This window comes from Salmo salar, chromosome 22 (genome assembly GCF_965601325.2).
Source record: "Salmo salar chromosome 22, fSalSal1, whole genome shotgun sequence".
NCBI classification, from domain to species: Eukaryota; Metazoa; Chordata; class Actinopteri; order Salmoniformes; family Salmonidae; genus Salmo; species Salmo salar.
The window spans coordinates 42636010-42914707 of record NC_138312.1 but is presented as its reverse complement, the minus strand read 5'-3'; the positions used below and the strand labels follow the sequence as shown (position 1 = coordinate 42914707).

The window sequence follows — 278698 nt, the reverse complement described above, 5'->3', positions numbered from 1 at the left end:
TCATCCACCTCCACTTATTAAAAGTCTCTGAAACAGACCACGGACCTCACACAAAGATTTAAGGAAAGGGGGTACAAAGACAATTGGGTAAAACATGCCAATGATTGTTTTGAAGGACTAACACAGTTGGAAAGAAGAAAAAAGAAAAAGCAGAACATGTCCCATCATGCTTTACCCAATACACACCATTGGGGAAGGCATTTAAGGACATTATCAGGAGGAACTGGTACATTATTGATACTGACCCACAATTGAAACCCATGTTTAAATATCCCCCACGTATGGTTTTTAAAAGACTTCCAAACATGAGAGATATTGTGGTTAAATCTGATTATCCACCAGAGAAAGGGGAAACTTTTTGGACAAGGTTCCAGAGGGTAATTACAAATGTGGCTAATGTGCTCAATGCAGCTTTACGTACAAATGCAACTCATTTACGTTTTCCTTTCCAGCACATGCGGAAAGTACCTGGATGTGCGTATGCTCTTCAGCTTTTGTATTGGAGCCCGTTCTGCCGCTCACATTGCCTTAAGGCGGTGCAGCCTGCCACGGGACGTCCTCTTGCGGGCTCTGGTAAAGCCTCAGATTTCTCCACTGTTCCAGTGGAGTACCAGGGCCTCCTGGAGGTTTTCAACAAGGCTCGCGCCACCTTCCTCCCTCAGCATTGTCCCTACGATTGCGCTATTGATCTCCTCCCGGGCACAACAAAGTTAGTTACTTTAAGGAGCAGTTCCCTCTCTGTGGGTCTAACCCCAAGAAGTTCTGGAAAATGGTTAACCTCTCTAGGCTAGGTGGGACGGTAGCGTCCCACCTGACCAACATCCAGTGAAAGTGCAGGGCGCCAAATTCAAACTACAGAATTGTAAATATTTAACATTCTTGAAAATACACATGCAATATGTTAAAATAAAGCTTAACTTCTTGTTAATCCAGCCAAGGTGTCAGATTTCAAAAAGGCTTTACGGCGCAAGCAAACCATGTGATTATCTGAGGACAGCACCCCACCATACAAATGCATAACAATCATTTTCAACCAGGCAGGTGACAACAAAAAAGTCGGAAATAACGATATAATTCATGCCTTACCTTTGAAGATCTTCTTCTGTTGGCACTCCAATATGTCCCAGAAACATCACATATGGTCCTTTTGTTCAATAAACTCCTTTTTTATATCCCCAAAATGTCCATTTATTTGGCGTGTTTGATTCAGAAAAACACCAGTTCCAACTCGCCCAACATGACTACAAATGATCTAATAAGTTACCTGTAAACTTTGTCCAAACATTTTAAACAACTTTCCTAATCCATCCTTAGGTATCCTAAAACGTAAATAATCGATAGAATTTAAGATGGAATATACTGTGTTCAATAGCGGATAAAATCAAAGTGGAGCGAGCTACAGGTCGTGCACCCCAAACAAAACAGTCCACTTGGCTTGACTCTCATTCTGAATAGCCGCACTTCTTCATTTCTCAAAGGAAAAACATCAACCAATTTCTAAAGACTGTTGACATCTAGTGGAAGCCATAGGAACTACAACCAGGTCCCCCATAAATCTAGTTTACCATAGAAAACAATTGAAAACACAGTGAATGGCTGAGCTCTTTTATCACCACTTCATTAAGTCAGGATTCCTATTTGACTCAGCCATGCCTCCTAGCCCGTCCAACATCTCCCACCCCTTCTAATGCGACTATCCCCAATGCTTCTCCCTCTTTTTCCCTTGCCTCGCTACAAAGTTTCTCCTGCAGGTAGTCACTGTCCAAGGTGCACCTGAAACTTGACCCTGAAAAAACATCTGGGTCAGATGGTTTAGACCCTTTCACCTTTAAGGTTGCTGCCCCTATCATCGCCAAGCCTATCTCCAGCCTTTTTAACCGGTCTCTCCTTTCTGGGGAGGTTCCCAATGCTTGGAAGGCAGCCACGGTTCGTTCCTTTATTTATTGAGGGAGAACAAGCTGATCCTAACTGTTATAGGCCTATTTCTATTTTGCTTTCTTTATCAAAAGTGTTGGAAAAACTTGTCAATAATCAACTGACTGGCTTTCTTAATGTCTATAGTATTCTCTCTGGTGTGCAATCTGGTTTCCCGCTCAGGTTATGGCTGTGTCACTGCAACCTTAAAGGTCCTCAGTGATGTCACCATTGACCTTGATTCAAAGCATGTTGTGCTACTATTTTTATTGACTTGGCCAAAGATTTTGATATGGTAGACCATTCCATTCTTGTGGGCCGGCTAAGGAATATTGGTGTCTCTGAGGGGTCTTTGGCCAGGTTTGCTAACTACCTCTCTCAAAGAGTGCAGTGTATAAAGTCAGAAAATCTGCTGTCTCAGCCACTGCCTGTCACCAGAGGAGTACCCCAAGGCTCAATCCTAGGCCCCATGCTCTTCTCAGTTTACAACAACAACATAGCTCAGGCAGTAGGAAGCTCTCTCATCCATTTATATGCAGATGATACAATTTTATACTCAGCTGGCCCCTCCCCGGATTTTGTGTTAAATACTCTACAACAAAGCTTTCTTGGTGTCCAACAAGCTTTCTCTACCCTTAACCTTGTTCTGAACACCTCCAAAACAAAGGTCATGTGGTTTGGTAAGAAGAATGCCCCTCTCCCCACAGGTGTGATTACTACCTCTTGAGGGGTTAGAGCTTGAGGTAGTCACCTCATACAAGTACTTGGGAGTATGGCTAGACGGTACACTGTCCTTCTCTCAGCACATATCAAAGCTGCAGGCTGAAGTTAAATCTGGACTTGGTTTCCTCTATCGTAATTGCTCCCCTTTCACCCCAGCTGCCAAACTAACCCTGATTCAGATGACCATCCTACCCATGCTAGATTACGGAGACTTAATTTATAGATCAGCAGGTAAGGGTGCTCTCGAGCGGCTAGATGTTCTTTACCATTCGGCCATCAGATTTGCCACCAATGCTCCTTATAGGACACATCACTGCACTCTATACTCCTCTGTAAACTGGTCATCTCTGTATTCCCGTCGCAAGACCCACTGGTTGATGCTTATTTATAAAACCCTCTTAGGCCTCACTCCCCCCTATCTGAGATATCTACTGCAGCCCTCATCCTCCACAGACAACACCTGTTCTGCCAGACACATTCTGCTAAAGGTCCCCAAGCACACACATCTCTGGGTCGCTCGTCTTTTCAGTTTGCTGCAGCTAGCGACTGGAACGAGCTGCAACAAACACTCAAACTGGACAGTTTTATCTCAATGTCTTCATTCAAAGACTCAATTATGGACACACTTACTGACAATTGTGGCTGCTTTGCGTGATGTATTGTTGTCTCTACCTTCTTGCCCTTTGTGCTGTTGTCTGTGCCCAATAATGTTTGTACCATGTTTTGTGCTGCTACCATGTTGTGTTGCTACCATGTAGATGTCATGTTATGTTGCTACCATGCTGTGTTGTCATGTGTTGCTGCCTTGCTATGTTGTTGTCTTAGGTCTCTCTTTCTGTAGCGTTGTGTTGTCTCTCTTGTCGTGATGTGTTTTGTCCTAGATTTATATGTTATTTTATTTTATTTTTTTAATCCCAGCCCCCGTCCCCGCAGGAGGTCTTTTGCCTTTTGGTAGGCCGTCATTGTAAATAAGAAATTGTTCTTAACTGACATGCCTAGTTAAATAAAAGGTAAAACAATAAATAATTAAACACCCTCTCGTGGCCGGCTATATTCCCTGTATGGCCCTGAGACGAAGGCCATGGAAGAGTACATTGAGGGCTCTCTGGCTGCTGGGAGCATTCATCCTTCTGCCTCCCCTGCTGGCACAGGGTTCTTCTTTGTGGAAAAAAAGGACAAGACCCTGTGTCCATGTATCGACTACCGGGGCCTCAATGACATCACGGTTAAGAATCATTACCCTCTACCAGTCCTCTCCTTGGCTTTTGAACCTCTCCAGGGGGCAACCATCTTTTCCAAGTTGGACCTTCGGAATGCCTACTACCTAGTTCGGAACAAGTTAAGGAGACGAGTGGAAGACGGCCTTCAACACAGCTAGTGGACACTATGAGCACCTGGTCATGCCGTTTGGACCAACGCTCCCGCAGTGTTCCAGGCCCTGGTCAATGTGTGCCGTGACATGTTGAATCGATTTTTGTTGTCTCCCTCGACAACATCCTTGTTTTCACCCATTCTGCTCAAGAACACATCCTCCATGTCCGACAAATCCTTCAGCGCCTCCTAGAGAACCAGTTGTTCGTGAAAGCAGAGAAGTGGGAATTCCACCGCTCCACTCTCTCCTTTCTGGGATACGTCATCGCTGAAGGGAATGTTCAGACGGATCCTGAAAAGGTGAGAGTGGTGGTGGATTGGCTCCAACCCACATCCAGAGTGCAGCTGCAACGTTTCCTGGGATTTGTTAACTTCTACGGCTTCTTCAGTCATTGCTATAGCACCCTGGCGGCTCCCCTCTCTGCACTCACTTCTCCCAAGGTGCCGTTCACATGGTCCCCAGCTGTTGACAGAGCATTTTGGACATTAAGCATCGGTTTACTACAGCCCCCATCCTCATCCATCTGGACCCGTCCTGTCAGTTCGTGGTTGAGGTCGACGCTTCTGGCGTTGGAGTGGGGGCTGTCCTGTCCCAGTGGTCTGCCCAGGACCAAAAACTGCATCCCTTCCTGTCCCATCTTCTCAACCCAGCTGAGAGAAACTACGACGTAGGAAATCGGGAACTTCTGGAGGTTAAGATGGTGTTGGAGGAGTGGAGGCACTGGCTGGAAAGGGGCGGAACATCCATTTTTGGTGTGGGCCGACCATAAGAATTTAGAATACCTCCGCACAGCCAAGCACCTTAACTCTAGGCAGGTTCCGTTGGGTTTTGTTATTCACCAGGTTCAACTTCACCATCTCCTACCGCCTAGGGTCCAAGAATGTGAAGCCGGACACTCTCTCTCGCCTGTATAGTTCTGCTGTCACACCTTCAGACTCTGAGACCATCATCCCTACCTCATGTCTTGCAGCTACAGTTGTCTGGGGTATCGAGAGCCTGGTTCGCGAGGCACAATGTTCCCAGCCGGACCCTGGCGGGGGGCCCAGCTAACCGGATGTTTGTCCCTGATTTGGCCCGATCTCAGGTCCTGGAATGGGCTCATTCCTCCAAGCTCACCTGCCATCCTGGCTCCCATCGAACCCTGGATTTCCTCCGACAACGCTTCTGGTGGTCCACTATGGTTCCTGACGTCTCAGCCTTCGTCGCCGCATGCACGGTGTGTGCTCAAAATAAGACTCCGCAGAAAGCTCCGGCTGGCCTCCTTCAGCCACTTTCTGTTTCTCATCGCCCCATGTCCCATATATCCCTGGATTTTGTCACTGGGCTTCCTCCGTCTGATCACAACACCACTATCCTGACAGTAGTGGATAGGTTCTCTAAAGCCGCCCATTTCATTCCTCTCCCCAAGTTACCTTCAGCCAAGAAGGTGGCCCAGCTCATTGTGCAGCTCTTCTTCCGAATCCATGGACTCCTTTTCGACATTGTCTCTGATCGTGGTCCTCAATTCTCATCCTGATTCTGGAAGGCGTTCTGTACCCTAATTTGGTCATTGGTCAGCCTGCCCTCCGGGTTTCAACCCCAGTCCAATGGCCAGTTGGAGTGTGCCAATCAAGACATGGAGACGACGCTTAGGTGCCTCGTCTCGATCAACCTCACCACCTGGAGCTGGCAACTTGTGTGGGTGGAGTATGCCCAGAACACTCTTCCCTGCTCGGCAACTGGGCTCTCGCCCTTTGAGTGCTCCATGGGGTATCAGCCCCCGCTCTTCCCAGAGCAAGAAGAAGAGGTCAACATACCCTCGGCCCAGATGGGAATATCAAGGTTGCACAGAAAAATAGGTTGGGCAAGATAGTCAGGACTTGTGTAAAAATCATGAGGCAGCAACAGCAAGAACTGTCATCTCTCTACCTGGGCAGAGTTCTCAATAAGGCGAATAAAATAGTGATTGACTCTTCCTATCCAATCCACCCTGAATTCCAGCTCCTTCCCTCTGGACGCAGGTACAGACTACCTAAGGTAAAAAAAAATAATGTATTATTCCAAATACAATTCTGCAACTTAACCTGTAGGGGTAGGGGGCAGTATTTACACGGCCGGATAAAAAACGTACCCGATTTAATCTGGTTATTACTACTGCCCAGAAACTAGAATATGCATATAATTATTGCCTTTGGATAGAAAACACCCTAAAGTTTCTAAAACTTTTTGAATGGTGTCTGTGAGTATAACAGAACTCATTTGGCAGGCAAAAACCTGAGAAGATTCCTTACAGGAAGTGCCCTCTCTGACCATTCCTTGAGCTTCTTGTCTCTGTTTATTGAAGACTGAGGATCTTTGCTGTAACGTGACACTTCCTACGGCTCCCATAGGCTCTCAGAGCCCGAGAAAAAGCTGAATGATGTAATTCCAGCCCCAGGCTGAAACACATTAGCGCTTTTGGCAAGTGGCCGATCAGAGGACAATGGGCTTAGGCGCGTGCACGAGTTGACCCCATGCTTTATTTTCTTTCGTCTTTTTACCTAAACGCAGATTCCCGGTCGGAATATTATCGCATTTTTACGAGAAAAATTGCATAAAAATGGATTTTAAACAGCGGTTGACATGCTTCGAAGTACGGTAATGGAATATTTAGAATTTTTTTGTCACGAAATGCGTCGTGCTCGTCACCCTTCTTTACCATTCGGATAGTGTCTTGAACGCACGAACAAAACGCTGCTATTTGGATATAACTATGGATTATTTTGAACCAAACCAACATTTGTTATTGAAGTAGCAGTCCTGGGAGTGCATTCTGACGAAGACAACAAAGGTAATCAAACTTTTGTAATAGTAAATCGGAGTTTGGTCAGGGCTAAACTTGGTCGTGTCTAAATGGCTAGCCGTGATGGCTGGGCTATCTACTGAGAATATTGCAAAATGTGCTTTCACCGAAAAGCTATTTTAAAATCGGACACCTCGATTGCACAAAGGAGTTCTGTATCTATAATTCTTAAAATAATTGTTATGTTTTTTGTGAACGTTTATCGTGAGTAATTTAGTAAATTCACCGGAGGTTTGCGGGGGGTATGCTAGTTCTGAACGTCACATGCTAATGTAAAGAGCTGTTTTTTGATATAAATATGAACTTGATTGAACAAAACATGCATGTATTGTATAACATAATGTCCTAGGGTTGTCATCTGATGAAGATCATCAAAGGTTAGTGCTGCATTTAGCTGTCTTCTGGGTTTTTGTGACATTATATGCTAGCTTGAAAAATGGGTGTCTGATTATTTCTGGCTGGGTACTCTGCTGACATAATCTAATGTTTTGCTTTCGTTGTAAAGCCTTTTTGAAATCGGACAGTGTGGTTAGATAAAGGAGAGTCTTGTCTTTAAAATGCTTTAAAATAGTCATATGTTTGAGAAATTGAAGTAATAGCATTTCTAAGGTATTTGAAAATCGCGCCACTGGATTACACTGGCTGTAGCCCAGAGAGGTTAAATATGATCCCCAATTAGAGACAACGATGACCAGTTGCCTCTAATTGGAGATCATCCCCCCCAAAAAACATAGAAATACAACAACTAGAACCCCACATGGAAACACATAAACTAGACAAAACCCCAACGTAGAAAAAAGAAACTAGAACCAACATAGACAAAACCCTCTGTCACGCCCTGACCTACTCTACCATAGAAAAAGAAAAGCTTTCTATGGTCAGGACATGACAGTACCCCGCCCGGACGTCGCTGGAGACTCCGGACTGGGGGACGTCTCAGGAGGCTCCGGACTGGGGGACGTCTCAGGAGGCTCCGGACTGGGGGACGTCTCAGGAGGCTCCGGACTGGGGGACGTCTCAGAAGGCTCCGGACTGTGGGCCGTCTCAGGAGGCTCCGGACTGTGGGCCGTCTCAGGAGTCTCCGGACTGTGGGCCGTCTCAGGAGGTTCCGGACTGTGGGCCGTCTCAGGAGGTTCCGGACTGGGAACTGTCGCCGGAAGCTTTGGACTGGGAACTGTCGCCGGAAGCTTTGGACTGGGAACTGTCGCCGGAAGCTCTGGACTGGGAACTGTCGCCAGAAGCTCTGGACTGGGAATGCGCACTGGAGGCCTGATGCGTGGGGCTGGCACAGGTGGCGCCAGACTGGTAACACGCACCTCAGGGCGAGTGCGTGGAGCAGGAACAGGCCTCACCGGACTGGGCAGGCGCACTGGAGGCCTGATGCGTGGGGCCGGCACAGGTGGCGCCAGACTGGTAACACGCACCTCAGGGCGAGTGTGGGGAGCAGGAACAGGACACCCTGGACTGGGCAGGCGCACTGGAGGCCTGATGCGTGGGGCTGGCACAGGTGGCGCCAGACTGGTAACATGCACCTCAGGGCGAGTGCGGGGAGCAGGAACAGGACACCCCGGACTGGGCAGGCGCACTGGAGGCCTGATGCGTGGGGCTGGCACAATCCGTCCTGGCTGGATGCTCACTTTAGCTCGGCAAGTGCGGGGCACTGGCATAGGACGAACTGGGCTGTGAATGCGCACTGGAGACACCGTGCGTATCACCGCAAAACATGGTGCCTGACACGTCACACGCTCCCTCAAGCGAGTGTGTGGAGGAGACACAGGACGTACCAGACTGAGGAGGCGCACTGAAGGCCAGATGCGTGAAACTTGTGCATATGACACCGGACTGGTGTCATGCTCCTCAGCACGCCCGCTCTGCAGCGCTCTCAATGCCAACACCTCTCTCCGGAATCTTGCGTCGAGTTCCTCACTCGTCTCCCTGACTGGCTCTGGTTCACCCCTCAGCTCTCCACGGTAAGCACGAGGAGTTGGCTCAGGTCCCAAACCTGACTCCACCATACTCCCCGTGTGCCGGGGGGGAGCTGCCTCTCGGGTTTCCGTCGTTGCCGTGCTAGTTCCTCGTATTGTCGCCGTTCCTCTCTCGCTGTCTCCACCTGCTTGCCTTGATGGTATAACGCCTTGTAATATCGCCATTGTGCTCTCGCTGCTTCAATCTCCTCCTTTGGGCGGCGATACTCCCCAGGCCTTGTCCAGGGTCCTGCCCCATCCAGGATTTCCTCCCAGGTCCAGTCCTCCTGACCACGCTGCTTGGTCCGTTGGTGGTGGGAGATTCTGTCACGGCTGTCTGAGGAATGGGACCAAGGCGCAGCGTGTGTATCGTTCCACATTTTATTATAACTGTGAAACTATGCAAGACATACAAATAAACTAATGAACAAAACAACAAACCGTGACGAAGAGGTGCAACATACACTTACTCAAAATACTCTCCCTCAAACCCAGGTGGGAAAAACAACCACTTAAATATGATCCCCAATTAGAGACAACGATGACCAGCTGCCTCTAATTGGAGATCATCCCAAAAAAACAACAACATAGAAATACATAGAAATACAACAACTAGAACCAACATAGACATGAACTAGACAAAACCCTCTGTCACGCCCTGACCTACTCTACCATAGAAAAAGAAAAGCTTTCTATGGTCAGGACGTGACAACATTAAAGTTTTCTGAATCTGAATCTGTTTGTCTGCCGCTAGCGGCGTACCTGGAAGTGAGCTCGTCTGCTCTTCTCAAGAACACCTCCATGTATCGTCAACAAGCGGACTGCCACCGGACTCCGTCTCCCTGCTATCATCTCGGGCGGAAGATATGGCTGTCAATGCGGGACCTGCCCCTCCGGGTGGAGTCCTGTAAACTTTCCCCCCGTTTTATTTGTCCTTTCCCCATCTCCAAAGTCCTAAGTCTCACTGCTGTTCGTCTTCTGTTGCCCTGTACTCTCTGTATACATCCCACTTTTCATGTGTCCAGGATTAAGCCCTTGTCTCACAGCCCTTTGTCGCCTGCTTCCAGGCCCACCCCTCCTCCCCGTCTCATCGACGGCCATCCGGCGTACACGGTGAGACGCCTCATGAGTGTTCGAACTCGGGCAGGGGTTTCCAGTACCTGGTTGACTGGGAGGGTTATGGCCTGGAGGAGCGGGGGGGAAACCTAATCTGTTTCACCTGTCTTTGTGCTTGTCTCCATCCCCCTCCAAGCAACTAATTCTAAAACACTGAGAAATATTGACATTTTATCAATTACAAATTACATGACCCTCCCCTGGACTAGATTTAAAAAGATTAAATCCTCCCCTTAACTGAATTTCAAAAATCATGACCTCCCTTTTTTTCCCTCCAGGTAACCATTATGCACATTTTTATCCAACCCTAAACGCTTTGAATGGCTGCCATTTGGAGAAACTACCCAGGTCAACTACTCTGCGTAAACTCTGGACAGGTTGTTTTGCAGGATGAGTTTGTGAAAAACGAGCGGTGGCAGAATATATACAGAACAGGAAACTTCGATCTGGGGACAAACATCGGAAGATTTTCTAAACCATTCAGCACGCCAATGTCAATCATTGTGTAAACGTTGAGGAAATAGCTTTGTGACGGTATAGATGGAATGTCAGCCAAGGACTCTCCTTCAAAATAATCCAATTTTTGATTTATTGCCTGTAAATCGTTCAAAAGACAAAAGACAAAGAGACCAAGAGAGGATGTTATGAGGCATATGATATACGTAAAACATTTAGTAGACTTTTATCAGAGGAATAAATGTATTAACTTCCAGATTTGGCATCTGAACAAAAACTACTTGGTCAGTGAAAGACAAATCATAAGGCCCACCACTGGCCTTTCTGTTGGCCATCCATCTCCACAATACTGCTATTATACAGTGATCTTATGACGCAAAGACAGAGGAGCACATTATGATGTTAATAATCTGCCTTTGAAATAAAAGCATGATATTTGCAGTCAAAGAAGGATGTTCCTGGTATTTTCTGAAATTGCCAGAAATGTGCTTCTCGAGAGGGCTTGATTTAGAAAACCTGAAATGTGGTGTAATCAACAACTAAAAATAATTATTTACATACCATTAAGTATGCAAGAATCTGTTCTGTGGAAGTTCTACTAAGCTATCATTTGGAATTGTTTTAAGATGGTCATACCAAGTATAATTTAGAAATTAGATTTTACATTTTCGGACCTCTTTAGGCCCCCCCCCCCCCCCCCCCCCCCACAAAAAAAAAAAATGTGGCCTTACTGCTATTAGCCCGTAGAAACACATTGAATAACAGATTGATACATGGAAAAACAGGTAGTAAAAAAATATCGAAAGGAATTTTGTTTTGACGTGTTTGTCCTACATTTTGACACAAATTTAAACCCTTTTTTAGGCACTAAACTACTTCCATAAGTTATTTCCATACATTTTTCAACTGGTACTGTGCTACCTTCAGACGAGACTTGTGAGGCTTGTGGGAGTCCTAGAGCAAAACAGCCGACATGTACGTGTTTGTGAGAGTCATTTGTCTGTTCAAATGCTAGACAGAAGTTGGCAGATCGGTGGTACTGACTTCAGACGAGTCCCGTGGCGCTTGTGGTGGAGCAAAATAGAGAACACCATTGCGTTCGTTTGTGTGATTGTCATCTTTAGCTTGTAGGCCAAACCGTTCGAATGCTACAGACGTTTTTGTGAGAGGACCAATTTTCAGGATGCCTCATGGTCTGACAAACACTGCTGTTCCTCTGCCACCCTTCACCTGAGATGCGGAAGGCCGACATCGGCGGATACAGTTGATTGAGACGCAGCCCATCCAAAATATCTCTAACTTAAAAAGCCAGATTTTTATAGCGACTATTTAATTATGCTAATTAGATTTCCGCAGGGGACTCTAGGGGTTTTTGAACCTCAAATACACTACAAGTTTGACATTTCATGAAATGAAGATCCTATATCTGTAACACTTTATTCTGTTGCCTGTTGTAGCATGGGGTCGGTCATGGGTGTACAATATACAGAATGTCAAAATTCACACCGTGAAACAATAGATTGAAGAGTTTCAGTTAGAACTTATCTCACTTCCAAAAAATAGGTCTGATCTTTGATGGCAAGATCAATAACCATATGAAAACATTCCTTTATATCTTCTAGGAACATTTATTGTCAGCTAGTTGATCTTGAAAACAGTTAAACAAAAAGGTTTTGAAACATACATCCACATGTACAGTAGGAAAACATCATCGTACGCAGTCACTCGAGTCACACGATACTGTATTATTGGTTGTGGACCAGTCAACATACAGGTAAGTGTCTAATCGTGAGGCCACTCAAAGCTCTGAGTTAAGGGTGAGTCATTGTATTATTTGTAGTTCCACTGTAGATTTCAGAAAGGGATAAAGGGCTTAAGTACAGTTAATGTTCTTCCCAGGTTAGGTTGCTGAGTCACTATGCTCGTTCCGATTTGCATACCGCTAAGGAAAAGGATTTCCCCTGGCCCTGCCCCTGATTCCCAGTAAACGCAGGTTGACGTTTATTGTCATGAATCTTGTCCTGAAGGCAGAACTGAGCGATTTTTCCATTAAGTATGAAAGCAAAAATTATGTTAGGGTTAGGCATTAGGGTTAGCAGTGTAGTTAAGGTTAGGATTAATATTAAGGTTAGGTTTAAAATCATTTTTTTTGGCTATGTGGCTGTGCCAGCTAGTGTCCAAGCTGCAGAGCTGCCTCCAGAACAAGATTCATGACGAAAAACGCTAACCTGCCCAGGAAACACAGAAACACACAGGCAGCATTTTCTCCACACAACAATGTCTATTGATCTGCCTGTTCTGGCCCAGGACTTTATACTTGGCTAATGTACATATATAGACATGTCCCCCCCCATATTCTGAAATTGCATTTTTGTCCCCCCCAGTTTTATCATTGGAATATGATATAAAATGAGGCAACAGTGTGCTTTTTTGGAGTGTTCATCCGACTGGATACAATAATATGTATAATAATTATGTCCCCCCCACTTCTAAAACCCAAGTTGCGCCCCTGCATATACAGTTGAAGTTGGAAGTTTACATACACCTAGGTTGGAGTCATTAAAACTCGTTTTTCAACCACTCCATTTGTCATGTCATGTACCTACATATTAAGTTTGTCACCCTGTCTGGTGAATGACATAATGAATAATGAATAACCCTAAGACGTACTGTATAGTGCTCCAACCGTATGATGTGCCATCTCTCATAGCGGTGAAGCCACAATACCTGGTTCCGCTCCGGCTTTGTGAACAGACACTCTCAGACAAACACTGACCTTTCCTGGACCCTGTGGCCTGACTGTGATCCTATCTGCTGCTCGTTTTGTGTTTCTCACTGGGATTTATGGGTTATTCAGACACACAAAAAATGCGTTTGGTCTCTGTCACACTTCTGTTTTAGAATCAGAATACAGGTTAGAACAATGAGAAGCCATTTTAAACCATCTCTACAACAGTTTCAACACCACTTTCAATCGAGACAAGAATATTTCAACATGGCACCTGGTGCCATTCAGTAGAGAGGCATCGATCAGCTTTAACATTCAAAAACACATACAGGTAGTCTGTTGTGAATGGGTTGGGATGAAAACACAATGTTTTGGAAGAAATGGTACACACGGTAAGCTTTGTTTCTCTTTGTTGCACTTGCGAAACAGTTGATAGATAGATTATATAAAACACAGATGCTCATGGTGGATGACATTCCCAATCACTGTCATGATGTGATTACTTACTGTTTTAATTCAGGCTTCTCATTTTGTCTGAGGTGTTAACCCACTGGGCACAAACTGGTTGAATCAATGTTGTTGAACCAACATAGAATAGACGTTGAATTGACGTCTGTGCCCAGTGGGAAGTGTTGAAAGTATTACTGTTGCCCCCCCCATAACGGTTGATGTTGGTCCAACCCACTCTTTTTTAGGGAACACCCAAAATAATCAGTGTGTAAATCGAACCCTGGTTTCCTCTCCAAAGTCATTAGAATCAATAAGTCCCATTCTATTAATTATTAAGTTTTACTATTGTCCTTTTGTGTCAGTCATTTCTGTGTACATGCTTACAACATTTTGTGGACTCCCTGTCACATTTACATTTTAGTCATTTAGCAGATGCTCTTACCCAGAGCGACTTACAGTAGCGAATGCATACATTTCATACATTTTTTCTCCATACTGGTTCCCCATGGGAATCGAACCCACAACCCTGGCGTTGCAAACACCATGCTCTACCAACTGAGCCACACGAGACTGTCAAATGACAGGAATCAGATCAACAGTGTTGTGTGTTACTGTAAATGCTAATCTAAAACCCCATGTTATTATTCACAATAGTATTGCATCCCAGAAGTGGATATAAAAAGAAACACTCCGGCATATATTAACAAAGAGGTACACAAAAGAAGCGCTCAGTCGTATCATATTAAGGAATAATATATTGTTCGTCTCAGTATCTCCATCTCAGGTCTCACCGCCCAGGCCTCTAGAGTAACCCATTCCTTTCACACCTCGCAGAGTTTCACAGACATATTCCTCCCCCTAAATTATGATGCTTTTGTAATCTTACCCCCCTCTGAGGGCCGGTGGGAACCGAGGGATGAAAGAGGAACCTTTTTCCCAAAACTCTGTGCTAATCCTGGCAGACAGGTAAAATAGGGGGACAACAATAGTGTTACGACAGCAATTGTTGTGGCTGTTTCTACAGAAGAGAAGGGGCGGTCTTAGTTTACAGTGCCGGGATGCTGTAACGCAATACCATAAGTAGAGTGGAAAGCAAAGGGTTGAGGTAATACTTGTTTGTGTGTGTGGAGTGCATGTGGGTGTGAGCATCCTGGAGGCTGGGTTCAGAGGTTAGGGTTGGTAACCTGCCTAAGGTGGTGAGGGTAGGCAACAACACATCCGCCACGCTGACTCTCAACATGAGGGCCCCTCAGAGGTGCGTGCTTAGTCCCCTCCTGTACTCCCTGTTCACCCACGACTGCGTGGCCACTCACAACTCCAACACCATCATTAAGTCTGCCGAAGACACGACGATGGTAGGCCTGATCACTGATGACGATGAGACAGCCTATAGGGAGGAGATCAGAGACCTAGAAGTGGGGTGTCAGGTCTACAACCTCTCCCTCAACATGAGCAAGACAAAGGAGCTGTCCGTCGACTACAAGGAGGACCAAGCAAACCCCCATTCACATCGACAGGGCTGTAGTGGAGCAGGTCGAGAGCTTCAAGTTCCTTGGTGTGCACATCACTCAGGACCAATCATGGTCCAAACACACCAAGACAGTCGTCAAGAGTGCATGACAATGCCTATTCCCCCTCAGGAGGCTGAAATTATTTGGCATGGGACCTCAGATCCCCAAAAGGTTCTACAGCTGCACCATCGAGAGAATCCTGACTTTTTGAATCACCACTTGGTATGGCAACTGCTCAGCATCTGACCGAAAGGCGCTACAGATGGTAATACGTACTGCCCAGTACATCACTGGGTCCGAGTGAGCAGTCCTGAATGTCTCGCTCTCTGTCTGGGCAGAATGCCAGGACCAGTGGTGGGAAAAGTACCCAATTGTCACACTTGAGTAAGAGTAAAGATACCTTAATTGAAAATTACTCAAATATAAGTGAAAGTCACCCAGTAAAATACTACTTGAGTAAAAGTCTAAAAGTATTGGTTTTTAAATATACTTAAGTATCAAAAGTAAATGTAATTGCTAAAATATATCAAAAGTAAAAGTATAAATCATTTCAAATTCCTGTTTTTTTTTATTTATCGATAGCCAGAGGCACACTCCAACACTTAGACATTATTTACAAATGAAGCATTTGTGTTTAGTGAGTCCTCTAGATCAGAGGCAGTAGGGATGACCAGGGATGTTCTCTCGATAAGTGTATGAATTGGACCTTGTCTGTCCTGTCCTGCTAAGCATTCAAAATGTAACAATTACTTTGGAGTGTCACGGAAAATGTATGAAGTAAAAAGTACATTATTTTCTTTAGGAATGTAGTGAAGTAAAAGTAAAAGTTGTCAAAAATATGAATAGTAAAGACCAGATACCACAAAAAACATACTTAAGTAGTACTTTAAAGTATTTTTACTTAAGTACTTTACACCACTGGCCAGGACCCTGGCACAGTTTCACTATGATGATCGCTAGCATGCCTCTAGCTACATCAGGCCAGACATACAGTACCAGTCAAAAGTTTGGACACACCTACTCTTTCAAGGGTTTTTCTTTATTTTTACTATTTTCTACATTGTAGAATAATAGTGAAGACATCAAAACTATGAAATAACACATATGGAATCATGTGGTAAACCAAAAAAGTGTTAAACAAATCAAAATATATTTTATATTTGAGATACTTCAAAGTAGCCACCCTTTGCCTTGATGACAGCATTGCACACTCTTGGCATCCTCTCAACCAGCTTCATGAGGTAGTCACCTGGAATGCATTTCAATTAACAGGTGTGCCAAGTTAGAAGTTCTTATGTGGATTTTCTTTCCTTCTTAATGTGTTTGAGCCAATCAGTTGTAAGGGTGGTATACAGAATATAGTCCATATTATGGCAAGAACATCTCAAAGAGAAATTACAATTCATCATTACTTTAAGACATGAAGGTCAGTCAATCCGGAAAATATCAAGAACTTTTAAAGTTTCTTCAAGTGCAGTCGAAAAAAACATCAAGCGCTATGATGAAACTGGCTCTCATGAGGACCGCCACAGGAAAGGAAGACCCAGAGATACCTCTGTTGCAGAGGATAAGTTTATTGGAGTTAACTGCACCTTAGATTGCAGCCCAAATAAATGCTTAACAGAGTTCAAGTAACAGACACATATCAACATCAACTGTTCAGCGTGATGGTTCATGGTCGAATTGAAAAAAAAAAAAAAACTACTAAAGGACACAAATAATAATAAGAGAATTGATTGGGTCAAAAACACGAGCAATGGACATCTGTCCTTTGGTCTGATAAGTCCAAATTTGAGATTTTTAGTTCCAACAACCATGTCTTTGTGAGACGCAGAGTATGTGAACGGATGATCTCTGCATGTGTGGTTGCCACCATGAAGCACGGAGGAGGAGGTGTGATGGTATGGGGGTGCTTTGCTGGTGACACTGTCAGTGATTTATTTAGAATTCTAGGCACACTTAACCAGCATGGCTACCACAGCATTCTGCAGCGATACGCCATCTTGTCTGGTTTGCGCTTAGTGAGAATATCATTTGTTTTCAAAAGGACAATGACCCAACATACATCCAGGCTGTGTAAGAGCTATTTGACCAAGAAGGAGAGTGATGGAGTGCTGCATCAGATGACCTGTCCAACACAATCACCCGACCTCAACCCACTTGAGATGGTTTGGGATGAGTTGGACCACAGAGTGAAGGAAAAGCAGCCAACAAGTGCTCAGTATATGTGGGAACTCCTTCAAGATTGTTGGAAAATAATTCCAGGTGAAGCTGGTTGAGAGAATGCCAAGAGTGTGCAAAGCTGTTATCAAGGCAAAGGGTGGCTACTTTGAAGAATCTCAAATATAAAATATATTTGGATTTGTTTTACACTTCTTTTGGATACGTCATGATTCCATATATACAGTGGCAAGAAAAAGTATGTGAACCCTTTGGAATGACGTGAATTTCTGCATAAATTGGCCATCAAATTTGATCTGATCTTCATCGAAGTCACAACAATAGACAAACACAATCTGCGTAAACTAATAACACACAAACAATTATACGTTTACATGTCTTTATTGAACATTCACATTTGTGCCTCCTTTCACCCAGCTTTGAGCTTTTCATCCCTTGGTCCCTCCCTCCACACAGCTCTAAGCATCAACCTCTCCTTCCTTCTATCCCTCCCTTAGGCTCTCACCTCTCCCATAATCGGAAACATTCCCTTTAAGTGAGATTTGTTTTTTTTAACCATTCCTCTCCCTTACCGAACGGTTTGTCCTGTTTGAACTAGTTTCATTTGGCTTGTTTGTAAACATTCACAGTGTAGGTTGGAAAAAGTATGTGAACCTTGGATTTAATAACTGGTTGGTTAATAACTCATTTGGCAGCAATAAACTCAACCAAACATTTTTTCTGTAGTTGCGGATCAGACCTGCATCATGGTCAGGAGGAATTTTGGACCATTCATCTTTACAAAACGGTTTCAGTTCAGCAAAGTTCTTAGGATGTCTGGTGTGAACCACTCTCGAGGTCATGCCACAGCATTTTAAATCGGGTTGAGGTCAGGACTCTGACTGGGCCACTCCAGAAGGTGTATTTTCTTCTGTTAAAGCTATTCTGTTGTTGATTTACTTCTGTGTTTTGGGTCATTGTCCTGTTGCATCACCCAACTTCTGTTGAGTTTCAATTGGCAGACAGGTAGCCTTACATTCTCCTGCAAAATGTCTTGATAAAATTGGGAATACATTTTTCCATCGATGATAGCAAGCTGTCCAGGCCCCAAACCATGTCCAGGCCCCAAAGCAGCCCCAAAGCAGGATGTTTCCTTCAACATACTTTACAGTTGGGATGAGCTTTTGATGTTGGTGTGCTGTGCCTTCTTTTTCTCCACACATAGTGTTGTGTGTTCCTTCCAAACAACTCAACTTTAGTTTAATCTGTCCACATATTTTGCCAGAAGCGCTGTGGAACATCCAGATGCTCTTTTGCAAACTTCAGACGTGCAGCAATGTTTTTTTTGGACAGCACTGGCTTCTTCCGTGGTGTCCTCCCATGAACATTCTTGTTTAGTGTTTTACGTATCGTAGACTCGTCAACAGAGATGTTAGCATTAGAGGTCGACCGATTAAGATTTTTCAGCGCCGATACCGATGCCGATTATTGAAGGACCAAAAACCCGATGCCGATTAATGTTTGAAACGCGAGTGACGTTTGAAACGGTATTAGCGCGCACCCGCTAACTAGCTAGTCATTTCACATCGGTTACACCAGCCTAATCTTGGGAGTTGATAGGCTTGAAGTCATAAACAGCGCAATGCTTGAAGAATTGCAAAGAGCTGCTGGCAAAACGCATGAAGGTGCTGTTTGAATGAATGCTTACGAGCCTGCTGCCTACCATCGCTCAGTCAGACTGCTCTATCAAATATCAAATCATAGACTTAATTATAACATATTATTAACACACAGAAATACGAGCCTTTGGTCATTAATATGGTCGAATCCGGAAACTATCATTTCGAAAACGAAACGTTTATTATTTCAGTGAAATACGGAACCGTTCCGTATTTTATCTAACGGGTGGCATCCCTAAGTCTAAATATTCCTGTTACATTGCACAACCTTCAATGTTATGTCATAATTATGTACAATTCTGGCAAATTAATTACGGCCTTTGTTAGGAATAAATGGACTTCACACAGTCCGCAATGAGCCAGGCGGCCCAAACTGCTGTATATACCCTGACTGCTTGCACGGAACGCTAGAGAAGTGACACAAATTCATGTTAGCAGGCAATATTAACTAAATATGCAGGTTTAAAAATATAAACTTGTGTATTGATTTTAAAGAAAGGCATTGATGTTTATGGTTAGGTTCATTGGCGCAACGACAGTGCTTTTTTCGCAAATGCGCTTGTTAAATCATCACCCGTTTGTCGAAGTAGGCTGTGATTCGATGAGAAATTAACAGGCACCGCATCAATTATATGCAACGCAGGACACGTTAGATAAACTAGTAATATCATCAACCATGTGTAGTTAACTAGTGATTATGTTAAGATTGATCGTTTTTTATAAGATAAGTTTAATGCTAGCTAGCAACTTACCTTGGCTTCTTGCTGCCCTCGTGTAACAGGTAGTCAGCCTGCCATGCAGGCTCCTCATGGAGTGCAATGTAAGGCAGGTGGTTAGAGCATTGGACTAGTAGGTTGCACGGAAGGTTGCAAAAACAAATCCCCCCCATGAAAAAGGCAGTTAACCCCCATTCCTAGGCCGTCATTGAAAATAAGAATGTGTTCTTAATCTGACTTGCCTAGTTAAATAAAGGTGTAAAAAATAATAATAAAAAAATAAAATAATAATAAATAAAAAAAAATAGGCAAATCGGTGGCCAAAAATACAGAGTACGGATTGTTATGAAAACTTTAAATCGGCCCTAATTAATCGGCCATTCCGATTAATCGGTCAACCTCTAGTTAGCATGTTCCATAGATTTCTGTAAGTCTTTAGCTGACACTAAGATTCATCTTAACCTCATTGAGCATTCTACGCTGTGCTCTTGCAGTCATCTTTGCTGGATGGCCACTCCTAGGGAGAATAGCAACAGTGCTGAACTTTCTCCATTTATAGACAATTTGTCTTACCGTGGACTGATGAACATCAAGGCTTTTAGAGATACTTTTGTAACCCTTTCCAAGTCAACAGTTCTTAATCTTGGGTCTTCTGAGATCTCCTTTCTTTGAGGCATGGTTCACATCAGGCAATGCTTCTTGTGAGTAGCAAACTCAAATTTTGTGAGTGTTTTTTATAGGTCAGGGCAGCTCTAACCAACATCTCCAATCTCGTCTCAATGATTGTACTCCAGGTTATCTGACTCCTGACTCCAATTAGCTTTTGGAGAAGTCATTAACCTAGGGGTTCACATACTTTTCCCAACCTACATTGTAAATGTTTAAATTATGCATTCAATATAGACAAGACAAATACAATAATTTCTGTGTTATTAGTTTAAGTAGACTGTGATTGTCTGTTGTTGTGACTTAGGTGAAGATCAGATCAAATTTTATGACCAATTTATGCAGAAATTCAGATAGTTTCAAAGGGTTCACATACTTGGTATTGCCACTGTATGTTATTTCATAGTTTTGATGTCTTCACTATTGTTCTACCATGTAGAAAATAGTAACAATAAATAAAAACCCTTGAATGAGTAGGTGTGGCAAACTTTTGACTGGTACTTGACTGGTATTTTTTTTTAACAATAAGCTAAATACACTGAGTATACCAGACATTAGGAACACATTCCTGATATTGAGTTCCCTCCCCCTTTTCCCTCAGAACAGCCTCAATTTGTCGGAGCATGGACTCTACAAGGTGTCGAAAGCATTCCACTGGGATGCTGGTCAATGTTGAATCCAATGCTTTCCACAGTTGTGTCAAGTTTGCTGGATGTCCTTTGGGTGGTGGACCATTCTTGATACACCCGGGAAACTGTTGAGCATGAAAAACAGCAGTGTTGCAGTTCTTGACACAATCTGGTGCGCCTGGCACCTACTACTATACCCCGTTCAAAGGCACTTAAATCTTTTGTCTTTCCCATTCACCCTCTGAATGCCACACACAATCAATATCTCAATTGTCTCAAGGCTCAAACATCCTTCTTTAACCTGTCTTCTCCCCTTCATCTACACTGATTGAAGTGAGCAGGTGTTCTTCATGTTTGGTATACTCAGTGTATATGTCAGGCCTGGTTCTGTACATTCATGTTAGAGTTGGGATGTATTCTCTTTATCTCTTCTCATTGGGACAATCTGCCAATAGAAAACAAAACATTACTATTCTATCCAGTTTTTCCAGATTCTCAGATTAAGGAACAGGTGAAACCCTGTAATTCTAAAACTATTTAGACATTACAGCTATGCTAGTGTTTGGAGGGTCAGACCAAGTCATTAGAGTGAAGTAGCATGTCTTTTTGTCTGTTTGTAGGTCTGTCTGTCTGTAGGTCTGTCTGCGGTGGTGTTGTCAACTTTCAGTGTAAGCAGGTGAGATGTATCAGTCAGTCAGGGTCTCTTCTCATCTCATTTCTCAGACTGGTTGTTCTGGTCTCAAATCAAATCAAATGTATTGGTCACATACACATATTTAGCTGATGTTGTTGGGGTGTAGAGAAATGCTTGTACTCCAACAGTGCAGTAATATCTAACAATACACAACAATACACGCAAATCTAAAAAGTAAAATAATGTAATTAAGAAATGTAGAAATATTAGGAAGAGCAAGTCCGAAGTACTTCGGAGTCCGAAGAATAAATATATATGTATATAATGGGTTGTATAGACATTATGGACTGTATATGGATAGAATATGTTGTATATCTGTAGAATACGTAGGATAGAATAATATATGTACAGCAATAGTTAAATAGGATAGGCCTTGACAGGAATACAATACATATGAAGTGGGTAAAACAGTATGTAAACATTATTAAAGTGACCAGTGTTCCATGACTATGTACATAGGACAGCAGCCTCTAAGGTGCAGGGTTGAGTAAAGGGTGTTAGCCGACTATTGACAATGAGTAAAGTTCAGGGCACGGTACTGGGTGGAGACTGTCTAGTGGTGACTATTTAACTCTCTGATGGCCTTGAGATAAAAGCTGTTTTTCAGTCTCTCGTTCCCAGCTTTGATACACCTGCACTGACCTCGCCTTCTGGATGGTAATGGGGTAAACAGACTGTGGCTCGGGTGGCTGAGGTCCTTGATGACCTTCTCTCAACTGGTCGGGTTATGACTGAGAACCTGACATCAGCTGAAATCGTTTTGTTTCCTCATAACAGGCTCCATTGTTCTAAAGGTCCAAACCGGTCCCTTCCCCATTCCCCCTCGGCCCTCCATTTGTACATTCACGCGCACTTTCGCCATATGCATAAGCAGGGTTGGGGAGCAACGGATTACATGTAATCCGTTACATGTAAGGGATTACAAAAAAAATGGTAAATGTAATCCTTTATGTTACCAGTAAAAATAATGTAATCAGATTACCGATACTTTTGAAAAACTAGATGATTACTTCGAGGATTAGTTTTAAACTCAGAAAGGATGTTTGCGAAATAAATCTTTTGACACTTCTCTGTTTTCTCAATGACATTCAAATCAGCATTGAAAAAAGGCGCAAATTTACATTTGTTCCACCTGAGCGAGTCTGACCACAAGTCAGAGACCACTATGATGACACATAAAATGTGTTTGATGGGTTGCGGGCAAAGAGCAGGAATGGGCTTTTGTAGGCTACAGTCCAAGCTATGTTTTCCAATGGTGCGACTGCTGTCGGCATCCAAAGATTATGCAATTTGAATATACGCTTGGAGGTAAGGATGACAGTAGTTGTGTAGTCTACGGCAATACGGATATCACTTATTATTGATATCTACATAGCGCATTGATGTGAATCACACTGCTGCTCTCTCACTTAGCTGTTTGCGACTTACGGATTGTGGTTGTTGTGAATGGCTGTTCACAAATCTAAATGTGTATTTGAACCCAATAATGGTTGAATTCAAGAAGTTTAAGCTGCCTATCAGTCATTGTTTTTGAAACCAGTGGCTCTTGCAACAGCTGCATAGTGCGGATCCAAGCCTATGGAAAAAAACTGGGGATTTTATTGCTCAATCTAATTCATGCTGATAAAAAAATTAATCCATAGGGCTAATGGACTCATGCTCAAACTTGCACACTTTTGATAGACTTAAAGGGGCAATCTGTAGTTGCTACATCTATTGTTGGACTTATAAATGATATATACAGTACCAGTACAGTACCAGTACAGTACAGTACATTGAATGAGTAGGTACAGTACAGTACCTACTCATACAGTACAGTACCTACTCATTCAAGGGTTTTTCTTTATTTTTACTATTTTCTACATTGCAGAATAATAGTGAAAACATCAAAACTATGAAATAACACATAAGGAATCATGTAGTAACCAAAAAAGTGTTAAACAAATGAAAATATATTTTATATTTGAGATTCTTCAAAGTAACCACACTTTGCCTTGATGACAGCTTTGCACACTCTTGGCAAAGCATGCCATTCCATGAGCGCAGCATTTATTTTTCAACTGGTATCAATGAGCCCAGTCAGTCCTCAATGACAACAAAATCATAAACAACAGAGTAGGGCTGGCTAATACGTTCCTAGTTTTGGGGTCATGCTCAGATAAAACAATTTGGCTAATCTATACTTCTATATTTCCAAGTCCTATTCTTGAAGATCAAGTGGTATAACATTTATTGGAATGACTTTTAATTCTGATAGACTTTGATTTTTATTGTAAAGATATAATTTAATCGTATTATTACATGTAGTAGAAAGCGATTGTCATGCCCTGACCATAGAGAGCCCTTGGTTCTCTATGGTATAGTAGGTCAGGGCGTGACTAGGGGGTGTTCTAGGTTTATTATTTCTATGTTGGTGTGCTTGGTATGGTTCCCAATCAGAGGCAGCTGTTTAGCGTTGTCTCTGATTGGGGATCATATTTAGGCAGCCATTTCCCCACTGTGTTTTGTGGGATCTTGTTTTGAGTTAGTGCATGTGGCACCTCTGATGTCACAGTTCGTTGATTGTTTGTTTATTTTTTTGTTTGGAAGTTTCGCTTAAATAAATATGTGGAACTTTAATCACGCTGCGCTTTGGTCTGAGGATGCTTCCAACGACGTTCGTGACAGCGATGGGTTAGAAAAAACCTACATAACCAACCCATGAAGTAAAATATAACATCCATATATGGCTAACCTTAACATTGATTTATCCTGCAATAGATGTCGTTCAATTAGTAACATACATTTTTGTCTTCTTCTAATGCCTCTTAAAGGGAAAATAATCTAAAAGTAACGGAATGTAACCAGATTACGTTGCTGAGTTTGGATAATCCAAAACTCATTTAGAAAGTAACCTACCCAACCATGTGCATAAGTGTCCCAAAGCTGAAGGAGTGAAAATTATCGAGGGTGTAGGGGCTAATTAGACCCTCCAATACCCACTTCGACCAAGCCAGCAAGGCTGCAGGCTCCAGTGTTAACCCTTAACAAAATCTGTTCATATACACCCAGGAAGAATATGACACCTTTTTCTTTTACATGTTCTGACAAGCGAGCACTTATTGTAGAAATGTTATGGGAATGACGTATAATAAGGTATTTGTGAATATTTTATAGCAGTATAGAGTGGGAAAGCGGCCTTGCGTTTGGACAATTAATAGACACTGCAGTATATAAAACCTAATAAAAACGTCTGTTTTGTACAGGACTGGAGTCTATGCAAACCGGTGCGCCATTTCCAATCAGAGCTACAGTAGGCCTATGTGTAAATAAGCCATTTGCCACACAAGCCTGCCATCCTTCCCTTTGAACTAGACTGTATGTTTACAGGCAATAGCAACAGCGCGACTTTAGATCATTAGAACGCATTTGCCTTTGCCAAAAGCAACAAATACACCTGAATGGATTTCCTCTTACATTTGAGAACTTCAAAGTTCTATTGATCAAACAACTATGACAATATAGGCTCTCTCTCCCTCAGGTACCTGTACACATCAACAACAACAAGATCAACAACTAATGCGAGATAAGCTCAAATCTAATGAGGGACCATTAGATAAACCCTCTCAAACTTTTTAAGCTAATTGGCCGTCAAATTTGCACTAAAATGATAGGGAATAGAAGCCTGCTCGTCCTTCTGCAGTTTGCCTGCCAATGCATGCTTGTCTCAACCCACGTTTTGACAACTGAATGGTAACTTGCCTGCCTGCCCACCCATTTGATCAATGCCAAATACATTTAATTGACAACTAAGAAATATGCTAACTGTTGAAATTCAACATAGCTAGCTAGCTAGCAAAGCAATTCACATTTCTTGTTAGCTAGCCAAATGACACTTGCATCTCTAGCTGTAGCCACGGAAAATTATATGAGTGTAAAGTGTTGGTCACTCACAGTGGCATGTATTCATGGATGCCAAGGGAAGCCAGGCTTCCCCAAAGAATTGACAGAAGAAAAAAAATACAGTATATATCTTTCGTCTCTGTGTTTACTAGTTTTCCTTAAATTCTCAAGAGGCTGAATGTATCTCAACGGAGAAAGCATCTGAGGGAGCGAAACAGCGACCCCTCTGTCACAATATGTGTAGGCCATCTATCTGATGTTGTCTGGTTAAAAAGAGTATGACATTGTTGCCACCTGTAGCATTGAATGATACATTTTTTTATATAAAATAGTAGCCAATCTGCTTTGAGCTAAACTGAGGGAGCTCAACTGTGAATGGTCCTGGTGCATCAAAAAAAGGGTCAAGGGAACTCAGTTTGGATTTGGCTTTACACCAATCACAAGCTAAACACAATTTACACAAAAAAAATGTACGTCATTTACAAAAGCCAAACGTCATTTACAAAAAAAGAAATGAATTGTTGCATCTTGTTGTGTAGTAGTCCTCCGGTGTCTAGCTAGCTAGCTAAAAGCGTCCCTTTCCTAAATTTGCCATGAATGGATATAGGGATTTGGACTTGTGGTTTCACTTAATTCTCGGTACTGGCCAATGATTTCAACGGCAAGTCTGATCTAAAGATAAATTCATACATTAGGCCCCTGGCCTGAGAGGATGGAAGTTCAATTTGTAGCTAGATGTGTATTCTAACGAGCAAGCATTTTCGCTAGGCAACCTAGGACAATAAAAACTAAAAGCGTGTACTGTATGACAGAGTCATGAAAGAGAGGAGGATGGCATTGGCGTTTCTGGGTGAGTCAACATGTTTTTTTTCCCACTTGCGCCCACTCTTTTCCACTTGCGCGCATACACACACACACACACACACACACACACACACACACACACACACACACACACACACACACACACACACACACACACACACACACACACACACACACACACACACACACACACACACACACATCTCCCTATCCCAGTCTGCTGTCCACAAATGCTTCAAGATGGCCACCATTTTTCCTGTACCAAAGAAGGCAAAGGTAACTGAACTGAATGACTATCGCCCCGGAGCACTCACTTCTGTCATCATGAAGTGCTTTGAGAGACTAGTCAAGGATCATATCACCTCCACCTTACCTGTCACGCTAGACCCACTGCAATTTGTATACCGCCCCAATAGGTCCACAGACGATGCAATCGCCATCAAACTGCACACGGCCCTACCCCATCTGGACAAGACGAATACCTATGTAAGAATGCTGTTCATTGACTACAGCTCTGCATTCAACACCATAGTACCCTCCAAGCTCATCATTAAGCTTGGGGCCCTGGGTCTCAACCCCGCCCTGTGCGATTGGGTCCTGGACTTCCTGATGAGCCGCCCCCAGGTGGTGAAGGTAGGAAACAACATCTTCACTTCGCTGATCCTCAACACTGGGGCCCCATAAGGGTGCGTGCTCAGCCCCCTCCTGTACTCCCTGTTCACCCATGACTACATGGCCATGCATACCTCCAACTCGATCATCAAGTTTGCAGACGACACAACAGTAGTAGGCTTGATCATCAACAACGATGAGACAGCCTATAGGGAGGAGGTGAGGGCACTCGGAGTGTGCCTCTCACTTAAGTTTCAAGTTCCTCGGCGTACACATCACAGACAAACTGAAATGGTCCACCCACATAGACAGTGTGGTGAAGAAGGTGCAATTGCTCCTCTTCAACCTCAGGAGATCTTCTGGAGATCAACAGGTCATAACACAACACCCAGTACTGACACACCACATTCAACTAATCAAGGGTTTGATTAATAGTTGATTAGTTGAATCAGGTGAGTTAGTACTGGGCTGTAAAAAAGCCTGCACACCCTGTAGGTCTCCAGCACTAGGACTAAGGAACAATGCGTTATAGACAAACTTTAAGAGAGAGGTAAATATAGAAATGTGATAGATGGAAAATAATGGGGAATGGTTGATACGCTCAGTTGGCTAAAGTTAATTTGGCATGCTGAATGAAAAGTAAAGAAGCTATTCCATGCATCATATCTCTGTCTGACACACTCTTAATGCTGTATCAAACATGAATAGCCATTTGTGCATTAGTACAGCAATTATCAACACAGAGCAGTGGAGGGATATTCAGTGTACCATATCATCAGTGTGCGTAACATTGTTCAACTGAATGCAACTCGTAATTGCACCCAATTCAGTGTGCCTATGTGTGTGTAACATTCTTCAAGTGAACTCCACTCACGATTATCTTAAGACAAAAACAAGACAAAACATAAACGCATGTTATGTCATGATCCCTCCGTCCCACACAGTAGCCACCGGCTGTCAATCATCCTGCCATCATCTTCAGGCTCCAGGGAATGTTACCAGCAGCCATTTTGATAGCATGTCCTCACAGAACCGTTTAAAACATATTTTATGATCTGTGTTGCCTCATCGTAACTTGTTTGCCTTGGTAGTCTATTCTCTATTATGTCTTGGATTGACGCATGGTAATTAACTTGTTGGTTTTTGTCTTTATTTTCTCTTTAAGTATAGCTCGTCTGTCACTCATGTCACTGTCAGGGAGTTTCTGGTGACTCTTCTCTGTCTTTTCCAGAATTGAGCAATTCCACTGGGCGAGGCTTTGCAGGCTTTGCAGTTTGTGTGTGTGTGTCATGGCAAGGATGTGTCATTAATCACACTCACATGAATGTGTACTATGATTTGGAAGTGGGAGTGTGTGTCTATTGGTTTCTTGCACATTGACAGAGGTAGATGTGTAGACTACAACAACATCCTCTTGCAGGTATGAAAAATGTTGTATTTCGCAGTGCACTGACATCTTCAACTTTCTCTTCATGTTCCTAATACGGTCATACCAGACACTTTTATCCAAAACAACTTCCAGTTAGCACTTACTCACACATTAACTCACATACACAGTATGCACAAACACATAGACAACAGGCATGCACAATCTCCGTACAGGGCAGACCAACAGGCACAACCAACTGACTGGGTGGGAGTGGAGTGCTGCAAACTTGACATCACGTGGACAAAACTGTATACATTTTTTATATATATATACAGTCGTGGCCAAAAGTTTTGAGAATGACACAAATATTAATTTCCACAAAGTTTGCTGCCTCAGTGTCTTTAGATATTTTTGTCAGATGTTACTATGGAATACTGAAGTATAATTACAAGCATTTCATAACTGTCAAAGGCTTTTATTGACAATTACATGAAGTTGATGCAAAGAGTCAATATTTGCAGTGTTGACCCTTCTTTTTCAAGACCTCTGCAATCCGCCCTGGCATGCTGTCAATTAACTTCTGGGCCACATCCTGACTGATGGCAGCCCATTCTTTCATAATCAATGCTTGGAGTTTGTCAGAATATGTGGGTTTTTGTTTGTCCACCTGCCTCTTGAGGATTGACCACAAGTTCTCAATGGGATTAAGGTCTGGGGAGTTTCCTGGCTATGGACCCAAAATATCCATGTTTTGTTCCCTGAGCCACTTAGTTATCACTTTTGCCTTATGGCAAGGTGCTCCATCATGCTGGAAAAGGCATTGTTTGTCACCAAACTGTTCCTGGATGGTTGGGAGAAGTTGCTCTCTGAGGATGTGTTGGTACCATTCTTTAATCATGGCTGTGTTCTTAGGCAAAATTGTGAGTGAGCCCACTCCCTTGGCTGAGAAGCAACCCCACACATGAAGGGTCTCAGGATGCTTTACTGTTGGCATGACACAGGACTGATGGTAGCGCTCACCTTGTCTTCTCCAGACAAGCTTTTTTCCGGATGCCCCAAACAATCAGAAAGGGGATTCATCAGAGAAAATGACTTTACCCCAGTCCTCAGCAGTCCAATCCCTGTACCTTTCACAGAATATCAGTCTGTCCCTGATGTTTTTCCTGGAGAGAAGTGGCTTCTTTGCTGCCCTTCTTGACACCAGGCCATCGTCCAAAAGTCTTTGCCTCACTGTGCATGCAGATGCACTCACACCTGCCTGCTGCCATTCCTGAGCAAGCTCTGTACTGGTGGTGCCCCGATCCCACAGCTGAATCAACTTTAGGAGACGGTCCTGGCACTTGCTGGACTTTCTTGGGTGCCCTGAAGCCTTCTTCACAACAATTGAACCGCTCTCTTTGAAGTTCTTGATGATCGAATAAATGGTTGATTTAGGTGCAATCTTACTGGCAGCAATATCCTTGCCTCTGAAGCCCTTTTTTGTGCAAAGCAATGATGACGGCACGTTTTTCCTTGCAGATAACCATGGTTGACAGAGGAAGAACAATGAGCACCACCCTCCTTTTGAAGCTTCCTGTCTGTTATTCGAACTCAATCAGCATGACAGAGTGATCTCCAGCCTTGTCCTTGTCAACACTCACACCTGTGTTAATGAGCGAATCACTGACATGATGTCAGCAAGTCCTTTTTGGCAGGGCTGAAATGCAGTGGAAATGTTTTTTGGGGATTCAGTTCATTTGCATGGCAAAGAGGGACTTTGCAATTCATTGCAATTCATCTGATCACTCTTTATAACATTCTGGAGTATATGCAAACTGCCATCAGACAAACTGAGGCAGCAGACTTTGTGAAAATTAATATTTGTATCATTCTCAAAACTTTTGGCCACGACTGTATATATATTTGTATTCCAAGATGGTGTAGCAGTTCAGACGTCCTTTACCCTCCTCTTGTCGTGTCCCGTGTATATATATATTTACATTTTTTTTCTTCGCATGATCTTTTTACATTTTTTCTTCTAAAACTCTACCTCAAAGCACTCTCCTGCAACCCGCCTCACCAATTTAAAAAATAAAGTATTATTTACCTCAAATCCGAAATCCACAACAGAAGCTAGCCAGAGGTTAGCCATTTTCACTGGCTAACGTTGGAGTTCAGCTAGCCACGGTTAGCTGTCCTCAGCTATCCATTAGCTCGAAAAGCTATCGCCAGTTTTGGTACAGCGCGACTCAGACCAGAGCACACCGGACCTACTCTCTCTCCTTTCCCAGATTTCTACCGCAGGCTCTGGACATTTACACCTGGATCTTGCAGCTAACTAGCTGCTACCTGAGTGACTATTGGCAACGTCGGTCCCGGAATTAACATACATTATCCCGGAGCTAGCCAGCTGAAGAGTTCCGTCAGCCACTCGTGGGCTTTTCCTGAGCTAGCCAGCTGAAGTGTCTCCTGGGCTACAATCACCTATTCTGACCCGCTTTACTGCCGATGCGGAGCCCCATCGGGCCTTCACGACTGGACCACCGACGTTATCTGCCCGAGGGAGTTATCCAACTGGCCCCTCCGTCGTGACGTAACCTGATCACCCATCTGCGGCCCACTAATCGTTAATCGTTAGCTGTCTTATCGGCTGCGATCTGAATAGGTCTATCGGACACTTTTCTTGGGCCACTATAACTAACTATTTTGCCAACTTGGACTGGTCCCCCCTTCCACACGGAACCCCACTAACCCACAGACGGAAACGCACGAGGTGGCTAAAAACAGACCTCCCTCCATCTTCCACCAGCTTGCTACCTATGGCCCGGCTAGCTGTCTGAATCTCACTGGACCCTTTGATCACTTGGCTAAGCATGCCTCTCCTCAATGTCAATATGCAATGTCCATTGCTGTTCTGGTTAGTGTTTATTGGCTTATTTCACTGTAGCGCCTCTAGCCCTGCTCATTATATCTTATCTAACCTCTCAGTTCCTCCACCCACACATGCTATGACATCTTCTGGTTTCAATGATGTTTCTAGAGACAATATCTCTCTCATCATCACTAAATGCCTAGGTTTACCTCCTCTGTATTCACATCCCTCCATACCTTTGTCTGTTCATTATACCTTGAAGCTATTTTATCGCCCCCAGAAACCTGCTCCTTTTTCTCTCTATTCTGGACGTCACAGACGACCAATTCTTATAGCTTTTAGCCGTACACTTATACTCATTCTTCTCTGCTCCTCTGGGGATGTAGAGGTGAATCCAGGCCCTGCAGTGCCTGGCTCCACTCCTACTCCCCAGGCGCTCTCTTTTGATGACTTCTGTAACCGTAATAGCCTTGGTTTCATGCATGTTAACATTAGAAGCCTCCTCCCTAAGTTTGATTTATTCACTGCTTTAGCACACTCTGCCAACCCGGATGTCCTAGCTGTGTCTGAATCTTGGCTTAGGAAGTCCACCAAAAACTCTGAAATCTTCATCCCTAACTACAACGTTTTCAGACAAGATAGAACGACCAAAGGGGGCGGTGTTGCAATCTACTGCAGAGATAGCCTGCAGAGCTCTGTCCTGCTATCCAGGTCTGTACCCAAACAATTTGAACTTCTACTTTTAAAAATCCACCTCTCCAAAAACAAGTCTCTCACCGTCGCCGCCTGCTATAGACCCCCCTCGGCCCCTAGCTGTGCTCTGGACACCATATGTGAACTGATTGCCCCCCATCTATCTTCAGAGCTCGTGCTACTAGGTGACCTAAACTGGGACATGCTTAACACCCCAGCCATCCTACAATCCAAGCTTGATGCCCTCAATCTCACACAAATTATTAATGAACCCACCAGGTACAACCCCAAAGCCGCAAACACTGGCACCCTCATAGATATCATCCTAACCAACGTGCCCTCTAAATACACCTCTGCTGTTTTCAACCAAGATCTCAGCGATCACTGCCTCATTGCCTGCACCCGTAATGGGTCAGCGGTCAAACGACCTCCACTCATCACTGTCAAACGCTCCCTGAAACATTTCAACGAGCAAGCCTTTCTAATCGACCTGGTCCTGGTATCCTGGAAGGATATTGACCTCATCCCGTCAGTAGAGGATGCCTGGTTATTTAAAAAAAATGCCTTCCTCACCATCTTAAATAAGCATGCCCCTTTCAAGAAATTTAGAACCAGGAACAGATATAGCCCTTGGTTCTCCCCAGACCTGACTGCCCTCAACCAACACAAAAATATCTTGTGGCGTTCTGTATTAGCATCGAACTGCCCCCGCGATATGCAACTTTTCAGAGAAGTTAGAAACCAATACAAACAGGCAGTTAGAAACGCCAAGGCTAGCTTTTCCAAACAGAAATTTGCTTCCTGCAACTCAAACTCTAAAAAGTTCTGGGACACTGTAAAGTCCATGGAGAATAAGAACACCTCCTCCCAACTGCCCACTGCACTGATAGGAAACTCTGTCACCACCGATAAGCCCACTATAATTGACAATTTCAATAAGCATTTTTCTACGGCTGGCCATGCTTTCCGCCTAACTACCCCTACTGCATTCAACAGCACTGCACCCCCCACAGCTACTCGCCCAAGCCTCCCCCATTTCTCCTTCTCCCAAATCCATTCAGCTGATGTTCTGAAAGAGCTGCAAAATCTGGACCCCTACAAATCAGCTGGGCTTGACAATCTGGACCCTTTCTTTCTAAAATTATCTGCCGAAATTATTGCAACCCCTATTACTAGCCTGTTCAACCTCTCTTTCGTGTCGTCTGAGATTCCCATAGATTGGAAAGCAGCTGCTATCATCCCCCTCTTCAAAGGAGGTGACACTCTTGACCCAAATTGCTACAGACCTATATCCATCCTACCCTGCCTTTCTAAGGTCTTCGAAAGCCAAGTCAACAAACAGATTACCGACCATTTCGAATCCCACCGCACCCTCTCCGCTATGCAATCTGGTTTCAGAGCTGGTCATGGGTGCACCTCAGCCACGCTCAAGGTCCTAAACGACATCGTAACCGCCATCGATAAGAAACAATACTGTGCTGCCGTATTCATTGACCTGGCCAAAGCTTTTGACTCTGTTAATCACCACATCCTCATCGGCAGACTCAGTAGCCTTGGTTTCTCAAACGATTGCGTCGCCTGGTTCACCAACTACTTCTCTGATAGAGTTCAGTGTGTCAAATCGGAGGGCCTGCTGTCCCGACCTCTGGCAGTCTCTATGGGGGTACCACAAGGTTCAATTCTTGGGCCAACTCTTTTCTCTGTATACATCAATGATGTCGCTCTTGCTGCTGGTGAATCTCTGATCCACCTCTACGCAGACGACACCATTCTGTATACTTCTGGCCCTTCTTTGGACACTGTGTTAACAACCCTCCAGATGAGCTTCAATGCCATACAACTCTCCTTCCGTGGTCTCCAACTGCTCCTAAATACAAGTAAAACTAAATGCATGCTCTTCAACCGATCGCTGCCTGCACCTGCCCGCCTGTCCAGCATCACTTCTCTGGACGGTTCTGACTTAGAATTTGTGGACAACTACAAATACCTAGGTGTCTGGTTAGACTGTAAACTCTCCTTCCAGACTCACATCAATCATCTCCAATCCAAAGTTAAATCTAGAATTGGCTTCCTATTTCGCAACAAAGCATCCTTCACTCATGCTGCCAAACATACCCTCGTAAAACTGACCATCCTACCAATCCTCGACTTCGGCGATGTCATTTACAAAATAGCCTCCAATACCCTACTCAACAAGCTGGATGCAGTCTATCACAGTGCCATCCGTTTTGTCACCAAAGCCCCATATACTACCCACCACTGCGACCTGTACGCTCTTGTTGCCTGGCCTTCGCTTCATAATCGTCGCCAAACACATTGGCTCCAGGTCATCTACAAGACCCTGCTAGGTAAAGTCCCCCCTTATCTCAGCTCGCTGGTCACCATAGCAGCACCCACCTGTAGCACGCGCTCCAGCAGGTATATCTCTCTGGTCACCCCTAAAGCCAACTCCTCCTTTGGTCGTCTCTCCTTCCAGTTCTCTGCTGCCAATGACTGGAACGAACTACAAAAATCTCTGAAACTGGAAACACTTATCTCCCTCACTAGCTTTAAGCACCAGCTATCAGAGCAGCTCCCAGATCACTGCACCTGTACATAGCCCATCTATAATTTAGCCCAAACTACTACCTCTTCCCCTACTGTATTTATTTATTTAATTTATTATTTTGCTCCTTTTGCACCATATTATTTATATTTTAACTTTGAACTTTCATCAAATTATAATTCTACCATTCCAGTGTTTTACTTGCTATACTTTATTTACTTTGCCACCATGGCCTTTTTTTGCCTTTACCTCCCTTATCTCACATCACTTGCTCACATTGTATATAGTCTCATTTTTGTCTTCTGTATGTTGTTTTACTCCATGTGTAACTCTGTGTTTTTGTATGTTGTCGAACTGCTTTGCTTTATCTTGGCCAGGTCGCAATTGTAAATGAGAACTTGTTCTCAACTTGCCTACCTGGTTAAATAAAGGTGAAATAAATAAATAAATAAAAAAAAAAAATATATATATATATATATATATATATATAGTGCTGTGAAAATGTATTTGCCGCCTTTCTAAATTTCTATACTGTTGCATATTTTTGATCTTCCATCAAAACATAATATTAGATAAAAGGAACCTGAGTGAACAAATAACACAACAATTCCATACTTATTTAATTTATTTAATAATAAAGTTATGCAACACCCAATGCCCCTGTGTGAAAAACAATTGCCCCCTTACACTCAATAACTGGTTGTGCCACCTTTAGCTGCAATTACTCCAACCATCCTGTATTTGTTGATCAGTCTTTCATGTCGCTGTTGAGGAATTTTGGCCCACTCGTCAATGCAGAATTGCTTTAACTCAGCAAAATGTGTGTGTTTTCAAGCATGAACTGTTCATTTCAAGTCCTGCCACAACATCTCAATTGAGATTAGGTCTGGACTTTGACTAGGCCATTCCAAAACTTTGTTGCTTTCTAGACATTTTCATGTAGACTTAATTGTGTGTTTTGGATCATTGTCTTGCTGCATGACCTAGCTGCGCGTCAGCTTCAGCTCACAGACTGATGGCCTGACATTCTCCTGTAGAATTCTCTGATACAGAGCAGAGTTCAGGTCCTAAGGCAGCAAAGCATCCCCAAACCATCACACTACCACCACCAAATACGTTATCACATCAATGTATATACCACCACCAAAAAAGGCACTTGGTGAGTGGGAAGGCAAAGTGGCATGTGCTTGGCACAACTAGACCCCTATCTGTGCACATGTAAAATCAAAGGGACCGCTCCTTCTCTACCTGCGTAATCAAACATTCATCCCTCCCACACAGCACTTGTTGCCATGAGTTTATGTCCTCTGCCAGTAACTGTATTCTATCCCCGACTTTATGACTGTTGATTTCATGGGAGGCATTGAGCCGTGACCTAATTCATGTATTGGTCCGGATGTACCTGAATGCCCATTTTAGAACAAGTAAATTAAGGGTTGGGACTCTAGCTATGTGCCAATATGGGTTAGTATGGGTTAGAGTTAGAGTAATGGTTAGGGGTCAGGGTTCAGTGAAGCATCAGGAGAAACCTTGGTATATTTAAGTAGCCAACAATCCAAGTGAAATGAGTCCAATCAGGGTGTTTCTGCATCTAATTCAGTTGACCTGAGCAGGGGACAATCAGACACCAGCTAAACATACAGTGGATGTAAAGAAAGATGAAAATAAAATGAATAAAAAAGATAAAAAAGAAAGAAAGAGAGAAAGAAAGAAAGATAAAAAAGAAAGAAAGAAAGAAAGAAAGAAAGAAAGAAAGATGGGATGGACAGGATGTTGGTGCAGTAACCACTCACATATATTGAGGTGTACACATATTGTGGCTGCTGGGGGGCAATGAGACCCCCAGCTCCGCTAAAACCATTAACAACTAATCAAGGGATTGATTAGTTTTATAACTATTAGGTTTTAATATCACCACCTCTTGAAGAGCACATTTCTAATTATGATATGTGAGGGTAGCCAATCTATTTGGCATGTAGCAAGCTAGCTATCTAAGAAAATACCATGTGTCATTTAGGTCTGTGTATCATCCATTAATTGGTTATTTGATTTAAAAGACAAAGTGGAAAAATGGAAATGCCTAGATTTTCGTTTTTGGTTTCGGAAATCGACTTGTTTTCTCATTTATTGTGTCAAAACTGGACATGGAATAACAGAAAACAAATAACAACACATTTTATTACATTTTTCATTTTTGGTTGGCTAAGATACAAAACTTGACATGCCAATAGAATAAACTCAATAACAACTGAACAAAGTTGGCTAGCTACAACTGGCTAGCTAGCAAACTGGCTACTGACTAGCTAGAAGGTCCTGTACTACACCAAGACGAAGCAGTAAGCCTGGTCCCATGACTGTAAGTCATCATATCTCTGTAACCGTGCTGTACCATACTGTGCTGAAACAATATGACTCTAGAACAGTTTTACACTATTTTAAATGGAATGCTCAGCAGTCATTATTGATCTCTTTCTCTCTATATCTCTCTCTCTCATCCTCACAGCTGACTCACAGATGGTATGTAAGCTGGTTGATGGCACCTGCAGGGCTGTTTGAGGGGACAACTGGACAGACACTTTCAAATTGTTTGCCTGTGAATAGTTGTCAGGGTGGGTTTGGTTGAAGAATCTCTCCCCCTACCTCCCATCCTTCTCTTGACGAGTAATAAAAGTGAATGTAATTGCTGCATTTTACCTGTGATCCAAAATAAAATATTATTTTAAAAGTTAAATGCTAAGACAAAATTAGCTTTACTGACATTTACTTTCTTTACCCATCTATCCACTCCTGCCCAAATTAATTCACCATCCACTTCAACTAGCATTACATGTTTTTAGGCCTGTTTTTACGTCTTAAGTCTTAAGGTAAAGCAGTTTGGATGAAGTGTTAAAATATGATTCAGTCTGTGTTATTATACTTATGTACACGCTTACAAAAAGGGTTCCAAAAGGGCTCTTCAGCTGTCCCCATAGGATAACCCTTTTTAGTTTCTGGTAGAACCCTTTTGGGTTCCATGTAGAACCCTCTGTGGCAAACTACCTGCCCTCCAGGACACCTACACCAACCGATGTCACAGGAAGGTCATCAAGGACAACAACAACCCGAGCCACTGCCTGTTCACCCCGCTATCATCCAGAAGGCGAGGTCAGTACAGGTGCATCAAAGCGGGGACTGAGAGACTGAAAAACAGCTTCTATCTCAAGGCCATCAGACTGTTAAACAGCCATCACTAACATTGAGTGGCTGCTGCCAACATACTGACTTAACGCAAGCTACTTTAATAATGGAAAAATTGATGCAATTATGTATCACTAGTCACTTTAAACAATGCCACTAATGTTTACATACCCTACATTACTCATCTCATATATACTGTACTCTATACCATCTACCGCATCTTGCCATCTTGATGTAATAAATGTATCACTAGCCACTTTAAACAATGCCACTTTATATAATGTTTACATACCCTACATTACTCATCTCATATGTATATACTGTACTCTATACCATCTACTGCATCTTGCCTATGCCATTCGGCCAACCCTCATTCATATATTTTTATGTACATATTCTTATTCATTCCTTTACACTTGTGTGTATAAGGGAGTTGTTGTGTAATTGTTAGGTTAGATTACTTGTTATATATTACTGCATGGTCGGAACTAGAAGCACAAGCATTTCGCTACACTCGCATTAACATCTGCTAACCATGTGTATGTGACAAATAAAATTCGATTTGATAAGGGTTATACCTGCAACCCAATCTGTTCTACCTCTAACCAAAAAGGGTTCTTCAAAGTGTTCACCTATGGGGACAGCCAAATAACCTTTTTAAGTTCTAGATAACACCTTTTTTCGAAGAGTGTACAAGTAACTGCCAAAAGAAAGTAAAAACCATCAAAAAGTGTCTTAATAAGGTGTTGGGCCACCATGAGCCAAAACAGCTTCAATTTACCTCGGCATAGATTCTATAAATATCTGGAACTCTATTGGAGGGATGAGACACCATTCTTCCACAATAAATTCCATAATGTTGTGTTTTGTTGATAGTGGTGGAAAATGTGGTCTCAGGCACTGCTCCAGAATCTCCCATATGTTTTCAACTGGGTTGAGATTTGGTGACTGAGACAGCCATGGCATATGGTTTACATCATTTCCATGCTCACCAAACCATGCAGTGACCACTTGCACCCTGTGGCTGGGGGCATTGTCATCCTATGGGGGCATAGCCATGATATACAAAATAATGGCCTTGACAGCATTTTCTTTACATGACCCTAAGCATGATGGGATGTTAATTGCTTAATTAACTCAGAAACCACACTTGTGTGGAAGCACCTGCTTTCAATATACTTTGTATCCCTCATTTACTCAGATGTTTACATTATTTTGGAAGTTACCTGTATGTGTTGTTACTGTATGTACAATAAGGTATCCAATCTTAAATCTGAGCTGGGTTGAAGGTACATAATTAATCCACCAAGTCAAAAAAATTGATGAATTGTAGTGTATGTACATAATACCCGTGTTTCCTACACATTTTTGTCCACTACATGGTAGTAATGTGTTACCACCTTCCGTTAAAGAATGGCCTGCTACAGAACCTTTGTTCTTTGAGACTGGTTTGCATTAGCCTCAAATGCAGGTTAATCCTGTAGGCCTCTTGCAACCATACACAATATATTATAACCTAAATAAATTCTGTCCCACTGGGCCTTTTCAAAAGAGGTCTAATGTGAGAGGTTTGCTGCAGCTCTTTATGATTATAGAGTAAAGTGAAAGAGATTTATAGCCAAAGGCCCGAACCTACTAGTCTGGCTAACACCTACAGTGGGGGAAAAAAGTTTGGAATCTGATTGATTGATTGCTTCTGTGGACAGGTGTCTTTTTTACAGGTAACAAGCTGCGGTTAGGAGCACCCTGTGCTCCTAATCTCAGCTCGTTACCTGTATAAAAGACACCTGGGAGCCAGAAATCTTTCTGATTGAGAGGGGGTCAAATACTTATTTCCCTCATTAAAATGCAAATCAATTTATAACATTTCTGACATGCGTTTTTCTGGATATTTTTGTTATTCTGTCTCTCACTGTTCAAATAAACCTACCATTAAAATTATAGACTGATCCTTTCTTTGTCAGTGGGCAAACGTACAAAATCAGCAGGGGATCAAATACTTTTTCCCCCCACTGTAAACTCAAAGTTCTCCTAGCTTCAGAGCCTGGAAAGGCTGTTTTGATGTTGTCGGCACGATGCTTTGATAATGAAGGGGGCTGTGCTTTTACTGGTTGGTTCTCCTCAGTGTCTTTCTCCCTCAAACACCCACAGGCACAGTCACACACAGCCCCTGAGCACCACGTCCCATTATAACTGTTGGATTTTCAAATCCAAACAACAATGTTGACAGAACTAATCAATGAGTCTGCACAATTTCTGAGTGAATATTGTACTAACAAATGGCCTTCTGTCCAGACCAGTGAGTCATAGCTCTTCCTCGTTGTGTGGTCACGTGGGTCGCGTCAGCCAGGCTACAAACCTACATGCATGACCAACAAACAGATGACCCGGTGCACTTACACATAAAAGGTATGGACGATGTAGGCATGCATTCACAAAGCCTGAGGGCAGATTGAGGATCTCTGACCAGGTCTCCCTTGTCAAAACAATATAGTAAAAGCAAAACTGATCCTTTATCTGCCCCAAAATGAATTTTGAAGATCATTAAAAGAAGGGTGTGTGGTCAATGGTGAACGTTTATGGTGAGACAGGAAAAGCCAGACCCTGGTGCGTGTCTGTTTGCATAATTTCTGGACTGATGTAGTGTATGAATAATATTAAAGAAATGCACTAGAAAATGAATATAGTTGCTTGAAACCACACATTTCATTATATTATATCACATTTTTACATTTTTACATTTTTTTGTCATTTAGCAGACGCTCTTATCCAGAGCGACTTACAGTAGTGAATGCATACATTTCATACATTTTTTTTCCTGTGCTGGCCCCCCGTGGGAATCGAACCCACAACCCTGGCGTTGCAAACACCATGCTCTACCAACTGAGCTACAGGGAAGGCCAGCACAGGAGCTGTAGTTTTCTTGCAGTTATTTACTCCTATTGTAGACATACTGCCTAGTAGCCAATATAACTTGTTGAATGTGCAACTCAATGCATTCAACCCTTACCTTTTGTTTTCAAGTTTAAGCCCACAAAAAATAGCGGGCACACAAGGCCACACAAAGAGCAAAGGATAATCAGACACCTGTGGATAACTGAAGTACCCAAAAGGGCCACGACATGTCATACTGACAGAGACAAAAAAAAAGTAGATAGTATAGGTCATATTTTAGATGTATCGCTACAAGAAAACGTTTTAAATGTAATGTTAGTAAAAGGAACTTATACTCTAGAAGTGAGCAATACAACTCTAAAATGGCAAAAACAGATACAACAATATGCAACACTATATAAATTGCACCAGGAGATGTCAAGAAAACAACTTGATGAAAGTAAAGGGTACTTGTGCTACACTAAGGGCAGGTTTCCCTGACACAGATTAGACTAAAAAGCATTTTCAATGTATAATCTCCATTGATTTTGCTTTTTAGTCTAGGACTAGGCTCAATATGTGTCCGGAAATCCATCCTTAAGTAGATTATCAGCAACAGAAATATTACACTGTGTAGGTGTAAGTAGAGGCAGAGGCATAGTGAGGCAAACTATTCTCCAACTTATTCTCCAACTTGTGGACAGACAGAAGCCACTCCTCAGTAAAAGTCACATGACAGCCCGCTTGGAGTTTGCCAAAAGGCACCTAAAGACTCTCAGACAATGAGAAACAAGATTCTCTGGTGTAATGAAACCAAGATTGAACTCTTCGGCCTCAATGCCAAGCATCACGTCTGGAGAACACCTGGCCCCATCCCTACGGTGAAGCATGGTGGTGGCAGAATCATGCTGTGGGGATGTTTCTCAATGGCAGGGACTGGGAGACTAGTCAGGATCGAGGCAAAGATGAACGGAGCAAACTACAGAGAGATCTTTGATGAAAACCAGCTCCAGAGCACTCATGACCTCAGACTGGGGTTCCACCATAATTTGCAAATAAATTCATTAAAAATCCTACAATGTGATTTTCTGGATTTTTTTTTCTCATTTTGTCTGTCATAGTTGACGTGTACCTATGACGAAAATTACAGGCCTCTCTCATCTTTTTAAGTGGGAGAACTTGCACAATTGGTGGCTGACTAAATACTTTTTTCCCCCACTGTAGCCTATCATGTCTGTCAGCAGCAATCGCAGTTAAACACTGAGGTAAAACAATATTATATATTGGATATTCGTTTTTCTCTCGTCAATAACCTATTGAACCAAACATGGCATGACTATGAAGACAGTATATTCTGAATCAGGGACAGATGGAGAACAATCCACAAAAAAATTATAATATTTCGGATTCGTATCGTCAGTTCATTGGTTATTTGATTAAACAGATGACATGGAAGATGGAAAAAGGCAAGTTTTTGGTTTTTGAATTTGAACAAATTCCAATAGAACAACATTCAACAACAACGGAACAAAGTTGGCTTGCGCTAGCTGGCTGGGTAGCGCTGGCTACTGCTGTGTGAGTGTGTGTGAGTATGTGTGTGTGTGTGTGTGTGTGTGTGTGTGTGTGTGTGTGTGTGTGTGTGTGTGTGTGTGTGTGTGTGTGAGAGAGAGAGAGAGAGAGAGAAAGAGACAGAGAGAGACAGAGAGAGTGAGTGTGCATTTGTGTGTGTGTGTGGTCCAACCTTTTTGCGTACAGTTAAGGTGTTAGATTGACAGGGGCTGGAGCCGGGTTCGAGTCCCAGTCAAGGGTACCCCCCAAATTTGTTATAATATACAGTGCCTTCAGATAGTATTCATACCCCTTGACTTATTCCACATTTTGTTGTGTTACAGCCTGAATTCAAAATCGATTAAATATGTTTTTCTCATCCATCTACTCACAATACCCAATAAAGTTAAAGTACAGAAATATCTTATTTACATAAGTATTCACAGCCCTGAGTAAATATGTTAGAGTCACATTTGACAGCAATTACAGCTGTGAGTCTTTCATATTTCTAGGTAAGTCTCGAAGAGCTTTGGATTGTACAATATTTGCACATTATGGTTGTTGATCATTGCGAGACAGCTATTTTCTAGTCTTGCCATAGATTTTCCAGACGATTTAAGTCAAAACTGTAACTAGGCCACTCAGGAACAATTAATATCGTCTCCAGTGTATATTTAGCCATGTGTTTTAGTTTTTTTTCCTGCTGAAAGGTGAATTTGTCTCCCAGTGTCTGTTGGACAGCAGACTGAACCAGGTTTTCCTCTAGGATTTTACATGTGTTTAGCTCTTGTCCCTTTCTTTTCATCCTAAAAAACTCCCTTTCCATAACATGAAGCAGCCACCACCGTGCTGGAAAATATGAAGTGTGATTTGTTGTATTGGATTTGATCCAAACATAACGCTTTGTATTCAGGACATGAATTTAATTTCCATGTTTTTTTTGCAGTCTTAATTTAGTGCCTTATTGCAAACAGGATGCATGATTATTATTATTATTGCTCACAGGGTGAGTTCATGCAACTTATTATGGGACTTGTTAAGCAAATATTTACTACTGAACTTATTTAAGCTTGCCATAACAAAGGGATTGAATAATTATTGGCTCAAGAAATTTCAGCTTTTCTTTTTTCAATAATTTGTAAAAATGTCTAAAAACACACTTATTGTGTGTAGGCCAGTGACACAAAGTCTCTTAAATTCAGCATATAACACAACAAAATGTGGAAGAAGTCAAGGGTTGAAGCTGAAGCTGTATACTTCCATGTTTGGTTTCATTGATTCTCCCCTTTAACTGCCCCTAATTAACAGATTTTTGGGAGAGGATCAGCTTGAACAAAGTGAGGTGTAGAATCACTGATCTACAAATAGTATTCCCTGCCAAATAATAGGCTTCATGTGATTAATATTTGGACTTAGCCGTTTCAAAGGGTAACGTGAGCATAAAGCCCATTTTCCAGTTGGTTTGTGGTTCAGAGTAAAACAAAGTAAAACACACCAATCCCAGTCCTAATTTCAATGTAGCAAATCTTGCTTATTTGCCCCTGGTCGTGAAACCCGAGACATATTTGTTTTACCTATTTGGAACTACAGTACCAAAATGTTCTAGCTGCTCCGACAGGGTATCCAAATGATACGCCGCTGAAAGTGGTGACTGGGTTTAACAGCTCTCGTAGGGTGTTATAATTTTGGTAGTTGCTATGCTGGCCAAAATGTTCAATGCCCACAATAAAACTAAATGATGAATGAAAATGTCATAAGCAATTTTAGTGCCAAGTTAGAGAATAGTTTGATTCACTATGGCTCTGCCCCTACCTACACATACTCAGTGTAATATTTATGTTGCTGCTAATGGACACAGATTGAGCCTAGTCCTAGACTAAAAAGCAAGATCAATGGAGCTTATTAATTGAAAGTGCTTTTTAGTCTAGGACTGGGCTTAATCTGTGTCAGGTTAACCTGACCTTAGTGTACTGCAGGTACCCTTTACATACATCTAGTTGTTTTCTAGACATCTCCTGGTGCAATGTATATAGTGTTGCATATTGTTGTATCTGTTTTTGCAATTTTATGGTTGTATTGCTCACTTCTTGAGAGTCAATTTTCCTTGTACTAACACTACATTTAACACGTTTTCTAATAGAGATACATATAAAATATGACTTATACTATCTACCTTTTTATCTCTTAGTATGACTTTTAGTGGCCTTTTTGTGTACTTCAATTATCCGCTTGTTTAATAATCTCCTGTTTTTTTGTGTGGCCTTGTCTGCCCACTATTGTTTGTGGAGATGCTCAGAAAACAAAATGTCAGGATTGAATGCATTGAGTTGCACAATCTACAAGTTATCTTGGCTACTAGGCGGTATGTCTACAATCGGAGCATAAGCCTTAAAACAACAATAAAACTATCACTTTTTTCTTCTAAGACGCGTAGCAGTCAGACGTCTGTTTTTGTCTTGTTTTGTCCCGTCCCGTGTTTATATAGTTTTCTTCGAATATATATTTCATACATATTTTTTATATTTTTAATCTCAATTTCCATCTACAGACTGAACATACTCTCCTGCAACCCGCCTCACCCAATGTGGTATGGATCTGCTATTTTTTATACTTTAGAACCAGAACCCTCATCAGAAGCTAGCCAGCTATTAGCTAGTAGTCATTTAGCCACTGCTGGCGGTCATCACCGTTAACTCGGACATCAGCCAGCCTCAGCCCGGTCAACTCCTGCCAGTCTGCACAGCGCGATATCAACCCAGAGCATATCGGACTGCTTTTTCTCTACCACATCTCCGGATTCCTACCGCAAGCTAGTTAGCCTGGAGTTAGCCTCGAGCTAGGCCCATCTCCCGGCTAGCCGCAGAGATCCATCAGCCAATTCCTGGGCTACAATACCTCTTTTGCCAATTGTCCTGGACCCCTTTACTGCCGATATGGAGCCCCGCTGATTCATCAGGAATGGTCTGCTGACGTAACCGTCCGAGGGAGTTTCTACAGCCTCTTCCGTTGCGACGTCCCCCAGAGGCCCATCTGCTAGCCTGCTAGCCCCGGCCTGCTAGTTGTCTGAATCGCCGTGTCTCCAGCTCACCTAGCTACTCACTGGACCCTATGATCACTCGGCTACACATGCCTCTCCCTAATGTCAATATGCCTTGTCTACTGCTGTTTTGGTTAGTGATTATTGTCTTATTTCACTGTAGAGCCTCCAGCCCTGCTCAATATGCCTTAGCTAGCCCTTTTGTTCCACCCCCCACACATGCGGTGACCTCACCTGGCTTAAATGGTGCCTCTAGAGACAAAACCTCTCTCATCGTCACTCAATGCCTAGGTTTACCTCCACTGTACTCACATCCTACCATACCCTTGTCTGTACATTATGTCTTGAATCTATTCTTCCGCGCCCAGAAATCTGCTCCTTTTACTCTCTGTTCCGAACGCACTAGACAACCAGTTCTTATAGCCTTTAGCTGTACCCTTATCCTACTCCTCCTCTGTTCCTCTAGTGATGTAGAGGTTAACCCAGGCCCTGCTGCCCCCAGCATCACTCCCATTCCCCAGGCGCTGTCATTTGTTGACTTCTGTAACCGTAAAAGCCTTGGTTTCATGCATGTTAACATTAGAAGCCTCCTCCCTAAGTTTGTTTTATTCACTGCTTTAGCACACTCCGCCAACCCGGATGTCCTAGCCGTGTCTGAATCCTAGCTTAGGAAGGCCACCCAAAATCCTGAAATTTACATCCCCAACTATAACATTTTCCGACAAGATAGAACTGCCAAAGGGGGCGGAGTTGCAATCTACTGCAGACAGCCTGCAGAGTTCTGTAATACTATCCAGGTCTGTGCCCAAACAATTCGAGCTTCTACTTTTAAAAATCCACCTTTCGAGAAACAAGTCTCTCACCATTGCCACTTGTTATAGACCCCCTTCAGCCCACAGCTGTGCACTGTGGCGTTTTGCATTAGCATCGCATAGCCCCCGCGATATGCAACTTTTCATGGAAGTCAGGAACCAATATACTCAGTCAATTTGGAAAGCTAAGGCTATCTTTTTCAAACAGAAATTTGCATCCTGTAGCACTAATTCCAAAAAGTTTTGGGAATCTGCAAAGTCCTTGGAGAATAAGAGTACCTCCTCCCAGCTGCCCACTGCACTGAGGATAGGAAACACCGTCACCACCGATAAATCTACGATAAACAATAGTTTCAATAAGCATTTTTCTATGGCTGGCCATGCTTTCCACGTGCCTATCCTACCCCAGCCAACATCTCAGCACCCCCTGCAGCAACTTGCCCAAGCACCCCCCCCCCCCCCCCCCCCCCCCGCTTCTCCTTCACCCAAATCCAGACAGCTGATGTTATGAAAGAGCAGCAAAATCTGGATTCCTACAAATCAGCTGGGCTAGACAATCTGGACCCTCTCTTTCTAAAATTATCCGCCGAAATTGTTGCAACCCCTATTACTAGCCTATTCAACCTCTCTTTCGTATCATCTGAGATCCCCAAAGATTGGACAGCTGCCGTGGTCATCCCCCTCTTCAAAAGGGGAGACACTCTAGACCCAAACTGTTATAGACCTATATCCATCCTGCCCTGCCTTTCTAAAATCTTCGAAAGACAAGTTGACAAACAGATCACAGACCATTTTGAATCCCACCATACCTTCTCCACTATGCAATCTGGTTTCCGAGCTGGTCATGGGTGCACCTCAGCCACGCTCAAGGTCCTAAACAATATCATAACCGCCACTGATAAAAGACAATATTGTGCAGCCGTCTTCATCGACCTGGCCAAGGCTTTCGACTCTGTCAATCACCGCATTCTTATCGGCAGACTCATTAGCCTTGGCTTCTTAAATGACTGCCTCGCCTGGTTCACCAACTACTTCTCAGATAGAGTTCAGTGTGTCAAATCGGAGGGCCTGTTGTCCGGACTTCTGGCAGTCTCTATGGGGATGCCACAGGGTTCAATTCTCGGGCTGACTCTTTTTTCTGTATATATCATTGATGTCGCTCTTGCTGCTGGTGATTCTCTGATCCACCTCTATGCAGACGACACCATTCTGTATACATCTGGCACTTCTTTGGACACTGTGCCTCCAAACGAGCTTCAATGCCATACAACACTCCTTCCGTGGCCTCCAACTGCTTTTAAATGCTAGTAAAACTAAGTGCATGCTCTTCAACCGATTGTTGCCTGCACCCTCCCGCCCGATTAGCATCACTACTCTGGACGGTTCTGACTTAGAATATGTGGACAACTACAAATACCTAGGCATCTGGTTAGACTGTAAACTCTCCTTCCAGACTCACATTAAGCATCTCCAATCCAAAATTAAATCTAGAATCGGCTTCCTATTTTGCAACAAAGCCTCCTTCACTCATGCTGCCAAACATACCCTCGTAAATTTGACTATCCTACCAATCCTTGACTTCGACGATGTAATTTACAAAATAGCCTCCAACACTCTACTCAACAAACTGGATGCAGTCTATCACAGCGCCATCCGTTTTGTCACCAAAGCCCCATAAACTATCCACCACTGTGACCTGTATGCTCTCATTGGCTGGTCCTCACTACATATTAGTCGCCAAACCCACTGGCTCCAGGTCACCTATAAATCTTTGCTAGGTAAAGCCCCGCCTTATCTCAGCTCACTGGTCACCATAGCAACACCCACCCATAGCACGTGCACCAGCAGGTATATTTCACTGGCCATCCTCAAAGCCAATGCTTCCTTTGGCCGCCTTTCCTTCCAGTTCTCTGCTGCCAATGACTGGAACGAATTGCAAAAATCACTGAAGCTGGAGTCTTATATCTCCCTCTCTAACTTTAAGTATCAGCTGTCAGAGAAGCTTATCGATCACTGTACCTGTACACAGACAATCTGTAAATAGCACACCTACCTACCTACCTCATACCCTTAGGTTTTACTTGCCTTCTTGCTCTTTTGCACCCCAGTATCTCTACTTGCACATCATCTGCACATCTACCACTCTGGTGTTAATGCTAAATTGTAATTATTTAGCCTTTATGGCCTAATAATTGCCTTACCTCCCTACTCTTCTACATTTGCACACACTGTACATAGATTTTTCTATTGTGTTATTGACTGTACATTTGTTTATGTGTAACTCTGTGTAGTTGTTTTTTTTCGCACTGCTTTGCTTTATCTTGGAAAGGTCGCAGATGTAAATGAGAACTTGTTGTCAACTGGCCTACCTGGTTAAATAAAGGTGAAATAAAAAATAAAACTGCAGTGATATAATATATTGAAATGTGTGGTTTCAACTAACTATATTCATTTTCTAGTGCATTTCTTTAATGTAATTCATACATTTCCTCAGTCCAGAAACTCACACACACACTCACACACATATACACAAAAACGCACACATACACACTCACCATTGACCACACACCCTTCTTTAATGATTTCTAAAAAGCGTTTTGGGACAGATAGAGGATCAGTTTTGTTTTTACTATATTAAATTTGACAAAGGAGAACTGGTCAGTGATCCTCAATCTGCCCTCCTCAGGCTTCGAGAATGCATGTTTACGTTGTCCTTACATTTTATGTGTAAGTGCACCCAGTCATCTGTTTGTGGGTTGTGCCTGTAGGTTCGTAGCCTGGCTAACATGACCCACGTGACCCCATAGCGAGGAAGAGTGACTCACTGGTCTGGACAGGAGGCCGTTTGCTAATGCAATTAGCTCAGAATATGTGCGGACTCATTGCATCTCTCACATCTTTATTTTTCCTGGAGGGTTGTAATGGGAGGGGGTGGCACTCGGGGCTGTGTCTGGCAGTGCCTGTGGGTGTTTGAGTACACTGAGGAGAACAGTAAAAGCACAGCCCCTTCATTATCAACACATCATGCTGACAATACTGAAACAGCAATTCCAGGCTCTGAAATTAGGAGGACTTCGAGAGTAGGTGTTAGCCAGAGTAGTAAGTTTGGGTCTTACGCTATGAACCACCCCCGTGCTTCACAGTTGGGATGGTGGTCTTTGGCTTGCAAGCCTCCCCCTTTTTCCTCCAAACATAACAATGGTCATTATGGCCAAACAGTTCTATATTTGTTTCATCAGACCAGAGGACATTTCTCCAAAAAGTACCATCTTTGTCCCCATGTGCAGTTGCAAACCGTAGTCTGGCTTTTTTATGGTGGTTTTGGAGCAGTGGCTTCTTCCTTGCTGAGCGGCCTTTCAGGTTATGTCGATATAGGACTCGTTTTACTGTGGATATAGATACTTTTGTACCTGTTTCCTCTAGCATCTTCACAAGGTCCTTTGCTGTTGTTCAGGGATTGATTTGCACTTTTTGCACCAAAGTACGTTCATCTCTAGGAGACAGAACGCGTCTCCTTCCTGAGCGGTGTGACGGCTGCTTGGTCCCATGGTGTTTATACTTGCGTACTATTGTTTGTACAGATGAATGTGGTACCTCTAGGCATTTGGAAATTGCTCCCAAGAATGAACCAGACTTGTGGAGGTCTACAATTGTTTTTCCTGAGGTATTGGCTAATTTCTTTTGATTTTCCCATGATGTCAAGCAAAGAGGTTTGAAGGTAGGCCTTGAAATACATCCACAGGTACACCTCCAATTGACTCAAATGATATCAATTAGCCTATCAGAAGCTTCTAAAGCCATGGCATCATTTTCTGGAATTTTCCAAGCTGATTAAAGGCACAGTCAACTCAGTGTATGTAAACTTCTGACCCACTGGAATTGTGATACAGTGAATTTTAAGTGAAATAATCTGTCTGTAAACAATTGTTGGAAAAAATGCTTGTCATGCACAAAGTAGATGTCCTAACCAGCTTGCCAAAACTCTAGTTTGTTAACAAGAAATGTGTGGAGTGGTTGAAAAACGAGTTTTAATGACTCCAACCTAAGTGTATGTAAACTTCCCACTTTAACTGTACACTGATTGAAGTGTATTTATCAAATTACATCAATAAGGGATCAACAATTTCACCTGGATTCACCTCGTCAGTCTATGTCATGGAAAGAGCAGGTGTTCTTAATGTTTTGTATATTTTGTGTATTGTGTATGGTTGCTAGTGGCATATAGGATTAATCTGCCTTTGAGGCTAAGGCAAACCAGCCCTAATGGACAATGGTTGGGGCTCTCTAATCCCCAATTTATTATATTAATGAAGGTGCAGCGGTTCTCAACTGGTTTTGCCTAGGGAACCAAATTGAACTATTTGTAATGCTGTATTGATAGTACATATAACAATTATATGACAAGGGAACAACATTTCCACTTCATTCGTTAGAAATAATAACATTTCACCTCCTGTGTGTCATCCTTCTTAACCATATCATTTTTTAATCCCTCATCAATCCACGGGAATTTAACTGTTTTTACAGTCATTTAACTAGAATAAGCAATTTCATAAATGTGTCAAGTGCAGCATATGGTTGCTACTCATTACACACCACAGACCAACAAATAGTATTTACATCCTCAACATCACTACAAAACCTATTGTATAACGTCTTATACACTATATTAGGCTCAGACTTTGGAACTAAGGTTTTCCTAGATGTGGCTATTATATTATGATTACTACATCTGATGGATATGGATACTGCTTTAGAGCAGATTTCTGCAGCATTAGTAAAGATGTGATCAATACATGTTGATGATTTAATTGCTGTGCTGTTTGTAACTACCCTGGTAGGTTGAATGATAACCTGAACCAGGTTGCAGGCACTGGTTACAGTTTGAAGCTTTTTCTTGAGTGGGCAGCTTGATGAAGGCCAGTCAATATTGAAATCACCCAGAAAATATACCTCTCTGTTGATATCTCATACATTATCAAGCATTTCACACATATTATCCAGGTACTGACTGTTATCACTTGGTGGTCTATAGCAGCTTCCCACAAGAATGGGCTTTAGGTGAGGGAGATGAACCTGTAGCCAAGTTACTTCAACAGTATTTGACATAAGATCCTCTCTAAGCTTTACAGGAATATGACTCTGAACATAAACGGCAACACCTCCACCATTGGCATTCTCTTCTGAAGATGTTGAAACCATATATTGCTACCACTGTATCATCAAAGGTATTATCAAAGTGTTTCTTAGGCTACATATGTTAATGTGGGCTATTTATAGCACTTATCTGAGGTTCTAGATTTGTTTTATTGCTTTACTGGGAGGCATATCAGAGGTAAGTGTAGGATTGAAAGAGGCATTCAGGGGAGTTAGATGGACATAAATTAGGTTACTTACAATATGACTGCTAACACCACTTGGACAATGTACATTTGCAGCAGCACTATGACGACTCAGCGATTCAATGGTAGGGATTATCTGATCAGGGCTTGGGTCACTGATAAGTCATTGTCTCAAGGCAGCTTTGAAATACACAGACAGGGCCCAGGAGTCAAGATGATTAGGATGGACCCTCATTCCTACAGAGCATCTTCTGTTTCCAAAAGGTGTTGAAGTTATTTATAAAAGTTATGCCAACAGAGTAGTAGTCTCCATACAAGTGCTATCTGTCAACTTTCAGTAAAAAAACACACTTGAAGCAAATGTAAACATTGAGTTAAACCAAATTAGTCAAAGAGCAGTTGAACAACAGTGAGCTACATTTTGAATAAGGGGGTGCCAACAGCAAAGCAACATCCCTTAATCCCTAATCCTGGAGAGAAAGAGAGAAAGAGAGCATTGGGCAGTTGAGGTATCATACAAATTCTGCGAGAGGGACACAGTATTTAAACACACAGGTAACATGCAAATAGACTGATGTAGAAAACCATTCACAGGCAAAGAAATTGAAATTATCAAGCATTCATCTATAGGTAATACCACAGGACATGAGAGAAATGGAGAGACACCTTGAGAGCAACATGCCTAAAAGGAAGTGTAAAGAAAAGCTTACCTTGAAGGATGGGGAAGGAGAGGAGGGTCTCAGCTGAGGTCCAAGCATTCTGATATGTTCTGTCCAGTTGTCCCCTCAAACAGGCCTGCAGGTGCCATCAACCAGCCTACATACCATCTGTGAGTCAGCTGTGAGGATGAGAGAGAGAGAGAGATGTATTGTTGTTCTGATTAATATTAGAGAAATCAGTAATCAAGTGTAGCCTTCATCTGCCTTTCAGTGAGCAGGAAAGGATGTTTGTGAAGTATACACATACCAATAAAAAGGCTAATTTTAACTTACTATATTGGCTGATGTAGCATAAAGTTCATGATGATCTTTTCAATGGTGCCCTTCTCCTGCGGGAACATAAAAAAAAAAACACGCACGCACGCACGCACGCACGCACGCACGCACGCACACACACACACACACACACACACACACACACACACACACACACACACACACACACACACAGAGACAAAGTGACTATAGCTTAATTGGATATTGATGCATGTGAACAAAGTCACTAAAAACAGACACCCTTTTATTTAAAAAAAATTCAACCAATTTGTTTATGTATTTGTCTTAATTAATCTAAATTGTATATTCTACATGCTTTAGCATTAGCAGTCCATCAGGCCAATAGATAGTGCTGTTGCACTGTGGTAATAGGAGAAACAGCAAGTTCTGGTGAAGCGCACGCCCCATTCTTCAGACTAAAGAAAGCGCCAGAACTTTGTAGACGTAAACTTGTGTCCATTCCTTTTAGTATTACAGGTATGTAACAGAACTTCCAAACTTTCTAATATAGAAAGAAAATGTAATAACATGCTACTTAACACATTTGTCAAGGTATTATCACGTTAGGAAAGGTTTTGTGTTGGTTTTGTGTCTATCTGAGTGAGAGAAGAACGTGATTTACAATGAGTGAGAGAATATGTTTGCTTGATGCTAGCTGAGGTAAAAACGATTTACAAGTCACAGAGACTATGTTTACTGAGTAGCTTACTTGTACTGGAGTTTGTCTAGGAGATTTTATAAAGAATCCATCTGTTAGGGATTTCTGAGTTCGTTTTACATGTTATTGGTTTTGGGTAAAATTGTGCTCACGAGCTAGTAAACTGGCCGCACACGCTCAGTTTTTGTCTCTGTACGGACGTTTTGCCTGTTTGATTGCCTTATGGAGGGAATAACTACACTGTTTGTATTCAACCATATTCCCAGTCACCTTGCTGTGGTTAAATGCGATGGTTCGCACTTTGAGTTTTGCGCGAATGCTACCATCTAGCCACGTTTTTTTGTTTGGGTAGGTTTTAATAGTCACAGTGGGAACAGCATTCCCTATACACTTCCCGATGAACTCAGTCACCATGTCCGTGTATACGTCAATGTTATTCTCGGAGGCAAACCGGAACATATCCCAGTCCGCGTAATCTTGAAGCATGGATTCCGATTGGTCAGACCAGTGGTGAATAGATCTTAGCACGTGGACTTCCTGTTTGAGTTTCTGCCTATAGGAAGGGAGGAGCAGAAAGGAGTCATGATCTGATTTGCCGAAGGGAGGGTGGGGGAGGGCTTTGTAGCCATCCCGGAAGGGAGAGTAACAATGGGCAAGAGTTTCTGAAGTGCGAGTCCTACAGGCAATGTGTGGATAGAACTTCAGTAGCGTTTTCCTCAAATTTTCTTTGTTAAAATCCCCAGCTACAATAAATGCGGCCTCAGGATATGTGGTTTCCAGTTTTCAAAAAGTCCAATGTAGTTCCTTGAGGGCCGTTGTGGTATCGGCTTGATGGGGAATATACATGTCTGTGACTATAACAGAAGAGAATTCTCTTGGGAGGTAATACGGTCGGCATTTGATTGTAAGGTATTGTAGGTCAGGTGAACAAAAGGACTTCCTGTAGTCACAATCACACAATGAGTAGTTAATCATGAAACATATACCACCGCCTTTCTTCTTCCCGGAGAGTTCTTTATTCCTGTCTGCGCAATGTAGTGAGAACCCAGCTGGCTGTATGGACGGGCACAGTATATCCAGAGAGAGCCATGATTCTGTGAAACAGAGTATGTTACAGTCCTTGATGTCTCTCTGGAAGGAGATCCTCACCCTGAGCTCGTCTACTTTATTGTCCAGGGACTGAACATTAGCAAGTAATATACTTGGAAGTGGTGGATGATGTGCACACCTCCTGAGTCAGACTACAAATCCGCTCCGAATACCTCTTCTCTGTCGGCGGCGTCTTGGAGCAGCCTCTGGGATGAGTTCAATTGCCCTGGAGAACAAAGGCTCCAATTCGGGAAAGTCGTATTTCTGATGGTAATGCTGGTGAGTTATTGCTGCTCTGATACGTAGCAGACTGTCTACCAATCGCGTTCACTTGCTAATGCTGCATCACGCGGTTGCTAAGCTAATCATCATGCAATCCCTTCTCAAAGTCAGTCGAGAAACTTTTCCTCGAAAGTACATAATGTCACGATTCCAAAGCTATACGATGCTAAAGATAGCAAGTTATTTATCTCACATCTCGGAAAATATTTGTAATGTTGTACTTCCTGTTGACTAATGTTGGGTTTTTTATGGAGAGCGCTCCTTGTCCAAGAATCGCCCAGATTGCACCGTGCGGCCAATTGGCGTAGCATGGGCAACGTTTCCCAGCTCTTCAAAAGTATATCTGCCATTGTGAACCTTAGACTCCACTCTGTAAGGCACTTCTATCTGCAGGTTGAACATGGTGAGACTGTAGACGCCTAAATTAATTGTGCAGTTTGTTAGGCGATTTTACAGCTAACTAGGTATGTTACATGCTGATATTGTCTTTGGTATTATTTTGTGCAGCTTCGTTTGCTAGGTAGTTACCTAACTAGCTAGCCAGCCTGTCTGCCCATAGAGAGAGCATTGCACTGTGGATTTTGTAGTGGACTTGAGCTACAACAGATTTCCATAACAATTTTCCATCTTGCTACAAACCTTATTATAATGGCAAAATGAAACAGTTGTTCACCAAAAAATATTGTTCACGTACTAGTGTTATTTAACACTGTAAATGAAAGGAATGTGTGGTTTTGGGAGGATTTTTCCTTTAACACTGGTGGGGGAGTGCCAAGATGGAGGCACGATGGCCTCAACACAGCACCCCCTATCAGTCATCAAGTGTATATATCAATCATTGGTCAAAACGCCAACCGACTGGGCCATTGGAACTAGATCCATGTCTGAGGTGGCATGTGTTTTAATGAGGTAATAAGACACAGACTCTACTCTGAGTCGGCACGCATACAAGTTCATACATTATGGGTCAGCTCTTTACTTGAACAGTGTATTATGTAAATTAATCAATACAACAATGTTTATTCATGTTATGTTGCAGGCAGAAAAATGTTACAGTGTGAAACAAAAAGCAAACAAAAAACGAACTGCATTTTCACACATTTTCTCACTTCACTGGAAGAATGTTATCTTGAACTTATCTTGGACTGGTTAATCAGTGGCCCGTGTGTGTGTGTACTGTATGTGTTTGTGTGTGAGTCTTTTGGAGAAAATGAAAGTTACTGAGATTTGTTTAATGAGTGACTTTTAAAAGGCCATAGTTGACTGACCCCTTCACCAACCAATAATCTCTCTCTCTCTCTCTCTCTCTCTCTCTCTCTCTAAAGCTGTGCCCCCACCCTCTCTCCATGATTTTCCTGGCAGCAGACTGAAGGGTTCCAGTAAGCTACGTGCTGGAGTCACATTTTGACAGGCAGCCAAATACACCTGTTGGACAGGTATGTTTATCTAGCAGGGAGGTGCAGATACCCTTTGTCACCACACTAAGGTGTGGGAATGTGTGCTTGTGTGTGCCTAGACTGTTTAAGTACACAAGCTGCTGTTGATGAATCAAATGATCCTTGACATTAGCGATGAGGGAATTAGTGAGATCTTTTAAATTCTTATTTGTTAAAGTTGAAAGGCATTTTAGTACTGTGTTCTACATGGCGAAAACCACATAACTTTGATTTCTATACATTTTCAACTGTGATCTTAATGAAACAATGGACCACAAATGAATGAAGTTTGTGGCATGACCTTGATTTGGACAGGAACAAACCTAAATCAGCTTATCAACCAGCTAATTATTAGAATCAGGTGCGCTAGACTAGGGTTAGAGTGAAAATCTACCGGACACTCCTGCCAGAGTGTAGTTATGTCTTTCTTGAGTGTGTGGGTGTGAATATTTCAGGTGAGGGAGAGGATCCGACTGAGGTGTAAACCACGAGGCAGCAATTAACCCCCCACTCAACCTCAACTGTCGCTCAGCAACAATGGAGCCTTTGTGAAAGTAACACACATTTATAGTCTGGTGTCTGGCCTTTGAAACATTACAACGCAACACAACAACTCAAACAGGCCCCACCACTGTCCACATGCATCGCACTACATCCCTTCCACATGGATCGCGTGCCCTTAAACTTGTGTGACACACATTCTCACTCTTATAGACAGAAACCCTGTCATGGTTGCGTGGTGTTTTTTACAACATGGCAACAACAGTTGCAAGTTCTATTTAGTTCAATTTAGCATAAAAGAGAGTTTAAACCAACACATTCGCCAGTCGAGTAGTCTCCATTCAATCCAGAATGCTGTGTGTGTACGTACATGTGTGTGTGTGTAATCAGCAGTTATGGTCCGTTGGCTGAGAATTGCCCCAGCTGTCACATTCCTCTATGTCCTCTCAGAAAATACATTTAAAATGAGTCTGTAAATGTACTGATGGACCATAACGAAGAGCCAAGCTCACTGTTGTGTCGTAGCAAACCAGAAGGGTTGATGTAAAAAAGAAAACACACACAATACCTATCAGTAATTACCGTCACCAGGACGATGGTGGTCTATCAGTAATTACCATCACCAGGACGATGGTGGTCTATCAGTAATTACCGTCACCAGGACGATGGTGGTCTATCAGTAATTACTGTCACCAGGACGATGGTGGTCTAACAGTAATTACTGTCACCAGGACGATGGTGGTCTATCAGTAATTACTGTCACCAGGACAAGGGTGTCTATCAGTAATTACTGTCACCAGGACAAGAAGTCTATCAGTAATTACTGTCACCAGGACGATGGTGGTCTATCAGTAATTACTGTCACCAGGACAAGGGTGTCTATCAGTAATTACTGTCACCAGGACAAGAAGTCTATCAGTAATTACTGTCACCAGGACAAGGGTGTCTATCAGTAATTACTGTCACCAGGACAAGAAGTCTATCAGTAATTACTGTCACCAGGACAAGAAGTCTATCAGTAATTACTGTCACCAGGACAAGAAGTATATCAGTAATTACTGTCACCAGGACAAGAAGTCTATCAGTAATTACTGTCACCAGGACAAGAGGTCTATCAGTAATTACTGTCACCAGGACAAGGGTGTCTATCAGTAATTACTGTCACCAGGACAAGAAGTCTATCAGTAATTACTGTCACCAGGACAAGGGTGTCTATCAGTAATTACTGTCACCAGGACAAGGGTGTCTATCAGTAATTACTGTCACCAGGACAAGAAGTCTATCAGTAATTACTGTCACCAGGACAAGAAGTCTATCAGTAATTACTGTCACCAGGACAAGGGTGTCTATCAGTAATTACTGTCACCAGGACAAGGGTGTCTATCAGTAATTACTGTCACCAGGACAAGGGTGTCTATCAGTAATTACTGTGACCAGGACAAGAAGTCTATCAGTAATTACTGTCGCCAGGACGATGGTGGTCTATCAGTAATTACTGTCACCAGGACAAGGGTGTCTATCAGTAATTACTGTCACCAGGACAAGAAGTCTATCAGTAATTACTGTCACCAGGACAAGAAGTCTATCAGTAATTACTGTCACCAGGACAAGAAGTCTATCAGTAATTACTGTCACCAGGACAAGAAGTCTATCAGTAATTACTGTCACCAGGACAAGAAGTCTATCAGTAATTACTGTCACCAGGACAAGAAGTATATCAGTAATTACTGTCACCAGGACAAGAAGTCTATCAGTAATTACTGTCACCAGGACAAGAAGTCTATCAGTAATTACTGTCGCCAGGACGATGGTGGTCTATCAGTAATTACTGTCACCAGGACAAGAAGTCTATCAGTAATTACTGTCACCAGGACAAGAAGTCTATCAGTAATTACTGTCGCCAGGACGATGGTGGTCTATCAGTAATTACTGTCACCACGACGATGGTGGTCTATCAGTAATTACTGTCACCAGGACGATGGTGGTCTATCAGTAATTACTGTCGCCATGACGATGGTGGTCTATCAGTAATTACTGTCACCAGGACAAGAAGTCTATCAGTAATTACTGTCACCAGGACAAGAAGTCTATCAGTAATTACTGTCGCCTGGACGATGGTGGTCTATCAGTAATTACTGTCGCCAGGACGATGGTGGTCTATCAGTAATTACTGTCGCCAGGACGATGGTGGTCTATCAGTAATTACTGTCGCCAGGACGATGGTGACTCTAGGAGGACTATAAGTGTACGCCTGTGTCAACCAGAGACAATTGCAACTGAGAGACAGGTGCAAAATAGTGTTTCAATGTTACGTAATAACTTTGGATATGAAAATGCGGTCTGTATTTATTGTCTTGTCTGATAGTGGTTGGCAGGAGAAGAGTGACTACACTGCTGACAGATTCACAGTCCAGATGAGATATTAAGGCGAGGCCCTGTGTCACATCTACTCCCTCTCCAGCACTCGACAACGCCGGTTTACTAACCACCCATCATTAGGCACACCTGGACTTCATCACTACCCTGGTTACTTCCCCTTTATCTGTATCATTACTCATCAGGCAGCGTTGGTTCGCTTGTTTTGTATTGTTCGTCACTATTAAACTCCTGACTCCCTGCGTCTTCGTTACACCCTGACAGAGGGCACTGACTGAAATAGTCGGAGTTTCCTTGTTAAATTCCCAAACATCAGTCATGACAGTCAGATGTGAAGAGTAAATTGGATCCAAATTGCGTGGATCCAAAGAGCTCAGTGATTTTCAACGTGGCACCATCAGGATGCCACCTTTCCAACAAGTCAGTTTGTCAAATTTCTACCTTGCTAGAGCTGCCCCGGTCAACTGTAAGTGCTGTTATTGTGAAGTGGAAATGTCTAGGAGCAAGAACGGCGCAATAACTACTCGTCAGGAGCTTCATGAAATGGGTTTCCATGGCCGAGCAGCCACACACAAGCCTAAGATCAACATGCGCAATGCCAAACGTTGGATGGAGTGGTGTAAAGCTCACCACCATTGGATTCTGGAGCAGTGGAAACACGTTCTCTGGAGTGATGAATCACGCTTCACCATCTGGTAGTCCGATGGACAAATCTCGGTTTGGCGGATGCCAGGAGAAGGCTACCTGCCCAAATGCATAGTGCCAACTGTAAAGTTTGGTGGAGGAAGAATAATTGTCTGGGGCTGTTTATCATGGTTCGGGCTAGGTTCCTTAGTTCCAGTGAAGGGAAATGTTAACTCTACAGCATGCAATGACATTCTATACGGTTCTGTGCTTCCAACTTTGTGGAAACAGTTTGGGGAAGACCCTTTCCTATTTCAGCATAACAATGCCCCAGTGCACAAAGCGAGGTCCATACAGAAATGGTTTGTCGAGATCAGTGTGGAAGAACTTGACTGGCCTGCACAGTGTCCTGACCTCAACCCCATCAAACACCTTTTGGATGAATTGGAACACTGACTGTGAGCCAGGCCTAATCGCCCAACATCCGTGTTCGACCTCACTAATGCTCTTGTGGCTGAAAGGAAGCAAGTCCCTGCAGCAATGTTCAAACATGTAGTGGAAAGTCTTCCCAGAAGAGTGGAGGCTGTTATAGCAGCAAAGCAGGGAACAACTCCATATTAATGCCAATGATTTTGGAATTAAATATTCAACGAGCAGGTGTCCACATACTTTTGGTCATGTAGTGTATATTTCCATTCACTTTTTAGTAATTTATCTTATGCTTTTACACAGAGCGGATTGCAATAAATTAATTCAAAGGACATTTGAGCTCAATTAGTGTGCTATATGGCTTTTGTTTTCAGACACAAAAACAGTCCATTTCTACTAAACACACACAGACATTTACATTATTTCAAACATAGTTTATTTCTGTAAAAAGACTCTTAAATACAAAATAAAACAATATTCTGTACATACATGGGTGTAAATATATCAGAAATGATACAATCTGAGATGTAATTCTCATACACATGATATTGAGTGATCTAGAAGAAGAAAAGATCAGCTGAATAACATAATAAACAATTATACAGAACAGGAGTTGAGTCATTGATTTGTTTTAAACGGATTATTAATACATACTGTTTTGGTGTCGGTCTGGTCTGGTGAAGTACATAAAGATTTATATGGCTATAAAGGAAATATACTTTATAGACAACATTCACGCTGAAACAGCAAAATACACAACTTCATGTCACCAATAGTTTATAATGAGTATCCCTTCCTTTTGTTACTCCTCTCTCTCTTTTTTGTCCTCCAGTTGTCTCCTCCCTCCATATCAGGTTTATTATTAAACACAAGCCCTTTAATACCAAGGTTAAAACACGACGTGAGGCTTCTCTTTTGTTATATCTTAAATGTCATCTTTAACTCTAAATTGTTGGAAATGGACCTGTAAGTAAGCATTTCACTGCAAGTCTACACTTCTTGTGACAATTAAAATGTTATTTGATTTTAATCTAAACAATGGCTTATTTTAGAAGTCACAAGTTTTGCAACCAGCCGTCTTGCAATTAGACATATACAATTATAGTTAAGTGCTGCTGTCCCTCAGTAACTATACAAAATATAAATAAACAAGCACTTTAAAAACAGATCAATATATGTGCCCGGTGCGGATATTGCCACAGTAAAAATAATAATGGCCATATACCCAGGTGGTTGTCATAGTGACACATAAGGCGAGTTACTCCCACACAATATAAAGCGTTTATATAAATGCAAACATAAATGCCTTTTTCTCGTTATCTATCCCAGGGAGAATATAACTGAAAACAGAAATACCATCTTGCAGGCCGAAAGCAGTGTCCACAACAATTCCTGACCCAAAATCCAGATACACAGTTAAACATACTAGTTACAGTAAAATATCAATACTGGTTCATAAAACCTACTGGAGCCAAAAACACTGGCTTTTCTGCAACACCTCCCCTGGAAGAAGAGAAGTTAGTGTCTTTATATTATTTCAGGTTTAGGGCTGTTCACCAGAGAGTGGGTCGTCCGATCTACAGTACAATAGGACAGAAGGGACTGCTCTGTCCAGTTTACACCCCCGCCACTCTTGTGTCTCACATGCCATGCAGCCCGGTCTCTTCCACCTTCCAGCCGGTGGAGTTCTTCCCAAACTTATAGACCAGCCGCCTACCGTCCACCCTATCCAGGATCTCTCTCTTGTAGTAGTATCTATAAGAGGGAGGCAGGAAGGAGAGCCACTGGTTAGTCTCATGACAAGACAATGGCTTATCACAGACATGTTATCATTGTTCTATTAATCTTCTAACTTCATCCTCAACTGGTTGACTCTATTAAGTTAGCTAGCACCCAAAAGCCAAGCATGGTTGCTAGGATTAGGGTTTCCATGGTTAGTTGCCATGACGGTACTGCTATATCACCATGGTTTCCTACCTCATGGCGCGGCTGAGCTTCTCGTATGTCATGCTGCTGTTCTTCTTCTTCTGCCCCCACAGCTGGGCCACAGCCTCAGACTTGAGGAACTTGAAGACGCCCTCACTGCGGTCCTCCCACTTCATCAGTCCCTGGTTCTGGTTCAGCTCTGGGTGGATCAGGATATCCCTAATGAACTCCCACAGGTGGGTCCCTCGGGGCGCTATTGGGGGACAGGGGAGAGGAAGAGTTAGGTGTGTGTGAACAGCACAGGTGTGTGTGTGGTAAAGCAAGCAAGGATGAGGTAGAGCAGGTGTGTTTATGTTTGTATGTGTGTGTGCAAGCGTGTGTATGTGCATACTGTATGTGCGCGTGTGCACAGCATGTGTGTGTGTGTGTGTGTGTGTGCTCGTGCGTGCACGTGGTGAACAGACTATGACCTAAAAACACCTGTGAAGTTTTGACTGTGGCTGTTTTCAGTACCCGATGCAAAATATATGCTAATCACATGACTGATAAACCATGCTTCTACAGAGCACTATTGAAAACAGTTGTTGACATTGATGTGTGTGTGTGTGTGTGTGTGTGTGTGTGTGTGTGTGTGTGTGTGTGTGTGTGTGTGTGTGTGTGTGTGTGTGTGTGTGTGTGTTTTAGAATGATAGGAGAGCCACTCACCATGTTTGCTCTTCTTGGAGGCCTGGTAGTGTCTGGGATCGTGGCTGTGTTTGGGAGGTCTTCCTCTGCCTCTCTTCATCATCTCTCCCCTCTCTGTCTTTATGTGCGTTTCTGTCAAATACAATGGTTCAGGAGTTTAGAATAACAGACTGGCTTTCAAAGAGACATGCACTTTAAAGGCTCACCCATCATTCTCAACCACCACCGGAAGTTCAAGATTGTTATGTCCACTAAGGAAAAGTTGTACTCACTGGCTATCTGAGGGTAGGAGAACTCTGGGTCGGACTCACTGCTCCTGGATTCTGGAGAGCTGGGGTTCTGGAAGCTGAGTATTCCACCTGGGGGCAGGGAGATAGGAGGGAATACACTTTCAATATGGCCGCTCCTTCATCCTGCCTTGATCGATGAATTAGGCCTTGGGCTCAGTGATACAGGCCAGACCAATCACATACTAATTCAGTGATGTGAGAAGAATTGGGGGTACAGAGATGAGAGGAGTGAGGACGGGTGGAGAGATGACAAACGAGAAGAAGAGAAAAGGGGGACACCACTCACCTGACGAGGAGCTGTGCATGCTGTCGGACTCGTATCCGTGGTCGCTGAGCGGCTTCATGTTATCGAAGTTGAAGTTCTTGAAGACGTGTGAGAAGTCGTTGTAGCTGGTCTCTTTCACAACTGTAACAGTAACATCACAACGTAAGCAAATGTGTCCATTTGACACTCAAGGCTTTGGTTTGTCAGTCTGAGATAGGAAGTGTGAAGAAGAGACAAGAGGATGTGTTTACCTTCATTTACTTCTACTGTGCTGAGTAGAGGAAAGTCTAGAAACTCATGCAGGAAGTTGTCCAGGAGCTTACAGGTCTCATTTAGATCTGGACCACAAAAATAAATTAAATGACTGAATCATTACCAAATGCATGTGTCTGCTGCCGTTTTGAGGATCCTCAATAATGTTTATTCAATTCACTTCTGTCAGATCCTTACCGTATTTGGCCTTGAGTTCCATCAGGCTTTGGTAGAGTTGAACCCCGAGGGACATTCCAAACATGTTTAACAGCTGATCTCTGGTCAGTTGGCAGAGCATGGATCCATCCATGAAGCAGCAGGATAGGCTCAGTGTGCTGGCATCAAATTTATTGCCCTCCACATAGAAGCTGATCCACTCCAACACGTTCTGCTTGCTCCAGTACTGAGGGTTCTGGTCATACCATTGAGCTAGAGGAGGATACAGAGGAGGAAAGGGTGTTAGATTTGTGTATTGAGTGTGTGTGTGTGTGTGTGTGTGTGTGTGTGTGTGTGTGTGTGTGTGTGTGTGTGTGTGGTGTGTGTGTGTTCATATGTGTTAGGCGTGATGCTGTTCTTGTAAAATCATCATCCCTTTTGAGATTCAACAATCTGTCAATGAGCCATAAGAAACCTTGTCAATCTAACCACCCAGTTAAACCACAAGATACTGATTAACTGAAGCCTTTCAACGAAGTGCCAACCCACACAAGAACCCAGCTCCTGATCTGTGAAACCTGAGTTTGTGGTTTAAGGGAGTCAGAACGCCTGTCTCTAGTTTATGTCTGCCCTGTGTCGTAAAACACTACCTCAACTACCTAAACAGTTCTAATCACAACTTATCACTGGCTAGGCCAGGGCAAGTAAAATAAAGCTTGAGGCATCTGAAAGATGAAAAGAGAGCATTCCTCAATTTAAGACAAAACATTGTCCTAGTTAATAATGATTTAACAGCCTTCTAAATTAGGTCATTGCTAGGTTCAGCCAATCCCCTGTCTGTCTGGGAGTTTGGCTAAAGGACATATGTTGTACTATGATCTTTGACTGAGTGTCTGCCAACAGGCTCAGTCAACAGACATGTCTCGTCCAGGGTGAGACAATGGGAAATATCCACAGACTTCACCAGCCAACAAGATGACCAAAACCAAAGAACCGCTAAAACTCCTGACTGAATAAAGATCCCCACAGAAAAGATTACACACATCCACACAGTGGTTTCCCAGGTGATCAACACAAACGTACATATCAAGGACTAAACTGTCCTTGACTAAACTTGCTGATAACAAAGCAGAGAAAATTACACATCCTCCTTTTCTGTCAATCAGTTTAGGTGTATTTTTTCCCCCTCTATAGATATCATCATAATGTTATCACCTGCTAGGGGATTATAAAGAGGCATTGGTATAAGATACCTATAGCGCCCAGGTGACTGCAGATGAACATTTGTTGTTAGCTAAATCTGGTGCAATGCATCATTTTTCAGTATATTGAGACTTATGTCTTTGTTGTACAATAAAACATTTAATAAAATACAAAATAAGTATAAGACTGTGTTCTCACCCAGTATGCTCGAGCTGCATGTGGAGAGGTCTGAGAGCTGCAGCAGGTCTCCTGTGGCGGGCAGAGACACGGTGGTGAGGCTGGGCTGCAGCGGCTGAGGCTGCAGGGGCTCGGAGCTTCCAGTCTGGTACATGGTCATGTTGGCGTTGGTCAGGATCCTACACAGCTCACTGGCAGACGACATGGGCTCTCTGCAACCAGGAGAGAAACTCATTTATGTACAGTTAGGATGCTGTTTATGGATATAGATGAATTAACAAATATAATAATTATATTAAGATAGTTGGTAGTATAGTTGCTGGTACCAGGAGACAATTGAGTGAGCCATTTGATGCATGTAGAAGGATGATCAACATTAAACATTTGGAAATTGACGTGACAGTAAAACTTTTCACCCATGCCTTATTGTATTCACTGTTTGAAGTGGGTCATGAATGCAAAATCTTTGGCTGTGTGTGAATACACACCAGTTTCTGTTTTCTTTCCTCTGCTGTGAAATAATATACACTGACTTTTCCCAATATTTTACAGATATGTCAACATAAATTGGATCAATCAATTGGAGGTTTCTTCAAAACATGCTGCAACGGTTCATGTGACCTCAGACCCAAGCAGCCACCCCATCACTCCCAAAAGAGCACCTCCACTTCTGCACGTACCTGATTCTGAGGCAACCGACAGGCAGCAATGAGAAGGTGTCAGATCAATAATAATCCACTGTTTGTTTTAGAGTCCAGTGTTTGTGATTCACTCCAAGAGTTTGTCAATATACTCCACGGTTTGTCTCTCTACCTTGTCTCTCTACCTTGTCTCTCTCGCTGTAGTTTCATAGATACACCTGCCGCTGGATATACCTGTGAAAGGCTTTATACTCTAGAAAGACATGTGGGAGGGGCAAGGTGAGCGCTAACTCAGAGGGGGAATTCCATGCTTCCTTTAAACCATGGCTCACACCCCCCTCTCTCACCCCACTCTCCCTCCCTCTCTCCGAGAACTGTGAAAAACAAAAGAAACCTACCCTCCTGCTATACTTTCTCTTAGCCCCCTCCCTTCTCTCCATGACGAAGCTCAGGAGCATTGGTGGGTGTTTCGAATGGAAAGGCAAGACAGAAGAATGGGGTAAAATGGAGGGAGAGTTGAAGGGTTGAGAGAGAGGATGAGAGGATGGGGGAGTTGAAGGGGTGAGAGAGGATGAGCGGATGGGGTGGAATGGAGTGGGAGTGAAATGGGTGAGAGAGAGGACGAGAGGATGGGGTGGTGGTGGTGAGAGTGAGGGGGTTGTTGTGAGTCTAAGAACAGAACTACAGGATGATGTCACTGTAAACATTCCTAATTAATCAACAGTCATGGTTGATCTAGTTTGTTTTATTATGTAATATCCACCATCGCTGTCACCTCTTTGTTTATCTCTAAGGAATTAAGTAATTTGTTCCATTATTTACTGTTGACACTGACTCTGAAGCTTTCACAGTCCTCTCGGTAATATTATCTCCTGTTTCAGTTTGGCCCAGTGGACTGGTTCAGCCAGCTCCACACGTTTACCCAACGGCAGGACCTATCACTGCAAGTCACTCACTCAATACGGTTACCATAACGCAGGTTCAGTTGCCATAATCACCTTTATTCACCGAGTACATTCACATGTACCAGGAATACTGTATTACCTGGTGAAATAATTCTGCCACAATAAACAGAATATACACAATATGTACAGACAGAGTATATAGGCAAGAATTTACACAGTCAACATACAGCATGTACACTATAAACACCGTAAACTAAAATACGACAGACTACACTGTATACACTATAAACTACACTTTAAATTATGCATGTAAAAGGTGTATAAGCAAAATAATTTTACAGAATGATGTGCAATGGGGGGCATATATGCGTAAAGAGCCAGTCCGTGGCAGGGTGCAAAGTGGCAGAGAGTGCAAACAGGCAAATGTGCCGTTGTAGGATAATAGTGCAGGGTCATTTTTTGGGGATTGGCTTTGTTTGCAGAGGTAATAGTGGGTGGTGGCAGAGATGTGTTGTAGACTAGGCCAATAAGGCTGAGTATGCAAGCTGTGTCAGTTCCCACAGTTTGCTGCCTGGCTGTTTCATCATCCTAAAGTGGCGAAGCTCCATTACACTCTGTTGCTGCTCACTCTAAGCCCTACGATACTTAGTACTGGGATCACTGCTATACAAGCTAACCCAGAAGCAATCCTCAGGCGATGCGATCAACCTCAGAAACTCAAGCCAAATGAATTTAGTTGTTTAGTCTGTTTCTGTTTCTTGAAACATGACCTTAATCCTATATGATTTTCTGGTTATACAGGTGTAATATGTTGGGGTGCAGCATCTTGAGTACATTCTATCTGGAAGCTACTGAGACATGGAACTAAGGGTGAGAGGCACGGTGTAGCCTAATTAATAACTGGCTCCCGGTCAATGTGTCATTAGATGAAACTGCATCTGGATCAAAGAGAGCTGAACCTATGGTGTAATCATGATGATAGATAAGAAACTCAAAATCACCATCTTTGGTAAAGGAGAAGACCAAGAAGGCAGAATCACTTTCCTTAAATGTATCCATAATGGAAAGAAAGTTGCCTTAGTTAATGTGTATGCTCCAAATTCATATGATCCTAAGTTTTAACATTTTCCTAACAGCACATTGTTAGAATTAACTGAATTCCAACTGGTTATTGGGACAGACATGAATGCCATTCTTAAGACCATCTACAATCCACAGGAAACCAAGTCACTCCAACATACAGTATGCTCTCTGATTACAACCTTATTGATGCCTGGCAAGCTCATAACTGTAAGAATACACTTTTTATTCAAAAAGGCACAAAGAATTTTCCCGAACCGATTTCATACTATTATCTACTCCTCTATTTTCTCGACATATGAGCCTATCTGATCATCATGCACATTACTGGCAGATACACATTTCAGAATCTACTAAAAGAGCCTCAAGATGGCACTTTAATGTTTCCTTACTACAAAATCCTACTTTCTGTTAACAATTTGAAAATGAATTGAATTAATTCATAATGATTATCAAAAAGTTGATGATCCTCAGATTTTATGGTGACGCCATTAAATGTTTTATTAAAAACAGTGCAACTGCATTTGCATCTGTGCTGAATAAATCACAATTAAATAAGATATTAGAATTGGAAGGTTATTTGAGGATAATTGTTTTTAACAAACCCTCTTTGGTCTGGATGTACCAGTTTTGAGATGGAACGACAGAATGTTTGGAAATAGTTTAATCTGTGTTTATCAAAGATAGGGGGCGATAGTGAGAGCACTGGGGGCTTCTTTACCTTTTTTTTTTACAATTGTGAAATTACTACTGTATTTAAATCCCTTCCAAATTCATCTTTATGAACGGCAGTGTGGACAGTGGACATAAGCTTCATCAGAAACCAAAGCTCCTTATCTCTCAATGAAGACACTCGCTTTGTCATTATGGGGTATTGTGTGTAGATTGATGAGGATTTGTTTAATTTAAACAATTTTAGAATAAGTCTGTAATGTAACAAAATGTGGAAAAAGTCAAGGGGTCGGAGTACTTTCCGAATGCACTGTATGTATTTATTTTTTTAGAGTGTCAGCCTATGGGTACTTGTGGTATAAACTAAGTGTGTAAATTGAATTGAATATTGTTCCTGTAACGCCCCCCCCCACCAACAAAAACATAACAAGGCAAATAAAAACCAAAAGAAAACTGAACCGAAAATTGGGCACAGAGCAGAGACAGTTGAGTTGTTTGACTGTAGGCTGAATGGACCCTGGATCCTGTCTGCAATTAGTGGGACAATAAACCATTCCGCAAATAGATGTAATAATTTTATTGTGTGCTGTAGAGCCTGGTTAAGGTGTGTGTTTGGTGTTGTGGTTTTCAGTGCAGTCGGCAAGGGACTGTGGGTTGTTGTGGTTCACTGTCACCTCCTAGTGTCTGACAAAGTCAATGCATGGATGGGATTCTTCAGAGCAAAGACAGGCCTGAGTATCTTAGCTCATATCATTCAAAGGGTGATAATGGTTTAAGTTCTACATAATGCATGCAATCTCTTGTGTGTCATTTATTTTCCTTGGAAAGGGGTCTTAAAGGTTTGACTGAGGTAAGGCTTTGACTTTAAAGAACAAATATTATCATTGCCTTACTGAGTAAACAGATTAGAGACTCTATAAATAGCATTTCCCGTCACAGTATCGGCATGTTGTCAGTATACAATGGCTTTATTTGAGTTTTATCAGAGTTTATAGAATCAATAAATCATCAGAGATCTTCTAGTTAAGAGTCTATGGTTATAACCGGACAGGTGTTGTTTGTAACGGCTTTGACCACCTTAGTGATCTCACCTGATAACCTCTACCATAATTTCCCAAAAATGTCATAACTCCTATTAGGCCCCTGGCCTTCCTTTCATATCCATGGTCAAATGGAAAACAGTGCTGTCGGCAGGAATGTTGTTGGACTGGTTGGTGTTCAGACATAGGCTTTCATGACTTGTAGTTTCATGCCTTGAAGGCTCACTGGTGTGGTGTCAACTGGATGAATTCCATCACTTGTTGTCAGTCTCCTTTTTATTGCCTTTGCCATTACTCACTGCTACTGTCACTGCTAGTGAGGCTGGGTTGGGTGTGTGTAAGGTCTCATAGTTTTACTGAAGAATTAGACGTTCATCCACATTCTCCAAATGTTAAACTACAAAGTCTCTCCAAATGTCAAATAACTTTAGGCACTCATTGCGAATGGTTAAGGTGAGGGTTAAGGTTTGGGATAGGGTTAAAACATTACATTTAGGCACTCATTCCAAATGGTCAAGATAAGGGTTAAGGTTTGGGATAGGGTTAAATCCCCAAATTAAAAAACAGTCATGAGTCATGTGATTAAGCCTATCCAACAACCCCATCCACAATGCTCCCAGTGGCTGGTTTTGAAGGCATTTCGCGACGTCCTCAGGACATGGATAGACAACCAATTTCGATGACCTGCCTGCAGGCTCTAGTTTTATCTTGATTATTGTCCAGCCATGTGGTCAAGTGCTGCAAAGAAAGACCTTGTTAAGATGCAGCTGGCCAAGAATAGAGAGACACTATTTGCTCTTAAGCATTTCACTGTAAGGTCTAAACCTGTTGTATTCGGCGCACGTGACAAATAAACTTTGATTTGCTTCGTTACTGAACAATTTCAATGATTTACTGAGTTACAGTTATATAAGGAAATCAGTCAATTTAAATCAATTCATTAGGTCGTAATCTATGGATTTCACATGACTGGGCAGGGGTGCAGCCATGGGTGGGCCTTGAAGGGCATAGGTCCACCAAAAAGGGGTTAATTACAGACATAAATACTCCTCACTTTCATCAGCTGTCCGTGTGGCTGGTCTCAGACGATCCCGCAGATGAAGAATTCCGATGTGGCGGTCCTGGACTGGTGTGGTTACATGTGGTCTGTGGTTGTGAGGCCGGTTGGACGTACTGCCAAATTCTTTAAAACGACGTTGGAGGTGGCTTATGGTAGAGAAATTAACATATTTTCGGACAACAGCTCTGGTGGACATTCTTGCAGTCCCTCAAAACTTGAGGGACTGCAAGAATCCCTCAAAACTTGAGACATCTGTTCTGCTCTACTACCTCTTAACTCAGCTATGGGAAGCGTGCAACTACCACCCATGATCCAAGTGAAGAAACAAATCAGCTACATTACCATATCCCCCTCTGTTTCACACAAGTTGCAGGAATAACTACTTAGAAACCTTTCAAAAGATACATAAAGACATAAAAAGATGGTCCACTATGGCCACTTCTTTGCATGCTAGAAACTCAATTATTAAAATGAATGTCATCCCTCGTATACATTTTATGAGTTCCATGTTACCACTGCCTCCTACTATAGACTATTGGTCTAAACTTGACTCTGTCATGAAGAAGTTATTTTGGGGGAGAAAAGACACAACAGATTAAATATGCAACACTCCAGAGAACAAAAGCATCAGGTGGACTTGCAGTTCCAAATCTAAAAATGTATCACCTATTATTCCAAATTAATTTCCTGAACACCTGGTTAAACCCAGAGGCTTCTGTTCCTTGGCGTGCTATAGAAGAGTCAATAGTTTCACCAATTAGATTACAATATTTATTATTTTCTGGATTGACTCCTAAAAATGTGCCTTGTTGTTTGGAGCCATTATAGCATACTCAGTAAATGTGTGGAAAGCTACAGAGAAACATATAAGACCTAATCTTAAATGGCATTCATACTCTCCAACATGGCTCTCAAATAAGAATTATTAGCGTGTAAAAAACATTTAAATCGGGATTCTTGGTCTAAGAAGGGTATTTATACTTTATCTAGTCAATTAATTCTAGCACAAAAACCAACTCTATCCACTGTATGGGAAAATGATTTTACATTTGATAAACAAATAGCTTGGGAGACAGTGTGCAAACATATATTTGGATCATATATATATTTTTTTGCCATAGAACCTATCTAACATCACATGGGTATTAGTCCATCCCCATTATGTGTGTTCTGCACCACAGGGAACCTTGGTACTTGTCAGCATGTGCTGTGGAAATGCCCGGGGGGGGGGGGGTTGAATTCTGGGGGAAAGGCAACGATGTCAACTCGGTACTTATCACAAAGCAACATTGGTTCTAATGGCAGTATTTTATCTGACTCTGATTTGCACTCGTCAGAACGCCAATGGAGAGTGTGGTTGGCAGGAACCACAGCTGCTAAGAAAATGATTGTACATTGGTGGATTCTACCTCATCAGTTACCATTGCAACAATGGCTGCTCACATTTAAGGAAATTGTAGTTATGGAGCTCTCCACGGCCAGAATCCACATGGCCAAGGTGTCCTCTCTGGAGCAGCGGACATTTCTGAACTCTTAACCAATGGGCATTTACATTCCTGATGTATTGTTCAGTAGATTTACTATGTAATTGTCACGGATCCCTCTGGAACTTTCATTGCGCACACCTGGCCCCTATTCCCACTGATTGTATTTGTATATATGTGCCCTTTGTTCACCATGGTGCTGTCGATTATTGTTACAATGTCCGTTGTTGCGTGTGAGTACCTGTGCTGTGTGTTTTGGGCTTTCGTGCCCTTGTGGATTGCGTAGATGATTACGGGTCTCGTCCCGTGGGTTAATCATTGTGTTATTTATTCAAGGTACTCCTCACTCTTTTGTTTGGGTTTCAACCCTGTGTTTTGCATAGTGTTTGTTTTGTCTTCATCCCCGTGCCAATTTGGGGCGTAATAAAAACCCTATCACGCATTCCTGCGCCTGTCTCCCAAATCATTGTTACCAACGTGACAGTAATATACATTTGTTTTTTTCTCATGATTTATTTTACATGCTATCAGATTGCAAGTGAGGGGTTGGAGGATTCAAAAATAGATCTATAAATGTATTGTATGAATCCTATGAATTGAAATAATAGAAACTTGATGTAAAAACAAGAAGAGTTGAGGAGAGACTGACTACATGAGTTATTATTTTTATAAGAAGCATTAATGTGTTGAAAATTAAAAATTGTTTGCATAGTCAACTTACACATCTCTAATACACATACTTACCCCACCAGACATGCCACCAGTGGTCTTTTCACAGTCCCCAAATCGAGAACAAATTCAAGAAAGCTTACAGCATTATAGAGCCATTATTGCATGGAACTCCCTTCCACCTCATATTGTGCAAATTAACAAAAGACCTGGTTTAAAAAAACAGATAAAGCAACATTTCACGGCACAACGCCTCTCCCCTATTTGACCTATATTTTGGGATGTATGTATTCAGTGTCGATTTTAGTATGGAAATCCTGGTGGGATGCATGCCAGCAAAGCCACAACACTAAACAATACATTAATTGCACTATAATGGTGACAAACGGTTCCCACAAACTGTTAGGGTCTACATAAAGCTGTCCCAACAGCAGTCCCAACACCTTACCACTGCTACACCTGGCTATCAGCGGAGCCTTGTCTGGCAGCGAAACATGGCTGACTTGCTTAAGCAAATGTGGTTTCTAATGACAATTGAGATGTACAAACTATGGCATAAGCGGACGACAAGCGGATAAGAGGCAATCCGTAATTTCGATTAAGAAATTGAAGAGTGAGCTAGGACGGACGTAGTCAATATAACTATTTGTTTAGCACTTTTGAAAAGTACAGCGACAGAATTCAGAACATGGGCCGTTATTACGGTGTTCTCCCTGTACAACAAGTCAGAACTGTCGGATAAATAAAAGGGGCATATAAGCAGACTATGAAAGCTCTTACAATATTCAATGATTACATTTCTCTAAAACAGGTTATAGGCTACATGTGCACCACCAAGTCAGAACAGTAGGTGAAATTAAGAGGGGTAAATATACCGAATTATTAGGGGCACATAATATCTTACTACACAACAAACACTTAGTATTACTTTCTTAACTACAGTATACTGTACATATCTCCCTGGCATATTATCATTTATGCAGCATACAATACATACAATACATCTTTGGACTCACCTTGTTGTGCTCACTTGAACAGGAAGGTGGCGCGGCGGTCCTTCGTGGGCAAATTTTGTCAACAAAGTCTGGCATCCTCTGGATTTATTATGCTTTCAAACAACTGGAAACTGAAAAAAACAAGGCTGAATCATGATGACGTCATTGATCTTCAGGTCGTATCTGAAGGCTGGATTTACAATTCCGAGTTCGATGACCATTCAAAACGTATTTTCACAGTCGGAGCTCGTTTATTCCTGAGTTCCCAGTTGTCTTGAACTCATTGAAGTCAAGTTTTCACAGTTTCGAGTTAACAGTTGTTTTGAGCGTGGCACAAATCATGCTTTATTGACAGCATGGCCAATGTTGAATATGTCTAATTTTAAAACTTGGGAAAACTTTAAAAAAACTTGGCTGTGTGTGTGCCTTTTTAAAATGTATGACGTTCTGTATTATGGAACGTTTTATGTTCTGTGTGGACCCCAGGAAGAGTAGATGCTGCTTTCACAACAGCTAATGGGGATCCTAATGCATAATTTCGTTACAAAATGAGTGAAACAGCAACCTTGAATCAGGTCAAACAGTAATTGTGAGATCGGTTTTAGGGAACTGGTATGTTGTTGGGCAGCCAAGGTCTGGTAGAGGAGAAAAAAATCTGTTACACATTCACAAACCCTTCCATCCCCCCCACCCATATCCCTTTAGCTCAGCCTCAACCCCCTCCGCCACACAGGCCAGTGAGTTAGAGGAAACGCCCTGGCCAGAGAGTGGTCTCAGTACTAAGGGGATCTGTAGAGCTGAGAGAGAAGAGGGAGAGGAGGGGGAAAGAGGTAGCAAGCAAGTGTATGAGAGAGATAGTAGAGTGAAAGAGGGCAAAGGAGAGAAAGCAGTGGAAAACAGAAACTGTGCTGAGGGGATGGGGGGGGGGGCTTTCTGCCGGTCTACCCTACCTGGTTGATGTTCACACAGTGATGTGATGTCATGTCTGAGAATCTGGGATCAGACTATGGACCTCAGCAATGACCTCACCGCGGGTGTGTGTGTGACAGAGAGAGAGGGAGAGAGAGAATGGTGATTGTCAATGAAGCGTCCTCCTCTTGTTACTACACACACACTCACACTCCCCTCTGGTGGAACAACAGTGAAAGTGCAGGACAGTGTCAAACTACCCACTTATACTAGAATCCTTATTTGCTACATACATTTGTGGACTTATACATTAATTATATATTCCCATTGATTCTTGAAGAATATAACTTATAAATGCCTCATGAGCCTAGTTCAACAGTAGTACCCCATCAGAACCCCAAATATAAGCTTGTTTTACTCCAGTGTTTGTAAACAATGTAAATGTAAACAAACACTATGTAGCTTCAAAACATGGTTAAAACTATACATTTGATATATTGGATGGTCAATCCTTCCAACCATAGCTCTGCATATGAATTTGAGTGGTTACATATTCCCAGCCCCATTCCATATCTTTTTAGCGAAAGGGGAGCCGCTTTGTGATTGTTTCAATTAACCGTTGTAGCTTTAATACTGTAATGCCTTCAAATCCCAAACCTCAAATCAAAGCAGATAATTTAATAATCACAGCGTCATCGGTATAAATGATTAGGTCCATATTCAGGGGTTGACTATTTGACTGTATGTTTGAATGGTGACTGACCAGCTAATTCTATTTGGCATTTTGCAGTACCACGGATAGCCCACAGAGATAACCCACAGAGATAACCCACAGAGATAACCCACAGAGATAACCCACAGAGATAACCCACAGAGATAACCCACAGAGATAACCCACAGAGATAACCCACAGAGATAACCCACAGAGAACCCTTTAGGAAGCTGGGAGCTGGGCAGGTGGTGCTGGAGATAGGAAACCCCCCCTCAGCATTGAGTTACACAGAGGAAGATTTACTGTAGTCACAGATCTGTTTCTTTAAACACTGTACTGTTTCTCTATACTGGGAACGGTTCACTGCAGTGGATGGTGAAAATAGAGCATGTTCAATGGGCCAAGGACATGGAAGCGATTGAAAGTAAACTGGCTCAATGTTTCCTTTATTATCTTCACTGGCAAACTCATATCGTATACAACATATTCTATATCGTTTTACAAGTGCACAGTGACAAAGTAGACTAGCGAAGGTCTACAAGCACAGTGTGTCAGAAGGTAATGATATTAACTAACAGTCATATTGGATGTAGATCATGTATCTGCAGGCATCTTTGGCCTTTTCTTTGATGACTGTAAACGTTCAACCTGAGATCCAAGGTATTGGATAGCATTGTGACCCCATTTTGAAGACTTTGACTAAAAGACCATCCAGAGCTCAAGCCTAAAGTGTGAACCTACTCTCAGTAAATCAGGAGCCCAGTATCATTTATCTATTAACCCACTGACATGAACACCCTGAGCACCTGCACCCCTCCGTCTTACAGCACCTTCCTTCCCCTCTGCTCTCCCTCTCCCCTCCACCTCTTCCCCCTCCCCAAACCTTATATCAATCAGTCTGCTTTCTCCACTAGCTACCCTCAACAAGCACTTCTCTCTTCCCCTCCCTATTTTCCCAAACTGCAACCCCCCCCCCCCTTTGTACAACTACAAATTAAATTGAATAAATATCAAGGCTCCCCCTCCCTACCTTCTCTCCTGCTACAACAGAGGGGCATCAGGGGTGAGTCAGGTCCCCTCCCCCCTGTGTCTTATAATAGACCTGGTTGGAGTAAGAGCAGCAGCTGCCTGTCCCCCTTATCCATTCTCTCTCTCTCTCTCATATCCCTTATCCCTCTCGCACTGTACTACCACTCCTCTCTTTCTCTCCCTGTCTCTCACTTTCTCTCTGCTACCCCCTGTTCCCCTCTATATCTCTCTCTGTAATCCTCCTGTCTTCTTTCCCTATTTCTGCTTCAACCCCCAGACCCTAGCCACCTCCACTTCTCATATACCTCACTCACACACACACCTCACACTCACAGGACTACCATTCCCAGACCAGTCACCATGGCCGACAAGAAGGGTGCTACTGCCAACAGCAAACTGATGGTGAGGAAGAAAGAGAGGACAACAAAGACAGCGGTGGAGATCAAGAAAGAGGTGAAGACAGAGATGAAGAGGGAGGTGAAGTCAAGTTTAGTGAAGAAAGAGGAAAAGGTCCTGGTGGTTGGGGAGAAGGTGGAGGGGAACGGAGAGGTCCCAATGGAGGAGGGAGCCACAGCTAATAAAGACATGGCTAACAGGGCGGCGGAGGCTAACGAAGCAAATGGAGAGTACGAGCCCATTGAGCTGCCTCCTTGGGAGATCATGGAAGGGTGGGTGACAACAGATACCATGTGTGTCTGTACTGTATGTCTCCGTCTCCTGCTGCTTTGATCTTATGTTTTATGTTGGGGGCACAAAGTGACATTGAATCACAATTCATGTATTGTTTCCTACTGTATAATAATCTGTAATTAATATCTATAGCTGAGTAATTACATAGTTGTTACCAAAGTAGACAGAGAACTGAAGTGTTGCCAAATGACCTTTAGAGGGCTGATGTGGGTTGCGTCTCCCATTATGGAGAGAGATATCCACTGTCATTCCAATGTGACAGGAGGAAATGGGTTTAGAATGCTGTGGAACACCGTAGAACTCTGTTGAACACTAGAACTCTGTGAAACACTGGAACATCCACAGTGGTTTTGTTGTGACTGTCCAAACGACTTAACATTGTGACAGCAGGTTCACTCTAAAATAAGTAGTCAAATGTCAGGCAGAACATAGCCTCTGAGTTTTACCATAAAGTAAAATTATATCCAAAATGAAGGTAAACTGTACAAGATAATTTCATCAAAAGTTCTCATTACCTTCATAGTGTTGTCTGCTTATCTAATCAATAATAGAGTATGTTTCGATGTTTGGTAGAATCTTGTTAAATCAATTCCACAGGCATTTATTTCAATGGACTTCTGGGGGCTTAAATGTGCTTCCACAAATTCCATCCGGCCCAGTCATTGGTTGACCACTAGAGGCCTGTAAAGTTGCACAGTCATTGGGTTATCCCCTGTGAGTTGGTGTGTTAGCGTACTGGGTCGTGTTGCAGCAGTGAGGGGCTTGGTTAAGTTACAGCTTTATGGGATTTTTCCATTCTGAGTTGATCTGTGTTTAGGATTCTTTGCAGGGTGGATGAGATGTGAGAGTCTTGGTTCATAGGTACGGCCCAGGGTACAGAAATACCCTCTGGCTTTGTTTTTATCACCCCACCATCTGGTGGATTTTTTGTCATCTTTTGGGTGTCACTGTGTTGGAGGTTAAACTTGTTGACACTGCAACAAAATGCAATATGTACTGTATAGCATATATTTGATGAAATCAAAGGGATAAACAACACCCTTCTCTGTGGACAGAGCCTGTGGATTACTCAATGATTACTGTAGGATTCACTTCACAGTTGACTAGCCATCCATTGAAAGCCTCCATTAGACACACACGACTCGGCTCTGCCATTTTCAAAATTGCCGTCTCATAATCAAAACATTTGAACTGGGTCAGGATCCAGAATCCTTGGACATACCTTATTGAGAAGAAGAACTGGTGAGGTGTGACAGATTTGAAGAAAAGATGCTAAAAGTTATTTTTACAAGGCTAGAGTCTGCACTTCTTTTAGTTTGTGGTGAGGCACTAAAACTATCGTTTCAAGTGACTGTTATCATCATCTGACCACATCACCAAATATAACTGCCTAGATGATTACTAGACAGGGACAAAGTGGCAATATTGTCCAAACTGATGAGCATAAGTATAAGCTATTTGCTCTTGTTTTCATCTTAGGGTTAGGGCTATAATAAGGGTGAAGATCAGGGTTTGTGAATATAATTGTGTTTCTAGCTAGACAGCGTAGTACTTTACCTCTGTCCTGTGCAGTTAGTACTGACCATGCACTGTACCAGTGGGGTGATCTTGGCCGCTGCCACGGGCCACACAAAGCCCTGCTCGGCCCTGCCCTGGCCTTGCCATAGTTAATGTTGAAGTGGGTCAATGAGTCAGAGGGCTACAGAGCTAGTCCACGCTTACACACTAAAATTAGCCCTGTACTCCTGTCTTTCTGCCTGCTCTACCCTGCCCTGCCGTGCCGTGCTTCCGGCTCTTTCATCTGTCTGCTGTTCCAGCCAGGCAGCCACCCCCTCTGCTCCCCTGTTTCGGTGTGTCTTTGTTTGTCTGGTTTTAAATAACACAGAGGTCACTGATCCAAGGGGTAAAATGCCCCCAGGAGTGTATTTAGAGCCATCCTGCATACAGGTTGTAGATTCCATTGTGCAAATATTTGTGGGAGAGAACCAAACTGAAACATATGTTACAGTAACTGGGGTGCTGTCTAAGGATAGGCACATGTGAACAGCTGTTATAACAGACAGATAGGTCATGTTGTGGAACTGTACACCTAAAAATATCCACCTGAGGGTTTGAAAAGATTTAATATGCAAGCTATGGAGTTTACGTGTCTGTCTGATATAGGAATGTAATGACAACTGTATAACATTGTTATTGTTAGAAGAAACACTTCATAATAATAATATGACATACTATAACACAATCAATTAAGTTTGGGATGGCAAAATGTTAAATCAGCCCTCCTTAACCTTGAATAGTGTACTGACGATAGAGAACCCTTCTCCCATTCGTTAATTAACCCCATCCCCCTATTCCCTCTCCATCCAGGGACCGCATCGACCCGTTCCAATTCAAGTTCCAGTTCAAGAACGTGGAGTACTCGTCAGGTCGTAACAAGACGTTCCTGTGTTACCTGGTGGACAAGGGGAAAGCTGATGATGGTCTGATGAGAGGTTACCTGGAGGATGAACACTCAGGAGCCCACGCTGAGCAGGCCTTCTTTCTCCAGACTCTCCCAGACTACGACCCTGCAGTTAAATACACTGTCACCTGGTATCTATCTCTCAAATAAACAGTCACCTTGTAACTATCTCTCACATACACTGTCACCTGGTAACTATCGGTCAAGTAAACTCTCACCTGGTAACTATCTCTCAAGTACACTGTCACCTGCATGGTAATGATCTCTTAAATACACTGTCACCTGGTACGTATCTCTCAAATACAGTCACCGGCTACATATCTCTCAAATACACTGTCACCTGGTACGTATCTGTCAAATACACAGTCGCACATACATACACACAGTATCTACACAGATAGCGGTGGCCCGTTTCACAGGAAGTTAGCAGCACTAAATTAAAAGATTAGAACCCTCTCTATGACCTCATCACATGTGCCTAATTAATCTTTACCCCCTCCCCTGTCCCAGGTACATGTCATCCAGCCCCTGTGCGGCCTGCGCGGCTAAGATCGCAGAGGCCCTCCGGGCAAGGAAGACCATCAAGATGACCCTATTTTCAGCCCGGCTGTTTGAGTGGGAGGAGCAAGAGATCCAAGCGGGGCTAAATGCTCTGTCTCAAGCAGGGTGCAAGTTGAGGATGATGAAGCCCATGGACTTCACCTATGTCTGGGACACTTTTGTAGAGAACAACGACCTAACGTTCACCCCTTGGGAGGACTGCCAGGACAACTATGAGTACTACCACGAGAAACTGGCCGACATCATGCAGTGATCACAGTGAGTGTAAGGGAGAGGAACACACATATGGATGCATTTGATAGGCCTACATATGCACACTTATGGAGGCTAGATACACATGAAGAGTTCCATTCCAAAAAGCTAGATATCCATTTTCAGAAATGTTGGTAAATTAGCTTTTATTGTTTATTGTTCAATGACTGACGCTGTTTAAAATCTTTTACTCCATGGTTTCATAGAGACAAATAATCATGTTATTTGCATAATGTTATATATCGGGCTCACTCTCAGATAAATAAGTAGTACTGCTAGCTTTTACACAGTGAAGTGTAACAAATATCTAACAAATAACTTATTATTTTACACAAACATGAAGGCACCCATAAGCAATAATTTCTGATGAAAAAACACAATGTGAAAAATTGATGGATATAGAGTTTTGGAAATAAACTCTTCACATGCAGGTATGCCGGGATGCACATAGACACATGCAGGTGTGCCGGGATGCACATAGACACATGCAGGTATGCCGGGATGCACATAGACACATGCAGGTGTGCCGGGATGCACATAGACACATGCAGGTATGCCAGGATGCACATAGACACATGCAGGTATGCCGGGATGCACATAGACACATGCAGGTATGCCAGGATGCACATAGACACATGCAGGTATGCCGGGATGCACATAGACACATGCAGGTATGCCAGGATGCACATAGACACATGCAGGTATGCCGGGATGCACATAGACACATGCAGGTATGCCGGGATGCACATAGACACATGCAGGTATGCCGGGATGCACATAGACACATGCAGTCACAAGACTGATCCCAGAGATGATCTCACAGATGGAACATGTTCTCATGCAAAGCCAGTGAGGGGCCAGCCCAATAGGCCAGAGCAATAAAGCTAACGAGGGTGACCCCAGTGAGACAGACCAACAGATACAGCTATTCCCCTGGCTGATGAACTGCTGCTTAATCTCTCCTTCTCTCTCTCTCTAGAATTCACCTATCACCTGCCACCTCCACTATCCCAGCATCCTCAGTGATGTGAGCGGTTTGTGTGCTTGTGCGTCAAGCCATCCTGCTCTACATCTCTTTATGAAGTCAGCTCCAGACCTCCCCCTCCATATGGAACTCTCTGTCCCAGCTTCCACACTCCGTTCTGACGTGTTTGCTGGTTCATCTGTGGATTAATTGTCAATGTCAAGATGAAGGCTTTGCAATGATGCACTCCTGGGTTATAATTCAAGTATAAATGATCTATTATTTTTATTACAATTTAAGTTATAATAATTTGTCTGTTTCCTACTGTATCTGCACAAATAAAAAATGTCATATCTGCACTAATGTTTGCTTCTTCAAGGGCAACATTCAGGGGGCTAGAATGATATTCTGTGTATGAATATTAATATAGATATTGTTAATAATTATCCCCCAGACTGTTACGCTCTAGAGAATTAACAGGAATGTGTGTCCTTGTTATTAGGAGCAATTTGACTTTTGTGAGTTTGGATGAGATACGTTCAATAGCTTTTGTTTTAGCAAGAAAACATTCTTGTTACTTTATGATGTTCGTTTGAAATCGTGATTGAATGATAAAAAGTTTTTTTACAGAAAGAATGAGTAACAATTGTAACGGTTCTTGACAACACTATTTAACTTCAAGATCATATAGACTTAGCTATAGAAATCGAAGCAAAGTATATTATTTATACACAAAGTGAAAATAAAGTGTGGAGTTTGTGTTCTTTTTCTAAATCATTGTCAACACAAACTGAACTGACAATTTGGAATTTAAATTAATGTGTTTGACCGCTTTTTCTTGTTGTGACCTGTAAACAACGTACAACTATAGCCATCTACTTTCCTTTAAACACTAGATCCCCTGGTCCTACTAGTGGAACGCCCAGTAAGAATCCATGGAACTCAGAGCAGGAAGCTTTGGTTGTTGAGTTATCTAGATAAAGCCGTGCTCTAGCCTCCTCTTGTGGGTTGTTGAGTTATCTAGATAAAGCCGTGCTCTAGCCTCCTCTTGTGGGTTGTTGAGTTATCTAGATAAAGCCGTGCTCTAGCCTCCTCTTGTGGGTTGTTGAGTTATCTAGATAAAGCCGTGCTCATGCCTAGTCTTGAGAGCACTGCCTCTAGTCTCACGTTCCAGACTCAGAATGCTGAGCGCCAGTCAGCCACCCTTCATGGAGTAGAGGCACTAAAACATTGGGGATAACATGTTAACGACCATCAGAGACAGGGGAGTCAGAGCAATCTGCTTTTCTGGCTCTCAGTTCCTGTGAAGCCATATTATAGAATGTAAGAGAGCTTTGGAGTAAATTAAGAATCATTTAAGAATGACTGAGCTCATCATCAGCAGATGAGGAAAGCGTATTTTAATGAGACGACCATGCATTGTTGCACACAGCACTAGGTGATATTTACATCTTTGACTGAACAGTACATCTTCACAGAGATCTGATATCTGAAAAACATGCCAAATCAAGCAGGCTCCAAGCAGCTAGCCATGAAGAAGAGACATGGTCCATGTTACAGACTTTCAGTAGCCTAACATACTCATTGACATTCAAAGCAGTGACAAAGAATTAGAAACAGAGATGGTTCTGAGCACCTTGACTTTGTTGATTATCATTTCCATTCAAATAATGAGTGTATGAGATTTGGGAAGCACTGGGGTAAGTAACTGCGGAAGTGTGCAGTGTAGTTAGGGAGTTGAGGGGTCTATGGATCACCCTTCAGAGAGTTCCATGAGGTGGGAGCCGAATAAGTTTCTCATAAGTCTCTCCACTGACCTCTTGTGCTTGTGGCTGGTTTCCCCAGACTGATAGCCAGCAGGGCGTGGGTTGAGGGCAGGGGAGAGGCCCGGGGTGTAGCCTGGGATGGGGTTGAGGGCGACGGGGGACAGCAGGACGAGCAGGTCTGGGCGGTGTGGAGCTCCTCTATGGCACTGGACAACCAGATGAGTCTCTTCAGGCTCTGCATGGTCCTGCCACGGTCATGCATCAGCTGGTGCTCTGTCACTGCTCGCCTGCTGGAGAGAAGAAGAGGTGACAGGGGAGGGGTGGAGAGAAGAGGAGGGGACAGGGGAGAAGTTAAAGGAAAGGAGAGGAGGGCAGGGGTAGCGGGAGGCAGAGATAGGAGGAGGGAAGAGAGGAATACAGTAATGTGTTCAGACAACAGTGTGATAGAAATATGATAAAGGAGATTAGACTGGGAGGAGAGAGCTGTAGGGTATAGTTTGCTAGCAACACGTAAGAGACTTCAGCAACGTTTAGTATGTTCAAAAGTAAGGAAGAAACCTTTAGAGCCCTCAAACTCATCTCTGGACCTCGACGTCAGTTCCACTGCATTTTGTTCATTGTTTCCCTGAAACACCAGATGGTTGCAATTCATTATCAGGTAGAACATAAAACCAGCAAGCCCCTGACCTCGTAAGAGTTGAATACCCGTGCTTTAGAGCACATGTGTCAAACTCATTCTACAGAAGGCTGAGTGTCTGCAGGTTTTCACTCCACCCTTGTACTTGATTATTTAAAGTTGTTAATTAGTACTCCCCTCACCTGGTTGTCCAGGTCTTAATTGAAAGGAAAAAACAAAAACCCGCAGACACTCGGCCCTCCGTAGAATGAGTTTGACACCCCTGCTTTAGAGGAACCAGTCACGTACCTTTCATTCTCCTGACAGCGACTGACTGTGGATGATGAGAACCATGACAGTGACCGACTGCACTGGCTTTTGGGATACCAGCATTTTCTGCAGGGATCAAACATCCACACACATAAAAAAAAATGTATTCCTCAAAACTCACTTTGTTTTTCTTATGTGTATACCTATTGTGTCTCTGCATATTCTTTTGAAAACTAGCAAGCTAAATTGCTGGTGTGCTAATGTTTATCCATCATTCAGGTATTAGTCTGTTCATCATCAATCAAACACTCAGACAACACAAAAAAGGCATGATTGTTTGCTTGCGTATCCCTTGTAGTACCCACAGTTTGGGAAACCCCTTTTTTAATAGATAAAAGGATATCATGTAGATATACATGGCAATATCAAATCATGGTAAATAATGGTTGAATTGTAATGATAAAAAAACTTAACACATTTAAAATGACTTACCAAAGTAATTATTATGTAGTTACTAAAATCACACTTAAATTCCTGACGCTAGGTTATTACAAACACCTGAAAATCAAGAACCTCTAGTCAGTGTCATGGGCAATTCTAAATCCAGATCTCCAGCCAGGTTACCTGTAGGAAATGAGAAGGTGTCAAGGTGTACTTACATAGTTCCTGATACAGCTATAGTCTTCCCCGATTCCTCAGACACTTACTGTATTAGCCCCTAGAGAGGGTGACACTAGCCTTTTATCCCTCTTCCTCCCTGACACACACACACACACACACACACACACACACACACACACACACACACACACACACACACACACACACACACACACACACACACACACACACACACACACACACACACACACACACTAGCTGACCTCACCCCTCGTTAATTAGGCTACAGTCACGTAGACACACAACGTCACTACTAAAGACAAAATGTTTTGTTTTCTTCCTTCCTCAAATAGTGAGACACAAATCATGCACTGCCATTGATAATATATACGGGAAAAAATATATAGGGGAAAACGTATGATTTATCAGATTATTTGTGTCAGTATAATTGAATTCCTGTGATGCTCAGGACTTAGGGTTGGGATAGCTTCTGTAGGTTGAGGTACTGTCTACATTGTCTGGTTAATACACAGGTACTGTAAGGAAATTCCATTTCACAAGCGATCAGCATTGTCCAACTATTTTTCTCAAAGAAACGATTTTGAAAGACCAATAAATGGCAGCTTTGAATAGGGGTGCTTGTGTTATTCCATTGCACACTAAAATCCATCTTATTTAAATTGTTTCTGAAGCACAAGACAAAGGCTATTCAGTAACATCTTGATCCTTTGGGTTATGGGTATTTTGAGGAGCATTCGGATTCAACTTGAGTGTCAGTCAACAAACTGTAGCACAAGCATAAAGAAACAGAGAAGAGACGTGAGTGGGTGGTTGTAGTGAGCTGGTTGAACTCCTCTATTAGCATACCCACCTCTCCTCTCCTCTAGTTAAGATGCCTTGGCCTTAGATCGGGTGGCCTTAGATCGGGTGGCCTTAGATCGGGTGGCCTTAGAGCTGTTCTGTTCTTCAGGTCTGACATGAACCCCCTCCTCCTAATGAACCTCCCACAGTAAAGTCTCCCGTTACCATGACACCAAGAGAGTTGCCGTTGGAAATGCAGTCGTCTTGACAACACTTTCCGGGCCAGGTTTCCCTAGGTGAGAAATGCAGCCTGCTGTTAAAGGTCTGTGGGTGTATAGCAGGGGTGGAGAGAGATACAGAGAAAGAGAGAAAGGGATATAGACAGATAGAATAAGAGCAAGTGAGAGAATAAGAGCAATCGAGAGAGTGAGAGCATTAGAAAGATGCAGAATGAGAGAGAGAGAGAGAGAGAGAGAGAGAGAAAGAATTGGCAGTTACAGAATGCATTTATAGTGCTGGATTCTCTCATTGTTGAAGACCTCTGACCAGTAACCAGCTAGATAAAGACTAGTTGTAATCTCCTTCAGTACATGACTACAGTGCAGCGGTATCTGCAAAGTAACGCTACATAGACAGAATTCAGCAAACTTAGGTTGATGCTTAGAATTTCAATGGTCACCATGTTGGCATGAAAAGTTCCAACACAATGACATTGTCACCAGCCTTGTATTTTCAGATCAGGGTGAGGAGACAAAGCCACTTTATTGAATTGCAGTTTATTGAATTGCAAACCTACTACCCTTCACAGAACAAGAGAATATCTGTCACCACTGTTTATTTTACCAATCAGAGCAAATCAAATCAAATTTTATTGGTCACATACACATGGTTAGCAGATGTTAACCTGTTGGGGATAGGGGGCAGTATTTGCACGGCCGGATAAAAAACGTACCTGATTTAATCTGGTTACTACTCCTGCCCAGTAACTAGAATATGCATATAATTAGTAGACTTGAATAGAAAACACTCTAAAGTTTCTAAAACTGTTTGAATGGTGTCTGTGAGTATAACATAACTCATATGGCAGGCCAAAACCTGAGAAGATTCCATGCAGGAAGTGGAAATTCTGATTTGTGGGATCACCTTCAACACTTTGCCTATGAAACACACCGTGAGTTAGGCTTCCACTAGATGTCAACAGTCTTTACAAAGTGGTTTGAGTCTTCTCTGGTAGAAACTGACCAAAAGAGAGGCTTGGAAAGTTGGTCATAGGGGGAGGGCCATTACTACTATGACCCTACTACTACCCTCTCATTCCGAAACGTTTAGTAAGACAATGCAATCGTCCGCCTTGAATATTATTGAAGTTCTGGTTGAAAAAGGCCCTAAAGATTTATGTTATACAACGTTTGACATGTTTGAACGAACGTAAATATATATTTTTTGCACATTCGTGACGACAAGTCCCGCGCGCTTCAGTACATTATGAGTAGCCTTCGGAACGCGCTAACAAGAAGGAGCTATTGGGACATAAATTATTAACTTTTTCGAACAAAACTACATTTGTTGTGGACCTGGGATTCCTGGAAGTGCCTTCTGATGAAGATATTCAAAGGTAAGGGAATATTTACAATAGTATATTTGATTTTAAATGGTTCCAAGATGGCGCTAACATGTATCGCCTAGCCTATTTTTCTGAGCATACCACCTCGTTTATTGCAAAGTGTGATTTCCCAGTAAAGTTATTTTTAAATCTGGCAATGTGGTTGCATTCACGAGATGTTAATCTATAATTCTTTGAATGACAATATTAAATATTAACAATGTTTTTCAATAGTAATTTTGTAAATTGTAGCGCTGATTCACAGGAAGCATTTGAGGGAAAATATTTTCTGAACGTCACGTGCCGATGTAAAATGCTGTTTTTATATATAAATATGAACTTTATCAAACAAAACATGCATGTATTGTGTAACATGATGTCCTAGGAGTGTCATCTGATGAAGATTGTCAAAGGTTAGTGCTGCATTTAGCTGTGTTTTGGGTATTTGTGATGCATGCTAGTTGCTTTGAAAATGGCAGTGTGATTTTCTTTGGCAGGGTACTCTCCTAACAATCTAATGTTTTGCTTTTGCTGTAAAGCCTTTTTGAAATCGGACAACGTGGTTCGATTCAGGAGAGGTGTATCTATAAAATGGTGTAAAATAGTCATATGTTTGAGAAATTGAAGTTATAGCATTTATGAGGTATTTGTATTTCGCGCGACGCGATTCCACTGGCTGTTGACTAGGGTGGGACGCAAGTGTCCCAGGTTCCCAGACAGGTTAATGCGAGTGTAGCAAAATGCTTGTGCTTCTAGTTACGACCATGCAGTAATATCTAACAAGTAATCTAACAATTCCACAACAACTACCTTTTTCACACAAGTGTAAAGGAATGAATAAGAATATGTACATATAAATATATGGATGAGCGATGGCCGAACGGCATAGGCAAGATGCAGAATATGGTAAAGAGTACAGTATATACATATGAGATGAGTAATGTAGGGTATGTAAACATTATATAAAGTGGCATTGTTTAAAGTGACTAGTGATACATTTATTACATTTAATTTTTAATTATTAAAGTGGCTAGAGATTTGAGTCAGTATGTCGGCAGCAGTCACTCAATGTTAGTGATGGCTGTTTAACTTTTTTAGGATAGGGGCAGCATTTGGAATTTTGCTACTCAGGCCCAGAAGCTTGGATATGCATATAATTGGTAGATTTGGATAGAAAACATTCTAAAGTTTCTAGAACTGTTAAAATAATTTCTGTGAGTATAACAGAACTTATTTGGGGTGACAGTGTTTTCAATGTTTTTTCTATGGGGATCTAGATTTCTAAGGCACTTGCTTGCAGTTCCTATCGCTTCCACTGGATGTCAACAGTCTTTAGAAATTGGTTGATGTTTTTCTTTTGAGTAATGAAGAAGTATGGCTGTTCCGAACGAGGGTCGAGTCTAGTGTACTGTTGTGGTTGTAATTTAATTTTATCGATTATTTACGTAAAAAAATATCTAAAGTTGTTTTAGGAAAGTTGTTTGGATCAAGATTACAGGTAACTTATTAGATATTTTGTAGTCAAGTTGAGCGAGTTGGAACCGGTGTTTTTCTGAATAAAACACGCCAAATAAATTGACATTCTGGAGATATAACGACGGAATTTATCGAACAAAAGGACCATTTCTGATATTTATGGGACATATTGGAGTGCCAACAGAAGAAGATCTTCAAAGGTAAGGCATGAATTATATCGTTATTTCTGAGTTTTGTGTTGCGCCTGGCGGGTTGAATTATGATTGTCATGTGTTTGTTTGATGGGGTGCTGTCCTCAGATAATAGCATGGTTTGCTTTCGCCGCAAAGCCTTTTTGAAATCTGACACGGTGGCTAGATTAACAAGAAGTTAAGCTTCAATTTGGTATATTGCACTTGTGAATGTATGAAAGTAAAATATTTCAAATATTTTTTTTTTGAATTTAGTGCTCTGCCATTTCACCGGATGTTGTGGAAACGTTCCGCTAGCTGAACCCCTAGCCATAAAAGGTTAACAGTCTGATCGCCTTTCATGTACCTGTACTGACCTCGCCTTCTGGATGATAGCGGTGTGAACAGGCAGTGGCTCGGGTGGTTGTTGTCCTTGATGATCTTTTTGGCCTGGCGTGGCGCGAAATACAAATTCCTCTAAAATCCGAAAACGTCAATTTTTCAAACATATGACTATTTTACAGCATTTTAAAGACAAGACTCTCGTTAATCTAACCACACTGTCCGATTTCAAAAAGGCTTTACAACGAAAGCAAAACATTGGATTATGTCAGCAGAGTACCCAGCCAGAAATAATCAGACACCCATTTTTCAAGCTAGCATATAATGTCACAAAAAACAAAACCACAGCTAAATGCAGCACTAACCTTTGATGATCTTCATCAGATGACAACCCTAGGACATTATGTTATACAATGCATGCATGTTTTGTTCAATCAAGTTCATATTTATATCAAAAACCAGCTTTTTTACATTAGCATGTGACGTTCAGAACTAGCATACCCCCTGCAAACATCCGGTGAATTTACTAAATTACTCACGATAAACGTTCACAAAAAACATAACAATTATTTTAAGAATTATAGATACAGAACTCCTCTATGCACTCGATATGTCCGATTTTAAAATAGCTTTTTGGTGAAAGCACATTTTGCAATATTCTAAGTACATAGCCCAGGCATCACGGGCTAGCTATTTAGACACCCGGCAAGTTTAGCACTCACCAATATCAGATTTACTATTATAAAACTTTGATTACCTTTTGTTGTCTTCGTCAGAATGCACTCCCAGGACTGCTACTTCAATAACAAATGTTGGTTTGGTCCAAAATAATCCATCGTTATATCCGAATAGCGGCGTTTTGTTCGTGCGTCCCAGACACTATCTGAAATGGTAAATCAGGGTCGCACGCATGGCGCAATTCGTGACAAAAAAAATCTAAATATTCCATTACCGTACTTCGAAGCATGTCAACCGCTGTTTAAAATCCATTTTTATGACATTTTTCTCGTAAAAAAGCGATAATATTCCGACCGGGAATGTCCATTTAGCTAAACAGAGGAAAGTAAACAAAGCTTTCGGTCGACGCGGGCACGAGCCTGAGTCTCACAGTACTGTAACCAGCCACTACCCAAATGCAGCCAGAGCCTGCAAAGCCACGATTTAGCTTTTTACCGCCTTCTGAGACCCTATGGCAGCCGTAGGAAGTGTCACGGGACAGCTAAGATCCTCACTCTTCAATAAACAGAGACAAGAAGAACGACACCTTGTCAGACAGGCCACTTCCTGCATGAAACCTTCTCAGTTTTTTGCCTGCCAAATGAGTTCTGTTATACTCACAGACACCATTCAAACAGTTTTAGAATCTTTAGGGTGTTTTATATCCATATGTAATAAGTATATGCATATTCTAGTTACTGGGTAGGAGTGGTAACCAGATTAAATCGGGTACGTTTTTTATCTGGCGGTGTAAATACTGCCCCCTAGCCCTAACAGGTTAAGGATCATGTCACCTCCACCTTACCTGACGCCCTAGACCCACCTCAATTTGCATACCGCCCCAATAGATCCACAGACGATGCAATCGTCATCACACTACACACTGCCCTATCCCATCTGGACAAGAGGAATACATATGTTAGAATGCTGTTCATTGACTATAGCTCAGCCTTCAACACCATAGTACCCTCCAAGCTCATCATTAAGCTCGGGGCCCTGGGTCTCAACCCCCGCCCTGTGTAACTGGGTCCTGGACTTCCTGACGGGCCGCCCCCAGGTGGTGAGGGTAGGTAACAACATCTCCACTTCGCTGATCCTCAACACAGGGGCCCCACAAGGGTATGTGCTCAGCTCCCTCCTATGTTCCCTGTTCACCCTTCACTGCGTCATGGGTGATGGAATGAATCATCAAATTTGAGGACGACACAACAGTAGTAGGCCTGCTTACCAACAATGACGAGACAGTCTAGAGGGAGGCGGAGTGGTGCCAGGAAAATAACCTCTCCCTCAACAAAACGAATGAGCTGATTGTGGACTTCAGGAGACAGCAGAGGGTGCATGCCCCTATCCACTTCAACGGGACAGCAGTGGAGAAGGTGAAAATCTTCAAGTTCCTAGGAGTACACATCACTGACAATCTGAAACGGTCCACCCACACAGTGCCTCTTCAACCTCAGGAGGCTGAAGAAATTTGGCTTGGCCCCTAAGACACTCACAAACTTTTACAGATGCACAGCTGAAAGCATCCTGTCGGGCTGTATCACCGCCTGGTATCGCAACTGCGCCACCCGCTTCTGCAGGGCTCTCCAGAGGGTGGTGTGGTCTGCCCAACGCATCACTTGGGACACACTGCCTACCCTAGAGGACACCTACAGCACCCGATGTCACAGGAAGGCCAAAAAGATCCTCAACGTCTTCAACCACCTGAGCCACGGCCTGTTCAACCCGCTATCATCCAGAAGGCGAAGTCAGTACAGGTGCATCAAAGCTGGGACTGATCAAATTTAATCAATCAATCAAATGTATTTATAAAGCCCTTCTTACATCAGCTGATGTCACAAAGTGCTGTACAGAAACCCAGCCTAAAACCCCAAACAGCAAGCAATGCAGGTGCAGAAGCATGGTGGCTAGGAAAAACTCCCTAGAAAGGCCAGAACCTAGGAAGAAACCTAGAGAGGAACCAAGCTAGGACTGGTGGCCAGTCCTCTTCTGGCTGGGCCATCAGACTGTTAAATAGCCATCACTAGCCAGCTACCACCTTCTATCAAGGCCATCAGACTGTTAAATAGCCATCACTAGCCAGCTACCACCTGGTTACTCAACCCTGCACCTTAGAGGCAGCTACCCTATGTATATAGTCATGGAATCATTGTTTTACGAATTTCATATGTATATACTGTATTCTACTGTATTTTAGTGAATGACATTCCAACATTGCTCATCCTAATATGTATATATTTCTTAAATTACATTATTTTACTTTTAGATTTGTGTATTGTTGTGAATTGTTAGATACTACTGCACTGTTGGAGCTAGGAACACAAGCATTTTGCTTCACACGCAATAAGATCTGCTAAATATGTGTACAGTATGTGACCAATACAATTTGATTTGAAACCATCAACTTAGTGAATACCATTGGATTTTAATATTAGTGTTTATTTTACTATGCCAATATGTCTTTGTTGTAAATGTTTTGGGGCCAAACTGTTGCCCAAATATCAGTTCAACTGATCAATGTGGCGAAGGGATCTATAATTTCAACAGTCCTTTTCAGCTACAAAACATGGTACAGTTCTTGTGGCTACAGTCCGTTGACTCTATAGATAAAGTAGGGAATTTGAAGGATTGTACACTAACGTTACACTGCAGCCGCGCCAATAGATGGCTGTAATACCAATGTTAGCCACATGAAAGCGCTGTTGGACCACTTATTAAATCATAATGAAAGCCTTTCTGACCTTGACATAGAAATAAAGAAAATTATATTTCCGACAATGAGAGAGATCCAAAATGAAAAGAGGTTGATGAACATGAAAAGAATAGACAAGGAGGATAAATAAATGTCTTTTTCTTACACTCTTGGAGAGGCATCTCTATTCTTGGGAAATTGGGTTCATAGACCTCTTCCAAAACCAGAAGGCCTAAAAGGTCATCTGAATGATTTGGAGAGGAAGGATCATGTGATACTGCATCATAGACTTTATAAAAATATATGTTCAGTGGAATAGTGGTTGAACACAGGATCAGTCGACTTGAATCACAAGACAACGAACCATCACACAAAGAATCACCCTGAAACAAATGTATTACAAAGAACCATCACACAAAGAATCATCCTGAAACAAATGTATTACAACGAACCATCACACAAAGAATCATCCTGAAACAAATGTATTACAACGAACCATCACACAAAGAATCACCCTGAAACAAATGTATTACAACGAACCATCACACAAAGAATCACCCTGAAACAAATGTATTACAACGAACCATCACACAAAGAATCATCCTGAAACAAATGTATTACAACGAACCATCACACAAAGAATCATCCTGAAACAAATGTATTACAACGAACCATCACACAAAGAATCATCCTGAAACAAATGTATTACAACGAACCATCACACAAAGAATCATCCTGAAACAAATGTATTACAACGAACCATCACACAAAGAATCATCCTGAAACAAATGTATTACAACGAACCATCACACAAAGAATCATCCTGAAACAAATGTATTACAACGAACCATCACACAAAGAATCATCCTGAAACAAATGTATTACAACGAACCATCACACAAAGAATCACCCTGAAACAAATGTATTTCAAATCCCAATGGCTTTATTTTATGTATATAGATTTGTATATATTTATATATATATATTTATAATAACTTTCTTGCTTGATTATCATTTTTTGTTCTGTTAAATTCAAACTACAGGACATAAAGACCAAGGCATTCAACATGATCATTATTACAACAGAGTAAAGAACAACTCAGGGTGCTTGCAGATCGTGTACACACATACATACAAACATTATACACTTCTGTTTCTGTTAGTAGAAAGAACTCAAATATGGGAAACAACTGGATCCATTGAGACATAGACAAGCACGCATAGACAGAGAAAGAGAGAGTGAGCGAGAGAAGGAGATAGTGTGTTGAGAGGAGAATTGAGGAAATAAATCAACCATATTCTAATAGGAGAATTCTGTTGCATAGTTTGAAGCAAACAGGCGTGACATTTTGGCATGATAATGAATCTCATTTACTAAAGAGGAGATGGTGGGAGAGGACAGAGAATGAATGTGTGTGTTGTGTGTCTGTCAGGTGAGACACAAACTGAGGAGATGCTGCTCAAAGGCCCTTCTAGAAGAAAACAGACAGTTACTGTACCCACAGAGAATGAGCCTTAATACAAACCCTCACATTTGCACATTTACTATTATGCGTGCACACACACACACACACACACACACACACACACACACACACACACACACACACACACACACACACACACACACACACACACACACACACAATTAACAATTTCAGCCAATTTAATTCCTCCCCTGATTTTGCTGTTGTTTCTCTTGCGTCAATCAAATCAACAGGCTTGCCCGTTTCAGTAGCTCCGCTCTGTGGGGACACGACCATGAAAGCAAAACTAAATTTCACTTGTAACACCAAACCATTTTGAGTGCCTGTCAGAATTAGTCATGATTGCATTAACATCGTTACAGGTCAGGGCGATGAAACAACATCTCACCTCGAGAGAGAAATGAGCAAAAAAAAATGAAAAGCTGTCAGTGTTAACACAGCTCAATTTAACAAAACAAGACCGTGCTCTTTGAAAAGTTTATACAATTATGTTCACACCAAGCCAACCAGAATGAGCGATGGATCTCCAGAATGACCTACGGTCACTCCAACATGCTCAGATAAACCAATCAGCTGCCCTCATATCTCTCTTGCTGGCTTACTTCTGAAGCTAAGCAGGGTTGGTCCTGGTCGGTCCCTGAATGGGAGACCAGATGCTGCTGGAAGTAGACAGCTGGAGGGCCAGTAGGAGGCACTCTTTCCTCTAGTCTAAAAGAAATATGCCATTGCCCTGTGTAGGGTACAGTCTTTCGGATGGGATGTTAAACAGGGTCCTGATTCTCTGTGGTCACTAAAGATCCCATGGCATTTATCGTAAGAGTAGGGGTGTTAACCCCGGTGTCTGGCCCTCATACCTTCACAGTCATCTAATCATCCCCAGTTTACAATTGGCTCATTCATCCCCCTGTAACTATTCCCCAGGTTGTTGCTGTAAATGAGAATATGTTTTCAGTCACCTGATAAAATAAGGGTTAAATAAAATAAAAAATAGAACTTCCTGGTTTCAACAACATAGCAAGAAGAAAGACACCAACCAAGTGCTTAAGCTGAGGCACACCTGTGATGTAAAGAGAGGGGAAACTCTCTCGTTTATATCTTTCTCCTCTAGACCAGCAGCAACCCATAAAGGAGACGAGACAAGCTAGACTGCTGTTGACAACAGCAGAATGCCATTCTGTGTTACTGATATGGAATCCTTCTCTGATAGAAGAGCAAGTTGTCAATGTGTTTTTAACTAGACAAGAGACATGCGGCCTGTGAAACATTTCTCTACTCTCCTCCATAGCACTTGGTGACCACACACAGATGCACACACAATGTGATCTGAGCCTTGTTAATCAAAGCGAGTCTGGGCAGATGTAGGACTTTAGACATTGGGAATCTGCATGTGGCAACAAGACCCACAGAGACATACTGTACACACAGGTCTCACTGACAGAGCATAGCCTTATCCGGCCCTCGATAGAATGCAACTAGCGAGATCGAAAGAGTGGGAAAAAGAGAGGCAGAAAAACGGATGTGTACGAGCCTTAAAGCGTCAACTAGAAGGAACTACCATAAGGGATAGAACTGTTGAATAAACCAGTAAAGAATCTCACACATCTGAGATGCTGCTGTTAGAAGAGAGGTTGACTGCAGTTTGGCACAGCAGCAGACGAGCTCAGTCCTTGGATGGAGGGAGATGGAATGAGAGAGGGAGAGTAATGAGGAAATCGATTGATGTGATAGATGTGAAATGATGAGCTGAATAAAGAATGCCTACCTTGTTAAAGAGTGATTCTCCATGGCTTTGGCTGGATGATGGAATAAACAATGAACAGCATGGCATCATCATTACTTCTCAGTCAGTGGTGAAAGAGATTCAGCATGGGGCTAGTGATAAGGATTGTTATTTCTAAATACCAAAAATAAAAAATAAACAATATTCATGGTTAAATTACAAAATGTTTTTTTTTTTAATATAAATTTACTGTGTTACTATGGTGTTATATAGCTGATGTATGAAGCTTTTCTTGAGCTGGTTTTCACATCCATCTGCTATGGTGAGATGGGGTAAAGTCAGATGGTAGACTTCATGGTTGCTGTTAGTCCCTTATGAATGAACAATGACAGTCAACAAGTACCTTAGTTAATATCCAGGTAGTAATCGTTCCACACTAGTGATGAAGTACTCAACAGGGACATGTTACAGTACCTACAGAGAAAGCACTTCATTGAACTGATCTTTGTGAAATTGAATTAGAGTCCCATTCACACATCCACCCCATTCATCCACCCACCACATCCCTCCTCCACCCCATTTCTCCTCCACCCCATCCTATATTTTCAAGGCAGCATCCTCTCAGTGTGTTTCACTGGGACAGCAACTCAGTCAAAATGTGCGAGTTTTGTTTTGGAAGCAGGTAAACATTTGGGATGTCTCATTCCATACTTAAACATGCAGAACATTGAACAGCTAGCTTTTTTCCAAATTGCCATTTTTTTTCTCTAGTACAGCGTGGTTTAGGCTACACAGAACACGAAAGTACCAATCCTACCAGGTTGGACATATTGCTTTAAACCACCAAATTGTTTATACGTCATGCATGCCACACAGATGATATTATGTTTATACAAAAATAACACCAGTGTCTATTACTGTGTATCATATCAATTACAGAAAGTTTTTTCTGTCTTTTCGCAATTAGATGCAATTGAAAATGTATTAAAACACAAGAACTGGTTCGGGTAAACATCGGCCTATGTAAAATAAAGGGGTTATGACTTTAAAATGTGATATTCCAGTTTTCAAACCTTTTTTTTTTTTTATTTACAACTGCGAAGAAGCTGCCCCAGAAGAAATCCCCCAAACCCAAAGAAATCTATCTAAGAAAGACAACACTTTAGAGAAGCAATGCAGTCCTTTACAGTCAACAGTTATTGCACAATGCCTTAGCATGTTCATTTTGTCATACATGAGTCTTAATTGAGACATGTGCAATAAGAGGAAAGGTCTTAGATTGGTCAGAAGTAGCAATGGGCTTGTCCAACAGAGAAACCAAACTTTGTCAGGACTGTCTGGCTGTTCTTTAGTTTTCCATCCACCTCAGACATACAGACCTGTTGGTCTGCTTCTGCAGTACAGTTGTGCCAAGGTTAATAACAAAACAGCAAACAAACAAAAAGATTGGGGTGTTTCTAGCGGATGGAGTATCTGTTCACCTGTGGAATGGAAGGGCAACCAGCACAACCATGGCAATAGAAGAAGGACAATCTTAGCGAAGCTTCAAGTTCTTTGCATTCTCTGTCCACATTTACATGCAACAACATTTGCTATTTTGGGGAGATGGAAAGTATGGAAATACATTCACCTGACAATAATAGTTTAAAACAATCTGGTCAAAAAGAAAAAGAAAGTATAAAAAAAACAACGATTGTACAAAACAAGACTTTGGCAGAACATTCTTAAAGCTATGCTGGGTGATCACTGACTGACTGCCCCCTTTTCATTACCTAGAGTTCAAAGTTCAAAATCATCCCATGGCAATATTTACACAGTATATTCAATGTAGAAGTGCAGTCTTCCAAATAGATTATCTCAGAAGAAAATAAATATTTACCATTGAAAATGAGTCCCCAAAATGTGTCCCGAAAATGAGTCTGTCTGTCTAACATGCTGACCAAACTGTCCGCTTGTGTGCGCGAGCATTGGAAAATAAATGTCCACATACATGTTATTCAATCATTTAATCCAAACTGCTCATGCGCATCAACGGGCGCCTGCATAGCCAGAACTTGGTTCTATTTTAGACGCTTAATGCGCTGTAAGTCCCGCCTTACCATCTACTCATTGGTTTTTACAAGCATTTACCCACGTGAGTGATTGAAAGATGAACAAGGCCCACACAGCCATATAAAATCCACAGAAGAAAGATGAACAAGCAGAGATCAATTATAAAAATAACTAAATAGCAACCCAATGTTTATCTCCCAGACAAATTAGCTAGGAACAGCAAATGTTTCCTGTGTGTTTCGACCTGTCCCCAAATTAATATAGTTAATTAAAAGTTGGTTTTGGTATTTTAACCTACGTGTCATGAACGTGTCTGGTAGAGATAGACAAAATCAATATGCGCACGATGACGCACGTGTAGAGCCGGTTTGGTCAGCATGTAACGGACGAACGGACTCCACAGCAAGAGCATCTTGTTTCTGTTTACGGACACAAACAGGAAGAGGAAGTGATGTCACTACCGGTTTAACAGTTCTACTCTAAACAGTTTCCTAAGTTATTAGAATAAAAAAGGTTAATGCTTGATTTGGATGGAATCGAAATTCATGCCCTCTTTTCGACGAGTCGACTAAAGTCACTACCCAGTTGTCTAAGTGCACCAATCCTCTCAAAAATAAATTAAACTCGCAGTCATATTAGTCTGAAAGAACAGACCCCATGTAATAAATATTTTTATATAGAGATTAAAAATCATATATACTCCAAATTAATTTAACATTACTTCAATGTTCTGTTTACTACAGTGTTCTATTTCACTCGCTTTCATTAGACCTCATTTGATTTAAGTTACTGAGAGAAATAGCAGAATTTAAGCTAGTGTCTCTTTAAGACTGTATATAGTGAAGGGAAAGAGGTGGTAAGGCTAGATTGCTGAAAAATAATATCCAATCGCATGGCCTACAGTGAGTAAACAGTTTCTTTTAGCTTCCTTAGCCCCAGCATCGGACAACCAATCATGGTTTACAAATGTGGCATAAATATACTGTATATAGAAACATATTCTGCTGTTGATTCATCTCATTCATGGACTGTACTGTCACCAAAACACTTCAGCCTATACATATATATTCCAAAATATTAAAAAATACTAAATATAAAAATACAGAAGAATTGTAAAAAAATGAACAAAACATTTAGTTTATATGAAAATCATGCAAGAAAGCTTCCCAATAATGATGTACTAAGCAAGGAGACCAGCCAGAAGAGGGAGGCGCAGCGCGAGCAGGCTTACGGCAGCAGGCTTACGACAGCAGGCTTACGGCAGCAGGCTTACGGCAGCAGGCTTACGGCAACAGGCAGACTATGTTCTGTAAACATCGTTGTAGTCCATGACACATATAATCGGCAGTGACACGTTGTTTTGCATCCATCAATTTTGGGGTCAGAGTGGAATAGAAATGAAACCTCAATAACGATGGGGTACAAAACAACAACAACAACCTATAAAATATGGCTCTGAGTAAGTAGAAAAGTTGTATCATCAGAGGGTTCTATCGAAGTAAGTAACCTAGATATGAAAATAAGGTTGAAAATATGGCAGTAGTACATCAATAGCACATATCTTGTTGAGGGCGTCACACTCTCTGTCACAGAGTTGGTGGTCGGAGTGGGAGTCAGCCCAAGTTTAAACTCTCTGTACCATCATTTAAAACAACGACATACACCACTGAATACAGGAGCTCTTATGTTGGATCAACATCTCTGGTTGTATCGTTTTTTTTTCTTTTTAGAGTATTCCTCTTCTTGTTAGGCCATTATCTGTGGTTGGTGGGTTGGTTGGTAGGTGGGTTGGTTGGTAGGTGGGTTGGTTGGTTGGTAGGTGGGTTGGTTGGTAGGTGGGTTGGTTGGTAGGTGGGTTGGTTGGTAGGTGGGTTGGTTGGTAGGTGGGTGGGTTGGTTGGTTGGTAGGTGGGTTGGTGGGTTGGTAGGTGGGTTGGTTGGTTGGTAGGTGGGTTGGTGGGTTGGTAGGTGGGTTGGTTGGTTGGTTGGTTGGTTGGTAGGTAGGTGGGTTGGTTGGTAGGTGGGTTGGTTGGTTGGTAGGTGGGTTGGTTGGTAGGTGGATTGGTTGGTTGGTAGGTGGGTTGGTAGGTGGGTTGGTTGGTTGGTTGGTAGGTAGGTAGGTAGGTTGGTTGGTAGGTGGATTGGTTGGTTGGTAGGTGGGTTGGTTGGTAGGTAGGTAGGTTGGTTGGTAGGTGGGTGGGTGGGTTGGTAGGTGGGTTGGTTGGTTGGTTGGTTGGTAGGTGGGTGGGTGGGTTGGTAGGTGGGTGGGTTGGTTGGTAGGTGGGTTGGTTGGTTGGTAGGTAGGTGGGTGGGTGGGTGGGTTGGTTGGTAGGTGGGTTGGTTGGTAGGTGGGTTGGTTGGTTGGTTGGTAGGTAGGTGGGTGGGTGGGTTGGTAGGTGGGTGGGTTGGTGGGTAGGTGGGTTGGTTGGTGGGTTGGTGGGTTGGTTGGTAGGTGGGTTGGTTGGTAGGTGGGTTGGTTGGTTGGTTGGTTGGTTGGTTGGCAGGTAGGTGGGTTCATTGGTAGGTGGGTTGGTTGGTAGGTGGGTTGGTTGGTAGGTGGGTTGACCCTAGAGGACATGTGGGGATGTGTTGTGTCCCTATGCTAGCAGGCTAGCCTCTAATGGTTGCATCTCCCAGAGGCATTGTGGGAGAGATCGATAGTCCTTTGTCACTCTGAAGCAGACACAGTGACACTCGATAACGACACACACAGTCAAGCTGTAGCTAACAGGAACAAGCCCAACGCCCTTTCGTCAACAGTGAAAAAAGAGCTGTACATTTGCCTTGTTAAGGTACAGATCAGAATGTATTCATTTTTTGTTTTTTTTATATGTGGAAAAAAGGAGTGACAGACTAAAGAAAAAACAATTACCCATTTCTGTCTTATACACAGGAAAAGGTAGGTCCTAACCCCGACAAATAATGACTCCCAAAACCATCTCTAAATTCCCATTATATTTAACATGGCTGAAACATGGATCAAATACGTTATGCATACGAGAGAGGGAGACTCGGACGTTCTTATTCTTACTCCATATTGAGGCAGTATCGTAAGCTGTCAACTTCCTCTTAATGGGCTAGGGAAAACCAGAACCCTGATTGGATGAGATGAGGTCACATGGTCTTGCTATGATCCCACTCCACAGAGAGGGGGTTCCTTCTGGCTCTAGCCTGCTGCTGGCTTTTCTTTGAATGTGTTGTTTTAAGTTAATTCACTTTTCTGTTAATATAGACTAGCATCCTTTGTACTTTCCTTCCATAAAAACAGGAGAAATCATAATAAAATCATGTCAAATGGACCCAGAAGAACCAAACTAAAGTGAGAGATGTTTAGACGGTTGAACCTTCATCATTGAAAATATGTAGTTTATCAGAATGAATGAATACATGGGTTCCTGGATTGAACTGCATAACCCATTAGTACATCTTGCTTCAAAACAGATCCATTGCATACACACTGTACAGTTAAAACACAGATTGAGAAATGGAGTGGAAAAACTTAGTAGCTGAAAGCTGTTAAATCACATGGCCAATGTTCATCTGATCATCAAATCAGCTTGGAGCTGTGTTGAAGAGCCTATAAAGCATATATACTGTTATGTACACATACATTAATGTACACATGGATATACTCTAAAAGTTCTGTGTCAGTTAGTGTATGCAGGGTGTAATAAGCACGTACAAGAGGATAAACATGTTGTGTTTCAGTTCTGGGCTATCTGAGGTTAAAATAAAACAATGAAATGTTACAGGACAAAAAAGAAATTACATTAAAACTCCAAAGATGGACAGTAGGACAGGCTACAGCCTTCGACAGAGCAGATTGGTGGACCCCACATGGCCCCTCCCACGCATGAGTTTGGGGCGCGATGTGATTTGATGGTCTACATGTCACTCTGCTGCACATACTTAAAGGGCATACACACCACAGTCAGTGCCAGCCCATGGGAATGGCAAGGTGGGGTGTGTGGGTGGGGCAGGTGAGAGGTAGGTGTAGGGTTCAGGAAGTGGAAGAAAGAGGAGGCGGAGGAAGAGGAGTAGGTGAAGAGGGGCAGGTGAAGAGGGGTAGGTGAAGACGGGGAGACACTGGGACCCCTTGCCTGCTCTGGGTGTACCCTCTGTGGGATGAGGGGCGTACCGCTTGTCCTCCTGGTGGTGGAAGTGCAGGAGGGTAACCAGCCGGCCAACAGGGGGAGATGGACAGAGCAGAATGGAAGAGAGGAGAAGAGAGGAGGTGATCAGCAGGAGGCCTCGTGGCTGACATCTGGAGCTTCTTCCCCCCCAGAGAAGGAGCTGGGCATGTGCTGGAACTCCACCTCATCACTGCTGCTCTCATCGATGTCAGGGATCCGCGCCTCTTCCTCAGACAGGGGAACAAACTCAGGGTGGGCCATGAAGTTATGGATGGAATTTTTTGATTCTCGGTTCTCTAGCCCCGGGTAAAGAGAGCTACGGAACGCATTTACCACCTTAATCTGTTAGAGAGAGGAATTTGGGGGCAGGGGGGATAGAGAGATTGAGGGATGGAGGAAGAGGGGCAGTGCAGAGAGAGAGAGAAATAAAAATAGCAGTTAGTATGAGGGTCCTGGCTCAGTCTTCCTGTGTTGATGGTGATGAGAGGAGGCAGGCAAGCAGGCAGGCAGGGGATTATGGGTAATCTGCTAGGGGGTACAAAGGGTGGTCAGTGAGAGTTGAGAAGTGAAGTATTCTGGGATGGCAGTCTTGATCACTTGCCCGATCATCAAATCAAACAGCAGGCAAAAGGAAGACACACAGGAGCCACGAAACCCCCAAATCAAAAACACACAGTCAACTACAACATACAGTATGACACATGAGGGTGAGTGGAAAATCATGAGCACTGCAAAACAAATACACAAAAAAGCATTAACACTAAAACACAGTACAATATGCAAACAAACCGTGAAAATAAATACCAACATATGAGCTGGGAACGCATGATAATGACGGTGTACGGATATTGAGCAAGCAACGGGACAAAACCCACACAGCTACTTAATTCTACAGCACACCCCCCAAACACACTGACAAATAAAGACATCATGCTATCTGAGGCAACACGCTGCAGGTTCTAATCACCAGCCTACACACAGCTACAGTACAGCTGGCTGGCAGCATCTCAATGTTCTATAATGAAGACAGGGATGGAGGGTTGGATGTTGTCTGTTGGGCTGTTTGGTTGGCGACCAAAGATGAGTCCAGTTCGGGTTTATTTTGTAGGAAAGGCAGGAGTGTGGAAAGGGACAGAGGATGAGAAGAGAGGGAGGAAGGCAGAGGACAGAAGATAAGAAATGTAAAGTGGTGAAGAGGGAAAAGGATGAACGGTTGATGCTGCAATAAAACGAACATGCACTTCATACATGTACAATAGACACACACCTTCTCACTCACAAACACCTACCCTCTCACCTCACAAACACACACCTTCTCACCTCACAAACACCTACCCTCTCACCTCACAAACACACACCTTCTCACTCACAAACACCTACCCTCTCACCTCACAAACACACACCTTCTCACTCACAAACACACACCTTCTCACCTCACAAACACACACCCTCTCACCTCACAAACACACACCCTCTCACCTCACAAACACACACCCTCTCACCTCACAAACACACACCCTCTCACTCACAAACACACACCCTCTCACCTCACAAACACACACCCTCTCACCTCACAAACACACACCCTCTCACCTCACAAACACACACCTTCTCACCTCACAAACACACACCTTCTCACCTCACAAACACACACCTTCTCACTCACAAACACACACCCTCTCACCTCACAAACACACACCCTCTCACCTCACAAACACACACCCTCTCACCTCACAAACACACACCCTCTCACCTCACAAACACACACCCTCTCACCTCACAAACACACACCCTCTCACCTCACAAACACACACCCTCTCACCTCACAAACACACACCCTCTCACCTCACAAACACACACCCTCTCACCTCACAAACACACACCCTCTCACTCACAAACACACACCCTCTCACTCACAAACACACACCCGTTCACTCACAAACACACACCCTCTCACTCACTCACAAACACACACCCTCTCACTCACTCACAAACACACACCCGCTCACTCACTCACAAACACACACCCGCTCACTCACTCACTCACAAACACACACCCGCTCACTCACTCACTCACAAACACACACCCGCTCACTCACTCACAAACACACACCCGCTCACTCACTCACAAACACACACCCGCTCACTCACTCACAAACACACACCCGCTCACTCACTCACAAACACACCCGCTCACTCACTCACAAACACACCCGCTCACTCACAAACACACCCGCTCACTCACTCACAAACACACCCGCACCCACTTCTAAAGCTGATGGTACTCAACACTTTCTACAGTTCAGAAAAAAGGAATGTGAACTCCACCACAACGAGAGTGGATATTATTTTCTCTCTAACTACTTGTCTGTATCTAACCTCCCACCTCACCATCTACTAAACTACAGACTGATGCATCATGTTAGACCAACACAGCTACTCTGATCAATGTGTAAGACATTTACAGCCCATCTCCAGCCCATGCCTGTCAGCCAGCCAGGCAGGGGCAGGACACAGTGTGTGTGGTGTGTCAGCCAGGCAGGCAGGCAGGGGCAGGACACAGTGTGTGTGGTATGTCAGCCAGGCAGGCAGGGGTAGGGCACAGTGTGTGTGGTATGTCAGCCAGGCAGGCAGGGGTAGGACACAGTGTGTGTGGTGTGTCAGCCAGGCAGGCAGGCAGGGGCAGGACACAGTGTGTGTGGTGTGTCAGCCAGGCAGGCAGGGGCAGGACACAGTGTGTGTGGTGTGTCAGCCAGGCAGGCAGGGGTAGGACACAGTGTGTGTGGTGTGTCAGCCAGGCAGGCAGGGGTAGGATCAGTGTGTGTGTGGTGTGTCAGCCAGGCAGGCAGGGGTAGGACACAGTGTGTGTGTGGTGTGTCAGCCAGGCAGGCAGGGGTAGTTAAGAGGAACTGACAGGCGTTCTGCTACAGGCCTGTGAGGAGAACACAGAGTGTCACAGAGTGAGAGAGAGAGATGACTGTGCAGACACCCATACATCAGAGGTGTGAAAATGAGCACTGCTGGCTGGCAGAGGCACTGTGTGTGTGTGTTTGTGTGAGAGAGTGAGTAAGTGAGAGAGAGAGGACCAACAAAAATGGAAAAGGGTCAAATCCAATAATTTACATTTCCACAGTGTTCTTTGGCTTGATGATACTTATTATGAACAGAAATTTGCTCAATTTTGGTGGGCTGTATGTAGCCTATCCAATCAGCATCCAGCCTCTGTGTTTATACTTCTTATTCCAGGCAGGCTTACCTGGCTGTGTGTGTTTGAGAGAGTATTGTGATGTCGAACAAAAGCATTTCCATGCCAGGAGGAAGGAAACACACACACACACACACACACACACACACACACACACACACACACACACACACACACACGATTCACTCCTTTGGTCTGTTGTTACCCTGTAGTCAGAATGGCGAGAGTCCTGAGAAGAAAGGGACACAGAGGAGAGGAAAGACAGACAGACAGATGATTGGGATAGGATGGAAATATACAGCAGGGAGAGAAGCAACAAAGGTTCTGAGCGAGAGATAAAGGAGTGAAACATGGAGAACAGTATGAGAGAAAACAGCAGAGCTGTGGACTCGAGTCACAAATATGATGACTTGCAACTCGACTTTGACAACATGACTCATGACTTAACTTGGACTTGAGCCTTTTGACTCGACTTGATACCCTCCCCAAGCCCAAATATTAAAAATGATGCTATTAAAAAATGTGTGCAGCGCATCAACTCTTCATTTAACGGATTACAGTTTGAATCGGACAGCAGCCAATCAAATTGTGCCAACTGAGAAAAAGTTGCGCGTGGCAGTGCAGAGGAACGTCGGTGGGTGAATTCAGTCGGAGCCCTTGGAAAGATGATTATGATTATCACCCCAAATGATTATTTTCGGATATAAAGACGATGCTGTATCAACAAAAAACGTATTGCAACTCGCAAAACATGCAGGAAGAAAATTACAGACGGAGGCGCAACAACTTCCAACTTTGTTCGACATTTGAAGCTGCACAAAGAACGGTAAGTCGTGGCTAATATAGCCGACAGCTATATATAACTTTGCTTTAAATCAATGAGCCACACAGTCAGTCAGTGCGGGAACGTGATCATTGCACCCAAGATTGAGCTACAACTGGCCAGGCAGTTGGTAGCCTAAACCCTGCCTGATGTTACTGCTGTTCCTGAAACCATTGACATACGTTAGCCTACTGTAACCACACACAGAGTGAGTGCAGAGTGTGTGTGCGAGAGAGAAGGTTGGGCGATTGTGTACAAGCCTACATCGCCCGATTGCGCCCCATAACGGGGGTCTTTCTCATGGCTACCCATGTATTTCCATAGAACTATAATGTCTATTTGGAAAGTAATAAATATATATATATATATATATATATATATATATATTAAAGCATTCATGATTTGCATAAATGTAATATACTAACTCTTACTCTTGTTAAAAATATGAAATGGTATTACATTTGGTGAAGAGCACATTATGACTTGTTTAGGACTCGAAACTCAAAGTTTAGGACTTGAGACTTGACTCGGACTTGCCTGTCTTGACTTGGGACTTGAGTGCTAAGACTTGAAACTTACTTGTGACTTGTAAAACAATGACTTGGTCCCACCTCTGGAAAACAGAGAGTGAAAGATGGAAAGAAGAAAAAGAGGTAAAGGGTGGGAATCAGGGCCTGCAGCTGTTGGATTACAAAAAGGGAGCGAAAGGAGAAAAGGTCACGGGTGAAAAAAAGAGGTGATCACCTTAAACGACCACATTCTCTAACTGTGCGCATATACTGGGGATACGGGTCAGAGGTTAAAGGTGACATCTCGACAAAACAGTTTTAGTCCTTAAGCTATTTTAAGTCCACTTTGTACCGTGTTTGTGCTGCCACAATGTTGTGTTGCTCCCATGCTGATTTGTCATGTGTTGCTTCCATGCTGTGTTGCTGTCTTAACTCTCTCTTTATGTAGTGTTGTGGTGTCTGTTGTCGTGATGTGTGTATTGTCCTATATATTTATTTTTAATCCCAGCCCCCTTCTCCGCAGGAGGCCTTTTTTCCTCTTGGCAGGCCGTCACTGTAAATAAGAATTTGTTCTTAACTGACTTGCCTAGTTAAAGTAAAAAATATTGGTTAAATGAAAAATGAAAAACAATGTATGTAAAGAGGTTAATGACTTATTTCTATAGTTATATATTTTCCATATTCTTCAGTCCTAATCGTCTTTTCTTTTTTAATCATATTCAGAGTTTTCTCAGACTTTAGTCAGCTTTGTAAATCTGTTGCATGCACCACGTCTTCCATTCCTCCAGAACTTCAGTGTGTGACCAATGACTGCAACTCCACCTCTTTAAGCCCAGGGTTTTAAGTCCTCATATATGTGTGTGTGCTTGTGTATTTTTCTGTGTGTACTGCTCTGTGTTCCTAAGTCTTCTCGTGTCTGTCTGTGTATGTGTGTTTGTATGTGCGTAATGTACATGTCGGTATGTGTGGGTGTATTTTTGCGTGTTTTCTGTCTCAAAGTCCTCTCATATCCATCTGATCTCTGTGTTCCTCTCATGTGAGTGTTTTGGCGGATGCCAAGATACACCAATGTACCGCAGGCATCCATAACCCTTTTTACATAGATAGCCATATTTCTCCCACAGTTATCTTTTTTCTCCATAAATCTCTTTTAGTGAGAGAGCATGCTGTCATGGTGGAATAAGTCAGCACTGGGGTCGCTTGCCAAGCCTTAAAAAAAAGAACATACTGAGGGATAAGTTCTCCCTGAATAGCGGGACTGAGAGAGAGGGAGGAGAGAGAGGGACAGATAGGGAGGAGAGAAAGGGACTGAGAGAGGGGGACAGAGAGTGAGAGTTTCTAAATCCTCTTGTTTATGTCTGTTTGTGTGTGTCTCTGTTTGGAAGGAGAGGCAGTGCGGTGTCGTGATGCGAGGAACAACACCCCTCTCCCCCTTTTCTCTCCTCTCACTCCCTCCCTTTAGCAAAGGGCAAGGTCACACCCCCATCCCCCAACCTTCTCCTCTCTCACTACTGAGCTCATCTCTCTTACGACTGCAGTCCATCACCATCCCCAGAACTAATGGACTCTCTATACACTAATAATACAGATGACTACATCACTTCTAGTCACAGAATCACTCACACAGTCATACATTCACTAACTCTTTCCCACACATGTTTTCTCAGGGCTGGAGATGGACATGGAGATGGCTGAGCTATCAGCCAATGAACTGGGACTAGATCTTTAAGGTTCCTTATGTGTCCTTAGTGCCAGTTGGAGAGAAGGTAGGAAAGACATGCTTTCTGAAGTCACAGTATGTAGCCACTGGAAGAAGAAAAGACTAACAAATACTAACACCACGCACACGAACCTGTCGCCAGCCAGCCAGCCAGACAGAGACAGAGAGACAGAGAGACAGAGAGACAGAGAGACAGACAGACAGACAGACAGACAGACAGACAGACAGACAGACAGACAGACAGACAGACAGACAGACAGACAGACAGACAGACAGACAGACAAGTGCAGAAGCAGCTCAGGAAATGGAGAGTGATGTCATTAGAAAACACAACTAACCCTTCACTATTAACCCTTGTGAGACCTCCTGGGCCCTGCCTCATAACAGCGTCTCAGATTAAAGCCTGTCCGCAGGATTGAACTGTTTTAGGTATTACCCTGTGTGAGATTAGCCTCGCCTGGAGTCAGAAGTCACATGGATTTAACTATTTTAGATTATACCCTGTGAGATTGTCCTTGCCTGGAGTCAGGAATCACATGGATTTAACTATTTTAGGTATTACCCTGTGAGATTGGCCTTGTCTGGAGTCAGGAATCACATGGATTTAACTATTTTAGATATTACCCTGTGTGAGATTAGCCTTTGCTGGAGTCAGGAATCACATGGATTTAACTATTTTAGATTATACCCTGTGAGATTAGCCTCGCCTGGAGTCAGGAATCACATGGATTTAACTATTTTAGATATTACCCTGTGAGATTGGCCTTGTCTGGAGTCAGGAATCACATGGATTTAACTATTTTAGATTATACCCTGTGAGATTAGCCTCGCCTGGAGTCAGGAATCACATGGATTTAACTATTTTAGATATTACCCTGTGTGAGATTAGCCTGGCCTGGAGTCAGGAATCACATGGATTTAACTATTTTAGATATTACCCTGTGTGAGATTAGCCTCGCCTGGAGTCAGGAATCACATGGATTTAACTATTTTAGATATTACCCTGTGTGAGATTAGCCTCGCCTGGAGTCAGGAATCACATGGATTTAACTATTTTAGATATTACCCTGTGTGAGATTAGCCTCGCCTGGAGTCAGGAATCACATGGATTTGGCCATTTATTTCCTGCCTATTCCTTTAGGTTGATCTGGCCTCACTGAGATGTCTCACCAGGGTTAATACATGCAGATCATATTAGGAGTTTGGAGAACTCCAACCCCACGATGCACTGGGAGAAGCCGTAGGAGAGATGCAAAGTGAACCGAGGAAGCAGGACGGTTTTTCTGTGTAGTAGCAAGGGGTGAGTAAACGAGTGCAGTACATGGAGAGAGAGAGGGATAATGAGTGAAAGAGTAGAAGAGAGAGAGAACTCAAGAATATGAGATGGAGAGGTAGAGAAAAAGTGAGAGACTTAGTTAGAGAAGGTAATCAGCAGGCATCGGCAGGCTGTGGTTGGGGTAATGATGGCCAATCATTCAAACAAACAAACAAACAGTCAGTCAGTCATGCATCATTCAGCATTCTGATTGGAGGAGAAGGAGGAGGCGGCAGAAAAGACAGCTTGTTGTTAACGGGACGCCATGGCGACCGCTCACTCACTGCCTGCAGTGGAGGAGGAAGCAGCGACGGCAGGAGTAAGAAGGGGCGGGGCCCCGGCAGAGTTGGCAGACAGGGAGGAAGAGGAAAGCCCTACGTGGGTGGGGCTAGAGACTGTTTTGGCGTCGTTGTGCTGGCTGACCACTGAGGGTTGGCGTCTCAATGCCCCCGGCACCGGAGCCTGACCCGTCTGGAACGTATAGACCACGTCCATCTGCAAACAACAGCCCACAGCACAGTCAGAGAGAGAAGAAAGGAGAGAAAGAAAGAGAGGGGGGTGGGTGAGGAGAGAGAGGGTGAGAGGGAGCAGAAGAGAGAGAAAGAGGGAGGATAAAAAAAAGAGAGAGAGAGGAGAGAGAGAAGAAAGAGAGAGAGAGAGAAGGGGAGAGATAGCAGAAAGAGACCCTGCATGGGCAGAGCAGAAACAATGGTTATGAAAATAGAGAAAATCCCCAAATTGTTAGTTGGAAGGGAGAGAAGGGGGGATTGGTGAAATTGAGGGACTGGAATGCTTGCCACTGAATGAAAGGGGGGACATTCTGTTGTGACAGAGGAAAGGCTGAGCGCACCGGTGGGAATGAGGGAGCGAGCGATGGAGAGAAACACAAAAGAAGATGGCAGACAGAGTGTTTCTACAGGCCACTGATAAGTTTGGTGTGAAGTCGTCCTCCTTTTCCCAATTATGTCCTGGTTGTGTTTGACTAACCAGCCGTACTCACAAATACAACCGCAGCGCACAGCCCACCAGGATTAGACAGGGGGAGGGAAGGGAGTCGTAGGGGGGGGGGGATAAGGACCCAATTAGCTCACTGCCTCTCTCAGTCACCCTCTTCCTCCCATCTCTCCGTCCTCCCCAGGAGAGAGAGAGAACGCTCTACTGCTTCTCCTCTCAGCACTTCCTTTATCAGTGTGATAGAGGGAGGAGGGGAGGGAGGAGATGAATAAGAACATTTGGCTGAGGAAATTGAACGTCGGAATGGGAATAAAAATCTGGAGCAAACAAAATAAACGACCTTGGGAGAAACTAATAAGGAGCAGCAATTATGGCGTTGTGTTCCAATGAACGAGGAAAATTTGTCAACATTAAAACATGTTAGTTAGTTCTAAATTTACACACAGTGTATGTAAATATACTGATAAAATCACAGTCTAAAAACTACACATACAACAGAGATTCTAAACTAGTCTTATTGAACCCAGCATATGAAATACCACTAACATAACAAAGACAAAATGTATATCTATTATTCTGGTCAATCAAATCGAAAGTCTTTCCATCATCAAGCATTAGAGTTAATATATAGTAGCAGAGGGAGAAAGGAAAGAGGGATAGAGAAGGAAGTAGAGAGATCAATCAATTCAAGAAGAGAGAAACAGAAAGAAACAGTGAGACAGAGAGAGTTGCATATTTCAGTTGAAGAAGAGGGTAGAAGGTTAGTCAGTTACATGGTGCGCAAATAGTATAGCCTTCTGGAGTGGGTGAAAGGATTAGAGAAAGAAAAAGTGAAAGAGAGAGAGAGAGAGAGAGACAGAAAGACAGAGGAAGAAGGAGAGAGAGACAAAGACAGAGGAAGAAGAAAGAGAGAGAGAGAGACAGAAAGAGAGGAAGAAGAAAGAGAGAGACAGAAAGACGGAGGAAGAAGAGAGAGACAGAAAGACAGAGGAAGAAGAGAGAGAGCACAGAGATAGGACTGGAGTCCGTCACAGGGATGAAAGAGTTAAAAATTGAACATTAATGTAGATATTCCGCAGACTGAGAGACTCTCCATCTAGGAAAAGCCTGAACTCTTTTTGACCCACCGTATGAGACGGACATATACGTTTACATCCAAATAACAACACAACAAACGAATCATCCTCTGCCCACTCTACAGGGGTTTAACTGCAGGCAGTATGTTGTTTCAGCATAAGCCATGGCTAATGACGCCCATATGGAGACAGAGGAATAGCCTCTGGACATGCTACGATCGGAGCTAGTTTATTCCTGTAGGAGGGGAACCAAAGCTCGTCTTCTGGAAACATCTCTAAGCCCACTTTATTGTAGCGCCACGGCCTAAGAATTCTGCCCCCCCCCCCCACACACACACACACACACACACACACACTACATCTGTCTCGGCAGAAAGGACCCAACCTGGCTGATGCGTCACCCATTGTGGGGGAAAACGGGCCGTTCTAAAAAACATAGAGCGAGAGGAGGTATTTTAAAAAATGGGGAACACCCCAAAACTCTCCTTCGTATGCAACCGCAGAGAAGGACACCCTGTGGAGAACCCCAGGAGTTGACAGGTGTGTGTGTCCCACTACATAAAGCATTTGGAGACCTGGTGAAAAGCTCTATTTGATTAGTCTCTGGAGGGGCGGGAGGAAGAAAGAAAGAAAGAGAGACTGAAAGTCATCCATTACAACTTTCTCCATTAGATTATATAGAGATGTGTCTAGCTGTGTTGGTGGGTAGTGCCTCTCTGTCCCCAGGCCAGCATCCAGTGTGCCTGAGTCTCTAAGCGACCAGGCAGTATTTCCACTCCCCCAGTAAGACCCAGAGCTACTGACAAACAGCACCTCACATCCCAGGGCCCATACTCATAAATCATCTCAGAGAACGAGCGCTGATCTAAGGATGAGCTCCCCGCTATCCGTATGAACGTATTAATTTTGATCAAAAAGGCAGAACTGATCCTAGACCAGCACTCCTACCCGGCAATGCTCGATACATACGGCTCCTGGTTTCTCATCTCCCTCTGATATTACCCATCTGGATCCCAAACCACTATTGTAGGATTTACTGATATATAATTACTGCATCCCGTAGGTGGTGACATGTTACAGACAGAAGAGACAGAGCAGAGGTGACACTGACAGGAAATCAAACCAGATCCATCAGACCGTGTGTCACAGTTCCACTGTCAGGTTGTCATGAGGCCGCATTTCCCTCAGACAACAACACCCACCTGTCTGTCTTCACAGGAGACAGCAGCAGAGACATTTACGTTCCAGTCATTTAGAGAAAAACTTATTTAAACTCTTAAGTCTCAGAGAGACTTAGAATGACTGCATTCAAACAGGGAGTCTGAAACAACCACATAAGACCAGCACCATGTAAGATCTTCTAAAAAATACATACAGTACCAGTCAAAAGTTTGGACACCTACTCATTCAAGGGTTTTTCTTTATTTAAACTATTTCACTACTAGTATGTCCAGAGGTGTCCAGACTTTTGACTGGTACTGTATATAAACACGCACACACACAGATCATGGGCATTAATATGGAATTGCTAGAGACGTGACCCAGGTGTTCGTTCGATTAGTTTGATATTTACGGACACAACCTAGTCATTCGTTCTTTATGTTTGTTCGTTCATGCCTGCTGGCAATGTTCTTATCCCTTGCTTGCAAGCTAGCCAGCTAGCTACGGCTAACACAGTCACAACCTCTGCAGCTATAATAACAGCAAAATAGCTGTTTTCTATTGCCATTTCGAAAGATCCATAACAATGAGCTGATAATGGCCTGGCATAGCTAGAAAAGTTTGCCTTCTCATCAGGACACTCATCAACACTGACTGTTAATTGCAAGGAGATCACATTGCATATAAAACACTAGGCTAGAAGATATCTAAATAGTTTGTTGTTAGCAAACCTTCCAATATGACAACCAAATTCTAAAATACCTGATGCTGAAAACAGATGGTAAAACTAAAAATGTGGGAGGATTTTACAGCTTTAGTGGCAGAGGGGACCGGAGAAAACCATATTCATCACTCACCACGTTAGATCATCAGATGCTCCAAAAAAAAGATGTCTCTGCGAAAACAAATCAACGCTAGCTAGCTACGTTTTTTTCGTCATTGGACTTGTGTTTACAATGTATCCAATGTCAGTTTGTGTGGTTGTTGGTTTAGCTTTCTGTAACTTTCTGTATGTGTAGGCACATATTGCGTCATGATTTCAAGGTGTCCAAATATCTTTTCCAATTAACCCAATATATTTTCCAACTGTCCTGTTATCTGGTTTTAATGTCTATTCTAGAATGCCCTCCCAGCCAATTAGAAACAAGTATTAAACAATGCTGTGGTATTAACATAAGCACATATACATATATACCAATAAAAGCCCAGTAACAGTTATCAAAACAGTCATGGTAAAAGAAAGAGGTCCTCTTCTTCTATTTGAAAGGACCACTACACCTAGAGAACAGACCACTCCTCAAGAGAGAGCATCTCTGCTCTTATGGTCTTGAAGACCTTCTGTAGGTCTTCTCCCCTGTTCACTTCTTGATTCTGAAAAGCCTGGGGAGAGGGAGGGAGGGATAGAGAGGGAGAGGAGTACCCAATGCTCTCAACACCATTTAGATGGTCTTCTCCTCCTACAGTATACCTGTGAAACCCCTGGACAGGACTGGAAGAAAGCAAGGGAGATAGAGGGAGAGATGGGGGAACCTGCTAAGGCGAGAGCAGGTGATGGTATTTGAGGACTCCCCAGTGCGTATCAGACTGGTGATGGTATTTGAGGACCCCCCGGTGCATACCTGAGTCTGGATGCGGTTGAGGCCCCTGAACCAGAGGACCTGACCCCTACGGAGCTCCATCTCAGCGTGGTCGATCTCATCGTCCCCCTCATTCATCTCGTTTTCGGGGACATCCTCCTTATGGGTGCCGTGGCCAGCCTCCTTTAGGAACTTCAGGTGGTGGGTGGGGATGGCTGAGATCAGCTGGAGGAGAGAGAGACACCATGAGAAGCTTTCTTTATCTTTTTTTTCCTTCATTTTTGTGGAGTGGTTGAAAAACAAGTTTTAATGACTCCAACCTAAGTGTATGTAAACTTCCGACTTCAACTGTGTGTATAGTTATATTTTATATATAGTTATATTTTATATATAGTTATATTTATATATATATATATATATATATATATATATATATATATATATATATATATATATATATATATATATATACATACATACACACACACATACATACACACTATATATACACAGAATATATATATACACTGCTCAAAAACATAAAGGGAACACTAAAATAACACATTCTAGATCTGAATGAATGAAATAATCTTAAATACTTTTTTCTTTACATAGTTGAATGTGCTGACAACAAAATCACACAAAAATAATCAATGGAAATCCAATTTATCAACCCATGGAGGTCTGGATTTGGAGTCACACTCAAAATTAAAGTGGAAAACCACAATACAGGCTGATCCAACTTTGATGTAATGTCCTTAAAACAAGTCAAAATGAGGCTCAGTAGTGTGTGTGGCCTCCACGTGCCTGTATGACCTCCCTACAACGCCTGGGAATGCTCCTGATGAGGTGGCGGATGGTCTCCTGGGGGATCTCCTCCCAGACCTGGACTAAAGCATCCGCCAACTCCCGGACAGTCTGTGGTGCAATGTGGCGTTGGTGGATGGAGCGAGACATGATGTCCCAGATGTGCTCAATTGGATTCAGGTCTGGGGAACGGGCGGGCCAGTCCATAGCATCGATGCCTTCCTCTTGCAGGAACTGCTGACACACTCCAGCCACATGAGGTCTAGCATTGTCTTGCATTAGGAGGAACCCAGGGCCGACCTCACCAGCATATGGTCTCACAAGGGGTCTGAGGATCTCATCTCGGTACCTAATGGCAGTCAGGCTACCTCTGGCGAGCACATGGAGGGCTGTGCGGCCCCCCAAAGAAATGCCACCCCACACCATGACTGACCCACCGCCAAACCGGTCATGCTGGAGGATGTTGCAGGCAGAACGTTCTCCACGGCGTCTCCAGACTCTGTCACGTCTGTCACTTGTGCTCAGTGTGAACCTGCTTTCATCTGTGAAGAGCACAGGGCGCCAGTGGCGAATTTGCCAATCTTGGTGTTCTCTGGCAAATGCCAAACGTCCTGCACGGTGTTGGGCTGTAAGCACAACCCCCACCTGTGGACGTCGGGCCCTCATACCACCCTCATGGAGTCTGTTTCTGACCGTTTGAGCAGACACATGCACATTTGTGGCCTGCTGGAGGTCATTTTGCAGGGCTCTGGCAGTGCTCCTCCTGCTCCTCCTTGCACAAAGGCGGAGGTAGCGGTCCTGCCGCTGGGTTGTTGCCCTCCTACGGCCTCCTCCACGTCTCCTGATGTACTGGCCTGTCTCCTGGTAGCGCCTCCATGCTCTGGACACTCCGCTGACAGACACAGCAAACCTTCTTGCCACAGCTCGCATTGATGTGCCATCCTGGATGAGCTGCACTACCTGAGCCACTTGTGTGGGTTGTAGACTCCGTCTCATGCTACCACTAGAGTGAAAGCACCGCCAGCATTCAAAAGTGACCAAAACATCAGCCAGGAAGCATAGGAACTGAGAAGTGGTCTGTGGTCACCACCTGCAGAACCACTCCTTTATTGGGGGTGTCTTGCTAATTACCTATAATTTCCACCTGTTGTCTATTCCATTTGCACAACAGCATGTGAAATTTATTGTCAATCAGTGTTGCTTCCTAAGTGGACAGTTTGATTTCACAGAAGTGTGATTGACTTGGAGTTACATTGTGTTGTTTAAGTGTTCCCTTTATTTTTTTGAGCAGTGTATATACAGACACACTACATTACCAAAAGTATGTAGACACTTCTTGTCGAACATCTCATTCCAAAATCATCTCATTCCAAAATCATGAGGTCAGGGTTCTGTGGCTGAATACATATATATATGTATTGAACATTTCTGGGCAGAACTGAAAAAGCGTGTGCGAGCAAGGAGGCCTACAAACCTGACTCAGTTACACCAGCTCTGTCAGGAGGAATGGGCCAAAATTCACCCAATTTATTGTGGAAGCTTGTGGAAGGCTACCCGAAACGTTTGACCCAAGTTAAACAATTTAAAGGCAATGCTACCAAATACTAATTGAGTGTATGTAAACTTCTGACCCGCTGGGAATGTGATGACAGAAATAAAAGCTGAAATAAATCATTCTCTCTTCAATTATTCTGACATTTCACATTCTTAAAATAAAGTGGGGATCCTAACTGACCTAAAACAGGGAATTTTTTCCTAGGATTAAATGTCAGGAATTGTGAAAAACTGAGTTTAAATGCATTTGGCTAAGGTGTATGTAAACTTCCAACTTCAATATATATATTACACACACACTACATGACCAAAAGTATGTAGACACTTCTTGTCGAACATCTCATTCCAAAATCATCTCATTCCAAAATCATGAGGTCAGGGTTCTGTGGCTGAAATAGCCGAATTCACTAATTTGAAGGGGTATCCATATATATACACAAAGGTTAGTGGATTTTGCTATTTCAGCCACACCCGTTGTTGACAGGTATATAAAATTGAGCACACAGCCATGCAATCTCCATAGTCAAACAATGCCAGTAGAATAGGGAGGACCTTTTATACCATCATAAGAAGGTTAATGTCCATTTTAGTATTCCTAATTCTATGTCTCCAGTATACTATTAAAGAGCTCTGACCTGAAATGAACACCTCATCTGATATATATGTAAAAGCTCCAGTGGTTTTTTTTCTCACATCATATTTCTTGGCAGGCTATTACATGCATTAATAACTCTTCATTTGAATTTATATCGGTTCACTAACTCATAATTAAATTAAATTCACGGTTTGAAATGAATTAATTCAGTCCACACCCTGTAGTTCTATCAGTGATTAGTTCACCTTATCAATTCCCTTCAGGATCTGAAGTGAATACAGAGATCCTATCAAATGACTATAATTCTATGGTGTTGAATGGAGATACATATTCATGACTATTGAATGGTTCTATTTAATTATGTGGGGGCCAATCAGTTTTTCCTCATGTGAATGTTTCTAAGGCCTGGATTGGCTGAGCAGAGAGTTGACAAACCAGAATGCTCCAACACTGAACCCAACGAACTGAGGTTACATACCAAACGTCACCCTATTCCCTATATAGTGCACCACATAGAGAGGGAACAGGGTGCCATTTGGGATGCAGCCTGAAATAAACTGTGGTGTCAGTAAAATGATGGCAAACTTTCTTGCTGTACCATTCCTTGGGGTGGACGTAAAGATACTATGGTAATGTGATGCGGTGTGTATATTAGGTTCTCTTGTCTGCATTTCGAACATGGTACACTTATGTAATGCTTTAGCAGTAGTTATTGGGGAACATAATAAAAAAATACTACTAAATACTTCTAATTAATTTAGTCACCTCTGAAATATTATGCTTTCAAAAACTCCCATACACACAAGCAAGCACACACACACACCGCTCTGCAGTATACTATTTTAAAGAGCTCTGACCTGAAATTAACACCTCGTCTGATCTATATGTAAAAGTGCCAGTGTTTTTTTTCTCCCATCATATTTCTTGGCAGGCATTAATAACTCTTCATTTGAACCTATAATCGGTTCACTAACTGATAATTCAATTCATGGTTTGAAATTAGTTAATTCAGTCCATGCCCTCTAGTTCGCCCAGTGATTAGTTTGCCTTATCAATTCCCTTCAGGATCTGAAGTTAATGCAAGGTCATTTCTCAGGCCCAGACTAAAGTCAGGGTTGAACACAGAGATCCTATTAAATGACTGTAATTCTATGGTTTTGCAAGCATGGAGATACACACACGTTATTTATCAATAACAGCTGGTGCGCGATGTGTAATATTAAGGTAGTCTCAAGGTATTGCTCGCCTGAGGAAGAGTACCTCATGATAAGCTGTAGACCACACTATCTACCAAGAGAGTTTTCAGCAATATTTTCGTAGCTGTCTATTTACCACCACAAACCGCACTAAGAACTCACTCAACAAGCTGTATAAGGCCATAATCAAACAAGAAAATGCTCATCCAGAAGCGGTGCTGTCACATGTGCAACCAGAGGAGAAAAAAAAAACTCTAGACCACCTTTACTCCACACACAGAGACGTGTACAAACCTCTCCCTTGCCCTCTATCCTCCTGATTCCTGCTTACAAGCAAAAACTAAAGCAGGAAGTACTAGTGACTCGCTCAATACGGAAGTGGTCAGATCACTTGGATGCTACGTGACAGGACTGTTTTTCTAGCACAGACTGAGAAATGTTCCGGGATTCATCCAATGGCATTGAGGAGTATACCACCTCTGTCACCAGCTTCATCAATAAGTGCATTGATGACATCATCCCCACAGTGACCGTACGTACATATCCCAACCAGAAGCCATGGATTACAGGCTAAATCTGCACTGAGTTAAAGGCTAGAGCTGCCGCTTTCAAGGAGTGGGACACTAATCCGAATGCTTAGAAGAAATCCCGCTATGCCCTCAGAAGAACAATCAAACAGGCAAAGCGTCAATACAGGACTAAGGGTGAATCCTACTCCACCGGCTCTGACGCTCATCGGATGTGGCAGGGCTTGTAAACTATTACGGACTACAAAGGGTAACCCAGTCGCGAGCTATCCAGTGACGCGAGCCTACCGGATGGGCTAAATGCCTTTTAAGCTCGTTTTGAGGCAAGCAACACTGAAGCATGCATGAGAGCACCAGCTGCTCCGGACGACTGTGTGATCACACTCTCCGTAGCCGATGTGAGCAAGATCTTTAAACAGGTCAACATTCACAAGGCCGCAGGACCAGATGGATTACCAGGACATGTACTCAGAGCATGCGTGGACCAACTGGCAAGTGTCTTCACTGACATTTTCTCCCTGACCGAGTCTGTAATACCTACATGTTTCAAGCAGACCACCATAGTCCCTGTGCCCAAGAAAGCGAAGGCAACCTACCTAAATCCTGGACTTCCTGACAGGCCGCCCGCAGGTGATAAGGGTAGGCAACAACTCATCTGCCATGCTGATCCTCAATAAGGGGGCCCCTCAGGCGAGCATGCTTAGTCCCCTCCCGTACTCCCTGTTCCCCCATGACTGCGTGGCCAAGCATGACTCCAACACCATCATTAAGTTTGCTGACGACACAACGGTGGTAGGCCTGGTCACCGACAATGATGAGACAGCCTATAGGGAGGAGGTCAGAGACCTGGCAGTGTCTCTACCTCAACGTGAGCAAGACAAAGGAGATGATCGTGGACTACAGAAAGAGGTTGTCCGAACACACCCCCATTCACATCGACGGGGCTGTAGTGGAGCGATTTGAGAGTTTCCAGTTCATTTGTGTCCACATCACCAACAAACTATCATGGTCCAAACACTCCAAGAAAGTCGTGAAGAGGGCATGACAACACCTTTCCCCCCCCCAGGAGGCTGAAGAGATTTGGCATGGGTCCCCAGATCCTCAAAAAGTTATACAGCTGCACCAGAGGGCATCCTGACCGGTTGCTTCACCGCCTGGTATGGCAACTGCTCGGCATGCGACCGTAAGGCGCTACAGAGGGTAGTGCGAATGGCCGAGTACATCACTTGGGCCAAGCTTCCTGCCATCCAGGACCTATATACTAGGCGTGTCTGAGGAAGGCCCAATTCTTTCGAAGACTCCAGTCACCCAAGTCATAGACTGTTCTCTCTGTTCCCGCATGGAAACCGGTACCGGAGCGCCAAGACTACTGAACAATTAATCAAATGGCCACCCGGACTATTTGAATTGACATCCCCCCCTTTGTTTTTACACTGCTGCTACTCACCGTGTATTACCTATGCATAGTCACTTTACCCCTACCTACATGTACATATTACCTCAACTAACATGTACCCCTGCACATTGACTTGGTACCGGTACCCCCTGTACATTATTGTAATTATATATTTTTTCTTAACTATATTTTCTTAAAACTGCATTGTTGGTTAAGGGCTTGTAAGTAAGCATTTCACGGTATTCGGCACATTTGACAAATACAATTTTAATTGATTTGATGACTATTTCTATTTAATAGTTCTTCTTAATTCTGTGTTTGCCAGTTTTTCCGCATGTGACTGTTACGAAGACCTGGATTGGCTAAGCAGACAGTTGCCTAACCAGCATGCCCCAGCACTGAACCCAACAGACTGAGGCTGCAGCCCAAATATCACCCTATTCTTTATATAGTGCATTGGATAAAACAAACTGTGGTGTCGGGAGAAGGATGGTAAACTCTCTTGCTGTACCATTCCTTGGGGTGGAGGTATAGATACTGATGTGTGTGTGTTATGTTCTCGTCTGCATTTCACACATGGGACACTTATGTAACAAGTCATGATGACTCAAATTCACTTAGTCACCTCTGAATGGTTATGCTGTCAAAGACACCCACACACACAACCGCGCACATACTCACTGGAGGCCATCATCGTAGATGTAATGTTATAGGTTGATACAGGGAGACTGACAGTAGTTTGTTCTACCTGGTTTATAGAGATCTCTATCAATTCAATTCAATTCATATTCGGATGGGAAACAAACACAGCAAAAAAAGAAATGTCCCTTTTTCAGGACCCTGTCTTTCAAATATAATTCGTAAAAATCCAAATAACTTCACAGATTTTCATTGTAAAGGGCTTAAACACTGTTTCCCATGCTTGTTCAATGAACCATAGACAATTAATGAACATGCACCTGTGGAACGGTCGTTAAGACACTAACAGCTTACAGACGATATGCAATTAAGGTCACAGTTATGAAAACATAGGACACTATGGAGGCCTTTCTATTGACTCTGAAAAACACCAAAAGAAATATGCCCAGGGTCCCTGCTCATCTGCGTGAACGTGCCTTAGGCATGCTGCAAGGAGGCAAGAAGCCAGGGCGATAAATTGCAATGTCCGTATTGTGAGACGCCTAAGACAGAGCTACAGTGAGACAGGAAGGACAGCTGATCGTCCTCGCAGTGGCAGACCACCTGTAACACCTGCACAGGATCGGTACATCCGAACATCACACCTGCAGGACAGGTACAAGATGGCAACTACAACTGCCCAAGTTACACCAGGAATGCACAATCCCTCCATCAGTGCTCAGACTGTCCGCAAAAGGCTGAGAGAGGCTGGACTGAGGGCTTGTAGGCCTGCTGTAAGGCAGGTCCTCACCAGACATCACCGGCAACAACGCCGTCTATGGGCACAAACCCACCGTCGCTGGACCAGACAGGACTGGCAAAAAGTGCTCTTCACTGACGAGTCGCGGTTTTGTCTCACCAGGGGTGATGGTCGGATTTGCGTTTATAGTCAAAGGAATTAGCGTTACACCGAGGCCTGTACTCTGGAGTGGGATCAATTTGGAGATGGAGGGTCCGTCATGGTCTGGGGCGGTGTGTCACATCATCATCGGACTGAGCTTGTTGTCATTGCAGGCAATCTCAACGCTGTGCGTTACAAGGAAGACATCCTCCTCCCTCATGTTGTACCCTTCTTGCAGGCTCATCTTGACATGACCCTCCAGCATGACAATGCCACCAGCCATACTGTGATTTCCTGCAAGACAGGAATGTCAGTGTTTTGCCATGGCCAGCGAAGAGCCCGGATCTCAATCGCATTGAGCACGTCTGGGACCTGTTGGATCAGAGGGTGAGGGCTAGGGCCATTCCCCCCATAAATGTCTGGGAACTTGCAGGTGCCTTGGTGGAAGAGTGGGGTAACATATCACAGCAAGAACTGGTAAATCTGGTGCAGTCCATGAGGAGGAATGCACTGCAGTATTTAATGCAGCTGGTGGCCACACCAGATACTGACTGTTACTTTTGATTTTGATCCCCCCTTTTTCAGGGACAGATTATTCCATTTCTGTTAATCACATGTCTGTGGAACTTGTTCAGTTTATGTCTCAGTTGTTGAATCTTGTTATGTTCATACAAATATTTACACATGTTAAGTTTGCTGAAAATAAACGCAGTTGACAGTGAGAGGACATTTTTTTGTTGCTGAGTTTATGTTAACATTGCCAAAGCCAGTGATGTAGATAATAAACAAAAGTGAAATAAACAATAGAAATGAACAGTAAACATTACATTCACAGAAGTTCTAAAGGAATAAAAACATTTTAAATGTCATATTATGTATATATACAGTGTTGTAACAATGTGCAAATGGTTAAATAAATAAACTTAAATATGGGTATTTACAGTGGTGTTTGTTCTTCACTGGTTGCCCTTTTCTTGTGGCAAGAGGTCACAAATCTTGCTGCTGTGATGGCACACTGTGGTATTTCACCCAGTAGATATGGGAGTTTATGAAAATGGTGTTTGTTTTCGAATCCTTCGTGGATCTGTGTAATCTGAGGGAAATATGTGTCTCTAATATGGTCATACATTTGGCAGGAGGTTAGGAAGTGCAGCTCAGTTTCCACCTCATTTTGTGGGCAGTGTGCACATAGCCCGTCTTCTCTTGAGAGCCAGATCTGCCTACAGTGGCCTTTCTCAATAGCAAGGCTATGCTCACTGAGTCTGTACATAGTCAAAGCTTTCCTTAAGTTTGGGTCAGTCACGGTGGTCAGGTATTCTGTCACAGTGTACTCTCTGTTTAGGGCCAAATAGCATTCTAGTTTGCTTAATTTTTTTGTGAATTCTGTCCAATCTGTCAAGTAATTATATTTTTGTTTTCTCATGATTTGGTTGGGTCTAATTGTGTTGCTGTCCTGGGGCACTGTGCGGTCTGCTTGTGTTTGTGAGCAGAGCTCCAGGACGAGCTTGCTTAAGGGACACTTCTCCAGGTTCATCTCTCTGTAGGTTATGGCTTTGTTATGGAAAGTTTGGGAATCGCTTCCTTTTAGGTGATAGTAGAATTTAATGGGTGTTTTTTGGATTTTGATAATTAGCAGGTATTGGCCTAATTCTGCTCTGCATGCATTATTTGGTGTTTTACGTTGTACACAGAGGATAATTCTGAATACAGTCTCAATTTGGTGTTTGTCCCATTTTGTGAATTCTTGGTTGGCGAGTGGACCCCAGACCTCACAACCATAAAGGGCAATGGGTTCTATAACTGATTCAAGTATTTTTAGACAGATCCTAATTGGTATGTTGAATTTTATGTTCCTTTTGTTGGCATATGTCATGACGTTGGCCTGTGGGTAAGGTTTATGACCCCCCATAAATACCTTTCTCCCTTCCCCTCTCTCTCTGACCCTACTGAAGGACTTTTGAATAGCCTTTGTTAAATATAGAGAGTCTGGGAACATCAAACAAGTTGGGGGAAAGGAACCATATTTAGGTAATAGAACCAGTTGGAAATATACCAGGTACTTAATGAGTATGGATGTCAGTTCGGTTGTCATCTGAGACATTATGACTGATGATGACAGGACGACATAAACTGTACCTGGGAAAGTCTACACATTCTAGTTATCAAATTCACATGGAATTGTTATGCAATTTAAATGTTGGATATTGAAACTGTTTGTCAGGAGATTAAATGTAACTTTAGCTTCTAAATGAGAGAATTGGGTTTTCATAAGGAAAGAGCCCTGACCAATCAGTGGCCCACCCCTGTGAAGAGACGGGTTATAAACGATGAAACACACCCTTCTCCCCTCGCCACTATATAAGCCAGTGCAAACTGTTCCTCAGCCTGTTCCGGGTACGTGAGGTCTGCAGCCTCTGCGTTTAAAGGACTCACATGTCAAGTACAGAACTAAGCCAACCTCAGCGTGAGCTTTGGTTGTGAATGGTATGAACTTTGAACCTATTCACTACAGAAGTGATACTTCGTAGCCGTTGAGTTAGCAGTGGCCGCTGTAAACGTGGGCTAGGAAAGGACGGATGGCGTATCCAGTCTAACACACGACGAAGATACTAAAACGTATTCATTTTACCACCAGTGACATTCTTCCGAGGACAGGAAGATCTCTGTTGGCCAACATCGCCAGCATCTACGACCAACCTACCGAAGCGCAGCTCAGAGTAAATATTTATTGCATTTTCCTTTTCCAAATGGGCGGTAATTTAGAATGCATACGATACTGTATTTAAAATGGCATAGCTGCTTCCTCTGTTCCTCAGTCTTCCCGCTCTTTCATTCAAGCCCAACCCCCTTTCTTTGTATAACAAGCCGCCATGCCGGTTTAGCCCACTAGGACACATTCTCCTATAATTTCCTTGTAACCATATCTGTTTGTTTTGCATTTCTGTTTAATTATTTAGTTTAGTAAATAAATGATTTTAAGACAATTGATGTATGGATGACTCATAGCGAAGACTGGGTTCGTGCAGATAACCAACAATTTACGACGTTTGGAATGAGACTAACGTGAGGTAAACTAACACATCATTAAAGGAGGCTAATCGATCAGATATTATAATATCTGAAAGTTATATTAGGAAAATTATAACTTTGTAATCTGAATATTTTCCTTGGTGCCCCGACCTCCTAGTTAAGTTACAGTTACGCGATTAATCAGTTTAACCGCGTAATAATAATTACAGAGAGTTATTTGATAAACATGTCTTTCATTTTAATGATGCCAAAGACACGACATATAGAAGGCCCTTCTTGCCTTGTCTCTCAGATCGTTCACAGCTTTGTGGAAGTTACCTGTGGCGATGATGTTTAGGCAAAGGTATGTATAGTTTTTTGTGTGCTCTAGGGCAACGGTGTCTAGATGGAATTTGTATTTGTGGTCCTGGCAACTGGACCTTTTTTGGAACACCATTATTTTGGTCTTACTTAGATTTACTGCCAGGGCCCAGGTCTGGCAGAATCTGTGCAGAAGATCTAGGTGCTGCTGTAGGCCCTCCTTGGTTGGTGACAGAAGTACCAGATCATCAGCAAACAGTAGACATTTGACTTAAGATTCTAGTAGGGTGAACCCAGGTGCTGCAGACTGTTCTAGTGCCCTCGCAAATTTGTTGATACATATGTTGAAGAGGGTGGGGCTCAAGCTGCATCCCTGTCTCACCCCACAGCCCTGTGGAAAGAAATGTTTTTTGCCAATTTTAACTGCAGACTTGTTGTTTGCGTACATGGATTTCATAATGTCGTATGTTTTTCCCCCAACACTATTCCATCAACTTGTATAGCAGACACTCATGCCAAATTGAGTTGAAGGCTTTTTTGAAATCAACAAAGCATGAGAAGACTTGCCTTTGTTTGGTTTGTTTGTTTGTCAATTAGGGTGTGCAGGGTGAATACGTGGTCTGTCATACGATAATTTGGTAAAAAGCCAATTTGACATTTATTCAGTATATTGTTTTCACTGAGGAAATGTGCACGTCTGCTGTTAATGATAATGCAGAGGCTTTTTCCAAGGTATCTGTTGACGCATATCCCACAGTAGTTATTGGGGTAAAATTTGTCTCCACTTTTGTGGATTGGGGTGATCAGTCCTTGGTCCCAAATATTGGGGAAGATGCCAGAGCTAAGGATGATGTTAAAGAATTTAAGTATAGCCAATTGGAAGTTGTATATTTTATAATTTAATTGAGGATACCATCAACAACACAGGCCTTTTTGGGTTGGAGGGTTTTTATTTTGTCCTATAGTTCATTCAAGGTAATTGGAGAATCCAGTGGATTCTGGTAGTCTTTAATAGTTGATTCTAAGATTTATATTTGATCATGTATATGTTTTTGCTGTTTGTTTGTTGTTATAAAGCCAAAAAGATTGGAGAAGTGGTTTACCCATACATCTCCATTTTGGACAGATAACTCTTCTTGTTGTTGTTTGTTTAGTGTTTTCCAATTTTCCCAGAAGTGGTTAGAGTCTATGGATTCTTCAATTACATTGAGCTGATTTCTGATGTGCTGTTCCTACTTTTTCCATATTGTATTTCTGTATTGTTTTAGTGATTCACCATAGTGAAGGCGTAGACGCAGGTTTTCTGTTTTTGGTTGGACAGGTTTCTCAATTTCTTTTTTAGGGTTTTGCTTTCTTCATCAAACCGTTTGTCATTGTTGTTAATTTTCTTCGGTTTTCTGTTTGAAATTTGTAGATTTGATAGGGAAGCGGAGAGGTCAAATATACTGTTTAGATTTTCTACTGCCAAGTTTACACCTTCACTATTACAGTGGAACATTTAGTCCAGGAAGTTGTCTAAAAGGGATTGAATTTGTTGTTGCCTAATTGTTTTTTGGTAGGTTTCCACACTACATTCCTTACATTTATAGCATTTCTTAATATTACTCAGTTCTTTTGGCTTTGATGCCTCATGATTGAGTATTGTTCTGTTCAAGTAGACTGTGATTTTGCTCTGATCTGATAGGGGTGTCAGTGGGCTGACTGTGAACGCTCTGAGAGACTCTGGGATGAGGTCAGTGATAAAGTAGTCTACAGCACTACTGCCAAGAGATGAGCTATAGGTGTTGCTACCATAGGAGTCCCCTCGAAGCCTACCATTGACTATGTACATACCCAGCGTGCAACAGAGCTGCAGGAGTTGTGACCTGTTTTTGTTGGTTATGTTGTCATAGTTGTGCCTAGGGGGGCACATGGGGGAGGGAATGCTGTCATCTCCAGGCAGGTGTTTGTCCCCCTGTGTGCTGAAGGTGTCAGGTTCTTGTACGGTTTTGGCATTTAGGTTGTCACAGACTAGTACATGTCCCCGGGGCTGGAAATGATTGATTTCCCCCTACAGGATGGAGAAGCTGTCTTCATTAAAGTATGGGAATATACAGTCGTGGCCAAATGTTTTGAGAATGACACAAATATAAATTTTCACAAAGTCTGCTGCCTCAGTGTCTTTAGATATTTTTGTCAGATGTTACTATGGAATACTGAAGTATAATTACAAGCATTTCATAACTGTCGAAGGCTTTTATAGACAATTACATGAAGTTGATGCAAAGAGTCAATATTTGCAGTGTTGACCCTTCTTTTTCAAGACCTCTGCAATCTGCCCTGGCATGCTGTCAATTAACTTCTGGGCCACATCCTGACTGATGGCAGCCCATTCTTGCATAATCGATGCTTGGAGTATGTCAGAATTTGTGGGTTTTTGTTTCTCCACCCGCCTCTTGAGGATTGACCACAAGTTCTCAATGGGATTAAGGTCTGGGGAGTTTCCTGGCCATGGACCAAAAATATCAATGTTTTGTTCCCCGAGCCACTTAGTTATCACTTTTGCCTTATGGCAAGGTGCTCCATCATGCTGGAAAAGGCATTGTTTGTCACCAAACTGTTTCTGGACAGTTGGGAGAAGTTGCTCTCGGAGGATGTATTGGTACCATTCTTTATTCATGGCTGTGTTCTTAGGCAAAATTGTGAGTGAGTCCACTCCCTTGGCTGAGAAGCAACCCCACACATGAATGGTCTCAGGATGCTTTACTGTTGGCATGACACAGGACTGATGGTAGCGCTCACCTTCTCTTCTCCAGACAAGCTTTTTTCCGGATGCCCCAAACAATCGGAAAGCGGATTCATTAGAGAAAATGACTTTACCCCAGTCCTCAGCAGTCCAATCCCTGTACCTTTTGCAGAATATCAGTCTGTCCCTGATGTTTTTCCTGGAGAGAAGTGGCTTCTTTGCTGCCCTTCTTGACACCAGGCCATCCTCCAAAAGTCTTCGCCTCACTGTGCGTGCAGATGCACTCACACCTGCCTGCTGCCATTCCTGAGCAAGCTCTGTACTGGTGGTGGCCCAATCCCGCAGCTGAATCAACTTTAGGAGACAGTCCTGGCACTTGCTGAACTTTCTTGGGCGCCCTGAAGCCGTCTTCACAACAATTGAACCGCTCTCCTTGAAGTTCTTGATGATCCGATAAATGGTTGATTTAGGTACAATCTTACTGGCAGCAATATCCTTGCCTGTGAAGCCCTTTTTGTGCAAATCAATGACGACGGCACGTGTTTCCTTGCAGGTAACCATGGATGACAGAGAAAGAACAATGATTCCAAGCACCACACTCCTTTTGAAGCATCCAGTCTGTTATTCGAACTCAATCAGCATGACAGAGTGATCTCCAGCCTTGTCCTCATCAACACTCACACTTGTGTTAACGAGACAATCACTGACATGTCAGCTGGTCCTTTTGTGGCAGGGCTGAAATGCAGTGGAAATGTTTTTTGGGAATTCAATTCATTTGCATGGCAAATAGGGACTTCACAATTAATTGCAATTCATCTGCTCACTCTTCATAACATTCTGGAGTATATGCAAATTGCCATCATACAAACTGAGGCAGCAGACTTTGTGAAAATGTATATTTGTGTCATTCTCAAAACTTTTGGCCACAACTGTAGGTAGCACACAGGAGGACATTTTTCTCTCTTAAGATAATTTCCTTTTGAATTTCTAGCAAAATGTAAAATGTTCCTGTTTTGATTACTTTAATAGAGCGAGGTAGGTCTGCTCTATACCAAATTAGCATACACCCTGAGTCCCTTCCCTGTTTCACACCAGGTAGTTTGGTGGATGGGACTACCAGCTCTCTGTACCCTAGAGGGCAACCAGTGGGTCCGTCTCCTCTATACCATGTATGTAGGATGACAATGTCTGTATTTTTCTTTGGTGAAGTCCAGGTTCCTGCTCTTTAGGCCAAAGGCAGATGACCTCAGGCCTTGGATATTCCTAGAAGAGATAGTGAAGGCTTTGTGTTCCATAAAGTGTCCAATGTTGTTGGTCATGTGGTTTGGCCATGTGGTTTGGCAAGTAAGTGTGAGCGAGAGTGGGGGGCATGGGGTGGGCAGGAGGGGCATAGGCCTGATCTGAGGGGGCCTAAATGGGGTGTGGGCATGGTTGACTTGGTTGGGGTGTTGATTGATTGGGGTTGGGGTGTGGATGTGGCTGGTGGTGTTGTGGTCTGGATGTAGGTCCTCTCGGCGTGGGTCCTCTATGTGTAGGTCCAGGGGGGGTCCCGCAGGTCTGGGAGAATGTCTTGCTGGTCCGGGTGGGGTGTCTATTGATCTGTTGCGCCTGTGTGAAGTGTTGGGGCTGCGTTTGAGAGCGATGTCCTTTAGAGTCCGGGCACTGCTGCCTTGTATAGGTGGACCTGGTCATAAAGGTTGTTCAAGTCCAGGGTGGAGTGGTGGGCCAGGTAAACATTTGGTTTTGAGGCACAGTCACGGGAAATACTTGCGTTTACCCGCTGTATGGTAGCAGGGTGGAAGTCTTTTCGTGGTAGCAAGGTGGAGATAACCACTTGTGCGTTGGGGAAAGTAGAAGAAGCTTTTTCTATCACTCCCTTGAGTGCTGTGTTCTCAGGTTGTTTGTGCCTGTGTGTATTATTATGTGGCCGGGTGACCCTAGTTGGTCCTCAGACAGAAGGTCTAGGGCGCGCTGGGTGTTTGAACACCAGAATTTAGACACTGTGTTTGAGAAAAAGTTTTTTTTCATGTATACATTTTCCATTTGAGTACAATCTGTGTCTTGTGTATGTCCTTAGTGGGTGTGGGGGGCTTTTCTGTGGGGGTGGCCACCTCTCTAGTGGGTTGTTCTCTGTCACATGACATCCCCCTCACCAGCAGTCTGATCCTCTCCTCTAATGCTCTGTTCTCTAGTGCTCTGTTCTTCTTCTGCTCCTTCTCCTGTAGATGTTGTCTCACTACAGTCCAGAGAGCAGATATGTCTCTCTCCACCTCCAACTCTCCAGGTCTAGTTATGGGGGTGTTTTTGTGCTGGACTGTTGTCTGGGTCTGTGCTGACTGGGGTGTAATCACCTGCTGTTCTAGCTCCACCTGCCTTACCTCCAGCTGGGTGAATGTATCCCTCATTTCAATGAGGGAGTAGTATTCTGTGCTGGGAGGTTGACTTTCAACTTGGGGTTGCTCGTCTGTGGGGTTATGTAATGAAGAGGTCTGGGGGTTGTCGTCTGTGGGGTTATATAATGAAAAGGTCTGGTCTGACATGCTAGGGGTGGGGGTATCTTTCTCAAGGGAGAGCTTCTCCTGCTGAGCTATTTCGTTGATTAGGTGAAAGTCCAGCTGAAACGGTTTGCGGTTGCCCTGTACCAATACTGTTCCAGACTTACAGAGATTTATATTAGCTGACTCAGAGTCCTCGTTATCTAGTATCCTGAGTTTCCACCCATCGGTAACACCCCCCTCTTAACAGTATGTTAATATAGCACTGTGCCATGCCAGGGGATGGTCTGTGTGGAAGATAAGGTTGCTTATGTTCTCATTTTTATAAAAAGTCAGCAAAAAGTCTCTTGATTTTCCATAAGGAGCTTCATTTTTTACTCTTTTCGTGTCTTATTATTCTTTACATACAGAGGGTACTGTATTTTAATTACCTCTAAACAGCAGGAGGGTGCTTCTAAGGCCTTGGTTGGGGCTCTCCTGCCATTGCTGGGCTCAAGGGCTTTAACACCTTTCGTTTCACACGCCAGTGCTAATTGAAGCTGTATCTCTATTTCCTAGCAAGCCTGGAAGCCTTAGCATTCAGGCCTTATAAAGTAAAATATACCATTGTAATGTATTTTTCTTCTGGCTTTTGAAAGTAAAAAAAGCTTCAGAATAAGCATTACTCACTCAGTTCCAGGTTGGATGGTGTTTTCAGGTTTCTGTTTGTTTGACAAAGCATTTGCTGTATATCTTGGGAATAATAATCCTTGGGTGTAGGAAGCATTCCAGGTAATTCCGTCCAAAATCAGGTTGTAGGTTTGGAGTTTTAATTTAAGGTTATGTTCTTTAGCATCCAGAATATGTCCCTGCCAAAAAAATCCAAGTTTGTCTAACTCTAAATCTATTTTTTTTAAACATGCTGAAAAAAGTGGGAGCTCATCTGCTCATGACCTGTCTCTCTCTCTCTCTCTACCTCCTACCTGAACTCAGACAACTGGCAGTGTGGGGAAGCTCATCTTTAAGGGTATGGTACCTGTCAATACACCATATGACATATCTTTCTCTGTATGTATGCCTGTGAGTGTGTGTGTGTGCAGGCAAGTGTAGGATTTTGTGTTTGTGTGTGTGTGTGTGTAGATGCGAAGGGAACAGCGTGTGTGTTTTTCAACGTGTGTGTGTGTGTGCAGAGAGAGAAGTGTGTGTGCATGTGTCTTTGAACGTGTGTGTGTTTGTGTGTGTAGTCGTAGAGGGAGTATCGTGCTGGGTTCTCGTCCTCTGGGGTGCGGGTAAATGTGGGCAGTGCTGCTTTTATGTGCGCCAGCGCTCATTACCACGGTGACTGTTGTGACGGTAACCATGGAACACGGCTGCTTTGTATTCCAGAACCCATCTCAGCGTAGCAACAGTTCCCTGGCACCTACTGTACCAGCTGCATCACACACGCACACACACACCATAGCCACACACGCATGCACGCACACACCACAGCCACACACGCACGCACACACATACATTCAAATGCACACTACAGCTACGCACGCACACATAAGCAAGCAGCTGAAGAGATTTTACATCTGTGTGTGTGTGAGAGTGTTTGTGTGTCTTACCTGTCCCCAAAGCAGCTCTCCCACTCCGATGAACACACACCAGAGCCACTGGTCGATGGTCAGAGCGGTGCAGGAGAAGGGCTTCCCTCCAACCTGGACAATGACAATCTGAGACAGAGCCACAGAATGAGTACCTGTAGAATCAAGCTGCCAAACACCACACTAACGAAGATGGGTTTCCGGCAGGTCTCGACTTTCCCAGGCCGTAATGCCCTCTAAAAAATGGCCACTGTGCCCTTGGGCTAAACATAATAATTATGGCTTCCAATTGCTGTAGCCTATTCCGAAGCACCTCTCACTCACATGGCGCCCTCAGATATCTCAATTCTTATTAGCCAATGCCTGTCATCTGACTGGGTACTTCTCAAAGGCATCGCAGCTCTGAAGTAGGCTTCAAGTGAAGATGGACACATTAGGGATGCAATGGCGCACATCCTTCTTATCGAATATTGAAGATGTTAGAAGAACTGTCCACATGTTCTTTTCGTCAGCCAACAAGATGATTAACGAACAGCAGAAGCACTACCTATGTCAATCTACTATCCCCCATAGTACAAAAGTTGACCTATTCTATTGGTCAGCTTCTTATTCTGTGCAAGAAATATTCCAAACAGACTCTGGGTCAGTTGTGGGACATGATAGATCCCAAATTAATACAACCACTGTACATCAACAAAAACTTTTAAAAGCAATGAGGCTGATGCAACAGATCAGAACGTTTAGCTTAAAATGTTGATCAACTATTAGGCAATTTCTTCACATTATAAACGCAGCAATGCGCACACAGCAGTAGGCTATAAGCGTGAATATTCCAAAATGCAATTAAAATGAAAACACCCTTCTCAAAAGTGGTTTCATATGACAGAGATTCAAATATCCTTCAGAAATGTAGAAAGAGGCCAGATCTAAAGATGCTTTAAAAATAAATACACTCTATAAAAATAAACACACTCATATATAATATATATATATATATAAACACTCCCTGTCATTTATTGACCCTGAAGAAGCCTGAAGCAGGTACAGTGATGCAGAAATGATGGTGTTTTACCCAATAAATGACTGGGAGTTATATATACACTACCGTTCAAAAGTTCGGGGTCACTTAGAAATGTCCTTGTTTTCCATGAAAACATACATGAAATGAGTTGTAAAATGAATAGGAAATATAGTCAAGAGGTTGACAATGTTATAAATAATGATTTGAATTGAAATAATAATTGTGTCCTTCAAACTTTGCTTTCGTCAAAGATTCCTCCATTTGCAGCAATTACAGCCTTGCAGACCTTTGGCATTCTAGTTGTCAATTTGTTGAGGTAATCTGAAGAGATTTCACCCCATGCTTCCTGAAGCACCTCCCACAAGTTGGATTGGGTTGATGGGCACTTCTTGCGTACCATACGGTCAAGCTGTTCCCACAACAGCTCAATAGGGTTGAGATCCGGTCTCACAAATGTTCTTCTTTGTGATCTGAACACCTCAAACTTCGATTAGTCTGTCCATAACACTTTTTTCCAATCTTCCTCTGTCCAATGTCTGTGTTCTTTTGCCCATCTTAATCTTTTCTTTTTATTAGCCAGTCTGAGATATGGCTTTTTCTTTGCAACTCTGTCTAGAAGGCCAGCATCCTGGAGTCGCCTCTTCACTGTTGACGTTGAGACTGGTGTTTTGCGGGTACTATTTAATGAAGCTGCCAGTTGAGGACTAGTGAGGCGTCTGTTTCTCAAACTAGACACTCTCACGTACTTGTCCTCTTGCTCAGTTGTGCACACATCGGTGAATTCTTAGTGACGTCTACTGCGGAAAATGACAAAAATTGCGGCAAGTGAAGCCTTGTATGTGTACCATACGGTTAAACACGGACTCAGCTACAATAGCACCGACTGTCTTGTTAAGCTCAACGGTGCTTTGTTTCATGACTCAAATGTTGTGAAGAAGATGCACTTGGGAAGAACAAAATCTGAGATGATTACAATGAATGTTTTAGGACCAAAGACTGTGCAAGATATTTTGGATGATCTGTCCCCGACCGAAGGTGAGCATGTGTATTTCTCAGTGATGCCTCAAACAAGGGAAATAGAAAAATGTTTCCAGTGTGCGTGAGATATTTCTCTGTGTCTGCTGGAGTGCAGTGCAAGTTACTTGACTTTTATGAAGACAGTGATGAAACTGCAAATGGCATACATCAAGCTCTGATGAACTGTCTGGAAAAGCATGAACTGGACATTAGACACATCACAGCCTATGCAGCAGATAATGCCAATGCCAACTTTGGAGGAAGTCCAAAAGTTCAAAATGAAGATGCTTCAGCAAAAACAGGAGAGCTTTTTTGGATACCAGACCAAGCAGCGGATGGACAAACAATTGTCAGCACAAAGGTCCAAGCAGCAACAGGACTTTGTGAAGCTCTATGACACTGTCATTACATACATTGACAAGTGGTTTGATTTCTCACCAGAAAATGTAATGGTGAAACTGAAACCGATCAGCTTCTATGAGGAGCTCTCCTTCACTGACCTGGAGCAGGTGGTGGTTGCCCTCAAAATGACAGAGACAGTCAGTATGGACCAACTCTATGAAGAGTTTTGTGCTAGCTGGGAGGAAATACAGAAAGCCAGACAGGATACCACAAAATCCACCAGTGAGAAGTTGGTGGCAGTTTTCCAAAACCTAAGGAAAGCCAACTTGATCAAAATGTTCAGGATTGTCTCATTTGTCCTCAGTGTGCCAGGCTCAAATGCCTTTGTAGAGCGGATTTTCTCTCTGACGACCATTAAAATGGTCAGACTCAAGAAACAGATGCAGCACAGAGCTGATCAAAAATGAACTTCAAATATCTGTGAACTGTGACTTGTCATGTAAGGACTTCTCTGGCTATGCAAAAGGACTGCTTGAATCAGTCAAGAGCAGCAAAAAGCAGACTTGGTGAGTGACTCATGCCCCTCTTCCTCATTTGGAATTTTATTTAAAAAAATGGTTTTTTGCTGTAAAGGTCCAAATTGTGATTTCTTTGATAAGTTATTGAGGTTTATTCATATAAGTTTACAAAATGATACAGTTTTAGTAAAGCTATAGACTAAATTGAATATAATTTGTTTTTGCCTTTCCAATTGAATAAGAATATACACTGTATATTCATTCATTCACACAACATCATACCCACACCGCCGTGGCACCGTGGACTGGCACGCCACCTTTTGTCCCTTATTTGGTAGTGAGAAAGTTGGCAACACTAAGTGCTTGATGCCATCTGTCAAGCATGGTGGAGGCAATGTGATGGTCTGGGGGTGCTTTGGCAGTGGTAAAGTGGGAGATTTGTACAGGGTAAAAGGGATCTTGAAGAAGGAAGGCTATCACTCTATTTTGCAACACATTGCTATACCCTGTGGACGGCGCTTAATTGGAGCCAATTTCCTCCTACAACAAGACAATGACCCAAAGCACACCTCCAAACTATGAAATCACTAAATAGTGATTTAGGGAAGAAGCAGCCAGCTGGTATTCTGTCTATAATGGAGTGGCAGGCACAGTCACCGGATCTCAACCCTATTGAGCTGTTGTGGGAGCAGCTTGACCGTATGGTACGTAAGAAGTGCCCATCAAGCCAATCCAACTTGTGGGAGGTGCTTCAGGAAGCATGGGGCAAACTTTCTTCAGATTACCTCAACCAATTGACAACTAGAATGCCAAAGGTCTGCAAATGGAGGATCCTCCATTGCGGGGGTTCGATTACTGGAGGATTATTTAATGGAGGATTATTTGACGAAAGCAAAGTTTGAAGGACACAATTATTATTTCAATTAAAAATCATTATTTATAACCTTGTCAACGTCTTGACTATATTTCCTATTCATTTTGCAACTCATTTCATGTATGTTTTCATGGAAAACAAGGACATTTCTAAGTGACCCCAAACTTTTGAACGGTAGTGTTAATGCTATCACCTACACTTCGACATGTAGGCTAAATATGTACGTACATTAACATACACTTGTGTTTTTTATTAACAGAATAGCTAGTATTTAATTGAAGGCTAAATGGCCTTGCCCATAAAATCATGAAATTCCAGGCCTGGGTTTACAGTCTGTGTGTGTGTGTGTGTGTGTGTGTGTGTGTGTGTGTGTGTGTGTGTGTGTGTGTGTGTGTGTGTGTGTGGACGTGTTTAACTATTCTTGTGGCATTTTGTTAGTCCACATGAGATCAAATTATATCTCTAGGGGGTTTAGGGTTGAGGTTAGAATTATTGTTAAGGTTAGAATTATGTTAAGGGTTAGGAGTTAGGGTTAAGTTTAGGTTTCGGGTTAAGTTTAGGTTTAAGGTTATGTTTTTGGGTTAAGGTTAGGGTTAAGGTTAGGGTAAGAGTACAGGTTAGGGTTAAGTTTAGGGTAAGGGGTTAGGGAAAATAGGACTGAATTGTGTGTCCCCACAGGGGTAGCTGTACAAGACTGTGTGTGATATATGTGTTTATGTTTGTGAGTTTATGTCTGTCTGTGTGTGTCTACAGTAGGTACAGTATGTGTGTTTGTACCTGCAGGACGAAGGTTCCCAGGACCACACTACAGAAGATGGGGTTACGGTAGATGGCCTCAAAAACGTTCCTCTCTCCGTGGATCTTCCTGGCATTGATCTCGTTGAACAGCTGCATCATGACAAACACGTTGAACACGATGGTGTAGTGCTCCGATGGCGGCGAGTGGAGGGGCGCGTTGCGCCCACTGTCGATGTTAAAGAAGTTCTCTCCTGGGAGAGCAAACAGGATAACAGTTATATGTGATCTTAATTCACCTTTTGTTTAAGCAAACATCTCTTTAATTTAGCATTAAAAAAAAATCCCCATCAAAATCCGTCAGTTTAAGTTAGAGATGTTTTTTTTTTTATATAGGCTGTGTCTCAATCATTACGTCCGCCAATGTCAGCCTTCCGCATCTGCATCTGGAAAGTGGCAGAGCTACAGTGTCGTTTGTGAGACCAGGAGACATTCTTAAATGGAAGAAGTTTGGAACCACCAAGACTCTTCCTAGAGCTGGCCGCCCGGTCAAACTTAGCAATCAGGGGAGAAGGGCCTTGGTCAGGGGGATGACCAAGAACCCATTGGTCACTCTGACAAAGCTCCAGAGTTCCTCTGTGGAGATGGGAGAACCTTCCAGAAGGACAACCATCTCTGCAGCACTCCACCAATCAGGCCTTTATGGTAGAGTGGCCAGACTGAAGCTACTCCTGTCAGAGTGACCATCGGGTTCTTCTCCCCCGATTGCTCAGTTTTCCCGGGCAGCCCGCTCTAGGAACAGTCTTGGTGGGGTCGAAACTTCTTCCATTTAAGAATGATGGAGGCCACTGTGTTCTTGGACCTTCAGTGCTGCAGAAATGTTATGGTACCCTTCCCCAGATCTGTGCCTCGACATAATCCTGTCTTGGAGCTCTATGGACAATTTGTTCGACCTCAATGCTTGGTTTTTGCTCTGAAATGCACTGTCAACTGTGGGACCTTATATAGACAGGTATGTGCCTATGGTTATGGTTATCTGTAAGAGGAACGTATATGGTGGGGTCAAATAAGGTTGGATATGAGCCAGGGGCTTGAAATGTTACTGAGTAAGAGAAAGGCAATCACAGGGTTGCAGTCACTGATAAGGGTGTATAGCTGTGGATTAGTGAGGAATGGGGGCAGAGGTCAGGTCAGGTCACATTAAGGGAGAAGGAACAGTTTATTACCCACATCAATTCACTTCTTGTATAGCAAAAAAGATGTAATGTTTAGAGGAAAGGAGGAGACTCCACCTAAAGTAGGGTATATATACTTGCGCTGGTGGGAACATGTCTTTGTCTTATGCAGCTGTGTGACCCATTGGGTGAATAAACTTGGTCTGAGCTTTACTAGTCGTCCGTGAGTTTTGACTCTGTTCATTTAGAACATAACAATGATCAATGGAAACAGGATGCACCTGAGCTCAATTTTGAGTCTCATAGCAAAGGGTCTGAATACTTCAGTAAAACATTTTTCGATTTTATTTTATTTGCTAAAATAAAACCTGTTCTCGCTTATTCATTATGGGGTATTGTGTGTAGACTGCTAAGGATTATTATTTATTTAATACATTTTAGAGGATATAACAAAACGTGGAAAAAGTCAAGGGGTCTGAATACCTTCCAAAAGCACTGTATTTTCCTAACCCCGTGTGTTCCAGTGCGGTCTTAACCCCGTGTGTTCCAGTGCGGTCTTAACCCCGTGTGTTCCAGTGCGGTCTTAACCCCGTGTGTTCCAGTGCGGTCTTAACCCCGTGTGTTCCAGTGCGGTCTTAACCCCGTGTGTTCCAGTGCGGTCTTAACCCCGTGTGTTCCAGTGCGGTCTTAACCCCGTGTGTTCCAGTGCGGTCTAACCCCGTGTGTTCCAGTGCGGTCTTAACCCCGTGTGTTCCAATGCGGTCTTAACCTGTTAGGGCTAGGGGGCAGTATTGACACGGCTGGATAAAAAAAACATACCCGATTTAATCTGGTTACCACTCCTACCCAGTAACTAGAATATGCATATACTTATTACATATGGATAGAAAACACCCTAAATTTTCTAAAACTGTTTGAATGGTGTCTGTGAGTATAACAGAACTCATTTGGCAGGCAAAACCCTGAGACATTTTCTGACAGGAAGTGGATACCTGATGTGTTGTATTACCTTTAAACCTATCCCATTGAAAAACACAGGGGCTGAGGAATATTTTGGCACTTCCTATTGCTTCCACTAGATGTCACCAGCCTTTACAAAGTGTTTTGAGTCTTCTGGAGGGAGATCTGACCGAACAAGAGCCATGGAACGATGATGGCCCATTAGACACCTGGCGCGCGAGTTCATGTTGGGTACCCTCGTTCCAATACGTTATAAAAGAGTATGCATTCGTCCACCTTGAATATTATTCATGTTCTGGTTAAAAAAGGCCCTAATGATTTATGCTATACAACGTTTGACATGTTTGAACGAACGTAAATATATTTTTTCCCCTCGTTCATGACGAGAAGTCCGGCTGGCTTAGATCATGTGCTAACAAGACGGAGATTTTTGGACATAAATGATGAGCTTTTTTGAACAAAACTACATTCGTTATGGACCTGTGATACCTGGAAGTGACATCTGATGAAGAGAATCAAAGGTAATGGATTATTTACATAGTATTTTTGATTTTAGATCTCCCCAACATGACGTCTAGTCTGTATCGCAACGCGTATTTTTCTGGGCGCAGTGCTCAGATTATTGCAAAGTGTGATTTCCCAGTAAGGTTATTTTTAAATCTGGCAAGTTGATTGCGTTCAAGAGATGTAAATCTATAATTCTTTAAATGACAATATAATATTTTACCAATGTTTTCTAATTTTAATTATTTAATTTGTGACGCTGACTTGACTGCCGGTTATTGGAGGGAAACGATTTCCTCAACATCAATGCCATAGTAAAACGCTGTTTTTGGATATAAATATGGACTTGATAGAAGTAAAAATGCATGCATTGTCTAACATAATGTCCTAGGAGTGTCATCTGATGGAGATTGTAAAAGGTTAGTGCATCATTTTAGCTGGTTTTATGGTTTTGGTGACCCTGTCTTTGAATTGACAAAACATTACACACAACTCTTGTAAATGTACTGTCCTAACATACTCTAAATTTATGCTTTCGCCGTAAAACCTTTTTGAAATCGTAAAACGTGGTTAGATTAAGGAGATGTTTATCTTTCAAAGGGTGTAAAATAGTTGTATGTTTGAAAAATTTGAATTTTGACATTTATTTGGATTCAAATTTGCCGCTCTTGAAATGCACCTGCTGTTGATGGAGTGCACCACGGGTGGCACGCTAGCGTCCCACCTAGCCCATAGAGGTTAACCCCGTGTGTTCCAGTGCGGTCTTAACCCTGTGTGTTCCAGTGCGGTCTAAACCCCGTGTGTTCCAGTGCGGTCTAAACCCCGTGTGTTCCAGTGCGGTCTAAACCCCGTGTGTTCCAGTTCGGCCTAACTCTGTTTGTTCCAGTTCGGCCTAACTCTGTTTGTTCCAGTTCGGCCTAACTCTGTTTGTTCCAGTTCGGCCTAACTCTGTTTGTTCCAGTTCGGCCTAACTCTGTTTGTTCCAGTTCGGCCTAACTCTGTTTGTTCCAGTTCGGCCTAACTCTGTTTGTTCCAGTTCGGCCTAACTCTGTTTGTTCCAGTTCGATCTAACTCTGTTTGTTCCAGTTCGGCCTAACTCTGTTTGTTCCAGTTCGGCCTAACTCTGTTTGTTCCAGTTCGATCTAACTCTGTTTGTTCCAGTTCGGCCTAACTCTGTTTGTTCCAGTTCGATCTAACTCTGTTTGTTCCAGTTCGGCCTAACTCTGTTTGTTCCAGTTCGGCCTAACTCTGTTTGTTCCAGTTCGGCCTAACTCTGTTTGTTCCAGTTCGATCTAACTCTGTTTGTTCCAGTTCGGCCTAACTCTGTTTGTTCCAGTTCGGCCTAACTCTGTTTGTTCCAGTTCAATCTAACTCTGTTTGTTCCAGTTCGGCCTAACTCTGTTTGTTCCAGTTCGGCCTAACTCTGTTTGTTCCAGTTCGATCTAACTCTGTTTGTTCCAGTTCGGCCTAACTCTGTTTGTTCCAGTTCGGCCTAACTCTGTTTGTTCCAGTTCGGCCTAACTCTGTTTGTTCCAGTTCGGCCTAACTCTGTTTGTTCCAGTTCGATCTAACTCTGTTTGTTCCAGTTCGATCTAACTCTGTTTGTTCCAGTTCGGCCTAACTCTGTTTGTTCCAGTGTGTGATGGTCTCACCAGCGAACAGCAGGGTGAAGATGATTGTGAGCTGATAGACGGCATGACCCAGGATGTTCTTCATCATGGTGCGGGAGATTAGGGGCTTGTTGCGGCCGTACGGCTTCCTCAGCAACAGGGACTCAGTGGGGGGCTCGGTGGCTAGGGCTAGGGAAGCCAGGGTGTCCATGATCAGGTTAACCCACAACATCTGCACCGCTTTCAGAGGAGAGTCCTGGAGAGAAAAGGGAGGGTGAGGGGTAAGCGTGATGCACCCTTAAGCAATGTACTTAACCCTAATTGCTCCTGTCAATCTGGATAAGAGCGTCTGCTAAATTATTCAAATATAAAATAGAGACAGGACGGTAGAGAAAGAAAGATTGGAGTGGGAGAAAATGAAAGCATCCCAATGTTAACTTTGGTGCGTGTGTTACCTGTGTGATGCATGCGCCAGTGAAGGCCACGATGACGGCCACCACGTTGACAGTGAGCTGGAACTGGAGGAACTTGGAGATGCTGTCATAGACATTGCGGCCCCACATGACAGCCTTGACGATGCTAGTGAAGTTATCGTCAGTCAGAATGATATCTGACGCTTCCTTAGCCACGTCCGTACCGGCGATACCCTATCAGGAGACAGAGATGGAGGGGTTAAATCTATGGGGATTACAATGAGGTTAATGACGATGGTTATATCTGTGATGGTTCCCATAATTTTCATATGATTTTACATATGCGCCCTCCACTGAAACTACGCTGTTTTCAGCCCAAACTAACTAAACTTCATCCCAACTGACACTTTCCATCTCCATCATTGACATTTTTGTTGGTGGTTGTTTTACTTTTTATGCACATGGAGATTCGTTGAAAATCGTTATACAAGTAAAAAAATGTATGTATATTCTCTTTATTTAAAATGAATTGCATTTATGTAGCACTTTTCATTAGATCTCAATTGCTATACTGTATGGGGAACACATCATCCACCATCAAAGTGTAACACCCATCATTTTGAGCCAGATGTGACCTCGGTTTCATTCAGTTAGGGACAAGAACCAGCTACATCATTGACAGCTGTTGAGTGGTTAGCGGTTCAGGACAAAATGGCTGCCGTGCATAAAAGCCAGGTGGATGATGGTGAGAAACCTAGTTTTGAGTCCTGTTGAAAAGAACTAGTGTGCCTACAAGCAACCTATCAGCATATCATTATAGGTTGGCTCTGCATTCCACCCCTTTGACATCTGCCCTTTTCTCCTCTCAATCATGTGAATCAATTCACTTTGGAGAAGGGTAGGAGAGAAAAGCTAGCTATTAAAAAGTATTTTATTTCTCCGCAATCCTTCGTTTAGACAGGAGATTTAGGGCAAATAACGCCCTGGGCTATATCATTATCCTTTCTATTTTCAATTACTGTGCATAACATTTTCTTCCTCTTTCGCTCTCTCTGTCTCCCTCCGTCTCCCTCTCTCTTTCTCCCTGTCCCTCTCTCCCTCCGTCTCCCTCTTTCTCCCTGACCCTCTCTCTCCCTCTCCCTCCGTCTCCCTCTCTCTTTCTCCCTGTCTCTCCCTCTCCCTCCGTCTCCCTCTCTCTTTCTCCCTGTCTCTCCCTCTCCCTCCCTCCGTCTCCCTCTCTCTTTCTCCCTGTCTCTCCCTCTCCCTCCCTCCGTCTCCCTCGCTCTTTCTCCCTGTCTCTCCCTCTCCCTCCCTCCGTCTCCCTCTCTCTTTCTCCCTGTCTCTCCCTCTCCCTCCCTCCGTCTCCCTCTCTCTTTCTCCCTGTCTCTCCCCTCCCTCCGTCTCCCTCTCTCTTTCTCCCTGTCCCTCCCCCCTCTCCCTTTCTCCCTGTCCCTCCCTCTCTCTTTCTCCCTGTCTCTCCCTCTCCCTCCTTCTCCCTGTCTCTCCCTCTCCCTCCGTCTCCTCTCTCTCCCTCTGTCTCCCTCTCTTTCTCCCTGTCCCTCTCTCCCCCTCTTTCTCCCTGTCCCTCTCTCCCTCTCCCTCCGTCTCCCTCTGTCAGTCCGTCCGTCCGTCCCCCTCCGTCCGTCTCCCTCCCTCCGTCTCCCTCCCTCCGTCTCGCCTCCCTCCGTCCGTCTCAGCCTGTCTCCCTCCGTCCGTCTCCCTCCCTCCGTCCGTCTCAGCCTGTCTCCCTCCGTCCGTCCGTCCGTCCGTCTCAGCCTGTCTCCCTCCGTCCGTCCGTCCGTCCGTCCGTCTCAGCCTGTCTCCCTCCGTCCGTCCGTCCGTCCGTCCGTCCGTCTCAGCCTGTCTCCCTCCGTCCGTCCGTCCGTCCGTCTCAGCCTGTCTCCCTCCGTCCGTCCGTCCGTCCGTCTCAGCCTGTCTCCCTCCGTCCGTCCGTCCGTCCGTCTCAGCCTGTCTCCCTCCGTCCTTCCGTCCGTCTCAGCCTGTCTCCCTCCGTCCTTCCGTCCGTCTCAGCCTGTCTCCCTCCGTCCGTCCGTCCGTCTCAGCCTGTCTCCCTCCGTCCGTCCGTCTCAGCCTGTCTCCCTCCGTCCGTCCGTCTCAGCCTGTCTCCCTCCGTCCTTCCGTCCGTCTCAGCCTGTCTCCCTCCGTCCGTCCGTCCGTCTCAGCCTGTCTCCCTCCGTCCGTCCGTCTCAGCCTGTCTCCGTCCGTCCGCCCGTCTCCGTCCGTCCGTCTGCCTGTCTCCGTCCGTCCGTCTCAGCCTGTCTCCGTCTCCGTCCGTCTGCCTGTCTCCGTCTGTCTGTCTGTCCGTCTGCCTGTCTCCGTCTGTCCGTCTGTCCGCCCGCCTGCCTCCGTCTGTCTGTCTGTCCGCCCGCCTGCCTCCGTCTGTCCGTCCGCCCGCCTGCCTCCGTCTGTCCGTCCGCCCGTCTCCGCCTGCCTCCGTCTGTCTGTCCGTCCGCCCGCCTCCGTCTGTCTGTCCGCCCGCCCGCCTCCGTCTGTCTGTCCGCCCGCCCGCCTCCGTCTGTCTGTCCGCCCGCCCGCCTCCGTCTGTCCGCCCGCCCGCCTCCGTCTGTCCGTCCGCCTGCCTCCGTCTGTCCGTCTGTCCGTCTGCCTGCCTCCGTCTGTCTGTCTGTCCGCCCGCCCGTCTCCGCCTCCGTCTGTCTGTCCGCCCGCCCGCCTCCGTCTGTCTGTCTGTCCGCCCGCCTGCCTCCGTCTGTCCGTCCGCCTGCCTCCGTCTGTCTGTCCGCCCGCCCGCCTCCGTCTGTCTGTCCGCCCGCCCGCCCGCCTCCGTCTGTCTGCCCGCCCGCCCGCCTCCGTCTGTCTGCCCGCCCGCCCGCCCGCCTCCGTCTGTCTGCCCGCCCGCCCGCCCGCCTCCGTCTGTCTGTCCGCCCGCCCGCCTCCGTCTGTCTGTCCGCCCGCCCGCCTCCGTCTGTCTGTCCGCCCGCCTGCCTCCGTCCGTCTGTTCTGCCCGCCCGCCCGCCTCCGTCCGTCTGTCCCGCCTGACTCCGTCTGCCTGCCTCCGTGTGTCTGCCTCCGTCTGTCTGCCTCCGTCTGCCTGCCTCCGTCTGCCTGCCTCCGTCTGTCTGCCTCCGTCTGTCTGCCTCCGTCTGTCTGCCTCCGTCTGTCTGCCTCCGTCTGTCTGCCTCCGTCTGTCTGCCTCCGTCTGTCTGCCTCCGTCTGTCTGTCTCTCGCTAGCATATGTTTTGCTGAATGTCTTCAACACCATTAACTGCTCTTCCTGCCTCTTCCGTGTTGCTAATTTATTCCCAGCCAGTCACCCAAGCTGTGGGGTCTCTCTGTTAGTGTGACGGGCTTGAAGAGGACGTGTAGCCCACTGAACGGCAGTCAAATGGGCGCCGTTCATCTCTCTAAGGAGGAGAAGGTAGGCTGTCTGGATGAGTGTGAAGCTGATGATATTAGGCTGGGATTTAACTGAACCACAGGGGCGACTGGCAACCCAGAACATCGCTCCTCACAACGCCATACTGGCACAGACTGCCAAGTACACAAATAGATACACAGATTAACTAGCAGAATCAGATGCAAAAAAAATAAATCATTTTATTGGTCACATACACATATTTAGCAGATGTTACTGCGGGTGTAACTCACACACACTCACTCACTCCTATTCTGTAATCCCCAAACCCAGAGGTCCTTCTACTTAGGGTACAGTGTATGTGAATGCAGGGGTTTGTCTGGTGATAAGCAGATTTATCCAAACATTACTATTGATTTATTATCTAATTACACAGCCATCGTAGTGGAGGCACTTTGGAGTAAATTGGAGAGTTGCAGAGATAAGGTTTGGGCAAAATGAGCTTTTCATGGCTGTAGTGTAATTGTAATTATTGATAGGTTTTCTCTAAGAGGGAGTAAAAAAAATAAGGAACGTAGTGACAAGGGAACCATATAAACAGACTGATATGAATGGAGAGAGTTACCATAGCAAATCCAACATCAGCCTTCTTCAGGGCGGGGCCATCGTTAGTTCCGTCGCCTGTCACAGCCACCACCTGTCGTGTCTCGAGGACGGTGCTGTCCATGATACCTGAGGGAGAGAAACAATACCACACCCCTCAGATCTCAACACACAGGACAGCAGTATAAATATTCACTGAGACAGACACCCATGGAATCGAATTCTTTGGGAGGAACATAACTAACAAATGCTGTCCCCCAATATTTCGAAAAGGCCTTTTTCCCATTTAATACGCTTTTTCAGTCACAGAACTTCAGTGTTTCTTTCGGTTAGTCTTCTAGTCAAGTGTCCATATTCATGACCCACACCTGCATTATGCTTTCCCTGGCCCATCCTTCTCTCTCTCTCCACCCCTCCACTGCCCCCCAACTGAGATGAAACTGGCTAGTCTTTGAAGAGAACTGGGTTGGGCTGAGGGGGGTGGCAGTGCTACAGACCCCTGGGTCCAATGTGTGTGTGTGTCTATCACAGAAGAAAGAGATTACACATTTCTGGAAGGAAAAGGGAGGGAAAACAAGAAAAGGAGAGATATGTGACAGCTTTAACCCACCTTTGACCAGAGTGTGTTTGTCAGTGGGAGAGGAACGAGCCAGCACACGCAGCTTGGGCCACACCTTATCCAGACGCTCTTGCTCCACCTAGAGCACAGGAGTACACAGTGTCAGAGGGGCTATATCTCTACTACTATATAATTTACGTCCCCATGCCGGTCTCACCTCTATTATATAATTATAAAAGTCCCCCTTTCAAAATAAAAGTCCTGTGGTGTGTCTCACCTCTCCCTGGTCATTACGGATCAGCTGGTTGAACTCTTTGCCCTCCAGACACAGGAAGTCCTCGCCCGGCAACAGGATGCCACACTTGGTTGCTATGGCACGGGCGGTGTTGATGTTGTCCCCGGTAACCATGCGCACGGTGATGCCAGCCCTCTGGCACTTTAGGATAGCATCAGGTACCTTTAGGGGAGGGAGGAGAGAGTCATGAATAAGTTCACTACAAGGACATTGGTCATCTAGTATTGTGTAGTTATATGTCCACTTAAAAATGAAAAATACATTTATTGGTATAGTACCAGTGCTGATCTCAGACCAGTGTGTGTAAGGTATGCGTGTATCTGAGTGTATTCTGTATGTGTATTCCCCTCCACACTTTCCCTACTCCATTTTGTACCACCGTTGATCTCAGTAACAGTGTCGCAGGTTATTTTCGTCTCCCTCTCTCAGCACGACAGTGTGAATCCCTGACAGCTTCTGCTCATTCCAGCGCGACCTCTCAACCCTCTGTGCGTGTGAGTCTCTCTCTCGTGTGTCTGAGTGAAATCTTGTGTAATTATCCACCCTCAGCTATGTGATGAGTCACTCCTCATTAGACCAATTAGATCACTTATTTATAGATCATTAGAAACCCCCCACAGACGTCTGCCTGTCAATCACACCGCTGAGCCCCCAACCCCTTCCCCCACCCCGCCTGCCCTCACACAAACCACTAAACGTGTAGCTACACTGTCTACACAACCCTCCCCCCACCCCCCACAATAACACAGAATCCTAAGGAAATAAATAACCCACTATGGTGGAATGCTCCCACACTAGCACTGGCAGACCACCTCATGTAAACATCCACTCACAGACCTACAATCGCTAACTCTTCAATGTTCCCCAAACAGTCACCCACATCTTTGTTTGCCTTTAGTTTGAACCATGATAACATCTCTTATGCTTTGCATTTTCCCTCAGTAATGCATTTGAATAATAAAATGACGCAGGTGTTCTTTCCCCATCTATCATGGTAATGAAGGGTGCCTCATCTCCATTATTAATGGATGATATTAGTGAATATTCTACATACCAGAAGCTCATTTCAGAGACGCTGCTGTCAGGTAAATATCAGCGCTAAAGTGCACAGCCATTATAAATATCCTAGCATGGCTGCTACAGTACAGTCCCTTTCCGCTAGCAGCCCTTCCCTTCCAACCCTATTGGGAACTGGTAGAGTGTCTGTCACCCGCTGGCTACAAAGCTATTTCCATCCACTATGTTATCTGCTGCAGCTTGACATTCAGAAGTCTAATGACTATCAGTGAGTCATGTGAAAGACACAGCAAGTGGCGGTCGGGTGGAGCAAGAAACTAGCTAATTTGTTACAGCCACACTCTTTAAAATGGCTGTATCAGCAGGATTCATAATGCTGTTTTCACCAGCACAGTGTTCAGCACACTGTCCGCCATATTGGCACCAAAAGCTTGTTGATATTACATTTACATTGTAATTCGCAGGTTCACGGACTCTGGCTGGGGCTACAGAGAAGACTCTTTAGGAGACAAGAGGGCCATTTCAGTTCTCTAGGGCCGCAGTGGAGTGAGGAGGGTTGAACATGAGTGTTCATCTCACTCAATTGGCTACACTTACGTGTGATGTGTGTGTGTGTGTGTGTGTGTGTGTGTGTGTGTGTGTGTGTGTGTGTGTGTGTGTGTGTGTGTGTGAGAGAGAGAGAGAGAGAGACTGAGCATGTGTCTGTGTGTGCAGATTAGCTTTTCCGTTAAACACCATCTCTCTATATAGATACTGGCTGCCTGCAGTTATCGTAGCATAGCAGAACTTAGATCACTGCATCACTGGCCTTATGACACTGATTTTAACTATTTAATATGATACATTGTTCATATCAGTGTCATATGCACCCAGTCTCTTATTTAAGAAAAGGCCAGAGGTGTGGTATACAAAAGAAAAATCAGCACCGTCGCGGATCACGATGCCTTGCTCCAGACAGACTAACCAACTTTTTTGCTCGCTTTGAGGACAATACAGTGCCACAAACACGGCCCGCTACCAAAACCTGAAGGCTCTCCTTCACTGCAGCCAACGTGAGTAAAACATGTAAACGTGTTAACCCTCGCAAGGCTGCAGGCCCAGACGGCATCCCCGGCCACGTCCTCAGAGCATGCGCAGACCAGCTGGCTGGTGTGTTTACAGACATATTCAATCGATCCTTATCCCAGTCTGTTGTCCCCACATGCTTCAAGAGGGCCACCATTGTTCCTGTTCCCAAGAAAGCTAAGGTAACTGAGCTAAATGACTACCGCCCTGGAGCACTCACTTCCGTCATCATGAAGTGCTTTGAGAGACTAGTCAAGGACCATATCACCTCCACCCTACCTGACACCCTAGACCCACTCCAATTTGCTTACCGACCCAATAGGTCCACAGACGACACAATCGCCATCACACTGCACACTGCCCTAACCCATCTGGACAAGAGGAATACCTATGAAAGAATGCTGTTCATTACAGCTCAGCATTTAACACCATAGTACCCTCCAAACTCGTCATTAAGCTCGAGACCCTGGGTCTCGACCTCGCACTGTGCAACTGGGTCCTGGACTTCCTGACGGGCCGCCCCCAGGTGGTGAGGGTAGGTAACAACATCTCCACCCCGCTGATCCTCAACACTGGGTCCCCACAAGGGTGCGTTCTCAGCCCTCTCCTGTACTCCCTGTTCACCCACGACTGCGTGGCCATGCACGCCTCCAACTCAATCATCAAGTTTGCAGACGACACTACAGTGGTAGGCTTGATTACCAACAATGATGAGATGGCCTACAGGGAGGAGGTGAGGGCCCTCGGAGTGTGGTGTCAGGAAAATAACCTCGCACTCAATGTCAAAAAGACAAAAGAGATGATCGTGGACTTCAGGAAACAGCAGAGGGAGCACCCCCCTATCTACATTGACGGGACAGTAGTCGAGAGGGTGGAGAGTTTTAAGTTCCTCGGCATACACATCACGGACAAACTGAAATGGTCCACCCACACAGACAGCGTGGTGAAGAAGGCGCAGCAGCGCCTCTTCAACCTCAGGAGGTTGAAGAAATTCGGCTTGTCACCAAAAACACTCAAACTTTTACAGATGCACAATTGAGCGCATCCTGTCGGGGTGTATCACCGCCTGTTACGGCAGCTGCTCCGCCCATAACCGGAAGGCTCTCCAGAGGGTGGTGCGGTCTGCACAACGCATCACCGGGTGCAAACTACCTGCCCTTCAGGACACCTACACCACCCGATGTCACAGGAAGGCCAAAAAGATCATCAAGGACAGCAACCACCCGAGCCACTGCCTGTTCACCCCGCTATCATTCAGAAGGCGAGGTCAGTACAGGTGCATCAAAGCTGGAACCGAGAGACTGAAAAACAGCTTCTATCTCAAGGCCATCAGACTGTTAAACAGCCATCACTAACATTGAGTGGCTGCTGCCAACATACTGACTCAACTCAAGCCACTTTAGTAATGGGAAAATTGATGTAATCAATTTATCACTTGCCACTTTATATTATTTATACTAGATAATGTTTACATAGCCTACATTATTCATCTCATATGTATATACTGTACGCTATACCATCTACTGCATCTTGATGTAATAAATGTATCACTAGCCACTTTAAACAATGCCACTTTATATAATGTTTTCATAACCTACATTACTCATCTCATATGTATATACTGTACTCTATGCCATCCTGATGTAATGTATCACTAGCCATATTAAACAATGCCGCTTTATATGTTTTCATACCCTACAATACTCATCTCATATATATATATATATATATACTGTACTCCATACCATCTATTACCATCTATTATTACCATCTATTACATCTTGCCTACGCCGTCCGGCCATCACTCATTTATAGATTATGTACATATTTGTACTCATTCCTTTACACTTGTGTGTACAACGTAGTTGTTGTGGAATTGGTAGATTACTTGTTAGATATTACTGCATGGTCGGAACTAGAAGCACAAGCATTTCGCTACACTTGCATTAACACCTGCTAACCATGTGTATGTGACAAATAAAGTTGATTTGATATGGCCAATATACCAGGACTATGGGCTGTTTTTTGCACGACGCAACGCGGAGTACCTGGACACAGCCCTTAGGTGCCTTATTGCTATTATAAACTGGTTACCAACGTAATTAGAGCAGTAAAAATAAATGTTTTGCCATACATATGGTATATGGTCTGATACCATGACTGTCAGCCAATCAGTATTCAGGTCTCAAACCACCCAGTTAATAATATAAGATATACCTCGTCTATAGTTCTTGGTCATCATGCACTTATAAGTGGCTCTCAAATTGTTCCTCTCATTGACTTCTGCGGTCAATATGATATCATATGACTGCAGCCAGCAGGTTCCTGAGCTAATTCAATATATTTAATGGGGATCAGATGTTTGAGTCACACTGCAGCAAAACAGTTCATTTGTCACGCCCTGACCGTGGAGAGCCCTCGGGGTTTTCCCAATTGACTGACCTTCATGTCTTAAAGTGATGATGGACTGTCATTTCTCTTTGCTTATTTGAGCTGTTCTTGCCATAATATGGACTTGGTCTTTCACCAAATATGGCTATCTTCTGTATACCACCCCTACCTTGTCACAACACAGCTGATTGGCTCAAACGCATTAAGAAGGAAAGACTTCCACAAATTAACTTTAAATAAGGCACACCTGTCACGGTTGTCGTAGGGTTTAGACCAAGACGCAGCGGGAAAATGTATACTCATCTTCTTTTATTAAAGGATAAAGAAGGAAAAAACCAAAACAAACACGTATACAAAAAACACGACGACAAAGAACAGGCCGGTAAGGCACAAAGCTATACACAGCAACAATCTCCCACAAAATCCCATGACAAACACATACCTATATATAGGACCTTCAATCAGAGGCAACAATAGACAGCTGCCTCCAATTGAAGGCCCCAATCCCCATTACCTAAACATAGAAATACAATACCCTAGACTGAACATAGAAATAAACTAACATAGAACAATAACCAAAACCCTGGACTAATAAATCAAATACCCCTCTACATACATAACCACCCCAAACCATATAAACCAAATACCCCCTCTACATGAACACATACACAAACACACCCTGAACCACATAAAACAAATACCCCCTGCCACGTCCTGACCAAACTATAAGAACAAATAACCCCTTTTACTGGTCAGGACGTGACAACACCTATTAATTGAAATGCATTCCAGGTGACTGCCTCATGAAGCTGGTTGAGAGAATGCCAAGAGTGTGCAAAGCTGTCATCAAGGCAAAGGGTAGCTACTTTGAAGAATCTCAAATATAAAATATATTTTTATTTGTTTAACACTTATTTGGTTACTACATGATTCCATATGTGTTATTTCATAGTTTTTATGTCTTCACTATTATTCTACAATGTGGAAAATATAAAAAATAAAGAAAAACCCTTGAAAGAGTAGGTGTCCAAACTTTTGACTGGTAGTGTATATTTATGCACTTTCTGATCAGTTAGAGGGTGTCCACCAGAGCTTGTTTTGTTCAGGCAGAATGCGTCTGTCCATGTCTCACCTCAGGTCTGACGGGGTCCTCAATGCCGACCACACAGATGCAGGTGAGCTCGTTGAGGATATCGGCCTCGTTGTCCCAGTTTGGTTCTCCTGCCTCGGCAGGGAAGTCCCTGTAGGCCACACAGATGGTCCTTAGACCGTCACAGGCCATGGGCTCAATCACCACCTTCACCATCTCATCACGGTCCTTAGGCTTGAAGATACGTGGCTCCCCGTTCGTGTCCAGGATACGGGAACATCTAGAGAGCGAGGAGGGAAGGAAGAGGAGGGGAGTAGGAGGGTAGGAGGGGGAGGAGGGGTGGGGGACGAGGGGAGGGGGAGGAAAGATAGAAAGATGGACTTGATCATCCTCCCCCTCCTATCTTGGTGTATCCATTCATCAACGAAAGATATGACCAATCCCTTCCTCCCTCCCCCTCTCCCTCCCTTCTGTACTTGCGTAGGACGATCTCGGAGGCTCCCTTGCTGTACATGCGAAAGCCGCTACCGTCGGTGTTCTTCAGCACCGTGCTCATGCTCTTACGGGATGAGTTGAAGGTGTACACCTGGAAACACACCTCTCAGTTAGTTATAACTCCCATATTATCACAATATGCTATATTACTATAGTACACTACTTTCTGTAGGAATAACGGGCAGTAGGTTATTTGTAAATTTAGTCTTGGAGCCACACAGAACACACATATATAAAAGTTAAATAAGTTACAGATTGCACATTTATCTTCATTGATATAATTTTGAAGCAGCTACACACCTTGTACAGTTTCTCCTCAGGAATCTCGTCCCTGATTGGCTGGTAGTCCCTCTTCAGTTCCAGCACAAAGCCCAATAGGGAGCATTCTGTCTTGTTGCCAACGTGGCGGGGCAGACCTCCCTCCTTTTCTGGAGACTGGAGAAACAAACAAAACGTTAAACACACCCTACCTACTGTATGCTACAAACATGTATAGTTCATGAAGAAGACATACAGTTAAAGGAACATTGAGATGTGCATCCTACAGAGTGTAAAAGGAACCATGAAGATATGCACTAGAGAAGAAGACTATGCATTTGTAAGGATGTGCACACACTGCGTACATATGACATGAAGCTCCAAATGTCGAGGCGCTATGGTCCAAGGAATGAACGAAGATGAGTGAGGGATTCTCCTAAGGGCTATTTAAAGCCTGTATCTTCAGTCTTATGTGATTATCTGGTGGTATTGATGGGCTGATGAATGAATAGATAGAAAGCAGTATCATGTTCCTGGAATGTTATTATGGACCATCTTTACTGAAGACTGGGACGATATTAGCGTGTGCTTCAAGTGCCTCACTTAAGGATGGGTGTGTTTGTGTGTGCGTGTGTGAGAGTGAGCGGTGAAGGTTTATTGTGAGTGCTCGTTCAATTTATGCATTTGAGGATGGGTGTGTAAGTATACAGTGTGTGTGTGTGCATCTCTCTCTCTCTCACCAGGATCTTAGTAGTATAGGCTGAGTTGATGGCGATGCTGTTGACCAGGACTTCCATTGTTGATGGTTTGATGACGTCGGGTTCTGGTACTTTCTTGTAGTGTGTGTCTCCCAAGTAGGCCTGCACCACGGTCATACGGTTCATGGTGAGGGTGCCTGTCTTGTCGGAGCAGATGGTCGTAGCGTTCCCCATTGTCTCACACGCATCCAGGTGACGCACCAGGTTATTGTCTTTCATCATTTTCTACACAGGGGACAAGACAGACATTAGAGGTCAGTGCTGTGTGTGTGTGACCTGACAGAGTAAGTCTGGGAGATGGTGGCAGCTAGCGACAGCCCCTCTGGCACTGCCACTACCAGCACCGTGTGCGTATTGGTTTGAGTGTACCTTGACAGAGTAGGCCAGAGAGATGGTGACGGCTAGAGGCAGCCCCTCAGGCACAGCCACCACCAGCACAGTGACTCCGATGATGAAGAACTTGACAAAGTACTGGATATAGATGGGGGTACACTCCTTCAGCCATGGGCGACCCTGTACCCCGAACGTGTCAATCACGAAGTACAGAATGAGAATGATCACCGTCACTGCTGACATGATCAGACCTGGGCAAAAGAAACAAAGTATACTGTTTCTATCTGGCGGTCAAATCCAGGAGCAGGCATGTACAGATGTAGGACCTTAATTTGATCACCCTGTTGCAGGAGGACACTTTAAACTTGTATTGTATTTCAGGTTTAAAAAGGCTTCCAAAGTTTGGAATTTCCACTGAAATTTCATACTTGATCGGCCCTCACAAAAAATGTTTTAACCCCTACAAAAATGTCTATTGGTTATAATCCACATAATAATTCACATTTCCTGTTGCTGCAGGATTATTTTCCCGCTGTAGCAAACTGGCTCAAATTACGATTTTACATCTGTATGTACACCTGTGTGTACGTGTGTCAGGTCCCGTGTGGCTCAGTTGGTAGAGCATGGTGTTTGCAACGCCAGGGTTGTGGGTTCGATTCCCACGGGGGACCAGTACGGGGAAAAAAATTATGAAATGTATGCATTCACTACTGTAAGTCGCTCTGGATAAGAGTGTCTGCTAAATGACTAAAATGTAAATGTAAATGTAATGTTTTTAAGACCTCTATTCTTACCTGCCTTCCCGATCTGCAATGTCTATGTGTGTGTGCGCCTGTGTAGGTCTGTGTGCGCCTGTGTAGGTCTGCCCCTGACCTTACCTGCCTTCCCGATCTGCAATGTCTATGTGTGTGTGCCTGTGTAGGTCTGTGTGCACGTGCATCTCTGCCTCTGACCTTACCTGCCTTCCCGATTAGCACAGCCAGTTTGGTGAGTTTGCCCTGCAGCACAGACTTCTCCTTCTTGGTGATCTGAACCCTCTTCACCTGTTTGACCTCCACCTCCGGCTCCTTCTCCTCGGACTCAACCTCACTCTTCAGGGGCTGGATCTCCAGGGCAATGCCGTCCTGGGTCTTAGCTATGGGACAGGGTAGATGGATGGGGAAATAGGTAGGGTAGAGAGGGGGTGGTGGGAAGAGGGTGGTGGGGGTGGAGGAGGGCAATTAGTGGTGGTGAAAAAGTTTGGGGAGGGTAAAGAGGGTAGTGATAGGAGGTTGGAGATGGTTGGTAGTGAGATTTTTGGGGGGGTTGGGGAGAGGAGAGGGAACAGACATTCCAAAAAGGAGGAGGCAGGAGGAAGGAGGATCGAGGGGTTGTGGTTCAGTTCCGGTTGGAAGAGAGACAGAAACACGGTCACCAGACCACCAGACTCAGGTCCTGAGCAGTGATCCACTAAACCATGTGGATCATTTAATCTCTTAAACCAGAACAGATCCCTTGTGATCAACACTGATGTTATTATTTGTTGTTAGCGGTCAGTTTGATGGAGAGTTCAGCAAATGCGATTTATTCTTCATTAAAGTAAAATTAGTACTCAATAATTAACTGATTGATTGTTTAAATACTCTAATGCATAAATTAAACATTAACGAAAGCAGGGAAGTGTTGGAAAGAGTAAACACACAGCACAGAATTCATCAGGAAATGCTTGAGATAAAAGTAAGGATTTAACAATACAAAACTGATTTGTAGCAGCAATTTAACGCTATACAACTTCTCCCAGATGGCGCATTTCCATACAGGATTTACCCCAGTGTTTCACCCAAAACGCTCAGATTTTTCTGTGTCCATCTATGTGGGCCGGAACCCGTGTCTCACTGGGCCATGGCTCTGGAGGACTTGCTTTCACCTGGGGCCAAAGCCAGGCCCCTGGTACCTTTCAGCCAGCATTTACTATGGCTAACTGTGAACACCTTTTCGCATAGCAACTGTCTTGATGATGCAGAGGTTGTTGATTCTGCTCTCCCCAAGTCTTTAGTGTGACTCTCCTGATGGAAACACAATTACACTAGAGTTCACATTAACATAAAACACAGCCGAAACACTGGTGTGGGGGTAAGTCTCCATGGAAATGTGCCAAGAAGAGTCTATGGAGATGGTTTTTGGTTTTACATCATACATTTAACAGAGAATATTTTCAGAACATCGAAGTACAGGTTGTAAATTCTACAATGGTTCCTTTGCAGTCATGTTTTACAAATGCAAATAAAATATTTGCATTTCACCACTTCAATATCTTATATTCGCTCTGTTTGTTCTCTAGCTCTGTCTCTTTTCCAGTAGAAATAGTCCACAATATCTAAGGGCGAGTATAATAAAGGTGGTCAAATAAAAGATCAGTATTCTATGGTAATCAGTGTCATATGCATTGCTATGGATTCTATTTGTGGCCCATGCAAACTCAACACCAGTGAATTTAAAGTACATTCACAATCTAGTTGGATCATTTTGTACCCATGTCATTTTTGCTGTAATGTTTTTTTCTCACACTCCTAAAATGTCTGTACTTGAAGCCCCTTGTATTGAGCATAGTGACTCTGCCACCCCTGAGAATAGGCCACCAATCAGGGGATACTGAGTCAGTCCTAACATAAAACCCATTAGACCAGACCCATCAGACTGAACACAGCCACACACTGACTGGACTGGCAGACTGACGCACGCACGGACGGACGGACTGACTCACTGACGGATGCACAGCACTTACAGACGCAGCACGGACCACGACGAGGGAGGGGGGGGGGGGGGTGCGAGTGTTTTACCCCTCAAAAAAACTCAAAGAAACTGACAAACTGAAAAAAAGAGAACAAAAAACAAAGCAGAGATACAACCACCACAAAAATAAAATTATGAGGTAGAAGACGAGGCTGCACCTCCAGAGGTAGTTTTTTTTGCGAAAGAGACAGAAAAATAAATAAAGAGAGGTAGAGTCAAACAGTGATCGCGAGAAGAGAGTACGAGACAGCATGAGGTCCTGAGCAACATCCTGGAAAGAGGCAACAGTGAGAGAAAAGAAACAGAATAGGAAAACAGAACAGACAACAATCCACAGCCCATTGATAATGTCAGGGTGCAACTCCCACAATGAGCCACTTGCCAGAGTTTGTACAGTCTCCCTAACTCCTTGACCCTAGTTTTGAAGTTAGCATTGGATAGATAGAATAGAAGAATTTAGATTATAATTATATGTAGAATGTCTATTATAATTCTGTTTAGATCCCTTCTTTTTTAAACTAAGCCCAAAAACTATTACCAAATTTCCAGATACTGAAACATGATATCAGGGGTCCTACCACTCCTATTCCATTTACTCTCAGGAGCCAGAGATTACTTGGCATCCATAAAGCTACTACACTGGATAAACTACACATCAGTATGTGGACATTTTCAGAATATACATTTCATGTTGTGAATGCAGGTTGGGTGGATCTGTCCCTATTAATTTAATGTTGTCCTACTCTAGCATTAGCTACCGCTCCATGCTGGAGAGGAGAGAAGCTGTTTACTAGTGAAAGGTCAAGGGCGAGGGGAAGGAGAGAGGAGAGGGCAGGAGGGCTGGGGAGGGTCTGTGAGCAGCAGATGCTCAGGCCCTGGGAGGCTGAGTGAGGGGGGGAGACAGCTTGGATGAGTTCTGGATGACACGTCACATGGAGGGTGGAGCGGTCCAGGCCAGGCGAGCTGTAGGAGCTACAACACCCCGGGTGTCTATCTAAACATAGCATGTGAGGATGAAACTTCCTATTTGGGGTTAGTAGAACTAACCCTTTTGCAGCTCTGTGATTGAGGTAAAGCTAACCCCATTTAGCCCTAGAAGGGATACAAATCTACTGGAGTTGTTGTGTTATTATTTTAACCCCATATAGCTCGGACGGATATACCTGCAGGAGTCTACAACAGAAGGATAAAGAAGGATACTCCTGGGAAGCTCTGTGATTGATAAAGATTGACTACAGTTGTGTTATACTAACCCCTCATAGCTCTGAAGGATATAGTCTACAACAGTAGTGCTGAATGCTAACCCTAGGTAGCCTTGAGATGGATATCGGTCTACAATAGTGGCATTGACGGCTAACCCCACTTCTCTCTCTGGGGACCAGTGGCAGGTGAGAGTTGCATCCTTTCACAGGTAAAGCAAGGCGAGAAGAACCTCCCCTTTTCAGAAGGTGGAGGGAAGCGAGAGCATGAGAGAGAGAGAGAGAGGGAGAGAAAAGAGTGCATAAGACTGACACGAAACTCCCAGACTGCTGCTGAATGGAAGGGGAGAGGGAGGGATGGAGGGAGGGGTTACCTTTGTTGCGATTTTCGGGGGGTCCTTGTTTTTTACCTGTTCAGACAGAGAGAGAGTGCGGAATGCTGATAACATGGCTTAAAAGAAATAAAAAAAATCATAAAACCAAAACGAACAGAAGATCAAAACAATATAAATTCAAGTGTGTGTTGGGGGCTGGAACGGGCCGTCAGAGGAGAGAGACCACTAGTTGGTTTAAGGCTGTAGAGTAAAGTAGAGCATCCATCCACAGACAGCAGGATCTGTTACTGGTGACACTGGGCTCTTGTGTGTGCTTCTAAGTATGTCTGCCCTCTTCCTCCATCCTCGCTGTATACACCCGTCTCAGAGGAAGACAGACAGTTCAACACCCAGTGTGCTTGCCTGTGCTGCAGCCAGTGTGTGCATGTGCAACTAACTAGCCTTTACTTGCTCTGATCTACTCTAATAAACCCATAACATTAAGGTCATAATGGCTGCGCTCAACAGTTTCATGAACATTTGAAATCACAGTCTAATTTTGTGATGACTAAAGATGCCAATTGGAATGAGTCATTGTCTTGCAGCTCCCTCCTCTGAGCTGGCACATTCAGCCCCTTTAGAATGAATGCCTGAAAAACAGAAATCTTAGCAAAAAAAGTCTTACCAAACAGAAAAGAATACCCAACTAAGTGTTAGTATGGAACACAAGCTCATTAGAGACCATGTAGATATATATGTAGATTAACTGTACTGGTTCCTTAGTGTTGCTTGTTTAATTAGAACAGATCCGAAAGGGAGGGATGAAAGAAAGTGTGGAAATCCATTTTTCCTGACAGTGGGTCTGTGGTACGGGCATAGAATGACCACCCAATCATCCATGAACAGAACAGAACCACTCCTGGGAAGGAGTGGTCTAGAAAGGGCCTCGGTTTGGATGTGAAAACTAACACCAGGGATTAGATAAATAAGGATAGGACAGCGATGTCAATGAAACTGAATGGAACCTCTGGCCTCCATGGTACAGAGTTTATCATGGCTGTTCCATTTTCCTTTAGATCGTTCTAGAGTTCAACAGACTGGAGTAACTCATTCTTCTACTAGAATCTTACCTCAGGGAACCAGCAAACAGAGCGCTCACGTAGAAAGACAAGGATAGCTCGGTAGATAGAAACACACACACAGGAGACAGATTGGGGAAAAAGCCAGTCACTGACTCTCTGTGAACTGTTACCATGGCGATGTGCATTTGTCCCCCCCCGATCTCTTACCTTTCTTGATCTTCTTTTCCTCGTCGCCATCTCCCGCCCCCAGCAGAGTGAAGATGATTCCAGTCTGGGAGTTGAGACCCACTGCAGACACCACCATTCTACCTGATCCCTCCATCACATGGGTGCCTGGAGGATGAAGGGGGAGAAAGAGAGAGGATAAGAAGAGAGTTGGGAAGGAGAGAGAGAGAGAGATAAGATAAATTAGATACTAGAACATTAACAGAAAGGTCATAACTGTGCTATATGTATGAATAACTGTACTGTATGTATGAATAACTGTACTGTATGTTATTCCATTGTGTCCTCAATTTTCAGTCTCCATACTGTATCACACGACATATATTATAATTTAAAACAATTGAGGTCCTAACTGGGATATTGAATGTCTGATAATAGTGATATTATGAATAGGCACTCTCACCGGACAGCAGCATGGGGTCTTTCTCGAGGGACTTCCTGACTTGGTCTGATTCACCGGTCAGAGAGCTTTCGTCAATCTTCAGGTCGTTGCCCTGGATCAGGATACCATCAGCTGGCAGCAGATCACCTAGGAAACAGTTACACAGTTATATGACTGTGATATACAATGTCTCACCATATTCCGTACCTTTGTATATTTGGTCAATGTGTTACCTCATCATATTGGTTCATTGTATCCAGACCTGGGTTCAAATATTATTTAGGGTATTTCAATTACTTTCAAAATCACTTGGAAGTAAGTATTTTTATAATTTTTATTTCAAAACAAGTAGTTGAATATTGAAATGTATTTGGAAATACACTTGTAAAGTATTGGCATGTATTTGAAAAAAACTAAAATACATAGTGCGTATAGTTTAATAATACTCCCATGCATTTGAACCAGGTCTGTTTGGTATTTTAGATAATGTAGGCCTATTTGGAACTAAGTATTTGAAAATTCTTTCAAATAGTAGACTATTTATAGTAATTTATTTGAAAATACTTTCAAATACTTCCAAAAGAAGTAGTTGATTAAGGCCACGTTATTTGAAAATATTCAAATAGACAGAAAATAAGTATTTAAATAACAAATACACATGTATTTGAACCAAGGTCTGACTGTATCCTGTCAGGGGAATGCAACAGCACGTTTCATCTCTTATTTTATCTGATCCATGTCTTACCATATTTGATCTGGGCGATGTCTCCTGTCACTAGTTCGGACACAGGGATCTGGATGACCTGGCCTTTGCGGATGACGGTGAACTTCTGCTCCTGTTCGATGCGGCTCTGCAGCCCGCGGAACTGCTTCTCCTTGCTCCAGTCGTTAAACGCCGTCACCAAGACAACGATGGCAACAGAGAACAAGATGGCGGCGCCCTCGATCCAGCCCGCCTGCGCCTCGCCCTCATCCTCCACTCCAGATGCTGTCTCACCACACACTGGGGAAAGCAGAACACAGGACCACAACATGATCATGTCAAGACCAGGTCAGTGATACAAACAATGACACAACATGACCAGGTCAGTGATACAAACAATACCACAACACGACCAGGTCAGTGATACAAACAATACCACAACACGACCAGGTCAGTGATATAAGACCTCAACACGACCAGGTCAGTGATACAAACAATACCACAACACGACCAGGTCAGTGATATAAGACCTCAACACGACCAGGTCAGTGATACAAACAATACCACAACACGACCAGGTCAGTGATATAAGACCTCAACACGACCAGGTCAGTGATATAAGACCTCAACACGACCAGGTCAGTGATATAAGACCTCAACACGACCAGGTCAGTGATATAAGACCTCAACACGACCAGGTCAGTGATATAAGACCTCAACACGACCAGGTCAGTGATATAAGACCTCAACACGACCAGGTCAGTGATATAAGACCTCAACACGACCAGGTCAGTGATACAAACAACACGACCAGGTCAGTGATATAAGACCTCAACACGACCAGGTCAGTGATACAAACAATACCACAACACGACCAGGTCAGTGGAACAGGAAATGAAAACATTTGCAAACCCTCAATTCTCCCTTCATGCCCCAGTCCCCCTCACCACCCCTCCCACCTGTTCTAACTGCCCCGGATTAGGGTGTACTACTCACGTTCGCTATCTCCCCCGGGAGGGTGGTAGAAGGACAGGCCCAGGGAGATGACGGCAGCAATCTCCAGGATGATTAGAGTAACATCCTGTAGAGCTTCCCACACCAGCGCGAGGAAAGACTTAGGCTTTTTAGGAGGGATGAAGTTCTTCCCAAACGCTGTGTGGCGCTTCTCCAGATCCACTGGGTTACCAGACAGACCTAAGAGAGAGGAGGAGGGGAATTAGAGATTGAACAGACAGGTAATAGAGTAAACAGTTATCACAGAAATGCATAAAACAAGATCAAACAATAGATGATGTTGAATATATACATTCAGCTCGACACAAGGCCACTTTACAGGTATGAAAAATGCATGACAAAATATCAGGATTAGAAATGTTTAGGAGATTCTATAGGTTGCTGTTTTGCCTTGGTCTAAAGGTCTAAACTGACTCTAAAATGCTGCCTAGAGCCGGCCGTTCAAACACACCCATCCACACCCCATGTCAGCCTCCCACTGTGGACACAATCTGCTAGGCAACTACTGCCAAAGGCTTTGACATTCAGGTGGATGAAATACACAAACCGGTCCGAAAAACATGTTATCCCTTGTGTATTTTTCCACAATCAAACCTTTAGATCAACTGGTATTTCCCTAATGAGATAAAAATATGTTTAATAGATTCCAAGTAATATATCATCACCTCATCGAAATCTTAATTGCTGCAAATAAATCTAGAGAACCGCAGAAAATACAAAGAGGTCAGTCAATGAGAAGCCATGAGGCGTTTGAAAGGATTCACAAGGCTGTTGAACTTATTGGAAGTGTTCCAAATGTAATGTCTAACTACTGCTCTCCGTCCCCCACAGCCTATACACACTGACTCTATGCCTATCCACAGGTCTCTACCCACTCAGACGCACACACCTTCACTGTCAATCTTACTCACATACACGCATTCATATACACCCTCACTCACATACTCATCACTGACGCAACACACTTACATACACACACCCTCACCAACGCTGCTGCTAAAATTATTTTGGATTTGATTTATTACTACCACTACGCTGATGTTCATTGATTACCTTTACCATAAGTATCTAATGTATCCATTTATCTACTGGTCACTATAACTTCTGTATACATGTATTAAAATTAAAAACTGTAACATCTTATGCTTCACGGAGTCGTGGCTGAACGACGACAATATCAACATACAGCTGGCTGGTTATACGATGTACCGGCAGGATAGAACAGCGGTGTCTGGTAAGACAAGGGGCTGCGGACTATGTATTTTTGTAAATAACAGCTGGTGCACGATATCTAAGGGAGTCTCGAGCTATTGCTCGCCTGAGGTAGAGTATCTCATGATAAGCTGTAGACCACACTACCTACCGAGAGAGTTTTCATCTGTATTCTTCGTAGCTGTTTACATACCACCACAGACCGATGCTGGCACTAAAACCTCACTCAATGAGCTGTATACCGCCATAAGAAACAGGAAAACGTTCATCCAGAGGCGGCGCTCCTAGTGGCCGGGGACTTTAATGCAGGGAAACTTAAATCAGTTTTACCAAATTTCTATCAGCAAGTTAACTTGTTATGGATAGGGGGCAGTATTTTCACGGCCGGATAAAAAACGTACCCGATTTAATCTGGTTATTACTCCTGCCCAGAAACTAGAATATGCATATAATTAGTAGCTTTGGATAGAAAACACTCCAAAGTTTCTAAAACTGTTTGAATGGTGTCTGTGAGTATAACAGAACTCAAATGGCAGGCCAAAACCTGAGAAGATTCTGTACAGGAAGTACCCTGTCTGACCATTTCTTGGCCTTCTTTGCCATCTCTATCCAAAACAGAGTATCTCTGCTGTAACGTGACACTTCCTGAGGCTCCCATTGGCTCTCAGAAGGCGGCAGAACGTTGAATGATGACTTTGCAGTCTCTGGCTGAAAAACAGTAGCGCATTTGGTAAGTGGTCGATCTGAGAACAATGAGACGGGTGCGCGCGTGAAGAGTCCATTTTACTTTCTCTGTCTTTGAACGAAAACAACGACTCCTGGTCAGAATATTATCGCTTTTTTACGAGAAAAATTGCATAAAAATTGATTTTAAACAGCGTTTGACATGCTTCGAAGTACGGTAATAGAATATTTTAAAATTTTTTGTCACGATACGCGCCGGGCGCGTCACCCTTCGTTACCCTTCGGATAGTGTCTTGAACGCACAACAAAACACCGCTATTTGGATATAACTATGGATTATTTGGAACCAAAACAACATTGGGTGATGAAGTAGAAGTCCTGGGAGTGCATTCTGACGAAGAACAGCAAAGGTAATCCAATTTTTCTTATAGTAAATCTGAGTTTGGTGAGTACCAAACTTGGTGGGTGTCAAAATAGCTAGCCATGATGGCCGGGCTATCTACTCAGAATATTGCAAAATGTGCTTTCACCGAAAAGCTATTTTAAAATCGGACACCGCGATTGCATAAAGGAGTTCTGTATCTATAATTCTTAAAATAATTATGTTTTTTGTGAACGTTTATCGTGAGTAATTTAGTAAATTCACCGGAAGTGTTCGGTGGGAATGCTAGTTCTGAACGTCACATGCTAATGTAAAAAGCTGTTTTTTGATATAAATATGAAATTGATTGAACAAAACATGCATGTATTGTATAACATAATGTCCTAGGAGTGTCATCTGATGAAGATCATCAAAGGTTAGTGCTGCATTTAGCTGTGGTTTTGTTTTTTGTGACATTATATGCTAGCTTGAAAAATGGGTGTCTGATTATTTCTGGCTGGGTACTCTGCTGACATAATCTAATGTTTTGCTTTTGCTGTAAAGCCTTTTTGAAATCGGACAGTGTGGTTAGATAAAGGAGAGTCTTGTCTTTAAAATGGTGTAAAATAGTCATATGTTTGAAAAATGGAAGTTTTCGGAATTTCGGGGAGTTTGTATTTCGCGCCACGCCCATCATTGGATATTGGAGCAGGTGTTCTGCTAGCGGAACGTCTAGATGTAAGATGTGCAACCAGAGGAAAAAAAACTCTGGACCACCTACACAGAAATGCATACAAAGCTCACCCTCGCCCTCCATTTGGAAAATCTGACCATAATTCTATCCTCCTGATTCCTGATTACAAGCAAAAAGTAAAGCAGGAAGCACCAGTGACGAGATCAATAAAAAAGTGGTCAGATGAAGCTGATGCTAAGCTACAGGACTGTTTTGCTAGCACAGACTTGAATATGTTCCGGGATTCCTCCGATGGAATTGAGGAGTACACATCAATGACGTCGTCTCCACAGCGACCGTACGTACATACCCCAACCAGAAGCCATGGATTACAGGCAGCATCCACACTGAGCTAAAGGCTTGAGCTGCCGCTTTCAAGGAGTGGGACTCTAACCCGGAAGCTTATAAGAAATCCCGCTATGCCCTCTGACGAACCATCAAACAGGCAAAGCGTCAATTCAGGACTAACGTCAAATCGTACTACATACAGTGGGGGAAAAAAGTATTTAGTCAGCCACCAATTGTGCAAGTTCTCCCAGTTAAAAAGATGAGAGAGGCCTGTAATTTTCATCATAGGTACATGTCAGCTATGACAGACAAAATGAGAAAAAAAAAATCCAGAAAATCACATTGTAGGATTTTTTATGAATTTATTTGCAAATTATGGTGGAAAATAAGTATTTGGTCACCTACAAACAAGCAAGATTTCTGGCTCTCATGTGACAGGTTAAAGGAAATACTCATAGCCTGTTATACATTAAAAAGTATTAGTAAGTTCATAGTATGTGAGGATCTTAAAACATCTAAGGTTAAAAAGATAATGCATTCTGTATTAGTTGATAGAGATTGACAACATTCATAATTGTGTTAAAGTTAAAATCCATCAAGTGTACAAAAGGTAAGAATTGTAAATGGAATGTGTAAACGTTATATTGATTACTTTATTTTGTGGTGCCTAATTGAAGGGGAAAAGTGTTAATCTGTGATCTACTAAATGCTCTTTAATCTATGAGTCTGAGATCGATTGCTCTGGTCTCCACCCAAGTTCGCGGGGAAATCACGGTCTTTTCCTCATTACAGTAAAAGTTCTCACTGAGGAAATAATACCGTATCACTCTCGTGATTATTTCTCCCCTTTTTCAGGTACGTTATTGAGAAAACAGAGTCATTTAAATGTAATAATTCGCTAACATGTCAAGAGTGTTTAAGGTGTGTCTTAGTAACATCTTGAGGAAGTTAGAGTTAAGTTTGCAGAGTAATATGAGCCCTGCTCGGTTGCAGCTAAAGCTAGCTTCGTACTGAGAGTAGCTGCCATTTTATGTCGATCGTGAATGAACATGTGCGTTGCTAATAAGATATTTTGCGGTGTTATTTGTGTAAGGGTTTTTCAAACACTTTATTGACTGTTGATAAATTAAGTTATGGTTTACTGAGTTAAAACGTTGTGCTTGACAGTTATATTGAAATGAGTGTATGTTTCAGTGAATTACAGTGTATACTGTTGTGACTTGAATAAGCCTTGTACCCTATAACACTAGCTCTTTCCTGTAGATCTGTTGTTTTGTAAAATGTGTTACTTTTGTAAAATGTGTTACTTTGGTAAAATGATTACAGTAAAAGTTCTCACTGAGGAAATAATACCGTATCACTCTCGTGATTATTTCTCCCCTTTTTCAGGGGCGTAACACTCACAGACCTGTAACTTCTTCTTTAAGAGGCTCCTCTGTCCTCCACTCGTTACCTGTATTAATGGCACCTGTTTGAACTTGTTATCAGTATAAAAGACACCTGTCCACAACCTCAAACAGTCACACTCCAAACTCCACTATGGCCAAGACCAAAGAGCTGTCAAAGGACACCAGAAACAAAATTGTAGACCTGCACCAGGCTGGGAAGACTGAATCTGCAATAGGTAAGCAGCTTGGTTTGAAGAAATCAACTGTGGGAGCAATTATTAGGAAATGGAAGACATACAAGACCACTGATAATCTCCCTCGATCTGGGGCTCCACGCAAGATCCCACCCCGTGGGGTCAAAATGATCACAAGAACGGTGAGCAAAAATCCCAGAACCACACGGGGGACCTAGTGAATGACCTGCAGAGAGCTGGGACCAAAGTAACAAAGCCTACCATCAGTAACACACTACGCCGCCAGGGACTCAAATCCTGCAGTGCCAGACGTGTCCCCCTGCTTAAGCCAGTACATGTCCAGGCCCATCTGAAGTTTGCTAGAGAGCATTTAGATGATCCAGAAGAGGATTGGGAGAATGTCATATGGTCAGATGAAACCAAAATATAACTTTTTGGTAAAAACTCAACTCGTCGTGTTTGGAGGACAAAGAATGCTGAGTTGCATCCAAAGAACACCATACCTACTGTGAAGCATGGGGGTGGAAACATCATGCTTTGTGGCTGTTTTTCTGCAAAGGGACCAGGACGACTGATCCGTGTAAAGGAAAGAATGAATGGGGCCATGTATCGTGAGATTTTGAGTGAAAACCTCCTTCCATCAGCAAGGGCATTGAAGATGAAACATGGCTGGGTCTTTCAGCATGACAATGATCCCAAACACACCACCCGGGCAACAAAGGAGTGGCTTCGTACGAAGCATTTCAAGGTCCTGGAGTGGCCTAGCCAGTCTCCAGATCTCAACCCCATAGAAAATCTTTGGAGGGAGTTGAAAGTCAGTGTTGCCCAGCGACAGCCCCAAAACATCACTGCTCTAGAGGAGATCTGCATGGCGGAATGGGCCAAAATACCAGCAACAGTGTGTGAAAACCTTGTGAAGACTTACAGAAAACGTTTGACCTGTGTCATTGCCAACAAAGGGTATATAACAAAGTATTGAGATAGACTTTTGTTATTGACCAAATACTTATTTTCCACCATAATTTGCAAATAAATTAATTAAAAATCCTACAATGTGATTTTCTGGATTTTTTTTCTCATTTTGTCTGTCATCGTTGAAGTGTACATATGATGAAAATTACAGGCCTCTCTCATCTTTTTAAGTGGGAGAACTTGCACAATTGGTGGCTGACTAAATACTTTTTTCCCCCACTGTAGGCTCTGACACTCGTTGGATGTGGAAGTGCTTGCAAACCATTACAGACTACAAAGGGAAGCACAGTCGAGAGCTGCCCAGTGACACGAGCCTACCAGACAAGCTAAACTACTTCTATGCTCGATTCGAGGCGAATAACACTGAAACATGCATGAGAGCACCAGCTGTTCTGGAAGACTGTGTGATCACGCTCTCCGCAGCTAATGTGAGTAAGACCTTTAAACAGGTCAACATTCACCTCCTAAACACCTCCTTCTGCAACTGGATCCTGGACTTCCTGACGGGCCGCCCCCAGGTGGTAAGGGTAGGTAACAACAAATCCGCCATGCTGATCCTCAAGACAGGGGCCCCTCAGGGGTGTGTGCTCAGTCTCCTCCTGTACTCCCTGTTCACTCACGACTGCACGGCCAGGCACGACTCCAACACCATCATTAAATTTGCCGATGACAACAGTGGTAGGCCTGATCATCGACAACGAAGAGACAGCCTAGAGGGAGGAGGCCAGAGACCTGGCCATGTGGTGCCAGGACAACAACCTCTCCCTCAATGTGATCAAGACAAAGGAGATGATTGTGGACTACAGGAAAAAGAGGACCGAGCACTCCCCCATTCTCATTGATGGGGCTGCAGTGGAGCAGGCTGAGAGCTTCAAGTTCCTTGGTGTCCACATCAGCAACAAACTAACATGGTCCAAGCACACCAACACAGTTGTGAAGAGGGCACGACAAAACTTCTTCCCTCAGGAGACTGAAAAGATTTGGCATGGGTCCTCAGATCCTCAAAAAGGTTCTACAGCTGCACTATCGAGAGCATCCTGACAGGTTGCATCACTGCCTGGTATGGCAACTGCTCGGCCTCCGACCGCAAGGCACTAAAGAGGGTAGTGCGAACAGCCCAGTACATCACTGGGGCCAAGCTTCCTGCCATCCAGGACATCTATACCAGGTGGTGTCAGAGGAAGGCCCTAAAAATTGTCAAAGACTCCAGCCACCCTAGTCATAGACTGTTCTTTCTGCTACCGCACGGCAAGCGGTACCGGAGCACCAAGTCTAGGTCCAAGAGGCTTCTAAACAGCATCTTCCCCCAAACCATAAGACTCCTGAACATCTATTCAAATGGCTACCCAGACTATTTGCATCCCCCCCTTTACACCACTGCTACTCTCTGTTGTCGTCTATGCATAGTCACTTGAATAACTATACCTACATGTACATACTACCTCAACTAACGGTGCCCCCGCACATTGACTCTGTATTGGTACCCCACTGTATATAGTCTCACTATTGTTATTTTACAGCTGCTCTTTATTTACTTGTTACTTTTATCTCTTATTCTTATCCGCATTCTTTTGAAACTGCATTGTTGGTTAGGGGCTCGTAAGTAAGTATTTCACTAAGATCTCCACCTGTTGTATTCGGCGCATGTGACTAATAAAATTGGATTTGATGTTAACAGTTGGAACTTCTGTTGTATCTGAATAGATTTTGTCCTGAGGTGGCTAGCTACGGAATGCTATATGATGTATGACTGGTGAGTAGATCCACAACCAGGATAGCAAGCTACTGTATATGCTAGTAGCTGTAGCACCTGGTGTGTTCCAATTCTTTGAATGCTAACACACAGAACTGTAGTTAGCTATTCCAACTGGGAGCTGGGTAGGCAATAGACAATACAAGTTTCAAGTTTTAGTAGTCATATATAGAGGATACGCATGGTATACAGTACATTCGGAAAGTATTCAGACCACTTGACTTTTTCCTCATTTTGTTACATTACAGCCTTATTCTAAAATGGATTAAATAGATTTTAAAAAATGTAATCGATTTTTCCCCTCACCAATCTACACACAAAACCCATAGACAAAACAAAAAAACAAGTTTAAACATTTTAGCAAATGTATTTAAAAAAAACAACTGAAATATCACAATTGCATAAGTATTCAGACCCTTTAGTCAGTACTTTATTGAAACACATTTGGAAGCGATTACAACCTTGAGTCTTCTTGGGTATGATGCTACAAGCTTGGCACACCTATATTTGGGGAGTTTCTCCCATTCTTTTCGGGCAGATCCTCTCAAGCTCTGTCAGGTTGGATGGAGAGCGTTGCTTCACAGTCATTTTCAGGTATCTCCAGAGATGTTAAAGCGGGTTCACGTCCGGGTCCTGGCTGAGCCACTAAAGGACATTCAGAGACTTGTCCCGAAGCCACTCCTGCTTTGTCTTGGCAGTGTGCTTTGGGTCGTTGTCCTGTTGAAAAGGTGAACATTCGCCCCAGTCTGAGGTGCTCTGGAGCAAGTTTTCATCAAGGATCTATCTGTACTTTGCTTCGTTCATCTTTCCCTCGATCCTGACTAGACTCCCAGTCCCTGCCGCTGAAAAATATCCCTACAGGGATGGTGCCAGGTTTCCTCCAGACGTGACGCTTGGCATTCAGGCCAAAGAGAAACTTGTTTCTCATGGTCTGAGAGTCTTTAAGTGCCTTTTGTCAAGCTCCATGAGGGGTGTCATGTACCTTTTACTGAGGAGTGGCTTCCGTCTGGCCATTCTACCATAAAGGCCTGATTGGTGGAGCGCTGCAGAGATGGTTGTCCTTTTGGAAGGTTCTCCCATCTCCATAGAGGAACTCTGGAGCTCTGTCAGTGACCATTGGGTTCTTGGTCACCTCCCTGACCAAGGCCCTTCTCCCTAGATTGCTCAGTTTGGCCGGACGGCCAGGTCTATGAAGAGTCTTGGTGGTTCCAAACTTCTTCCATTTAAGAAATGTTAAATTCTGGGTTAAAATTAGAACACTGTTATACTCCACAGTATAGTATCTGAGGAGTGAAAAAGACTGGTTTTTACATCAGAAGTTAACCTGTTGGGTCTAGGGGGCAGCATTTGCACGTCTGGATAAAAAAAATGTACCCGATTTAATCTGGTTACTAATCCTACCCAGTAACTAGAATATGCATATACTTATTATATATGGATAGAAAACACTCTAAAGTTTCCAAAACTGTTTGAATGGTGTCTGTGAGTATAACAGAACTCATTTGGCAGGCAAAACCCTGAGACATTTTCTGACAGGAAGTGGATACCTGATGTGTTGTATTGACTTTAAACCTATCCCATTGAAAAACACAGGGGTTTAGGAATATTTTGGCACTTCCTATTGCTTCCACTAGATGTCACCAGCCTTTACAAAGTGTTTTGAGTCTTCTGGAGGGAGATCTGACCGAACAAGAGCCATGGAACGGTGATGTCCCATTAGACACCTGGCGCGCTACTTCATGTTGGGTACCCTCGTTCCAATACGTTATAAAAGACTATGCATTCGTCCACCTTGAATATTATTCATGTTCTGGTTAAAAAAGGCCCTAATGATTTATGCTATACAACGTTTGACATGTTTGAACGAACGGAAATATATTTTTTCCCCTCGTTCATGACGAGAAGTCCGGCTGGCTTACATCATGTGCTAACGAGACGGAGATTTTTGGACATAAATGATGAGCTTTTTTGAACAAAACTACATTCGTTATGGACCTGTGATACCTGGAAGTGACATCTGATGAAGAGAATCAAAGGTAATGGATTATTTACATAGTATTTTCGATTTTAGATCTCCCCAACATGACGTCTAGTCTGTATCGCAACGCGTATTTTTCTGGGCACAGTGCTCAGATTATTGCAAAGTGTGATTTCCCAGTAAGGTTATTTTTAAATCTGGCAAGTTGATTGCGTTCAAAAGATGTAAATCTATAATTCTTTAAATGACAATATAATATTTTACCAATGTTTTCTAATTTTAATTATTTAATTTGTGACGCTGACTTGACTGCCGGTTATTGGAGGGAAACGATTTCCTCAACATCAATGCCATAGTAAAACGCTGTTTTTGTATATAAATATGAACTTGATAGAACTAAAAATGCATGCATTGTCTAACATAATGTCCTAGGAGTGTCATCTGATGGAGATTGTAAAAGGTTAGTGTATCATTTTAGCTGGTTTTATGGTTTTGGTGACCCTGTCTTTGACTTGACAAAACATTACACACAACTCTTGTAAATGTACTGTCCTAACATACTCTAAATTTATGCTTTCGCCGTAAAACCTTTTTGAAATCGTAAAACGTGGTTAGATTAAGGAGATGTTTATCTTTCAAATGGTGTAACATAGTTGTATTTTTGAAAAATTTGAATTTTGACATTTATTTGGATTCAAATTTGCCGCTCTTGAAATGCACCTGCTGTTGATGGAGTGCACCACGGGTGGCACGCTAGCGTCCCACCTAGCCCCAAGAGGTTAATGGTTATCTGTAGGAGCCAGATGGCTTTGGAATGTTTTGGGTGGACGGGCGGAAGTCACAGGATTGCTATAGGGAATACGGGTGGAGATCTTTGGATTAGGCATCAAGGGGGTTGAGGTCAGTTCAGATCCCCTTAAGGGGGATACAGGTGTGCCAAGCTTGTAGCGTCATACCCAAGAATCGCTGCCAAAGGTGTATCAACAAAGTACTGAGTAAAGGGTCTGAATACTTATGTAAATGTGATATTTCAGTTGTTTATTTTAAATACATTTTAAAACCTGTTTTTGTTTTGTCATTATGGGGTATTGTGTGTAGATTGATGAGGGGGAAAAAAGATGTAATCCATTTTAGAATAAGGCTGTAAAGTAACAAAATGTGGAAAAAGTCAAGGGGTTTGAATACTTAATGAATGCACTGTATTTCTGTGAGTAGCCTAAAACATAAATCAAAGCAGAAAGTACTTCTCATGCAGCATGGCCACATGCTGAGTACATGGGGTACTGTGTAGTTTTTTTTCATTTGCTCACGTTGCATTTTGTGCGAACACATGCTTTCTCTTGACACTTGCTTGTGGCAGCAGATTTGCAGAGGACTGCGCTGTGAATGTGAAGTAAATGACATTGTCAGACTTTCCCTTGCTTCAGAAGAGAGAAAATTAGTTGAGAAGATTATTCTCTATTCTCTTCACTCCCTATCCCTCATTTTCTGGGTGATTTGTGATGTTTTATTTGTGCTTCCCATGACATACACACACTGTTTATACTGTAGTATGTTTGTTGTATTTTCAGGGCACATTTGTAAAAGTGATGTCTTACCTGTTAAAATAAAGGTACAAAAATAAATACAAATATTCTTTCTCCAAATTTCCCAATCTTTCTCTTTCCTCCTCGCCTCTCCTTCTCAGTCTGACCTTGCCCTTCGATCTTATCCTTTTCTTTATATTCTAAAACATAAATCAATATTCTATGCCCCTCCCTCTCTATGTGTTGATCACTGACTTCATCAATGTGCTGCTATATTGGCAGCTCATCAGGACATACAGCTAACCAGTCTCTCCCACCCTCCGCCCTCTCTCACTTACTCCCTCCCTTACTTCGATGCCTCTCTTTCTCCCTCCCACCTCTCTTTCCCTCCCTCTGTCCTCTCTCTCCCTCGCCTCTTCCCCCTCGCCTCTTCCCCCTCGCCTCTTCCCCCTCGCCTCTTCCCCCTCGCCTCTTCCCCCTCTCCCTCGCCCCTTCCCCCTCGCCTCTTCCCTTTTCTCCCAATCTTTCTCGCCTCTCCATTTCTCTCACTGCTGAAGCAATACTCTGCTTCTTGCCTTTCTTTCTCTTATTGCTCTACTTTTTCAGTCTCTCTTTCACTCTCTAAGCAACCAAATATTATTTATCTGGCCATTGCTCTCCTCCTTCACTGTGTAATTTGTTCTACTCTCTCTGTCTTTTTTCGCTCTGTCTCTCTGAGTGGTGGGATTATGGAGGGAGGTTTTAGAAGTGAGCAGAGTCCTGGGGTTTTGATCATATTCCCTCTCTGTGCCAACTGGCCTGTGAAGCCTGATATTCCTTCACTCACTCTTCTCTAAATCTTCCCTCGCTCCCTCTTGCTCCATCTCCCTTTACATCCCTCATTCTCCCTGCCTTCACGTCTCAACCATTCCATATCCCTCTATCATCCTTTTCCCCCCACACAAACTCCCTTCTCTTTCCCTCCCCTTCTTTCTCTCTCCTCTCCATCATTTCTCTCTCTCTCTCACTCTCTATAGTGTTAAAGGTGATACAACAAGAACAGTCTAATAAGGATTGATATGGGATGGGAGATCCCCCTGTTTCTCCTGCCCACCGCCAGTGTGTCACCATTTTACTGTTAATGGTCCCGGCTTTTACTGCAGAGGTAGCGAAGTGATTTGTGTGCGCTCTGACACTTTTACTAGATTGGGAATTAGTCCATGAGCATACGAGGCTTCCTGGAGGAATAACGGAAAATCAAAGGCTTCTCCAGGACAAAAGACAATACTGTCTTCCCTAAGCTATCTGTATAGACATGCACAACACTTTCCTCACATTGTGTTTCTTTTTATCAATCGAAATCTCTTCTCCGAGCCAAGTTTGAAACCATGGCGACCTCACTGTTGTGCTTGTGCACCATGTATCGTGCAACTTAACTGACTTTTGAGGGGTATACTGTAAAATTAAGGAAATCACTTTGTACTATTGAGATGCACTCCTAGTTTACTGCTCGCCTTGAGGATAAATCCCACCGACTGAGACCCGCCACTTCAGGGGAATACCATAGGGAACAAAATCAGATCACCCCTTCAGGCTACTCTCTGTCCTGCTTGGCTACTGGCAGACCCAGGCTTCTCTGAATCACTTGTCCAGACTGGCAGAATTCCACAAGCACGCCAGAGGGCCCCTTGCCGGGGCGATGGGTGTCAAGGTGACTGATAACAGGAGCTTTGCAAGGCATGCTGGGGGTGGGAGTCTGTTGTGATGGCGACGTAAGAGGAGTGTTAATACGACTTCACTCTCAAAGAAGCATGGGATGGCTGCCAGTTCAGACAGGCAGAGAGAGAGAGAGAGAGAAAGAAAGAGTGCAAATGACCTGAAAGGAGAAAAATAAAAACAACAAATAGATAAAATAGCAGGATAAGGTAGTGGGACTACGACCATTTGTGAAGCTATTAAAGCTATTTTGATCATTACTCAGATTTTTTTTTTTTTTAAATCAAGAAAAATCCCTACTGTTTATACAGATTGATAGAGAGAGAGTGTGAGCGATAGCGAAAATCCGGATCATAATCACACATAGTAAGTCCACCTTTAACAGGACACTGCCATTCTCTGGCGGAGTCACCTTTCCCATCATATATGTTGTTTCGCTCGCTCTCTCTGAGGGACCACAGACGTCTTGTGGTTCCTGAACACATCGGCGGCAGCAGGCACAAGCTCTCATGGAGTGAGGAAAAGTTTCCCTCTCCCTCTAAATTCAATTCAAAGGGGCTTAATTGGCATGGAAACATATGTTTACATTGACAAAGCAAGTAAACAAACAATTTACAAAAGACAAACTATCTCTCCCTTGCTTCCACTCTCGCTCTCCACCTCTTTCTATTTCTCGCTCCTTTACCATCTATGTCATGTCAATCTCTCTCCATCTCTTTGTTTCCCTCTTATCTTTTCACATCTTATACTTTCCCATATCTCTCTCCATCCGCTCTCTCTCACCATGTTATCCTACATTTACATGTTAGTCATTTAGCAGACACTATTTTCCAGAGCGACTTATGAGTACATACATTTGTTGTACTGGTCCCCCGTGGGAATCGAACCCACAACCCTGGCATTGCAAGTGTCACGCTCTACCAACTGAGCCACACTTGAATCACATCGTTAGAAGTTTACTTGAATAATTAACAGCCAATGACTCACAATACTAGAAATGGTAATGTAGTGTGGTTGATAAGAAACAAGTAAACCTCCAGAGAGCTACCTCCCTGTATGACTCACTCCCTAACATCTGCTTTCAGGGGATTAGAGGAAAACATTCACATCTCTGATCTACAAGATTGATATAGAAGTGCCATCTACTTAATGTGCTTCATCCATCTCCAGATGAACAGAAAGTAACAACTTGATAATTGTGGTGGTGAGACTAAGTTTCTGTTCCCCTGAGAAACCTAACGTAATACATGTGGTCCTGTGTGGCGCAGTTGGTAGAACATGGCTCTTGCAACGTCAGTATCGTGGTTTTCAATTCCCACTGGGGCCACCTGGAAATATATGAACACATAACTATGTATGTATGTTTGTTTGATTGTTTCTGGTTAGTGTTTATTTGCTTATTTCACTGTAGAGCCTCTAGCCCTGCTCATTATACCTTATCCAACCTCTCAGTTCCTCCACCCACACATGCTATGACATCTTCTGGTTTCAATGATGTTTCTAGAGACAATATCTCTCTCATCATCACTAAATGCCTAGGTTTACCTCCACTGTATTCACATCCTACCATACCTTTGTCTGTACATTATACCTTGAAGCTATTTTATCGCCCCCAGAAACCTGCTCCTTTTTCTCTCTATTCCGGATGTCAGAGACAACCAATTCTTATAGATTTTATCCCCACCCTTACCCTCATCCTTCTCTGTTCCTCTGGTGATGTTGAGGTGAATCCAGACCCTGCAGTGCCTAGCTCCACTCCTACTCCCCAGGTGCTCACTTTTGATGACTTCTGTAACCGTAATAGCCTTGGTTTCATGCATGTTAACATTAGAAGCCTCCTCCCTAAGTTTGTTTTATTCACTGCTTTAGCACACTCTGCCAACCCGGATGTCCTAGCCGTGTCTGAATCCTGGCTTAGGAAGTCCACCAAAAACTCTGAAATCTTCATCCCAAACTACAACGTTTTCAGACAAGATAGAACGGCCAAAGGGGGCGGTGTTGCAATCTACTGCAGAGATAGCCTGCAGAGTTCTGTCCTACTATCCAGGTCTGTACCCAAACAATTTGAACTTCTATTTAAAAAAATCCCATCTCTCTAAAAACAAGTCTCTTACCGTTGCCGCCTGCTATAGACCTCCCTCGGCCCCCAGCTGTGCTTTGGACACCATATGTGAACTGATTGCCCCCCATCTATCTTCAGAGCTCGTGCTACTAGGTGACCTAAACTGGGACATGCTTAACACCCCAGCCATCCTACAATCCAAGCTTGATGCCCTCAATCTCACACAAATTATTAATGAACCCACCATGTACCACCCCAAAGCCTTAAACACTGGCACCCTCATAGATATCATCCTAACGAACTTGCCCTCTAAATACACTGCTGTTTTCAACCAAGATCTCAGCGATCACTGCCTCATTGCCTGCATCTGTAATGGGTCAGCGGTCAAACGACCTCCACTCATCACTGTCAAACGCTCCCTGAAACATTTCAGTGAGCAAGCCTTTCTAATCGACCTGGCCCTGGTATCCTGGAAGGATATTGACCTCATCCCATCAGTAGAGGATGCCTGGTTATTTAAAAAAATGCCTTCCTCACCATCTTAAATAAGCATGCCCCATTCAAGAAATTTAGAACCAGGAACAGATATAGCCCTTGGTTCTCCCCAGACCTGACTGCCCTTAACCAACACAAAAACATCCTGTGGCGTTCTGCATTAGCATCGAACAGCCCCCGTGATATGCAACTTTTCAGGGAAGTTAGAAACCAATATACACAGGCAGTTAGAAAAGCCAAGGCTAGCATTTTCAAGCAGAAATTTGCTTCAAATTCAAAACATTTCTGGGACATTGTAAAGTCCATGGAGAATAAGAACACCTCCTCCCAACTGCCCACTGCACTGAGGATAGGAAACTCTGTCACCACCGATAAACCCACTATAATTGAGAATTTCAATAAGCATTTTTCTACGGCTGGCCATGCTTTCCACCTGGCTACCCCTACTGCAGTCAACAGCACTGCACCCCCCACAGCTACTCGCCCAAGGCTTCCCCATTTCTCCTCCCAAATCCATTCAGCTGATGTTCTGAAAGAGCTGCAAAATCTGGACCCCTACAAATCAGCCGGGCTAGACAATCTGGACCCTTTCTTTCTAAAATTATCTGCCAAAATTATTGCAACCCCTATTACTAGCCTGTTCAACCTCTCTTTCGTGTCGTCTGAGATTCCCATAGATTGGAAAGCAGCTGCTGTCATACCACTCTTTAAAGGAGGGGACATACTCTTGACCCAAATTGCTACAGACCTATATCCATCCTACCCTGCCTTTCTAAGGTCTTCAAAAGCCAAGTCAACAAACAGATTACCGACCATTTCGAATCCCACCGCACCTTCTCCGCTATGCAATCTGGTTTCAGAAATGGTCATGGGTGCACCTCAGCCACGCTCAAGGTCCTAAACGATATCGTAACCGCCATCGATAAGAAACAATACTGTGCTGCCGTATTCATTGACCTGGCCAAAGCTTTTGACTCTGTCAATCACCACATCCTCATCGGCAGACTCAATAGCCTTGGTTTCTCAAATGATTGCATCGCCTGGTTCACCAACTACTTCTCTGATAGAGTTCAGTGTGTCAAATCGGAGGGCCTGTTGTCCGGACCTCTGGCAGTCTCTATGGGGGTGCCACAGGGTTCAATTCTTGGGCCAACTCTTTTCTCTGTATACATCAATGATGTCGCTCTTGCTGATGGTGAGTCTCTGATCCACCTCTACGCAGACGACACCATTCTGTATACTTCTGGCACTTCTTTGGACACTGTGTTAACAACCCTCCAGACGAGCTTCAATGCCATACAACTCTCCTTCCGTGGCCTCCAACTGCTCCTAAATACAAGTAAAACTAAATGCATGCTCTTCAACCGATCGCTGCCTGCACCTGCCCGCCTGTCCAGCATCACTACTCTGGACGGTTCTGACTTAGAATATGTGGACAACTACAAATACCTAGGTGTCTGGTTAGACTGTAAGCTCTCCTTCCAGACTCACATCAAACATCTCCAATCCAAAGTTAAATCTAGAATTGGCTTCCTATTTCGCAACAAAGCATCCTTCACTCATGCTGCCAAACATACCCTCGTAAAACTGACCATCCTACCGATCCTCGACTTCGGCGATGTCATTTACAAAATAGCCTCCAATACCCTACTCAAGAAACTGGATGCAGTCTATCACAGTGCCATCCGTTTTGTCACCAAAGCCCCATATACTACCCACCACTGCGACCTGTACGCTCTCGTTGGCTGGCCTTCGCTTCATAATCGTCGCCAAACCCACTGGCTCCAGGTTATCTACAAGACCCTGCTAGGTAAAGTCCCCCCTTATCTCCGCTCACTGGTCACCATAGCAGCACCCACCTGTAGCACGCGCTCCAGCAGGTATATCTCTCTGGTCACCCCCAAAGCCAATTCCTCCTTTGGCCGTCTCTCCTTCCAGTCCTCTGCTGCCAATGACTGGAACGAACTACAAAAATCTCTGAAACTGGAAACACTTATCTCCCTCACTAGCTTTAAGCACCAGCTGTCAGAGCAGCTCTCAGATCACTGCACCTGTACATAGCCCATCTATAATTTAGCCCAAACAACTACCACTTCCCCTACTGTATTTATTTATTTGATTTATTTTGCTTCTTTGCACCCCATTATTTATTTCTGCTTTGCACTTTCTTCTACTACAAATCTACCATTCCAGTGTTTTACTTGCTATATTGTATTTACTTTGCCACCATGGCCTTTTTTCCTTTACCTCCCTTATCTCACCTCATTTGCTCACATTGTATATAGACTTATTTTTCTACTGTATTATTGACTGTATGTTTGTTTTATTCCATGTGTAACTCTGTGTTGTTGTATGCTGTCGAATTGCTTTGCTTTATCTTGGCCAGGTCGCAATTGTAAATGAGAACTTGTTCTCAACTTGCCTACCTGGTTAAATAAAGGTGAAATAAAAAAAAAAGAATACAAAAAATGTATGCATGCATTGTACCATACATACATACATACATACGTACATACGTATGTACGCACGCACGCACGCATGTATGTATGGTACAATGCTGTGTACTACTCCCTTCACAGAACAGTGCAAACTTGCTCTAACCAGAATAGAAAGAGGAGTGGGAGGCCCTGGTGCACAACTGAGCAAGAGAGTGTCTAGTTTGAGAAACAGATGTCTCACAAGTCCTCAACTGGCAGCTTCATTAAATAGTACCCGCAAAACACCAGTCTCAACGTCAACAGTGAAGTCCTCCGGGATGCTGGCCTTCTAGGCAGAGTTGCAAAGAAAAAGCCATATCTCAGACTGGCCAATAAAAAGAAAAGATTAAGACAGGCAAAAGAACACTGGACAGAGGAACTCTGATGCGTGGGGGAATGATGCCATGGGGGAAGATCACAAATTGCCCCCCAGTAACATTACCCTACATTCAGGCTATTGTTTATATGTGTACAAATCTGAGTATAATGCTTGTATGGATGTCAACCCCAATAGTTGTTCATGTCATGGTCATTAAATCAACTGCATTACAGTTAACTACTAACTGGAAAATAAAGGGGACGAACTGAAAGCACGTATATCCTACCAACGGGACATTAAAAACTGTAATATCTTATGTTTCACCGAGTCGTGGCTGAACTATGACATTAATAACATACAGCTGGCGGGTTATACACTCCATTGGCAGGATAGAACAGCAGCCTCTGGAAAGTCACGGAGTGGGGGCCTATGTATATTTGTAAACAACAGCTGGTGCACGATATCTAAGGAAGTCTAGAGGTTTTGCTTGCCTGAGGTAGAGTATATCATGATAAGCTGTAGACCACACTATACCGAGAGAGTTTTCATCTGTATTTTTCATAGCTGTCTACATACCACCACAGACCGATGCTGGCACTAAAACCGCACTCAATGAGCTATATACCACCATAAGAAACAGGAAAACGCTCATCCAGAGGCGGCACTCCAGGTGGCCGGGGACTTTAATGCAGGGAAACTTAAATCAGTTTTACCAAATTTCTATCAGCATGAACATTTCTATCAGAAAAAAACTCTAGACCACCTTTACTCCACACACAGAGACGCATAAAAAGCTCTCCCTCGCCCTAAATTTGCCAAATCTGACCATAATTGTATCCTCCTGATTACTGCTTACAAGCTAAAATTAAAGCAGGAAGCACCAGTGACTTGGTCTATAAAAAAGTGGTCAGATGAAGCAGATGCTAAACTACAGGACTGTTTTGCTAGCACAGACTGTAATATGTTCTGGGATTCTTCCGATGGCATTGAGGAGTACACCACATCAGTCACTGGCATCATCAATAAGTGCATCGATGACGTCGTCCCCATAGTGACTGTATGTACATACCCCAACCAGAAGCCATTGATTACAGGCAACATTCGCACTGAGCAAAAGGGTAGAGCTGCCGCTTTCAAGGAGCGGGACTCTAACCCGAACACTTTGAAGAAATCCCGCTATGCCCTCCGACAAACCATCAACCAGGCAAAGCTTCAATACAGGACTAAGATGGAATGGTACTACACCGGCTCCGACGCTCGTCGAATGTGGCAGTGCTTAAAAACTATTACAGACTACAAAGGGAAGCACAGCCGAAAGCTGCCCAGTAACATGAGACTACCAGATGAGCTAAATAATTTATATGCTCGCTTTGAGGCAAGTAACACTGAAACATGCATGTGAGCATCAGCTGTTCCGGACGACTGTGTGATCACGCTACCGATGTGAGTAACACCTTTAAACAGGTCAACATTCACAAGGCCGCAGGTCCAGATGGATTACCAGGACATGTACTGTGAGCATGCGGTGACCAACTGGCAAGTGTCTTCACTGACATTTTCAACCTCTCCCTGTACGAGTCTGTAATACCAACATGTTTCAAGCAGACCACCATAGTCCCTTTGCCCAAGAATATGTTAACCTGTTATGGCTAGGGGGCAGTATTTTCACAGCCGGATAAAAAACGTACCCGATTTAATCTGATTATTACTCCTGCCCAGAAACTAGAATATGCATATAATTATTAGCTTTGGATAGAAAACACTCCAAAGGTTCTAAAACTGTTTGAATGGTGTCTGTGAGTATAACAGAACTCATTTGGCAGGCCAAAACCTGAGAAGATTCCATGCAGGAAGTGCCTTGTCTGACAATTTCTTGCCCTTATTGATTATCTCTATCCATTACAGAGGATCTCTGCTGTTACGTGACACTTCCTACGGCTCCCATGGGCTCTCAGAAGGCGGCAAAAAGCTGAATCGTGGCTTTGCAGCCCCTGGCTGAAAAAAAGTAGCGCGTTTGGATAGTGGCTGGTTACAGTACTGTGAGACTCAGGCGCGTGCCCGAGTCGACCCCATGCTTTGTTTTCTTTCGTCTGTTTACCTAAACGCAGATTCCCGGTCGGAATATTATCGCTTTTTTACGAGAAAAATTGCATAAAAATTGATTTTAAACAGCGGTTGATATGCTTCGAAGTACGGTAATGGAATATTTAGAAATCTTTTGTCACGAAATGCGCCATGCTCGTGACCCTTATTTACACTTCGGATAGTGTCTTGAACGCACGAACAAAACGCCGCTGTTTGGATATAACTATGGATTATTTTGAACCAAACCAACATTTGTTATTGAAGTAGCAGTCCTGGGAGTGCATTCTGACGAAGAACACCAAAGGTAATCAAACTTTTCTAATAGTAAATCTGACTTTGGTCAGGGCTAAACTTGGTAGGTGTCTAAATAGCTAGCCGTGATGGCTGGGCTATCTACTCAGAATATTGCAAAATGTGCTTTCACCGAAAAGCTATTTTAAAATCGGACACCTCGATTGCACAAAGGAGTTCTGTATCTATAATTCTTAAAATAATTGTTATGTTTTTTGTGAACGTTTATCGTGAGTAATTTAGTAAATTCACCGGAGGTTTGCGGGGGGTATGCTAGTTCTGAACGTCACATGCTAATGTAAAAAGCTGGTTTTTGATATAAATATGAACTTGATTGAACAAAACATGCATGTATTGTATAACATAATGTCCTAGGTGTGTCATATGATGAAGATCATCAAAGGTTAGTGCTGCATTTAGCTGTGGTTTTGTTTTTTGTGACATTATATGCTAGCTTGAAAAATGGGTGTCTGATTATTTCTGGCTGGGTACTCTGCTGACATAATCTAATGTTTTGCTTTCGCTGTAAAGCCTTTTTGAAATCGGACAGTGTGGTTAGATAAAGGAGAGTCTTGTCTTTAAAATGCTGTGAAATAGTCATATGTTTGAAAAATTGAAGTTTTTGTATTTTAGAGGAATTTGTAATTCGCGCCACGCCTATCATTGGATATTGGAGCAGGTGTTCCGCTAGCGGAACGTCTAGATGTAAGAGGTTAAGGTAACCTGCCTAAATGACTATCGACCTGTAGCACTCACGTCTGTAGCCATGCATTGAATGGCTGGTCATGGCTCACGTCAACACTGTTATCCCAGAAACCCTAGACCCACTCCAATTTGCATGTTGCCCCAACAGATCAACAGATGATGCAAACTCTATTGCACTCCACACTGCCCTTTCACACCTGGACAAAAGGAATACCTATGTGGGAATGCTATTCATTGATTACAACTTAGTGTTCAACACTATAGTGCCCTCAAAGCTCATCACTAAGCTAAGGACACTGGGATTAAACGCCTCCTCTCTGCAACTGGACTTCCTGACGGGCCACCCCCAGGTGGTAAGGGTAGGTAACAACACATCCGCGACGTTGATCCTCAACACAGGGGACCCTCAGGGGTGCGTGCTCAGTCCCCTCTTGTACTCCCTGTTCACTCATGACTGCACGGCCAGGCACGACTCCAACACCATCATTAAGTTTGCCGATGACACAACAGGGGTAGGCCTGATCACCGACAACGATGAGACAGCCTAGAGGGAGGAGGTCAGAGACCTGGCCATGTGGTGCAAGGACAACAACAACTCCCTCAACATGATCAAGACAAAGGAGATAATTGTGGACTACAGGAAAAGGAGGACCGAGCACTCCCCCATTCGCATCGATGGGCTGTAGTGGAGCAGGTTGAGAGCTTCAAGTTCCTTGGCGTCCACATCAACAACAAACTAACATGGTTCAAGCACACCAAGTCAGTCGTGAAGAGGGCACGACAAAACCCATTCCCCCTCAGGAGACTGAAAAGATTTGTCATGGGTCCTCAGATCCTCAAAAGGTTTTACAGCTGCACCATCGAGAGCATCCTGACAGGTTGCATCAATGCCTGGTATGGCAACTGCTCGGCCTCCGACCGCAAGGCATTACAGAATGTAGCGCGTACGGCCCAGTACATCACTGGTGCCAAGCTTCCTGCCATCCAGGACTTCTATACCAGGCGGTGTCAGAGGAAGGCCCTAGAAATTGTCAAAGACTCCAGCCACCCTAGTCATAGACTGTTCTCTCTGCTACCGCACGGCAAGTGGTACCGGAGAACCAAGTCTAGGTCCAAGAGGCTTCTAAACAGCTTCTATCCCCAAACAATAAGAGTCCTGAACATCTAATCAAATGGCTACCCAGACTATTTGCATTGCATCCCCCCCTTCTATGCTTCTGATACTCTGTTATTATCTATGCATTGTCACTTTAATAATTCTACCTAAATGTACATATTACCTCAATTACATTGACACCGGTGCCCCCAAACATTGACTCTGTACCGGTACCCCCTGTATATACGTTGCTATTGCTATTTACTGCTGCTCTTTAATTATTTGTCATTCTTATCTCTGACTTTTTTGGGGTATTTTCTTAAAACTGCATTGTTCGTTAAAGGTCTTGTAAGTAAGCATTTCAACAGTCTACACCTGTTGTATTCGGAGCATTTGACAAATACAATTTTAATTGATTTGATTTTTTGATTTGACTACCTCTACTGATTTCTGTATGCTAGCTATGCTACCAGCTTATACAAATGGGAGTTTAGCAGTCACTTTTTCTAAAACTGAAAATGGACAACTTCTAAATGTTATCCAGCGAAAACATCCAAAATACACTATATACAAAAGTATGTGGACACCCATTCAAATAAGTGGATTTGGCTATTTCAGCCACATCCTTTGCTGACAGGAGTAAAAAAATTAAGAAAAAGAAGAAAAACAATCAAGCACACAGCTATGCAATCTCCAGTAGAATGGCCTTACTGAAGAACTCAGTGACTTTCAACGTGGCAGTGTCATAGGATATCACCTTTCCAACAAGTCAGTATGTCAAATTCTGCCCTGCTAGAGCTGCTCCGGTCAACTGTAAGTGCTGTTACTGTGAACTGCCAGCTGCGAAGTGGAAGGCCACACAAGCTCACCGAACGGGACCACCGAGTGCTGAACCGTGTAGCATGTAAAAACCGTCTGTCCTTGGTTGCAACACTCACTACCGAGTTCCAAACTGCCTCTGGAAGCAACGTCAGCACAAGAACTGTTCGTTGGGAGCTTTATGAAATGGGTTTCCATGGCTGAGCAGCCGCACACAAGCCTAAGATCACCATGTGCAATGCCAAGCGTCGGCTGGAGTGGTGCAAAGCTCAATGCCATTGGACTCTGGAGCAGTGGAAACGCGTTCTCTGGAGTGATGAATTACGCTTCACCATCTGGCAGTTTCACAGATAAATCTGGGATTGGCGGATGCCTGGAGAACGCTACCGGCCTCAATGCATAGTGCAAACTGTAAAGTTTGGTGGAGGAGAAATAATGGTATTGGGATGTTTTTCATGGTTCGGGCTAGGCCCCTTAGTTCCAGTGAAGGAAATATTAACGCTACAGCATACAATGACATTCTAGATGATTCCAACTTTGAGGCAACAGTTTGGGGAAGGCCTTTTCCTTTTTCAGCATGACAATTCCCCTGTGCAAAAAGCAAGGTCCACACAGAAATGGTTTGTCAAGATCGGTGTGGAAGAACTTGACTGGCCAGCACAGAGCCCTGCCCTCAACCCCATCGAACACTTTTGTGATGAATCGGAATATCAACTGCGAGCCATGCCTAATCTTCCAACATCAATGCCCGACCTCACTAATGCTCTTGATGCTGAATGGAAGCAAGTCCCCCGTAGCAATGTCCCAACATCTAGTGGAATGCCTTCCCAGAAGAGTGGAGGCTGTTATAGCAGCAAAGACGTGGCCAACTCCATATTAATGCCCATGATTTTGGAATGAGATGTTCAACAACCAGGTGTCCACATACTTTTAGTCATGTAGTGTATATCGAAATCTGATTTTAGTAAGCACATTGCGGGCCTGTTACAATACATCAATCATGACGGATTTGACAAATGTCCACTTTGTTAGACACAATTTGTTGATTGTGCGCCAATCCAGCATCTTTCTATCCCCATCTTTCTATCCCCCTCCAGGAAGTGAGTTTTTGTTTATACAGGATGTACCGCCCCCACCTACCGTCAACTAATCATGTCAATGAGGTGTGGAGATGCATTGTTGCAGAATTTGGGAGGCGCACGGCATTGCTGTACGAAGCTCGATTTGGCCTCCGCAAGCCTCTCAAGGCGCCACAATTACATCACACCCACCGTACGGCGCTTCCAGACCGCATGGCTGGATCAAACATAAATTGGCTTTCAGAGTGGAGATGCATGGTTTCTTACGCCACTCGTTTCACACACTATCAGGCTGACAACAAACTTTAACCCAAACATGCATACACACACACACAAACATAGTATATTCCATTGTGGAACACAGTGGAAATCATTTCCTCTTAAAGCACCTTAAAAAAACTGTAATTTACTCTCTGAAAGCTAACAGTGCTAAATAACGAAGGACACTTATGTTACAATGCCCAGATTCTCAAGAAAGTCTTCTGCTCTAAGAGCCAAAATGGATGGAGTAGAATGTGCTGAACAGAACCTCTTGGGTAAAGGTTAAGGCCCATATCTCCTCTATGACACATTGTCTACTATAATTAATATCTCAAATCAAATCAAATGTTATTGGTCACATACACATGTTCAGCAGATGTTAATGCGAGTGTAGCGAAATGCTTGTACTTCTAGTTCTGACTATGCAGAAATATCTAATAAGTAATCTAACAAATTCACAACAACTACCTTATACACACAAATATACACAAATGTAAAGGGATGGATAGAATATGTACATATAAATATATAGATGAGCGATTGCGTGAGTCACAGGCAAGATGCAGTAGATGGCATAGAATACAGTATATACAGTTGAAGTAGGATGTTTACATACACCTTAGCCAAATACATTTAAACTCAGTTCTTCACAATTCCTGACATTTAATCCTAGTTAAAATGTCCTGTTTTAGGTCAGTTAAGATCACTTTATTTTAAGAATGTGAAATGTGAGAATAATAGTAGAGAGAATGATTTATTTCAGCTTTTATTTCTGTCATCACATTCCCAGTGGGTCAGAAGTTTACATACACTCAATTAGTATTTGGTAGCATTGCCTTTAAATTGTTTAACTTGGGTCAAACGTTTCAGGTAGCCTTCCACGAGCTTCCCACAATAAGTTGGGTGAATTTTGGCCCATTCCTCCTGACAGAGCTGGTGTAACTGAGTCAGGTTTGTAGGCCTCCTTGCTCGCACACACTTTTTCAGTTCTGCCCACAAATGTTCTATAGGATTGAGGTCAGGGCTTTGTGATGGCCACTCCAATACCTTGACTTTGTTGTCCTTAAGGGATGAACAGGCAGTGGCTCGGGTGGTTGTTGTCCTTGATGATCTTTTTGGCCTTCCTGTGACATCGGGTGCTGTAGGTGTCTTGGAGGGCAGGTAGTTTGCCCCCGGTGATGCGTTGTGCAGACCGCACTACCCTCTGGAGAGCCTTGGTTGAGGGCGGTGCAATTGCCATAACAGGTGGTGATACAGCCCGACAGGATGCTCTCGATTGTGCATCTGTATAAGTTTGTGAGCGTTTTAGATGACAAGCCAAATTTCTTCAGCCACCTGAGGTTGAAGAGGCGCAACCATTTTATGTGGACCATTGTATGGAAACTTAAAAAAAAAAAACGTTCCACCATTTCCACTACTGTCCTGTCGATGTGTATGGGGGGGTTGCTCCCTCTGCTGTTTCCTGTAGTCCGCGATCATCTCCTTTGTTTTGACGTTGAGTGAGGTTTTGACACCACATTCCGAGGGCCCTCACCTCCTCATTGTAGGTCGTCTCATCATTGTTGGTAATCAGGCCTACCACTGTAGTGTCGTCTGCAAACTTTATGATTGAGTTGGAAGCGTGAATGGCTATGCAGTCATGGGTGAACAGGGAGTATATGAGAGGGCTGAGAACGCACCCTTGTGGAGCCCCAGTGTTGAGGATCAGTGGGGCGGAGATGTTGTTTCCTACCTTTACCACCTGGGTGCTATCCGTCAGAATGTCCAGTACCCAATTGCACAGTGCGAGGTCGAGAACCAGGGTCTCAAGCTTAATGACTAGCTTGGAGGGTAATATGGTGTTAAATGTTGAGCTGTAGTCAATGAACAGCATTCTTACATAGGTATTCCTCTTGTCCAGATGGGATTGGGCAGTGTGATGGCGATTGCATCGTCAGTGGACCTATTGGGGCAGTAAGCAAATTGGAGTGGGTCTAGGGTATCAGGTAGGGTGGAGGTGATATGATCCTTTACTAGTCTCTCAAAGCACTTCATGATGACAGAAGTGAGTGTAATGGGGCGATAGTCATTTAGTTCAGTTACCTTAGTTTCTTGGGAACTGGAACAATGGTGGACATCTTGAAGCATGTGGGGACAACAGATTGGAATAGTGATTGGTTGAATATGTCCGTAAACACACCAGCCAGCTGGTCTGCGCATGCTCTGAGGACATGGCCAGGGATGCCGTCTGGGCCGGCAGCCTTGCGAGGGTTAACACGTTTAAATCTTTTACTCACGTTGGCCATGGAGAAGGAAAGCCCACAGGCTTTGGTAGCAGGCAGTGTCAGAGGCACTGTATTGTCCTCAAAGCGAGCAAAGAAGTTGTTTAATTTGTCTGGGAGAAAGACGTTGATGTCCGCGACGGGGCTGGTTTTCTTTTTGTAATCCGTGATTGACTGTAGACCCTGCCACATTCGTCTCGTGTTTGAGCCGTTGAATTGTGACACTACTTTGTCTCTATACTGACGCTTTGTTTGTTTGATTGCTTTGCGGAGGGAATAGCTGCACTGTTTGTATTCGGTCATCGTTCCGGTCGCCTTGCCATGTTTAAAAGCGGTGGTTCGCGCTTTCAGTTTTGCGCGAATACTGCCATCAATCCACGGTTTCTGGTTAGGGCAGGTTTTAATAGTCACAGCGGGTATGACATCTTCAATGTACTTGCTAATAAACTCGCTCACCGAGTCAGCATTTACATCTACGTTGTTGTCTGAGGCTATCCGGAAACATGTCCCAGTCCATGTGATCGAAGCAATTTTTTATACATTTTTTTATTTCACTAGGCAAGTCAGTTAAGAACACATTCTTATTTTCAATTTCGGCCTAGGAACAGTGGGTTAACTGCCTTGTTCAGGGGCAGAAAGACAGATTTTTGTACCTTGTCAGCTCGGGGATTCGATCTTGCAACCTTTCGTTTACTAGTCCAACGCTCTAACCACTAGTCTACGCTGGGTGTTGAGGTAGTTGGATGGGCTATTTACAGATGGGCTATGTACAGCTACAGTGTCTGTGAGCTGCTCTGACAGCTGGTGCTTAAAGTTAGTGAGGGAGATATGAGTCTCCAGCTTCAATGATTTTTTCAGTTCGTTCCAGTCATTGGCAGCAGAGAACTGGAAGGAAATGCGGCCAAAGGAGGAATTGGCTATAGGGGTGACCAGTGAAATATACCTGCTGGAGCGCGTGCTACGGGTGGGTGCTGCTATGGTGACCAGTGAGCTGAGGTAAGGTGGGGCTTTACCTAGCAAAGACTTATAGATGACCTGGAGCCAGTGGGTTTGGCAACGAATATGAAGCGAGGGCCAGCCAACGAGAGCATACAGGTAGCAGTGGTGGGTAGGATATGGGGCTTTGGTGACAAAACGGATGGCACTGTGATAGACTACATCCAATTTGCAGAGTGTTGGAGGCTATTTTGTAAATGACGTCACCGAAGTCAAGGATCAGTAGGATGGTCAGTTTTACGAGGGTATGTTTGGCAGCATGAGTGAAGGATGCTTTGTTGTGAAATAGAAAGCCGAGTCTAAATTTAATTTTGGATTGGAGATGCTTATTAATGGGAGTCTGGAAGGAGAGTTTACAGTCTAACCAGACACCCAGGTATTTGTAGTTGTCCACATATTCTAAGTCAGAACCGTCCAGAGTAGTGATGCTGGACGGGTGGGCAGGTGTGGGCAGCGATCGGTTGAAGAGCATGCATTTAGTTTTACTTGCATTTAACCTCTCTTGGGTAGGGGGCAGTATTTTCACGTCCGGATAAAAAACATACCCGATTTAATCTGGTTATTACTCCTGCCCAGAAACTAGAATATGCATATAATTGTTTGATTTTGATAAAAAACACCCTAAAGTTTCTAAAACTGTTTGAATGGTGTCTGTGAGTATAACAGAACTCATATGGCAGGCCAAAATCTGAGAAGATTCTATACAGGAAGTGCCCTCTCTGACCATTTCTTGGCCTTCTATAGCCTCTTTATCGAAAACAGAGGATCTCTGCTGTAACGTGACATTTTCTAAGGCTCCCATAGGCTCTCAGAAGGCGCCAGAACGGGGAATGATGACTCTGCAGTCCCTGGCTGAAAAACAGTAGCGCATTTGGATAGTGGTCGATCTGAGAACAATGACAAGGGCGCGCGCGTGCACGTGAAGACAACATTTTCTACTTTCAGTCTTTGAACGAAAACAACGCCTCCCGGTCGGAATATTATCGCTATTTTACGAGAAAAATCGCATAAAAATTGATTTTAAACAGCGTTTGACATGCTTCGAAGTACGGTAATGGAATATTTTGAGAGAAAAAAATTCACGACATGCGTCCGCGCGTCACTGTTCTGATAGGGACCTGAACGCACGGACAAAACATATGATATTTGAACATAACTATGGATTATTTTGAACCAAAACAACATTTGTGGTTGAAGTAGAAGTCCTGGGAGTGCATTCTGACGAAGAACAGCAAAGGTAATCCAATTTTTCTACTAGTAATTCTGAGTTTAGTGAACGCCAAACTTGGTGGGTGTCAAATTAGCTAGCCCGTGATGGCGAGCTATCTACTCAGAATATTGCAAAATGTGCTTTTGCCGAAAAGCTTTTTTTAAATCGGACACCGCGATTGCATAAAGGAGTTCTGTATCTATAATTCTTAAAATAATTGTTGTGTTTTTTGTGAACGTTTATCGTGAGTAATTTAGTAAATTCACCGGAAGTGTTCGGTGGGAATGCTAGTCACATGCTAGTCACATGCTAATGTAAAAAGCTGTTTTTTGATATAAATATGAACTTGATTGAACAAAACATGCATGTATTGTATAACATAATGTCCTAGGAGTGTCATCTGATGAAGATCATCAAAGGTTAGTGCTGCATTTAGCTGTGGTTTTGGTTTTTGTGACATTATATGCTAGCTTGAAAAATGGGTGTGTGATTATTTCTGGCTGGGTACTCTCCTGACATAATCTAATGTTTTGCTTTCGTTGTAAAGCCTTTTTGAAATCGGACAATGTGGTTAGATTAACGAGAGTCTTGTCTTTAAAATGGTGTAAAATAGTCATATGTTTGAGAAATTGAAGTTATAGCATTTTTAAGGTTTTTGAATATCGCGCCACTCGATTCCACCGGCTGTTGACTAGGTGGGACGACCCGAGAGAGGTTAAGAGCAGTTGGAGGCCACGGAAGGAGAGTTGTATGGCATTGAAGCTCGTCTGGAGGTTAGTTAAAACAGTGTCCAAAGAAGGGCACAAAGTATACAGAATGGTGTCGTCTGCGTAGAGGTGGATCAGAGAATCACCAGCAGCAGGAGCGACATCATTTATGTATACAGAGAAAAGAGACGGCCCGAGAATTGAACCCTGAGGCAACCCCAATACACGGCTGTGACTATAATCGAAGAAAATTATCTTGGAAGATAACGCGGTTGGCATTTGATTGTAAGGAATTCTAGGTCAGGTGAACAAAAGGACTTGAGATCCTGTATGTTGTTGTGATTACACCATGAGTCGTTAATCATAACGCATACACTCCAACCCTTCTTCTTACCAGAGAGATGTTTGTTTCTGTCGGCGCGATGCATGAAGAAACCGGGTGGCTGTTCCGACTCTGACAACGTATCCCGAGTGAGCCATGTTTCCGTGAAACAGAGAATGTTACAATCTCTGAAAGGCAACTCGTGCCCTAATTTTGTCCACCTTGTTATCTAGAGACTGGACATTTGTGAGTAATATGCTAGGAAGCGGTGAATGGTGTGCTCGCCTTTGAGTCTGACCAGTAGACCGCTCCGTCTGCCTCTCCTGCGGTGACCGCGTTGTTTTGGGTCGGCCTCTAGGATAAGTTCGCATGTCCAGGGTGGAGGTCCGAACAAAGGATCCGCTTTGGGAAAGATATATTCCTGGTCGTAATGATGGTAAGTTGACATCGCTTTTATATCCAATAGTTCTTCCCGGCTGTATGTAATAACACTTGAGTTTCTGTGCTAGCAATGTAAGAAATAATACATAAAAAAACGAATAACTGCATAGTTTTCTAAGGACCTGAAGCGAGGCGACCATCTCTGTCGGCGCCATCTTATACCTGCTGGCCGACCCAGCACAGAGTTTACATTTACATTTAAGTCATTTAGCAGACGCTCTTATCCAGAGCGACTTACAAATTGGTGCATTCACCTTATGATATCCAGTGGAACAACCACTTTACAATAGTGCATCTAAATCTTTTAAGGGGGGGGGGGGGGGGGGAGGTTAGAAGGATTACTTTATCCTATCCTAGGTATTCCTTAAAGAGGTGGGGTTTCAGGTGTCTCCGGAAGGTGGTGATTGACTCCGCTGTCCTGGCGTCGTGAGGGAGCTTGTTCCACCATTGGGGTGTCAGAGCAGCGAACAGTTTTGACTGGGCTGAGCGGGAACTGTGCTTCCTCAGAGGTAGGGGGGCCAGCAGGCCAGAGGTGGATGAACGCAGTGCCCTTGTTTGGGTGTAGGGCCTGATCAGAGCCTGAAGGTATGGAGGTGCCGTTCCCTTCACAGCTCCGTAGGCAATCACCATGGTCTTGTAGCGGATGCGAGCTTCAACTGGAAGCCAGTGGAGAGAGCGGAGGAGCGGGGTGACGTGAGAGAACTTGGGAAGGTTGAACACCAGACGGGCTGCGGCGTTCTGGATGAGTTGTAGGGGTTTAATGGCACAGGCAGGGAGCCCAGCCAACAGCGAGTTGCAGTAATCCAGACGGGAGATGACAAGTGCCTGGATTAGGACCTGAGTTGGTAATCATAGAGCCCAGTCTTACCAATGAAATAATCCACAGTTAACACAGAGCACAAACTGGTTTGTACTAGGCTAAACTGTATTTCCCCAAACTACGACCTTGAAAGAGTCAAAATGATGCATTCATTCACAAACGACGTTGCAACATTAGCCTACTTCTGAAGTCAATTAAATCTATTGACTCCATCGTAGAATTCTCTGAAATGCCTTTGCCATGTGTGCGAAGTGTTGAATAAATTCCTTACATCCTTTCTCTTTGCTTCATTCTGAAAACACATTGGACTTTGGACAGTCTCATCCAATAAGGTGGAGGCAACAAGATAGGCTCCAAGGAATTGTGGAAAGACACATTTAAATAGAGCCCAAAGTAAAGCTGGGCGATACAGACAAAATCCATATTGCGATATATTGGCTGAATTGATGCGACAACGATAAACAGAACGATAAGTTTAGAACTATGTGCACCACATAAAAAATGTATTAATAATCCTTGAAAATACTATTGCTTTTGTGATGGTTGTAGCCATCAATTGTCCCATTAACAAACTCCCATATTAGCAAACATATTTCATTTCAAACTTCACATTTCTCAAGTATAGGCTACTGATCGTAATGAACGATATCAGCAAAATGCCTGTGAGAAGTGATCAGTATGGTTGATGAAGATCATTTTCTGTTTATCGTCCTAGGTCTAGCCCAAAGTGTTGAACAAATGCACTCTACAGGTGTCTGCAGAAAAATAACAGTGTGCTTGTTTTATTTGTCCATTTTACCAGAATATATTACCAAACTAACTAAGATGGACTATTTACATTGACACCCAACCCCCTTCGATTTTACACTGCTGCTACTCACTGTTTATTATCTTAGTCACTTTACCCCTACTTACATGTACAAATTACTCAACTAACCTCTATCCCCGCACATTGACTCAGTACCAGAACCCCCTGTATATAGCCTCAGTATTGTTATTTTATTGTGTTACTTTTTATTTTATATTTTACTTTATTTAGTCAATATTTTCTTCATTATATTTATTGAACTGCATTGTTGGTTAAGGGCTTGTAGGTAAGCATTTCACGGTAAGGTCTACACCTGTTGTATTCAGTGCACGTGACAAATACAATTTGATTTGGCTGTCTCCAGCAGAGGGATAATGCAGTGATCGTCTATCATGTGGTCTGTCCATTCCACATTAATTTAGAATAGGCTAGAGACCAGATATATTTACTCTGACACACACAGACTAATCTACCCTAATTATGTCCCCTTATCCAATGTACCTGTCCAATGTCACAATGAGTGATCTACTTAAAAACAACCCAAAACAACTAATCTCCCTATACCACAAACTCTCCATCGCCTCTCAGCAACACTCTCCAGAACTGAACTCCATCTCGCTCAATAACACTTTATTCATCCCTCAAGAGGTAACAGTGGATAAACCCCAGTCCATGTCAGAAGAACTTACAGTAGAGTAGAATAACATAATCAGTCTTGGTTAAGTATCATTGGTCTTTAACATCAGACTAAGAACGTCAAACTAAGCCTAGTCAAATCATCATTTATTCTCAGTAAATCTCATCACTACAGCACTCAAAAATACATGAGGTGACACCCTTCTGGTTTTCCTGCTTTGTGTATCATCTTAAAGGCAGTCTAGTGCATTGCTCTAACCCATCTCTGTTCCTGCCATGTGGGCTGGCAGCATGGCTGAGCAGCTGCTTCATTCGACCACACCCCCTGAACAGGGAAATCCTGGGCCAATGAGGCTGGCCCGTTTGTTGGCTCGAGGCACAGCAATGACTCGCTCCTCTGACTGTGTCACATATATGTCACTCCATTCTTACAGCCTCCACAGGAGAACTAAGCCGTGTTCACACACATTTAACCAGGCTAATCTCCTAGGTAATAATACCTTCCAGTTTTTTCTTTACTTTGCTGGATTGTCGTAAATTTCTCCCTTTTGCTGAAAATAATAATGTGTAATGTTGTAATTCTGTGTAAGCCTTTCCTACGTAAGTTGTTATAGAGTGCCCATGCTCGATACCCTGGTGCAACAACTGCACCGTCCGCAACCGCAGGGCTCTCCTGAGGGTGGTGCGTTCTGCCCAATGCATCACCGGGCGCTCACTGTCTGCCCTCCAGTACACATACAGCACCCGAGCAATGGCTTGTTCACCCCACTATCATCCAGAAGGCGAGGTCTGTACAGGTGCATTAGATCTGGGACAGAGAGAATGAAAAACAGCTTCCATCTCGAGGCTATCAGACTGTTAAATAACCATCACTAGCCGACCTTCCAACCAGTACCCAGCCCTGAACTTAGCCATTGTCACTAGACAGCCACCACCCGGTTACTCAACCCTGCACCTTAGAGGCTGCTGCCCTATGTACATAGACATGTCACTTTAATAATGTTTACATACTGTTTTACCCATTTCATACGTACAGTACCAGTCGAAGGTTTGGACAGACCTACTCATTCCAGGTATTTTCTTTCTTTTTACTATTTTCTACGTTGTATAATAATAGTGAGGACATCAAAGCTATGAAATAACACATATGGAATCATGTACAGTAGTAAACATAAAAAGTGTTAAACAAATCAAAATATATTTCAGATTCTTCAGAGTAGCCACCCTTTGCCTTGCTGACAACTTTGCACACATTCTCTCAACCAGCTTCACCCGGAATGCTTTTACAACAGTCTTGAAGGAGTTCCCACATCTGCTGAGCACTTGTTGGCTGCTTTTCCTTCACTCTGCAGTCCAACTCATCCCAAACCATCTCGATTAGGTTGAGGTCGGGTGAATGTGGAGGCCAGGTCATCTGATGCAGCACTCCATCACTCTCCTTCTTGGTCAAATAGCCCTTACACAGCCTGGAGGTGTGTTGGGTCATTGTCTTGTTGAAAAACAAATGATAGTCCCACTAAACGCAAACCAGATGGGATGGCATATTGCTGCAGAATGCTGTGGTAGCCATGATGGTTAAGTGTGGCTTGAATTCTAAATAAATCACTGACAGTGTCACCAGCAAAGGACCCCCACACCATCATACCTCCTCCTCCATGCTTCACGGTGAGAACCACACATCCGGAGATCATCCGTTCACCTACTCTGTGTCTCAAAAAGACACGGCGGTTGGAACCAAAAATCTTAGATTTGGACTCAGACGAAAGGACAGATTTCCACCGGTCTAATATCCATTGCTCGTGTTTTTTGGCCCAGCAAGTCTCTTCTTCTTGTCACAACACAACGGATTGGCTCAAATGCATTAAGAAGGAAGAAACTCTACAAATTAACTTTTAACATGGCACACATGTTCATTGAAATGCATTCCAGGTGACTACCTCATGAAGCTGGTTGAGAGAATGCCAAGAGTGTGCAAACTGTCATCAAGGCAAAGGGAGGCTACTTTGAAGAATGTAAAATCGGTTTAACACTTTGTTGGTTACTACATGATTCCATATGTGTTATTTCATCGTTTTGATGTCTTCACTTTTATTCTACAATGTAGAAAATAGTAAAAATAAAGAAAAACCCTTGAATGAGTCGGTGTCTCCAAACTTCTGACTGGTACCGTATATACTGTATTCTAGTCAATGCCATCCTATTGGTGGCTCAGTTGGTAGAGCATGGTGTTTGCAACGCCAGCATGGTGTGTGCAACGCCAGGGTTGTGGGTTCGATTCCCACGGGGAGCCAGTACAACAACAAAAAAATGCATGAAATGAAATGTATGAATTCACTACTGTAAGTCGCTCTGGATAAGAGCGTCTGCTAAATGACTAAAATGTAAATGTATTCAACTATGGCTGTGTATATACTATTCTATCCTAAGTATTCTACAGATATACAATATATACTGTCCATAATATCCCATCTACACGCACTTACACTCCGGACTCCGACATTGCTCCTCCTAATATTTATATACTTCTTCATTTCATTCTTTTACTTTTTAGATTTGCGTGTATTACTGCACTGTTGGAGCTAGGAACATAAGCATTTTGTTGCACCCGCAATAACATCTGCTAAATAATATATAAGATGTGATTTGATTTTGCTATTCCTATTTCATAGACCTACTATAGGTGGGACTGAAAAACAGCAGCAGCAGAAGTATTGCTTTGTGTTTTCCAAAAGAAAGGACAATCAGTGTTTGCCCTCTAGAAGCAGCCAGGCAGGCAGACAGCCAGGCAGGCAGACAGCCAGGCAGGCAGACAGCCAGGCAGGCAGACAGCCAGGCAGGCCCAGCAGCAGACTGATTAATCAGTAAACATTAGCAAAAGTGTCTCTGGTGCAAACAGCACAACGCTGGAACACAGCAGAGCAGTCAGATAGAACTACAATTTATGGCAATGCTGAGAGAGTGATTGTGCATCATTAGCTGCTGTTTGTGAGAAAAGGATTGTGTGTGCGTGTGTGTGTGTGTGTGTGTGTGTGTGTGTGTGTGTGTGTGTGTGTGTGTGTGCGCGTGCATGTGGGGGGATCTCTCTGTGTGTAGTGCAAAGTGCATCTCCTTTCTGTATAGTAGTGCTGGTGTGCATTAATGTTAATGGGGGTGGTAAAGTGTTGTTAAGGTGGAGGTTAATACTCATATTCCCTCCTCACTAACACACCACTAAGAGCCTGCACCACTAAGAGCCTGCACCACAGAGTAATGAACCATAGAGATAAAACAACTAGATCTAGCTCTAGGAAATGAACAACCACATTTCTCCTGGCTGATATGATGACTCTACTGCATCAGTGTGCTACTAGTCTGAAAAACATTGCCTGTATCCCAAATGGCACCATATTTCACTATGTAGTACACTACTATGGTAACATATATATTACACTACTATGGTAACCTATATAGTACACCAATATGGTATCCTATATATTACACTACTATGGTAACCTATATAGTACACTACTATGGTAACCTTGCAAGCCAGCCTGATCTTGAGAGCTGACATAGATTACTCACTAGAGCTTAGAATCCAAGATGGCGTAGCAGTCAGACGTCTTTGTCCTGTCGTGTCCCTTGTATATATCTTTTTACATCTTTTTCTTCACATATCTTTTTTAAATATTTTCCTAAACCTCAACTTCTAAATACTCTCCTGCAACCCGCCTCCCCCAATGTGGCGTGGATCAGTTTTTTTTCTCTAAAGTATTTCTATTTACTTCGGATCTGGAATCCCTCAACTGAAGCTAGCCAGCTAACTACCTACCAGCTATCAGTCAGCAAACCATTGCTAGCGGTCATCAGCTAACTTTTAGCTTGGAAAGCTCTCGCCAGTTCGAACAACGTGACTCAAACCAGAGCATAACGGACCTATTATTATTTATTATTGTTTTTCCCCATATCCCCGGATTCCTACCGCAAACTCTGAACATTTTCATCTGGATCTTTGCAACTAGCTAACCGAAATCCCGGGTGACTACTCCTGGCTAGCGTTTCCATCCTGGAGCAAGCACCAATTAGCCTGACGCTAGCCCGGCCAGGGCTCCTGTGCTACCACCGAAGCCCACTCCTGGGCTACAATATCGTGACCCCTTCTACTGCCGGTACGGGGCACGGAACCCCGCCGATCCTCTACAACTGGAATACCGACATAATCTGAGGATTCCAACAGGCCCCTCAGGCGCGACGTCCGCTGAAGGCACATTCTGCTAACCGCGGCCTACTAGCTACCTAGAGCTACTTGGAATCCTACTAATTCCACAACTGGTCTATCGACGTCACCGTACGAAGAGGCAAAAACAGACTTACCCCCATCGCGACGTCCCCCAACGGCTAGCTTGCTTGCCCCGGTCTGCTAAATGCTAGCTTGCCTGCCCCGGTCTGCTAACTGCTAGCCCCGGTCTGCCAACTGCTTGCTTGCTAACCCAGTCTGCTAATTGCTAGCTTGCCAGCCCCAGTCTGCTAACTGCTAGCTTGTTTAGCCCCGGCCTACTAACTGTTAGCTTGTTAGCATCAGCCTGCTAACTGTCTGAATCGCTGTGTCCCCAGTCAGCCCAACCACTCACTAGACCCATATGTTCACTTGGCTACACATGCCTCTCTCTAATATCAATATGCCTCGTCCATTACTGTCCTGGTTAGTGATTACTGTCTTATTTCACTGTAGAGCCTCTAGCCCTGCTCAATATGCCTTAACCAACCATGTTGTTCCACCTCCTACATTTGCAATGACATCACCTGGTTTAAACGTCTCTAGAGACTATATTTCTCTCATCATTACTCAATGCCTAGGTTTACCTCCAATGTATTCACATCCTACCTTACCTTTGTCTGTACACTATGCCTCGAATCTATGCTATCGTGCCCAGAAACCTGCTCCTTTTAATCTCTGTTCCGAACGTGCTAGACGGCCAGTTCGTATAGCCTTTAGCCGTACCCTTATCCTACTTCTCCTCTGTTCCTCTGGTGATGTGGAGGTTAATCCAGGTCCTGCAGTGCCTAGCTCCACTCCCACTCCCCAGGTGCTCTCATTTGTTGACTTCTGTAACCGTAAAAGCCTTGGTTTCATACATGTTAACATTAGAAGCCTACTCCCTAAGTTTGTTTTACTCAATACTTTAGCACACTCTGCCAACCCGGATGTCTTAGCCGTGTCTGAATCCTGGCTTAGGAAAACCACCAAAAAACCCTGAAATCTCCATCGCTAACTATAACATTTTCCGCCAAGATAGAACTGCCAAAGGGGGCGGTGTTGCAATCTACTGCAAAGATAGCCTGTAGAGTTCTGTATTACTATCCAAGTCTGTACCCAAACAATTCGAGCTTCTACTTCTAAAAATGTACCTTTCCAGAAACAAGTCTCTCACTGTTGCCGCTTGCTATAGACCTCCCTTTGCCCCCAGCTGTGCCCTCGATACCATATGTGAATTGATTGCCCCCCATCTATCTTCTGAGCTCGTGCTACTAGGTGACCTAAACTGGGACATGCTTAACACCCCGGCCATCCTACAATCTAAGCTTGATGCCCTCAATCTCACACAAATTATCAATGAACCTACCAGGTACAACCCCAAATCCGTAAACACGGGCATCCTCATAGATGTCATCCTAACTAACTCGCCCTCCAAATACACTGTTTTCAATCAAGATCTCAGCGATCACTGCCTCATTGCATGCATCCACAATGGGTCTGCGACCAAACGACCACCCCTCATCCCTGTCAAACGCTCCCTAAAACACTTCTGCGAGCAGGCCTTTCTAATCGACCTGGCCGGGGTATACTGGAATGACATTTAACTCATCCCGTCAGTAGATGATGCCTGGCTATTCTTTAAAAGTGCCTTCCTCACCATCTTAAATAAGCATGCCCCACTCAAAAAATGTAGAACTAGGAATAGATATAGTCCTTGTTTCACTCCAGACCTGTCTGCCCTTGACCAGCACAAATACATCCTGTGGCATTCTGCATTAGCATCGAATAGCCCCTGTGATATGCAACTTTTCAGGAAAGTTAGGAAAAAATATACACAGGCAGTTAGAAAAGCTAAGGATAGATTTTTCAAACAGAAATTTGCATCCTGTAGTACTAACTCAAAGTTCTGGGACACTGTAAAGTCCATGGAGAATAAGAGCACCTCCTCCCAGCTACCAACGATAAATCCACTATAATTGAGAATTTCAATAAGCATTTCTCTACGGCTGGCCATGGTTTCCACCTGGCTACCCCTACCCCGGTCAACTGCCCGGCACCCTCCACAGCAACCCACCAAAGCCCCCAACATTTCACCTTCACCCAAATCCAGATAGCTGATGTTCTGAAAAGCTGAAAAATCTGGACAATGCAGCTCACAGATCACTGCAACTGTAGATAGATGGGCTGTTTACAGATGGGCTATCTACCTACCCCATCCCCATACTGTATTTATTTATTTATCTTGCTCCTTTGCACCCCAGTATCTCTACTTGCACATTCATCTTCTGTACATCTACCATTCCAGTGTTTAATTGCTATATTGTAATTACTTCGCCACCATGGCCTATTTATTGCCTTAACTTGCCTCATTTGCACTCACTGTATATAGACTTTTTTTTCTTTTGTTCTACTGTATTATTGACTATGTTTTGTTTATTCCATGTGTAACTCTGTGTTGTTGTATGTGTCGAATTGCTATGCTTTATCTTGGCCAGGTCGCGGTTGCAAATGAGAACTTGTTCTCAACTAGCCTACCTGGTTAAATAAAGGTGAAAATAAAAAATTAAATAAAAAAAACTACTGTATCTGTGTAAATCATTTATGTTAGATATTTAGCCAACCATTTAAAATAAGGAAGTGTTCTGCTACAATATTGGGTACAGAAGCAGTACAGAGTGATAAAGCTATTACCTGTAATATGCACTGGGCTGAGGCCAGAGAGTGATGTCATTACCAGAGAAACCATTGGAGGATGGAATACTTACTCACGCAGCCAGCATTACAAATGACTGGAGTACAACTTTGTCTGCGAGGGAATCAGAATGAACTAGAGAACAAATCAGTTTCCAAGAATCCAAGACAAGTAATTTGAGCGGAGCGGCCCATTGTTGTCTGGTGAAAGAAAAAGTGAATGCATGCTCTAAATAGGAGCATTATGACAAGTTCAAAATCGACAACAGCTATTTCACTCAAACGACAAAACAGGCATATGAGATAGAAGCCAGGCTTAAGAGTCCCCTTTACTTACAAAACAACTGTCAGAAAACCTCTTGTTTTCCACTGAAATTAACCAGCTTCTCGTTGTGTGTTTGAGCATCGAAAAAAGGAGTGAATTCACTCCTTACTTCAATATTATTATTGTTTTCTCTACCCACCCTTCTGTCCACTAAAAACATAATTAGGCTTCCTTCATTAAAAAGAGTAATTTCTTGAGTGGAGGAAAGTGCTACAGCTGTCCCTTGATTACTAAATGGAATAGAGCAATGATCTATGAAGTCATTAGGGCTACGGTGTGGAACTAATTTCAATCCAGGAATGAACAGCAGAAGCAAGGAGGGCGGCTTTCGAGAAAGAGAGAGGGGGAGGGATGAAGGGAGAAGAGGGAAGTAGAGAGAGTGACAGACCGAGAGCAGTGGACATTTTCTACTCTCAACGTGAGGACATGTCGTTGATGAGTTCTTAGATATCATGTGATTAATCTTCGGTGAGTGATTCCAATCATGTGTGTTTGCGTGTGTCTGTGCATGTGATTCCATAGTAAAAGTGCTGATGATAATCAGAGTGCGTGGCCCAGAGTTGTTGATGATGAAAGATAATCTCAAGGGATGGTTTCAAGGCCTGGTTAGTAAACAGTGTCAAACTCATTAGCAGTAGGGAGTAGATCACTATCTAAAGGATTGCTTGAGTGCCTGTATAGTGAAATAGATACTGTATTGGTTTAAATGCATAGCATTACCAGGTCATTGAACTTGCACTGTCCATACTAGCCTACAGTTGAAGTCGGAAGTTTACATACACCTTAGCCAAATACATTTAACCTCAGTTTTTCACAATTCCTGACATTTAATCCTAGTAAAAATGTCCCTGTCTTTGGTCAGTTAGGATCACCACTTTATTTTAAGAATGTGAAATGTCAGAATAATAGTAGAGAGAATGATTTATTTCAGCTTTTATTTCTTTCATCACATTCCCAGTGGGTCATAAGTTTACACACACACTCAATTAGTATTTGGTAACATTTCCTTTAAATTGTTGAACTTGGGCCAAACGTTTTGGGTAGCCTTCCACAAGCTTCCCACAATAAGTTGGGTGAATTTCGGCCCATTCCACCTGACAGAGCTGGTGTAACTGAGTCAGGTTTGTAGGCCTACTTGCTCACACACGCTTTTTCAGTTCTGCTGTTGGGGTTGTTCTTGTTCCTTGTCAATCATTGGCTCATTGGTGAAATTAGCATTATGACAATATCTTTAATTAAATCACCCAAAAACCTTGATTAATGCAATTGCAGACAGAAGTTGACAACAGGAACATAACGCATGTTTCCGAGTAAGTTCTGCAAAATAGTCAAGGGTCCAAGTTATTTTATTAAACCCGAAGTCCAGCCTTAGTGATGTCACTGCCTACGTCATTACCTTCTACTCATGAGACCAAGCCCATGCATCCACAGCTACACAAACATAGAGTTTCAGTGTTATGTAAAAGCTTAGCAGTAAATGTCCACTCCCCAATTTGATTTATAGTGCAATGTCTGACTAGTCTCTTATCTCTTACACTCCTTGGGGAGTTCTGTGTCTCTGCATCTCTTTTATCTTTTAGGCTCTTCTCACAGATACCCTGAACTCACACATTTCTCAGACATTTTCTTTATAAGAGGCAGAGAGACTAGAAAACGACTGTGGAACAATAATAAACCTCTATAATGAATATATATTGTTAATTTGTAGTCTAGGACCCTATAAATGTAAGGAGGGCGGGGTCTTATAACCCCTCCCCTTCTATTAATACAACATAAGCATAATTAATTATTATCATACATCAAACATTTGGTACAGCCCCTATCAAGACCCCCTAGGTGAACTTCTGACACTGCCCACAAATGTTCTATGTGATTGAGGTCAGGGCTTTGTGTTGACCATCCCAATACCTTGACTTTGTTGTCCTTAAGCCATTTTGCCACACCTTTGGAAGTATGCTTGGGGTCATTGTCCATTTGGAAGACCCATTTGCGACCAAGCTTTAACTTCCTGACTGATGTCTTGAGATGTTGCTTCAATATATCCACATAATTTTCCTCCCTCATGAATCCATCTATTTTGTGAATTGCACCAGCCCCTCCTGCAGCAAAGCACCCCACAACATGATGCTGCCACCCCCGTGCTTCACGGTTGGGATGGTGTTCTTCGGCTTGCAAGTCTCTCCCTTTTTCCTCCAAACATAACGATGGTCTTTATGGCCATTATGGCCATTTTGTTTCATCAGACCAGAGGACATTTCTCCAAAAAGTATGATCTTTGTTTCCATGTGCAGTTGCAAACCGTAGTCTCGCTTTTTTATGGTGGTTTTGGAGCAGAGGCTTCTTCCTTGCTGAGCGGCCTTTCAGGTTATGTCGATATAGGACTCGTTTTACTGTGGATATAGATACTTTTGTACCTCTTTCCGCCAGCATCTTCACAAGGTCCTTTGCTGTTGTTCTGGGATTGATTTGCACTTTTCGCACCAAAGTACGTTCATCTCTAGGAGACAGAATGCGTCTTCTTCCTGAGCCGTATGACGGCTGCATGGCCCCATCGTGTTTATACTTGCGTACTATTGTTTGTACAGATGAACGTGGTACCTTCAGGCGTTTGGAAATTGCTCCCAAGGATGAACCAGACTTGTGGAGGTCTACAATTGTTTTCTGAGGTATTGGCTGATTTCTTTTGATTTTCCCATGATGTCAAGCAAAGAGGCACTGAGTTTGAAGGTAGGCCTTGAAATACATCCACAGGTACACCTCCAATTGACTCAAATGATGTCAATTAGCCTATCAGAAGCTTCTAAAGCCATGACATCATTTTCTGGAATTTTCCAAGCTGATTAAAGGCACAGTCAACTCAGTGTATGTAAACTTCTGACCCACTGGAATTGTGATACAATGAATTAATTATAAGTGAAATAATCTGTCTATAAACAATTGTTGGAAAAATTACTTGTGTCATGCATAAAGTAGATGTCCTAACCAACTTGTAAAAAGTACAGTTTGTTAACAAGAAATTTGCGGAGTGGTTGAAAAACGAGTTTTAATGACTCCAACCTAAGTGTATGTAAACTTCCGACTTCAACTGTATATTATACAGTAGCTATATTATATACACTATATATACAAAATCATGTGGACACGTCTTCAAATTCGGTTTTCGGCTATTTCAGCCACACAAGTTGCTTAAAGGTGTATAAAATCAAGCACACAACCATGCAATCTCCATAGACAAACACTGGCAGTAGAATGGCCCATACTTTCAACGTGGCACCGTCATAGGATGCCACCTTTCCAACAAGTCAGTTCTTCAAATTTCTGCCCTGCTAGAGCTGCCCCAGTCAACTGTAAGTGCTGTTATTGTGAAGCAGAAACGTCTAGGAGCAACAATGGCTCAGCCGCGAAATGGTAGGCCACACAAGCTCACAGAACGGGACCGCAGAGTGCTGAAGTGTGTAGCACATAAACATCTCCTGTCCCTGGTTGCAACACTCACTACGTAGTTCCAAACTGTCTCGAAGCAACATCAGGACAAGAACTGTTTGCCAGAAGCTTCATGAAATGGTTTTCCATAGCTGAGCAGCCGCACACAAGCCTAAGATCACCATGAGCAATACCAAGTGTCGGCTGGAGTGGTGTAGAGCTCGCCGCTGTTGGACTCCGGAGCAGTGGAAACGCATTCTCTGGAGTGATGAATCAACTTAACCATCTGGGTTTGGGGGATACCAGGAGAACACTACCTGCCTCAATGCATAGTGCCAACGGTAAAGTTTGGTGGAGTCGGAATAATTGTCAGGGTCTGTTTTGTATGGTTCGCGCTAGGCCCCTTAGTTCCAGTGAAGGGAAATATTAACGCTATAGAATACAATGACATTCTAGATGATTCTGTGCTTCCAACTTTGTGGCAACAGTTTGGGGAAGGCCCTTTCCTGTTTCAGCAAGACAATGCCCCCGTGCACAAAGCGAGATCCATACAGAAATGGTTTGTCGAGATCAGTGTGTAAGAACTTGACTGGCCGGTAGAGAACCCGGACCTCAACCCCTTCAAACACCTTTCAGATGATTTGGAATGCCGACTGCGAGCCAGGTCTAATTGCCCAACATCAGCGCCCGACCTCCCTGATGCTCGTAGCTGAATGGAAGCATGTTCCCGCAGCAATGTTCCAACATCTCTTCCCAAAAAAGTGGAGGCTGTTATAGCAGCAAAAGGGGGGAAAAACTCCATATTAATGCCCATGATTTTGGAAGGAGATGTTTAATGAGCAGGCGTCCACATACTTTTGGTAATGTAGTGTACTTCAGCCTGTATGGTACAGTATCTGGGGCCATATTAAACAAGCGTCTCAGAATATGAGTGCTGATCTAGGATCAGGTCTCCCCTGTCCATGTAGTCTTATTCATTGTGATCTAAAAGGCATAACTGGTTCTAAAAATCAGTTACCACTCTGAGACGCCCCTGATAGTTAAGTTGCTGTGCGGTCAGGGGTCTCTCCTCCTACAGAAAGAGACACACAGCATCACTTAACCCCCGTAATTAACCCTTCACCCTCTGGCTGAATGTCTCTGCTGCTCACACTGATTCAAATCAGCCATGTCTTGTCAGAGTGGTTTAGCCCTGGGAATCTATTGTTTTGCACAACCCACAACCAGCAGGCTAACTCTGGCTCAATACAGGTCAGCTATACGATGACATAATCATGACAAACACTCAGCAGGGTTAATGGTGGTGATACCGTAGTGTGTGTGTGTGTATTACGTCTCTTACCCTCGATGGGTGATGTCTTGAGCCTGCGGCAGAGCCCTTGCACGTCTCCGTAGGAGTCGGCTATCTTGGTGACGGCCTCTCCGCTCCTCAGCTCCATCAGGTCCCGGAGATCCATCACCGTGATGCCAAAGTCCCCTTCTTGGTTGCCATCGGCAACAGAGTTCCCCGAGGGGTGGTCCGCCGTGTTGTTGGCCATTTTGTTTCCGTTGTTCTTTGTTTTTCTCTATGACTGTATCTCAGTACCTCTACAGTCCCTCTAAGATCACTGTTGTAAACTAAGAACTGGCTAGTGGTGCTGAAATAGTTCAATAGTAAAACAAGGAAGTCCAAGTCACCTAAGGGCTTCAACACCTAAGTCCTTACTTTTTTGCAGACAGGAATCGTGGGTATTGTAGTGTGTGGGGTCAGTGGACAAGTATCTGGACCCGGAAGTGCATTAGTTTCCACGTAACAGTGGAGACATGATCCGTTGACCACTTCTTCTGTTGCACGAAACTGCAGGAGAAAGAGACAAGAAAACATATTTATTTTTTTTAAACATTGCAAAAGTCGTAAAATGAAATGACCATTGTTTTCAAATAAATGTGAGGGGACACTGATGAGAGCGAATTTAAGTAATTGAGGTTTGGTTTGGGGAATGACCTGTTAGAACAACAAGGTCACTATTCTCTGTGGAGGGCAGGAAAGGAGAAAAAAGAAGAGAAAACGAACAATAAAAGACAATACAAAAGCACAGATCTCAAGTCGGATAATAGCTGATTCTTGTAAAAGAACATGAGGACAGCCATGCTTTGCATTGAAGTTAAACAAAGTCTAAGGACATACAGTCAGACATATATAGTATTTAGGATATGACTCTCCCATGACACCCACGGCCCTTCTGTTTGTATAAGATTAACAGGCTTTCAGTCTATCCAACTGCCTGTCCCAAAGTGACTGCTTTTACCCTATATGGATAAAGATACCATGGGAATCACCATAGCAACCTGGTTCTAGGACAACAGGATCCAGTGGTATAGAGATTAGTTATCAGTAGTGTGTACCTGTTGAGAGAAGCTATAATAGGTGGTATTGCATGGGAGGTATTAGAGTCTAACATAGCAGGTTTTAATACAGCACTGTGTGTCGGCAAGAGGATACTATGCTAATGTGAGATAGCGCTCTGGACCGCTCCTCTGGGCCGGTGTGCGTGTGTGTCCCAGTGTGTGTGTGTGTGTGTGTGTGTGTGTGTGTGTGTGTCACACTCCACTGGGTCTCCATGACACACTAAACACCACAAATGGAGGTCAGCCTTTGATGTGTGCTTATGTGATCAGAGCTGATGTGTCAGAGTGTGACTCTCCGGATTCACATTCTCTGTCACACAGGCTGGGAATACACACACATCCACACACACACACACACACACTGTACTACGGTACTACTGTACAATTAGCCAGAAGCGGATATTTTATATAGGCAAGTGGTGTATGATTAGATTTTTATTTAGTCACATAGACAGGGTTGCAGATTTACACTACATGACCAAAAGTATGTGGACACCTACTCGTCGAACATCTCATGCCATTAACATAGAGTTGGTCCCCCCTGTGCTGCTATAACAGCCTCCACTCTTCTGGGAAAGCATTCCACTAGATGTTGGAACATTGCTGTGGGGACTTGCTTCAATCCAGCAGCAAGAGCATTAGTGAGGTCGGACACTGATGTTGGGTGATTAGGCCTGACTCGCAGTCGGTGTTCCAATTCATCCCAAAGGTATTTTGATGGGGCTGAGGTCAGGGCTCTGTGCAGGCCAGTCAAGTTCTTCCACACCAATCTCAAAATAACATTTCTGTATGGACCTCGCTTTGTGCACGGGGGCATTGTCATGCTGAAACAGGAAAATGCCTTCCCCAAACTGTTGCCACAAAGTTGGATGCGCAGAATCGCGTACAATGTCATTGTATGCTGTAGCGTAAATATCACTCTTCACTGGGACTAAGGGGCCTAGCCCGAACCATGAAAAACAGCCCCACACCATTATTCCTCCTCCACCAAACTCTACAGTTGGCACTATGCATTGGGGCAGGTAGCGTTCTCCAGGCATCTGCCAAACCCAGATTTGTCCATCGGACTGAAGCGTGATTCATCACTCCAGAGAACGAGTTTCCACTGCTCCAGATTCCAATGGCGGCGAGCTTTACACCACTCAAGTCGACGCTTGGCATTGCGCATGGTGATCTTAGGCTTGTGTGCGGCTGCTCGGCCATGGAAATCCATTTCATGAACTTCTTGACGAGCAGATCTTGTGCTGACATTGCTTCCAGATGCAGTTTGGAACTCAGCAGTGAGTATTGCAACGCTACGTGCTTCAGCACTCTGTGGTCCCATTCTGTGAGCTTGTGTGGCCTACCACTTCGCGGCTGAGCCGTTGTTGCTCCTAGATGTTTCCACTTCACAATAACAGCACTTACAGTTGCCTGGGGCAGATCTAGAAGGGCAGAAATGTTATGACCTGACTTGTTGGAAGGTGCCATCCTATGACAGTGCCACGTTGAAAGTCACTGAGCTCTTCAGTACGGGCCATTCTACTGCTAAAGTTTTCCTATGGAGATTACATGGCTGTGTGCTCGATTTTATAAACCAGTCAGAAACAGCAATTTAATGGGGTGTCCACATACTTTGTATATATAATCTAGTTGCAGTGTACAGTGATGGTAGCCTCGCAGTGAAGAACGTTGGGCCAGTAACCAAAAGGCTGCTGGTTCGAATCTCAGAGCCGACTAGGTGAAAAATCTGTCGATATGCCCTTAAGCAATTGCTCCTGTAAGTTGCTCTGGATAAGACTGTCTGCTAAATGACCAAGAATTTAACAATTGAAAACACTTAGATTGGATTAAAATCCTCTTCTCTGGAACATAGAACACCAGAGTCAGACCAATTACACTAATTTAACCTCTTCCTGACAACAACTGAGCCAGCGTAGCCAAGCCACCATGACTAGCTGACCTGGAAAAGCACTGTCTCCTCAGGCCTTTCACTGAACCAGCTGGTCAGAGAACAGCCATCATGATCATTTACTGCTCCTCACTTAGAATGAACCAACCCCAATCTATATACTGCTTACCACTCAAACTGAATGCCCAAGACAGGAGGCTGCTGATGGGAGGACGGTTTGAAATAATGGCCAGAATGGAGCAAATGGAACCATGTGTTAATGTATGACACCGTTCCACCGATTCCGCTCCAGCCTTTACCACGAGCCTGTCCTCCCTAATTAAGATGCCACCAACCTCATGTGATGCCCATCTATACTGCTCTCCAATAAAGTGTGTGTTCCTCTGTGTGTGTGTGTGTGTGTGTGTGTGTGTGTGTGTGTGTGTGTGTGTGTGTGTTTCCACAGAGGGGAAGCAACCTTGCCTCTAAAGTTTCCATGGTGGTATTGTCAGCAATGCTTCTGGCCAAAAGAGGAATCGCTGATCTGGTCTACAAATGTACTAGCCTGATGTAACTAGTGTGTGTGTGTGTGTGTGTGTGTGTGTGTGTGTGTGTGTGTGTGTGTGTGTGTGTGTGTGTAAATGTCACAGTGAGTAAATGCCACATGAGCATGCTCTGCACTGTTTCCAAACAAAATCTATTGACTTGGGAAATGTCAGCAGTCGCCTAGAGGCCACTAAATGGCTTCCCAATATTAGTAAAGGGCCCAAGCAGAGCTTTTAGACAGCATACAGTACACTACAATATGTCCCCTAGTCACTGGCCTATCTCCATTTCTTCTATATGTTTCCATTTCTCTCTCTTTCTGTGTATTACTCTCGCCCTCTCCCTCTGTACCCTTCTCTCCATCCATCCATCCCTCTTCCTCTCCATCCATCCCTCTCCATCTATCCATCCATCCATCCAGCTTCCTCTCCATCCATCCATCCATCCATCCATCCATCTTCCTCTCTACAGTACTTAGGTAATGTTGGCTTGAAAACGCAGTCTGAAAGACAGCTGTAACCATGACTTTTATCGACTTCCTCATGTTTCTCACTGTCACGTTGGTATAAACCACATTAACTATCCTTTATCCATCACCGGAGAGAACAACAACACCACCGCAGAGTGGTGACACATCTCTATGAGGAGAAGCAATGTTTATTGGCATCGATGGACGAGGATCTAGCTGCTCATTAAGCCAAGCTAATCAACTGGCACGCTAATTTACCAATATAGTCATTTCATTAGTGAAATGAGCCTAAGCGCCGGAGCATTTACTGACGGACTTATTGTGTACCTTTGTGAAACATTCTGCAGTACTATACGGTTGCTTTTTATGGAGCACTAGATTCCCTGAAGAACACTCACTGTTCTAGTAGTAACATGACCTGATTCAATACATACAAACTATAGCCTATGGCACAGCGATGGAAAAGAGAGGAGAAAGTAGAGAACAGGGAGGGGGAGAGAGACAGAGACCGCGAGAGGCCCAAAACAGAGAGTACACAATGGCAGAATACCTGACCACTGTGACTGACCCAAAATTAAGGAAATCTTTGACTATGTACAGACTCAGTGAACATAGCCTTGCTATTGAGAGATGCCACTGAAGGCAGACCTGGCTCTCAAGAGAAGACAGGCTTTGTGCACTCTGCCCACAAAATGAGGTGGAAACTGAGCTGTACTTCCTAACCTCCTGCCCAATGTATGACCATATTAGAGACATATATTTCCCTCAGATTACACAGACCCACAAAGAACTTGAAAACAAATCCAATTTTGATAAACTCCCATATCTATTGGGTGAAATACCACAGTTTGCAAGATTTGCGAACTGTTGCCACAAGAAAAGGGCAACCAGTGAAGAACAAACACCATTGTAAATATAACCTATATTTATTGTTTATTTATTTTCCCTTTTGTACTTTAACTATTTTGCACATCATTACAACACTGTATATAGACATATCACATTTGAAATGTCTTTATTCTTTTGGAACTTTTGTGAGTACATGTATTGTTTATGTCACTTTTGTTTATTATCTATTTCACTTGCTTTGGCAATGTAAATGTATATGTTTTCCATGCCAATAAAGCCCCTTAAATTGAAATGGAGGGAGAGAGAGAGAGCGGAAATCATACCTTAGTTTCTAGAAGTAGATGGATATGAGAGAGAGAGAGCAGATTATTGAATAGCCAGAGAACAGGCTGAGTGTGTCTATCCACTACTAGCTAAGGAATTCCCTCTGAGCGAAGGAAGTGAGAGCAGTACAAATACAAGGCAGGTGGCCAACTAAATCCACTTCCTCATCCATACAAACAACAGAGCGGGGCGGAAATATACTCCCTGCATGAGACAGGAAACACACTCCATGTTATACTGCAACACACACATTCTGCACACACACACACACACACACACACACACACACACACACACACACACACACACACACACACACCAGTGCCACACCCTGTGGTCCAAAGTCCTGTTGCTGAGTGTTAAAATAGCTGGGAAAGACACACTACATAGGGACATGGCTACAGGGCCACACCTGTAAAAGCTCTCCTTTAGCCCTTATACTGTACCTTCCCCGTGTTTTAAAGATGTTCTGTTTTAACAACGTGGCTGGGTGTTTGATTAACTTCACACACCTCTCCTCCCTGCTCTGCTACTGGGCCTGTTGTCACTTAACTCACCACTCTTACACTGTAATTATCACTACATTCTAATCAGAATACACTGCCAGACTACTGAAGAGCCCCACTTTGACAACTAGAGAGAGAAAGAGAGGGAGAGGAAGGGGGGTAGGGAGGAAAGAGAGGGTGAGACAGAGAGAGAGAGGGAGGGGTGAAAGTGAAATGAAGGATAGAAAAAGAGAGAGGGGGGTGAAGGAGGAGGAACGATATGAATATAGAGAGGGAGAGGAGCTAGATGAAAGAGGTCCACAGCAGTGAAAGAGGGTCCATATAGTAAGTAGAAAGGAGGATAGAACAGGGGGATAGAGGAGAAGTATAAAAAGGTAGAGTAGATAGACATATAAAGGGTAGGTAGGGATGAGGTAAAACAAGAGGTAGATACAGTAAGTAGAAAGAACGATAGAATGAGAGGAAGATAGGTAGAGTAGAAAGAGAGGGAGTGCAGCAGTTAGTCAGACTCTCTCGCTCACTCTCTCAACATGCAGAGAGACCATAAGGCCATGTGACCATCTACACTAGGTACACAATCTGCTCTCTCCTTTCCTTATTCTCACTTACTTTCTCCCCCTCTCTTTTTCTCACTCTCCCTTTACCCCGCTCTCTCGCCCTCTTTTTCTCCCCCATCGCATTGAACTAGGCCTAGGCTACCCGGCCTGCACGCAAATGTAGGCTTAGAAATGTGCCCATTTGGGGATCTGATGCTATTTTTGATTGTCTTCACTAAACATCACTGTGGAGCTTCTCAAAGTATTTTTTTTCTTCACTTCAAACAGCAAGTAAACAAAGTCTGTTTTTACATCCATTGAGAATGACAATAGTTTCTCAACATAACCTATTTGAAAAATAAAATAGACTGCGCAAATAGCCTAAGGCTGTGTGTGTCTGTGTCTGTCTGTCTGTCTGTCTGTAGCTCACTGCTACAGGAAACTCTGAGGTACCAGAATATTTTAAACAATGTTGCAAGTTTGCTAGCATGAGCATCAGGCCAGACCAAGTTTAATACTTGATAACATTTTTCAAGTTCCTTGCAGAGAGGCCATGCATAGCCAATGTGATTTATAGGATATTACCATTTTTATCAGGATATTTTCTACCTGCTGGCTGCAATGTTGTTATTCGTTGGCTTTAGGTAGCCTATTTTTACATAATGGCACTAGAAGTTACTTTTAGATTTTTTTATCATTTAGATATAATTTGGATTAACCACATCAAATGTATTTTGAAATATGAAGACTATTATAACTGAAGTGAAACGGGTTTCATGAAAATGTTCATATGAAAATCGTCAGTAGATGAATCATCAGCAAGCAGATCAGTAGAAATGGTACGATAACTTGCCACTCCAAATGGTAAAGGTTGCTGACCGCTGTCGTAGCCTATTACCCTCAACGAGCAACGGGAGGAGGAACGACCAGGGAATGTTTTTTTCTTCTGTTTAGAATATACAGTGGTTCTTCCTTTAAAAGTTGTGGGGTACTGCAGCACAGCTTGCAGGGTGCTGCAGAATTCTATGGCACGTTATTTAAGTGTCAGTAATTGTTGCCAGAATGACGCAATTTACCACAATATGCCACCATCTACCACAAACAATCACGGCATAAGCTAAAAACTTTTAAAAGAAGAACCCCTGTATTGGCCTCTTGCTCCCTCTTTATTAATTTGTGTGTCTTAGTTTTTAATGGCTGTGCTGAAAACGTCAGACAAGCTCAGTAGCCTACATACAGTGCATTCGGAAAGTATTGAACATTACAGGACCAAGTATGGAAAACCCTGGGTTAGACATCTGTTCCTATGACAATATATGTGTCCCAAATGGCACCCTTTGCCGTATATAGTACACTACTTTTGAACAGAGCCCTATGGGGACCTAGTCCAAAAAAGTACACTGTAAAGGAATATAATACCATTTGGGATGCAGACAACTGATTCATAGATGAACTTTGTCATTCTGGACCGAGCACTGTGCTTTTATTCTGATTACTATCGCCCAGCGGAAGAAATTCATGGCCACTGTGCCTCGGGCGAGATCTCTGTGTGTGTGTGTGTGTGTGTGTGTGTGTGTGTGTGTGTGTGTGTGTGTGTGTGTGTGTGTGTGTGTGTGTGTGTGTGTGTGTGTGTGTTAACTATGTCTGCACCAGGACCAAATAGGCTTACGGCTATTAGAGCAAAAAGCTATTAAATTACCCAAAGTACACACACACACACACACACACACACACACACACACACCGTTGCATTACTGTATTACTACAGTACATCACAGGAGATTGGTGGCACCTTAATTGGGGAGGACAGGCTTGTGGTAATAGCTGGAGCGGAATTTATGAAATGGTATCAAAAACCAAAAACACATGGTTTCCATTTGCTTCGTTCCAGACATTATTATGAGCCGTCCTCCCCTCAACAGCCTCCTGTGCTGTACATATAAATAAAATAGAATAAGCAGTGTGTGTTAAGTGAAAGTCAAGTGCATATAAGGTTAGTGACTCCCCAGTTACACACTACTACTCCCATTTCACTAATCTCTCATTTGACTTCCTCTGGTATTAGGCCTCTTCAATACAAAGTGTTGTGGAGAGTTTTGTTGGCAGTGAACCAAGTGCAGCAGCACCAAGTAAACCCATTCTATATTCACACTGACCTTCTATTCTAGCCTTTCACAGGACAACAGAGGACATTGACAGGACATAGCTGCCTGGTTATATGGTGGTAACGCTTGATTTCAGGCATCATAACGTGTCATAACCCCTGGCATAGAGATATCACAATGAGCTATCACACTCTGAATATGTAGAGGTACAAAACATTTATGAGTAAGAAAAAAAGCTCACATCTCATTGATACAAAACTTTAAAGGTTCAAAAAGCAGGATAAAAAAAATTATCAAAATGTTCACAGGGTCCGTATAGAATAGACAGTGGCAAGCCAAATTTAAGGATTTTCAAGTACTTTTTCCAGCAGTAATATTTATTTTCAAGGACCATCAATTTGTAATAGTTCCTATTATGCAATTGCTTCTAGTCGCCACCAGAAGGCAGAATATCGTCACAACCAAATACCTGGACATCTGACTGAAATATCAGTGACAATTTACCAGTTGTACACTCATTCTCCGAGAGTCAGGTTTTTTTTGTTTGGGGGATGTCTGTTGACACAGCATGAGTCGAGGGATGTTTTTTAAAAATTCAGCGGCATTCGCTCTGCCACTTGCCACTATAGGTCTGGGCTGAGGTAGTTTGTTTCACCTCTCGGCCTGTCGTAGGCGGAGTTTCCCTTTGGACAGAGTGGTGAATGAATGCGCTGCTAAAAAGGCAATTCCAGGGTAGCAGGCGAACATAACGAGCATACATGAATCACTCATGATTCCACTCATTCTCAGAGGTAGGTGCAATTAGAACTCAGATCAAGAATCTTTCTGAGTGTTGACCAACACTGAGAACGCAATAAGTGAGTAAATGATCATTAACAAAATAAAAAAGGTAAGTAAACTCTATTTTACAAATAAAAAGGTTTGTAAATGGCGTTTACCCTCCACTACATCCCTGGGGCGGCAAAACCCATTCATAAACATCAATACCCTGCCAGGCTGGATTAAATCTACATTTGCCCAGCATTTTAGTTATCGCTGGGACGTTTGGCGGAGTCTAATCAGTCAGTTCTGTACCTGCCTGGCTGAGTGCCAGTGTGGGTGGAATGACCAAGCTCGCCTGGCAACCAGAGCGCGAAACACGTGAGGAAATAAAACTCTGTAGTATTGTCAGACGGTTGCTAGGAGTGGTGGTAGGAGTCAGGCGCAGAGAGCAGAGGTACGGAACTTTCTGTTTATTTAAATAAAAACACAACACGATCGACGCCAACACAAACGGCGTGGAAAAAATGCCAAGTGCCCAAAACAGGTGCACAGCATGCATACAATATTACAGTAGTAAATCGCCAGCACATCCAACTACAAAAACACAACCTGACGCTAAAATAATCCCGCACAACACTGGGCGGGCTAACCAGGCTTAAATAACCAAAATCAAAAGACCAAATGAGGAACAGGTGCAAACAATAAGACATACCAAACGAAAAGGAAAAAGGGATCAGCGGCGGCTAGTAGGTTGGTGACGACGACCGCCGAGCGCCGCCCGAGCAGGCAGGAGAGCCACCTTCGGTGGGATTCGTGACAGTACCCCCCCTCCTGACGCGCGGCTCCCGCAGCGCGCCGCCACCGACCTCGAGGGCGACCCGGAGGATGAGGCGCAGGGCGATCCCCATGAAGGCGGTGGAACTCCCTCAGTAGTGGGGGGTCCAAAATGTCCCTCCTGGGTACCCAGCACCTCTCCTCCGCGCCGTACCCCTCCCAGTCGACGAGGTACTGTAGGCCCCCCCCCCCCGAAGTCTGGAGTCCAGAATGGCTCGTATCTTATACGCCGGGGACCCCCCAATGTCCAGCGGGGGGGGGGAGGAACCTCCGGCACCTCACCTTCCTGCATGGGACCAGCCACCACCGGCCTGAGGAGAGACACATGAAACGAGGGGTTAATACGGTAGTAAGATGGAAGTTGTAACCGGTAACACACCTCGTTTATCCTCCTCAGGACTTTAAACGGCCCTACACACTGCGGGCCCAGCTTCCGGCAGGGCAAGCGGAGGGGCAGGTTTCTAGCCGAGAGCCAGACTCGATCCCCTGGTGCAAACACAGGGGTCTCACTGCGGTGCTGGTCAGCGCTCTTCTTCTGCCGTCCACTCGCCTTTGTGAGTGCGTCTTGAACGGCTCTCCAGGTGTCCTTCGAGCGCTGCACCCAATCCTCCACCGCAGGAGCCTCGGTCTGGCTCTGGTGCCATGGAGCCAGGACCGGCTGGTAGCCCAACACGCACTGGAACGGTGACATGTTGGTTGATGAGTGCCGTAGAGAATTTTGGGCTATTTCTGCCCATGGCACATATCACGCCCATTCTCTGGGCCGGTCCTGGCAATACGTCCTTAGAAACCTACCCACCTCTTGGTTCACCCTCTCCACCTGCCCATTACTCTCGGGGTGGAAACCCGAGGTCAGGCTGACCGAGACCCCCAAACTTTCCATGAACGCCCTCCAAACTCTGGACGTGAACTGGGGACCCCGATCAGAAACGATGTCCTCGGGCACCCCGTAGTGCCGGAAGACATGGGTAAACAGGGCCTCCGCAGTCTGCAGAGCCGTAGGGAGACCGGGCAACGGGATGAGACGACAGGACTTCGAGAACCGATCCACAACGACCAGGATAGTGGTGTTCCCCTGAGATACGGGAAGGTCAGTGAGGAAGTCCACTGACAAGTGTGACCACGGCCGCTGTGGAACGGGGAGGGGGTGTAATTTCCCTCTAGGCAGGTGTCGAGGAGCCTTGCTCTGAGCGCACACCGAGCAGGAGGAAACATAAAACCGCACGTCCTTACCCAAGGTGGGCCACCAGTACTTCCCCCTCAGGTTCCGCACTGTCCTCTCGATCCCAGGGTGACCCGAAGAGGGGAGATTATGGGCCCATCGAATCAATCGATCACGGAGACCAAGCGGTACGTACTGAACACCTGCCGGACACTGCGATGGTGCAGGTTCCGACCGTAACGCCCGCTCGATCTCCGCGTCCAACTCCCATACCACCGGAGCTACCAAACACGACGCCGGAAGAATGGGAGCCGGGTCGATGGCCCTCTCCTCGGTGTCATATAGGCGGGACAGTGTGTCGGCCTTCGTGTTCTGTGAACCTGGCCGATAAGAGATCGTGAACCGGAAACGGGTAAAGAACATGGCCCACCTGGCCTGATGCGGATTCAGTCTCCTAGCTGCCAGGATGTACTCGAGATTACGGTGGTCAGTCCAGATGAGGAAAGGGTGTTTAGCCCCCTCAAGCCAATGTCTCCACACCTTCAGAGCCTTGACCACAGCTAACAACTCCCTGTCCCCCACGTCATAGTTCTGCTCCGCCGGCCCTAGCTTCCTAGAAAAGAAAGCGCACGGGCGGAGTTTGGGTGGCGTGCCCGAGCGCTGTGATAGCACGGCCCCCACCCCAGTCTCGGACGCGTCCACCTCCACTATGAATGCCAAAGAGGGATCCGGATGAGCCAGCACTGGAGCGACGGTAAACAGCTCCTTCAGGCGACTGAACGCTCTGTTCGCCTCTGCTGACCAGCGCAAGCGTGCCGGACCCCCCTTCAGCAGTGAGGTAATGGGAGCAGCAACTTGACCAAAGCCCCGGATAAGCCTCCGGTAGTAATTGGCAAACCCTAAAAACCGCTGCACCTCCTTTACCGTGGTCGGAGTCGGCCAATTACGCACGGCTTTAACGCGGTCATCCTCCATCACCACCCCCGAGGTGGAAATGCGATACCCCAGGAAGGAAACGGCTCGTTTGAAAAACTCACATTTCTCAGCCTTGACGTACAGGTCATTCTCCAGCAGTCGCCCAAGCACCTTGCGCACCAGGGAGACATGCGCGGCGCGGGTGGCGGAATAAATCAGGATGTCGTCAATATACACCACCACCCCCTGCCCGTGCAGGTCCCTGAGAATCTCGTCAACAAAGGATTGAAAGACGGCTGGAGCATTCTTTAACCCGTACGGCATGACGAGGTACTCATAGTGGCCCGATGTGGTACTGAATGCGGTTTTCCACTCGTCTCCTCCCCGGATACGCACCAGATTGTAAGCGCTCCTGAGGTCCAGTTTCGTGAAAAAACGCGCGCCGTGAAATGATTCCACCGCCGTAGCGATGAGAGGTAGTGGGTAACTGAACCCTACTGTGATGGAATTTAGACCTCGATAATCAATGCACGGACGCAACCCTCCATCCTTTTTCTTCACGAAAAAGAAACTCGAGGAGACGGGTGACATGGAGGGCCGAATATACCCCTGTCTCAGAGATTCCGTGACATATGTCTCCATAGCCAACGTCTCCTCCTGTGACAATGGGTACACGTGACTCCTGGGAAGTGCAGCGTTTACCTGGAGATTTATCACGCAATCCCCTCGTTGATGAGGTGGTAATCGGGTCGCCCTCTTTTTACAGATGGCGATAGCCAAATCGGCATATTCTGAGGGAATGCGCACAGTGGAAACCTGGTCTGGACTCTCCACCGTTGTCGCACCGATGGAAACTCCCTTACACCTGCCTGAGCACTCCTCTGACCACCCCCTGAGAGCCCCCTGTCTCCACGAAATATTGGGATTGTGATTGGCCAGCCAGGGAATCCCCAGCACCACCGGAAACGCAGGAGAATCAATGAGGAAGAGACTAATCCGTTGCCCATGATCCCCCTGCGTTACCATGTCCAGTGGCACCGTGGCCTCCCTGACCAGTCCTGACCCTAATGGTCGGCTATCTAAGGAGTGCACGGGGAAAGGTTGGTCCAACGACACCAGGGGAATCCCTAGCCTTAATGCGAGCCCACGATCCATAAAGTTTCCAGCTGCGCCTGAATCGACTAGCGCCTTATGCTGGAAAGAGGGAGAAAACAAGGGGAAAGTTACTAAAACGAACATGTGACCAACAGGGAGCTCTGGGTGAGGTTGGTGCTTACTCACCTGAGATGGACGAGGAGTGCTCCGCCTGCCATCCCGATTCCCAGAGGAGCTCCCCCAGCACCGGTCGGTAGTGTGTCCTCTCCGACCACACTGGGTACAAGGGGAGCCTCCTCCTCCGGTTCCCCTGGACGCGGCCCCCCTAGCTCCATAGGTATGGGAGCTGGAGGACCTGGAGGTGGAACCAACAGGGCCCCGTCTGGACGCCCGCGCGCAGCCAGCAGATTGTCGAGACGAATGGACATGTCGATTAGTTCATCTAGTGACAGGGTAGTGTCCCGACAGGCTAGCTCACGGCGGACGTCCTCCCGGAGGCTACACCGATAGTGGTCCATCAGGGCCCTGTCGTTCCACCCCGCTCCAGCAGCCAAGGTCCGGAACTCCAGAGCGAAGTCCTGTGTGCTCCTCATCTCCTGACGCAGGTGGAACAGCCGTTCACCCGCCGCCCGGCCTTCTGCTGGGTGGTCGAACACGGCCCGGAAACGGCAGGTGAACTCGGGGTAGTGATCCCTTGCCGAGTCTGGGCCATACCACACTGCGTTGGCCCACTCCAGGGCACGTCCCGTTAAGCAGGAGACGAGGACGCTTACGCTCTCCTCTCCCGAGGGAGCTGGATGAACGGTAGCCAGGTACAAATCCAACTGTAGCAGGAACCCCTGGCACCCAGCCGCCGCTCCATCGTACTCCCTGGGGAGAGCCAGGCGTAGGGCTCCGGGTCCGGACGTCGGTGGAGGGGTAGATGGTGGAGGGGGATTTGGTGCTGGGGATGCGGTAGGGAGGCCACTCCTCTCCCATCGGTCCATCCTCTCCATCATCTGCTCCATCGCTGAGCCGATTCGGTGGAGGATGGTGGTATGGTGAAGGACCCGTTCCTCCATCGATGGGAGAGGAGGGGAGGCTGCTCCTGCTGACTCCATAGCTGGTGCGGGATTCTGTCAGACGGTTGCTAGGAGTGGTGGTAGGAGTCAGGCGCAGAAAGCAGCGGTACGGAACTTTGTGTTTATTTAAATAAAAACACAACACGATCGACGCCAACACAAACGGCGTGGAAAAAATGCCAAGTGCCCAAAACAGGTGCACAGCATGCATACAATATTACAGTAGTAAATCGCCAGCACATCCAACTACAAAAACACAACCTGACGCTAAAATAATCCCGCACAACACTGGGCGGGCTAACCAGGCTTAAATAACCAAAATCAAAAGACCAAATGAGGAACAGGTGCAAACAATAAGACATACCAAACGAAAAGGAAAAAGGGATCAGCAGGTCGGTGACGACGACCGCCGAGCGCCGCCCGAGCAGGCAGGGGAGCCACCTTCGGTGGGATTCGTGACAAGTATACTTGAAAATGAAATTTGGAAGACCAATACATTTTTCTAATGTTTTTCATATTTGATCATTTTATGTTCTCCTCTCATTTTAATTCAAGTACTTTTCAAGTACCAACTTGAGAAAACGTCAGATTTTCAAGGTATTCCAGTACATGAATTTCAGAGTACCTTAAATTAAGCACCTTGTAAGAACCTTGTGCCCAGTGTTTTTGACCTAGTTTACCACCATCAGTAAAAGAAAACACAAATATACTGCTATGAACTGACATCATATTACAGATAACAGCAGACTATCACTGCTTGAATCTAGAACCAGTCTATGAAACAAACATCCTAATCATTTTTACATTTGAATCATTTAGCAGACGCTGTTATCCAGAGTGACTTAGAGGTGCAATTAGGGTTAAGTACTTTGCTCAAGGGCACAGACAGATTTTTTTACCTAGTCGGCTCAGGGATTCGACCAGTGACCTTTTGGTTACTGGCCCAACGCTCTTAACCGCTAGCAGAACCCTTGTCAGATAGAAAACAAACAGACAGAAAAAAGAAGAGAAAAGAGAGCAAAGAGAAAAGAGGAGTGCAGCAACACCAGCAACCTGTGAGCAGCTCTCAGGAGTAACACAGGGTTAGCAACTGTTGCTGGGTCGGTGATGGAGAGAGGATTTTCTTTTTTTAAAGCCTTTGGAGTCAGTGCATCAGCGAGATGGAGGGATGGGTAGAGGGAGGAACGGTCGATAACTCCTAACCAGCCCCCTATCGCCTCTCTTCCTCCCCCTCCTTTCCTTCACCCCTCTACTCCACCCGCTCTGCTACATCTCCTCCTCCCCATATCCTGACCTCAGCTACTGCTCAATAATGACAAGCTGAGATATCATTAATCCACAACCCACTACACACACACACACACACACACACACACACACACACACACACACACACACACACACACACACCTTCTGTCCACCCATCAGCAGTCAGGGTATTAGACGGGGGTGAACAGATGACAAACACTGGTAAATAGAAAGAGGGAGAGAGAGCAGGCAGATGTGTGACCTGTTGCCACAAGAAAAGGGCAACCTGTGAAGAACAAACATCATTGTAAATACAACCCATATTTATGTTTATTTTCCCATTTCTACTTTAAATATCTGCACATCGTTACAACACTGTATATAGCCATTATAATGACATTTGAAATGTATATTCCTTTGTAACTTTTGTGAGTGTAATGTTTACTGTTAAATTTTTACTGTTTATTTTAGTTTTGTTTATTATCTATTTGACTTGCTTTGGCAATGTAAACATAGGTTTCCCATGCTAATAAAGCGCCTTAAATTTAAATGAGAGGAAAGGAGAGGTTAAAAGCTCAAAAGAGAAGCAAGAGCTGGGTTTGTATTCTAATGATGTGGAAAAGGGAGCTCAGAGATGGAGAGAAGAGAGGGATGAGAGAAGGGGGAAAGAGAATGAGAGAGGAGATTAGAAGGCTCCTCCTCACCTCCCTGCCCCCTTTCCCTCTCTCTCTCATTCCTCCCTCTTTCCTCCATGCCTCTCCACTCTTTCCCTGCCTCTGCAGACACACCTGTCTTGCATACTAAAGCAGTGACTGCGCAGCCTTCCCCTAGAAAAACTTGCTACTGTAGTCTCTCCCTCTCTCGGAAAACACTCAGACACAACCCAATAGCAACCCCCCACTCCTACACAACTCACACACAAACACTGCACCAAACCCCCTCCCACTAAGCAAAAGTGCTGTGGCCACACCCTACATAGTGACTTTTCCAGCAACAGACCAATCAGCCTTCCAGTTCCAGCACCTCGTGGCATAGCTTGCTGTTCCCTTACAGCCCCCCCAAACTATTAATGACTGATCCCTCCCATGGGAGCTGAGCCAGCAAAGACACACACAGTATGGTGTGTATACACATGTAAATCATGATTTCAGAGATGGATTAATATAACGAACACTTAAAATATTACACATTTGGCCAGACTCCATAAGGTCATAGGTAAATCAGCCTCTTCTCAAAGAACCTGTTTCACTACAACCTTGCAACACACCACACAGCCCTAGAATACAGAGTAAAAAAAAAAAAAGAGAGAGAGAGAGAGAGAGAGAGAGAGAGAGAGAGAGAGAGAGAGAGAGAGAGAGAGAGAGAGAGAGAGAGAGAGAGAGATCCTTGTAAGTGTTAATCAATAAACTAATGTTTTGCATTTTAATACAATGTCCCCTAGTTCTAGATATAAGTTCATATAAAAACCTAGATGATAATATAATCACAGCTCAGCCAACATGTTAACACGCTGGATATGTTTGTGAATGCAGCACTGTGCTGCCTCTGTTCTAATGAGCAGACCAGCTGCTGCTCTTTACCAACAGAACAGGGTACACACACAGACATGCACCAGCCAGAGTAGTCCCCCTCTCCCTTTCTCTTTCCATTCCTAATTTGCTCAGTCTCTTCTCTGTCTCTCCCTCCTTCCACTCTGTTGCAGATGCAGAAGGCTGGAATGCAGGAGACACACTATCTGCAGTCACATGACCTGCCTGGGTTAAAGAGAGAGAGAAGTGACTCCCACAAAGCTGTGAACGATCTGAGCGACAAGGCAAGAAGGGCATTCTATGCCATCTAAAGGAACATTATGATCTGGATTAAAAAAAAGACTTGAATCAGTTATAGAACCCATTGCCCTTTATGTTTGTGAGGTCTGGGGTCTGCTCAACAACCAGGAATTCACAAACCTGGACAAACACCAAAATGAGACTGAGTTCAGAAAAAAACCTCAGTGTACAATGTAAAACACCAAATAATTCATGCAGAGCAGATTTAGGCTGATACCCGCTAATTATCAAAATCCAGAAAATGTATGTTAAATTCCACAACCACATTAAAGGAAGCGATTCCCATACCTTCCATAACAAAGCCATTACCTACAGAGATATTAACCTAGAGAAGAGTTCCCTAAGCAAGCTGGTCCTGGGGCTCTGTTCACAAAAACAAACAGATCCCACAGAGCCCCAGGACAGCAACACAATTAGACCCAACCAAATCATGAGAAAACAAAAAGATAATTACTTGACACATTGGAAAAAAATTAACAACAGAGCAAACTGGAATGCTATTTGGCCCTAAACAGAGAGTATAAAGTGGCAGAAAACCTGACCACTGGGACTGACCCAAAACTAAGGTAAGCTTTGACTATGTACAGACTCAGTGAGCATAGCCTTGCTATTGAGAGAGGCCACCGTAGGCAGACCTGGCTCTCAAGAGAAGACTGGCTTTGTGCACACTGCCCACAAAATGAGGTGGAAACTGAGCTGTACTTCCTAACCTCCTGCCCAATGTATGACCATATTAGAGACACATATTTCCCTCAGATTACACAGACCCAGAAAGAATTTGAAAAAAAAAAACACATTTTGATAACTCCCATATCTATTGAGTGAAATACCACAATGTGCCATCACAGCAGCAAGATTTGTGACCTGTTGCCACAAGAAAAGGGCAACCAGTGAAGAACAAACGTTTGAATTTACAATATTATATTTATTTTCAATTTTGTACTTTAACTATTTGGCAATTTTTATAACACTGAACATAGCCATAAAATGACATTTTAAATGTCTCTATTCCTTTGAAATTGATGTGAGTGTAATGTTCACTGTGATTTTTGATAGTTTATTATCTATTTCACTTGCTTTGGCAATATTAACATATGTTTCCCATGCCAATAAAGCCCTTCGAATTGAATTAAGAGGGGGGGAAAGAGAGAGGCACACTGCTCTATATAAGGACTTGACTACAATAAGAAACTGAACACCAGATAAATGGGTCCATATGAAGAGCCGACTACAGTCTGAAATGGAACACAATAAAAGCATGCAAACATCTTTAACATGTTGGTCACTTAGCAGACGCAATTCTCACAGCGATGTACAATCAGTAATTCAAATAAGGCAGGTAAGACAACCACATATCACATTCATTGCAAGTAAAACTTTCCTAAAAAAAAATATCAGCTAACACACATGCACCTCTGAGTACACACAGCTCTATAGAACCTTACCCTGACAGCCTGTGATGGCAGAATGTTCTGATGGTTTTCATCCTCTCTGAGTGTATCTGAGCGATAGAACACTAAATCAATACCCTAGAGCAGGGTTTGGCAACTGGCCTGCGTATCAAGGACAGCACCTAAGTCACTTGAGGACAGACACCACCCGAATCACTTGAACACAGACACACACACACAGACACACACAGACAGACAGACAGACAGACAGACAGACAGACAGACAGACAGACAGACAGACAGACAGACAGACAGACAGACAGACAGACAGACAGCACCTGAGCCACTTAAGGACAGACAGAGTGGAACAGAATAACACTCGTAGGCTTTAGCAGGCAAACCACCACAACAACATGCTAGGGAGCCAGTGGTATTACACATAGACAAACAAGCACACCTCAAACCACACAGTTGAAAACCAGCACTGCACCCAGCACCCAGATATCAGTTGATGGCAGGGCCAGCAAACATGTAGGTGGGGCAAAATGTGGGCGCTCAAATCTTCATGAAATCATCATAAAAGAATGACAAACCATCTAACATGTGATTTCGCATTACATACCAAATAGTCATGTAGGCCTAAAGAAATCCATGACTATTGCATTTAACAAGCAACTCACATAGACCCACACATAATAAACCATAGGCCTATAACAAATAGACTATGAGACTAGAACATAATGCCTTGATCTAACAATAATAAATCACAATAGGCTTGGCAAACTTTTACTGGCTCAGCGACCAGGAGAGAGTAGGCTAGGTTCAGAATCCAGGAGATAGTAGGCTATGCTCAGCCTCTAGGAGGTAGTTTAGGCTCAGCGTCCAGGAGATAGTAGGCTTGGCTCAGAGACCAGGAGATAGTAGGCTTGGCTCAGAGACCAGGAGATAATAGGCTTGGCTCAGAGACCAGGAGATAATAGGCTTGGCTCAGAGACCAGAAGATAATAGGCTTGGCTCAGAGACCAGGAGATGGTAGGCTAGGTGGCCACAAAATGTAACAATTCAACACTAGGAGAGCAAAGAGCATCATATTGACTCAAAATGAATGAACTTATTTAATTACTCTGCAATTTAAGTTATCTCCCTTGACTTTTCCTAAATAAGTCTAACACACTATTGTTGTTAAATCTTAATATCATAGAATGTATTATATGCAGTTTAAGAGGACATGGAATCCCTTCCCCATTTCACACATATAATAGAGTTAGCCTAAAGACAATATTAAATTGACAATAGTATATGAACAATCTGATGAACAATGCAGCTTGGAATTGACACAGAGGAAGGGAAACGAAACAGAGGGCAGAACTTGTGAGTGTAATGTGTACTGTAGATTTTTATTGTTTATTTCACTTTTGTTTATTATCTACTTCACGTGCTTTGGCATTGTTAACATATGTTTCCCATGCCTTATATTGAATATAATTGAATTGAGAGAGAGAGAAAGAAAAAGTATCAAATTCTACATTCTGAGTTGTAATCTGCCTCTGGAACTCTTCAGAAGGATTGTAGAATGTGGGGTGTTCTTGAGGCATGAGACTGGCCGTGGGGTAGTGAGAGACTTGGCACAACCCTCCCTCATTGTGTGTTTGTCCTGGTCTAGAATGTCACCACAATGAGAGGGCGGGTATGAACCAAAGACATGATCACACCTCTGGCTCCCTCTCTGTCCCCCACACACAAGCAAGCATGCACATGTACACAAGCATTCTCACAGACACACATACACATGCATGAACAAATACATTTCATACTGGCTTATAAACTGTCAGGAACGCACAAGCTCACAAACACACCATAATTGTTTATTTTTTTATTATGAGACATGTGCGCACACACACACACACTACAGTTTCATGCATAAAGATCATTTTTGCCATTCCTGTCTAGTATTCCGTTCCTCACTCTGGTTGAATCACTCTCGGTAGACGGAAGAATCACATTCCTTCATGAATATAAGCTATCCACAGTTACAGGGCACTACATTATCCTGTGTGTGTGTTTTCTAAAAGCTTGTAAAAGAGATTATTGAGGAAAGTTTGCTAAAACAGGACACTCTCCTCCTTTTAAAGACCCCTCCTATCTTTCCCTCTTCCTACCTCTGGTTCCTTGTTCTCTTACATATTACCTGTTCTGTTGTCCCCCCCTCCTCTCGCTTTCCCTTCTCTTTCACTGAATAGAACAACAAAAATCGAATACAAATTCTAAATCAAATCAAATTTTATTGGTCACATACACATATTTAGCAGATGTTATTGAGGGTGTAGCGAAATGCTTGTGTGTGCCCTGTGTGTGTGTACAAGCACTCTGAGACCAGGGGTAGGCTCTGGCTCCATTTAGAAATGATTCCATACTGTCAGCCACTAAATGAGAGGGCCTCTCAGAGCAGAAGGAACGGGACAGAGGGAGGGAGAGAGCAGAGCAGAGAGAGAGAGCGTAGAGAGAGATGGGGAGTAGAGAGAGGGGAGAGAGCAGAGCAGAGAGCAGAGCAGAGAGAGATGGGGAGTAGAGAGAGAAGGGAGAGAGCAGAGCAGAGAGCAGAGCAGAGAGAGCATAGAGAGAGTAGAGAGAGAGGGGAGAGAAACCAAGGTAGGGTGTAGAGTAAATGAGAAAGAGATGCATGCAAAGAGACAAGAGCAGAGACTGAACAAAGGTTGAAAGGGTGAAAAAGAGAGGAATAGAGTGAGTAATCACGAGACACATGAAAAGAAGAACAGAAACTTTGCTAAAAATATTTGAGGAGAAAATAAGACTGAGCGAAGAGAGAGTGAGAGAGCGAGAGAGAGAGAGAGAGAGAGACACACACATGGTGAGTAAGTGAAACACATGGAAAGAGACTAGAGAAGAAACTGAGCTGAAGATAATGAGAGAGGGCAGAAAGAGAGGAGAGAGAACTGAATCAAGTAAAGAGACCAAAAGCCAAAGAAACAAAACTAATCAGAGAAATGGCTGGGGGGAAAAAAGACAGCAATGCACATGAAAGTCAGCAACGTGATGTGGACACATTACATGTCATAGTGATGGTGACTAGGGCTGTGATGGTCATGGAATTTTGGATGAAGATAATTGGCCAGCCAATTGACCGCGGTAACCGTAATGACCGTTAGAATAGCATTTTTTAAATTGTATTATTTATGCACATTTTCTCCTCTCCCCCGCTCCTGACTGCATATGCTGCCATACAAATAATGAATGGAATTGACGTCCCCATTCAAGTAAATGATGGCATAATGGGTGGGCTGGCGGCCATTGCGAGTGTAACCATAGGAGCAAAGCAGGAATTAAAATATGTGCTGTGATTTGTTGATTCAACTCAGTAGACATTACAAAAAATACATTCCATTGCTTAAGCACATCAGTTAAAATCATTTGAATAAACATTCTACATTACCATGGAAATGATTGAATGACAATACCAGGCAGCCATTGCGAGTGTACCCATGAGTTTACCAGTCAAATTTCCAGGATTAGAGGCTCTAAGCCCATTCTATTCATTTTATTTCTGTGTGTTGCTGCTGCCTTTTTTTTTTGTTATTGCATTTTCTCCCCGGTTCCTAAACGTCTTTGCTCTGTGAAAGAAGTGCTGATGTTTTTCCTCACTACTGGCCATCCCGTCTTCAGTCGACCCACAAATCTTTTTAATAATAATAATATATCAATTATTTTAATTTGACTTATTTTAATTTGATGATGGCCTTCATCCATAACCATTGGTTACACTGTTATACGGTCATTTTGCCAGCCCTAATTGTGACTACATGGACAAATGCCAAAAGACAGTGCCTTTTATTAACAGCTAAATAGAGGATCTCCAGACGATCCTGTTGGCTTTGGCTCAGGATTCTCTTAAAATCTTAAAAAGTGAACCTGATCCCTCTGAAGAGGGGTTGTTGAAACCACTCACAGAGCAACCAACCCTGGCTCTAAAACCAAAATCAAACAATGATAATCGATGTGCGTGTGTGTTCCATCTCTCATGGTTGTGTTGCCACAGATTATTGCCTAGTTAAAATAAAGGTTAACTAAAATGAAAATAAATTGACAACTGCTGTGATTGAATTAAAGTTCTCTCTCTTGGCAGCTCTACGCTGTGTGTGTGTGTGTGTGTGTGTGTGTGTGTGTAAACTGGAAATTGACTGCACTGTCAGAATGACCTGCCGGCCAATCAAGACAAGGTTGACATTCAGAGAAGAGCGGAACGAGCTGGCAAACAGAGGCACTAACACACACACACACGCTTCAACATCAACTTTTTTTATAGTAGCATAGACATAACTGTATGTCTAGGCTTTTACAACACCTATCAATGAATATTAACACATTCATGAATAAACCAAGTCCTGCCTATGGTCTGTTCTCAGCTCCCTCACCTGAAGAGAACTTTGAAAAGGACTCCTTTGAAGTGCATAAGTAAGCATCTGGGCTCTATAATGCCTTCTCAAATCAGTGCCCGTGCAAATGAGAACCAGAGGGCCCTCAGGGAGGGGAGACACAGCTGTGATTTAGCCCAGGTAGGGAGGCCTCAGATGGGGTAGCAGCCAGCTAGGCCTACATCTAGGTTGGACGTAGAACTCTTAAAGGAGGATAGATGAAGAGATACATTCACCTCTTGGAGGCTATACTAAGGTAGCCTTACCTGGTGCAGATAAGCTCCTAATCCCAATGTGGATGTTTCTCAGGTACAGACCTTGCTGTGTCCAGGTAAGACTGGGCCTATATATTGTACATATGCTGTTTAAAGTTAAACCCTTTATGGTGAACCAGTGAATATTGTAACACCACATGTGGTCTAACGGTATAAGACGTTGGTTGCTCCTGTGGGAGACCCAGGTTTGGATCCCGCATGTTACATGTGCAGTTGTCTCTCCTTGAAGCTGTAGGACAAACAGCAGGCAGTACATGCTCCTATGTGTGTGTGTGTGTGTGTGTGTGTGTGTGTGTGTGTGGGGGACCATGCGCAGAGAGGTCTGCCTTAGCACCAGCGGCTCCTTGATCTCCTAATTGTGACATGTCTTGGCCGTTAGTACTAGCAGGCCGCAGCTACGCTAGCAGGCACCGAGCATATGCTAATCTCTTAATTAGAATCGGTCATGAGAGCTTTCAACGGCCTACCACTCTCCCTCTCCTACTCCCATTTACCCCTTCTGTCCTACAACAGCCTCATCTAGTCTCCTATCCTCTCTGCTCCCCTCGTTTCCCTTTGAATCCCCTTTCTATCTGAATTAAGAATGGTGCTGCAATGGACAGCTGCCATTTTACGGGCTCCGGACCAATTTTTTTGCAATTTCTGAGGCTGGTAACTCTAATGAACTTATCCTCTGCAGCAGAGGTAACTCTGGGTTTTCCATTCCTGTGGTGATCCACGTGAGAGCCAGTGTCATCATAGCGCTTGATGGTTTTTGCGACTGCACTTGCTCCGTATTGACTGACCTTCATGTCTTAAAGTAATGATGGACTGTCATTTCTCTTTGCTTATTTGAGCTGTTCTTGCCATAATATGGACTTGGTCTTTTACCAATAAGGGCTATCTTCTGTATACCACCCCCACCTTGTGACAACACAAATGATTGGCTCAAAAGCATGAAGAAAAAAATACATTTCACAAATTAACTTTTAAAGAAGGCACACATGTCAATTGAAATGCATTCCAGGTGACTACCTCATGAAGCTGGTTGAGAGAATGCCAAGAGTGTGCAAAGCTGTCATCAAGGGAAAGGGTGGCAATTTGAAGAATCTCAAATATATTTTGATTTGATTAACACTTTTTTGGTAACTAAATGATTCACTAGCTGTTAAATCATGATTTTGATGGCTTCAATATTATTCTACAATGTAGAAAATAGTAAAAATAAAGAAAATCTGGGGGTTACACTGCCTGCACTCCAGGACATCTATACTCGGTGTCACAGGAAGGCCAAGAAGATCATCAAGGACCTCAGGCACCCGAGCCACAGCCTGTTCACCCCACTACCATCTAGAAGGCAGGGTCAGTACAGGTGCATCAATGCTGGGGCTGAGAGACTGAAAAAAACAGCTCAAGGCAATCAGACTGTCACCACTAGTCGGCCACCGTCCAGTACCCTGCCTTCTACTTTAGTCACTGTCAGTAGCCGGCTACCACCCGGTACTCAACCCTGCACCTCAGAGGCTGCTGCACAATGTACATAGTCATGGAACAATGGTCACTTTAATATTGTTTACATACAGTTTTACCCACTTCATATGTATATATTGTATTCCTGTCAAGGCCTATCCTATTTAACTATTGTTTTACATATATCAAATCAAATTGTATTAGTCACATGCGCCGAATACAACAGGTGTAGACCTTACAGTGAAATGCTTACTTACGAGCTCCTTCCAACAATGCAGTTCATTTTTTTAAAATAAAAATACGGATAAGAAATAAAAAGTAACAATTAATTAAAGAGCAGCAGAAACATAACAATAGCGAGACTATATACAGGGGGGTACCGGTACAGAGTTAATGTGCAGGGGCTCCGGTTGGTTGAGGTAGTATGTACATGTAGGTAGAGTTATTAAAGTGACTATGCATAGACAATAACAACAGAGAGCAGCAGCGGTGTAAAAGGGGGGGGCCAATGCAAATAGTCTGGGTAGCCATTTGCTTAGCTGTTCAGGAGTCGTATGGCTTGGGGGCTGTTTATAAGCCTCTTGGACCTAGACTTTGTCACTCCGGGACCACTTGCCGTGCGGTAGCAGAGAGAACAGTCTATGACTAGGGTGGCTGGGGTCTTTGACAATTTCTAGGGCCTTCCTCTGACCCCGCCTGGCATAGAGCTTCGGGATGGCAGGAAGCTTGGCCCCGGTGATGTACTGGGCCGTTCGCACTCTGTAGTGCCTCGCGGTCGGAGGCCGCAGTGATGTAACCAGTCAGGATGCACTCGATAGTGCAGCTATAGAACTTTTTGAGGATTTGAGGACCCATGCCAAATCTTTTCAGTCTCCTGAGGGGAAATAGGTTTTGTCGTGCCCTCTTCACGACTGTCTTGGTGTGCTTGGACCATGTTAGTTTGTTGTTGACGTGGACACCAAGGAACTTGAGCTCTCAACCTGCTCCACTGCAGCCCAGTCAATGAGAATGGGGGCGTGCTCGATCCTCTTTTTCCTGTAGTCCACGATCATCTCCTTTGTCTTGATCACGTTGAGGGAGATGTTGTTGTCCTGGCACCATACAGCCAGGTCTCTGACCTCCTCCCTATATAGGCTGTCTTGTCGTTGATCAGGCCTACCACTGTTGTGTCATAGGCAAACTTAATGATGGTGTTGGAGTCGTGCCTGGCCGTGCAGTCATGAGTGAACAGGGAGTACAGGAGGGGACTGAGCACGCAGCCCTGCGGGGCCCCTGTGTTGAGGATCAGTGTGGCGGATGTGTTGTTAACTACCCTTACCACCTGGGGGCGGCCCGTCATAAGGTCCAGGATCCAGTTGCAGAGGGAAGTGTTTAGTTCCAGGGTCCTTAGCTTATTGATGAGCTTTATGGGCACTATGGTGTTGAACGCTGAGCTGTAGTCAATGAATAGCATTCTCACATAGGTGTTCCTTTTGTCCAGGTGGGAAAGAGCAGTGTGGAGTGCAATAGAGATTGCATCATCTGTAAATCTGTTGGGGCGGTAAATTGTGGTGGTTCTAGGGTTTCTGGGATGATGGTGTTGATGTGAGCCATGACCAGCCTTTCAAAGCACTTCATGGCTACAGACGTGAGTGCTACGGGTCGGTAGTCATTTAGGCAGGTTACCTTAGTGTTCTTGGGCACAGGCACTATGGTGGTCTGCTTAAACCATGTTGGTATTACAGACTTGGTCAGAGACAGGTTGAAAATGTCAGTGAAGACACTTGCCAGTTGGTCAGCGCATGCTCGGAATACACGTCCTGGTAAGCCGTCTGGCCTTGCGGCCTTGAGAATGTTGACTTATTTAAAGGTCTTACTCACATCGGCTGCGGAGAGTGCGATCACAGTTGTCCGAAACAGCTGATACGCTCATGCATGTTTCAGTGTTACTTGCCTCGAAGCGAGCATAGAAGTTATTTAGCTAATCTGGTAGGCTTGTGTCACTGGGCAGCTCTCGGCTGTGTGTCCCTTTGTAGTCTGTAATAGTTTGCAAGTCCTGCCATATCCGATGAGCGTTTGGAGCCGGTGTAGTACGATTCGATATTAGTCCTGTATTGATGCTTTGCATGTTTGATAGTTCGTCGGAGTGCATAGCAGGATTTCTTATAAGCGTCTGTGTTAGAGTCCCACTCCTTGAATGTGGCAGCTCTACCCTTTAGCTCAATGCGAATGTTCCTGTAATCCATGGCTTCTGGTGGGGGTATGTACGTACAGTCACAGTGGGGACAATGTCATTGATGCACTTATTGATGAAGCCAGTGACTGAAGTGGTGTACTCCTCAATGCCATCGGAAGAATCCAGGAACATATTGCTAGTCCTGTAGCTTAGCATCTGCGTCATCTGACCACTTCCATATTGTGAGTCACTGGTACTTCCTGCTTTAGTTTGTGCTTGTAAGCATGAATCAGGAGGATAGAATTAGTCAGATTTGCCAAATAGAGGGTGAGGGAGAGCTTTGTACGCGTCTCTGTGTGTGGAGTAAAGGTGGTCTAGAACTTTTTTCCCCTCTGGTTGCACATGTAACATGCTGTTAGAAATTAAAGTCCCCGGCCACTAGAAGCACCGCCTCTGGATGAGCATTTTCTTTTTTGTTTACAGCACGTTGAGTGCGGTCTTAGTGCCAGCATTGGATTGTGGTGATAAATAGACAGCTACGAAAAATATAGATGAACACACTATTTACCAAGAGAGTTGTCTACAGCTTATCATGAGATCCTCTACCTCAGGCAAGCAAAACCTTATGACTTCATTAATATTAGATTTCATGCACCAGCTGTTATTGACAAATAGACCGCCACCCCTTGTCTTACCGGAGGCAGCTGTTCCATCTTGCCGATGCACGGAAAACCCAGCCAGCTGTATATTATGTTTTAGTTTTTAATGTCCCATTGGTAGGATATTCTTCAAATCGGAGCTCATCCAGTTTATTATCCAATGATTGCACGTTGGCTAATAGGACTGATGGAAGAGGCGGGTTATCCACTCGCCGTCGGATTCTTTCAAGGCACCCCGACCTATGATCCCTATATCTCCATCTCTTCTTCATGCCAATGACAGGGATTTGGGCCTTGTCCGGTGTCAAGTAAATCCTTTGCATCTGACTCGTTGAAGAAAAAATCTTCATCCAGTACGAGGTGAGTAATCGCTGTTCTGATATCCAGAAGTACAAGGCGGTGGCAAAAACATTATGTAAGTTACAAATAACATGAAAAAACACACACGATAGCACAATTGGTTAGGAGCCCGTAAAACGACAGCCATCTCCTCTGGCGCCATTTTTATCAAAGTTGTAGTAGTTTAAAAGGGTAATACAAAAAAAAGAATTGGTGGACATTGTTATATACTTATCTCTATCATTATCACAACAATGCAAGAAATTTATTGCAACATGAATTTTTTGTCCATATCGCCCAGCTCTACTCCCACATATCCCAGCCTGTCTAGAATCCAACACAAATCTGGGTTAGTTGTGACAACGCCTTTTCAACTCATCCACAACATCCCTGCTTTTCCATTAACACACTACTTCTACCCTGGCTCTCCAGGACTGGAACGTTTAAGGGGAGATATTTTGACAGTAAATATGTGATGCACAGGATGCAATCGCTACCAGATGCACTATTTCATTTCTGAGTAAAGTACCGTGCAGTGGAATAATTTTTGGGGTAACAGGTTCACATTCTGTCAATATGAAGCCCAGTGTGTTTCACAATGGGAGGAAAATGCTGTTAAAGATGTCTACTGTTGAGATGGTAACACAACAGCTCTTATACTGTATGCTGGCAGACACACTACAGAACCACTCATCATGGAACACACTGTCACTGAGCATGCTACCATTGTGTGTATGTGGGCATGTGAATGAGCGAGTGTGTGAATGAGTGAATGAATGGGTTTACCCCTGCTGACACCAGGCTCACAGGGGATTAATACAAGTGTCTCTTCACAGAGATGTCATAAACACAAGCTCCTTGCCCCAATCAGCTGACCTGCTTTTGTGTTAACTTTAGGTATAATCAGAATCATTGTTTTCTTCTTTGGGTTACTACGGTTAAAGCTATATACAGACAACTCCTGATATATTTAATGACTTGGAACTGTAATGAATACAAGTACTATACTGGAAAATGTACAAAATAATGTATTGGATAGGAAAATTGTGAACTGCACTCCATTGGAAGAGAGTGACAGGACTGAACAGTAGAGAACAGAATAATACTGTAGAAGGGTATTTGGTCTACTCGGTTGGATGCCATGTTGTCACTGCCTCTGATCATGACATTGTTTCATTCTTAATGACTATCTGGGTTCCACTTCTAATTTAATTAGAATAGATTATACGTTCGGCTTGGCTACACACCCTACGTTGTGTTGCATTCTGGGGCAGAAACCCTAAGTCAGCCAATGACCCTGAGCCTGCCATCGAACCAATCACATTGCATTTTCTGTTTTGAAAGCTTTATTGACACAGCAGGGGGGATCCAATGTTGGCCAACATTATAGACTAACTAGTTAATGTCATAAATAATACTTGACATACAGTACATGTGCAGTAGAGGTCGACCGATTAATCGGAATGGCCGATTAATTAGGGCCGATTTCAAGTTTTCAAAACAATCAGTAATCGGTATTTAAAAAAAAAAATGTTTTACACCTTTATTTAACTAGGCAAGTCAGATTAAGAACACATTCTTATTTTCAATGACGGCCTAGGAACGGGGGTTAACTGCCTTGTTCAGGGGGGGGGGGGGGGGGATTCGGGGATTCGTTTTTGCAACCTTCCGGTTACTAGTCCAACGCTCTAACCACCTGCCTTACATTGCACTCCACGAGGAGCCTGCATGGCAGGCTGACGACCTGTTACGCGAGGGCAGTAACAAGGCAAAGTAAGTTGCTAGCTAGCATTAAACTTATCTTATAAAAAACTATCAATCTTAACATAATCACTAGTTAACTACACATGGTTGATGATATTACTTGTTTATCTAACGTGTCCTGCATTGCATATAATCGATGCGGTGCCTGTTAATTTCTCATTGAATCATACCCTACTTCGACAAACGGGTGATGATTTAACAAGCGCATTTGCGAAAAAAAGCACTGTTGTTGCACCAATGTACCTAACCATAAACATCTATGCCTTTCTTTAAAATCAATACACAAGTATATATTTTTAAACCTGCATATTTAGGTAATATTGCCTGCTAACATGAATTTGTGTCACTTCTCTAGCGTTCCGTGCAAGCAGTCAGGGTATATACAGCAGTTTGGGCCACCTGGCTCATTGCGAACTGTGTGAAGTCCATTTATTCCTAACAAAGGTCGTAATTAATTTGCCAGAATTGTACATAATTATGACATAACATTGAAGGTTGTGCAATGTAACAGGAATATTTAGACTTAGGGATGCCACCCGTTAGATAAAATACGGAACGGTTCCGTATTTCACTGAAATAATAAACGCTTCGTTTTCGAAATGATAGTTTCCGGATTCGACCATATTAATGACCAAAGGCCCGTATTGCTGTGTGTTATGTTATAATTAAGTCTATGATTTGATATTTGATAGAGCAGTCTGAGCGATGGTAGGCAACAGCAGGCTCGTAAGCATTCATTCAAACAGCACCTTCGTGCCTTTGCCAGCAGCTCTTCGCAATTCTTCAAGCATTGTGCTGTTTATGACTTCAAACCTATCAACCCCCGAGATTAGGCTGGTGTAACCGATGTGAAATGGCTAGCTAGTTAGCCGGGTGCGTGCTAATAGCGATTTAAACGTCACTCGCTCTGAGACTTGGGAGTGGTTGTTCCCCTTGCTCTACATGGGTAACGCTGCTTCGAGGGTGGCTGTTGTCGATGTGTTCCTGGTTCGAGCGAGGAGAGGGACGGAAGCTATACTGTTACACTGGCAATACTAAAGTGCCTATAAGAACATCCAACAGTCAAAGGTATATGAAATACAAATCGTATAGAGAGAAATAGTCCTATAATTCCTATAATAACTACCACCTAAAACTTCTTACCTGGAAATATTGAAGACTCATGTTAAAAGGAACCACCAGCTTTCATATGTTCTCATGTTCTGAGAAAGGAACTTAAACGTTAGCTTTTTTACATGGCACATATTGCACTTTTACTTTCTTCTCCAACACTTTGTTTTTGCATTATTTAAACCAAATTGAACATGTTTCATTATTTATTTGAGGCTAAATTGATAGTATTTATGTATTATATTAAGTTAAAATAAGTGTTCATTCAGTATTGTTGTAATTGTCATTATTACAAATAAATACATTTTTTTTTTATTAAGTCGTCCGATTAATCGGTATCGCCTCTTTTTGGTCCTCCAATAATCGGTATCGGCGTTGAAAAATCATAATCGGTCGACCTCTAATGTGCAGCAAGGTCACATTGGGTAACAGCAGTTATTTACTAAAGCATTAAGTGTTTTGATTAAAATGCCTTTAAAATCTAAACATGACTCATTCAAGAGAGTGGAAACCCACACACATTGTGTAATAAAGCACACACACAGAACATAGCTAGTTCTCTAGGAAAATGAGTTTGTCTGTTTTGCAAGGTTGCTCCTCTACTGGAGTCACAAGATGGTCCCAGATGAGTAGTCACAACCAGTTTGGGGGTTCAGTGTGTTTAGCATACAAATTGCATTCCTGCCTCACTGGCATTTCTTGTTTTAAATGTGATCATGCTAATGCTAATGGAATTTGTGCTAACAAGGTTTGGTTGAGACAGAGTGATACAAACACAAAGAGAGCCATTGATACTTGTGGGTTGGGGCGGGGTGTCTCACAGTCCTGTCTCACAGTTCTCCCAAACTACGGCTGCATACACATTCTCTCTTCTAGAATCCTCTACTTGTCTCCCCAGAACCAGCTGGGTCTTACTCAGCAGATAGACGTGATGTGTAGAGCTGATATGATCCTTTCTCACAAAATAGAGGTGTGCACTCACATTGCTCTCACGTGCTTTTCTGTCTCTGCACCCCCTCCCGCTCTCCCTCCCTCCGAGGCCTCATGTTTATGGGATTAGCACATAGATCTGAGCAGACCCTGTGTTCCTGAACTCTTCTGTCAGAAGTGAAGAGACAATTCTGCGGTAGAAATAAAGAGCAGAACAAAAGTAAGCCTAGAGCAGGTTCTGTGGTAACACCGGTTGGGTTATGCTGTATAAGTGTTGAATAAGTCATGTTCTGTTCTGTTAGTGGAAGAGTAAGGTAAGGTTTCCATAAATAGTGCCTTCAGAAAGTACTCATAACCCTTGACTTCTTCTACAATTTGCTGTGTTAAAACCTGAATTCAAAATGGATTAAATATACTATCTCTCCCATCTACACACAATAACCCATAATGACAAAGTGAAAACATGTTTCTAGGATTTTTTGCAAATATATTGAAAATGAAACTCAGAATTATCTCATTTACATATGTTCACACACCTGAGTCAATACTTTGTATAAGCACCTTTGGCAGCGAATAAAGCTGTGAGTCATTCTGGGTAAGTCTCTAAGAGATTTCCACAACTGGATTGTGCAACATTTGCCCATTATTCTTTTCTAAATTCTTCAAGCTCTGTCGAATTGGTTGTTGATCATTGCTAAACAACCATTTTCAGGTCTTGCCAAAGCTTTTCAATTAAATTCATGCCAAAACTGTAACTCGGTCAGTCTGGAACATTCACTGTCTTCTTGTTAAGCAACTCCAGTGTAGATTTGGCCTCGTCTTTGAGGTTATTGTCCTACTGAAAGGTGAATTTATCTCCCAGTGTCTTTTGGAAAGGCAGGCCATGTTTCCCTCTAGGATTTTGCCTATGCTTAGCTCCATTCTGTTTCTTTTTTACCCTGAAAAACTCCCCGGTTCCTAATGATTTTAAGCATACCCATAACATGATGCAGCCACCACTATGCTTGAAAATATGGAGTGTGTGTCACGGATACCTCCGGAACTGTCATTATGCACACCTGGTCCCTATTCCCATTAATTAGTAATTGTATAAGTGTGCTCTTTGTTCACCATTGACCAACGGACATTGGAACAATAAATCGACAGGTGGTGTAAGTACATGGGTTGCTACTTCAAAGGTTGCGTAATACTGCGGCACATCTTGCATGCTGCCGCAGCATTCTGTGGCACGACATTTTATTGTCAGCCATTTTTTCTGCTACTGCAAGTTATTGCTAGTTTGACCACCAGAGGGCATCTTTGAAAAGCATTTGATAGTATTCCATATTGGCATTACCAGAGAATTTAAAACCTTTATTGTAATAACATTGTATATGGGATTGATTAAGAAATGTGGCTTAATTCATTTGATTAATATTATGGTGTTTCTATTCAGAGAAAAACGAAACCCTCAGGGTTTCTGTTAGGATGGAATGGAAAATATGGCGATGTACAACGTGATGGTCGGGAGTCGGCTACAGGATTGGAGGATTCTAAATTGTTTGCCTTCATTAGACAACTTTGTTATAATATTTCTGTAAATCAATGATATTTGACATTTTTGACCAGTTGTAATTGTAAGTAGACATAATACAAAAAATCCTACTTCTATTAGGCTGTTAAGCCTCATAGCCTACCTCAGCCAGTTAAGTTATTTTATATAGGTCTAGGTTCTGAAGAAATAGACTCCAATTAAGCCCTCTTGCTGTTTGTAAAAAATAAAATGAAGATTATTGTTGTTGTTCCACATGTTAAAGATTCCAAATGATAGTGTTTTTAGCCACAAATCGGCCCCAACCCCAATTAATACATTTGGGCACAGTCGATAGCGTGCTTTTCCAAATACGAAACCCATTTTTCCAAGTATTCCTGACCTCTCTCCTCTTGTGTTCTTAAAGCAAAGGTCATATGCTCCATGTGGTGTATTTCTTTTACAATGTCTATCCATTGTGTCACTGTGGGAGGGTCTTTTTGTAGCCATTTCCTAGTGATAGCCTTTTTACTGGCTGCCAGTAGGACCTTCAAGAGGTACTTTTCTCTGTTGTGTAAGTAATCAGGTATTTCACTCAAGTACAAAGAAATTAATGTTTGTTCTGTCAAATCTCATTATTTTGCCAATGTTAGATCTTATTTCTCCCCAGTAAGTTTAGATTGCGGGGCAGGTCCAAAAGATATGAGAGTGCTCCACCCTCGATAGACTGCATTCTCTCCAACAAGGGTGTAGGGAGCCAGTCTGTTTTGATTTAAGTTTAGGTGGTATGAAGAAACGTATAACATTCTTCCAACAGAATTCTCTCCATGACCTTGAGTTGGTGGAGCTTTGTTGAGTCTCTAATATGGTCAACCATGTTTCATCAGTTATTTCGATGTTAAGTTCCTCCTCCCATTTCTTTTTAATATAGTTTGTAGAATGTTTCTTTGAGGATTGAATAACCAAGTAGAAATTTGAAATACTTTTTTTGTTACTCCCCAAGTTGTATGCGTTAGTGAATACTTGGATTAATTTTGGAGGTGCTCGAGGGTCAGTCACTTTATCTCCCTTAAGAAATAGTACCAAACTTGTAGGTATCTGTAAAAATCTGGCTTATCCAAGCCATGTTTTTTTACTAAGGTCCTGGAAGTTATCTAGGTCCCCTTTCCTTATAATTGTACTGAATGATGTGATGCCTTTCTGCGTCCATTGTTTAAATCTGCTGTCCTGAGTTGCAGGGATGAAGCTGGGGTCGTATGCGGGCCAACTCAGCAGTTTGATCTCTCTGTCTAAATGATTTCGCTTAACTACCCTAAACCATGTCTTCAGAGAGAAATTAATCCACTGATTTTGTCTACTGTATATTTCTATTACCATGTCCTTATTTCCCAAAACTGACTGTATCGGTATCTCTGTCAAAGTAGTCTCAATGTCTTTTCATTTGGATTCGTATTCTGAATTGCACCAACACACCAGAGGTCTCAATTGGGCAGACACAAAATAATCTTTTAGGTTTGGTAAGGCCATACACCCACAGTTTTTTGGTAATTGTAATGTTGTAAATCTAATTCTTGGTCTCTTACTGTTCCAGATAAACCTTGATATCCGTTTATCCCATTCCTTAAACTGTTTAGGTGGGATTTTTATGGGCAGTGATTGGAACAAATACAATAACCTCGGCAGGATGTTCATTTTGATTGTTTCAATTATACTACTAAGACCTAAGGGAAGTGAATTCCACCTGTCTAGGTCATCATATATTTTCTTGTTGATGTGATCGTAATTCATGCAATAAAGTTGGGGTGTATCTTTTGGTAGATATACTCCAAGATATTTAATGGATGAAGAGGACCAGTGGCAGTTATACCTACTCATCAGCTCTTCCTGTGGGGTATAATTATATACTAGGGCTTGCAATATCCAATTGATCTTTTTAGCAACAAGACTAATTTTCCTATTTTGATTTGTGCTGTCCAATTTTGAGTTTAAAATCGTGTTAAAATCCCCTCCACAGATAAGAGTGCCAGAGGTTTCTGTGGCAATTAAATCAAACACCTTCCTGTAGAAGACCATGGGGGTGCATATACATTAAATAATGTAACTTCCTTGTTACCCAGTTTACATTTAACAAGTATAAATCTACCCTCCTTGTCTTTTATTTCTGACAAACTCAAAATTAACTGAATTTGGGATCAAGATTGCAACTCCACTTCTACCCATTTTGTAAGAAGAAAAAAAAAGTATTCCTATATCCCATTTTCTTGAGTTTCTCGTGTTCAGGTGTGGATAAGTGAGTTTCCTGCCAGAATAGTATGTCAACTTTTCCCTGTTTCATCTTTGCTATTACCTTACTTCTCTTGATGGCACTCCCCAGTCCGTTTACATTGAGACTTATGACCAAATTCCCGATGATGCATCGATATAAAACAAAAAAGTGCACCATATCTGCCTGCTTATCATGAGCCTAAAAATGAACGAAAAATCAAGAACAATAATAAAGTAAACCAAAGTGGGAAAATACTTTGGTATTTGGACTCCCATGTCAGAGGACTGTCTCTTGCCTCTGGGGTTTGAGGGGATGAGCCTGTCCGCAGGAAAATGCGTGACGTAGTCACAAACAAGACCTGTTGGAACCGAAAATAATAAGGGCACCTATTTCGTCGCTTATACACATCGGTTAATTACAAGTGAAAACTATATCGGTCAGGCGTGCATATCATGAATCCTTCCCTCTTTCTCCATGACTCTGCTTGTCGACAACGATCCATGGGAGAGCCTGCTCGAGTCTTTCTGCCGGTGATTTCGCCTTTCTCCTTGCGGTATACTCCACTGGGATGCCTCTCGACTTCAGGTCCTCAGCCTCCTCGTCTGCATGCTCGTATGTAACTGGGCCATTTTCCAGAAATACCCGCATTTTTGCTGGGAATGGTGTTTGGACGCGAATACCCTTCTGTTTAAGTGCTTTCTTAATGGGGGTATTCTTTCCTCCTTTTCAGTATCTCTCCCGCGTAGTCATGATCAAAGAACACTCGTTGGCCTTGGAAGTCAACAGGCTTTTTCCAGGTTGCATGTAAGACTTCTCTTTGACTGAGAATTTTTGGAACTGTACTACTATGGATCTTGGTGGGGCGCCGCTGGGGGGTTGAGGCCAGAGCTCAGTGTACTCTCTCGATTTCCAGGTCAGTGTCATCGTCAAGTATGTCTTTGAATAGACCCTCCACGAATTTGGGCATAGTCTTTTCTGTGCCCTCTACTACGTTATACAGTCTAATGTTTCGACATGAGAAACCTTCAAGTTCTGTCACTTTTGCCTGTGGTGCGTGTTGGCTTTTCAGTGACTGTTCAAGTGTTTCCTTGACTGTGGAGTTCCATGTGTCCGTTTCCCCAATGCGCTGTTCTGCGTCCCCATTCCTGTAGATATGCTGTGAAGTTCTTCATTGTTTTCTTCAAGTTTCTGGTTGATGTCCTTCTTGAACTGATTTAGTTATTTTCTTACATCTTCTCGAAGTTCCTATCGTAAGCCTGTGAGCGCCTCGCTCAATTCCTCCATTATCACCTCACGAAATTAGGGTTCTTTTGCTGCTGCTATCTTATTTGCGCTAGCATTAGCCATCTTGGGTTCGTCGACGATTATATCTTCTGCTGTCTTGTTACGGGCTGTTGTTGTAGATCCGCGACCTTTTCCCATTTTCCCCTTTTCCATTTTGCGTAATGCTCAGAGTAAATACTTTAGGGGGGGGAGAATACCTAACCAATGTGCAGTACAAAAAACTAGGCAGCCATTTCCTTAGTTGTGTCACCGGAAGCCCATTTGTAAAAAATTTTTTAACATAATTCCACATTATGGTGTATTGTGTGTAGGCTAGTCTCAAAATTTTAAATTTAATAAATGTAAAATTTTGGCTGTAACAACAAAATTGGACAAAGTCAAGGGGTGTGAATACTTTGTAAAGGCACTGTACGTCTGTTTCAGGTTTTACATCACATCTGCACATGTAGTTTCATTATAATAATTGTATTTCCTTCTTTTATCTTTATATTTGTCAGTGGCCCAATAAACTGAATGAAGTTCAGTGTGTGTGTGTGTGTGTGTGTGTGTGTGTGTGTGTGTGTGTGTGTGTGTGTGTGTGTGTGTGTGTGTGTGTGAGAGAGAGAGTGTTTCCGTTAGCCGGTAAAAATGTATGAAAAGCTGATAAATAAAATTTGCCCCAAACAAATGTCCGGGAGAATTCAAAAATCCCCTTTACAAAAGTATGCTTTTTAGGCTATGCATTGACAAAAACACCAGTCGATGTAAATACAGTGCATTCGGAAAGTATTCAGACCACTTCGCTTTTTCCACATTTTGTTACATTACAGCTGTATTCTAAAATGTTCCTCATCAATCTATACACAATACCCCATAATGACAAAGTGGAAAAAGGTTTTTAGACATTTTTGTAAAAAATAAATAAAACGGAAATATCACATTTACATAAGTATTCAGACCCTTTACTCAGTACTTTGTTGAAGCACCTTTGGCAGTGATTACAGCCGAGTCTTTTTGGGTATGACGCTACAAGCTTGGCACACCTGTATTTGGGTATTTCTCCCATTCTTCTCCGCAGATCCTCTCAAGCTCTGTCAGGTTAGTTGGGGAGTGTCACTCCACATTTATTTTTCAGGTCTCTCCAGAAATGTTTGATCAAGTTAAAGTCCGGGCTCTGGCTGGGCCACTCAAGGACATTCAGAGACTTGTCCCGAAGCCACTCCTGCATTGTCTTGGCTGTGTGCTTAGGGTCGTTGTACTGTTGGAAGATGAACCCTCGCCCTAGTCTGAATAGATTTTCGTCAAGAATCTCTGTACATCTTCCCCTCAAATCTTGACTAGTCTCCCAGTCCCTGCCGCTGAAAAACATCACAGCATGATGCTTCACTGTAGGGATGGTGCCAGGTTTCCTCCAGACGTGACGCTTGGCATTCAGTCAAAAAGAGTTCAACCTTGGTTTCATCAGACTAGAGAATCTTGTTTCTCATGGTCTGAGAGTCCATTAGGTGCCTTTTGGCAAACTCCAAGCGGGCTGTCATGTACAGTGGGGGAAAAAAGTATTTGATCCCCTGCTGATTTTGTACGTTTGCCCACTTACAAAGAAATGATCAGTCTATAATTGTAATGGTAGGTTTATTTGAACAGTGAGAGACAGAATAACAACAAAAAAATCCAGAAAAACGCATGTCAAAAAGGTTATAAAATGATTTGCATTTTGATGAGGGAAATAAGTATTTGACCCCTCTGCAAAACATGACTTAGTACTTGGTGGCAAAACCCTTGTTGGCAATCACAGAGGTCAGACGTTTCTTGTAGTTGGCCACCAGGTTTGCACACATCTCAGGAGGGATTTTGTCCCACTGCTCTTTGCAGATCTTCTCCAAGTCATTAAGGTTTCGAGGCTGACGTTTGGCAACTCGAACCTTCATCTCCCTCCACAGATTTTCTATGGGTTAAGGTCTGGAGACTGGCTAGGCCACTCCAGGACCTTAATGTGCTTCTTCTTGAGCCACTCCTTTGTTGCCTTGGCCGTGTGTTTTGGGTCATTGTCATGCTGGAATACCCATCCACGACCCATTTTCAATGCCTTGGCTGAGGGAAGGATGTTCTCACCCAAGATTTGACAGTACATGGCTCCGTCAAATGATGCGGTGAAGTTGTCCTGTCCCCTTAGCAGAAAAACACCCCCAAAGCATAATGTTTCCACCTCCATGTTTGACGGTGGAGATGGTGTTCTTGGGGTCATAGGCAGCATTCCTCCTCCTCCAAACACGGCGAGTTGAGTTGATGTCAAAGAGCTCCATTTTGGTCCCATCTGACCACAACACTTTCACCAGTTTGCCAATGAACATCTGAATGATTCAGAGGACAACTTCAGACGGGCATGTATATGTATTCTTGAGCAGGGGGACCTTGCGGGCGCTGCAGGATTTCAGTCCTTCACGGCGTAGTGTGTTACCAATTGTTTTCTTGGTGGCTATGGTCCCAGCTGCCTTGAGATCATTGACAAGATCCTCCCGTGTAGTTCTGGGCTGATTCCTCACCGTTGTCATGATCATTGCAACCCCACGAGGTGAGAACTTGCATGGAGCCCCAGGCCGAGGGATATTTACAGTTTTTTTGTGTTTCTTCCATTTGCGAATAATCGCACCAACTGTTGTCATACTTATTTCCCTCATTAAAATGCAAATCATTTTATAACATTTTTGACATGCGTTTCTCTCGATATTTTTGTTGTTATTCTGTCTCTCACTGTTCAAATAAACCTACCATTAAAATTATAGACTGATCCTTTCTTTATCAGTGGGCAAACGTACAAAATCAGCAGGGGATCAAATACTTTTTTCCCCCCACTGTACCTTTTACTGAGGAGTGGCTTCCATCTGGTTGTCCTTCTGGAAGGTTCTCCCATCTCCACAGAGAAACTCAGGTTCTTGGTCACCTCCCTGACCAAGCCCTTCTCTCCCTATTGTTCAGTTTGGCCGGGCGGCCAGCTCTAGGAAGAGTCTTGCTGGTTCCAAACTTGTTCCATTTAAGAATGATGGAAGCCACTGTGTTCTTGGTGACCTTCAATGCTGCAGAATTTGTTTGGTACCCATCCCCAGGTCTGTGCCTCAACACAATCCTGTCTCGGAGCTCTACGGACAATTCCTTCAACCTCATGGCTTGTTTTTTGCTCTGACATGCACTGTCAACTGTGGGACCTTATATAGACAGGTGCGTGCCTTTCCAATCAATTGAATTTACAACAAGTGGACTCCAATCAAGTTGTAAAAACATCTCAAGGATGATCGATGAAAACAAGACGCCCCTGAGCTCAATTTTGAGTCTCATTGCAAAGAGTTTGAATAATTATGTAAATAAGGTATCTGTTTTTCTTTTGAAAACATTTGCAAAAATTTCTAAAAACCTGTTTTCACTTTATCATTATGGGGTATTGTGTGTAGATTGATGAGGAAAAACTATTATTTAATCAATTTTAGAATAAGGTTGTAACGTAACAAAATTTGGAAAAAGTGAAGGGGGCTTAATACTTTCCAAATGCACTGTATATTTCACCGGTCATGCGTATCGGTCTATAGGTAAATTTACAGATTTTTGTGAAATTAAACTGCGTTTGTATTTTCATTTGTCCTTATGATTTTTATTTAGCCTATCACACTCACAAACCATACAGACAGAGAACCTAGTTTGAGTGGAAATTCTGTCTAGCTTCTGTTGCTGCTAGAGTGAAACATGCTTTTATAAGCAACAATAATTTTATTTCTCAACTGGTATTTCAAGCGCGTTTCCCATTTGCCAGTCAAGCGCTTAGGCAACGGCAGGCAGGCTTCAACACTTCACACACCACTTTGCAATGTGAGCTGGAGGCAGTATGCATTTTCTAAACATATACTTAATTGTGTGAAACCTTAATGTCTTGCTTCAAAGTAACCAAGACAAAATCCATTCTGTTTCTATAAAATGTGGAGGACACACATAACTCCCCAACTCCACCATCCCAGAGAGAGAAAGAAGGAGGAATGAGGGAAGAAGGGAGAGAGAGACAGTGAGTACAGGGAAAGACAAGGAAGGGGGGGGTGGGAAGGACAGGGTAGTAACTAACTAACTACAGAACCACACACACCACACACACACACACACACACACACACACAAAACTACACACAAAAGCTGGCTATAAAAGCACTGACTTGCCTAGTTAAATAAAGATTAAATAAAAAATGTTTTTTAAACAAACACACAGATAGAAGAGGGAGGGAGAGAGAGAGACCTCAGCCCAGTGAGGTTAAAATATCAGGAAGTAAACCTGAGGGGAAAACATTCAAAAAGCTCGCTCCAGCTCTCACTTCACCTCCCGCTCGCTGCCTCTCCGCCTGCGGCTCGCTCTCCCCCCCCTTGCACCGCCTCCCGCTCGCACGTCCCCCCCCCTTCGCTCCCCCCCCCCCCGCTCGCACGCTCCCCCCCCTTGCTCCGCCTCCCGCTCGCACGCTCCCCCCCCTCGCTCCGCCTCCCGCTCGCACGTCCCACCCCCCTTTGCTCCCCCCCGCTCGCACACTCCCCCCCCTCGCTCCGCCTCCCGCTCGCACGCTCCCCCCCCCTTCGCCTCCCGCTCGCTCCCCCCCCCCCCACTCCGCCTCCCGCTCGCTCGCTTCCCCCCCCCCCCGCCTCCCGCTCGCACGCTCCCCCCCCTTCGCACACTCCCCCCCCGCTCCGCCTCCCGCTCGCTCGCTCCCCCCCGCTCGCTCGCTCCCCCCCTTCGCACGCTCCCCCCCCGCTCCGCCTCCCGCTCGCTCGCTCCCCCCCCGCTCGCTCGCTCCCCCCCCCCCTCTCCGCCTGCCGCTCGCTCGCACACTCCCCCTCTCCGCCTGCCGCTCGCTCGCACACTCCCCCTCTCCGCCTGCCGCTCGCTCGCACACTCCCCCTCTCCGCCTGCCGCTCGCTCGCACACTCCCCCTCTCCGCCTGCCGCTCGCTCGCACACTCCCCCTCACCGCCTGCCGCTCGCTCGCACACTCCCCCTCTCCGCCTGCCGCTCGCTCGCACACTCCCCGTCTCCGCCTGCACGCTCCCCCCCCTTGCACCGCCTCCCGCTCGCACGCTCCCCCCCCTTGCACCGCCTCCCGCTCACACGTCCCCCCCCCTCGCACGCTCCCCCCCTCGCTCCGCCTCCCGCTCGCACGCTCCCCCCCCTCGCTCCGCCTCCCGCTCGCACGTCCCACCCCCTCGCGCCGCCTCCCGCTCGCACGTCCCACCCCCCTTCGCTCCGCCTCCCGCTCGCACGTCCCACCCCCCTTCGCTCCCCCCCGCTCGTACGCTCCCCCCTCGCACCGCCTCCCGCTCGTCCCCCCCCCCCGCTCCGCCTCCCGCTCGCCCGCTCCGCCTCCCGCTCGCTGAGGGTGCAGAGTATTTTATAAGTTTGCTAGCAAGAGCTTCAGGCCAGACCAAGTTGATAATTGATTAAATGTTTCGAGTTCTTTGCAGACAGGCCATGCATAGCCAATGTGATTTATAGGATATTTATTTTTTTAAATCAGGTTATTTTCTACCTGCAGGCTGCAATGTTTTTATTTGTTAGCTTTATGTAGGCTATTTTTACATAGTTGGCAATGGCAATATAAGCTCCTTTTAGAATATTAATTAACCACATGATAACGATTTGGAGATACAAAGACTCATTATAAATTAAATGAAACTTTCACAAAAATGTGCATATGAAAATCATAACTGGCACGCAGATCTGTAGAAATGGTAAGATAAATTGGCACTCCAAATGGAAAAGGTTGCCGACCACTGGTGTAGCCAATTACGGTGACTTCAGGAGCTTAACCGCAGAATATGTGAAGGCCAGCAGAAGCAGCAGGAGGAGGGTCAGGAACAGGTTCTTCTGGTTAGGCTATCTTGATCTCTGGCTCCATCTTGAGCCATATGCGTGTTTTAATTATTTAAATCACAGTGTGCTTAAAGCATCAGACAAGCTCAGTAGCCTACATATAGTTGATTTGATTAAAACACATAGGATGTGTCTCTATGTGACCGGCCAGCTCAAAATCGGTCTAATGTAGCAAAATTTGAAATTGTGTTTTTTACATTGGATAAAAGTAGACTCAGAGATACAAAATGATATACACTACAGTTGAGGAACAATGGAACAACAACGGGAAAGTAATTCTGCTTTGAAAGTTGATAAACTTGTAAACTCACTTTTTTTGTTGAAAATGGCCTTTGAAGGTTTTGGTACTACTACTGGAGAGCCCTTCTTTGTCTACACCCATTCAGCATTGTTCACACCCTCTTAAGCTTTAGCCCCACCCATCTCTTTAAGGGTTGATCCGAGCGTTCTGTACTAACAGCAGCAGTCAAGCACCCAAGCTAACTTGCTAGCTACTTCCAGACACAAATAAGAGAACAGCTCATTGAACATTACTCGCCCTAGCAGAGCTCGTTAGGCTGTTATGTTATCCAGACCATTGGTGACTGCAACAGTGCTGTCAGATTGAATTTACGAAAGGACAGACACTGGCCATATTCAACGGGTGTTAAGCGTTCGTAAATTCAGCAGTTATTATGCGCTCTGGCACACTCAGATGAGAGTCTATTGTTAAGACATGTAGCTAGCTAGCTAGGTAAACAATTAACCGTAATCCCAACTCATGACATTACTATCCTGCATGAATCTGCAGGTAGCTAACCAAACAGGTTCAATGTTAGCTAGCTAACATTAGGCTATAACCAAGATCATACACAACATTTGCTAGCGAGCCAGCCAGGTAACGTTAGTTAGCTAGCTAACAAAACACTTCAACTTGAAATTAAAATACTTAGTCAAAATTATAAATGTGTAATATCTGAAAATGTAGCTAGCTAGACTATTTTACCCATGGTCTGAAATTGGAGTAAATAGCCAGATTGAATTTACCAGCTAGTATGTCTATCAACAGTTGTTGCAGTGACATTCTATTGAAATGGATACTTAAATAGTGGAGTCTTTTGTTAAGACGTAGCTAGCTAGCTAAACAATGAACCATAATCCCAACTCATGACGTTACTACCCTGCATGAATCTGCATGTAGCTAACCAACCAGGTTCAATATTAGCTAGCTAACATTACGCTATAATTAGCCAAGCAAATGGCTCTATGATAAGAATAATAAAGATCATACACATAACGTTAGTTAATGAGCCAGCCAGCTAACATTAGCTAGCTAACAGTACACATTAACTTCAAATGAAACCATTTTCTGTCAAAATTAGAAACGTGTAATATCTGAAAATGTAGTTAGCGAGACTATCTTACCCGTATACATCATGAATGGACACGTCTCCTGTCGGATGCCATGGTTGCCCTTAGTTTGAAGATGCAATCTAGAGACATGTGTTTTCTCCATCTCCTTAGCCATCATACTTGAATTCCATTGATTTCAAAAAACAGGTCTTCCAGAAAGTGGAGAGCAACACCTATGCAGTTTTACTAAGAAATACATAAAAAAAAGACGCATTAGACAGGATTACCTAGACAAATTGACCAACTCAAATAGACAGAAGCGTGCTATAAGGCAGACCAGTCCAAACTCATCTCTCGGCACGTACTGCCCACTTATTACCTCAGCCAATCATGGATAGTGGGAAGGTTCCTCCCTTTTTCTGTGGCTAAACCAACTGTGCTTGTAATTTAACAATGTTATTCATATTTACAGATGGCATAGATGTTTGTTTTTAACCTCTCTTGGGTAGGGGGCAGTATTTTCACGGCCGGAAGAAAAACGTACCCAAATGAAACGGCCTACTACTCGGGCGCAGGAACTAGAATATGCATATTATTAGTCAATTTGGATAGAAAGCACTCTGAAGTTTCTAAAACTGTTTGAATGATGTCTGTGAGTATAACAGAACTCATATGGCAGGCAAAAACCTGAGAAAAATCCAACCAGGAAGTGGGAAATCTGGTTCTTGTAGTCTTTTCAAGTCATTGCCTATCTAACACACAGTGAGTTAGGGTTAATTTTGCACTTCCTAAGGCTTCCACTAGATGTCAACAGTCTTTAGAAAGTTGTTTGAGGTGTCTATGGTGAACAGAAAGCCAACAAAGGAAGTTGGAAGTTGTTGACTCAGGAAAGCACATGAGTTCTTTGGCGTGCGTTCACGTGAGGGGTAGCTGTGTTCCAAAACATTTTTCAAGACATTGGAATCGTCCGGTTGGAATATTATTGAAGTTCTAAGTAAAAACGGCCCTAAAGATTGATGCTACACTACGTTTGACATGTTTGAATGAACGTAAATATAACTTTTTTTGACTTTTCGTCGTGACATTTTGGCCGCGCTTCCTACACTTGGAGTAGCTTACTGAACGCGCTAACAACAAGGAGGTACATAAATTATGGACTTTATCGAACAAGACAACATTTATTGTGGGCCTGGGATTCCTGGAATTGCCTTCTAATGAAGATCAAAGGTAATTAATATTTCTGATGCTATTTATGATTTTAGATGACTCCAAAATGGCGGGTATCTGTATTGCTTGATGTCTTTTTCTGAGCGCAGTACTCAGATTATTGCAAAGTGTGCTTTCCCCGTGAAGCTTTTTTGAAATCTGTCACAGCGGTTGCATAAAGGAGATGTTCATCTATAATTCTTTGAATAACAGTTTAATATTTTATCAACGTTTATGATGAGTATTTTTGTAAATTGTAGTGTTGATTCACCGGCAGTATTGGAGGCAAAATATTTTCTGAACATCACGCGCCAATGTAAAATGCTGTTTTTGGATATAAATATCAACTTGATCGAACAAAAAATGCATGTATTGTGTAACATGATGTCCTAGGAGTGTCTTCTGATGAAGATCAAAGGTTAGTGCATAATTTTAGCTGGTTTTCTGGTTTTTGTGACGCCTGTCCTTGCTAGGAAAATGACTGTGTGGGTTTTCTTGTGTTAGATTATGTTAGGACAGTTCCAACTTTATGCTTTCGCCGTAAAGCCTTTTTGAAATCGGACAATGTGGTTACATTAAGGAGACGTGAATCTTTAAAATGGTGTAAAATAGTCGTATGTTTGAGAACTTTGAATTATGACATTTTGTGGTTTTGAATTTGGCGCTCTGATTTTTCACTGACTGTTGAATAGTGTGAACCGTGGGTTAGCGTCCCACCTCCCCAAGAGAGGTTAAGGCACATGAAAAACGCATTTTGATTAAAAAATAAAAGTTTACGTTCAAACGGCTCTCATGTGAAGTAGTGACCCACAATATACGCCTAGCTTCCTGAAACGGGTCACATATAGGGAAAAATACACATTTCAAAATGTCGACCAAGAACAGACGACTCCTGGTCGACAAATATTTGCGTCAAGCCCTACACAATACAGTACACACCAACTACCACATCAACAGCATCCTCCCGGACACCCTAGACCCATTCCAATTCGCATATCGCCCAAACAGATGACGCAATCTCAATCACACTCCACACCGCCCTTTCTCACCTTGAGAAAATGAACACCTGTGAGAATGCTGTTCATCGACTATAGCTCAGCGTTCAACACCACAGTGCACACGAAGCTAATCACTAAGCTAAGGACTCTGGGACTAAACACCTCCCTCTGCAACTGGATCCTGGACTTCCTGACGGGTCACCCCAGGTGGTAAGAGTAGGCAACAACACATCTGCCATGCTGATCCTTAACACTGGGGCCCCTCAGGGGTGTGAACTTAGTCCCCTCCTGTACTCACTGTTCACCCACGACTGTGTGGCCAAACACGACTCCAACACCATCATAAAGTTTGCTGATGACACAACAGTGATCTGATCACCGACAACGATGAGACAGCCTATAGGGAGGTGGTCAGAGAACTGGCAGTGAAGTGCCAGGACAACAACCTCTCCCTCAATGTGAGCAAGACAAAGGAGCTGATTGTGGACTACAGGAAAAGGCGGGCCGAACAGGCCCCCATTAACATCGACAGGGCTGTAGTGGGGTGGGTCGAGAGTTTCAAGTTCCTTGGTGTCCACATTAGCAACGAACTATCACGGTCAAAACATACCAAGACAGTCGTGAAGATGGCACGACAACACCTTTTCCCCCTCAGGAGACTGAAAAGATTTGGCATGGGCCCCCAGAACCTCAAAAGGTCCTACAGCTGCACCATCGAGAGCATCCTGACCGATTGCATCACCGCCTGGTATGGCAACTGCTTGGCATCTGACCATAAGGCGCTACAGAGGATAGTGCAAACGGCCCAGTACATCACTGGGACCAAGCTTCCTGCCATCCAGGACCTATATAATAGGCATGTCAGAGGAAAGCCCATAAAATTGTCAGAGACTCCAGTCACCCAAGTTATAGACCGTTTTCTCTGCTACCGTACGACAAGCGGTACCGAAGCGCCAAGTCTAGGACCAAAAGGCTCATCAACAGCCTCTACCCCCAAGCCATTAGACTGCTTAACAATTCATAAAAATCGCCACCGGACAATTTACATTGACCCCCCCTCTGGTACACTACTGCTATTCGCTGCTTGCTTGTTACCTATGCATAGTCACTTCACCCCCACCTACATGTACAGATTACTTCAACTAGACTGTACCCCTGCACAATGACTCGGTAACGGCGCCCCCTATATATAGCCTCGTTATCGTGTTACTTTTTATTATTACGTTTTATTTTAGCCTACTTGGTAAATATTTTCTTCTTCTTGAACTGCACTGTTGGTTAAGGCTTGTAAGTAAGCATTTCACGGTAAAGTCTACACTTGTACTCGGCGCATATGTCAAATAAAGTTTGATTTGATTAAAGTACACACCAAATACCACAACACACACCACCTAACTCAGAGTGCTCAGTATGACAGGGTTGTGTGTGTACACACACACACACACACACACACACACACACAGTTGAAATTTGGAAGTTTACATACACCTTAACCAAATACATTTAAACTCAGTTTTTCACAATTCCTGACATTTAATCTTAGTAAAAATGCCCTGTCTTAGGTCAGTCCGATCACCACTTTAAGAATGTGAAATGTCAGAATAATAGAGGAGAGAATGATTTATTTCAGCATTTATTTCTTTCATCACATTCCCAGTGGGTCAGAAGTTTACATAGACTCAATTAGCATTTGGAAGCATTGCCTTTAAATTGTTTAACTTGGGTCAAACGTTTCAGGTAGCCTTCCACAAGCTTCCCACAATAAGTTGGATGAATTTTGGCCCATTCCTCCTGACAGAGCTGGTGTAACTGAGTCAGGTTTGTAGGCCTCCCTGCTCGCACACGCATTTTCAGTTCTGCAGACAAATGTTCTATGGGATTGAGGTCAGGGCTTTGTGATGGACACTCCAATACCTTGACTTTGTTGTCCTTAAGCCATTTTGCCACAATTTTGGAAGTATGCTTGGGGTCATTGTCCATTTGGAAGACCCATTTGTGACCAAGCTTTAACTTCCTGACGGAGTCTCTCTGGATAAGAGCGTCTGCTAAATGACGTAAATGTAAATGGATGTCTTGAGATGTTGCTTCTATATATCCACATAATTGTCCTTCCTTATGATGCCATGTATTTTGTGAAGTGCACCAGTCCCTCCTGCAGCAAAGCACCCCCACAACATGATGCTGCCACCCCCGTGCTTCATGGTTGGGATGGTGTTCTCTGGCTTGCAAGCCTCCCCCTTTTTCCTCCAAACATAACGATGGTCATTATGGCCAAACAGTTCTATTTTTGTTTCATCAGACCAGAGGACATTTCTCCAAAAAGTACAATCTTTGTCACCATGTGCAGTTGCAAACCGTAGTCTGGCATTTTTATGGCGGTTTTGGAGCAGTGGCTTCTTCCTTGCTGAGCGGCCATTCGGGTTATGTCGATATAGGACTCGTTTTACTGTGGATATAGATACTTTTGTACCCGTTTCCTCCAGCATCTTCACAAGGTTCTTTGCTGTTGCTCTGGGATTGATTTGCACTTTTCGCACCAAAGTACGTTCATCTCTAGGAGACAGAACGCATCTTCTTCCTGAGCGGCTGCGTGGTCCCATGGTGTTTATACTTTCGTACTATTGTTTGTACAGATGAACGTGGTACCTTCAGGCGTTTGGAAATTGCTCCCAAGGATGAACCAGACTTGTTGAGGTCTACAATTGCTTTTCTGAGGTCTTGGCTGATTTCTTTTGATTTTCCCATGATGTCAAGCAAAGAGGCACTGAGTTTGAAGGTAGGCCTTGAAATACATTCCAATTGACTCAATTGATGTCAATTAGCCTATCAGAAGCTTCTAAAGCCATGACATCATTTTCTGGAATTTTCCAAGCTGTTTAAAGGCACAGTCAACTTAGTGTATGTAAACTTCTGACCTACTGGAACTGTGATACAGTGAATTATAAGTGAAATAATCTGTCTGTAAACAATTGTTGGAAAAAATACTTGTGTCATGCACATAGTAGATGTTCTAACCGACTTGCCAAAACTATAGTTTGTTAACAAGACATTTGTGGAGTGGTTGAAAAACGAGTTTTAATGACTCCAACCTAAATGTATGTAAACTTCCGACTTCAACTGTATATAGTATACATATATAGTATACATACATACACACACACACACAGTCAAAAGTTTGGACACCTACTCATTAAAAGGTTTTTCTTCATTTTTACTATTTTCTTTATTGCAGAATAATAGTGAAGACATCAAAACTATGAAATAACACATATGGAATACTGTCGTAACCAACAAAGGTTTAAAATCTAAATATCTTTTATATTTGAGATTCTTCAAAGTCGGCACCCTTTGCCTTGATGACAGCTTTGCACACGCTTGGCATTCTCTCAACCAGCTTCATGAGGTAGTCACCTGGAATATATTTCAATTAACAAGTGTGCCTTCTTTAAAAGTGAATTTGTGGAAGTTGTTTATTTCTTAATGCGTTTGAGCCAATCAGTTGTGTTGTGACAAGGTAGGGTTGGTATACAGAAGATAGCCCTATTTGGTAAAAGACCAAGTCCATGTTATGGCAAGAACAGCTCAAATAAGCAAAAAGAAATGACGGTGTTCTGACAGCTGTCCAAGATGAGAATACCCAGCAAATCACCATAGACAGACGGACAGACACACAAAGCACTATGCATGTATGCAGTGTCCTTGACTCTTATTGATCAGGTTGTGTCATATTGATCAAGCTAACAGACATGACAATTAATATTCTCTCAGTTAAAGAGATGAATGAGACACACTGCAAGGATGACACAGTATAAGGCTATCCCACTGTAATGGTATAGTTACAGATTATATAACACCTGTAACAGACTATACTATATCATGTTTTTACAGCATTAAATACAACTTACATAGTAGTCAATAAGTTATATATGCAACAACAAAAAATAGTGAGGCTGTTCCCCATTGCTTAGCCAGGGGAAGGATGAAGGTGTGACATATAACCAGAGGAGGCTGGTGGGAGAAGCTATAGGAGGATGGGCTCATTGTAATGGCTGGTATGGAATTACTGGAACAGAGTCTATGTGATTTCCATAGGTTTGATACCGTTCCATTTATTCCATTCCAGCCATTACAATGAGCATGTCCTCCTAGATTTCCTCCCACCAGCCTCCTCTGTATCAAGCCTACAGTAAGATTATACATTTTCAGTTCACTGCAGCAGTCACACCTAGTCTAGAGTGAAGGGAACTGTGTCTATCCACGGGGATAAAAGCCAGCTTTAAAGCATGTGCGTGTTGCTGTGCCCGAGGGAGATCCACCTGAATGTTCCGGTGACAATAATACAGCAATAATAGCCTTGGCCCTGCCCTTGGCGGGGAAAATAACAGCAGGGAGAAAATAACAGCCAGATGCCCTCCTTTAGAGGTCACACAATCTGAAAAGTCGTCACGAGCAGATATTGTGGGGTCTCCCTTATCTGTAGAAAAGCACTAGTGCGAGGACACACCCAGAAAAAGAAGTGCGAAGGGAGGAGAGGAAGAGACGAGAAGAGAGCTGATTACGTCCCTTGACAGGATGTAAGAAGGGTTGACTTTTCAAAGCACTTATTACTTAACAGAGGTTGTCTCTCCTCTTTCTAAGCTAAACCTTATAATATGTTTTGCAGTCAACAAGCACAGCCATTCACTACACATGAAATGTAGAATCTGAACTAGGAAAAATAACCACTCGATTAAGCTAAACCTGCATAGCCAGTAATGCAGAGACACATACACATACAAGCAAACGCTCGCACACACACACACGAGATGACCCCTGATTATAGCCCAAAGGCCGGGAGATAGCAATATAGTGTCGTTTCATTTTACCATCCAAAGGGAATCCATGCAGCTGGCTATACACTGGTATCCCCCATGGACCGGTTTGTTAATAAAACATTCTCCATTCAGGCTACAAAGGATTCAATTTCCTCCTTAATTAGCTATATGGTAAGAAGGTGGGAAAAAAATGCTTACTTTATTAAACACCATTTTCCACCACCATGCGACAGCGGCTAATGCTAGTCCCAGATTTTGTGTACTGTGTTCAGTGAATCAGGTTACAGCAGACTGTTTTTTCACCCCTGGTCTGATTGGCTGAATGTTTTTTTCCCCACCGTCTTCCATTAAATCGAATTAAGGAGGAAATGTATGGTTTTGCAGCCTGAATGGAGAATGTTTTATGTATAAACTGGCTCAGAGGAGATATGAGTGTAAGACCAGCTGCATGGATTCACTTTGGACGGTAAGTTGAAACGACTCAATATCGCCATCTGCTGGGCTTTGGGCTACCACGACGACAGATGCGCATTGCTGTCAGTGACATGTCCCACGATTAAAACTATAGGATAAACCCAGGGTCGCATTAAATGCTTCTTCACATGCACAGTAATGTATTTCTAACATGAGAGAAACTGTTGCAACAAACACTCTGGTGAAGGACAGACTCCGTGTCTAAACACGCTAAATCTCCCCCTATTACAAAGCAATTATGTTTGGGGAAACGAAAAAAGGATGCGGCTAATCAACAGCTGTTCCCACCTAGAAAACATCCGGGTTTATTATCAAACTGGGAGGACTGTTTATTGAAACTTGATTATGTTCTCTCCCAAGCATAACTAGTTCTGCAGACAACAGGCAATTTGTTGACTTGATAAAGCCAATACAAAACACACGCATTCATTCATTCATTCATTCATTCATTCATTCATTCATTCATTCATGTGTGGTAGAGGCACAGTCCTTACCCGGGTGCTGAGGGTAGTCAGACGGCAGGAGATGGTCTCAGTGAGCGCTCATTTCCTTTGCTCAGCTCAGCTCACCTCACCAACACACAATCACTGTCTCCACCAGCGGGTAAATCCAGTGTCCCGTATCTCAGACAGAAAAAAACTGTCCTCTTCCGCTTCGGTCAGAGCTGGGTATTGCAAAAGGTCTTTCAGTGAGTAGCCTAGCCTACAGTTTGACATAGAAAAACTAAACTAAAAAACTAAATCAGTGGCTATATTATGCCGTTGAGATGGAGAGAGAAATCCGTGAGATGGATTTGCCCCTATGCGTTATTTGGAATAAATGTGCGTGCTGGATGGATCCGTAGAAGTGCGAACTATAGCCTACGGTTTTGTTTTGTTCCCCATCTGGGCTCCAATTTGACAACTGTGACATTACACAGTGATGGGCTTGATCGCGGCACTTTACAGATTTGTTTTAGATATCAGTAACTCTACATTAAGGACATGATAAACTGGAGCAACACGTTAAGAGTCCCGAAAGTAAACCAACTTCTGAGATTTCACTTCGAAAACTAACAGCCCATAACACCCTTCCTCTCCAAATAGGAGGAAATGATCGCACGGAGGAAGGATCTGCTCGGTCTGAACGCACAGCAGCAGACCCAATAGATTCACTTAGCGAGGTTACTTGTTTTGTCTAAATTGTGAGTTGGTTCCGTGTTCACGTACATCCGCGGTAAACGTACAGATAAACGCGACCTATCCCCAGACTACTGAAAAATCAGAGCGCACCGATCGGTTCACCGATTTCCGTGGCTGGAAAAACGAGAGGGATACAGCAGTGTCTGGAGCGAGCGTCGCCGGGGAGAGAAAAAAGAGAGGGAGGGACCAGCTCGGGATTACCCATTTAAAGCTAGAATCCTTAGTTGCTAAATACATTTTTGGATTTATTAAGGCATGACATATACCCATTGATTCTTGAGTAATATAATTCATGAATGCCTCATGAGCTTAGTTCAACTGTCGTACCCCATTAGAACCCAAAATATAAACTTGTTTTACTCCAATGTTTGTAGCCGAAAAACATTGTTGAAACTATAATTTTGATATCATCAGTCCTTGCATCCATAGCTCTGTCTATGAATATGAGAGTGGTCACATTTTCAACAGAACCATCCCTCGGCTGTCTACCAAAACAGAGGCGGGGTGTCCGCTTTGTTATTGTTTCAATTAAGGATTATATCTTCAAATCAAACCAAATGTTATTTGTTACATGCCCGAATAGGACAGGTGGAGACCTTACCGTGAAATGCTTACTTTACAAGCCCTTAAACAACAATGCAGTTTTAAGAAAATAGAGTTAAGAAAATATTTCCTAAATAAACTAAAGCATGCTGCAGAAATGTTTTGGTACCTTCCCCATCTGTGCCTCAACACAATCCTGTCTCGGAGCTCTATAGACAATTCCTTCAACCTCATGGCTTTGTTTTTGCTCTGACGTGTAACTCTTGTGACAATTGTCCCCAAGCAACTGTTATTCTCTAGGAAGTAACGATAGAATTAGCCAATGCCAATGAGATACATGGACACTGAAAAGACAGTGTAGAATAAGAAATATAGCATGTAAGTCAATAATTATCAATCATTGTTCCGTGTGTGGTGGGGGGGGGGGGGGCAAGAGGGTGTGAGTGAGTGTCTGTGTAGGTATGTGTCTGTGCATATGAATGGGAGCGTGAAGGAAGGTGAACATGAATATGTACAGGAGGGCAGGAGAGAATGGGTGTGCAGAGCATAGGGTCTATGTTGTGTGTGAATAAAGGAGAATGGATGAGTAAGTAGATGTATAGAGGGGTGTAAATGTGTCTGAGAAGAAGGGAGGGGGAAAGATGGGGGTTGGGATAAACTTGGACAGGGTAGGTAAGGGAGGGCAGGGGGGTATAAGCTTGTCTTGGTGGGGTGGCGAGGGAAGGGTGGGTAAGGATGGGAGGGTGGGACAATCTTGGCTTGGGTGGACAAGGGGAAATAAAGATGGGGATACGCTTGCCTTGGGTGGAGTAAAGCGGGAAAAATGGGGAGGGGTGGTGGAGAGGGATGGATTTGCAGAGAGAGAAGGAAGGACTTAATTATACTACAATATAATTGTATTTCATTTTTTTATGACTTGTAAACCCGTTGTAAAATTAATAAGAGTTCTGAACAGATTAGGAAAGGATATTGAATCAGTATTATTCTTTGTTTGTTATTACAACTAAGATTTAATGATGGTTATTGGTGAGAATGGAGAAGGGCTTAATCCGGGGGATTTTGACGGGGTGACTGACGAGGGTTCAGACCCTTCTCTGAGGTGTGCGTGGGGCCTCCACTCATCCCATTTCAGTCTCTCAGAGGACCCACTTACCCCAAGTAGACCACCACCAGCCACTATACTTTAATTTATAAGGTAATACAAATCAACCGCAGTACTTAAGTGGCAGTCTTTCTTCAAATGTAGGTAGTGTTCATACAATGTATGTATCCACAGTTTTTTGGGGGTACATTAAGAGAGGAGTTGGAGCTAAAAAGCCCTAAAAAGACTTGGTGCCTCAAGTACAAAGACGTACATTGCTTTCTGTTTTTATTGTGTTTTTTGTTAAATGTCTGCTCAGCCCACATACCCACATACCCACACGCATATCTGTAATGTATATAATAACTATGTATTTATACTATGATCTTCCCATTCTATGGAATGCCCACTGCCCTCATATGGCATGTCAGTTAAAATGTTTTACTTGGTTCTTCAATGATAGACGGAACAGATAAGGTTCACTTCGATTCTATACAAGTAAAGACCAACAAAAATGTGCATGTGCTCAGGAAAAAAAACATTTGGTTCTCTAACATTTAAAGAGATTGTCAGCAGATGTGGTTTTCTTGCAAGAGTTAGATAAAAAAAGGGAATTTTTACATTTTGTATTTTTTTATTTCACCTTTATTTAACCAGGTAAGCTAGTTGAGAACAAGTTCTCATTTACAACTGCGACCTGGCCAAGATAAAGCAAAGCGGTGCGACACAAACAACAACACAGAGTTACACATGGAATTAACAAGCGTACAGTCAATAACACAATAGAAAAAAAGAATGTCTATTTACAGTGTGTGCAAATGGAGTAAGGAGTTAAGGCAATAAATAGGCCATAGTAGCGAAGTAATTACAATTTAGCAGATTAACACTGGAGTGATAAATGAGCAGATGATGATGTGCAAGTAGAGATACTGGTGTGCAAAAGAGCAGAAAAGTAAATAAAAACAATATGGGGATGAGGTAGGTAGAGTGGGTGGGCTATTTACAGATGGACTATGTACAGCTGCAGCGATGGATTAGCTGCTCAGATAGCTGATGTTTAAAGTTAGTGAGGAAAATATAAGTCTCCAGCTTCAGCGATTTTTGCAATTCGTTCCAGTCACTGGCAACAGAGAACTGTAAGGAAAGGCGGCCAAAGCAGATGTTGGCTTTGGGGATGACCAGTGAGATTTAAAGGTGAGCTGGGTTGGATAGGCCTTATGGTGTAGGCATCCTGATAAATATGAATACACAATTTTCCCTTACATCCCAGCATGTGGACCAAGATGGTTGTACATTTTTTTGTTATTGTATATTTTTTGGTACTTTTACCCCTTTTTCTCTGCAATTGGTAGTTACAGTCTTGTCCCATCGCTGAAACTCCCCTACGGGCTCGGGAGAGGCGAAGGTCAAGAGCCATGCGTCCCCCGAAACACAACCCTGCCAAGCCGCACTACTTCTTGACACACTGCTTGCTTAACCCAGAAGCCAGCTTCACCAATGTGTCAGAGGAAACACCGTCCAACTGGCAACCAGGGTCAGCTGGCAGGCACCCAGCCCACCACAAGTGTCACTAGAGCGCGATGGAACAAGGAAATCCTAGCCGGCCAAACCCTTCCCTAACCTGGATGACGCTGGGCCAATTGTGCACCGCCTGGGATTGACCCCGGTGCTGTAGTGACGCCTCAAGCACAGCGATGCAGTGCCTTAGACCGCTGCGCCACTCGGGAGGTACAAAAGGCAGTTTTCTAATGTTGAATTGTACCTTACATGGTGAAAAATACACACTGATTTCATTGTATATCCCACCAGGTAGCAAATCTGGTGTTTTTAGATAGAATTCAAGCTATATTAGATCAAATCCAGACAGGAACTATTATTTTACCAGTTGACCTAAATTATACATTCGATAAGATTGACAAACGTAGTAATAAAAAAGGCAAATTTAGGGAACCTCCAAAGAGGCTGAAAATGTTCATCTCCACAAATGATTTACAGGACACCTGGAGATTATTATTCCCAACTACAAAATACACAAACTTTTTTTTTTAAGTAAGGAAAGCTATTCAATATTATTATTTTTTAAATGCACTAAACAATTTACTGGACTCTAAAACAATGATATAGTGATTTGGAATGATTCTCTGATATCATGTTTAATTACACCAATAGAAAATACACTTAGCAACAGAATTTGGAGAATGAACAGAGCGAATTTTCCTGACCAAAATCTTTTAAATACCTAAACAAAAAAATTCTAACCTTTACTATTACAAATGTAGACAGAGGACAGAGAAAAGCCAACACCCAATATAATTTGGGATGCCTTTAAGGCGTACATTATGGGGCTGATAGTCTCATACTTGTCAAAAATTAAATCTGATTTAGAAATTAAAATTAAATAAAAAGAAATTACTATCTTAGAAAAAACTCTGAACATTTTGCCAGGAATACGCTATTTTACTTTTACAGGTTAACCTGTTAGGGCTAGGGGGCAGTATTTGCACGGCTGGATAAAAAAATGTACCCGATTTAATCTGGTTACTAATCCTACCCAGTAACTAGAATATGCATATACTTATTATATATGGATAGAAAACACCCTAAAGTTTCTAAAACTGTTTGAATGGTGTCTGTGAGTATAACAGAACTCATTTGGCAGGCAAAACCCTGAGACATTTTCTGACAGGAAGTGGATACCTGATGTGTTGTATTACCTTTAAACCTATGCCATTGAAAAACACAGGGGCTGAGGAATATTTTGGCACTTCCTATTGCTTCCACTAGATGTCACCAGCCTTTACAAAGTGTTTTGAGTCTTCTGGAGGGAGATCTGACCGAACAAGAGCCATGGAACGATGATGGCCCATTAGACACCTGGCGCGCGAGTTCATGTTGGGTACCCTCGTTCCAATACGTTATAAAAGAGAATGCATTCGTCCACCTTGAATATTATTCATGTTCTGGTTAAAAAAGGCCCTAATGATTTATGCTATACAACGTTTGACATGTTTGAACGAACGTAAATATATTTTTTCCCCTCGTTCATGAAGTGAAGTCCGGCGGGCTTAGATCATGTGCTAACAAGACGGAGATTTTTGGACATAAATGATGAGCTTTTTTGAACAAAACTACATTCGTTATGGACCTGTGATACCTGGAAGTGACATCTGATGAAGAGAATCAAAGGTAATGGATTATTTATATAGTATTTTCGATTTTAGATCTCCCCAACATGGCGGCTAGTCTGTATCGCAACGCGTATTTTTCTGGGCGCAGTGCTCAGATTATTGCAAAGTGTGATTTCCCAGTAAGGTTATTTTTAAATCTGGCAAGTTGATTGCGTTCAAGAGATGTAAATCTATAATTCTTTAAATGACAATATAATATTTTACCAATGTTTTCTAATTTTAATTATTTAATTTGTGGTGCTGACTTGAATGCCGGTTATTGGAGGGAAACGATTTCCTGAACATCAACGCCACAGTAAAACGCTGTTTTTGGATATAAATATGAACTTGATAGAACTAAAAATGCATGCATTGTCTAACACAATGTCCTAGGAGTGTCATCTGTTGGAGATTGTAAAAGGTTAGTGCATAATTTTAGCTGATTTTATGGTTTTGGTGACGCCTGTCTTTGAATTGGCACAACATTACACACAACTCTTGTAAATGTACTGTCCTAACATACTATAAATTTATGCTTTCGCCGTAAAACCTTTTTGAAATCGTAAAACGTGGTTAGATTAAGGAGATGTTTATCTTTCAAAGGGTGTAAAATAGTTGTATGTTTGAAAAATTTGAATTTTGACATTTATTTGGATTCAAATTTGCCGCTCTTGAAATGCACCTGCTGTTGATGGAGTGCACCACGGGTGGCACCTAGCCCATAGAGGTTAAACTCAAATAAAGCATTTTGATGGAAATGTTCTTGTGTGTATGTTTAGTACAATGCTGCTTTTGTAATAACCTGTCTTGGTTGGGTTCATTACATTTACATTTAAGTCATTTAGCAGACGCTCTTATCCAGAGCGACTTACAAATTGGTGCATTCACCTTATGATATCCAGTGGAACAACCACTTTACAATAGTGCATCTAAATATTTTAAGGGGGGGGGAGGGGTAGAAGGATTACTTTATCCTATCCTAGGTATTCCTTAAAGAGGTGGGGTTTCAGGTGTCTCCGGAAGGTGGTGATTGACTCCGCTGTCCTGGCGTCGTGAGGGAGCTTGTTCCACCATTGGGGTGCCAGAGCAGCGAACAGTTTTGACTGGGCTGAGCGGGAACTGTGCTTCCTCAGAGGTAGGGAGGCGAGCAGGCCAGAAGTAGATGAACGCAGTGCCCTTGTTTGGGTGTAGGGCCTGATCAGAGCCTGAAGGTACGGACGTGCCGTTCCCCTCACAGCTCCGTAGGCAAGCACCATGGTCTTGTAGCGGATGCGAGATTCAACTGGAAGCCAGTGGAGAGAGCGGAGGAGCGGGGTGACGTGAGAGAACTTGGGAAGGTTGAACACCAGACGGGCTGCGGCGTTCTGGATGAGTTGTAGGGGTTTAATGGCACAGGCAGGGAGCCCAGCCAACAGCGAGTTGCAGTAATCCAGATGGGAGATGACAAGTGCCTGGATTAGGACCTGCGCCGCTTCCTGTGTGAGGCAGGGTCGTACTCTGCGAATGTTGTAGAGCATGAACCTACAGGATCGGGTCACCGCCTTGATGTTAGTGGAGAACGACAGGGTGTTGTCCAGGGTCACGCCAAGGTTCTTAGCACTCTGGGAGGAGGACACGATGGAGTTGTCAACCGTGATGGCGAGATCATGGAACGGGCAGTCCTTCTCCGGGAGGAAGAGCAGCTCCGTCTTGCTGAGGTTCAGCTTGAGGTGGTGATCCGTCATCTACACTGATATGTCTGTCAGACATGCAGAGATGCGATTCGCCACCTGGTTAGCAGAAGGGGGAAAGGAGAAGATTAATTGTGTGTCGTCTGCATAGCAATGATAGGAGAGACCATGTGAGGATATGACAGAGCCAAATGACTTGGTGTATAGCGAGAATAGGAGAGGGCTTGGAACAGAGCCCTGGGGGACACCAGTGGTGAGAGCACGTGGTGCGGAGACAGATTCTCGCCACGCCACCTGGTAGGAGCGACCTGTCAGGTAGGACGCAATCCAAGCGTGGGCCCAACTCGGAGAGGGTGGAGAGGAGGATCTGATGGTTCACAGTATCAAAGGCAGCCGATAGGTCTAGAAGGATGAGAGCAGAGGAGAGAGAGTTAGCTTTAGCAGTGCGGAGCGCCTCCGTGACACAGAGAAGAGTAGTCTCAGTTGAATGACCAGTCTTGAAACCTGACTGATTTGGATCAAGAAGGTCATTCTGAGAGAGATAGCAGGAGAGCTGGCCAAGGACGGCGCGTTCAAGAGTTTTGGAGAGAAAAGAAAGAAGGGATACTGGTCTGTAGTTGTTGACATCGGAGGGATCGAGTGTAGGTTTTTTCAGAAGGGGTGCAACTCTCGCTCTCTTGAAGACGGAAGGGACGTAGCCAGCGGTCAAGGATGAGTAATGAGCGAGGTAAGGGAAAAGGTCTCCGGAAATGGTCTGGAGAAGAGAGGAGGGGATAGGGTCAAGCGGGCAGGTTGTTGGGCGGCCGGCCGTCACAAGACGCTAGATTTCATCTGGAGAGAGAGGGGAGAAAGAGGTCAAAGCACAGGGTAGGGCAGTGTGAGCAGGACCAGCGGTGTCGTTTGACTTAGCAAACGAGGATCGGATGTCGTCGACCTTCTTTTCAAAATGGTTGACGAAGTCATCCGCAGAGAGGGAGGAGGGGGGGAGGGGGAGGAGAATTCAGGAGGGAGGAGAAGGTGGCAAAGAGCTTCCTAGGGTTAGAGGCAGATGCTTGGAATTTAGAGTGGTAGAAAGTGGCTTTAGCAGCAGAGACAGAAGAGGAAAATGTAGAGAGGAGGGAGTGAAAGGATGCCAGGTCCGCAGGGAGGCGAGTTTTCCTCCATTTCCTCTCGGGTGCCCGGAGCCCTGTTCTGTGAGCTCGCAATGAGTCGTCGAGCCACGGAGCAGGAGGGGAGGACCGAGCCGGCCTGGAGGATAGGGGACATAGAGAGTCAAAGGATGCAGAAAGGGAGGAGAGGAGGGTTGAGGAGGCAGAATCAGGAGATAGGTTGGAGAAGGTTTGAGCAGAGGGAAGAGATGATAGGATGGAAGAGGAGAGAGTAGCGGGGGAGAGAGAGCGAAGGTTGGGACGGCGCAATACCATCCGAGTAAGGGCAGAGTGAGAAGTGTTGGATGAGAGCGAGAGGGAAAAGGATACAAGGTAGTGGTCGGAGACTTGGAGGGGAGTTGCAATGAGATTAGTGGAAGAACAGCATCTAGTAAAGATGAGGTCAAGCTTATTGCCTGCCTTGTGAGTAGGGGGGGGACGGTGAGAGGGTGAGGTCAAAAGAGGAGAGGAGTGGAAAGAAGGAGGCAGAGGGGAATGAGTCAAAGGTAGACGTGGGGAGGTTAAAGTCACCCAGAACTGTGAGAGGTGAGCCATCCTCAGGAAAGGAACTTTCGTCAAGCTCATTGATGAACTCTCCAAGGGAACCTGGAGGGCGATAAATGATAAGGATGTTAAGCTTGAAAGGGCTGGTAACTGTGACAGCATGGAATTCAAAGGAGGCGATAGACAGATGGGTCAGGGGAGAAAGAGAGAATGTCCACTTGGGAGAGATGAGGATCCCAGTGCCACCACCCCGCTGACCAGAAGCTCTCAGGGTGTGCGAGAACACGTGGGCAGACGAGGAGAGAGCAGTAGGAGTAGCAGTGTTATCTGTGGTAATCCATGTTTCCGTCAGCGCCAAGAAGTCGAGGGACTGGAGGGTAGCATAGGCTGAGATGAACTCTGCCTTGTTGGCCGCAGACCGGCAGTTCCAGAGGCTGCCAGAGACCTGGAACTCCACGTGGGTCGTGCGCGCTGGGACCACCAGGTTAGAGTGGCAGAGGCCACGCGGTGTGAAGCGTTTGTATGGCCTGTGCAGAGGGGAGAGAACAGGGATAGACAGACACATAGTTGACAGGCTACAGAAGAGGCTACGCTAATGCAAAGGAGATTGGAATGACAAGTGGACTACACGTCTCGAATGTTCAGAAAGTTAAGCTTACGTTGCAAAAATCTTATTGACTAAAATGATTAAAATGATACAGTACTGCTGGCTGGTGAAGTAGGCTAGCTAGCAGTGGCTGCGTTGTTGACTTTGTTTGAAAGAGTAGCTGGCTAGGTAACCTCGATAGTTTCAGTACTACACCTTATCATGATACAAAGGCAACTATGTAGCTAGCTAACATAACACTAATCAAGACGTTCCTTTGTAATGTATTTTGTTTCTACAATGCTGCTCGTCGGTAATAGTTGGCTAGGTTTGGAAATGACATCGCGGGGGATGAAAATAGCTGGCCAGCTAACCTCGATAATTACTCTAAACTACACAATTATCAAACTATGACAAGCTATGACAAAGACAACTTATTGACTAAAATGACTAAAATGATACAGTACTGCTGGCTGGTAAAGTAGGCTAGCTAGCAGTGGCTGCGTTGTTGACTTTGTTTGAAAGTGTAGCTGGCTAGGTTACCTCGATAGTTTCAGTGCTACACCTTATCATGATACAGAGGCAACTATGTAGCTAGCTAACACTAGCTAACCTGGCTAGCTAACCTCGATAATTACTCTAAACTACACAATTATCTTAGATACAAAGACAGCAAAGATAACTATGTAGCTAGCTAACACTACACTAATCAAATCGTTCCGTTGTAATGTATTAGTTTCTACAGTGCTGCTAGTCGGTAGAAGTTGGCTAGCTAGCTAGCAGTTGTTGACTAAGTAGGAGAATGGTGGCGCGGCGCGGCGGACGAAAGTAGCTGGCTAGCTAACCTCGATAATTACTCTAAACTACACAATTATCTTTGATACAAAGACAGCTAAGTAGCTAGCTAAAAAATTGCTCAGATCAAACAAATCAAACCATTGTAATGTAATGAGATGTAATATTACCTGCGGAGCGGAGTGCAGCACGACTACTCGCTCCAAACCCGGAAGATTGAACTCATGCGAGTGACTGATTGCTGGCTAGCTAACCTCGATAATTACTCTAAACTACACAATTATCTTTGATACAAAGACAGCTAAGTAGCTAGCTAAAAAAATGCTCAGATCAAACAAATCAAACCGTTGTAATGTAATGAGATGTAATATTACCTGCGGAGCGGAGTGCAGCACGACTACTCGCTCCAAACCCGGAAGATTGAACTCATGCGAGTGACTGATTGATTACACAAAGGAAGAAACCACACTATCACTCCCAAGCTATTTGGCAGTATGTCCAGATATTGTTCTGGGACTAGATAAGTGATACAAGGTCATTCTTGGGAAGGCATAAAGGGAAATTCCAGTCTCACTAAAAGAGGACGTAACAGACCACTGTGGGACGCATTCGGGAGGAAACACAACATCCACGAAACCTAGAAGGAAGACACAACTGATTTCAGTAAGTCAACTTAAATGAAGTAATACATTGTAAATATGTATTTAGGAAGAGTGTTTAACTTAAGGCTAGGCGTCCCGCTAGCTTAACCTATTGGGGGTAGGGGGCAGTATTTACACGGCCGGATAAAAAACGTACCCGATTTAATCTGGTTATTACTACTGCCCAGAAACTAGAATATGCATATAATTATTGGCTTTGGATAGAAAACACCCTAAAGTTTCTAAAACTGTTTGAATGGTGTCTGTGAGTATAACAGAACTCATATGTCAGGCAAAAACCTGAGAAGATTCCTTACAGGAAGTGCCCTCTCTGACCATTTCTTGGGCTTCTACACTCTCTTTATTGAAAACTGAGGATCTCTGCTGTAACGTGACACTTCCTACGGCTCCCATAGGCTCTCAGAAGGCGGCAAAACACTGAATGATGCCTTTGGAGCCCCTTGCTGAAAAACAGTAGCGCATTTGGATAGTGGTCGATCAGAGAAGAATGAGACTGGGGCGCGTGCACGAGGCGACAACATGTTTTTATTTTTGTCGTCTTTGAACGAAAACAGGGTTTCCCGGTCGGAATATTATCGCTTTTTTATGCGAAAAATCGCATAAAAATTGATTTTAAACAGCGGTTGACATGCTTCAAAGTACGGTAATGGAATATTTAGAATTTTTTTGTCACGAAACGGGTCGGGCGCGTCACCCTTCGTCACCCTTCGGATAGTGTCTTGAACGCACGAACAAAACAGAGGATATTTGAACATAACTATGGATTATTTTGAAGCAAACCAACATTTGTTATTGAAGTAGAAGTCCTGGGAGTGCATTCTGACGAAGAACAGCAAAGGTAATCACATTTTTCTAATAGTAAATCGGAGTTTGGTGAGGGCCAAACTTGCCGGGTGTCTAAATAGCTAGCCCGTGATGGCTGGGCTATCTACTCAGAATATTGCAAAATGTGCTTTTGCCGAAAAGCTATTTTAAAATCGGACATAGCGATTGCATAAAGGAGTTCTGTATCTATAATTCTTAAAATAATTGTTATATTTTTTGTGAACGTTTATCGTGAGTAATTTAGTAAATTCACCGGAAGTTTGCGGTGGGTATGCTAGTTCTGAACGTCACATGCTAATGTAAAAAGCTGGTTTTTGATATAAATATGAACTTGATTGAACAAAACATGCATGTATTGTATAACATAATGTCCTAGGAGTGTCATCTGATGAAGATCATCAAAGGTTAGTACTGCACTTAGCTGTGGTTTGGGTTTATGTGACATTATATGCTAGCTTGAAAAATGGGTGTCTGATTATTTCTGGCTGGGTACTCTGCTGACATAATCTAATGTTTTGCTTTCGTTGTAAAGCCTTTTTGAAATCGGACAGTGTGGTTAGATTAACGAGAGTCTTGTCTTTAAAATGGTGTAAAATAGTAATATGTTTGAGAAATTGAAGTAATAGCATTTCTAAGGTATTTGAATAACGCGCCACGGGATTCCACTGGCTGTTGAGTAGGTGGGACGATTCCTAGAGAGGTTAATCTATAATTCTTTGAATGACAATATTACATTTTAACAATGTTTTGAAATAGTAATTTTGTAAATTGTAGCCCTGATTCACCGGAAGCATTTGAGGGAAAATATTTTCTGAACGTCACGCGCCGATGTAAAATGCTGTTTTTATATATAAATATGAACTTTATCGAACAAAAAATGCCTGTATTGTGTAACATGATTTCCTAGGAGTGTCATCTGATGAAGATTGTCAAAGGTTAGTGCTGCATTTAGCTGTGTTTTGGGTATTTGTGATGCATGCTAGTTGCTTTGAAAATGGCAGTGTGATTTTTTTTGGCAGGGTACTCTCCTAACATAATCTAATGTTTTGTTTTTGCTGTAAAGCCTTTTTGAAATCGGACAACGTGGTTCGATTCAGGAGAGGTGTATCTATAAAATGGTGTAAAATAGTCATATGTTTGAGAAATTGAAGTTATAGCATTTATGAGGTATTTGTATTTTGCGCGACGCGATTCCACTGGCTGTTGACTAGGGTGGGACGCAAACGTCCCAGGTTCCCAGACAGGTTAATAATTCTTTACATGCTCGAGCTCCACTTGTGCCTAATACGGTGACCATTCTCTTTCAAGTTCTACCTGGAAGCTGTTGTTTCTCAATTTTTAATTTGGCTATTGCATTCTTCAGCATGCCAGTAGCTGAGGAATCACAAGATTGATTCTCTTTCACGTTCCTCGGAATTAAAATGTATTTTTAAATATACGAAAAATAAAATAAATAAAAACATGTACATAAAAGATTGCTACACTATCAGAGCATCCTCCTAACCATGTCACATGTCACCTTGAAACGTGGTACAACTCTTAATCCATCTACCCTTCTCCGTACAGCAGATGCTGGTGAAGAAAATAACTGCGAGCTGATAATAGAGATTGACTGTAGTCTCAGACTTGATTTGAAAGACTTACCACTTGATAACCCGGACGTCAAGTTTTTTGTTGATGGATCTGCACAGCGGAATGACAAGGGTGACAGTAGGTTTTGCTGTTGTCACTGCTTTAGAGACTGTGGAAATTGCATGTCTCCCACAACACCTGTCTGCACAAACAGAGGAACTTTTTGTCTTAGCACAGGCATGCATATTGGCAAAGGATAAATCAGTAAACATTTACACTGACAGTAGGTTTGCTTTTGGGGTGGTGCATGATTTTGGGACACTGTGGAAGATGTGTGGGTTTCTAACCTAATCTGGTAAGCCATTGCTCATGGACAGTTAGTTGCATCATTGCTAAAAGTAATATTGTTACCATCGTCTGCTGCATTAGTGAAGTGTCAGGCTCATACCAGTGGTAAAGATAGCATTTCTCAAGGGAATGCTATAGCAGATTATGTAGCGAAACTAGCTGCTTCCTCTTGTGTTTCCCCCCTTTTACAGATGGCAGCAGTTCCAGTTTTCACTAACCCATTCTCTGTTAATGATATTGTTGCTTTGCAGGCAATGGCTGATGCATCAGAGAAATGTAGGTGGACAGGACATTGTCATATGGACACCTCAGGAGAGTGACTGGATTATTTGAGCAGACCAGCCATGCCCCGTTGTACTTTCCAATTCCTTGCATAGTTGTCACACGGTCAAGACGTGTCAAATGGAGTAATGGTAGATCTTATAAATAAATATTGGAGTACTGTGGGATTTACTGTGTTTGCTGAAATTCTTTGAAAAAATGTGTTATATGTATGACTGACAATGTAGGACGTGGTATTTCTATAACCTCCGCATCCCACCCAAGGCCAGAGGTACTTTTGAGCATTTGATGACGGACTTCATTGAATTAACCCCATGTGAGGGACACAAATATTGTCTGGTCATTGTTAATGTGTTTTCCAAGTGGGTCAAAGCGTTCCCATGTTGAAGACCCACAAAGCTCTCCTGCGAGAGATCATTCCAAGTTGGGGGCTGTCCTTTAACCTCTCTAGGGTAGGGGGCAGTATTTTCACGGCCGGATAAAAAACATACCCGATTTAAACTGGTTACTACTCTTTTCCAGAAACGAGAATATGCATATAATTGGTAGATTTGGATAGAAAACACTCTAAAGTTTATAAAACTGAATGGTGTCTGTGAGTATAACAGAACTCATATGGCAGGCCAAAACCTGAGAAGATTCCATACAGGAAGTGCCTTGTCTGACCATTTCTTGTGGTTCTGTGGCATCTCTGTCAAAAATACAGCATCTCTGCTGTAACGTGACAATTTCTAAGGCTCCCATAGGCTCTCTGAAGGCGCCAGAAAGTGGAATGAGATCTCTGCTGTCTCTGGGCTAGGTACAGGAGCGCTGTTTGTGAGTGGCCAGGGTGGTGGCTCAGAGACAGGAGATGCGCGGCCCCGAGAAGTGGCCATGCTTTTCTTTCAGCCTTTGAACAAAAACAACGTCGCCCGGTTGGAATATTATCGCTATTTTACGAGAAAGTACGGTAATGGAATATTTTGAATTTTTTGTCACGACATGCGTCCGTGCGTCACCCTTCGGATAGGGACCTGAACGCACAAACAAAACGGAGGATATTTGAACATAACTATGGATTATTTTGAACCTAAACAACATTTGTGGTTGAAGTAGAAGTCCTGGGAGTGCATTCTGACGAAGAACAGCAAAGGTAATCCAATTTTTCTACTAGTAATTCTGAGTTTACTGAGCCTCGATGTTGGCGAGTGTCTGAATAGCTAGCCTTGATTGCCGAGCTATCTACTCAGAATATTGCAAAATGTGCTTTTGCCGAAAAGCTATTTTAAAATCTGACACCGCGATTGCATAAAGGAGTTCTGTATCTATAATTCTTTAAATAATTGTTATGTATTTTGTAAACGTTTATCAAGAGTAATTTAGTAAATTCACTGGAAGTTTTCGGTGTGTATGCTAGTTCTGAACGTCACATGCTAATGTGAAAAGCTGGTTTTTGATATAAATATGAACTTGATTGAACAAAACATGCATGTATTGTATAACATAATGTCCTAGGAGTGTCATCTTATGAAGATCATCAAAGGTTAGTGCTGCATTTAGCTGTGGTTTTGGTTTTTGTGACATATATGCTAGCCTGAAAAATGGCTGTGTGATTATTTCTGGCTGGGTACTCTCCTAACATAATCTAATGTTTTGCTTTCGCTGTAAAGCCTTTTTGAAATCGGACAATGTGGTTAGATTAACCTGTTAGGGCTAGGGGGCAGTATTGACACAGCTGGATAAAAAACGTACCCGATTTAATCTGGTTATTACTACTGCCCAGAAACTAGAATATGCATATAATTATTGGCTTTGGATAGAAAACACCCTAAAGTTTCTAAAACTGTTTGAATGGTGTCTGTGAGTATAACAGAACTCATATGTCAGGCAAAAACCTGAGAAGATTCCTTACAGGAAGTGCCCTCTCTGACCATTTCTTGGGCTTCTACACTCTCTTTATTGAAAACTGAGGATCTCTGCTGTAACGTGACACTTCCTACGGCTCCCATAGGCTCTCAGAAGGCGGCAAAACACTGAATGATGCCTTTGGAGCCCCTTGCTGAAAAACAGTAGCGCATTTGGATAGTGGTCGATCAGAGAAGAATGAGACTGGGGCGCGTGCACGAGGCGACAACATGTTTTTATTTTTGTCGTCTTTGAACGAAAACAGGGTTTCCCGGTCGGAATATTATCGCTTTTTTATGCGAAAAATCGCATAAAAATTGATTTTAAACAGCGGTTGACATGCTTCAAAGTACGGTAATGGAATATTTAGAATTTTTTTGTCACGAAACGGGTCGGGCGCGTCACCCTTCGGATAGTGTCTTGAACGCACGAACAAAACAGAGGATATTTGAACATAACTATGGATTATTTTGAAGCAAACCAACATTTGTTATTGAAGTAGAAGTCCTGGGAGTGCATTCTGACGAAGAACAGCAAAGGTAATCACATTTTTCTAATAGTAAATCGGAATTTGGTGAAGGCTAAACTTGCCGGGTGTCTAAATAGCTAGCCCGTGATGGCTGGGCTATCTACTCAGAATATTGCAAAATGTGCTTTTGCCGAAAAGCTATTTTAAAATCGGACATAGCGATTGCATAAAGGAGTTCTGTATCTATAATTCTTAAAATAATTGTTATATTTTTTGTGAACGTTTATCGTGAGTAATTTAGTAAATTCACCGGAAGTTTGCGGTGGGTATGCTAGTTCTGAACGTCACATGCTAATGTAAAAAGCTGGTTTTTGATATAAATATGAACTTGATTGAACAAAACATGCATGTATTGTATAACATAATGTCCTAGGAGTGTCATCTGATGAAGATCATCAAAGGTTAGTACTGCACTTAGCTGTGGTTTGGGTTTATGTGACATTATATGCTAGCTTGAAAAATGGGTGTCTGATTATTTCTGGCTGGGTACTCTGCTGACATAATCTAATGTTTTGCTTTCGTTGTAAAGCCTTTTTGAAATCGGACAGTGTGGTTAGATTAACGAGAGTCTTGTCTTTAAAATGGTGTAAAATAGTAATATGTTTGAGAAATTGAAGTAATAGCATTTCTAAGGTATTTGAATAACGCGCCACGGGATTCCACTGGCTGTTGAGTAGGTGGGACGATTCCTAGAGAGGTTAATCTATAATTCTTTGAATGACAATATTACATTTTAACAATGTTTTGAAATAGTAATTTTGTAAATTGTAGCCCTGATTCACCGGAAGCATTTGAGGGAAAATATTTTCTGAACGTCACGCGCCGATGTAAAATGCTGTTTTTATATATAAATATGAACTTTATCGAACAAAAAATGCCTGTATTGTGTAACATGATTTCCTAGGAGTGTCATCTGATGAAGATTGTCAAAGGTTAGTGCTGCATTTAGCTGTGTTTTGGGTATTTGTGATGCATGCTAGTTGCTTTGAAAATGGCAGTGTGATTTTTTTTGGCAGGGTACTCTCCTAACATAATCTAATGTTTTGTTTTTGCTGTAAAGCCTTTTTGAAATCGGACAACGTGGTTCGATTCAGGAGAGGTGTATCTATAAAATGGTGTAAAATAGTCATATGTTTGAGAAATTGAAGTTATAGCATTTATGAGGTATTTGTATTTTGCGCGACGCGATTCCACTGGCTGTTGACTAGGGTGGGACGCAAACGTCCCAGGTTCCCAGACAGGTTAATAATTCTTTACATGCTCGAGCTCCACTTGTGCCTAATACGGTGACCATTCTCTTTCAAGTTCTACCTGGAAGCTGTTGTTTCTCAATTTTTAATTTGGCTATTGCATTCTTCAGCATGCCAGTAGCTGAGGAATCACAAGATTGATTCTCTTTCACGTTCCTCGGAATTAAAATGTATTTTTAAATATACGAAAAATAAAATAAATAAAAACATGTACATAAAAGATTGCTACACTATCAGAGCATCCTCCTAACCATGTCACATGTCACCTTGAAACGTGGTACAACTCTTAATCCATCTACCCTTCTCCGTACAGCAGATGCTGGTGAAGAAAATAACTGCGAGCTGATAATAGAGATTGACTGTAGTCTCAGACTTGATTTGAAAGACTTACCACTTGATAACCCGGACGTCAAGTTTTTTGTTGATGGATCTGCACAGCGGAATGACAAGGGTGACAGTAGGTTTTGCTGTTGTCACTGCTTTAGAGACTGTGGAAATTGCATGTCTCCCACAACACCTGTCTGCACAAACAGAGGAACTTTTTGTCTTAGCACAGGCATGCATATTGGCAAAGGATAAATCAGTAAACATTTACACTGACAGTAGGTTTGCTTTTGGGGTGGTGCATGATTTTGGGACACTGTGGAAGATGTGTGGGTTTCTAACCTAATCTGGTAAGCCATTGCTCATGGACAGTTAGTTGCATCATTGCTAAAAGTAATATTGTTACCATCGTCTGCTGCATTAGTGAAGTGTCAGGCTCATACCAGTGGTAAAGATAGCATTTCTCAAGGGAATGCTATAGCAGATTATGTAGCGAAACTAGCTGCTTCCTCTTGTGTTTCCCCCCTTTTACAGATGGCAGCAGTTCCAGTTTTCACTAACCCATTCTCTGTTAATGATATTGTTGCTTTGCAGGCAATGGCTGATGCATCAGAGAAATGTAGGTGGACAGGACATTGTCATATGGACACCTCAGGAGAGTGACTGGATTATTTGAGCAGACCAGCCATGCCCCGTTGTACTTTCCAATTCCTTGCATAGTTGTCACACGGTCAAGACGTGTCAAATGGAGTAATGGTAGATCTTATAAATAAATATTGGAGTACTGTGGGATTTACTGTGTTTGCTGAAATTCTTTGAAAAAATGTGTTATATGTATGACTGACAATGTAGGACGTGGTATTTCTATAACCTCCGCATCCCACCCAAGGCCAGAGGTACTTTTGAGCATTTGATGACGGACTTCATTGAATTAACCCCATGTGAGGGACACAAATATTGTCTGGTCATTGTTAATGTGTTTTCCAAGTGGGTCAAAGCGTTCCCATGTTGAAGACCCACAAAGCTCTCCTGCGAGAGATCATTCCAAGTTGGGGGCTGTCCTTTAACCTCTCTAGGGTAGGGGGCAGTATTTTCACGGCCGGATAAAAAACATACCCGATTTAAACTGGTTACTACTCTTTTCCAGAAACGAGAATATGCATATAATTGGTAGATTTGGATAGAAAACACTCTAAAGTTTATAAAACTGAATGGTGTCTGTGAGTATAACAGAACTCATATGGCAGGCCAAAACCTGAGAAGATTCCATACAGGAAGTGCCTTGTCTGACCATTTCTTGTGGTTCTGTGGCATCTCTGTCAAAAATACAGCATCTCTGCTGTAACGTGACAATTTCTAAGGCTCCCATAGGCTCTCTGAAGGCGCCAGAAAGTGGAATGAGATCTCTGCTGTCTCTGGGCTAGGTACAGGAGCGCTGTTTGTGAGTGGCCAGGGTGGTGGCTCAGAGACAGGAGATGCGCGGCCCCGAGAAGTGGCCATGCTTTTCTTTCAGCCTTTGAACAAAAACAACGTCGCCCGGTTGGAATATTATCGCTATTTTACGAGAAAGTACGGTAATGGAATATTTTGAATTTTTTGTCACGACATGCGTCCGTGCGTCACCCTTCGGATAGGGACCTGAACGCACAAACAAAACGGAGGATATTTGAACATAACTATGGATTATTTTGAACCTAAACAACATTTGTGGTTGAAGTAGAAGTCCTGGGAGTGCATTCTGACGAAGAACAGCAAAGGTAATCCAATTTTTCTACTAGTAATTCTGAGTTTACTGAGCCTCGATGTTGGCGAGTGTCTGAATAGCTAGCCTTGATTGCCGAGCTATCTACTCAGAATATTGCAAAATGTGCTTTTGCCGAAAAGCTATTTTAAAATCTGACACCGCGATTGCATAAAGGAGTTCTGTATCTATAATTCTTTAAATAATTGTTATGTATTTTGTAAACGTTTATCAAGAGTAATTTAGTAAATTCACTGGAAGTTTTCGGTGTGTATGCTAGTTCTGAACGTCACATGCTAATGTGAAAAGCTGGTTTTTGATATAAATATGAACTTGATTGAACAAAACATGCATGTATTGTATAACATAATGTCCTAGGAGTGTCATCTTATGAAGATCATCAAAGGTTAGTGCTGCATTTAGCTGTGGTTTTGGTTTTTGTGACATATATGCTAGCCTGAAAAATGGCTGTGTGATTATTTCTGGCTGGGTACTCTCCTAACATAATCTAATGTTTTGCTTTCGCTGTAAAGCCTTTTTGAAATCGGACAATGTGGTTAGATTAACCTGTTAGGGCTAGGGGGCAGTATTGACACAGCTGGATAAAAAACGTACCCGATTTAATCTGGTTACTACTCCTGCCCAGTAACTAGAATATGCATATAATTATTGGCTTTGGATAGAAAACACTCCAAAGTTTCTAAAACTGTTTGAATGGTGTCTGTGAGTATAACAGAACTCAAATGGCAGGTCAAAACCTGAGAGATTCCTTTACAGGAAGTGGCCTGTCTGACCATTTATTGGTCTTTCTTTGACACTCTCATTCAATTGACAACGAGGATCTCTGCGGTAACGTGACACTTCCCACGGCTCCAATAGGCTCTCAGAGCCCGGGAAAAACCTGAATGTCGTCATTCCAGCCCCAGGCTGAAACACATTATCGCCTTTCTCAAGTGGCCGATCAAGGGACTGTGGGCTTAGGCGCGTGCACTGGCCGCCCCCGTCTTTGTGTTTTTTCCTCTGTTTGCCGAAAAGGAGATTCCCGGTCGGAATATTATCGCTTTTTTATGAGATAAATTGCATAAAAATTGATTTTAAACAGCGGTTGACATGCTTCGAGGTACGGTATTGGAATAATTAGAATTTTTTTGTCACGAATTGCGCCATGCGCACGACCCTGATTTACCATTTCGGATAGTGTCTGGGACGCACGAACAAAACGCCGCTATTCGGATATAACGATGGATTATTTTGGACCAAACCAACATTTGTTATTGAAGTAGCAGTCCTGGGAGTGCATTCTGACGAAGAACAGCAAAAGGTAATCAAACTTTTATAATAGTAAATCTGAATTTGGTGAAGGCTAAACTTGCCGGGTGTCTAAATAGCTAGCCCGTGCTGGCTGGGCTATGTACTTAGAATATTGCAAAATGTGCTTTCACCAAAAAGCTATTTTAAAATCGGACATATCGAGTGCATAGAGGAGTTCTGTATCTATAATTCTTAAAATTATTGTTATGCTTTTTGTGAACGTTTATCGTGAGTAATTTAGTAAATTGTTAGTAAATTCCCTGGAAGTTTGCGGGGGGTATGCTAGTTCTGAACGTCACATGCTAATGTAAAAAGCTGGTTTTTGATATAAATATGAACTTGATTGAACAAAACATGCATGTATTGTATAACATAATGTCCTAGGGTTGTCATCTGATGAAGATCATCAAAGGTTAGTGCTGCACTTAGCTGTGCTTCTGGGTTTTTGTGACATTATATGCTAGCTTGAAAAATGGGTGTCTGATTATTTCTGGCTGGGTACTCTGCTGACATAATCTAATGTTTTGCTTTCGTTGTAAAGCCTTTTTGAAATCGGACAGTGTGGTTAGATTAACGAGAGTCTTGTCTTTAAATAGCTGTAAAATAGTCATATGTTTGAGAAATTGAAGTAATAGGATTTTTAAGGTATTTGAAAATCGCGCCACTGGATTACACTGGCTGTTACGTAGGTGGGACGATTACGTCCCACCTAGCCCATAGAGGTTAACGTGAGTCTTGTCTTTAAAATGGTGTAAAATAGTCATATGTTTGAGAAATTGAAGTTATAGCATTTTTAAGGTTTTTGTATTTCGCGCCACTCGATTCCACTGGCTGTTGACTAGGTGGGACGATTTCGTCCCACATACCCGAGAGAGGTTAAGGTCTTATCAGACAATGGTAAACATTTTCCAAATGAGTTTGTTCAGTCCTTATTAGAAGCATTGCAGATTGATAGGAGAGCACACTGTAACTACCACCCACCGTC

General features: G+C 43.5%; 3 protein-coding genes across 9 annotated transcripts; 1 reads left to right on the top strand and 2 right to left on the bottom strand.

Moving 5' to 3' along the window:
- Nucleotides 1-59975: 59975 nt before the first annotated feature.
- On the bottom strand, nucleotides 59976-65439 carry LOC106583498 (ETS-related transcription factor Elf-3). The gene is made up of 9 exons (XM_014167740.3): nucleotides 65190-65439; nucleotides 64531-64721; nucleotides 63172-63402; nucleotides 62973-63059; nucleotides 62743-62862; nucleotides 62439-62525; nucleotides 62188-62298; nucleotides 61534-61735; nucleotides 59976-61311 (listed from the first exon to the last, which is right to left on the bottom strand). Exons 2-9 carry the CDS (start codon nucleotides 64712-64714, stop codon nucleotides 61197-61199), a joined length of 1137 nt encoding a protein of 378 aa, XP_014023215.1. The 5' UTR covers nucleotides 64715-64721; nucleotides 65190-65439; the 3' UTR covers nucleotides 59976-61196.
- A 10384-nt stretch (nucleotides 65440-75823) lies between these two features.
- On the top strand, nucleotides 75824-80992 carry apobec2a (apolipoprotein B mRNA editing enzyme, catalytic polypeptide-like 2a). Of its 2 annotated transcripts, none has more exons than XM_014167459.3 (4): nucleotides 75824-76373; nucleotides 78763-78987; nucleotides 79367-79681; nucleotides 80649-80992. In XM_014167459.3, the coding sequence occupies exons 1-3, from the start codon at nucleotides 76066-76068 to the stop codon at nucleotides 79668-79670; spliced, it is 837 nt and encodes a 278-aa protein (XP_014022934.1). In that variant the 5' UTR covers nucleotides 75824-76065; the 3' UTR covers nucleotides 79671-79681; nucleotides 80649-80992.
- An 18913-nt stretch (nucleotides 80993-99905) lies between these two features.
- LOC106583499 (plasma membrane calcium-transporting ATPase 1) lies at nucleotides 99906-257657 on the bottom strand. 6 transcript variants are annotated; one of them, XM_082967624.1, is made up of 23 exons: nucleotides 256805-257657; nucleotides 204898-205392; nucleotides 160191-160388; nucleotides 159237-159494; nucleotides 158513-158638; nucleotides 158092-158217; nucleotides 156863-156898; nucleotides 153476-153652; nucleotides 152554-152768; nucleotides 152167-152409; nucleotides 151469-151603; nucleotides 151150-151259; nucleotides 150716-150953; nucleotides 145093-145272; nucleotides 144867-144954; nucleotides 144279-144385; nucleotides 140362-140553; nucleotides 139949-140162; nucleotides 135700-135911; nucleotides 131172-131279; nucleotides 113481-113663; nucleotides 109076-109165; nucleotides 99906-101440 (listed from the first exon to the last, which is right to left on the bottom strand). In XM_082967624.1, the coding sequence occupies exons 2-23, from the start codon at nucleotides 205091-205093 to the stop codon at nucleotides 101204-101206; spliced, it is 3669 nt and encodes a 1222-aa protein (XP_082823750.1). In that variant the 5' UTR covers nucleotides 205094-205392; nucleotides 256805-257657; the 3' UTR covers nucleotides 99906-101203. The 6 variants fall into 6 exon arrangements, with proteins under 6 accessions (XP_082823750.1, XP_082823749.1, XP_014023218.2 ...); XM_082967623.1 differs by lacking the exon at nucleotides 109076-109165 and adding an exon at nucleotides 248891-249064 and having other exon boundaries at nucleotides 256805-257656; XM_014167745.3 differs by having other exon boundaries at nucleotides 101308-101440; nucleotides 108955-109165.
- Between the last annotated feature and the right edge of the window lie 21041 nt (nucleotides 257658-278698).

Excerpts from the sequence above, each read along its gene's own strand:
- LOC106583498 (XM_014167740.3), bottom strand. The coding sequence starts at position 64,714 with ATGTCGTCTGCCAGTGAGCTGTGTAGGATCCTGACCAACGCCAACATG. Across the intron at positions 62,299-62,438 it reads CTCCTACCCTCAGATAGCCA|AAACGCACATAAAGACAGAG; the intron begins GTGAGTACAACT and ends TGTATTTGACAG. Across the intron at positions 61,312-61,533 it reads AAGCTCAGCCGCGCCATGAG|ATACTACTACAAGAGAGAGA; the intron begins GTAGGAAACCAT and ends TCCCTCTTATAG.
- apobec2a (XM_014167459.3), top strand. The coding sequence starts at position 76,066 with ATGGCCGACAAGAAGGGTGCTACTGCCAACAGCAAACTGATGGTGAGG. Across the intron at positions 76,374-78,762 it reads CCTTGGGAGATCATGGAAGG|GGACCGCATCGACCCGTTCC; the intron begins GTGGGTGACAAC and ends CTCTCCATCCAG. Across the intron at positions 78,988-79,366 it reads GTTAAATACACTGTCACCTG|GTACATGTCATCCAGCCCCT; the intron begins GTATCTATCTCT and ends CCCCTGTCCCAG.
- LOC106583499 (XM_082967624.1), bottom strand. The coding sequence starts at position 205,093 with ATGGCCAACAACACGGCGGACCACCCCTCGGGGAACTCTGTTGCCGAT. Across the intron at positions 152,769-153,475 it reads TGTGCTAATCGGGAAGGCAG|GTCTGATCATGTCAGCAGTG; the intron begins GTAAGGTCAGAG and ends TCTTTTGCCCAG. Across the intron at positions 144,386-144,866 it reads CAAACACACTCTGGTCAAAG|GTATCATGGACAGCACCGTC; the intron begins GTGGGTTAAAGC and ends TCTCTCCCTCAG.